Raw genomic sequence first — 288,358 nt, 5'->3', positions numbered from 1 at the left:
TGAAAACTGCACCAGCATCTATTATGAACTTTTTTAAATCAGGCATTCTGGGAATACCTGTTGCATGAGAGACTGCAACAAGCAGCAGGTGAGCTGGGTAAGACAAATGAAGCAATTCAGGTTTTTCATTCAGCTTTACGTCTTGTGATACAGACTTTCGTGTTCTTCCCATTTTAGTGTGTCAAATCTTTAAACCATTATCTACTAACAGCTTGAAATATGTACGTTCAGATGTGCATGTACTTCAAAGCTCGCCTGCTTGCCTGTTTTGTTTATTGTGTATCTTGTAGACTAATACATAGCCTCACTTCAATAGGCAGCATTTCATATACACGCAGACTAATGTAGTATCGTAATACATATATCTCATGTAGTGTGTTGTATTTTCCTAATAAAGCAAGTTATTATTTATATATTTGAATGATACAAAAGTAGGGTGAAAATCAGAAAAAAAACAAATAATACTTTCTATAAAACCTAGGATTTTTTGGTAGAAATCAGTTTAAACTGAAAATGAAGGGGCTTAACGATAATGAAAATCCTTTCCCAAAGATTTCATTCTAACAATAAATTTGATACAGGACATAATCTTTCTCTCCTTTTCAGTTTACCTCTGTTAGAATGGAATCTAATAAAAACACATGAGGTTATCTGGGAGCTAAATCCATTTGTAGAAGCTGCTTGGCATCCCCTCTGGATCATTACATTATTAAAAAGCAAAACTAAAAGACTGTAGGAGAATAGCAAAATGGTTATAGGGACCTAGAATTAATAATCCTTTCCCATAAAACAGAGAACACCGTATTAGAAATACAGTACATTTGACTTTCCTTTTGACCTACTCATCAAGGAAAGTTAGAAAATGAATATTGATGTTACCAACTATACAGGACCAAACACTGAAGAATCTGGGGGTATGGCCTTTACAATGCCTAGCATTAAAATGTATTATTTAGGCATGAAATTCACCTACTGTGCAGAGGGCCAGCTCAAGGCAATATGTATGTCTCTCCTAGGGCCTATGTAGGGTAGCTGTGGATGAAGCAGCTGTGCAAAAATTAGTTGTGCCCCCTGTTATGCTGGCAAACCAGATACCAGCTCATGCCAGGTTCCCTAGACTTAAACTGAATACAGAAAAATGAATAGCCGAAAACCTGTGTGGCTTACCTGTGTGTTAGTATTGCTAAAATAATACTAGGCTTATGAAAATGTGTTTAGACTTTATGATATGCTTGTAAGTTGCTGCATGCATGAATCTCACTTAAAACATGGGATACAGATACTATAAGGTAATATTTAGTTTGCTCTGTAACCATAAAAGTTATTCTGAAACTGTAAAAGTACCAGGAAAGAAGTGTTACCAAGTGTGAAATACTAGTTTATCACAGGAGGTGTTATCTCCAGCCCAACAAAAAAAGGTCCATAGACACCCGACCAGACAAACCATTGTGGAACATCACACGAAAAAAGACTGTTGATTGCTCCCCTCATGCCTATGAAGAGGAGACATCCATGAAGACTCATCCCATCAGCTTGAACTCTGGGAAAAGACAATAAAAATCTCTGACAAGAAGAAACTGTGTCTTTATGCTGCTTGGATTCTGAGAGGCAAGGCTTACTAAGCATAAGCAAAAGATCACAAGTGCTTGGCTTGGCTTAGCCCTAAAGGACATAAAGAGCTCGCTTATTACAGCAACTTCTATCACCTTTTGGAGCCTAAGACTGTCACTTATTTGTGTGTGTGTTTACCTGCTTTAACCTTATAAATAACTCTAATTTATTTTTCTTAGTTAATAAATCGTTAGTTTACTATATGATTGGGTACAAGTGTTGTCTTTGATATAGGATCTAAGGTGCAATTGACTCATAAGTGACTGGTCCTCTGGAACAGGGAGTGACCTGAATATTTGTAAAAAGAAAAGGAGTACTTGTGGCACCTTAGAGACTAACCAATTTATTTGAGCATGAGCTTTCGTGAGCTACAGCTCACTTCAATGGATGCATACTGTGGAAACTGCAGAAGACATTATATACACACAGAGAGCATGAAACAATACCTCCTCCCACCCCACTGTCCTGCTGGTAATAGCTTATCTAAAGTGATCATCAAGTTGGGCCATTTCCAGCACAAAGTTGGAAATGGCCCAACTTGATGATCACTTCAGATAAGCTATTACCAGCAGGACAGTGGGGTGGGAGGAGGTATTGTTTCATGGTCTCTGTGTGTATATAATGTCTTCTGCAGTTTCCACGGTATGCATCCGATGAAGTGAGCTGTAGCTCACAAAAGCTCATGCTCAAATAAATTGGTTAGTCTCTAAGGTGCCACAAGTACTCCTTTTCTTTTTGCGAATACAGACTAACACGGCTGTTACTCTGAAACCTGAATATTTGTGGGTTGGTTTTTTTGTTTTGTTTTTTGTTTTTTGGGGGTGGGGTGTAAGGGACCATCTATCACAAAGGCAAGCTTAGCAGGATGGCAAGATACATCAGGGTAGCCCAGGGGACTGTCCGTGACTCTATGTTAAGGTTGCTATAGTGCCTGAGAAGTTCACACTTGGTGCTTGGTTGGTGACATGTAAGTACTGTACAGAACTCACAACCAGTTTGGAGTTTGTGCCCTGATTTGTAACAGTCTGTCCTGAGGTTGGTACTCACGTGCGTGAGCCACTCCAGATAGCTTAAACCCTCTGCTATATGCTATGAAGCATTCCTCTGCACCATCTCCCAGACCTCTGCACTAGGGCTGGGTTTCGAAAAGATGCCAAATCTATGGTTGTAGAGGACCTCTGGGATCACCCCAACACCTTTTAGGACTAGGCCTAAAATGTAATTTAGAAAAATTAAAACTATTTTGGTAGCAATAGCTGCAAAGTGCTGAATTTTTTTTCCCTTCACAAATGCATCCTTTAGTGCAAGAAAAGACTTTCATGCAGATTTCCAATCGTTTATAGCATTTTGTAAGTGGCGTTGCATTTACCAGCCTAAACAAGATTTGGCCACTGAAAATCTATAACTTAAAGACCAAACTATGGATCTCCAATGTTATTTCTATTGTAACATAAGGGTATGAAAGCCACTAAAGATACGGATAGATACCTAAATGCCCTTGAAAGCAAATGTCTTAGTAAAATACTATGTATTAAATAGAATGTATATAACAAATTATGAGATTTGTCAGAGATTCAACAACCCCTTATATCAAAAGTTATCCAGATAAGAAAATGGAAATATTTGGGATGTGTTGAGAATGAAGCCAGAGCATCTGCCGTGGCAAGCATGCCATCGGGCAGCTGGAGGAATGTGCAAAAGAGGCCGACTAAAAGAACCTCTCTGTCAAACAGTAGTTAGTCAGAGAGAATGTATGGGCCTTGATATGCAAAGAGCAGCCCAGGATAGACAGGGATGAAAGACTCCGCTTGTTCATGCCCTAAGCAGTGTTTGATTGTATAGGAAGGATTCAGAGTATCTCAGTTCAGGGTGTGCATTCATAGGTATGAACACATCTTGAGTGCATTCATGAAATGTCTGAAAATGTCTTAATTACACAAGCAGTGTGGATATATTTGATCACCTACATATAGTGGACAATCCATTCCCGGTAGTAATACTTGGCACTTAAAAACTTTTGAGATGCTTAACATTTATGGATAAATTGTCCCACGGCCCCTTATCAGATGGTATTATTATTATATCTTAGATGAGGAAACCAAGGCACAGAGAAGTAAAGTGACTTGAATGACACAAGAGCAATGAGAACACAGGGATTCCTGGCTTCCAGTGATGTGCAGACTGCACAACCACTCTACATATAGAAATGTTCAGTAAAATCTACAATATTGTAAAGAAGTTTAAAATCTTATTGAATTGCCTGACCCATTATAGTATTTACATATGAAGTACTGTGCCTTAACAACCAAAAAACACGTTGTAGTTATTGCCAAGTGTCTGTCACAATATTTTTCATATAGTTATTAAATGGGGCATTGCTGTTCTTTTGGGAGGAAGGGTATGTAGGGTATCTTGGAATAAGGCATCTTAGAATTGGGCAGCTCTAATGTGCCAAGGCCAACAATGTAGAAATATATCCTTGTGCGTGTCTGATAACTGAGAGGCTTTCACAAGAGAAAGCACAGGAATCTAACTATAAATAGCAACTTAGCTAAAAATAGACAGAACTGGCAGGCTAGTTTGTGAACAGGAGCAATGTTAATATGCTCATCAGCTATTGGAAAGACTCCAAACTGGAAAAGGAAAGCTGCAGTGCAACACTTCCTCTGCCTGGAAAAATGATCAGGAATGGCTGAACGAATAGGTCCAGAAAAGTTTTTGTTATCAGATAGTAGTGGCCAGATTAAGGACAGTGATTGTACCTGTTGATAAAATCAAAATGTAATATTGCAGATAACAGCTCCTCCCTGGGATTATTTTTCCTTAATTATAAAGTAATAACGTAACGGACAGGTTAATTCATGCATTAACTTTAATTTCAACTGAATTCAGCAATGACGACTGATAGCAGTGAATCCAAAGCAAGTTAGAGTTATGTTAACTGGGCTGATTCAGCCCTTTTCCCTCAACCAAGAAGTGTATTAAGCTAAAGCAAACCCAGGACACTTTTACTTTTGAATGAGAGCCTCCACACAGGGGCCTGATGCACTTTAAACTTATGTTTAGTTAATTTGCATTAATTTCCTGGGTAGAGAAGCTCTTAGGTGTGCTGGGCCTAGACCACTGAGCACCCTGAAGATAAGGACAGAGACTTTGAACTTGACTCAATAGACATAATAGAACTTGACTCTTTGGAAACCTTCTGAATGAAAAGCACTAGAGAAAATATTCTGTTAAAACAAAATCCAAGTTATGGAACAGAAGAGTTCTACCGTATAATGAAGTTAAAAAAAAAAGTCATATCAGGCTAAGTTCACTGTTTAAATGGCTGTTCCTAATGTGACCAAAAATAGAGTCACGTAGGAAATGCCATTTAAACAGTCAAACTAAACAATATACAACTGGGGCTAACCTGAATTCTTTCCCCCAGTTCAGAAGTCAGGCATGGATTTATAAACCTTAGGAGAGATTTACACCTTAATTATGACTTGTTTAATGTGATCATTTAAATGGCTAAAGTTTTTCTACCATGGTTTTTTTTTTATAAAAATCACATCTTTGTATAACTAAACTGGCTTGCTGTTACATGGTTTGTTTAATGTGTGAAATAGTTTGGATCAGATTAACATTTCTTTTCCACCTGGCTTCAGGAAATGGTTATTTTGTGAATTAAAATAATTTATTTTTAAAAGTTGATATTGTTAGAGCAATGCCCCAGATTCCCCACCACCGTCATCTTCTTACCTAAGTTCCCTCTAAGCTGCATGGCCGCGCAGCAGCCATGCAAGCACTCAAGGCTGCGGCACGGAGCGATTCCTCTCCCCTAGCCAACCCAGCCCAGCCAAGAACCTGCTGCGGCCAGGGGAGATATGCCCCCAACCCAGCCCTGGCCCAGACCTGTCACAGCCATGGGAGAGGTGCCTCTTCCACGGACCCAACCCAGCCCCGACCCGGACCTGTCGTGGCCAGAGGAGAGGCACCCCTCGCACAGTCCCAACCCAGCCCTGGACCGGACCTGTCACAGCCATGGAAAAGGGACCCCTCCCCACCAGCCCAGGTGCTGCTGCAGGGAGAGAGAGTTGCGGGAGTCCTCTCTCCCCACCATAGCCCTGTGGCAGCTTGTACTCCAAACCCATCATCCCCGGCCCCACCCCAGTGCCCACACCCCCAGCCGGAACACTCACCCCCCCGGCAACCCAACCCTCTGCCCCAGCCCTGAGCCCCCTCCCACACTCCGAACCCTTCAGCCCCACTCCTGCCACATAAATTTTGTTGGCATCAATTTGCTGGTGATGTGTCACACACGGTGCACATAACAAAACACTGCTTCTTACATACATGAAATTAAAGATGTGGCTGGTCTGAAGATTCCAGAGTTCTATAATAGATAACATGTATTCATATAGAAACTTATGGAAGAATCTTTTGGCTTGAAACCTCAGAAAAAAGTTTGCACGTGTAAACTGATGGCTGAAGGGCCGCCCAGAGGATTCAGGGGGCCTGGGGTCTTTGGTGGCAGGGGTCCTTCCATTCTGAGTCTTCCAGGCACTTTGCCGAAGACCCGGAGCGGAAGAAGCAGTGGTGGGTCCTTTACTCCGGTGTGTTCGGCGGCACTGAAGGACCCCCTGCCGTCTAAGTGCTGCCAAAAACTCTCGTGTGGGCCTCTGAAAACTGTCATGGGGGCCCCTGCGGGGCCCGGGGCCTAGGGCAAATTGCCCCACTTGCCACCCCCCGCCCATCTGGGCGGCCCTGGAAAAACAATGTTGTTGTTTTCCATTGTTAGGGATTTAATATTTGGATTAGCCAGCCAATTAGTAAACTAATGAGCCTTGTTTGTAGAAGAGCTACTGTATTTTTAGCACAATAGGAAATAAGGCTCCAGTGTACCAAGGGCACAGTGTACTGTGAATTTCTATTGGGAAATTTTTAAATGACAGTATGGCATAGGGTGGAGATGTGGCCTCATCGGAAATTGAGTTAATTTTGACTACACTAAGTAAATTCTCTTCATAAGGACATGTAAAACCTTTTAGAACATTCCTACATAATGCACATATTTCTTAAACTGAGTTAGTCTCTCCAGACTCACAAATAAAAGTCTCACAGAGAAAATAATGGGATTCTGAACACAGTAATTTTTGTATTTAAATGTATTTACTTCCAACTGACAAAGCCATTCGCAAGGTCAGGTCTCTACTCCATTGCACAGTTTCATTCTGCTCTGTCCTTCATTTCCCAACAAGCTCAAAACTCTCTTGACCCTTCCCCTTATTTAAAGCATGCATTATAGCTATTAGTGTTTGTAGTTACCACTAGAGGTCAGATGTTTACCAGTGTCATTAGTTATCAATACCATACTGTTTGAAAATAATACAGCCACAAGCTAGTTAAAAGAAAAGGAGGACTTGTGGCACCTTAGAGTCTAACAAATTTATTTGAGCATAAGCTTTCGTGAGCTACAGCTTACTTCATCGGATGCATTCAGTGAAAAATACAGTGGGGAGATTTATATACACAGAGAACATGAAACAATGGGTGTTACCATACAGACTGTAACAAGAGTGATCACTTAAGGTGAGCTATTACCAGCAGGAGAGTGGGGGTGGTGAACCTTTTGTAGTGTTAATCAAGGTGGGCCATTTCCAGCAGTTGACAAGAACGTCTGAGGAACAGTGGGGGGTGGGGGGAAATAAACAAGGGGAAATAGTTTTACTTTGTGTAATGACCCATCCACTCCCAGTCTCTATTCAAGCCTAAGTTAATTGTATCCAGTTTGCAAATTAATTCCAAATCAGGGCAGTCTCCCCACTGTATTTTCCACTGAGTGTATCCGATGAAGTGAGCTGTAGCTCACGAAAGCTTATGCTCAAATAAATTGGTTAGTCTCTAAGGTGCCACAAGTACTCCTTTTCTTTTTGCAAATACAGACTAACACGGCTGCTACTCTGAAGCTAGTTAAGTTTGTCTTACATATGCAAAGGTTATGAACTGCATCTTTAAGAGTTAGAATATATAACAGGAGACTAGAATTCAAAGAGTTAGCAGAGCAAATTCTTATGAACCCATGATTTCACTGCAATTTCTCTCTGTTCTTTGTGTCTGCATCCATTCACAGTACCTCACTCTCTCTCTCCCAAGGGGACTACATTAAACAGAGGCCCAAGGAAGCCTTGGTCTCTCTGTAAAGTTTTAAAAACAAGATAGACTAGCTTAACAAAAAATCTATAGTAATCATTCAAACCACCGGGCGAATAACCATATTTAGCACTTCTGTGATAATTTGAATCATAACTACTGTTGTAAGCTGCCGTATTTTGCATCATTACTGTAGTCCCGGGGGTTGATTGTCCATTGCCATCGACCTTGTGTAGTGATTTACACCAGTGCAAAGTAGGTATAATACCCATGATAATGGAGAATTATGCCCCTTGGTTTTTACAAAGTAGAACTGTTGTGACTGATAGACTAGCTAATAACGTGTTCAGAAGTGAGTTAGAGAAACCAAGAACTGAGTTTACTACAATAAGATTAATTAGACCAATTAATTGAAGCAGCACAAGTAGGTGACAGATCATTGCATCTGTGTCTGATTCTATATGAATTACACCCACACTATACTGCTCCTGCGAGACATCAAGCTACAAACATCATACACTCTTGAAAAAATATTCATTGAATAGTCACATGCTGAAGTCACAGGTATTTATTAGGCACTCTAGTCAATTTGAGAGAGACAAGGTGGCAAATCTTTTACTGGACCAAGTTCTGTGGGTGGGAGAGACAGACTTTCAAGCTTACACAGAGCTGTTCTTCAGGTGTAAGCTCGAAAGCTTTTCTCTCCCACCCACAGAAGTTGGTCCAATAAAAGATATTACCTCACCCACCTTATCTCTCTAATGTCCTAGGAACAGCTACAGCAACACTGCATGCAGTCAATTTAATACAACTACAAAAACAACTAAATATGTCCAAATGAATAATGCTAAAAAATCCCTCTCCCAACAAAAAGAAAAAGCTTCTTCACATACATAGCCCTCCCAGGAAAAGTTTTGCGACATGACTGCCTTCCACAAGTCTAAGCAAAGGTAGGATTTGTTTCTTTCTATGGGAAACTTCATTGAGAGGAATGATCAGTCATCTTTGCTAGTTAGTAATTAAGTAAACAGCTGAGCCAGATAAGTTTTTGCTTTCCCAAAATGGCTTCTACTGCTAAAGTCAGAGGGGAAAAAGCTCTAGGCTTTCTGGACAGAGGGATTCCCATGTTTATAGTACTGTCTCTCATAGTCCTCTGAATACTTCATAACTAGTTCCAAGGATTGCCATCATTCTTTTTATTTGTTTCTTTCAGGCTAAAGGCTCCCTTTGCTTCTGTAGGATGTTTGGGAAAGAGGTGAGGGAATCCTTGCCCATCTTCTTTTAGACCCCAGCTCCCCTTGAAATGGCTTCTGAGGGGGTCCACCTGGTACGTAAGCTGCACAAATACCACCCATAAGGACAGTCTTTGAAACTTACTAATACTCTTTCTCCTGCACTAGCTTTTCTCAGAATGTAATAAGTTTCCAAACAGGGGACAGCTGTTATGGTCCTTTTAGGAGCTTAACTTGTTCATTGGTGTAAAATGCACCAGGAATACATTTTAAAGCTAGCTTATAGCTAGCTTTGAAATGCAAAATTTGGACCTGCAATTCAACCCCACACTTCCATCCAAAGTTCAGGGGTATCTGGATCTGGGTTTTTTTAATTCAGGGTCATCTCTACTTAAACATCATGAAGCAAGAGACAAAGGAACCGATTCTCTTCCCACACCATAACTTCACAGACTTCAGTGGAATTCCTCCTGATTTTCACTGGTTTCAGTGAGTGGAGAATCACTCCCAAAAAGAAAGAGCAAGAGGGACTGCAGGGTAAAGACATAGGCCAAAATTTTCAAAAGTAACTCCTCATTTTTGGGTACCAGCTAGAAAATGCCTTAAAGGGAACTGAACGTCCACCCTCTGAAAATCAGTCCCCTTCAATATCTCTCAATTTGGGGAGACAAAATTACTATCTGCTTTTGAAAATCTTGACCACAATGTATTGTCTGTAACTTTTTAATTTCATCATTGATTTAGGCCTCTGAGGGAGATTGATTGAAGCGTATTTAAGTGGGCCAATATTTGAAAGAGATATTTGGTGAAAACAAGTATTTATTCCATTAGCCTCTATGTCATAAGGGAATATAGATCAGGAGGCATCATTCCACTTCCCTAGACTGCCAAAGGTCTTTCTCAGTTGTCTGAGTCTTAAAACTTGCATTTCACTTAATAGAAGCCTGCCTGCAAGCCCACCAGAGTTTTCATATTAGTTCATGGATGAGTGAAAATTGTGCATGATCCTCATTCCTGCTGTGTTTACTTTAACAAATAATTATGGGTGTCTGTTCTTCTATCTTTACACCACACTAATTTTTATTAAAAAATACAAACCACATAATTTGTGTAGGTGCTCTGATGTTCCCAAATAGTTCTGAAGTTTCTGAATCTTAGCCACAGCTGTATTATTCACAGTTGACCCTTGGCCATTTTGTTAGAAATTTTAAGCCTATTTCATAAGGCAAATCAAGTATGTGTCCACTTCATTCATTTCTTGGAGTTATAGTTTCCAATAGAGTCTGGCAGAGGAGGAAAGTAGGGAATAGGGGGATAGGGTTAAACGGCAAAATGTATGTAAAGATTTCAAAATCGAATTTATCCAAAATTCAGGAGTTTAGCTCTTAAAAGATATGGAAGCCAAATCCAAATTTGAAGTTTGTTGGTGTCTGGACCCCTTTCTTAAAACCAAAAATACTGGAGGGAAGGAAACTTGCTTTTTCTCCCAACAATTCTGCTCCTGAGAGATGCTGAGCACCCACAACATTCACTAAAGTCAACTGGAGTTATGGGTGCTCAGCACCACTCAGAATCAGGCCCTAAATGAGGAGGGGAGTGAAAATGTGTAAGAGGTGAATCATAAACCCTTTTTGCTAGACTCTTCTCTCCTAGTCAATGAGTTCAGGAAGGAGGAAAAGTCACAGAAGTAGAGCTGCCCAGATCACTTCCTACCAGGAAGAAGGAAACACTATTTCCGGAGCGGGTAGAAACTTTTTGAACTTGTGTGTGTGTGTGTGTGTGTGGTGGTGGTGGTGGAGAGGAACAACTCCCACAAACAAATACCCCGTCCTCCGACACCTCCCACCCCGTTTTTTTCCCGAAAATGAAAACTTAATCAAAAATTTCAATTTTTGGTTTTCCCTTTTCTCCCAGCATCATAATGAAAATAAGAGAACTTAATGGTCTTTTCATCTTATCCAGTCTCCCAATTTTTTTAAAACATGGTAAATATGCTCAACATGATCTGATGCAATGTAACTGATGTTGCAAAAGTTGAGTTACTCAGTGTTGCTTACTTAATGCAAATATTTCTATTTACAATGATTCACTCACTATTTCACAGAATGCTATGCTTAGCATAATTGTCCTGCTACTTTTCTGAACTACCTAGTGGTAATTCCAGTAATTGGTACTACATATTTACCAGGTAGTATAGTACAACATTTTATGATATGCAGAAACTGTTGGGCATTTTGAGTGGGATTTTTTTGGCTGCCTCTCAGCTTTCTGACATGAAGGTTTGTCTGCTTCTGAGGATGTCCCTACTGGAGTGGCTACAGGAGAGAACACCTATCTCTAAGTTAATGTTATTGACGGGTGACTGTGTTCTTATTCTGAAGTTAAGGTGAAAAGGGATTGTGATTAGTGGGGATACAATGCATGATTAGCTGAGATATTTTCTATGTAGTTTTAACTGGTTAGGGGGCTTTGCAACTTGTGACATCCAGTTTGTTTATAGTGTATTTTTCCCCACCAAGATTTATTGGTTGTTTCTTGGCCTTACTTTTCTGGAGATAATTCTTTTTTATAATCAATGGCTCCCAACCAGCATAAATCGCCAGAGAAATACTGCCAGCAAAAAACACATGAACAATTTTTAAGAGTAGAGTGAGTAGAATTAAGAAGATCTCAGCTATAAATTTGTCCTCTGCAGTCCTCTGCTTCAAATTTGCACCAGATGAGTATAATTAATGAGTTTAGCTTTAAGAGAATGGGGGAATTACTTTGATTTTTTTTTTAATTAAAAGTTAAGTGTTTGCATTCCAAAAGTTGCAAAGCCCCTGTTTATCTAGCTAGATTTCTTATATTTTGTCCATAATCCTGCCAACAGAAGACTAACAGTCAATTGATTCTTTGCAAATGAACATCAATGTTTTTAAAGGAACAAGTTCACATGACAATTGAATGAAATAACATTAACACTGTCCAGTACTCTAGCTTAAGAAAATATCACAATCCCATTTAAACCAATAATTTTATAAATAAATCTCTTGATCTTTGAATATAAGGATTGAAAAAAGGTTTAAAGAGTGTTAACATAGTTATCACTTTACTAAATCTTGTAACAGTATATCATCTTCCAGCCTTCCAAGCTGTAGTTATGAGTAATGTAACAGTGAGAAAGAAACTTCATCACACATTTGTAACTTTTAAGTGTATTTTTCATAGAGACAAAATCTCGGCTTTTATTAAGAAGGAAGAAATAATAGCCTTTCAAGGGAAATATCTATTCATGTTCCCCAGTGTAGCAGGAGAAATGCAAGCATGTCAAAATAAATGTAATTTTCTGAAAAATGACTATTAAATTAGATGCTAAAATCACAATTCGCTGTCCAGTAAAGTTACATATTTAATTAAGGAATGATTTTCACAAGCTATTCTGTGCGTGTGCTGATCACAGAATCAGGGTTTTAGAAGTTAAGTAGTGTTTATATATAGGCTTTGATACATAAAAAGGATCACTTGTCCTCAAAAAAAAAGTATTAATATTTGTTAAATTATCAAGATAATATGGCCAAGATGATCAAACTGAAGATTTTGGGTTGACAAATAATGCTTATCTTTTGTAATTTTAATAGGAGAAAAGACATTTATAAAAATGCAGTTATTATGGTCTATAAATAGATTTACAACTGGAAATGTTTAGACTGAAATGTCTGGAAGGATCTATGTATTTTGGTCTGATTGATCAATATTATAAGTTATGATTTTGGGATAACAATCTTTTTCTTTGGATTTTGACCTATTATGTAAGTAGTCTTTCCTAATACATGCCAATACTTCCTGTTAAAAATGATTATTAATCTTGTATGGTTTGATGTGGTGTATATATTTTTGAGGGTCACATCAAACCTTCACTAGGCAACTTGTGACCAAGGATATCATCTTTGAAATATTTATTTTGTGTGTGTGCACGTGCACATGTGTGTGAGTTTTTGTTTGTTGCAGTTAATTTTTATGTGTTTATCTTTGTAGCTGGTAAACTTTTTGTAGTGCTAGAACCTCCCAGGTATTTCAGACTCCTAGACTTTAAGATCAGAAGGGACCATTATGATCATCTACTCTGACCTCCTGCACATTGCAAGTCACAGGACTTCACCCACCCTCTCCTGTAATAGAGCCAGATATGGTGATCAGTTAGACTCTGAGCATGTGGGCAAGATCCACCAGCCAGACACCTGGTGTAGTAACTCAGAGGCCTCCCCATCTAGTGTCCCATCACCAGCCACTGGAGATATAAGCTGCTAGCAGTCAGACCAGCTACATGCCAGCGTAAGCAGTCTCATCATACACTTATCAAGCTCAGTCTTGAAGCCAGTTAGGTTTTTTGCCCCCACTGCTCACCTTCGAAGGCTGTTCCAGAACTCTACTTCTCTGAGGGTTAAAAACCTTCATAAACTTGTTGATGGACAGTTTATATCCATTTGTTCTTGTGTCCACATTGGTGCTTAACTTAAATAACTCCTCTCCCTCCCTGGTATTTATCCCTCTGATGTATTTATAGAGAGCAATGCTATCTCCCCTCAGCCCTTTTTTTTCCCTTTTGGTTAGGCTAAACAAGCCAAGCTCTGAGTCTCCTCTCATAAGGTAGGTTTTCCATTCCTTGGATCAACCTAAAAGCCCTACTCTGCACCGCTCCAATTTGAATTCATCTTTCTTAAACATAGGAGACCAGAAATGTAATATTCCAGATGAGGTCTCACCAGTGCCTTGTACAATGGTACTAACTAGGGCTGTCGATTAATTGCAGTTAACTCATGCGATTAACTCAAAAAAATTAACCACGGTTAATCGCAGTTTTAATCACACCATTAAACAATAGAATACCAATTGAAGTGTATTAAATATTGTTGATGTTTTTCTACATTTTCACATATATGTATCCTGTGTTGTAAATTGAAATCAAAGTGTATATTTTTAATACAAATATTTGCTCTGTAAAAATGATAAAAAAATAAATAGTATTTTTCGATTCACCTCATACAAGTACTGTAGTGCAATCTCTTTGTTGTGAAAGTGCAACTTACAAATGTAGATTTTTTTTGTTACATAACTGCACTCAAAACCAAAATAATGTAAAACTTCAGAGCCTACAAGTCCACTCACTCCTACTTCTTGTTCAGCCAATCGCTAAGACAAACAAGTTTGTTTACATTTACGGGAGATAATGCTGCCCTCTTCTTATTTACAATGTCACCAGAAAGTGAGAACAGGCATTTGCATGACACTTTTGTAGCTGGCATTGCAAGGTATTTATGTGCCAGATATGCTAAACATTCGTAGGCCCCTTCATGCTTCGGCCACCATTCCAGAGGACATGCTTCCATGCTGATGGTGCACGTTAAAATAATAATGTGTTAATTAAATTTGTGACTGAATTCCTTGGGGGAGAATTGTATGTCCCCTGCTCTGTTCTACCCGCATTCTGCCATATATTTAATGTTATAGCAGTTTCGGATGATGACCCAGTACATGTTGTTCGTTTTAAGAACAATTTCACTGCAGAGTTCACAAAATGCAAAGAAAGTACCAATGTGAAATTTCTAAAGATAGCTACAGCACTCAACCCAAGGTTTAAGAATCTGAAGTACCTTCCAAAATCTGAGAGGGACGAGGTGTGAAGCATGCTTTCAGAAGTCTTAAAAGAGCAACACTCCGATGCCAAAACTACAGAACCCAAACCACCAAAAAAAGAAAATCAACCTTCTGTTGGTGACTCAGATAATGAAATATCTGACTCAGATAATGAAAACGAATATGAGTCTGTCCAACCATGAATATGGATGGTTATCGAGCAGAACCTGTCATCAGCATGGATGCATGTCCCCTGGAATGGTGGTTGCAGCATGAAGGGACACATGAATCTTTAGTGCATCTGGCACGTAAATATCTTGTGACATTGGCTACAACAGTGCCATGTGAATGCCTGTTCTCACTTTCAGGTGACATTGTAAACAAGAAGTGGGCAGCATTATGTCCTGCAAATGTAAAAAAACTTTTGTCTGAGCGATTGGCTGAACAAGAAATAGGACTAAGTAGACTTGCAGGCTCTAAAATTTTACATTGTTTTATTTTTAAATGTAGTTCTTTTTTGTACATAATTCTACATTTGTAAGTTCAACTTTCATGATAAAGAAATTGCACTACATTACTTGTATTAGGTGAATTGAAAAATACTATTTCTTTTGTTTTTTACAGTGCAAATATTTGTAATAAAAATAAATATAAAGTGAGCAGTGTACACATTGTATTCTGTGTTGTGTTTTAAAAAGTAAAAAGCATCCAAAAATATTTAAATAAATGGTATTCTCTTATTGTTTAACAGCACGATTAATCATGATTAATTTTTTTAATCGTTTGACAGCCCTAGTACTAACACTTCCCTGTCTCTACTGGAAATACCTCCCCTGATGCATCCTACGAGTGCATTAACCTTTTTCACAGCCACATCACATTGGTGACTCATAGTCATCCTGTGACCAACCAGGTCTTTCTCCTCCTCTGACATTTCCAACTGATACAGCCCCAGTTTATAGCAAAAATTCTTGTTGGTCCTTAAATACATGACCTTGCACTTCACACTATTAAATTTCCTCCCATTTCTATTACTCCAATTTACAAGAAAAAACAACGAGGAGTCCCTATGGCACCTTAGAGACTAACAAATTTATTCGGGCATAAGCTTTCATGGGCTAAAACCCACTTCATCAGATGCATGGAGTGGAAAATACAGTAGCAGGTATATATACATAGTACATGAAAAGATGGGAATTGCCTTACCAAGTGGGGGGTCAGTGCTGAGGAGACAATTCAATTAACAGAAGAATACCAAGGGAGGAAAAAATCACTTTTGTAGTGATAATGAGGGTAACCCATTTCAAACAGTTGAAGAGAAGGTGTGAGTAACAATAGAGGGAAATTATTATGGGGAAATTAGTTTTTGTAATGACCCATCCACTCCTAGTCTTTACTCAGGCCTAATTTGATGGTGTCCAGTTTGCAAATTAATTCCAGTTCTCCAGTTTTTCGTTGGAGTCTGTTTTTGAAGTTTTATTGTTGAAGAATGGCCACTTTTAAGTCTGTTATTGAGTGACCAGGGAGATTGAAGTGTTCTCCGACTGGTTTTTGAATGTTATAATTCCTGATGTCAGATTTCTGTCCATTTATTCTTTTGCGTACAGACTGTCCGGTTTGCCCAATGTACTTAGCAGCTGGCACATGATGGCATAGATCACATTGGTAGATGTGCAGGTGAACGAGCCCGTGATGGTGTGGCTGATGTGGTTAGGTCCTATCATGGTGTCCCTTGAATAGATATGCAGACACAGTTGGCACCAGGGTTTGTTGCAGGGTTTGGTTCCTAGGTTAGTGTTTTTGTTGTGTGGTGTGTAGTTGCTGATTTGTATTTGCTTCAGGTGGAATCCAGTTTACAAGGTCATCCAGATAAGGAACCATTTGCTCATAGCAGTAAGAAATATGTCTCTTCATGACCATTATTTAATTTAAATTCATTACCAATATCAACCTCTCAGTATGTAACTGAGGTAAATTACTGCACAAAAGCAATAATGAAGAGAACATGAAACAGGAGTTTTATGATTGCAATAAGGGCTTTGTAAAAATACAAGTTATTTATGGTGCTGAGAGGAGGGAGGAAGGCATAGAGCAGCAGGAAAGAGAATAAGAAAGAGCTACACGAGTTAGACTACAGGTAAACCTAAGTAATATGATGGATGAGGACTATAAACTCATCCAGAAAGAAGCATACCTAGAAGTTATGTGACCTGTTGAGAAGCTATTGAAGAGTAGCAGCACATGAGGCCATGTGAATTGCATCATGCAGAAAGGAACCTGTGCATTTCTCCTAATAACTTGCTGCTATTGGTAAATGGCAAGAGAAGCAACTGTTGTCAGTTAAGTGTTTCCCACAATTGCTGGATACCATAGAAAGTGTGTGTGTGTGTGTGTGTGTCAATGTGCACACACACAATGGGTGTGTTCTAATATAGTTTGGTTCAAAATATGTGTCATTTGCACATATGCAGGACAGCAAAAGGTGTATTCACCAATTGTGAGACTTAAGTGGTGCATAGACCTTGTAAAGGCGCTCTGCACAGTGGTGAATTTAACCAATTATGATTAGAAAGCAGATTATTACTATCAAATGTATTTTTCATATAAACTGCAGCAATTAACTGCACTTTGACTAGTGGCAAGAAATTGAACTGAGCCACTATTCATCAGAGGGGTAGCTGTGTTAGTCTGTATCCACAAAAACAATGAGGAGCCTGGTGGCACATTAAAAACTAACAGATTTATTTGGGCATAAGCTTTCGTGGGTAAAAAACCCACTTCTTCAGATGTATGGAGCCACTATTGATTACATCATGTTGCCATTCTTTGATAGCCCCTTAATTTTCTGCAGAACTGAATTTTTCATTAAAATATATTTTTCACTTTTATGATAGTGAATATCATGATCTGGATAGGAATCTGTGCATGGCTTTCTGTATCTACAGATGAACAAACAGAAACAGGCCCATCAGCTAGAGAAATGAACCATTTCAAATTAAATCATTGCCACTACTTGGTTTTTACTGCAATGGGTTGTTCCTGCAGTAGTTCAGTGTGTCCATAGTAACCAGTCTGGATAGGGTAAAATGGTGCAGTGTGTCCACATATAGAACTTCCAGCCCTTCTTCCCCTATAATCTGGAGCAGGTATTGGTAACAGGTGACTGGATACAGAAAATAGACACATGTATCTGTTGGAGTATTATATTTAATTTCTTCAATTTTTTCCCCAATTTGTTATTTTCTGTTCTGGCCTACCTACAGGATGCATCTGTGAGACCGGAACTACACTCTGGCACAGATGCGTTCAGATGCCATGGAAGAAAGCTACGTGCTTCCTACATAACCATTGCCTGACAGGTGCTAGCTTATGAGAACTGCCACCCAAAAATGACAGTGCTCCAGCAAACCCAGAGCATGGTTTTATTTTCCTATAGACGTTTTCATTTTGTTTTTTGGAACTGTAAATTTGCATTTATTTGTTTTTGCTGTACTCACAATAGCCTTCTCTCATGGAACCAGAAATAGAATAAGTCCCAATTGATTCACTAAAATCCTGTTTGGCTCAGCTTACAGAGTTCACTACTAGGCCTCCAATGTCGGTACGGCACAATTTGAAACTCACCTTATTTTTTTTCTCCGAGGAGCAGCTTCATATTTTGTGTTGCCACTGTGCCTGGTATGTCTTTAGTCATCCTGTGCAACAAGCATCCTAACATTCCTCTTTCAAATCCCTCTTCTACTCATGTCTTTGTCAGCTTTCCATTACTGAGCCCCATTCTGTAAATTATCCATTAAAACTATTACATTAATTAGCTTTTTTTAAAGTGGTACTGACAAAATGTGCACATAATAAGCACAACTCATAATCTTTCATGAGCCTTGTCCTCCCTCAATTTCCCATTCCTTTTGTTTGTTGTTATTCCTCACTATGTTGAGCTTCATTTAGACTGTAGGCACCTCAGGACAAGATCTGGACTAAGTGCACAATTGTCAGTCCTGGTGCAAATTTTATAGTGATCCAGACAATAAAGAGAAAAATAATGATAAGTTTAAAAATTAAAAATTTGTAATTACCCGGCTTTTTTGCTAGCTGCTGTTTCCAATATCCACAACATTCAACACTGTAGTAAGTTTTTCATCATTGTGTTCTTCTAAAGCAGTAAAGCCAAGGGAAAATGATAAAATAAATACCAAAAAAAAATCATGGTGTACATTTAAACAAATTCTGATGTTGCAATATCTTTGTGAAAAAAGAAACTTGTGGAAACCTGCAACTTAGTTTGTAGGTTGATGAAGGACATGTCATAGTAAAATGAGTCAGGTGAGCATGATATAATCTTTCTTAGTATCAGAGGGATAGCCATGTTAGTCTGTATCTACAAAAACAATGAGGAGTCCAGTGGTACCTTAAAGACAAACAGATTTATTTGGGCATAAGGCTTTGTGGGTAAAAAATCCACTTCTTCAGATGCATGGCTCTCATAATCTTTCTTGGAAAGGTTTTCTTTTATAAGCACTGATCAGCCTATACATTTCTGATCTGATACACACCTGTATATTTGCTATATTGGGATAGTATTGTCTTCCAAAAGGATTGTTAGGACGTATAGGCGTGCTCAATGTGCCTTTGCTCCATCTATATGGTGGGGGGGGGGAGGTGAAGTTTTAGACCTACTCTCCAATTATTTGCATATTCTTTTTGGAAACCATTGTGGCACATACATACCTGATGCAACATGTTCCACACACTATCTGAAATAATCCATGCATGAGGTTCCTCAGATTAATATTAGTAGGGACCTGTCTACAATGATTTCTACACATTTTCCAACCAACTAGTGCAAGATTCAACATTTGAAGATGTCACATGGAATATTAATTCTTCTAAAGTATTTTGGATACATTCACCAATTATTAACAATCAGACTTTTTTAAAACTTGTGACAGATATAATCTGGACAAAAATATTCATGTAAGAGAAATAACTGAATAAAATTTAAAATATATACATTGGAAAGAGTCTTCATTTCATTAAGTTGTGACAGACGAAAACCCCAGTAACAAAATGTTGCATTACAAATTGGTCAAATATGCTGATCTACATGCAGTTTGTGACTGTTGCAGTCACAAATTGGATATGAGAAATATATATAGTATTTCTGCTCGTAAAAATGTTGGATATGCTGTTTAGACTCTGCAAGTCCTGCCAAAATTTAGCATTATGTGAGAAATAATCTATCTAACTTATGAGAGTCTTTGTTATGGCCAATTAAAGAAAATTAGGAAGCCCTGTCTACACTAGACAACCAAAAAAGAGGCACATTGTATATTAAAAATGGATCTGCCACAGATTTGACAGAAAAAACAGCAACAAATAGTTTAGGTTGTGCTGTTCTTATAAAGCCCAGTTCTACAAGGTGTTCAGCACCTTCTTGGAGCAGCCAGCACATTGCAAGTTTTTGCCACAAAATGCCTGTTTTTCCCAATTATACACTTTTTCTGCAGAGTCCTGAAATTACTCTTTATTCTATATATTTCTATATCATTGTTTCAAGACCTAGTATCTGCTACATTGTTGATTTTTAAAATTGCCATCAGAAATATTGTGTTAGGGAGCTGCTACTCGTGACCCAGTGGTTCAGGCTGTGTCAGGACCAGCCAAATTATTAATGTTGGAAAATTGGCTAGTGCACAAGCCTAACCACTTGTTTCATAATGCGTTATAATATGTTGATCTGTATTAACAGTTTTTCTTTTTAAATCGGTAAATATGTAGTGATTTCATTACTTTCAGTACTTAAATTTAATAAACATTTAGCTGATGGACTTTAAGGGTATTCAGTAGGTTAATAACATGTATTTGAACTCAAACAGGTACTTATCTGATCAAATTAATAATCTGCACTGTCTCAGAAGTAAATTACAGAACTGACAATCTATAGGACTACATCTACACTAAGCTTTTTCTGAAATTTTCCTATAGTTGCTGTACAACTCCATTGATCAGAGCATTCATCCAGACTGGCCATCTAACCCTATTCAGAGAATGACATACTAAGGTTTCCTACAAGGTCAGTCAAGGAACCGAAAACGAGACCATCCCCATTGACCACAACTACCTTGGCAGATCAAGGGGGAGAATCGGTCTCACTTTACTTATTTCATACACACAATCAACTCTTAAAAACTAATATACTGTAATTTTCTATTTGTGGAAAACTTTAGCCAGCTTGGGTTGAATAAGCTATCCTTATAAGCTTAACAAATAAATAGGACTGAGTAAAAAGCACACCTATTCAGATGTCTCTTTATGGAAATAGGCTCTGAACTTGATGTTGAGCAGAGCTGTGCCTGACAGAGAACATGGGAGAAAAGATGGATTTTAGCCTCTTTTACACTCCTTAATACTGGTGGTATCTGGATACTGGTTTGGCCCTGGGACAATTTAGAGCAGACTAAGGGTAGTGCAAAGTGTCATACTGGAGGCCAGGATGTGGCCCTTAATTTGTTTAAGTGCTTTGAAATTCTTTTGGGTGAAAAGTTCTATATTAATGTAAACATTAGTGTTTTTGTTAACATCTACACTCTATTTATATGACTTTTTTAATATAAACAAGCATTTTCTGACAGCATTTTAACTGTTTTTACTCTTTATCAGTTCATATCACTTGTACTTTATCTATTATCATTTATTAAACAGTGATAGAAGAAAATCCCCAATAACAAAATGTTGCATTACAAATTGGTCAGATATACTCATCTACATGCAAACTAAGGCTCCAATTCTGCAAAGTTACACATGTTTAACTTTACTACAAGTAGTCCCACCAAGCACTATGCATGCACAGTGGTAAAATTAAGCATGTAAATATGTTTATGCAGGATGGAGGCCAGAGTACTCTATAATTGAAATAATAGGCCAAATTTTCTTCCCTTGTACACGAGTGTAAGTCTATCAAAGCCATTGAATAAAGGGAGAAAGGCGGTCAAAGTATAATAATTTTCATATAGAAAAAAACCCCAAAAAATGCAATAATTGGAATAAAAACATTGTTAAAAGTTTTTCTTTGGGATACCTGTTGTCATGGATGTACAATGTAATTATATGTTGTTTGCAGTAGCTGTGTTGGTCCCAGGATATGAGAGACACAAGATGGGTAATATCTTTTATTGGACCAACTTCTGTAGGTGGGAGAGATGGGCTTTTGAGCTACAAAGAGCTCTTCTTCAGATCATATGTGTAGCTTAAAAACCTGTCTCTTCCACCAATAGAAGTTGGTCCAATGAAAGATATTACCTCACCAACCTGGTCTCTCTCAATATATTTATAAACATGGTCATGAGATTTTAATGATACAAATGAAACAATCTCACAATAACATAAAACTACACAATAGCTTGTGAATACTTTTTATGTTTGGTTCTATTTTAATGGTTTCTCCAATTGTCCTAATAAATAAACAGCAATGACAATTAATTGTTGGCTTTTTTGGACCAGCTGCTGTATGTGTTAACTTCCTAAAGCAAATCAAGCTTTTCTTCCATTTCCAGTTGTCTAGGAGACTCCATCCCATCCTTAAAAAGAAAAGGAGTACTTTTGGCACCTTGTTAGTCTCTACAGATACAGACTAACACCGCTGCTACTCTGAAACATTCCATCCTTGCAGATGATGACCTGGCCTCACTTAGACACACGTTTGTCACTTTTCCTTTGGACTACAACAATGGCATGAAGCCTTCAGCCCTTAAGAAACTCTAACTAGTACGGATGTTGCAGCTCCTCTTTTCAGCAACAAGGGTTACTCCTTCACTTTCTACACTGGCTTCCCATAGAATATCATGTCAAATTCAAGGTCTCAAATTTTCTCTTAGTGGGGCTCAATGGCCGGGGTCCAGGATATCTAAAAGATCGCCTAAAGCTTTGGGAGAAGGATTCTAGTCAACAACTCCATTTCTCAGGGACAGTGAAACTTATTTACAATAAGGGTAAAGCTGGCCTGTGAGGGAGACAGTACTTTCTTGGGGGGCTAGTCTGAGCTGGTCAAACAAACTCTCATAGGAACTAAGGATAATCACAAATCTCATTGACTTTTACTCCAAGTGCAAGATGCACTTCTTTGACCTTGCTTTCTCTCATATAAACACATAGCAAGGGGTACACCTAAAAACAAAAACAAAACCCTATGAAAATAAATCACTTCAGGCTTCATGCAATTCTCCCCTGGGAGAAAGAATGAGAGAGAGAAGGAACCATGTGTGACAGATATTAGTCACATCACTCTATGGATGTCTGGAAGACACTCGGATCCTACTGTGACCAGGGCAGTATAGGAGCCTGAATAGATTAGAATAATCTTTGTTTATGACCTGCAGAGTCTGCTGGCCTTACTGCCTCATGTAAGTGTTTCATATCTGGCCACCAAGCACCAGAAATAGAATAGGCAGGAGGATGAGAGAGAAAGAGCTCAGATTTTGTTCCCACAGAGTACACACTGATTACATCTTTGCACTTATTTTTCCGGACTCAGTATGCCAGTTTTGTCTGCCTCTGTTAAAGTCTTTTTGGCAAATCTGTTTTGCCTTTGCTCTTCCCACTTCCTATATGGTTTGTTTTAGGCTGATGTATGTTGTTGGGGTATGTGGTATGGCTGGTGGGGGTTGGGTGCGAGTGGGTTGTGTGCTTTGGTGCTTGTGCATGAGGGAGTGGGGGTTAGAGTGACCGGGTATCCCGACTTTATAGGGACAGTCATGATACTCTGGGCTTTGTTTTCTGTAAGCGCCCATTACCCCCACCCTGTCCTGATTTTTCACACTTGCTCTCTGGGCACCCCAGTGGGGATTGTTGGTTAGATGGGACGCAGGGAGTCTGTCTGTATCAGACATTCTTTGTTTTAAAAAGTGCATGTGTGGGGGAGTGTGTGTAAAATAGCGTGGTGGGGGGTGTTCCCGTTGTTTTCTGTAGAGTGGACGCTGGGCTTGGAGGGGTGTGATAGGCATGCTGCGGGTGTACTTGGGCAGTGTCGCTGTGGTTTCTGGGCTACTGCACTGTCTGAGGGTGAACTGTGCGGTGTGTTGCTGCGGGGCAGTGGCGTTGGAACAATTTGTATAGTGAGGGGGCTCAGAGCCATTGAACCAAACTGTAAACCCTGGATATGATGGAAACTGCTTCAAGCCAGGGGGGTACAGCCGCAGCCCTAGCTCCAGTACCAGTGTCTGGGGATGTCATGCTGGGGGGTAGGGGTGGGGGGGGGGAGGGAACCGGGTTTCTGTGGAGAGGCGGGGGCGGGTCACACCACACAGGATCTGGGCTCCCGGCCCGGGACACTCCGTCCCCTCCTCCCAGTCGCTCCCCGCGCGCAGCCAATGGCAGGCGGCGGTGGCGGGAGGTGTGTGCCAGTGCCTCATTTCCGGTACCTGTCAGCCAGCCTCCCCCGACCCCGCGCGAGACGGGCTGGGGCTGGCCGGCTCGCGCGCGCCGGGAGCGGGGACGGTTGAGAGCGCGAGCCGCACTTCGCCTCCCCTAGAACTCTGCCGCCGGCTCCTTCGCCTCCTTGCCGCCCGGGACGTCCGAGGGGCCGCCGGCGCCGTGGCGGGGCAGCGGCGCTCACGGTAGTCGCGGGGCAGCCTGGTTCCCTGGCTCGGGCTCGGGGGGCGGCCGGTACCGGGCTCGCCGTCTCCCCCTGCCACGCGCGCTGCGGACGCCCGTGTTGTGGTGCGGGGGGTGCGGGGGGGACGGGACCGCGGCCCCTCCGCCGCCTTGCCCTGTCGCGAGGGCGGGTGGCGCGTTCTCCCCGCGGGGCGCGCGGGGCGGGTGGCTCGGGTGAGGTGTGCGGGGGGGGAGGGGAGGGTTGCTCGCCCTGTGAAAGTGTTGTTGTTCCAGGGAGACTTTGCCTTGGCCCCTGACAGCAGCAGCCGCCGCCGCGGGGTCACCCAGGCGTCCCGAGCCAGCGTCCCGCAGAGGTCGGCGCGTGTCCCTAGAGGTCGATGCAATGGGAGCGGAGCGGGGCGGGGGAGCGGGGGTTGCTGCTGCTTGGACGCGCCGCAGGGGGCTCCGTGCCCTGGCCCCCTGGCTGTCCCTCCCTGCGCACCTGGGGGAAGGCGGGGGCTGGAGGAGGCTGAAGGACTTGGCGTGGCAGGAGTCGTGTGTGTCCGCCGCGTGAGTAGGTGGGGGGTCCGCGGGTCCTTGCCCTGCGTGTGCAACGTCAGCCTTAGCTGCTGCTAACCCCTGGGCCTGCTCCGGTGGTTTGACAAGAAAAACGCGTTCCCTGCTACCTGCGGGGCTGTCTGAGGGCTCAACAAGTGGAGGGGGGCTGTGGAAGTAGGCATTAAGGGGCTTGACTTAATCCTCAGGCTCCAGCTTGTCCTACGGGTGCCCAAAATCTCTCCATGGGAAGAGGAGTTGGACAGGATATGTCAAGTGGGATTATTTGGAATTAAGATGTTTGGGACCTCCATAGTACTCCAAGCCGCTGTCTGAATCCAGTGCAAGTAAGGAAACATGCAAAAGTTGTTCTTTTTTTAAAAAAAAGAAAAACTGTGTGGGAGTTAGAGAATGCATGTAGAATTTTTTCTTTTTCAATTTTTATTAGTAACTAAATTTTTATGCTATATATGGGGTGGAGGATATCAGCCAGCAGGTATAGTCCTGGTAAAATGTAGTGGGAGCTTCAGTCTGAATTTGGAAGGTAATTTGCCATCCTCTGGAAACCACTGTCACACAAGGGTGCCAATTGTGGCTTTTGTGATATTTTTGCTAGGAAATAGACCGAGAACATAAACTTGTTGGCTTGCCTAAATAAGCCACCAAATAGTCATCAGATGTTAGTGACTTTTAATACAACCATATGGTCACTTTGATTTTGTGAGGATGAAAGTCTTGAAACCAACCTTGGTCTCTTGCTAGCAATGTTTGAGAGCACTGCACAAGCAGCATGCTTGCTCCCTCCATGTAGGGAAGGAATACTTGAGGTAGTCACTTAAAGAAAAAAAAAAAAAAAGAGAGAGAGGGAGAGTGTTGCCAAGATGTTGATGCCCGGAATTGCAATAATCACATTCTCTATAATCAGATGAAGTAGGGATTTGTGATTTCAGGATTTGCATGGTCAAATAGGTTAAGTTTTTGTTCCCCCGTGCTCTCCCCATGTTACAATAGCAGCAAAATGCCCCTTTTTCTTAAAAGGAGCTATGAAGTTTAAGGCATGGAGCAGTGGCTGTGTTTCACTTGTGATTTCATATTGTCATGTTTTAATGTTTTCTGGCTCTCTGAGTGGTGCTATGAATGTTATAGCTGGTATGTGCCATAAATATAAAATATGTTGTTTTCTAGCAGAATAGCAGACAAGCCTAGGAGCGAACCATTTCCAGTTTCTTCTGGAGAGTGGTTTACAGTGTTATAAATATTTTATGTTAAAAGGTGAAAAACATTTTTATTAATAATTTGGGATTTTACACATTTTAAATTTTACACATTTTAAACTTCAAGCAGCTTTTGCAAGTCACCTTGAAAGGCTCAGTTTCAATTTGTTTTCCCCTTTGGGTTGGGTGGATAAGGGAGTGGATTTAATCAAGTCATTATTTACTTTAACATAATCTTTCATGGGTAGGGGGGTGTGTGTGTGTGTGTGTTTTTAACAGGCATTATAAAGTGTGTGAAAATTAAAAAAACCCATCTTAGGGGTGTGACTGGTATTCCAAAGGTCTATTATAAAGACAGAGTGTGTGTGTGTCTGGGCAAGCTACTAGAGTGGTTAAATTTAGAGTACTGAAGAAAGATGCTTAATGTGGGTGTAAGCATTTTTGGTTGGTAATAAATAAATAGCAGAATGCCACAAGGATTTCATTAAGGAAGGTTTTGTTTGCCTTATTGGACAACCAGAATGCTAGTGGGCCTTGACAGTCTTACAGGCTTATGTAGTCCCACTGAGACTACTCGTAAATATAAACACATCCATAAGTAGCATTACCAACCTCAAGCATTAATAAGTTACTCCTGTGAGAATTTTGCACCACTGTGCAATGCAGAATTTTGCAGAAGTTAATGTTGGGTGTGCAGAATTTCCTTTTCCCCACACAGAAATGGGCTGCAGAGATGTTGGCTGCCAGTAGGGGCTGCTGGACCTGGCAGAGCCTAGCTTGCAAATAGAAGACAAGGCCTGGAGGAGAGGGAGGGAACTGAAGGGTTCCCAGTAGCTGCAGTACCCAGCATGCTCTGAAGGAAGGAGGCAGTGGCGTACAGGAAACTCTGTGCAAGCCTGAAACCCAGCATCAGACTGTTTCTCCCTCTGAATCCCTGGGCTCTAGAAGAGTAGGGTCTGTGAGTGTCTGTGTCATGATGGGGCCCGCAGCTGAGCTCTGGGCGGGGGCAGTGTGAGTGTCTGGGCTTGGAGGGAGGAGCGGCTCTGGGAGAGCGGGATGTGAGTGTTTGGGTTGGGGGGACCATGGCTGGGCTCTGGGGGAATGGGGTGTGAGCGTCTGGCCCCCCGGATGGGCTCTGAGGGAGAGGGGGCGGAGGAGCAGGAACTGAGTTGTCATAGGGGTTTCTTTAATTCTCTACTCCTAGGGGAATTTTTGTGTGTCTGTATTGTTACAGACATACTTGCTGACAAGTATTTTGAAATAAATTACCAAAATAATTGAAAGTGGCATGATTATGTAGTGTTATTTTGACAAATAAAATTTGCAGAATTTTAAAATATTGTGTGCAGAATTTTTAATTTTTTGGCACAGAATTCCCCCAGGAGTAATAAGTCATGTGATATTTTTAAATGATATTTTTTAATTTCAGTGTTTCAATGTGAGGTTTTTTATGGTTCACTCTGTTTTCAAATTTTTACCTGCAACCATGAGAGTTAGAGACTTGGGATTTCTATAATCACTTGACTCCAGGAGCTCTGGTTTTATAAAAATACTGAATATCATGAAATTCTCAATAAAACTGCAAGATTTGGCAATACTATAAAGTGATTAGGGCTTCAATATTGTAGTTATTTAAAATACTAGAGGAAACTAGGTATGTGTTCTCCAGCAAGCAGATGAAGTATATCTGATTGAGGTGTGCAAAAATATGAAGAATCTGTGAAAAGTTACACCCTGCGTCTTTGCATGTATGTATTTTATGGTTGGTTAAAAAAGACAGAGAAAATAATAAGGGAAATGTCAAAGTATGTGAGTCACTATAGAGAAAACTACAAGTAGTTTTCCCTGCTTAAGTTATTTTGTAAAGTCTGAGATTATTGAAGAAAAAAATACCCTGAAGTGCCACTATTTTGATTGTATTTATTTTATTTTATTTTATTTATTTATTTATTTATTTATTTTAAAGAAAAAACACCAGCAGCCCAGGATTTATGAAGAGCTCTACGGTAACCAGTGAGCACATGAAATGGAAGGGGAACAGATTATGGCAACTGATTTCCGTTTCAATCTTCCAAGTGGTTGCTATAAATAGTGAGTAAAATATATTCTTATAAATTATGAGAGCTACCGTAACAGCATCCTCTGAAGGTTTAAGGGAGAAAACAGTTGAGGAAGAATTTATGTACAAAGTAGTTAACCTGTATAATCAATTTACAAGGGAAGAAATATGAGCAAGAAATATAAATAAATAGTTGAAGGGTGAAAAGGAGGTGAATAAATGTAAATAGATTTTCTGACTTCCTTATACCTGTTGCTGTGCAAGTCTTTATTTTCCTCTGCAGAAGTAAGGTAAATGCTTGATTTTTGTGAAACTTTTGTGAAACTTGATTTTTGTGAAAATTTTTGTAAACATGCTTAATTTTTTATTAAATCAACTAGAATTGAGGACCTCTTGGTATCAAGTCTACAAAATGAAATTTCAAGTCTGTGGGTCTGACCTGACAGAATGCTGTGCTCCTTTTTAGTGAAAGTGCTCTTCCCCCTTCAGGATAGAGCCCTAAATCACAACTTTTATTAAAAGTATTAAATATGATTTTGGCTTTTTATTTTATTTTTTTAAATACATGCTAGGTGTACTGTAGTTTGTAGTGTAAAAATATTATAGACGGAAGTATTGCCAAACCTGATTCTGCTTCTTCATACCAGATTTAATAATTTCTGCTTATGTAATATTTGTTTTATATAAAAGTGTTTTTTATAAATATTTGAAAATCTCTTTGTAAATCTCACTGTTGTGTTCGGTTATTGTCTCTGATAATAGACCTAGGTGTAGGGCAACGTTTGTTATTTGAATGTTTGTGTTTTTAATATGTACATAAATGAGTTGTGGAAAGAGAGCCATTCTGACATTTCCATAACTTGGAGGTCAAAAGATTAGAAGTGGAATCTGTTAATACAGGAATAGTAGACAAAGTTGGACTTGATTTAAACTAATTGTTACGAGCTCAAATCTATTTTAGATTATGCCTGTGGAAATGTTAACAATATGGAATAGCTTTCAAAATATTTGTGCATCAAGCTATGAATTCCCATACAAAGGATAATACAAACTACAGAGCCCAGGGATCTGTAACTGAATGAACTGATGATTTAGTTTATGTTTTAAGTCCGAATGGTAAGCTCAAAAAATACATTCCCTACCTTGATGAGTTCACAATGTAAAATTATCACATCGCAGTTAAAAGTTGCTGAGGTATGATGGCAATTGGAAATTTTGAGTGTGGGTGGGCTGCGTAGGCAGATGGCTCCAGCCTCCTGAAACACACAAGGAAGCCAGCTTGTACTTCCTTTAATAAAGGATCAGTAATACCCACCTACTGCTAACATGGTAAGAGAGAACTTTAATTGCTGTAATATATGCAAATGAGCCAATTAGAGAGTAGGTTCTTACAAAACTCATCCAAGGTGGCGTAAAATATCCGAGGTACAGTTTAACCATTTTACTTGCTTTGGTGAGTGGGAACTGTCATGAATAGTCCCATTGGCATCAGTGGGACTTCTTGCTTCGTAAGGGTATCCTAAATGATTTGGATTGAAAATAAAAATTGATAATTTTAAATGACTTATAGTATATGGCTAGGTCTTTGGGCAGAAACACTCTTCTTGTTGTATATGTCTGTACAGTGCCTTGCGCAGTGATACCGTAATTGTTGGTTTGGGGTCGCTAGGTGCTACCCCAATAAAAATAATTATAATATTTGAGGTATATGACTGTAGAGTTACATTGGAATTTCTTCACTCATCTAAGATGAAAAGAGCACCTAAACTTATTTTTAGAGGGTTCTTTTAGATAGCTTTCCCAGTTAATAGACTAGCAGTAGCAGTAGACTGCTAGTGTAGCTAGCAGTCTGCTGAAGGAAAACTCTACCCATTTGAAACCTAGGAAGCTGGTAGTTCACATGGTAAGAAATACTTCTCTCCATTATCAAATGAAATTTTTAATTACAGTTGACACTTCTCAGCTTCCTGCTGGTGTTAAAAATCTTGCTGAAATTGTATCAGTTTATGCCAGTGGAGTCAAAATGCAGGCCTGTATTAACAATCAAAAAACTTTTCTCTCCTGCTTCCAGGAGAAGTGCTTCCTGCCATGGTTAGGATGCAGAATGGTACAAATAAATTGAAGAATCACACTGATTCTGCTGTGTGTATGTATGGGAAGAGCAGGGAGGGTGCAGGCTTGGAAGAGATTTCCCAGGGAGACTTTATACCAGCTTGCATACCATGGAGCTGTGTTCAGTGGGTTTCTTCACAACAGCAGGGATGAGTGTTACACTAAGTGAGTCCGCTAGTGACTAGTCAGCCTTCTCCAACATGTAGTTGTCCTGTGCCTGCTGGTAGTTTGCCAAGGAAGATTCCAATCCAAACGCTGTGTAAATCCACTGCAAAAATCTCACATGCTTGAGATTTGTACAGAGAGCTGGGATTTGGCACTTGATACAGGTGTAACAGGTGTGAAAAGGATCTATCTAATCTAGCTATCTTTAAAAAATGTTTGAGTATTGGACACTTTAGGATTTATTAAATAAGGTTGGAAACTGGTTTCAAGTCTTAGGCTTCCATATTGTGTCATAAATTATATTGTTGCAGCAGGCATCATTAGGTGGTGCTGTTTCATGTAGTCTTCCAAGTTATTTTGCTTAGTGTGTAAGAAAATGTTCAGTCTTGGGAAGACGTGCTGTGATAGTTCGTTTTTGATATGGGAGTTTTTGTGTAGAGGCAATAGTCCAAGGAGAAGGAGTTGTGTGAATTGTAAGAGAGTTCACTTTCTGCTTTGGTCTCTGATTAGAGTAGATTCTTGAGACAAAGTGTGTTTCCAGTTCCCACAAGACAACTATCTGTGTCTGAGGACTTGGGTATGTGTGTAAATAAAACAAGTAACATTTAGAGTATACCCAGACTCTGTAGTGCTGATTTATCCTCCACCAAGAAGCTGACCTGCACAGCCCTGGACATCCACGCCTGGCAAGGGGGGACACTGATGTCAGAATGACACACTCAAGTTGGAAGAAGGAGCAACAATATAACTTTTCTGCAGTACACTCAACACTAGAGATAAGACTTATATAAATGGGCCAACACTTTCAACCTGATTGCCAAGAGTTACTCTTCTAAATCTGTATTTTATGTACCTAAATTTAAGTGGCCTGATTTTCAGGCATACCAAGCACCCACAAACCCCACTGGAGCTATAAAATTGCTGCATTACTTGTTACAAGAAGAGTCCTATTGCCCTGAAAGAAACATTCCGTATAAGGGTCTGTTCATCTGGTAGCTAATCACTTGTTTTACCTCTCTTCCGCATAGTTTAAAATAATCCTTTTGTTTAAATGGGAGGTAAATCCTGTATCTTTTTCTGCTACCCACACAAGTATCAAATGGAACTTAACTTTTCAGCCAACATCTTTGGGGCTCTAGCACAGTCCTGGGTCTGAATCTTAAATTGAAACATTAATATTATCAGCTGCAATGCCTTAGCAAAATGAATAAAAACTATTGTACAAATGTTTGGGGCCCATGTAAACCTGGTTTCTGTGTCTTGCCTGAAGTCATTCAAGAAGCCAGTGGCAGTCATTTCAGCTGTGTGCCTCAGTTTCCCCATCTACAAAAATGAGGTTAAAATACTGTCCTCCTTTATAAAACATTGTGAGACAATTAAACCAATACCATGTTATCTAAGAAGTGGGGCATCAAATCATTCAAAGGATAAGCAGAGACCGAAGATGTCAGTGAAATAACTGGCTATGGTTTGGCATCTTTTCTTCTGGAGTGGAGCAAGTCTTGTGATCGCTGTATTGTGTTGAGTGACATTATATAGAACTGTGATGTCATGTATCCAAGAACCATATCCTCTATTTGACATCTCAGTTGCTTGAAAGTGTGATTATTTTGTGTCCATTTGCTAAAAAATGTGAATTCATTACACTTGTGCTTATCAACAATCAGCCCAGCAATGCTAATTCTAATGTAAACTTTATTTTCAAATAGCTTGTTTATGGTAGGGGAAAGACTCTCATGCTAAGATTTCTAGCTTACTGGAAACAAAATGGGTGTTTTCTTACAGAAAAGACTTCATTCAAAGGGGGAATTTGGTTTCACATTCCGCAAAGTAAGGAAAGTTTGTATTTAACAAATTATTTCTATTTAAACAGAGTAGAAAAGCAGGCTCCTGTTACTGTGTTCTACAGAAGAACATCATGAAGGAACGAGTTAAACTGGCAGTACAGTGAGAACACAAGCAAACCAAGCAGCCTTTATGGCCTTGGACATTAGAATTTGTTTAGCGTGGGGAAGAAGAGAATGATGGCTAGAACACTGTGATTTACCCCTCCTCATTCTGAAAGTTACTATGGGATCTTTAACTTCCACCAAAACAAATGGTCAGAAAAGACCTTCATGTAGTATCTTGTTTGAAGGATGGTAATTCTAATAGCGCATAACCCTGTTGCTAAACTGAATTCAAGTGTGCCATTTAGTATCAGTAGGTAAAGGAATACAATTTACCAATAGTATAAAACCACAGAAAGTACACAGTGCAGTCCTTCTCTGCTCAGTCTTGTTAAGTGTTTTCCAGGAACAGATGTAAATTCCACTGTAGCTTTTCAAATTGTGAATAATCATGGTGTGTTGTGTTTAGTGATGAATCATGCAGGAGGTTGCAGATGGTGTGAAGAGTGCAGCTGTGCAGAGACTGGGGAAGCTGAGATAGAAGACTGGAGGGGAAAGTACCTGGGGGGGAAAGATGATGAAAAGATAGATTGGAATGCCAGTGGGGGAGGGAAGAAGTCAGCTGGGAAAGAAGATTGAGGGTGAAGGGGTAAAGTTAAGCCTGAGGCCTGAAGTTGGGGGTGGGAAGCGAAGGCTGGGAAAGAGTACAGAGTTAAACTGACAGATATTGGAGTGCTACTGTGAAGTGAGCTGAGAGAAAATTGCAGCATTGGATGATGCAGAGAAAGTGTGATTGTCCAAAAGTAAAAGAGAATTTGCACTATTGGAGGGGAGGCTAAGATGAAAGCAATAGGGAAAGTTGCAGCACAGTGTGTGTGGAGGGAGAGGGGGAAGGGAGCAGGAGCTGATCTGAAAACATTGACTGCAGTAGTGAGCTATTTTGGGTTGAGGTGCTGAACGCAGAGGTTTGGGAGGGCTGTTATGGCAATAGATGATTGCATCTGAAAGCAGGGACTGGACTGCAGTTTATGGTTATGGGTGGAGGGGTAGGTAAGAATGGAAACATTGAGGAAAAGCTCTTAAATATGGTGGATGCTGAAAATAATGAACTTAATGCCAAAGGTGTGAGAAAGCTGAGACCTTGTCTACATTACAAATTACTCTGATATAACTTATGTGGTTGTGGGGTGTGAATAATACACACCTCTGAGTGATTAAGTTATACCGACCTAAATACGGGTGTAGACAGCACTATGTCAGTGGGAGATCTTCTCCTGCCGACATAGCTACCACCGCTCATGGAGGCGGGAGTTAAGTTGACGGGAGAGCTCTCTCCCATCAGCTTAGAGTGTCTCCACCACAACTGCTCCGCTGTAAGTGCTGTAGTGTAGATGTAACCTAAAATACAGCATAGTTCAATCTATTTTAAACAGATTATCATATGCATCTCTCTTAGTTTTCCATGACTATTTTATTATTAAAAAAAAAAAAACAAGAATCAATAAATACTATAACAAAACAAATTCCAAGTAACTTTATTCAGAAAAATGTTGCCACTGGATTGTCTGTCAAAGCTAGTTTTTGCCTTCAGGTCAGAAGTCCTAAACCAAAAGTGAATATTTAACCACTCTTCCAAGGACAGTCAATAATCTTTTCACCTAATGGAGCATGAGATTAGAGGGGCAAAAACAAGGACCCTCAACAGCTATAACGTATTTCAAGTGTTAAAGTAACATCAGGTTTCCCAAGCACAGTTTATGCATTCTACAAACCATAGTAAGTGGAACACACTTTCTGAATAGCCAATTAAAAAAGGTCAGTACCCAATGTGGAAATATGCTCTCTGAGCTATTTTATACCATATCAGGGTTGTTCTTAATGTATATTAAAACAGCTAAGAATAAAGGTAGATAAAATTCCTGCTTTCTATACTTGCATAGTCTTATACAATAGATTAATACAATACTTTCTTTTATTACTTATGAAAAATAACTTACATAATATTCTGAATTTAGATAATTCTTTAAATACGTCTCCCACTCCTACAATTTTATGCTCTAAATAAACAAAATGGACTGGGAAAATTAATCATCCAGTAAATCATTAACAGCTATTTGATATCTACAAAATACTGCATCATAATTGTGTTAAGTACCATAGTGAAACTTAATTTGGTCCACCAATATGAACTGAAACTTTCTTACACAAATGCATTCAAATGTTCTGAGGTCTGAAGTCAAATGTTTTAGAGATACTGCAAAATTTCTATTAGTGGAGCTGTTCTCTGACCAGTTAGTTGTGAGCTAAGTGTGTCCTGCTCATCTATAGATAAGGGCGGGGGGAGTTTAACATAAGGACAACAGCAGCTATCTGAATTTGTGGTATTTTCCCATGATCGTTGTCAAAGTTCCTTCCCCACTCTGAATGCTAGGGCACAGATGTGGGGACCTGCATGAAAACCTCCTAAGCTTACTTTTACCAGTTTAGGTTAAAACTTCCCCAAGGTACAAACTACTTTACCCTTTGCCCTTGGACTTTTGCTGCCACCACCAAACGTCTAACCGGTATTATTATTATTAGGAAAGAGGCTGTTTGGAAACGTCTTTCCCACCCAAATCCTCCCTTACCTTTACACCCCCTTTCCTGGGGAAGGCTTGATAAAAATCCTCACCAGTTTGCATAGGTGACCACAGACCCAAACCCTTGGATCTTAAGAGCAATGAAAAAGCATTCAGTTTCTTAAAAGAAGAATTTTAATAGAAGAAAAAGAATCACCTCTGTAAAATCAGGATGGTAAATACCTTACAGGGTAATTAGATTCAAAACATAGAGAATCCCTTTAGGCAAATCCTTAGGTTACAAAAAAGACACAAAAACAGGAATATCCATTCCATTCAGCACAGCTTAGTTTCTCAGCCATTTAAAGAAATCCTAATCTAACGCATATCTAGCTAGATTACTTACTAAGTTCTAAGACTCCATTCCTCTTCTGTCCCTGGCAAAAGCATCACACAGACAGACCCAGACCCTTTGTTTCTCCCCCGCTCCAGCTTTGAAAGTATCTTGTCTCCTTCTTGATCCTTGTGGTCAGTTGCCAGCGAGGTTGTCTTTAGCTTCTTAACCCTTTACAGGTGAAAGGGTTTTTCCTCTGGCCAGGAGGGATTTTAAAGGTGTTTACCCTTCCCTTTATATTTGACATGCCCCCCAAATCACAGATAGGGTGAAACGCTGGCTGGGATTTCTTCCTGGAGCTCTAGGAAAAAACAGAGTTAATAAGACACATGCACCTCTAAATATACTACCAAGTATATAAAGACTAACAATATTTTCCACATCTCAAGGACGATTTTAACCAGTTGATTCTGGGAAACTTTCACGGGAGAGTGCATCAGCCACTTTGTTAGAAGCTCCTGAGATGTGTGGGATGTCGAAATCAAAATCTTGGAGAGCTAAACTCCACTAAGTTTTTTGTTATTTCCTGTGGCAGTATGAAGCCACTGTAGCGCAGCATGGTCGGTTTGCAGGTAGAAACGCCGTCCCCAAACATATGGGCGTAGCTTTTCCAGAGCGTAGACAATGACATAACATTCTTTTTCACTGACTGACCAGTTGCTTTCCCTTTCAGACACCTTCTTGCTGAGAAACACTACAGGATGGAATTCTTGATCCGGTCCTTCCTGCATTAAAACTGCTCCCACACCACGCTCGGACACATCTGTGGTTACTAGGAACGTTTTGTCAAAGTCTGGGGTACTGGGTCAGACATGAGTGTCGCTTTAAGTTTGTTAAAGGCCTTCTGACACTCTTCGGTCCACTGAACAGCATTTGGCTGTTTCTTTTTGGTCATGTCTGCCAGTGGGGCGGTGATTTGGCTGTATTGCGGTACAAATCGCCTGTAATAACCGGCCAAGCCTAAGAAGGATTGAACCTGTTTCTTTGATTTTGGGACAGGCCACTTTTGGATAGCATCCACTTTGGCCTGTAGGGGGTTGATAGTTCCTTGACCCACCTGGTGTCCAAGATAAGTCACTCTGTTTAGGCCTATTTGACACTTCTTAGCCTTAAGAATAAGTCCTGCCTCCCTTATGTGCTCGAAGACTTTTTGTAGATGTTCCAGGTGTTCTGCCCAAGAATCAGAAAATAGGCCACATCGTCAAGGTAGGCGACTGCATATTCTCCTCATCCCGCTAGTAGACCATCTACAAGTCTTTGGAAGGTGATGGGTGCATTCCGCAGCCCGAAGGGGAGTAGATTAAATTCATACAGCCCGATCTGTGTGGTGAAGGCTGACCTTTCCTTGGCGGATTCATCGAGCGGTAGCTGCCAGTACCCCTTGGTTAAGTCCAAGGTAGAGATGTACTGGGCCTGTCCTGTTTCTCTAATAGTTCATCTGTGCGTGGCATTGGAAAGTTGTCTGGTCAAGCCCTTTTTGCTTGGACTACCGTAAGCTAAATGCTGTATCTCCCCATCTGGTTTGGGAACTAGAACCACTGGAGATGCCCAGGCACCGCCAGAGGGGCGGATTACACCCATCTGTAACATATCCTGGATCTCCCATTTTATAGCAGGTTTAGCTTGAGGAGACACCCGGATAGGTTGGACTTTAATTGGGTGAGCATTACCTGTGTCAATGGAGTGGTATGCCTGTTCAGTCAGTACTGGGGTGGCTGAGAACGTCGGCATGTAGCTAGTGCACAGCTCCTGGATCTGCTGTCGCTGCATATGCCCAAGGGTCATGGAGAGGTTCACCTCTTCCATGCCACCAGCATTTTTCCCTTTGTAGTAGACACCTTCAGGCCACTCAGCGTCATCTCCTTCCTGGGCTGCAAACTGACAAACCTTTAATTCTCTGGAATAAAAGGGCTTTAGAGAATTAATATGGTATACCTTAGGCTTTCGGTTGGAGATGGGGAATGCTATGAGATAATTAACAGTTCTCAGGCGCTCCTGGACCGTGAATGGCCCTTCCCACGATGCTTCCATTTTATGGCCTGGAGCGCCTTTAAGACCATGACCTAGTCTCCTACTTTGAAGGAACGCTCTCTGGCATGTTTATCATACCAGGCTTTTTGCTCTTTTTGAGCAACCTGTAGGTTTTTTTTAGCAAGGGCTAGAGAGGTTCAGAGGGTGTTTTGTAGGTTGGTTACAAAGTCCAGAATGTTAGTTCCTGGAGAAGTCGTACATCCCTCCCATTGCTGCTTCACCAACTGAAACGGCCCCTTAACCTCATGGCCATATACAAGTTCAAATGGGGAAAACCCTAAACTAGGATGTGGTACAGCTCTGTAGGCAAAGAGCAACTGCTGCAACACTAGGTCCCAATCATTGGAGTGCTCATTTACGAATTTACGTATCATGGCCCCCAAAGTTCCATTAAGCTTCTCCACCATGCCATTTGTTTGATGGTGGTAAGGAGTGGAAACCAAGTGATTCACCCCATGAGCTTCCCAAAGGCTTTCCATAGTTCCTGCCAGAAAATTAGTTCCTGCATCTATGAGGATGTCGGAGGGCCAACCTACCCTGGCAAAAATGTCTGCTAGTGCCTGGCACACACTTTTAGCCCTGGTGTTGCTTAGAGCTACTGCTTCCGAACATCGGGTGGCAAAATCCATGAAAATCAGTATGTATTGCTTTCCTCTGGGTGTCTTTTTCGGAAAAGGACCCAGAATATCCACAGCTACTCACTGAAATGGAACTTCAATGATGGGGAGTGGCTGGAGAGGGGCTTTGACCTGGTCTTGGGGTTTTCCCACTCTTTGGCATACCTCACAAGACTGGACATAGGTAGAAACATCCTTCCCCATTCCCTCCCATTGGAATGACCTCGCCAACCGGTCTTTGGTCCTGTTCACCCCAGCATATCCACTAGAATGATCGTGGGCTAAGCTCAAGAGCTTGACCCGGTTCTTAGTTAGAACTACCAACTGTCTCTGAGGATGCCAGTCTTCCTGGTATCCACCAGAAAGAGTTTCCTTGTATGAAAGTCCTCTTTCTACAACAAACCTGGATCGATTAGAAGAGCTGAGAGGCGGTGGGTTGCTCCGTGCCGCTGTCCAAGCTCTCTGGAGGCTTTCATCTACTTCCTGTTCTGTCTGGAACTGTTCCCTTGATGTTGGAGACATCAGTTCCTCATTGGATTGTGGACCTATGCTTGGTCCCTCTGGAAGCGATGTAGGGGATGGGGCTGTTTCCGTTGACTCTGAACCGCTCTCCGCTGGTGCACTATGTTGGGATTCAGGCTCCGGCTGAGCCTCTTGGGTAGGGTTATGGGCTGCTGCCAGTTCAGGTTCGGTGGGGCCCTCTGGTGTTGAGGTTGCAAGTACTGGATTCAGTGCTGGCAATGGGTCTGGTGCTAGTTGTTCTGCCGGTTCCGGTTCTGGCTCTGTCTGGGTCTCTGGGACTGGATCCATTACTGCTGTTGCAGACATTGGCCTGGTGTCCGGGTCCCTTCCCGGTAGAAATTTCCGGAACAGAGCTAGGCATGACAGCTTGTTTAACCTGGCTGCGGGTGACCATTCGCACCCTCTTGGCTTGCTTCACATGATTGGCCAAGTCTTTCCCCAACAGCATAGGGGTGGGATAATCATCATAGACTGCAAAAGTCCATGTTCCTGACCAGCCCTTGTACTGGACAGGCAACTTGGCTGTAGGCAAATTGAAAAAGTTTGACTTGAAGGGTTGAATCATCACTTGGATCTCTGGGTTGATTAAATTGGGGTCCACTAAGGAAGCACGGATAGCCGACACTTGTGCTCCGGTGTCCCTCCACGCGGTGACCTTCTTCCCGCCCACACTCACAGTTTCCCTCCGCTCCAAGGGTATCTGGGAGGTATCTGGGCCTGCGGACCTCTGATGTGATTCCGGTGCAATGAACTGTAATCTGTTGGGATTCTTGGGGCAATTGGCCTTTACGTGCCCCAGCTCGTTACATTTAAAACATCGTCCAGCTGATGGGTCGCTGGGGCGTGGTGGGTTGCTGGAGAACGGTGTGGCGGGACGATAAGGTGTCTGGAGGGTTCGTTGGGGGGTAGTTGGGGCCTTGGGTGGCCCTCGGTAGTAGGGGGTGGTCTGAGGTTGTCCCTTCTGGTATCTGCTCCAACTGCGACCAGTTTTTTTCTTTTCTGCCACCTCCACCCATTTGGCTCCAATCTCTCCCGCCTCAGTTACAGTTTTGGACTTCCCATCTAGGATGTATCTTTCTGTTTTCTCAGGAACACCCTCTAAGAACTGCTACATTTGCATTAGGAAGGGCAAATCTTCTGGAGATTTAACACTTGCTCCTGATATCCAGGCATCCCAATGTTTCACAATGCGGTAGGCATGTCGGGTAAATGACACGTCTGGTTTCCACCTTAGGGCTCTGAATCACTGACGGGAATGCTCGGGTGTTAGCCCCATTCTGACTCTCGCCTTGGTTTTAAACAGTTGATACTGGTTCATGTGTTCCTTAGGCATTTCAGCCGCCACCTCAGCTAAGGGTCCACTGAGCTGCGGCCTCAGCTCTACCATGTATTGGTCTGTAGAGATGCTGTACCCAAGGCAGGCCCTTTCAGAGTTTTCTAAGAAGGCCTCAGTATCATCGCCTGCCTTGTGGGTGGGGAACTTTCTGGGATGGGAAGTGGTACCTGGAGAAGGATTGCTAGGGTTTGTTGGTATATTCTGCTGAGCCTTTGCCTTCTCCATCTCCAGTGCATGCTTCCTCTCTTTTTTCCTTCTCCTCCAGTTCTTTGGCCCTTGCCTCCATTTCTTTTTCCTTCACCTCCATTGCTCTCCTGTGGGCAGCCTCTTGGCTTTTTTCTGCCTCCATAGTTCTCCTGTGAGCAGCCTCTTGGTGGTGGTTTGCCTCTTTCGCTGCCTCCATTTCTCTCCTGTGGGCAGCTTCTAGGGCTTTTTCTGCCTCTTTCGCTGCCTCCAGTCTCGCTAACTCCAATTTGTGTTGTGTCTTGGTTTCTGTCATCTTTACCTCTCTGTTTTTAACTAACTTTACACCCAAGAGTTAGAAATAAAAACAAACAAAAACTTGGCTTGTAAAATTTTGCTGTACTGTAATGTGATACCTATATTCTCAGATAGTGATTATCAGCCTACAGAAAAATCCTAAAAAAAAAAAAACCAAAAAGCCAACAACAACCAAAAAAAGAAACCCTAACATCTTTGTCTCCAGGCAAATAGGCAGAAAACCCCTCTAGTTGCTCTTAGGTTAAAAAAAAATCTTCTTCAGGTCTGTGAAGACTTGTGAATTTCCCTGCAGGAGGTTAACTACCCTGCCTTTAGGTAGAGAAAACTCCAGCTCACAAAAGACAGTTCCTTTTTGTCTTTGCTCTGGCCCCAAAGCAGAGAAAAAAACTCTTAACTGCTTTCAGTTGGAAACCTGCTTTCCAGCAGCCCAAAGGAAAAAAAAATTCCCTTTTTAAAATCTGTGCTTCTGGATCAAAAAAATCTCAAATTGATCTCAAAATGATTTCAAGTTGATCCCACCGCTCTACCACCATGTCAAGGTTCCTTCCCCACTCTGAACGCTAGGGTACAGATGTGGGGACCTGCATGAAAACCGCCTAAGCTTACTTTTACCAGCTTAGGTTAAAACTTCCCCAAGGTACAAACTATTTTACCCTTTGCCCTTGGACTTTTGCTGCCACCACCAAATGTCTGACCGGTATTATTATTATTATTGGGAAAGAGCCTGTTTGGAAACGTCTTTCCCACCCAAATCCTCCCTTACCTTTACACCCCCTTTCCTGGGGAAGGCTTGATAAAAGTCCTCACCAATTTGCATAGGTGACCGCAGACCCAAACCCTTGGATCTTAAGAGCAATGAAAAAGCATTCAGTTTCTTAAAAGAAGAATTTTAATAGAAGAAAAAGAATCACCTCTGTAAAATCAGGATGGTAAATACCTTACAGGGTAATTAGATTCAAAACATAGAGAATCCCTTTAGGCAAAACCTTAAGTTACAAAAAAGACACAAAAACAGGAATATCCATTCCATTCAGCACAGCTTAGTTTCTCAGCCATTTAAAGAAATCCTAATCTAACGCATATCTAGCTAGATTACTTACTAAGTTCTAAGACTCCATTCCTCTTCTGTCCCTGGCAAAAGCATCATACAGACAGACCCAGACCCTTTGTTTCTCCCCCCCTCCAGCTTTGAAAGTATCTTGTCTCCTTCTTGATCCTTGTGGTCAGTTGCCAGCGAGGTTGTCTTTAGCTTCTTAACCCTTTACAGGTGAAAGGGTATTTCCTCTGGCGAGGAGGGATTTTAAAGGTGTTTACCCTTCCCATTATATTTATGACAATCATCTCCCTAATTATCTAGTTTAGGATGCCCTTATGATATGGATGCACTTCCTGACCTGATCTCCATTTCTGCAAAAAGGAAGGATTGTAATGATCATGTTGAGTAATTCAAGGCCTAGGGTTGTACCACACCCGTCATGTTAGGTAAAATGGCAGCAATCATGTAGGCATAGTAAGTAAGTATGCCCACAAAGCCTTCATGTTGTACACTTGTGTAACAGCAAAGGATTCATCTTTGATTGTGTAGCTATAAGTTGTGTAATTTTCATGTTAGTCGTAATTTTCATGTTACTCATAATTTAGAAGCCAAAAAGTAATGTTTGTTTTTAGAGCAGCAAGAATTCTTAGTTCTGAGAATAAATAGTCAATCCTATCAGTAAAGAATCTCTGCATTGTGCTGTACATCCAGTGCTGATGAAAATAATGACCTGCAAAGACAAAGCAAAATGTGTCCCTCTCAATTCAGATTTAGTTCGTGAGTAAACATTTTTTAGAAATCTGTGCATATGTATGTAGCCTGAGAAGTGTTGTATTGGTACAAAATATTAGAGGTTGAATAAGAAGCAATTTCAGAAATAATCTGAATCCTAGACTCAGTAAACAAAATTAATTCTATGGCTTTTTAAAATCAATACACTCTCTAAAATCACTTTAGAATTCCTGTTGTCAGTAAGAATGACGAAGACACTTCTGTATCCCATGTACATCTCACAGTTCTAATGTCTTTTAGACTACTATCCCATCTAGAGTGTTTTTGTTTGGTTATATGTAACAATGTGTTTAACTTTGTTAATGAGAAATAACCCATTTCTCCCAGTTCCTTTGTTCAGGTGGATTTAAAATTGCAGTGCCATTTGAACTTATTTTTAACAAATGTAATGAAAATGCTGTGTATAAGATGCACATTTTCCTTTAAAGCAGCATAGCAAAATTGGAGGGTGTGATGCTTTTTGAGGCACCCAGGGCTCTGAGTCACCTTGTTGCTACCTGCTTCCTGTGTGCGTGTTAGGTCCCAGACACAACCAGCCTGTTCAGCCACTCAAGCACTTTCCTGTGAGCTATACCAGTCCTGCCTTTGCCCTGTGGATTGACAGTAGATGCACTCCAGCTCCCGAGTCCCTTCAGTGCGTCCCTCTGGGCTATCTAGCCCCTGACCGCTGTATACTCAGGTATCTGAAATCCCTCTGTCCCCAGAGAAGCAGTGTAGCCCAGTTTACACGTTTTACCTTAGTCCACTGCTCCTGTATCACACACAGCCTTGAGTTCAAGTATAGTAAAACAAAAGGAAATTTATTTTATGAAAGAAGAGAGATTCAAATAGAAAATGGTGTATTGGGTGTAGTGAGTTTGTCAGGTCTGAGACGGGAGCTGCTTTTAAAGAACAGTGAGCCTTTTGCTGGTTAACATTAGTATGGGCCTCTGTCACAGAGGGTTTACATTTTGCATATTTTAAGTGATTATTCTGTTGGTAAACTCTTTATAATTTCAATCACCACTGAAATGCAGATGGTATTTACCATTTGCCATTGAAGAGCTTGATCCCTCAAAGACTTAAGCACATGCATAACATTACACAGCTGCGTAGTTTCACTGGCCTGCATTCATAAAAGTGCTTTGGTGCCTAAACCCCAGACTTAGGCAGCTAAGTCCCAGAGCTAGGCTCCACTGTGATTCAGAAAACTCCCACTGGAACCTGTAAGTGCCTAAACTCACTCTTCCTACATTTCTGCAGTAAAAAGTTTCCTAGTTGCCCATTTCTTCCTCTAAGCATGCTCATTACTGCCTCACTCTGAGTGTCGGGACCTATCTCCCACCTGAGCCCCACAGTGATTCATGAACCGAGGGAAGATAAGCATTCAGCTGTCTAACTTGTGCTCGGCCTGATCCACTAGGTGTGCGCAGAGGCATGCTTGTGTGTGTGTGTATATGTGTATTTTTTATATATATATATATATATATATATATATAGTTTTGAAGTTTAATTATGAGATTTTGTGGCTGCTAGGGTAAACTGGAGATTTTTGTTTTAACCAAGGAAATTTTTTTTATTGTTTTAACCAAGTATAATCATTTGGGGCTGGCTCTAGCTCTGGAGCATCTTGAGTATTAGGGACATTGTAAGGGGATAGGGACCTGAAACAACATTGGAGAGAAGGGGCAGAATCAGAAAATGTACATCTGGAGAGGGGAAGTGAGGAAACTAGTAGAACTGAAAAATCCAGTTGGGGAGGGGAAGGGGGGAGGGTTCTGTAGGTCAGAGGTGGGCAAACTACAGCCTGCGGGCCACATCTGGCCTGTGGGCCATGTTCTGCCTGGTGGCCCCTTAGCCCCCGGCCCCTCCCCCGCAGCCTCAGCTCACTGTGCCGCCAATGCAATGCTCTGGGTGGTGGGGCTGCAAGCTCCTGGGGCAGTGCAGCTGCAGAGCCCGGCCTAACCCAGTGCTTTGTGCTGCGCAGTGCATGGCTGGCTCCAGCTGGGCGTCGCGGTTGCCTGTCCTGGTGCAGCAGAGCCGCCAGCCACCGGTGCTCCAGGCAGCGCGGTAAGGGGGCAGGGGGTGTGGATAAGGGTTGGGGCGGTCAGAGGATGGGGAGCAGGGGGGTTAGATGGGGCAGGGGTCCTGGGGGGGCAATCAGGAAGGAAGGGGGGTTGGATGGGGAAGTCAGGGGTGGGGGTACCGGGGGTGGTCAGGGGACAGGGAGTGGGGGGGTGGGTTGAGGCAGGAGTCCTGGGGGGAGCTGTCAGGGAACAGGGGGGTTGGATGGGGCAGGAGTCCCAGGGGGGCTATCAGGGGGCAAGAAGTGGGGGGGGTCGGATAGGGGGTTGGGGGCCAGGCCACGCCTGGCTGTTTGGGGAGGCATAGCCACGCCTAAGCGGCCCTCCATACAACTTCAGAAACCCAACGTGGCCCTCAGGCCAAAAAGTTTGCCCACTCCTGCTGTAGGTGGTGCTACATTGAGAATTGTGCCTGAAGTGGAGAGAGAATCAGAGGGCACTGAGTGCTGGAAGAGTAGGGTCACAGCTACAGAAAATGGTATTGGTACACTTGTCTCTAGCCAGCCATTTTGTTTTCATGTAGAAATTGAGAAATAATCTTCCCATTCTTTATTTTGAAATTTTGTACAGTTTAGTCTTCTACGCTGTTAATATGACGTGCAGGATCTTTATGTTGACAAGCCAACCAATAGTGACTCAAAAGCATGAGTACAAGCCTTAGGGCAGACTGTTACAAACCAGGGTACAAACCTCAAATTGGTCGAGAGTTCTATACCTAGGTTTCACCAACCGATTATCGAGTTTAAATTCCTCATTTGCTGTTACAGCCTTAACAGGGAGTCACAGACAGTCCCCTTGGGTACTCTGATCTGTCTTGTCAGCCAGGTAAGCCAGGTAATCTTTGTGATAGATGGTTCCTTACACCATTAATCACAGCAGCACTCTGGTTATTTCCAGTCCCAGTGGGCCAGTTGCTTAGCCCAGGTCAATTGCACTTTAGATCTCACACCAAAGACAGCTTATTATAGGATTGGCTACAAGTGTTACCTAAAGATTTATTAAATAGAAAAAGGAAATGAGTTATTTACAAGGTTAAAGCAAGTAAACATTCATACACAAATGAGTTATAATCTTAAATTTGTAAGGGCAGTAGAGGCTGCTGTAATAAGCAAGATCTATGCCTTTGTCTTACCAGGCTCAGCTGCTGGGGATCTCTTGCTTATGCCAAGAAACCTTGTCCCCCAGAGTCCAAGCAGCAATGAGATCCAGTTCCTTCTTGTTAGGGGTTTTCATTCTCCTCCTCCCCACTTTGTGCTTTGAGCTGTAAACTCAGTTGATGGGAGAAATTCACTTGCAAGACTCATGTTCATGAGGGGAGAGTAAACCAATAAAGTCTTTTGTTCTCTTTAATATTTTTCCATTCTAGTCCATCTGGTGTCGATGGGCCTTCCTTGTTGGGCAGGACATAACACCATCTATTGGAGACCAGCATTTCACACTTGTTAATGTCTTTCTCCTGTCTGGTGATTTACACAGTTAGAGGCTTACGATGTGAACATCCCAATATTACCTTACAGTATGGAATACAGATGTTATAAGTGAGATTAATACATGCTGCAACTCACAGGCATTCAATAAAGTCTAAATATTAAACAATTCTAATACCTATTTTAACAATACTAACACAAAGGTGAGCCAGATTGATTTCAGCTATGTATTTGTCCGTATTCAGTTGTGGCATGGGGGCCCTTGCATTGTCTGACAGTGTACCATGCATTAACTCGTGCACAAGTAGACATCATATTTTTATAGCTGCTGAAGGCAGAGTGATGCAATAATACAGTAACTTTGCATTTTCGTCAAGGTGTTCTCTCTTTTTTGTTAGTGGGCTTATTCCCAAACCAGAGCCCTTAACAGCCTCAAACATAACATAAATCATTTTTTAACAAGAATACATCTTTAGTATTTATCTTTGGAGCCCTAATAGCGAATATATGCAGAAGAGGAATAAAGAAACCTATCATTTTGCAGCATATATTATTTACTTGGTGTAATCATGTGACTACAGTATGCAGCAAACCTGATGAATGGCTATAGAACTGGCCTGCTCAGTTCTCAAGTATGCACCAGAACTTTAAAAAAAAAAAACACCAAAAAGCCCTAAAGGGAGCCATAAAAAGGACAAGAAAATGGAGAGAAAAATAACTTGACAAATTGCAAGCTCCTCAGGATTTGCAAGTATCACGTCAACAGAAATCCAAGCGGAAGAATTCAAGTGGTATTTGAAAGTGTCTAGAATGGTTATGCAAACAAATTGCACATCAGAAGATCTCCTTTGGGCAAGAAGGTAGTTCCTTACCCTCTCAAATAGTAGTCAATTGGACTACAGGGTTGGGCTTTGGGGAAAACTCCAGCAAAGTGTTTCCTCAAGCATCAATTCAGGTTAAATAGTATCTGACCCTACTGCTGGAAAAAAGAAGTCTCCAATCCACCACCGCTTACATGAAGTCATGGTCTACGCCAGTGAGAGAGAAAGACAGGGTTGGATTTTTGTTGTTGTGTGTCTTTTTGTTTTTGTTTTTTTACTACTGCTCCTTCCTGATACCAAAAATTTTAGGAGGCCAACCCATTTGTTAGAGAAGTTGAAAGTGATGAACTGGAAAGAATTTCAGCACTGCTTGAAAGAAGATTGGGCAGTTTAAGGTAATTTTCCTATGGTCTGGTGTCCCTGTTGCTTGTTTTCACAAAATGGTTAGTGACCACAGTGATGTACTTCCACTTTTTTGCAAATACTTGTGTATTGTCAATCTGAACAGCACTCAAAAAGTATATAATGGTCTGGACAAGGCATTTGATGATATACTGTAGTAAAAAATTCAGCATTGTTTGGAAAAGTAGGTGAGGTGAAGAGAAGACTGGATTAGATGGCCAAATAAGATTTTTCTAATTATAATCTTATTCTATGATCTGTCCGACTGACATCACAGTCTTTGAGAGTCAAAATTCTGACTTTCTCGTGCCACTGCTTGATGGACTCCTGCCAAGATGTTCTGACTTTGTGAGAGTTAATGAAAAACGTACTAGTAGAATGGAAGTAAAATCCTTCCATTCCTAATTATAGGAACCACTACAGCATCTACTGTGGGTGATGAATCCACACAGTATCACTTAAGCCCCGCCTCCAGTCTCCACACAGATTGTCATGGAGTTGAGAGCAGTTTTGAATGCAATTAGGGCTCCACGACTGGATGACACTAGTGCAGACAACTGGCCCACATTATTTTATGCAAACAGTCTAGAAAGAACAGGGTTTTTTCTGCTGTGTAGGAAAGCAGAAAGTAAGAATGCTTGCAGGCAGGCTTGGCTAGTCAGTGATAGGATAGACCTGTATGGCTGGTCCCTGGAGCGCCAAGACACAGGTTGCATAATTTATACAGCACCTCGTTGACCAAGTCAAAACTGGTTCCTGTTGCTGTAGGGGATGGTAGTGGACAATACAAAGGCAAGCTGAAGGTCTTATCACATCTGGTAATTCAGAACCACGATATTTTTCTACATCCTAAATCAGGATATGGCCCGGTCTGCTCAGCTCCTGAGAGCTTAACTATTCTAAGATTTTAGACGCTTCATCCATGATATTAATTACTTGAAAGTCTATACAACAAGTGAAAAAAATTTTAGTCTGGTGTGTCTTGAAATTTTAGTCTGGTGTGAAACCAATGTGAATCTTTTCCCTTATTTTAAATAAACTATATAGTCACAATTTTTAAATATCCATGTCATTCTGGTTTAATTTACTACTGTTTCTCAACATGTAGCAAGTAAACCATTTACATCTGTTTGCCAGGTTCTTGTGGGACTTGTTGCATTTACTGTTTCCCTTTTTAAGTAATCTCACGGGATATTAATGCACTCTTACCAAGCTGCTGAACCCTCTGTTTGAGCTACATGATGCTTCTAAGCTCAAGTTTCCAACACAGAAGATTTTATTTTTGGTGTGAGTGGTATCAGCTCAGAGTAAATCACGATGCTTCCATGCACAGGACTCCAGTTGTCTTTGGGACTTTTGTTGGTGGAAGGATGGCAGCCGTCAATGAGCTTGAAGCTGTAATGACCTTTCTACCCTACAAAGGTCTGTGGAGCACTTGCTGGTGAACAGCAGTGCTGGATCCTTATGTTCAGATGCTGAAAGCTCATTTCTTTTCTATTCTTGCTTTTCAGTGTAAGTAACTGCATAGCTGTTGCGTGTGGTTGGTAGAGAGGGTTGGGGTCTCTGGCAAAAGTGGATAAATTCGCCCTGGAATAGCTTTACTGCTTTTAAGTTACTAATTTCTTATTAAAAATAACCTGGACTGGTGACAATACAAATGAATTTCCATACAGAAACAGAGTGTAACCAGAAGGGAAGGGAAGACAGCAGAGATATGAGAGTATAGCTCACGAGTTACAGTAGGTATAGACTGAAGCTAGCACAGCAGCTACAACAGCAGTTAAAGCTGCACTGGGAGCATGGGGAAGGGGGGGGCCCAGGTCATGCATCTCCCCCAGTACCCCTAGACCCAGAACTATGCAGGGGAGACTTACCCATCTCCCTCTGGGGACACCAAGACCCATGTAGTGGCCTCCCCTCTATCCCCCTGCCATGTGATCTTGAGGAAGGAAATTACGGGGGCGGAACTAGCCAGAGACTGAAGCTGGCATAGCAGCTGCAGAAGCACTTTAAGCAACTGATTTCTTTAAGCAGTCATCAGAGTGATTTCTGCAGTTTTCACTCAGGACAATCTCTCCCCTACTATGATTAGCTGTTTGCTCCAATCCCCTCTTACCCCAGCCCTATCTTCCTAGTTAGGTTTGCATTATTATTTCATAGCATTAGTTAGAGGGCTTTTCTACACAGAGGTTTTAGTTTGCTCTGACTTGATGCGGACTAGCTGGTGCGCAGTACATAAGTAGCAGTAATAGTATGCACTTAGGACATTGCTGCCCTGTTTCAGTTCAACATATACACATGGCAAGGACTTGCTGCACACTAAGTGCATGGCATTTTGGACAGGTATCCCATGGTCCTTTGCTTCAGTGCTTACCTGTGTGGATTCTTGGATTTTTCTTGCTGTGCACTGTGGGATACATTGTGGAAGCCAATGGAATTCTGAGAATTGGGGTCAAACTCCAAAAATCCCATGATTCTGTTCCCTCCATCCTGTGGTTCCTGTTTCTGGGTGAGCTAGCACCATTGTCAAATTGCTGCCAGCCAGGATGGACTCAACAGTGCTCCATACTGTAATGCTGATGACTGCAAATAGAGGTTGTTGGGGCTTTATTTGAGCTCTTGTCAGTGAGTGGCTTCGGTTTTGGCTTTCAACCACCATACCACCAAGTAGCTGATGTGGCTACAATAGCAGTTCCTCCAGCAGCGGTGGGAGGAGGAGAGGATGAGAGAGAGGAGGATGATTCCAAGCAACAGCTATTACGTGTGCTGTTCCTGGACCAGCTTCATGCAGATTTCCAGCTTTTCTGGGCTTGGGAAACCAGCATGGATTAGTGGGAGAGGATTGTTTTGCAGACCAGCAGTAGCGACAGAATTTCAGGATGGTGGAGGCAGTCTTTTTTGAGATCTCTGCTGAACTGGCAGTGGCAATATACCAACATGTTAACTCCCATACTTGTTGAGAAGTGAGTTGCCATCACCATCTATAAACTGGTCACCCCAACTCTGACCAATCCTTATCCAACCAATTCAGAGTAGGAGGGTGGACTGTTAGGGCCATAGTCATGCAGGTGTGTGCTGTTACGCAGAAAGTACCATTGCACCAGGTTGTAAAGCTTGGTAACGCTCAAGAGATTGATGGCTTTGCACACACGGGATTCCCGGATTCTGCTGGGGCAATTGGGAACGATATGCATATCATTTTCCCCCCCTGCACCAGACCTCATCATTTATAAACAGAAAGGGGTATTTCTTCAAGTGATGGTCCCTATGTGTATTCCACACGTGGGCGTGCATACATGACATAAGCCTGAGTCCTGAAGTGTTTCTTAGCAGTGCTGCCTGACCTGCACATCCATGTGTGTTCCCAAAGGTGTATTTCTCTATGGTGCTCTATGGCCTGCTTGATAACTATGGCAGGTTGATGTAGTCTTCAGCTGCTGAAGGTTGGTCTTCCAAGAAGACAGTTTCTGCTGCTTGTGATAAGCTCTAAGAAGCCAAAATTCGTCCTAGATTTTGTTCTGTTTGTTTACATGTACTGGAGCTGTGATTGTGAGCAAACTCTTGATGATCTTTCTTCTAAGGGAAGCTTTGTAGTATTTGATATGGGAACCCAAAAAATTGACTGTTTTTATTGTAAAAGTCAAGAAATTCAAAGTTAAAATCGTATGAATATGTTTTTTAGGTTGTTGTAGTTAGTCCTAGAACTTTGGAGGTGTGTCCATACAGATTCTACCATATGATTATCTCCATTTAAACATTTTCATATAATTGTGTAAGGAACCCTTTTTTTTTTAGCAATTTGGCAACCTCAGTCTATTTTCTATATACATATCTTTTATAACCTGGAGTTATGGTATCCCATTGGTTATTCTCAGCACATTTCAGCTAATGTAAGTTACATAAGTATTCCCTTACTAGTTCGCCTGTATTCTTATTTTTGAAGGTGAGCTACAAAAGGGAAAAAAACTGTCTTGTACCCTTTTCTCACCTTTGAGATGTAAGGGACTTGGAAGGTTTTGGCTTTAAAAAATATTTTTTCTGATTTTTTTTTTTAATATTAGAAATAACTGGAGAATGAGTGAAGTGGTGACTTCACATGAACCAAAAGAGTGAAAGTTGAACTAGAACTGAGCTGCAACAGTTACCAAAGGAGAAAAATTCTGACACCTGGAGCTTCCACTTCCAATTCCCATCAGTTTCCTTAACTGGAAGACTATTTGTGCTAAGTTTAAGATCCTTAATCACTCTCTTGCCCTCTAAGTTGCTACAGCACAGTTCAAACTTCCAGTCTGCAAATTTAGTTGGCTGTGGCAGCGCGGGGGGTGAGGGAAGGTAAAGATAATTGATAAACTATTCTCAGTTCTCTAATGAAGCTATTTCCCTTCCTTAGATAAAGAAATAAATGGAAGATACCAAACTTCCACTTATTTCTTTTTGTATTTCAAGAGTTGTACCTTTCGCACCCAGCCAATCATTAATCAGATATGCAGCAGAGAGGTGTGGATTAATGTTGACTGATTTATGGTGAGTACTATAAATTAATCCATAGTCCAGCCTGAAACTAGTTTATCATGGTCTTTAACTCTTCATGTGGAAAAGTTAGGGATATAAAGTTTCTTGCAAACTTTTTATGAGAAGCTCTTGCCCTTCCATCATTTTGCATCAGTCCTTGTAAATCCACCAGGAAGAAAACCCTGGGACCAATGGAGTGCCTGTTCTCTGTCCCATGAAATTCTGTTCAGGGTTGGATGGGTGAGAGTCAAGCAGCATGGGGAGCCAGCTCACCTGAGAGTCTGGAAGTCCTGAGGTTCCTAGGGCAGTCATCATGGCAGGGTTACCTCAGAATCAGGGTTCCTGGAAGCCTTCGGGTCACCAGCAAGGCAGCCAGGTTTCTAACAGAAACCTTCCTGTGGTTTGTCAAAAGCTTGTCGAACCTTGGATGAACAGCTGTATTCCTATGCCTTTTGTCATTTTTTTTTTTCAGCGTGCATGTCAAAATTGTAACTGAACACGAATATTGTAGTCTAAAATCAGGCCAGCATTGCCACTATCACAGCAATAGCATCACACACTGTTCTGGAACCCGAGGAGCAGACAGCCTCTCAGGGGCATGGGGTGGATCACACCAGCCTTCTCTTCCCCATCCCCCTCCCAAGATATCACACAGAGAAGGTGCTCCCCCCCATCCCTTCCCAGCCAGTGGTTGGGGGTTCTCTTTGTCCCCTTCACCCAAAAGCAAGGAATTACCTGCGTCCCCTCAAGTAAAGGATCTCCTGTATCTAGCTAATGTAACTAGTGCTGTAGATCAAGCTTCATTGAGGATCCTAAAAACGCTGATTTAATTTCTGAGTTCACTGTTCATCCTCTTGAAAAAGTAGTGTATGATTCTGTCATTAAAGACTATCACAATGTATGCATGCAAGGGGACAGAATTAAGGTTACCCGGGTAACCTAAATTCTGGATCTTCCTAATTTTCAAGTATTTGATTTTGCAGCTTAAATGTTCTTTTAATATAGTATTAGTGTGTTGTAGGGAAGGGGAGCAGGAGGAGGAGAAGGGAATGTAATTGAGTTGCATGTGATCTGTATTCAGTATTTTTATGACCTGTCTAAAAGCTGGGTTGAGTTATTCATCTTCTTGTTATAAAAATTTAAGTGAAACAAAAAATGTTAGGAAGCTGTTTGTTAAAAAAAATAATGTAACTGGCAGCCATGGATGGGGAACCAATTTTTTAAATTAATTTGACCTTATCCATAGTGAATTCTCTTCCTTTTGTGAAGGTTTGCAATGTATACAATGAATGTAATTTTCTATATAAATATCTCAAGTAATGAGAACTGTTCTAAGACTACAGCAATTACCAGATTGGGAAGAAAAAACTCCATCCTTTCACTGATGGGCCAGTGCTTTGTACTTCAGTTGAAGTAATAAACTTTTCCATGATGCTCGCAATTGTGCAAAATTTGTCTTTACCTGGTGATTATCTTATGCCTTGAAGCAGGTAGTTTGAGATATACCTTGTAATTTGAACCTGGCTACTGTAACTGTAGATGTTGCTGTTATTCATATAAATGTCTACAGCTGTCTAGACTACCTACTAGCTTTGGCAACAAATGCTTTGTTCACAACAATGTTCACAAAGTAAGTGACCTGAAGCTCTGTTACCTATAGTCTAGTCATGAATGCTTCAACTTTACCCTCGTTAGTTGCAAGCAAGTCCTTTACAGGATGTTTGTTAATGCAGTAAATCCACTGTTACCACTGATTATGCTTCTTAGAGATGTGCTTCCCAACATGGATTATCCCAACAGTGACAAGTGTTAAAAGCTTAGCAAAGAAGGAAAGTAAGACTGAGTACAGGAGGCTGGGATGGAGTTCGAGAAAAACACATGTGCCTCTGAATCCACAGCATGCTGGATTTTTTTTCTGTCCGAGTACATTCCAATTTGTCTACTTTCTAGCACCTTTTTTAACTTACCAATTTTTTGTGACAAGAAGGGAAAGTCTGTCATATTGTATGGCTTAAACTGAGAGCAAAAGAAACCATTTGTGTGGGTCAGGGTTTGCCTGATATGGCATACTGATATCATAGCTGCCCATTTTGTAATCAGACTTTGTGGAAGAAAGCAGAGTGCTTCCCAATGTTTGTGACTTCTTCACAAAAATATCCTGCAATCTGACATGTGTGCAGTGACGGGGATAGGTATTTTCATGTCAGTTGTATACATCAGATTTTTCTTTCTTTTCAAGCAATAATTTCATAGGAAACTTTGATTTGTATCTGTATTAAAGCATGGTATAATAAAAAAAGATTACTTTTACTTTTAAGTAATGATCACAATCTTTTTCAGTGAAACTTATACATGAGCGTATGTGTACATATACATACTTAGACACTAATTACATTCAAAACAGCCTAGATAATAAGATTGAGGGAGTTCCTAGAAGTTTTAGTGTAGAGCCCTTCTGTGCTTGTACAATTAAACTAGAATAAAAGAGTACATGCTTTTTAATAATTTGTTCTATAATGAGATCAGTAAGTATACGCGGAGTGACATTTTGTTAATCACTTCTTAAGCAGCTATGCTTGATGAGCTGTAATAATTAAGTTGCTGTAATTTTGAAAGTACAGAAGGGCCTGTAATTTAACAGTTAAGCCACTAAATGTTTAATTACTTGCTTTTACTAGATAGTAATCTTCCAGAAATTCAGCTAAAAGGACTGGCAAACTTAAATATTAATATGAGTGTGAAAAAGAATACTGCAGACAGGATATTTATTGGTCACTGTGTTAAAGTAGCTGTTGCAACATATATTGATACGTTTTAATGTTGCCATCTCAGCTTCACTTTTGCATTCCTATTGAACAAATATTGTTCATTTTAAGTCATTAAACTTGCATTTTTGTACCCTCTTGTTCTTTCAAAAATATTTTCTGTGGCCTAAGTGTACCACACCTCTTCCCTGGGAGCCAGACAGAGCTGTGCACCTTGCGTTGGGAGCTTCAGGTAGCATTGAGCTTGGGCTTCCCAGTTACACTGAAAGAGTACTTTTGCTATATAACCTCCCTCTCATACAGAGACAGCTCTGGCAGATAGTGGGGGCAGAACATCTGTTTATTCCCTACCATTCCCCAACCCATTTCTTGTGAGTCGTTTCAGTGCAGAACATCCCCTGTAGTTCTCAGAGCATAGATACTGTTACTCTGGGCTGCCCATACATGGGCCACACTAGGGGAAAAGGCTCTTTACTCCCTCCTTTCACTGCATGGCCATGTAAGGGGGGTTGCAGTCTAACCCTTTGTTTCCTATGTATTTCTTTTGTGGAAGAATTTCCTTAACTAAAGTAATGATGCTTGATGATGTACTTAGTAAAATGTGAGGTGCCTCGTGTAGTCCCCCAGGGACCAGTGTTGGACCTAGTTTTATTTAACATATTTACTAATGACCTTGAAGAAGTAGTAAACAGCACATTAAATTCAAGATAATGCTAAATTGGAAGATGTTGCTAGGGCAGAAGTTATGCAAAGGAATCTAGAGATTAGAGCTATTGGCAGAAAATAACAGTGATGTTAACCCCAAATAAATGCAGCCCATTTGGTTTCTGTTACAGAAGCACGGTCTTTCCAAGGCCTCAAATTTATGTCACATCTGAGTTTCCTTTAGTTTGCAAGTACTATTCTGAACACGTATGGCTGGCTTAGCCATAAAATCCATGTCTGTGGATAATGATGATGACCATCCTTGCCACCTTCATTGAGTATATGGCCTCCCAGTCTCAAAGCATTAGGTTTAATGTTTCTAAGCACAGTCCTAACTATAGTGCTGTTTCTGCAACCCTTACTTATGTTGCTGCTGCTATTTGCTTTTCTTGTTATAACTACGTCCCCTTGGGCATGTAAGCTATACTCGTATTGACTTATGACAACTTATCGTGTCTTGTACATCTCTATTTATATCACCTGTGAGTCTGGTGAGCACCAAATTTTATTTTTCTCAGTGATGTGGCCAGATTAGTTCAATGGGTTTTGTAAGTGAAATAAATAAATAAAGATCCTTTTATGGAGACTGATGACCAATTGTGTCATAAGTGAGCTGGATGTTGAGGGAAAGATAAGACCCTCCTCCAGGAGCACAGAGGATTGTTATACCATTGACAACAATATGATTTTCAAAGAAGATGAGTGTGGAGATTTTCCCTTTTATATAACCACTTAAAATTACATCAGATCAACAGGGACCATCTACTCAATAGTCATTATCCTCAGGGCCATGTTTAATTATCTCTAATATTATATATTAGGGTTCTAATAATATATAAATATTTACAATTAATCACAATTTGTATTGTTTGGACACTCTTAATTGAACAGCTGAGCTACCCTTTAAGTTCATCCCTCCTCAATGAGGTTGACTCATGTGGGACAGCCTGAATTGATATTGAGAGCTCAGATGTGGTGCTGTCAGTCTGTCACCTTTCCCGGGAGTAATACTTATTTATATATTTTCCGCACATTTGGTCAGGAGAAGAATTCTGTTGGAATTGGTCTTGCCCACTCCTTCCTTTCCGATCATGCCATTCCAAAGCTGCAAATCATGTCCAACTCTTGCATTAAAATTGCCAAGGAGTATGAGCTTGTCCTCTTTGGTGATGGCGGAGAGAATTCGGTCAAGGTTGGCATAAAATCTTTCTTTTGATTTCATTATCAGCATCAAGGGTTGGAGCATGTGCACTGATGAGTGTTGCATGTTGACTTTTGGCAAGTTTAAGACAGAAGGTCCTGAGTCATTCATTGATGCTAACAGGTAATTCTGGGAGTTGGCTGACTATTTTGTTTTTGATAGCAAAAGGAACACCATAGATTCGTTGTTCATTGTCGCTGTTCCTTTCCAGAAAAAAGTGAAACCACCACCTTTTTCCTTGAGCTATCCTCCTCCTGTATGTCAGGTCTCACTCAGTGCAGCAAAGTCGATGACATGCCTCCTGAGTTCTCTGGACACAATTGCTGTTCTTTGCTCTAGCTGGTTACTTTTCAGGTTGTCCATCAGGCTTGAACGTTCCAGGTTCCAAATTTCATTGTTCACTTTCGACCACAGTTAGGTGATACCTCTGGACACGGTTATCCAGTCGGGGGGAGGCAAGGCAGACTGTTAAGGCACCTTCAAAAAATAGTCAACACTTTCTCTGTGGCCTACAGCAAACTTGGGCTCATACTCAACACCAAGAAAAATGAAGTACTCCACCAGCAGGCTGTAAATCACCAGGATCCTGCTTCTATAATTCAGATCAATAAAGAGACCCTAGAGAATGTTGAGCACTTCCTTTACCTGGGCAGCTGTCAGTCGCAGAAAGCTGACATTGATGATGAAATTCAACACTGCCTTCAATGCGTCAGTGCAGCTTTTGGACGCTTGAGAAAACAATCTTCAAAGATCATTACATGAGAATCAAACCGAGCTTCACGGGTATCAGGCTGATGTTATCCCTTCTCTCTTGTATGGTGCTGAAACCTGGTCAAGTACAGTAGACACCTCAAGGTTCTTGAATGATGCCAGCAATGGTGCCACTGAAAAATCTTCTGAGTCAAGTGAAATGACCGATGCACCAACATCAGTGTTCTGTCCCAGGCCAAAGCCTCCAGCATTGAAGTGATGATCATCTACCACCAACTCCATTGGGCAGGTCATGTTCTTCAAATGCCAGAAAACCAACTCCTGAAGCAGGTCATATTTTCATAACTGAGCCATGGCCAAAGGATGAGGGAAGGCTCAAAGACATCCTTAAAGCCAAGGAGAGAGGGGAGACCTGTCCTCTCTCTGGTCCCGCAACGCCTTGAGATGCCTAAAAAAAGGATCAGCTGCCGCTGGAAGTGGTGTGAGGAGCGCCAGGAGCTGGGAATGCTGGTGCCGCAAATAAAGACCCTGGACCACACCATCATCACCCCGACCGCTGGAAAGGATGCCATCCGCTGCCACTAGGCTGAGAACCTCAAGCAGAAGTCGAACCAGGGCAAGGTATTCGAGGTGGGATCCAGCAAGTGGGATGCCAGCAACCACTTCCTCTCCAGGGGGCAGCTTCACCAGGTTCGCTGACTGGCGGTTCATCCACCAGACCCGACTCAACTGCGTTCCCCTCAACGGAGCCATCCGCCACGGCAACCGGGACAAGCGCTGCAGGAAGTGCGGCTACGCCAATAAGACCCTGCCCCACCTCCTGTGTGGATGCAAACAGTACTTCGGAGCCTGGCAGCACCGCCACCACACCATCCAGAACCGGCTGGTGAAAGCCATCCTGCTGTCCCTGGGGAAGATCACTGTCGACTCTGCCATCCCTGGGACAGGCAGCTGACTGCGACTCGACATTGTCATAACCGAAGCAGAAAAGAAGGAGGTCCTCATGGTAGACGTCACGGTGCCATTTGAAAACAGGTCACCAGCCTTCCATGAGGTCTGAGCACGGAAAGTCTTGAAGTACACCCCACTGGCTGACACCCTGAGAGTCCAGGGCTACAAGGTCCAGATCCACGCCCTAGTCGTGGGAGCTCTGGGAGCATGGGACCCCCACAACGAGCAGGTACTGAGAGCGTGCGGAGTCGGTCGATGCTATGCCCAGCTCATGAGACAGCTCATGGTGTCTGACACCATCAGGTGGTCCAGAGACATCTACACGGAACACATCACAGGACACCGCCAGTACCAGATCGAGTAACCAAGAATGCCAACCAGGGAATAACCCACTTTCTTCCCTGACGAACCGAGGGATACACCCTACCCATGTACTTATTCTCTACACCAATACTGACTTGGACTCTTAATACATCCCATGGGTGGCATACCCAAGCCCACTTATCCACTGACGCTTTAAAAACTCCCACACCCCAATCTGGATCTGTGCTGGTTATGTGATATGTATGTACTTCGTGAACCTTGTAGCTGATACTTGCAATCCCCCATAACCCAAGCCCGACCCCAGATGTACAGTACCTTCCCTCTTGCCCTTGTGTATATTTGATTTTAAACATTGACTTAAACTCATGGGAGACCCAAGTCCTTGGCTGATAAATAGAAAAAGACCTTGTGACAAGCATCCCAGTATTTTGAGAGCCAGCAGAGATAACAGGAAATGGAAAAATGGGAAAGGAGGAAAGAATGCACCGCAGCCCAACTCAACAATCCAGATTTGCCTTTTCCATTGGGAAGTGTCTGCATCAGTTGTGGATCCCAGATTAGCCACCTGTGTATCCACCAGTGATAACTGGCTATAATTTTATGGAAGACAATAATCCACAAACTCCGAGAGATCACTGATGGCTTATTTATATTTGGAGTTCACTTTAAAAATGTTTGTATACAGTTAAATTAAAGGAAATTAAAATGTCCTAACCATCATATTACCTATCAAAATGGGCAGCTGGCACTTGAGTTGATCTTTTTTAAAATCACAATGTAATGTATAGAATAAATTGAGTGGAACTGCAGCAAATCAGACTAACGTTAGTCAGAACATGACCATCGCCTGTGGCAGCATCCAGTTGATGGATAGTTTTATGATGATTGACTGAATAATTCTTGTTAGTCTCAGTATCATTCTTCTACCACAACACCTGGTCTAGTACATCTGTTTTAGTTGTCATCACTTCTTTGCCCAGTCTCATTCTGTAGCATAGATGTTTTTAAATGTTATAAATTATAAAATGTACTTAGAGATGAGTTGCTGCTATTTCAAGATCTGTCCTTTCTTTCTGTCAAATTGATTTGTCTTTGTAATACTGTTTGTATTACATGGGTTGTGCCTGGCTTGAGGGAGCAAATCTTGCCAAGAAATCTAGCACTATAAACAAGATGATTGTCCATTTTTCGGAAATGTCTGGCAACTAGACAGGGAAAAGCAGTACTTCCTACTCCCAACCAAACCGCCTACCCATGTAAGGTAGAGAACCTTTTTAATAATAGTTGTCTCCATATCTTGAGTTTGCAGTTCAGCCACAGTCATTGTCTTTTTTTTATGCAGCCTAAATAAATAAATCTTGAATGCTGTTCCCTTCTTCTTACAATTTGCTACCTGCAGTTTTTTTTCAGTTTTCTGGTGCACAGAACATTTCCCTGGTCTGGTTTGTACAATGTTCTTCCTGGAAAAGCTTGTATTGTAAATTCTCTGGGCCAAATACTGAATTCCTTAACCAGTTTTTTATTTGGGTAAAACACCCAATTGGTGTGATGTGGACCAAATGAAAACTGAGTGAAGGCCCTATATCTATGTGTCTGTACTAATCTTACAGTTCTTTTCCTCCAGATACATACATGTTGTGTTAGGCCATTGATTATGGTGGACCCTGCATTTCTAAAATAACCCAGTGTTATACATTACTATGTGGTTTGAAGAGGAAAGAGCCCCACAGTAGTAGCCAAACTTTCCTGGCAAGCAGATCAGGGAAGCAAATCCCAATTTAAAAAAATACTTTGCCTTTATGTACAATGTCTTTTGTCAGTGGACCTGAAAGTGCTTTACAAAGGTGAACAGTGTTTTCTCCATTTCATGGATGGGGACAGAAGCAGAGAAAAGCTTAGTAGCATGCCCAAAGTCATACAGATCATAATTAGATGAAAACAAATATGCTGATTTATGGACACATACTCCAACTCGAAGCATACTCCCTAACTTTAAGGATTAGAATCTGTATTCCTAGTCATCCATTATGATCAGAATGAGTGAGTGTGGATAAGTAAGATGAACCACAGTTATTCAGGGATCTACTTGAGAACTGGGGGACTTTAATATTAATATGGAATTTGACAGAAAGCCAGTGCAAACATTGTAAATGACATTAATTGCTCAGACAGTCCTCTGTTGGTAAGGATGCAAGCTACAGCATACAAATTACTTTTATATATACTTATCAATTGCTGTTTCCTATTTTAGTTTTTTACCTTACAATGTAATTTGGTATAATAAGCACACACTGGAAAACAGTACAGAATTTTTTGTATATGCTAGTGAACTTTTGGAAAGTATAATGAATATCTGAGAGACTGCACTACTATAACAGCACTTTGATCATTAAAGATGACTAGTAAAAACTGTGTGTGCAGTGTGCATTGTTGCAAACAACTTTTTTAGTCTTGCACAGACTCATGTTATACATACTGAATCACTATCTGCCCTCAGTTACACCTCTGCAACAACTTTGATGGGCCAGACTCTACGTGACAGGTCCTCCCTGAGTGTTTCTGATGTTTATTAGTCTTTAAAGATGATTGTCCTTTGCATTGTAAAAGATAGATCCCCAGCAATCAGCACAGCCTGTCAATCATAACTCTGCCCTTGTTTCAGTTGCATGCAAAAGAAAACAAATTAAAAATTTTCTCCCAAGATAAATGCTCAAAACTTAATGAGCCAAATGTATTGTGCTGTGGTTATGCGTGGAAATTGAGTGGTTCCAAGCAAGCATAAATTGCTTGCTATTAAAGATATTCACAACTTTTAACAATGTCAAATAAGAAAATGACTTTGGGGTTGGGTGTATATGTTTAAAACTTCATTTGCTAGCATATACCACAGTTTTCTCGTAAACTTAGAGGTAAAAATTGGTAAGAACATGGTATGTTGGTAAATGTCAAGTCTTCATGGTGACTAAAGTAACAGTCAAAGATTTCTGTAACCAGCAGTGCATATTCAGTGCATGGACATACTGAATTAGTATGTGTTCTTACACCAGTTGAAGAAAATGCAGCTATAAGTGTAGTTTCAGCCTCAAAGGCCAGCTTCTTTTAATAGCAGTACTTCTTGGCGTGAGTAGCAACATTATACAGTATGTGCCATTGTTTCCTTTTCTGGCAGATTCAACTAAAGACAATTTTAAAATGTGAAATCAGGAGTGAGGGTATTCCAGTGTAACTTTACTGACTTAGCAGGTTTGCACCCAGAATGAATGGCTCATTATTTCCCAGAGGTTAATACCATAAGGTAAAGTTGTGATCTCTGCGGAATCACAGGATATACTGAACAAATTTGGGAGGGATGAAGATAGCACCTGATGCACATCTTCTGACCCTAGTCAGACTACAGCTGTGGATAAACTACTCCCTAAGTAAAGTATTTTGATGTATGATTATTCATAATTTGTAGATTTATTTATTGACATTTGCCATTTACCTAGTACAGTTCAAGCTGAAATACTTATTGTCTGCGATGAAAGCGGCAAATTATGTTTCTAACAGCAGAAGAGAGGGAGAAGGCAACATAGATACTTACTTAGCCATAATCTTCTTTTGTGTGGTCAATCTATGGGGATTTTTGCCATCGTGTCAGTATTTCATTTTACACAATGCTTCTGAAAAAACATTTTAGTACAAAATATTTTACTGCAAATTATGGACTCCCTTATTTTGTACCTGTATGTAATTGATTCAGTTTATAGAGCTTTTAAATGTGCTATGATATTACATATATATCTTTTTTTTTTTTAACAGTCTAATATGAGGATTAAATGGTGGATGCAGAAAACCAGTTTTTCCCCCTTAGAGGAGGATGATCTCGGAAGCCCCTTATCTAGAGAGTTCCTACAAGACATGGAAAACATACAGGGCATCTCTGTCTATTGGTGATGATAGCCCTGGAGCATTCAGCATAACAGAGCTCCAGTCTTTGGGAAATGGTCCAGGATCTGATGGATCAGTCATTACAGGTAAGAGTTTAGAATACAGTAAATCTTCATCATTTGAAATAAGATGTATTTAATTGAGCTAAGCAAATCCTTCCTTTACATTACAACAGTTGTTTCAGATGTGTAGATCACACTGGAAACAAAAACCTTTTAGCTGTTTATAATGTCAATAAATTAACTCCAGTCTGAAATTTGTGAGTCAAACGTTACTCCATAAAAAAGTGATATTTTTAAAACAAAAATTTTAAATTATTTTATTGGTTTCACTGATGAGGTGAGGTGGAGATAAAAGTATGTTGGCTTGTTTTGTATAAATTTGTGCTCCCTTTAAAATGAAATTTTGCTGACTACCTTTAGTGTACACCATTTTTTACCGGTATCTTTCAAAATAATCACAACTGTTACTACAAAAGTAGCTACATTCCTCTCCAACTTAGCAGATACTGTTTAATATTTATAATACCTCAAAAAATTTTCCACTGATTTTGCTGTCTTTGAATCAGTCCCATGAACTGCAATCTGTGTGACTCTTATAACCTACACGATATGTATAGTAAAATCTGTGCGAAAAGGAGATTTGTTATTCTGACTGCTAAAAAGTTAAACTAGAACTCAGTGAAAAGGTTTGTCTGTAACTTTTCATCTCTCCAAAATGCCTTTATTTAAATGTTGGTTTCTCTGTTGATATCAGTAACACAGTTATTTAGGCAGAGAGCCATTAATCCTCAGATCTTTGATTACATGAGGTTTTTATTATATAAAAGGCGTAAATGAGGACTGTAGTGCTGCCATTAAGGTTATTATGTACCATTTTTGTTTATCCAGTACAGTGACAATAGGAGGTTTTTTTCCCACCACTTTTGGAGGACATCCGATGAAGTGAGCTGTAGCTCACGAAAGCTTATGCTCAAATAAATTTGTTAGTCTCTAAGGTGCCACAAGTCCTCCTTTTCTTTTTGTGGATACAGACTAACACGGCTGCTACTCTGAAAGGAGAAGAAGATTAAAGTTACTTTAGAATAGTGTTTGAAATCACAGATCTTAATGCTGAAGGTGCATAATCTGGCATGTTTATGCAAATGAATTTGTCCTAACTTGCTTATTGAGTAAATATACATGATTTATTTACATAAATGAGATCAAACATTCTGATTACCAGAACGTAAGACTGACAAGGCTACAGCATGGAATGAGCTTTAGGAACATAGGGATTTTTATGCTCCTGGCTGACTCGGGTATTTCCCTAGGCCAGTGTCCAGCTAACTCTGGAAGCTGTGCCTTGTTTCCCCTAGGCCTGGAGTGGATGCATATGAGGCTGTGGCTGGGTTATTAGCCCGTGTGGCTGACTGCTTCTTGCCCTCTGCTGTCAAGGAGATCTGGTTGCTTCTTGCCATCAACTGGGAAGTGCTCTGCCTGAGCTGCTATACCTGGGTGTTTAGTTCTGGCTTCTCCTTTCTCTTTGGTTGACCTCACCTACTGTTCCCTGACAGGAGGGTGGGAGCTGTGGCTGCTGCATGCTTGTCCCTGTGGCAAGGGAGAAATGGCTAGAGCATTGCCCAGTATCACTCAGGTATCACTTGGGAGTCTGTGACAGAGATGTAGCCTAGAGCAAGAGTCATTTACAGTAGAAATCCTGCCAAAAGTGGCCCTAATCATAAAGATGCCGCCTAGAATATCTCCTTAGCGCTCAAGCTTCTGTGCAGGAACAGTTCAGAAAGCGGATTTAAAAACAGGATCCTTCTGGCCAAAGCAGGAGATGTAACACATCTGAGTTTGTGACATGGTGTTACCAACTCTCACAATTTTACTGCCTTCCTGATTGCAAAGAAAAAATGGAAAACATGAACCCAAAGGCTCAAAATTTGGAAGGCAAATAAAAGAACTTAAAAAAAAAAACTTCTAAAACATTTAAAAAAAAATCATTTTGGGTGGTCTGAGTCAAGATTTTTTGAGGCTGTTGAGGTTGGCAATACGAGTTCTGAATTAACCTGATTCTAACATCATATGCCTTGACCTACATTCATATAATTGTTTTAATGGATTTGTTCAAATAAAACACCTGTGAATTTGGTAAAATCTTACAGTGTACTACAAGATATAAGGACAAGTCTTCTAGCTTTAGAAAATTTCAAGTTTGGTGGAGTTTAGGTTCTAGAACAGTGATATTCAATTAGATCTACCAGCGGGCCGATTTGAGAATTTTAATGATGAGGCAGGCTATTTGTGCAGAAGGCTGACAAAATTAAAAACCAAAACCAAAAAAAAACTTCGGCTGCCAATAAATAAAGACCTTGATTGCAACATAAGTATTAGTGTTTCTATCTTTTAACGAAGTTTATAAATCAACATTATTACCTGTGTTTGTGGCAATCTCTAATGGGAGAGGTGATATAGATGATTGCTGGCAAGTTTTGTGAAGAGTGGTTTGTAGGAGGTCAGGGCAAGGTGCATGCACTGGTGAAGATGCTTATCTGCCAGGTGATTGCAGTGTTGGTTTTAATAGTCACGTTAGCAAACCCAGATTCACAGAAGTACGTTGATCTGAACATTGTTAAAAGATAGATGGCTAGATTCTGGCTATTCTGAAACTGGTCTGCATATTGAATCCAGAAATCACAAAGTCCCACTTCTCGGAATTTTGCCTTGAAGACATCTGAGCTCTGGAGTTTTACAATTTCTAATTAAAAGTCACCTTCATCGGTTGAATCAAGAATGTTCTTTGCTTCAGAAAGGCAAGGTCCATCGGCAGTTGCCACAAATGGATCATGAACAAACAAAAACGAATCCTTTGGAATTTTAAAATTCTCAAATCACATTTAAAAATTTGCGATCGGATTGTTTAGGAATTCTTGCATCGTTTTCATTGACGTTTCATCTGTAGCAACAACACACAATGTGGGAAAGTGCAACATCTTTCCTATTAAGTTTGTCTGAAACGTTTTAAGATTCTTCTGAAAGCACACACTTTTTCACACCTCCGACACTGTTTTCATGGCCTTGGAGCTGGAAGTTGAGGCAATTCAAGTGACCAGTATATCGCACAGAAAGCTACCTGTGACATAGAGGAGACATCATTCATAAATTCGAGGAACTCACATGCCTTGTTGGTCTTGTGATTATTTCTTTTTGAAGTGCACAAAACCTCTTTAATGCGCGCTTCCTACTTAACCAGTAAATGTTGTGCAACAGATCACTGTATTCGGCTGAAACGTCTTGTAAAAGACCTTTAAAAAGACAACGTTGCAAGCTAGAACTTGAGCATATGTAGTTCGCTAATCTCATCACAATACCCATTGTTGTTTTTTTTTCAAGTCCCCAGACAATTTACTGGTGTAAATTTACAGGACAGTCTGGTGAATGATTCAGTGAAGTGTTTTTAATGAAGGCTGTATCGGTGCCAAATGTGAAGCAGAGCCCTTCTCTTTCCGTGTCATAGAGGGACCTCCATCTGTAACAAGCAAGTTTACTTTCTGCAGATCTATACCATTTTTTTTTTTCAAAAAAGCCTTTTACCTTTTCAAAAATGATCTTGCCTGTGGTGTAGGTTTCTAATTGTACTAAGCACAAAAATTCTTCCTTGAAAATTTCACCATCATAAAATCTAACAAACAGTAGCTGGGCCATGTCACTTAGATCGCTTGCAAGAGACATGTATTTGGTGTTTTTTTTTAAATCAGAAAGCAGTGATGACAAACAATCCTTGTAAATTACCTCCAGTATTCACATTGCTGTGGAATCAAACAGGGGAGCTTGCTTCACATGCTTCACAATGTCATCTTTTTTTTATCTCTGACAAAAAGCTCCTCCAGCATTTCCAGCTTGTACTCCTTCACAAGCTCGGCAGCCAGGAAAGGCTTTTTCTTTTTAGCTAGTACCAACATTATCTGAAGAGAAGCAGCTGTTGCTTTGTCCTTTTTTGTTTTGTTTTTATTTTTGTTTGTTAAAATTACTGTGCTTTGATTCAAAGTGGCATCTCACGTGGGTGACTTTACAGATGGATACAGTGGTTTGGCATATTAAACACCAAAGGTTTCACATTTAAATAAGGTGGCATAATAAAAAGAAAATCCACTGTCCAGTTTGGGTTAAAAGCTTGGTTTTCACTGTCAACTTTGCAACATTTTACTCCCACTCTCACTCATTTTTTACTCCATTTCCATCACTAATGAAAAAATGGATGACATCCTAGCTCAATCATAGCCGATGCTATCGCAAGAACTTAAGATCTAGTAAGCAGTGCTTAATTTTTGCTCGGGTAAGTTACTTACTAAAGAAGTTGTAGGCAAATGATAGGCAGCACATCTCTGTTTGTGAATTTAATGATAAACATTTTTTAAAGATGAGCTAATGGGCCATGCAGGAAGCCTTGGTGGGCAACATTTGGCCCACGGGCTGACTATTGAGTATCACTGTTGCAGAGGATTGGTGCGGAGAAGCTCATGGTTTGGGTGGCGTTATCCCTTAGGGATGAATTTATGAAAGGGGGAACTCTGTCTCCTAGGATCTCACAAAACTGGGTCACTGGGCAACAGAATGGCAGATGAAATTGAATGTTGGTAAATGCAAAGTAATGAACATTTGAAAAAATAATCCCAACTATACATACACAATGATGGGGTCTAAATTAGCTGTTACTGCCTGAGAAAGAGATCCCTTAGAGTCATTGTGGATAGTTCTCTGAAAACTTCTGCTCAATGCGTAGCAGCGGAGAAAAAGGCTAATCGTATGTTAAGAACTGTTAGGAAAGGGATGGAAAATAAGACCAAAAATATCATCATGAGCCTATATAAATCCATGCTAAGCCCACACCTTGAATACTGAGTCCAGTTCTGGCCGTCCCATTTCAAAAATGGATATTGTTCAACTTGGAAAAGTTCCGAGAAAGACAACAAAGGTTAATCAAGGTTATGAAACAGTTTCCATATGAGGTGAGACTAAAAATGAGGGCTGCTCATCTTTTTTGAGAGAGAGACGACAAAGTGAGGATATGATAGAGGTGTATAAAATCATAATTGATGTGGGAAAAGTGAATAGACAAATGTTATTTATCCCTTCATGCAGTGCAACAACCGGGGGTCACCTGATAAAATTAATAGGCAGCAGGTTTATAGAAACAAAGTAGTACTCTTTCATACAACACACAACTAACCTGTGGAATTCATTGCAGAGGATGTTGTGATGGCCAGCAGTATAACTGGGTTAAACAAGAACAAGTTAAGTTTTATAGAGGATTGGTTCATCATTGGCTATTAGCCAAGATGGTCAGGGATGCAGCCCTAAACCTCTGACTACCAGAATCATTCCATAATTGCCCTGTTCTGTATGCTCTCTTTGAAGCTCTGGTTTGGGCCACTGTTGGAGACAGGGTTCTGAGCAAGATAGACCATGGTCTGACCCAGTATGGCAACTCTTCTGTTCTTATGGGGGTTTTTTGGTGTTTTTGGAGGTGGTTCAAAGTGAAGCGTTTTAATTTTGCAAGATGGTTAAATTTTACAGAAGAGCATTGGACAGTTTCTGCTTAGTTATTTTACTATTTGAGTTGTTAAGCATTGTTTTCCTCACATTTAGAGAGGCGAGGCAGCACAGTCAGTCAAAGAAGGTTTTGATTGTCAGATCATCTACATTGTGATCCCTAGTTTGTCTTCCTTTTGAAGCTTTTCTTTAGCCTCACTGCAGTTTAATCATATGGCCTGTTTTCACTCCTCTAGTAAAGGGCAAACTCTTCAGAATGGCATTAGAAGCACAGCATCTCCTGTCTTAGGCCCTAGTTCACGAGTACATGAATAGTCCCACTGAACTAAAATGGGACTTTAAACACATGCTTAAAGATAAGCATGTGCTTAAATGTTCTGCTGACCTGGGGGCTTTAACCAGGAAGGTATGTTTGCTGTCTTTCCGTAACAGCAGGTCTGACTCTGACCTGAGAAGGCTAAACTAAAGCGCGTGTCTGGAAGTATCCTGGGCAGAAGATGTAATGGCCAGCTGTGCTGATTATAACCATAGAGAAAGGGTGGTCCATTGGCTGCCTGGGCATTATGATGATACTTTGAGGATCTGGTCCATGGGCTTTGCCCCAGCAACATGTATCAGTCTGTTTGGCCAGTGCCACTCTTCCATTTATAACTTACATTATTTTATAACTAGTAAAACATCTGAAAAATAGATAATTACAGAGAATTATAATGAATAAATTCTCTTGCAAACATGAAATAGTCATTCATTTAACAAGTGATTTCAAAGCTTTAGTTAGATACTTTTGGATCACAATCTAAATTATTCTAAATTTTCTGTGCATACTTACGAACTGTTGTTGAAATACCACTACAACTTCTTTGGTTCTGGCTCTTAGCTCTCCTATCCTTTTGTGTGTGCATTGTATGTGTCATCGACATTAGCTGTACAGACCCTGTATTTGTTTGGTGCACTATTAATAGAAGCATGAGCTAGTTTTCAAACAGATTTGTTACTGTTAAATTAATAGTGCATGTAATGATTTTTTTTATTTCAGGCTTTTAAAATAAACTTTCCTATGTGGATGAAATTTAGCACAGAACTGGTACTGATTTTGGTAGTACAGAATTTGAGTGTTCCTTTTTCTTTTAGATACCCTTTCACCAGCATCAAGTCCTTCATCCATTAATTTTGCCACAATTCCAGGTAGCATAGATGAATCACCCAGTGGAGCATTAAACATTGAATGTAGAATTTGTGGGGACAAAGCCTCAGGCTTCCATTATGGAGTACATGCTTGTGAAGGTTGTAAGGTACAGTTGATTTTTTTTAATAGCCTAAACCATATTGCTTTATTTACAGGGTTATATAAAGAAAAAACATAGTTGCTTTGTAAAGTAATTAAAATCAGTCTAACTGTAAAAAGAAAACACAATTTAAATAAAAATTCACTTGTGATCTTCTCAAGAAGTATTTTTGTCTAATACCGTAATTGGATACTAGAACTTCTTCAAGAAAGGCAGTTGATGATGATTATAAGTAGTGCTTTTGTGAAAAGAACTAGTTATCATTAGAGATTAAAATAATTTAAAAGGAATAAAAAAATGTTCGATTAGTGTTTTATTTGCGTTGGGAATATGCTATGGGAACCATGTGAATTTGATACATTTCCATTATATTTTCAATGAACAAATCCTGAATGCCTCATCACCACCACATCCTAACTGAATCGCTTTTAGTACAGTGTTTTATTGATTATAAATTTGGAACCAGTACATGGTCACAAAGCCAAACATGCTTACCATCAGTCTTTGAAGTATAGGATAGATGACCAAAAAGATGTAAAGGTTTTATATTTTATTTTCTCACGTATGTCTAGATTTTTTTTTGTTTTTTTCTGCATCACATAACAGGACTTGAGAAAGTGAAGCAATTTTAAAACATTCAAAAATGTTTACAATCACTCAGTCTTAACTCTTGAGTTAGGATAATAAGGTTCAAATGTAAAGTTTTGTGGATTAATGTTCTGGAATTGGTAGAATAATTCTAAATTCAAATCTGAAGATTTGCACTCATTCTTTTAGAGTTAGAGAAATAGGTCATGATCAAATGTGGCACTTTGTGACATGCTGGCAGTGCAACATCTTGCTTCACACATCATAACGTCTTATCATGACACAGCGCTGTGTAGCAGTGTTTGTAGAGACTAGTATTCCATTGCAGGGTCACTCAGAACATCATGGTAAGATCATTTATAGGCTTTTCTCTGGTGCCCATGTGCCTGTGCTTAGCTCTTCCTCTACACCCTTGCACTTTCCTGTGCATCCCCAACTCTTCCTGCTATTAACATGTGCTCTTCCTTCATGTAACCATCTATTGCGGTATGTGTGTGCGCATGTACGTGTATGGCAGATGAGGATTCCCTCTCACAGGGAGAGGAGGCTGGCAAAGCGTATGCTAGGGTAAGACGGTGCAGGGCACAGTGCATGGTGGTTCTGCTTGATCCTTAAAGGCTGCTCTGATATTACCTTAAGAGGCATCTTGGTCCCCACAGCCTGCAAAGGATCAGGAGTGCAGAAAGGAGGCTTAAAGCTACCTTTCCCACCCCCCACATTCTATCTGTGCCAAGTGTAAACTCAATGCAGGTGCGAATCTGGCCTCCATGTAATGCTGTACTTAGTGAAGTAGGAAACTGTTGCATTTTGACACATACTTTACTTATATTTATCTAGATTAACATTTACCTTTAGTTTCTGGTAGTGTCAACTGTGGAAAAATAAGACAGAAAGAAAAGAGAAAATGTAGTGATATGATTAAGATTTATTGGAAGACTTACATTAGCTCACTTTTTGACAATATATAATGTTCTCTTAAACATTTTACAGGGATTTTTTAGGAGAACAATTCGACTTAAACTCATCTATGATAAATGTGATCGTACCTGCAAAATACAGAAAAAAAATCGTAATAAGTGCCAATACTGTCGTTTTCAAAAGTGCCTTTCAGTTGGAATGTCACATAATGGTACGTAAGAGTGCCCTTAATAATTTGTTCCCAATTCCGCAAGCAGGCATGTGAATAACTTGACTCACATGAGTAGTTCCACCGAGTTACTTGTGTGAGCAAGTGTTACAGGATTCAGTCTCAGGTGTTTACAGTGTGTTAAAATGAGGCCCTGATCCTGCATTGAGAATGCTTGGGTGCAGGATTTTGTTCTCAGTATAGGATCAAGGTCTAATTAATGGGGTTCATTTGTGTTTTGCTTTCCTTCTTTTCCTCTGCTCTGGAGTAATCATGTTTTAGGTGCACGGTGTATGGACAAATTTTAAAGGTCATTTTTCCCCAAAAAAAACCAAAAGTTTCCCTTTCAAAAATTAAGTGTGGAAGAGGCATGTAAGCATGCTTGACTGGGAATGAGAAAAAAATATTGAAGGCTAGCTTAAGAATGTATGTTTGTGAGATTTCTCCTCTGATGTGTAATTCAATTTGATCAACAAAATGAAAGGTCACTAAAAGTATGTATTAGTTCACTTTTACAACTTTACTATTGGGGTCATCAGAAAATCACCTTTCATTTCCAGAAAATATATCTGAACTTTATAGTTGCTATTTGTTTGTCTGGTCCTCTAAATATTCTAAAATCATTTCAATTTTGTTTGTCACCAAGTAGAATAAATCTACAGTTAAATACTTACTGTGTGTCTGAAATGTGTCTGAAATGCAATTGTCATTAATATTATTTTAAAAAACTTTAACTTTTTATTCTATTACTTCCTTATGTGCAAGACATTGTTTGCATTTTGGAACTTGTTTTATATGCGGATGAATATATTTGTATTCAAGCACCCCATATCTTCTGAGGATTTAAAAATATAGTGAATTTAGTAATTTGGCTTAGTACTTGATCTCAGTGTTCCAAATTTTATTTATGGGACATAGGTCTACTGGCTGTTTTCCACAGCAAGTGTATAATCATTAAATAAATTTCTAGTCTGGTTTAGTCTCCTGCCAGCATGGCTAGAATAGGATGCTTCAACTGAAGTCAAACAGTTAGTAGTACATTGCCCTTTCCCTCTGCATACAACAGACTGCATTAATTCTAGACCACTGCAGCTATCAGCTTATGCTCTGAAGCATGACATTTGATTATCCTCATTGGAGATTGGTGATTTAATAATTAGGGACTAATTATGTGGGGAAGGGCTGTCTTCTTTAATTCATGGCTTTATAGGTAGGACAGGCTGCCTCGAATAGTCATTACTCCTTCTAGATAGAAATCTGACTGCTGTATTCAGGGAGGGAAAAAAGTATAGACTTATGTAGAATTTATGTATTTGTTTCATAATTGTGTTTCTACCAGCAATTCGGTTTGGACGAATGCCAAGGTCTGAGAAGGCAAAGTTGAAAGCAGAAATTCTAACAGGTGAACAAGATGTGGAAGATTCAGAAATGGCAGATCTTAAATCTCTTGCCAAGAGAATTTATGAGGCCTATTTGAAAAACTTCAATATGAACAAGATCAAAGCCAGAGTCATCCTTGCAGGGAAAACCAATAACAATCCAGTACGTGTTTTTGCTTTAATTTTATTGTGGCGCTAAAATGTATTAGTGGTAATACAATGAACTGTAGAATTCTTAAGCAAATCATTTAGGAATAAGTGGTGTACTACTATGTGGTAGACTTGAAATATGAAAAAGTAGTACCTGTCGTAAATCTGGTCTTTGATATGTAAGATCAGTATAATGGGAAGCTTTAGAAAATAAAGTTGTGGTTAACTTGTAAAAGAAAGATCTCAGTAAACTACTAGATGATGTAGAGCAGCATAATAGGGTTGGCCACCTCCTGAGCACTCCCTCGTGGCTGTGGCACACTGCTTCTTGTAACCCTGGTTTCCCCTTCTCATAACCTACTAATTCCATGGAAGCTCTGCTCTCTCAATAATACCCCTCCGTTGGACTGGTTTATTATTAAAATTTTATGCAAAATAGTCCATAACAATAGTCCCAAAATAAAATTCATTTATCACACTCAGTTTAAATAGTGATTAAGATCCCAACAGCTAGTCCCTCAATATGCCCTATACAACACACCAGCCACTTTGACCACACCCAGACCCTGTCAGTCCTCTGCTCTTCCTCTGGCCCTGGACAGCCACCCCAGCCCTTCCACCTGGCATGCAACCCCACTCTTCCATGCAGAAACAGCCACAGCCTCTCTTGCCAAAGGAGCATCCCTCACTCCCCCTGGCCCTCTCTTTGTTCCTCTGGGTTCAGTTCTCCAGCCCTGGAGATGTTAGCAGGTAAGCTCCTCCTCTGCTTTTGGCCTTTGGCTCTAACTCTTCAGCTTAGGGCCAGCAGGCAACTCCCTTTGCTGCTCCCTGGCCTTCAGCCCTACCGTCCTGGCTCTCTGGCTTGGGGATGCCAGCCAGCAAACTCCTCCACTGCTCTCCTGCCTTCTCCCAGGGATCACATATAGTTTGTGCCAGCTTTTATCTCACACTCTAGCTTCTCCTCCCAGGCAGCCCTGACTCACCAGGTCTCTGTTTCCCTAGGGCTCAAGTGCCCTCTTTTAAATCCAGTTAATTGGCCAAATTGGAATGTGCTGCTCCCTCTTAAAGGGCCAATGTCACCATGTGATAAGGGGCTAAATGGTGGGGGAAGTAAATTTAGTTATCAGAAAATGAAATGTGATATCTGACTTCTGACTTGTTTTAGTATTGGGGAAAAAATGTATTTATTTCCCATTAAGACTATAATAATGGTAATAAAATGTAGAATTTGTATAACACCTTTTCATCCACAGATATCAACGTTCTTTGCAGAGGTAAGTATTGTTATCAGCCTTTATACAAATGAGGAAACCATGGTATAGAAAGGTTGTGCCTTGTTCCATGATCACAAAGAGAGACTTAGTGACAGAGTTGGCAACAGAATGCAGGTCTCCTGAGTCTTATTTTCCAGCTCTAGGCACTGGTCCACACATTTTCCCTACTCTAATTTTATGGTTTCCTTTGAAGGGGGAAGTGAACAAGGTTGAAAAGGAATTTGATTTTTATTATGGAGCTTATTTTTCTTCAACTATAACCTAGCCAGTCTCTTATATTAAGTGGTGAACACTATCTGATTCTTACTCAGGAGTACCAAAATCATTACTATTTTGTAGGAAATTGTGTAATATTTGTTTCTCTTATGAGTTAATCAATGGTTCTCTTGTGGTATCCTTGATACGTTAGCGCTCTGCCATCCCATTGTGTGTACCCAGTCAGTAAAGCACTTAAGCACATAAATTGTCCCACTGACTTCCATGGAACTCTTCACATGCTTTAAATTAAGCATGTGCTTAATTTCATTGCAGGTTAGGGGCCTACAAAAATCTAAAACATATAGTATGGACCTGCACACAGTACTTCACAAACTCTTCATAAGTTATAATCAAGACATCTGGTTATGTATCTACTGTAGGTGCAGTGGACCTGAATTTCTAGACCTTGCATTTTGTGTATTCATTTACATCTGTGCAAAATTGATGTACAAATTGCCAAATCCAGAAATTTCTACTCATACCAATGATAGCATTTTGCACTTACTTGGGGTAGATGTACATGAACAAGACAGTGGAGAATCAGAGCTTGTATATTCATAAATAAAATATATTTCCCCCTGTACATGGGAAAGAAGAGGATTTAGATTATTTAACAAAGTCTTTCCTTGTGTAACCCTTCTGTGAAGTGGAGTCAGCAGCAACAAGGGTCACCTTCAATATTGAGGGGTTCTTCTTAACCATTCAAAACAGAACTAGCTCAAGCCTCCACCCAATGATCTGGGAAAATGTAATAACCACCCGTGAGCGCCTCTGAGGGGCACTACTTCCCCACTTGCAAGCACTAAGTCTGTGTATAACAAAAGAGAACTGTTAATAAAAGGGAAGGGAAACCAAGCATAAGTTTGGGAAAACACCACAACTGCATTCAAAAGCATGCAACCATAAGCAAAACCTGACCCCACAATGTATTGAGCAGTGTTCTTTGCCTAAGTTTTCCACCTTGTGGTGGAAAAGTCTGACAAACAAATGACCCTTTAAGGAATCACATACACCCCTCTGCTGCATCCTACTCACAGTTGGCTGTCCTTGGTTAGCAAAGACCGAGAGTTCAGAGGTGTGTTCACAGGGGTTCACCTCCCATTCCAACAAAGGGGGAGGAGTAATCAAGCAATGTCTCTGTGGTTGCTGTCTGCCTCTGCAACTGGTTGTTTGCTGCTGCCTCCACTGCTTGTCTCTGGATTTTCTTTCCTCTCACCACTGTGCCTACACCAGGTCTAGGGCATAGCTTCTAGATCTGATCATTAGTGATTCAGCTCTGGTAATCGCTGCACAGAAACAGTGACTCTCAGTTGAGTCTAATTAGCTCTGTCTTTAAACACTGGAGAGCGGAAAGTCAAATGGTGTGTAGGATTCTTTGAGTAGAGTCCACACTACCATGTAGGAACATCTGACCCCACCTGTCTCTTCTTTACTGGTATTTGTCATCCCTATCATGCTTAGTGAGTGAAGTTCCATTTAAGGTGACCCCTTCAATCCAGGCATGCTAAGTACAGTTCTGCTGCCCAACATCAGCCAAAAGTGATAATTTTAGCAAAGCAGCTTCATCATGCTATGCTAAGGTGACCAGATGTCCTGATTTTATAGGGACAGTCCCAATATTTGGGGCTTTTTCTTACATAGGTGCCTATTTACCCCCCCATCCCCTCTCCTGATTTTTCACACTTTCTATCCGGTCACCCTATGCTACGCACCTAGGCCAGTAGGCATATCTATGCAAACACATTCTGTTCCTGAACTCTCTTCCCTCAGCTCATTGCTAGATGTCAGAGGAGAGTTCATTCATACCTGCTAACACTTGTAGAATATGCCTTTTAATATTTTTTATTTGACAGGGTTTTATTTTTTTTAAACATGGATCCTTCAGGTTCAGTTGGTGGTGATGGGAATCCAGCTTACTTGTTGCTGAACAGTACTTTAGCAGTTAATTTCAATAAATTCTGATTCTTCTTCAAGTAACGTTCCTACAGGTGCTCCACTCTAGGTCTGCTGTGCCTTTGACCTGAGATTTCTCATAGCAGAGACTGCTCAGCCTGCACATGCGTTTGTCAGTCTCATCCCCCCTGCTGCTGTTATATAGCACAACGTGGGCAAGCCACCCTCAACCACCTTGGGCTGAGATGGAGTTTTAGCAGTTGTCCTATATAGATTTCCTCAACTCTATTTTTCTCTTGGTGATTGTTGTAGTGTTAGTGTTAATTTTTCCATAGTTAGTATATACTACTATTATAGCTTTTTTCTTTTTCTTTTTTTTAATATTTTTTCTATGTACTATTTATATAGACTTTAGATCTGACATTTTTTTTCTGACTGGGAGGTGATGCCCAGTTCTCCTGGCTTCAAGCTATGTTTGTCGTGCCAGGAGGCAATCCCAGGCAGCCTCAGATATTCCCTCTGTATCTATTGCTCAAAAGTGCAATTTTTGTCTGGCCTTTAAATCAAGAGCCAGAAAAAACAGAACTGAAGCTTCGCTTCCTCGTGATGGAGAGCTCTCTATGTCTGACCTCCAACCCAGGCCAAGGGAGCCCCCCATATGTCAGTCCCCAAGCAAGTCTGCTGCCTTGGAGTCCCACAGTTCCAGGGCACCCAAGAGGAAGATACAGGACTCCTCTCTCAAGTCCTCAAAAGAAAGTGTTCGCCACATAGAGATTTTACCTCTAAAAAGTCAAGGTTATTGGTTCACTTAGCTACTCCAGCACCCCATTCAGGTACCTGGCTCTCAGTTCCTAAGGTACCCCGGGTACAGTTAAATCACAAGGCCACGGGGCCAGAGAGACCCTTGGTACCATTATCAGATCGAGGCAGCAAGAAGAGCTCTTCCTCAGTATGGAAGAAGTCCACTGAGGTTCCGACAATGCCTTCCTTGGGGCACATGAGATCTTCGGCTCTTTCAACCACTGTGCTTCCCTCTGAGCACCTGAAGACTGTGGTATCATCAGGGTCCTCGGCCATGACTGACATCATGAGCCTTGGTATTGATATTCCTCATGTTGCTGCAAGAGTTCTGTTTTTCCCCAGGACCTGGCTATAACTGAGACTCCTGACTCGGCTCTTCAGCTCTGATTTGCTGTCAGTACCAAGAACATCAAGATCACCTGAAATGATTTCACCTCAGATCTCTCCAGGAGCTCCACCATTCCTGAGTGAACCTGAGGAAGAGGATTCTGAGGAGGATCTTGCCTTGGTCTCACAAGCATCAGTCCAGAGGTGGTCTCCTCAGTCCTTCAGAGGGCCCTTCCCAGAGGCTTCTGCTGAAGCTGCAGCTACTTGCAACCCATGATTACCACCAACACCTCACTGTTATGAGCACCCTTGGGTGCCTCCTAATATGCCTTATGCAGCTCCTCCTTGGCCATATTGCCTCCTTGGTTTATTGCCAAGAATTTTCCAGATCGTCCAGTACCACCCACCATAGAGACAGGCATCCTGCATGACCTGCTCCCTCCAGGAGACCTGACCCTCAGGAGGATTCTTTTGAGGAGCAGGAAGCCAGTGAAGAGGTTTCTCTTACAGGAACATTTCCTCTTCATCTACAGATGAAGCAGTCATGCCTCCTCCTCCATCCCTGGTGGGTGATTTAAAACATTGTCAGGATCTGAGCAAGAGAGTTGCAGACTCCTTGCAGATTCCCCTCAAGGAGGTTGCAGAGCCTCATCATAAGGTGCTTGATATATCCTTCGCTCACCCTCTTTGGCATGCATAGCTTTACCTGTAAATGAGGCTCTTTTAGACAGCTCTTTTAGATCTGGCTCCAGCTTCTATTCTGCCTACCTGCAAAAGAATGGACAAGAACTATTATGTCTCAGCAAAGGACTCAGATTTTATTTCCCATCCCTCACCTAACTCCTTGGTGGTGGATGCGGTGAATGAATGTGGTGGGCAGCACCACCCTAAATCCACGCCTCATGACAAAGACCATAAGCGCTTGGACCTACTAGGGAGAAAGTCTTACTCTTCAGCTTCCTTTCAATTTAGAATTGCCAGTTATCAGGCTTTGATAGCAAAGTGCCATGTCAATTATATCAAACTAACTTCATTTGTCGATCATCTACTGGAAGAACACAGGGAATAATTCCAGGCAATTGTTGTGGATGGCCTCCTACTTGCTAGGACAACCTTGCAAGGCTCCCTTAATGCTTCTGATACTGCTTCCCATTCAGTCACTACAGTGGTGGTGATGAGAAAAGCCTTTTGGCTCCAGCAGTTCGGTTTCCCTAAGGAGATTCAGAATACAGTTGAGGAGCTGTAAGCTGTTTTCAGATAGCACAGACAAGTCTCTGCAACCACTGAGGGATTCTAGAGTGACTTTGCATTCTTTTGGCATTTATACTCCTACATACAAGAGAGAACTCAGCAAATCTCAGATGGTCCAGAGATTCTACCCCGTCCAATTCCTTCCCTCTGAGAGCAGTGGTCTCCAAACTGGGGTGCGCACACCCCCAGGGGTGCACGAGATGATCCCAGGGTGTGCGCAGCAGCAGGAGTGCCCCCGGACGGCACTCCGCCATATTTTTTCTTCGGCGGCAGCTCTGCACGTCCCCTCCGGCGGCCCACCTGTGGTAAGTCTTCCGTTCTTCTTCTGTCTGCGGCGTGTCTGCGACAGGTCTTCCGGTATTCACCCTGGGGTGCGCGAGCCAAAAAGTTTGGAGACCACTGTCCTAGAGGACGTATGAGCCACACCAAAGAAGGCATAGGTTTCAAAGAAGGAAACCATCCACTTCTCAGCCTCCTTCCTCACACACCAAGCAGCAATTTTGACGTGGTGATTAAGGCTCTGAACCAGTGTTTCCTCAAATTTTTTATGTCCATGTGTGGAATGAATTTTGTTACGTGCACCAATATGGAGGTGATAGTGGTGAGGTTTGGAGTGTGGGAGGGGGCTTGGGGCTAAGGCAGAGGGTTGGGGTATGAGGCAGCATGGGCTCTGGGTTTGGGGCTGGGGATGAGGGGTTTGGGGTGCAGGCTGCAGCAGCTCGGTGCTGGGTCAGAGGCTCCTCTCCCAGCCCATGGCAGCTCTGGCTGGGCTGGGCTTAGCTGGGGTCAGGCTCCTCTCCCTGGCAGCTCTGGCGGGCTTGGGCTGGGGAAGGGCTCTTCTCCCTGCCTGCGTGGCCCTTTATAGCCTGCTGCACAGCTTACAAGGAACTACCATTCTCATCCTCTTCAGCTTCACTGGTTCACCAGCCTTCCTCCCTTCTGCGACTGCCTTCGCCACTTAAGTAGAGCCAGGGAGTCTATCACTACAGACAAGTGGGTCTCCACAACCCACTTTGCCTCACTTCCACCAATGAACCATGCTCCCCATCCCTCTTCAGGGACCCTTCTCACGACAGCATGCTTCAAGATATAGACACACTCTTATATATGGGGGCTATAGAACCAGTTTCCATATAGCACAGAGGGAAGGGACTTTATTAAAGTATTTCCTGGTACCAAAAAAGAGTGGAGGTTGGAGACCCATCCTAGACCTGAAACTACTCAACACCTCTGTGAAGGCACAGAAGTTCAAAATAGTGATGCTTACAGTGATAATTCCATTAGAGCAAGGAATTGGTTCTCAGCCCTCTACTTTCAAGATTCATATTTCCACATCACTATCCACCCATCCCACAAATGGTTTATCCATTTTATTGTTGGCCAGGACCATTATCAATACTGATTGCTCCCCTTTGGCTTATCATCCGCCTCAAGGGTCTTTTTGAAGGTCATGTTGATGGTAGTTATGCAGGAAAGTATTCTCTTACCAGGACAATTGGCTGCTGAAAGGAGGAGCAAGATCCTCTTCCTTTTGCACCAAGACATCAGACTCTGGAACTGGTGCATATGAAACAAGCTCACTATCACGTTGGCATTCAGAATGTGAAGGCAGACTCACTCAGCAGACACTTCTTCCAAGACAAGTGAGAAATAGACTCCAACATATTACACCACAGATTCTGTCAGTGCGGTACCCCCCAGATAGACTTGTTTGCCACTTCTGCTCAAGGGGCAGATTGGGTCACCAATCCATAGGGGACACTTTTCACCCTCAGTGGATGTCAACCCTACTGTATGCACTCCTGCCAACTCTCCTAATAGCCAAAGTTATGCTCAAAACAGAGCCAGAGTAATTCTAATAGGTCCAACTTGGCCCAGGCAAACATGGTTTTCTTGCCTGATACAGCTATCTGTTTGCCCTCTGATCCCTCTCTGCATCACTCCCCATCTCATCTCGTAAGAGTGCAGGAAGATTTTTTTCATCCCAATGTCACGATGCTTGGTCTCAAAGCATAGCTGTTGGTGGCTCATGCGATTAGAGGCAGCCTGCTCAGAGGACATAAAAAGAGTGATATTACACAGTAGGAAACAATCTACTTACTACATGTATTCTGAAAAATGGATGTGGCTTGCCAGTTGGTCTGACCACGGGCAGCTTTCACCAATGACTACATCGCTTCTGGATATACTAGACTACACCCTAGCTCTGAAAACCACGGGTCTATTGATGAGCTCCATAAGAGTCTCCCTGTCAGCCATCATGGCTTTTCACCACCCATCAGAGGGCTATTTCGTCTTTACCCACCCGACCACAGCAAGATTCCTTGGAGGGATGGGAAGAGAAATCTTTTATCTTCCGGTTCAGTTCCCTACCCCAGTATCGGACCTCAGTCTGGTCCTCAAATGCCTCACAAGACTGCCCTTTAAACCTCTGGCTACCTGCTCACTGCTCCATTTGCAATGAAGATGGCATCCCTGACAGTGCAATGGGTTGGAGAAATAGAGGCCCTAATGGCATATTCCCCCTTCACAGTGTTTTAAGGACAAGGTCACACTGCGGCCCCACTTCACATTCTTACCTAAGCTCTCTTTTGAGTTCCATCTCTATCAGCCCATTCATTTGCTTGTCTTCTACCCCAAATCGCATCTGAATTCCCAGGACACACTGCTGCATACCCTGGATTTTGTCTAGACAGAACAAAGCCCTTCAGAAAGATCAACAAGTTATTCATCTCGATAGCAGACAGATCAAAAGGGTCAGCAGTCTCTAACCAGAGACTTTCCAAGTGGATATCAGACTGCATTAACTCGTTACCAGTCTTGTAACATTCAGCCACCTTCACTTTCACGCTCATTCTACAAGCTCTGTTGCCACTTCCATGGTCGTCTTCTAAAACCTACCAATCATCAACATCTGTAGAGCCACTATTAGGGCATCCATCTGTACATTCTCCCAACACTACGCAATAACTCACGACTCCACCTCTGATACTGTGTTCAGCTCGACTGTATTTTCCACTGTATTGGACTCAGCTCCGAAGCCTCTTCCACCTTAGATGGCACTGCTCCATAGTCACGTAGAGCACCCGTGGGGAGGCTACTTGAAGAAGGAGGAGGAATGGTTACTCCCCCTGTGCAGTAATTGTGGTTCTTCAAGATGTGTTCCCCTATGGGTGCTCCACTACCTGCCCTCCGTCCCCTCTGCTTCAGAGTTCTCAGCGATGGGGCTCTGCAGTAGAGAAGGCACAGAGGGCAGTTTGCCCATGCAGTGCTATGTAACAACTGCACTGGGCACAAGACTGACGAACACAGAAATTTCCAGTCCAAAGTGCAGGGAACACTAGCGAACCTGAAGTGGAGCACACATAAGGACAAACATCTCGAAGAACTAGAGTTACTGCACAGGGTGAGTAACCATTTCTTCTTGGCACAACTGTAGTTCATTTTCAGAAATTACAAGCTCTTTTACCTAGAGACAAGGTAGCAATATTAACTTAGGGTCCCAAGATGGATTTGGCAATAAACTTCTCCCCCCGCCCCCCACCTTGAAAGAACAGCATTTTATACTGAAAAGGTGTTAAACTTTAATGACCCACAGTATTTAAAAAATAGGTTAAACCTTTTAAATGGTTTAGAAACTTGGATGTTTTGTTTGCCCCCCATGAAGTTATATTAATAATATTTAGAAGTACTGAAATGGTGCAGAATGTAGCTACCATAAGCAGATCAAAGATGGACAAGTACCAGTGAAATATCACTGACTCCTAAGAAATATATTAGTTATCTAAATAGAGATTAACCTTTTCACTCTGTTAAATCTTGAAGTCCTTACTCCAGCAAAACTCACTGACTACAAGGAGAGTTTTGCCTGAAGGAGAACTGAATAAGGACTTCACCCTATGGTTTACTTACCTTAGATGGGAAATACTTTGATTAACTTAAGGAACCAGATTTATAACTGGTGTCAACCTCATTCATTTCATAAACCTAGTTTTTTTAATGGCTAGCCCTTTTTTCTAATTCTTGCTCTTCAAAAATATTTTGAGGCTTTATAGTCTGGTTATCATTTTCCTGAACTCTGATCACTCTTTTAAGAAATTGTGGCTTTTAATTAATTTTTGAAGGAATCATCTCCTCAGTTTGCGCTACACAGATTTCTTTACTTAGAGCATCCTCATTCATGGAGAAAGTTCTTGCTAAGTGCTGAATATTTTTATTACTTTGTGAGACACTGTTCTAGTGTCCTGAAAATCATTATCAGTAATAACAATCCAACACTAACCTTCTTAAATAAGAATAATGGCTAGAGCTCCTGCAGAAGATCAGTTGCACAGATATAACTTAAAATAAATAATTCAATAGTGAACTACAAGAACAATACAAAAGTCCAATTCCACTGATAGTTGTAAGCGGACTGCGTAAATATGTGAAGTGTCAACCTATGTTTAAATGACTGAATGAATTCCTCATAGTCAAATTCCACAGTCCTTAGCGCTTACATAGCTAATATCCCACTGAGGTGAATGGGATGTGTCACAGATCTAGTCAAATGCCCCCTCTTGACTGTTCACCAGACTGCTGTGAGGAGCAGCAACTAGATTCCATGTGCTTTAAGCCATCAGAGCCTGAATAGAGATCATGCACTGCCCTTATCTGGGGGTCCCAGACACACTCTTGTAGTACAGACCCTTTGTCTAGCACCTCCTCCTGACAACAGACCTTGTAGTCCAACTGGCCAGCCCCTGGCGGACCACTAGTTACCCTCAAACTTTTCATAACTTTAACACGGTCTCCAAGGAACTGTAGCCATGTGGGCGTTTTAGGTTCACAGGTTAACTCTTTTTAAGAGCGCTTGAGAGGTGCAACACATAACACACGTGTGGACTGACTTTGTGAAGAATTCTAAACTGCCACTGCTCTTTACGTAACCACTTAAGATATACACAGGTCTATATTAAAATAATACCTCCTCCACACATTTCCCTGCAACACTTCTTCTCATCACTACAGAGAATTCTTTGAACTGGGATTTGGATACCCTAGGGATGTCCAAGATCCTCCTGCTGCAGCTAATGGCTTGACTTCTGATTTATAGAGCTTGCTTTCTCTAACCTTGGTTGTTCACATAGCTAAACCCCCTTGCTCCCACTATGAAAGCATGCCCAAACTTATCCCCCCGTCTCTAGCCCAAAGCTTTCTAGATGGCTCTGTAAGTCCCTCAAGTTCATATGTCCCACCAGTAGTCCCTGGTTCTTGTGTCCTGCTGCTGGTAATTTTACATTCTCCAAGCCCTTTACTCCTTATAGATGAGCTGGAGGAAGTGACTTGTCCCGGCTCCAGCCAACCTCCTTAGTATACGTATTGACCAGTCAGAGCACAGTCATTAATGTTAACTGCTTTCCATTGTTTCTAGCCTGGGGCCATGGCTGTGCTATAGTGGTATAGCTATAGTGTGGCAGGCTACACTGACAGAAGGCATTTTTCCATCACTCTAGGAATTCCATTCCCAGAGCAATGGTAGCTAGAGCAACAGAGGGATTCCTTCAACCCAGCTGCATCTACATCAAAGGTTAGGTTGGTATAACTATGGCACTCAACAGTGTGGATTTTTCACACCCCTGAGTGCCATAGCTATGTCATCCTAAGTTTTAAATTTAGACCAGGCCTGGGAGAGTTGTGCTGATAGGTTCATCAGCAGTGGCGGATACACATTGACATAGAGACATTCCATGATAGTGTTTTTCATAAGAACAACTTGACCATTGCAACCAGAATTCGTAAGCTCTGTAGATAGATTTCTCAAATCATCACAGGATGCCATCTGCATAAGTGCCAAATAAGAAGTAGTAATCTGGTCCTTATCCTTTTAATGGCTGAAGACTGATCAGTGTGGGGAATTAAATAGTCCTCAAAATATTTATTTTGTAAATGGATTAATTGGTACCTTTCTCTGTAGCCATTTGTTATACATGACATGGAAACACTGTGTATGGCAGAGAAGACTCTCGTGGCAAAACTGGTAGCCAATGGAATCCAGAACAAGGAAGCAGAAGTTCGAATCTTCCATTGTTGCCAGTGTACATCTGTAGAGACTGTAACAGAACTTACTGAATTTGCCAAATCTATCCCTGGCTTCTCAAATCTTGATTTGAATGATCAAGTGACTCTGTTGAAATATGGAGTTTATGAAGCCATTTTTGCCATGCTAGCTTCTGTAATGAACAAAGATGGGATGCTAGTAGCCTATGGAAACGGCTTTATAACTCGGGAGTTCCTGAAAAGCCTAAGAAAACCATTTTGTGATATTATGGAGCCGAAGTTTGATTTTGCAATGAAATTCAATGCACTGGAGCTGGATGATAGTGACATTTCGCTTTTTGTGGCTGCTATCATTTGCTGTGGAGGTAAGAGATAAATATCTGTTCTTTGAAGTAATATTTATGATTTCACTCCCATCGTTTAGTAATTAAAAATGGAAAAGTATATTTCGTTGTAATTTATGGAATTATGACAATTCAGTTCTGTCACTAACAATGTTTGTCTCATGTTAAATTATGTTTGGTATAAGATAAATACTCATTAAGGCCTTAATCCTGCAATGTATTGCACAGGGGTCTGCCCATTTACAACACGTTGTTGGATTGGTGCCTTGGGGCTTTCTAGTTTTAAAAGTGGGATGTGAAGAGTATCCCTTCCTTGAGGAATAGGGTTGGGCATGAAGAAATATTTCTAAACTCTGAAAAAGGTGGGGAAATACAATATGGGGCTGATAGTGGAGTTAGATATTCCTGTTTCTTTTAATCTCATCCTTAGAGGCCAATAAAATTATGGCTTTGATGTTGCTCTTTGGTACATGTGAGTGGACCCACATTGAAATCAAAGGGTTTTGCGCAGCCACAGCATTCTGCCCAGGCATTTCATATTGCAGGATTGTGACCTTAATTTTAATGTTTATTTCCAGAAAATAGCATTCTTAAATTTGAGTTAAGATTATAAATACTTTCTATGTTACAGTGCTTAAAGTTGTGCTAGATCAGTGGTTCTCAACCAGGGGTACGCAGAGGTCTTCAAGGGAGTACATCAACTCATATAGATATTTGCTTAGTTTTACAACAGGCTATATAGAAAGCACTAGCAAAGCCAGTACAAACTAAAATTTTATACAGATAATTACTTGTTTATAGTGCTCTACATACAGTACACTGAAATGTTGTAAGTACAATATTTATATTCCTGTTGATTTATTTTATAATTATATGATAAAAATGAGAAAGTAAACAATTTTTCAAGTAATAGTGTGCTGTGACACTTTTTTGTATATTTTGCCTGATTTTGTAAGTAGTTTTTAAGTGAGGTGAAACTTGGGGTATGCAAGACACATCATGCTCCTGAAAGGGGTACTGTATCTAGAAAGATTGAGAACCACTGTTCTAGATGATTGACAGACGACCTCAAACAAACCACTGCCCAACATTGTTTACACTCTAAATTTAATAACTTGGGGGGCTTAAAAGAATGTAATTTAAAATAAACAGAATGGAAAAAAACAGAGTTAAGGTTTCACTTTAAAACTCCTCACAAACATTTGGAAATACACAGTCAAGGTGCTCCAGACTCTACCCTTGCAGCTCTGGATCCTTATCCACCCATATTAACAGGACAGCCTTTCACCTCTTCTCCCAGTATTCACAAAATGAGGCATATATCCCACTGTACTGTCCCATACTTAACATACTGCACCAATTCCTTCACTATATATAAGCCACCTGCCCAACCTATATCTTCCATCTTTTATTTCATGTGCAGACCAAAAACCTCTGCCCCAACATCCCAACTTCTTACTGTCATCAAGGTACCGCAGCTTATGACCTGATACCCTCTAAGTACAATCCACAAACATCACCCCCCCATCATGATTTACTATAAGACAAAAGGCCCAGTATACCTTGTGAATATTATTTTTTACTGCACACAAACTGTTAAAAGAACATTATTTAAGGTTGTAAACTCAAGCACTCAAAAGTTAGAAAATGCTGGAATTGTCCATGCCTGTGCAACTCTATTTCAGCCCTCTTCTGCATATTAATATGATCCAGTTTTTAATACAGGATCACATGGGTATTTTTTTTCACAGGACCCCTGCCTCATTCAGTGCACAGGATAGTGCTTTGGAGATGCAGCAGGGCTGTGTAGCAAAGGAGAGCAGGAGCCCTGCTTTATTTGTTACAGAAGTTTGAAGGTGTGTAGTGAATGAGATAGAAGGTGGTCACTAATTGTGTGTGCGCCTCATGTTCTGGGTGCCTGACCTGAGACCCTGGGGTCTGATTTGCAGAAGAACTGAGCACTTACAGTTGCAATTGAAGTAAAAGGAAGCTGTGCTGTGAATATAATAAACACTCTATAATTCTAGCTACACTTAACAATCAGGGCCTAGGTGTCTGAAATTTGGGCACCCAAAATTAGTGGATACTTTTGACTGTAATCTCTGTGTGCCTCAGTCCTCATCTGTAAAATGTGGATAATAATATCCCCATATCTCACAGGGTGTTGTGAAAATAAATGTATTAATGACTGTGAGATACTCGGATACTATGGTGATGAGTGCCACAGAAAAGTTCATGAAGAAATTAATAATTCTATCTTCAGGGCAGGGTATGCATAGTGGGCAGTAAATAAAGCCTGGTGCCACACACAGAACAAAAAGGAGAAAACAAAATATTAAATAGCTGCTCATTAAGTGAGCACCAGCCACCCAATGCACTGAATGAGGGAGTCCTGGGGGGAGGAGAGTGAGGGGAGGGAGATGTGATCATGTAAGTAAAGACTATATCGTAATTAGGCTTGGCAGAATTCTATTTTTATATATAATTTCAATGGATAATATTGATGTATTTTTTTTCTATTTTATCACTTTCAATTTTCATAGTTGTGGGAGACTGCAGGAGCAGGCAATAATTATTTAATGACAGTAGACGTAGAGTCAAAAAGTTACAGATTTATAATGGTTAAAACTAGGGCTGTCAAGTGATTAAAAAAATTAATCACGATTAATCACGCAATTAAAAAAATCACGATTAATCGCACTGTTAAACAATAAAAGAATACCATTTACTTAAATATTTTGGATGTTCCTTACATTTTCAAATATATTAATTTCAATTACAACACAAAATACAAAGTGTACAGTGCTCACTTGATATTTTTGATTACAAATATTCGAATTGTAAAAAGCAAAAGAAATAGTATATTTCAATTCACCTAATACAAATACTGTAGTGCAATTTCTTTCTAATGAAAGTTGAACTTACAAATTTAGAATTATGTACAAAAAATAACTGCATTTAAAAATAAAACAGTGTAAAACTTTAGAACCTACAAGTCCACTTAGTCCTATTTCAGCCAGTCGCTCAGACAAACAATTTGTAGGAGATAATGCTGCCCGCATCTTGTTTACAATGTCACTCAAAAGTGAGAACAGGCGTTCACATGGCACTATTGTAGCCGGCATCACAAGATATTTATGTGCCAGATGCACTAAAGATTCATATGTCCCTTCATGCTTCAACCACCATTCCAGGGGACATGCGTCCATGCTGATGACAGGTTCTGCTCGATAACAATCCAAAGCAGAGCGGACCGACACATGTTCATTTTTATCATCTGAGTCAGATGCCACCAGCAGAAGGTTGATTTTCTCTTTTGGAGGTTCGGGTTCTGTAGTTTCCTCCTCGGAGGGTTGCACTTTTAAGACATCTGAAAGCAATCTCCACATCTCAGCCCTCTCAGATTTTGGAAGGGACTTCAGATTCTTAAACCTTGGGTCGAGTGCTGTATCTATACTTAGAAATCTAACATTGGTACCTTCTTTGCATTTTGTCAAATCTGCCGTGAAAGTATTCTTAACACGAACGTATGTTGGGTCATCATCCGAGACTGCTATAACATTAAATATATGGCAGAATGAGGGTAAAACAGAACAGGAGACATACAATTCTACCCCAAGGAGTTCAGTCCCAAATTTAATTAACGCATTTTTTTTTAAACGAGCATCGTCAGCATGGAAGTATGTCCTCTGGAATGGTGGCTGAAGGGACATATGAATGTTTAACATATCTGGCATGTAAATACATTGCAATGCTGGCTACAAAAGTGTCATACAAAGACCTGTTCTCACTTTCTGGTGACATTGTAAATCAGAAGCAGTCAACAGTATCTCTCGTAAATGTAAACAAACTTGTTTGTCTTAGCGATTGGCTGAACAAGAAGTGGGACTGAGTGGACTTGTAGGCTCTAAAATTTTATGCTGTTTTGTTTTTGAGTGCAGTTATGTAACCAAAAAAAATCGACATTTGTAAGTTACACTTTCACAATGAAGAGATTGCACTACAGTATTTGTATGAGGTGAATTGAAAAATACTATTTTGTTTATTATTTTTACAGTGCAAATATTTGTAATAAAAAATAATATAAAGTGAGCACTGTACACTTTGTATTCTGTGTTGTAATAGAAATCAATATATTTGAAAATGTAGAAAAACATCCAAAAATATTTAATAAATTTCAATTGGTATTCTATTGTTTAACAGTGCAATTAATTGCAATTTTTTTAATCCGTTAATATTTTTAGTTAATTGAGTGAGTTAACTGCTATTAATTGACAGGTCTAGTTAAAACACAAATTGTCAACATCACATGTCAAAATATACAAAATAAATATCCTTAAATCAAACACTTAAGTTCTCAGGCAGCATTTTTCTTACTCTATGCATGCCTGGATTATTATCAATGGAAACACTTTTTGTTTCGTGTGTGTATAGTGAAATCCAAATTTCCTGATAAATCTGATCTTTCCAAGCCTAATCATAATGCTTACACCCATCCCTGACTCCTTGTCCCATTCCTGTCCTCTCCTAGCCAGTCATCTTCACTCTTGAGGCGTATCGTTGCCAAGCAAGTGGTAGTCTTGCCCTTCTGGACTCACCACCCCAGTCCCAGTCAACTTCAACATCCATACCCAGTTCCCGTCTCCCCCCCCCCCCCCCCACTTCTACCAGCTCTTCATCTAATCTGTCTCTTTCCCCCACCACAGCCTCCAGTTGATGCTCCTAGTTCAAATTTCCCTACCCAGGCTCCTTGTCCAATTTCATTGTCATCCTCCCACTCCGAGGCACCTTGTCCAAGTCTGTTTGCCCAGACAGTCCCAGTAGTCCCTGTGTACCAATGCTACTCATCAGATCCATCTCCCCTTCTCCCACATCCTAAAACAAAGGCCTCCCTTTCATTTGCCAAATTTGAAATCCCTGTTCCAAAGTACAGGTGTGCTATATCTTTCCAAATAAAAGATTATTTTTTTTTTTTTTAGCGTGGACAACATATATGTTTTTCCCAGCCTCATACTTGGAAACAGCTGAAGTTCTAGCCCGAGGCGCACACCTGGCATGGAAAATTTCAGCCCACATATTTGTCAAAGTTACAAGCAACTGAAAACATGATCTGATAATGAGAAGTGTCTCATAATCTTAATAATAATAAATGGTGTTGCCAGCCTCCTCTATGATTAATTGCATGATGGTAATATCTATCAAGTACCAATCCAGATTGGTGACTCATTGTGTTTGGCACTGTAGTAACATAGTAAAAAATCTTCCCTGTTCCAAAGAGTTAACTAAAAACACCCAAATGCTTAATCGTATTTATTCTTCTGATTGGGATTGGAGACCCCACAACCTTCATATAGAGAACATAAAATCAGATATCCAGGCTAGACATATCCACTGTACTATAGCAGAGGGTTTGTGAGTCACGTAGAGAATTCTCTCTTCAGCCCATCTTGAAATAACATTGGCAAAAGTCATGAGGACCTATTTATTTATTTTATTTAATAAAGTTAGTCTGTACCAGTACTCCTGACAGAGTATTCCATAGCTATTCAGTTGTATTTCAGAAGTTCACTGATGACAAGATTTTACTTTGGGCCTGATCCAAAATCACTGGTGTCGATTGGAATAATCTCATTGTCTTCAGTGGGCCTCTGGAGCAGGCCTTACATGCAGATAAAATATGAACAATGGTAAGATTATATGACGTGTATTCTTTTGTTTGTTTTGAGAACAGATCGCCCTGGTCTTGTAAATGTAGAATACATTGAAAAGATGCAGGAGGGCATTGTGCATGTACTAAAACTTCACTTGCAAAACAACCATCCTGATGACATCTTCCTCTTCCCAAAACTCCTCCAGAAAATGGCGGACCTCCGACAGCTTGTCACAGAGCATGCTCAACTTGTTCAGATAATCAAAAAGACTGAATCTGATGCACTCTTGCATCCTTTATTACAAGAAATCTACAGCGATATGTATTAAGGCTTTTTTGTAATTTTTTCCACAGTATTTAAAGCCAAGAGCAATATTAATAATAGATTGGAGAAAAATTACTTTGTACAGTTATCGGCTGTGCTTAATTCAAGAACATAAAAAATCTAAATTGTAGGTAACTGGAATGTCATGCTTCTTTTGTCGTGGGTTCTTTAAGTACTTTAGAGAAATTACATAGTGCTCATGAATTTGCTCATAAGAAGCTTTGGTTAATTTGAAATTTGAGGGTTAGCAAGAATGTATATGTACTGAACAAGTAGATGTTTAACAAATCTGAATCTGTTAACTAACAAACAGACCTTGATTGATCAAAATTAGATTCTGTATTGGGCTAGTCGTTGAGCATTAATTTACCAAATAGGGCAAAATTTGTTCAAGATACATGCACTATCTTCTAGAGATTATGTACTCTTGGTTTAAATACTTTCATGTTCATTATTGAGAACCAACTAGCACTTTCAATTTTTTTCTCAAACAAGAGTCAGGCTAGATGTATCAAGTGGCTGGGTATAACTATACATGCACAGGTATATTTATTTGAAAGATACTTACTTTGTTGCTGTCTGAATTATGGGAGAAATAGTACTACTAAAGTAAATTTAGGATTAGCCTTTTGAAAAGTCTTTTTTTAAAAAGTTAAAGGATTATCATGGTGTAACTCACATAATTGCTTCCCTGCCATTGCGGGAGCCTGAGGCACTTAGGTGCACCTTGATCCCTTCTAGTATCCCATGGGATGTAATATCCAATGACCAAAATTAGACCAACCAAAGTATCAGTGTGTGGGTCCTGGGTGATGCTGGTATCCTCTGATATACAGGAGGTCAGACTAGTTGATCTAGTGGTCCTTTCTGGCCTTAAACTGTACTACTCTATAAACTATGGAAAAGATATCTTAGCAAGATGCTTGTTAGTGAATTATACTTTACAGTGGGGGAATGCTTTTTCAAAAGTGTTCTAATGAAACTAGGGGAAAGTCCCTTTTGGGTGGAGTATATTGTGTGCATCTTGGAGAAGTCTTAATAGCTTAAGATGAAATTTTTACTTTAAAATGCCATTTTGAATTAGCAGGACTTGGGGAGTCTCCCAGAAGTCTGATTCTTGCCCCAAGGAAGCTGAATTCCAGATTGTCAGAATACAATAGCTTCAGGTGGTGGTCTACTCTGAAAAATGATTGTACAAACATGGCACCTTTATTCTTAACAGATCTTCAACCAATATGTTTTCAAAGTGTTACATATTTACTGTTCTGAAAAAATATTATTTTACATTCTTTGCTTATATTAGCCCCTCAAACCTTAGTGAACCGCCTTCTGTTCCTCCTTACACATTGTCAACAGAACTATTATCTAAATTCTAAATGCACTATATTCTGCCCTCCTTTTACTCTACCCCACTGGAGGCAACATGTACAGAAAGCAGAATTTGTAGACACTGATTGCACAGTTGTAAAGGAAGGGGGCACAGCTTGGAGAAAATAGTTTCATGTAATTGAGGGCAGAATCTGAGCCACGGTGTACTACTTACTGGTGATGTAAACCAGAATAACACAGCTTTAGTTTATGTCCATGTTGTCTGCGGGACTGGCAGTTAGAACAATCATGGTACAGTAAACTGAGCACATTTAATCTGAAAATTATTGAAACATAATAGACATGAAACTCCATCCTGCCACTTTGCAGACTACTGTATAAAGAATGAAAACAACTGCTAGCCATGAGTTTCTTTTGGGAGTAACATTTAAAATATTTATTAAAGACGGTCTCTTTCTGCTCTTACCTTTCTTTTCCTTTTTACCCTGACAGTTTCTCTCTTGATCTTTTTTTATTGGGTGTTAAAACAATGATCTTGACAGCCAATTTTAGTAATACTTTCATAGTAATAATTTCTGTGGCAGAAAAGGGTCAGTTTTCATGTCTGCTTTATTGCAGCATGGTTTCAAGGCTTCAGAATCATAACCCTTCACTAACAGAATCAACTTGGGTGTAAGGTTTGATGAATCCCAGAACACAGAACCGTGATCTCTGTTTTTATCATTGAACTTGTTTCTGCTAGAGACTTGTTGGTACAGTTAGGCTTTTGGTCATTTGAGCCTTACATATTATAAGATGATTAGAGTGATTTTTTTCAACTTACACATTACAAGTGTTAAAAACAAATTATCTATACTTCCATCAGTGTGTTTGGAATCTATTGCAGTTTCTGTGCTTATGTAACCTCTCAGGCACACACAGCTCAAACTGGAGTGTGTGTCTGGGGGAGGGAAAAAGTAAAGAGTGCATGCACACAAAATGATGACATGCATACTACCTTTCCCATCCACCATTTTTTCTTTCCACAGTCAAAAGTATGGATATAGTACATCTGCCTTATCTATTCAATTAGCGAATAGATTTTCATGTTTTATCAAAAAATTAGTGAATTGAGAAATGATCTCCTTTTATGTATTATGGCAGTACATGGTGTCTCTTCAGAAAAATGAGAGGATTTCAGCAGTGGTACTTTCTGCTACTAGAAATGCCCATTGCCAGTTGCAAAAGTTCAAAAATCATGAGTCAGATGCCAAAAAATTATGAGGTTGGCTTAAAAACTATAAGATATATAATATCTTGGATTCTGGGGGGCGAGGGTGGTCTTTTAGTTTCTGAGCTTTAGGGGCTTTTAGGTCACAATTTCAAACTTTACTCCAAGAATGAGGGCTAGGAACTTAAGTGAAGGCTGAGATTCTCACATAAAGCCCCATCTTCAAGAAAGAAGTGATTAAATAAAATCAAATATTGCAAAACTCATAATGAAGTCGTAAGAGTTGCCAGTATTTGAGTTCTCAAGTTAAATATGGACCTGAATGCTCTGGATCTGTTAAAATACTTCAACTTCCTATTATTGTTATCTGTCCTTCTGGAAATTTATTTCAGACTTGTTCTGGGTTCATTTCATTTCCTGTACACTCTCCCTGTTTGTTTCCAACTTTCATATAGGTCCAAATTCTGGACCTCTGCACAGACCTTAAATAAACAAACATTGCTCAGGGAAAGGTCCATGGGAGTCAGGGAGGGCAACATTTTTACCCTATTGAGCAGCACCCATTACACTTACTTTTCTCCATGTAGGTGATTAGACTGGTGGAGCCACATAATCATTATCAGACTGGCTATACCCTTGCCCATCCCTCACCATTCCTACCACCAGCCACTAGTCTGCACTGCTTTGGAGGAAGCCAGTGTGGAGTCAAGTTCAGTGCTGTCCAGAATGCACACGGTACAGAAGAATCACAGTGATTCCACTGACTAAGTTGCTGTGCTTCCGTTGAGAGGGAGGTAGGGTTTGTCCCAGAATGAATAACTATTACAGTGAATGATGAATTTTTGGTTTTGCCATTTGGGATAAAATGTGATGTTTTGTTGCCTGGATGGTTGAGCAAGGACAGCACTTTTCAGAGAGAGACAGACTTCAATGCAATGCTAGAATTGCCTCGGCAGGTAGGTGATATGCATATGGAGTTACTACTGTTTATAAAGCTTAGATTTAAGCATTTGTTCCTCAAAACTCAAACCCTCAGAATGTTTGTCCTGTAAGGGGGTGTGATGCAGCTGACTCAGTTTTAGTTGTTTGACTAATAGTAGTCCCCATAATTAAGTCTTTGACCATCAGCCATTATGAATACCTGCTCTGTTATGAGCCCTAACAGGTAATTCCTTGCTGCCTGGTGGTTAACGAGACTTTTTTTGTTTTGTCCATTCCCACCTCATCTGCTGAGTGAAACAATCTCATTTTCCTTCAATCTTTCATAAACGCTAGGTCTTCCTGGTGCCACTTTGTCTGATACCAAGTACAAAGGTGGAGCAGAACCTATTAACCTCGCTAATGCTCTTGTTTAGTTACATTTGGTACACACCACATCTCCCCAGGTGAGGCAGTACACGGTCCCACCTCCACGTGTATATGCTATGACTACGAGTGTCTGAGTACATCAACATGCATGCTATCACAACATGTATTTTCAAACTTAACACCAATAGTGCTACCCCTACTGGTGGTCTCTTCAGCTGTAGTTGGCATCTCTCTCAGTATTCTTGATGTATGCAGCACCCACATGTGTGTAACCGTCTGAACAGCACACTTGGTGTGAACCTGATTACAACAGTAGCAATGGCACACATCCAGAGCCTCTTTGTTTATCAGCAAAGTTCCTGATCTAGAAATTCATTCATCAAACATCTACAAGTTTTTAAATAGGAAAAAACAGCAGTCGCATTTCAAGACCAACTAATGTTTGGATAGTTTCCATAACTATTTGAATTTTGATAAGAGCTACAATTAGCATTTAAAATATATGTACAAAAAGTATTTGTCTAGGGGTTACAGAAACTTGAACAAGATGTTAACAGATCCTAAAATTCTGGGAGATTCTACTGAGTGCACTACAGAGATACCTATACTGCCTTCCTAGAATACAAGTCACAGAACAATAGTCTCAACTGTAAATTTAGTATTAGTATACAGAACTTTATTTTAGCATTACGTTTTTCACAGATATAGCTCAGCTACCTCAACAGATTATCACAGTAGACGCTAACAAATTTGATTTTCAAGATGGCTGCTTTTGTGAAAGTTTACAGTTTGAACTAACTGTAAACAGATTCCTGAGTAACTTTCATCATGCACAAAGGAGTCAAATCATTGAAGCTTTAGTTGTGTTGTTCTTTTTAAATCAATTCTATACAAGAAAAAGTGATCTGTCTTAAAAGAGAACACTATTACAGACTTGCTGGCCTGTTTGGTACATCATTAATCTGACTAGCAGCAGGTTTTAGGGGAACTTGTATAATCTTAATTTTAATTCATTTGGTTATTCTAGTCAAAGCTTTATTCTAATTTCAAAGTGAGTGCATGCAACCTGCATTAATACAAATGAAGTTACTTGTGGATACCAAAATATCCCTTAATTTCAGGACACCATCTCTATTTTAAATGCACTAGAATTAAAATGACAGCCAACCAGAATGTTTTCCATTTAGTCAAACTGAACTTTTTTGGCATTTAAAAATGTCTTAATTTTCATTTTCCTGTGCCTTTGGGTTTCTGGTTCCAGCCAGCTGCTAAAGTGTTGAAATGCTGCCAAAGAGCTTATGTTTGCACTATTTCTGGCCCAAACAGATTTAGGAAATACCAGCAATTGTACCAGAGTCCATTCTCATGAGATTTCTAACACAAGTTTGTAGACTCATGGGGTTAAGATAAGCATCTAAACATGTATTTGTTTATCTTAAATACTAAATCTCTGAAGGTTTACTTATTGCTAGAATTAGGTCCCAGACTGAACTAGCATTTCTATGTTGTCTTTCATTTCTAATGGTCAGCTTTAGGGTAAGAAGTCTTAGACAAAGCAGTTGGAGAAGATTGCATTGTAGCTACCTAAATTATTTCTAGTCCTCTTCCGTTTCAGCTAAGTTTGTCCCTTAATTTTCAGTCACAAAGCTTCTATCTGAACATTTTTAAAGAAGAAGAAAAATCAGCAGTTATTTAAAAGCACTTAATAGTCATTGTACTATTTTTATAATAAAATTAATGAAATGTTGAGTATGTCATAAAATTGGTACTTCATTCAAAGCCATAATTCTTTATTAAGGCTTGTTGAATTGAAAGGCACAATATGAGGCTTGCCTGTACCTTAGTGCTATTTTAATAACCACATTCAAATTTGAATATCTGTGTTTAATCAAGTTTGTTAACCCTCAGGTAGTGAATGGTTAAATTTACAGTATGGAGGTTTGAACTAAGATGACTGGTATTGTTCGGTTTTATCTTTTGTTTTAAACTGAATGTGATAGTGTTTCTTTAAACTTCCATTTGTAAAATATACAAATATAATTGCAAGACAAACTTTTAGTAAATTACACCACAAAAGCTTTAAAGAAAAAATGTAAATTATTTAAGTGAAACACTATGGGCCTGATTTTGCAAACCCTTAGCCACAGTGTGAATACTTGTTTGAGTAAGGGCTGCAAGGTCTCAAGTTAAAGATGCTATTAATTTGTTTGTGGACTTAATTGCCATAAACTGTATAAAGGACTGTCATGCTCCCTTGCCCTGGACTCTGCCTCAGTTTCCACTCCATCTGTGGAAATGAGTCCTGAGCCAGACTTTTACCATTTTAGAGCCCTCATTCAGAGGATTCCAATAAGTAAACAGAAACTAACACAAAGAAACAGTCTCAGCGAATAGTTTGTCTCTCTGGACTCTTGTTCTTCTCTTACCGAGAAAGAGTCATGAACCACCCTGCCACCTCAGCATTGGCTGCTGTTCCCCATCCACACTGGGGTTATCAGTCTCTTGTTCCAAATTGCCTGCGTTCACTATTCCCTCCCCACAAACTAACTCCTTTTCAAAGGACTTTCCACCTTCCTGCTCCCCCCCTAGAAACTAGTTTCAGACTGCAGGCCTTTCCTGTCCAGAGGCACTCACCAGCTCTCTTTGCAAAGCTAATAGGATTTCTCCTACTGTCTCTCTTCTCTGATAGTTTCCCCTCAGGCTTCTGCGTACTACTTCTAAGCCCCAGTTCAGTGTTTGCCCTCTGCTCTTCCTCATGTAGGGTCCTTTCTAACCTGTAGAGATCTCAAGCCTTCCCCAGAGAGAGAACACTCTTGGTTGCTTCCTTCTTATACTACTCAGACAGTCTCCTTATAGAGTTCAGCTGCTCCATTACTAATTTGGCTGATGAGGCATCACTTGGAGCACCTAATTGTTGTATTGTGCAAGTGTTGTGCAAAACTTTGGGACATATCAATGCGTGACTATTTGCAGTTGTAAACAAGGTTTGAAAATATTTGTATGTAGAATGTGGACTTCCTTTTATTTCTCTTTTGATACAAGTAAGTCTGGCACAGGATAAGCTGTAGCTGTAAAATATTTAGTTAACATAATTAAGGTTTGTGGCTCAAACTCACCAAGGTATAGGGTGGACTTCAGAACCACTTTCATCTTTCCATGCACTGCAGTATTTTGTTTTAATTACAAGCCTAGTCGGAAAACTAGAGAGAGGTTGTTTTTATATAATTCCTGTAGATCTACATTTCTCTCATAATTTATACTTAAATTTTGTGAGTTGATTTTTGGCTTAACAGGAATAAAGCTGTCCTATTGATTTTGTTTATATATAAAATAATTTTGGTGCCACACACACTGAGGTTGAACTATGATTTCTTAGACATTTCAAAATATGTAACTGACTATACAATGAAAACTAAGTAATAATTAAAATATGCAATAACTTGGAAGTCATTTATTTTTCTATAGAAACATTCCTTTTTTCCTTATGATTTTAGATCAGTGGTTTTCAACCTTTTTTTTTTTTTTTTTAATTTTCGGACCCCTAAAAAATTTCAAATGGAGGTATGGACATCTTTGGAAATCTTAGCCATAGTCTGCAGACCCTTGGTGGTCCACTGACCACAGGATGAAAACTGTGTTCTATGGTAAAGACAACCTTTCGCAGTCCCCTTAGGTGTAAGTCTGCGGACCCCAGGGAGGCGGGAAACCACTGCTTTAGATACAGACTAAGACAATCTATATATAGGCCCTGATTCTGCATCCTGTGACTAAGGTAGAATTCCATGTTTGCAGGGATCTCTTCTAGCAAATCCTGATGCAGGATCAGGCCATAGACACTAAGTTAATTATTTGTAATGGTTGAATTTTATTCTGAAGAATTCAAAAATGACACCCAGAACAAACACAGTATGTTCTAATTGTTCTAGCCATGATTTATATTTGTTGCTGTTTTGTTTGCAGTACATAATATCACATCTTATAATGTTGGTGCAACTTTAAAATTGTAGATGATATGTTATCATCCAAGTCCTCTGTGTTCATCGACGTGTCAAATTTTTATTAAGAACTTATTTGTAAAAGATATACTATGTTTTGTTTTTGGTAATCTATTTTTCTGCACTGGATTAACGGTCTGAGGCAGCAGTAAAGTAAAACCTGCGAAGAGCTACATCAACTATGTCATGTTATACTGTAACTGTATAATAGATGTGTTTCCTGTTAACTAAAACCATCCCAGGGGCAAGGTGCTTTTCTAAGCAATATCAATGTGTTTAATAGTTTTAATAAGGCTTCTTTCAGTTTCTGAATCTATTTCAATCCTGGCCTCTTGTACCTTTCTTAAGTTTGTCTGCCTGTCAGATCACAATTGCAGGGAAAGATGTAATGGAGCAACAGAATAGTTAATGCTGAAGACACAGGGCCAAATCCTTCAGTCTTGCTGATTTGCCAAGGTAAACACCAAGGTCCCAATCCTCAACAACGTGAGAAGCCTGTACCCATTGGGCCTACTTGCCTAAGTAATGACTACTCACAGGAATATTAGTAGCAGGACTGGCCCTGAGTAAGGACTGCAAGATTTGGCCCAATTTATTTAATGTAATGTAAGCATTTTGGAGTATATGCTCCTCTTGCTATGCATGTTGGCTCCAATTGTTACACACATTTGAAAAATCCTGACTCATAATTGCTGTAAAAAGTTACATGGTGACTCTGAATGTTATCGTTTACCTTCCGGAGGTTAAAGTACTTGGGTTTGGAACAATGTTAACCAGCTGAAACATTGACAGTAAGCAAATGGGGCATCCTAATTGACTGCATATGAGTTCAGTAAAAGTAGCCACTATCTGTTGTTTGGTTTTTTTCCCCTAACTTGGCTTTGTAAGACGATTTCTGTAATAAAATTGCTGGATTTGTATACAAGTCAACTTCAAATACATCATAGCTGTACTTTAATACCGCTGATATATTTACATAACATAGGTATATTTTGCCACATGGAAGCCAGGACTGCCTTCATTGAGGCCCCACCACTTCGTACTGCCTTCTGCTTTCCACGCTAATAAAGCAGAATGGTTATTAACTAGTCTTGATGCCATGTCCCTGACCCCCCTCTTCCCCCCCCTCCCCCCCACACACACTCTGCCAGTATTCCCTGACATTTCTACTCAGGAAGCTTCTACTAATCAGGGTGGCTAATGCTCAACTAGCCAGCATTACCTGAAGGGGGAAAGGGAAGAATGATGCCATGGAAAGAGGCTTTCATGCATTCCCACTCCTGGAGTTGATTCCCCCAGGGTGAGTGTGTAAGGGGAGCATGCTGATGAGCCAGGATTCCATTATGTCCTTGAACCACAGACAGCTATTAAGTATTCCCCTTGGCTTGCAGAAGTGGAACAGAGTGTTTAAGGCTTGATTTATTTCTTTGGTAATTACAGAGAAGTAGTCAAAGTTGTAATATTACTGATTTCACAAAAGAAACATCGTCAAACAGTAAAGATCAGTTTTATTGACTTCTCAAATGATCTACATTGCAGATTAAAAGTAGTGAAACAGGAGTAGAAACAGCTGTTGAATTATTTTTTTTATTAATGTAACACACCAATGTACTTGCATAGTGGTGTTCATTATAATTTTTTAGAATGACCTATAGTATCCAATGTGGCACAAAAAAATTACCACTTTTTTGTCAATGCTGCCGTTAATTAAAATCCTTACCTGTGGGGGGTCATAAGTGGTTAATTCAGCACAAATATAAAAAACATTTTATGTCAGGGTTTCCTGTTGTCTGTCAAACTTTTCTTGGGTGCCTTTTACTGTATTAAATGTACAAAAGTGTAGTGAAAAATGTATCAAACTCATTAGTAGCAGATACTGCTAAGTGCAGAGGAGTCAAAAATAATTGTCATTGAGTGATTGTCTTCCTGTAAAGTATCAGTAACTCAGGTTAAATCCCCTAGTACTTTTTAGTCACAACAGTGCAGGTGATGTTTTAAAAGAGGGAATGGAAAGCCCTGGTAACATATGGACTTGTGGGAAAGATACAGTTAAGAGGTCTTTTGCACTTCTACAAGAAATTTTTTTTAATTACTAAATAAAGGATTCTGAATGTTTGTTCTAAAATCAACAGACTGGAAACAGACATGTAAGTTGAGTTACTTCAATTTTTACTTTACATTCTGATTTTTCTCTCTTTAAGAATAAGGGATTGAGCTGATTAGTGATTGTGTCATGACTTGTAAGAACCGTATGTGCTTAAAAAGTCATACTGTAAGACTGATGAATGTAAAGATGGTTAATTTAAAGCTATGGTTTTGCCTTAATAGTTCAAAAATAAAATATTTTTTAAAATTGGATCACAGGTTTTAATGAGTGGTGCATCACGAATGGTGTTTGATTTTCTTGGTGATTAAAAGACACATTCAGAGTGATCACAAATGTGTCCTGTATTTTTAAAGCAAACATCTTTGCCACCCTCTGCTGACCACATCCAGCACTTTATCAGAAAGAGCTGAAAGTCCAAACTGGGTCCCTCATTCTGTAAACACGTTTTTATATACACATAAATAACTTTTACAGGTAAATAGTTCTGTTTTAAACTCAGTGGGACTACTTACTTAGCTCTTCACATGCATCAGTGTTTGCAGGGGTCAGGGCTTAGGTTAGTATCTCTCATGAAGCTTTGTCAGATAAAGACCGATAGGTGTTGCTGGAAAAAATGTGTTCCTTTGCAACATCCTGCACCACTACAATAGAACTGGTATAATTTGTCATAGAGCTTTGTCTTAATGGTTTTTCCATCTCCAAGCTTCTGATATGCAGAAATCACTTAGTGAGTAATCCCACTGATTTCAGTGGTGTCACGGGTGTGGCGCTGAGCATACAAACAAGTGTTTGCAGGATTGGGGCCTAAATCTCTCATGGTAACATGTAAAGAATACGTGCTGGGTATGCTTATTACAAACACCACTTATGCACTGTGAGAGCAGTTTTTAAAAGAATATCAAGAGCATATTTAGAAAAATGCATCCTATCCCAAAGCTTGGAGATTAAGTGTGATAGGCTGCTTCTGAAATGAATGAGACTACTTATGTTAGTGTGTTAGTGAGCAGAATGGCCCCAATTCAGCGAAGCATTTAATTACATACTAGTCATCCCTGTTCAGCTAAACCCTGAAGCACATCCTTAAAGTTAAGGATGTGCTTAAGTCCTTTGTTGAATAGGGATGACTGTTTGAATCGGGCCTTATGCTGGGTAGTAAGTGTTGGCAGGGTCAGGCCCCTATTTTGGAATAACAGTGAAGAGAGTCCCTGAAATATCCCAGAGAGTAATTACTAATAACCGGAACAGTTGCTTGAATGCATTTGCATTTTGTAACTAGAAAAAACTTCAATCATTATTCTCCCACATCTAGTTTATATCATCACAAGTTACTGTATTATCCCATCTGCCTGGACCTTTGCTCTAGCTCACTTGTTCAGTGCTAAATATCCTATTACATAATCAAACACATTCAGTAAAATTTAGTTAATAGTTAAAGTACCAATGTCACGTCTTATTCAATGTGTGCAACCTCCCCCTCTTGTGGTTGATTTTTTGAATGTGCTTTAAATTTACATAGCTAAACATACTCCAATAAACTACTTCCAGCATACAGAGGTTACGCAACAGCGTATAGGTGTTCATGTTTTAACGCATCTTGAATTTCACTTCAGCCTCCAGATCTGACTAATTAAAGTTAGGAAAAGATGCCAAAAACTTTAAAAATCACCCCTAAAGACTGTGTCACTGAGTTTGCAAAGGACAAATTTCACGTTGCTGGTAATGTGTTGTTCTGTACTGTGTGTGGCAAGGCTGTAGATTACCTTCAAAGGTGGACAATTTTTGAACACATGGAAAGCGCTAAACATAAAAACGAAACAAAAACAAAAGGCTAAAACAGTAGGGCCATTGACAACAGTAAAGAAACAATGCCCTGTGATGTGAGCGTTCCAGCTGGAACACTTTTCAACTGATACCTATGTATATAGTGGCTAGGGAAACTGAAGTTCAATGTTTCATTTTAATTGTGGGAAAACATGGATTTCTATGGGGGGTTTTTATTGAATTTTTTTTTTCCACTAAAAACTAGGATCCCTGATCATCAGTTCACTCCTGGGAAAGTTGGAGCATTTATTAGTTAGGAAAGAAAAATGCTGAAGAGAAAGCACTGAAGAGGCTGGAGAAGCATGCTGCTGCTCCAACCATGCAGAGATGAGTGGTGGTTGATGGCCTGTATGTGCTAGTAAATTTTTCCTCAAGTGTAGTATAAAGAAAGGGGGGTGATGTGGATGAAAAACATATTTGACAAGAGATGGGCTTAAGTTAGATCTTCATGCTAATGCAGCACTTAATGATGCTCTCCAGTTTAGGCCTCACCCCAGCACTAACCTGGCAGGTGGATAGTAGCATTCTTGTTCATGCAGCATTGGACTTTCCTTGTTTAGCTCATCCCTTTTTACTATGCTCTGTGTGCAAAACACTCTGCACCTGTGTGTGCAGGGCCAATGATGAAATGTACCTGTTAATGATGTGGTATACCAGAAGATGAATTAGTTTCTGTTTAAAAACTTTGGGATTTTCATATTACTCTTTTATCCCAGATACTACTGACAATTGCTTTAAGAAGGTTGGGTTGACTGTGAGCATGAGCGTTTAAAACTATTATTTCAACATGTCTAAGATGGTGTATGCTTCTGAAGCCTACATTCAAGACAGCAGCCTTTCTTTTCCCTCATCTGTTTTAAATGCTGACCAATTTGTGTTAATTACTGTTTCAGGGGTTTTTTTTTTAGAAGGACTCCTGGTACAAAATTACCATCCACTTTCACATAAGCTGACAGACACCAATACATAATTACTATATATATTTTTTTAAAAACAAAAGTACATTACTACCTCCCATCATGTGTATCTTTCTGCTTTTTGCAGTTTTAGTGTTAGATGAGACTCAGTTACCAGCCCAAGATTAGCTACAATTTTCAAAACTTTTTTTTTCTGGCGGTAGATATTTAACATACATTTGAAATTTAAAATGCTCTGTTTTACATTGTGGTAAGTTTAATGTCCCAGATCTATTTTTTCTGGATGGGAACACTTTCTGTTAGTAAAATGTTCATGGGAAACATTGCATTAAGAAGGAAATCCAACAGGTTAAGTTCTGGCCTACACTCAAGTGTAGATAATGCAAAAGCATGTATGTTCTTTGATCTTGTTTGTGTGATGCTGTAGAAGTGTGCAGTGCTATTAATCTATGCAAAAGCAATTTTTTCCCATAAAAAGCACATAGCTCAAAAGTTTGCAAGCTAAGTTGTAAATAAGTCCTGCTCTTGCAATTTATCAGCAAACATTTTTGTTCCTGCTGCATTCCATGGAACTCCATATGGCTCCAAAGGTGTCCACACACAACCAGTTCCAGGACTGTGGGAGACCTAAGAGTCCAATCCTATAAGCCATATTCTTGTGAGTAGTTTCACAGAGTAGCCCTTGGACTCTGTGTTTGTTTGTTGTAACCACCTGACTTCAGCCTTGCAATTTATTCACCAGTGATAGTTATCACAGCAGAAGCCACCCTCATATCATTATAATACACAGGTACTGTAGTGATCAGAAAGACCCTGCTGTCTAAATTACATTTCTATAGGATGACTGGACACTACTGTTCCCACAAGCAATGTGGAATTGACTAGTACGCTTTTAGTTAAGATATCAAAGCTGTTTTCTGTGGGACTAGATGGCTCAGAGGAACAGTAATGAGATCTGGAGTTTGACCTCTAGGCCAGTGGTTCTCAACCAGGAGCCTGGGGCCCTCTTGGGGGCTGCAAGTTTAGGGAGTCTGCCAAAATAAACCCAACAGCAGGGCCAGCATTAGACTTACTGGGGCCCAGGGCAGAAAGCTGAAGCCTGAGGCCTGCCACCCAGGGCTGAAGATGAAGTCTGAACAACTTAGCTTTGCAGGACCCCCTGTGGCATGCAATTGCCCTGCTTGCTACCCCTTAATGCCAGCCCTGGCTTTTCATCTACTGGATATGCAGAACAGTAGTAGCTGTGGAACATGTGGTCCATGGAATTTTTATAGCATATTGTGGGGGTCTCCGCAAGAAAAAGCTGGAGAACCCCTGATCGAGGCCACTAGCTAAAATCTGGCCTGGGTCAGCACTCAGTGAAAGTTATGACAACTGTTTAATTTACACTACATGAATAAGTGGGTAGTCCAGCACTCAGTCACATTAGTCAATGTAGTATGAATCTGCAGCCCTAGCAGATCAAAATATTGCACTCTGTGTCCGTCTCTCTAAATATTCATTCAACACTGATCTCAAACAAATCGCCTGGTACAGCTAACTCTAGTCAAGAATCAATTATTTTGGCAAATTAACCATTTACTTGTTATAAAAAAACTTCAATCAGGTTAAAGTTCACATTGACTTTAATTTTTATATAAAATATCCCATGCAAGTAAAGCAAAAATCAATAAAGGCCATCATTTCAACTGTTTAAACTGTCACAGCCTAATTTAAATCTCTTGAATTTCTCTTTAATTGCCCAAGACAGGCAAGGGTTAATCTGACAGAGTTTACTGGCTGAACTTTATTATTTCCAAGTAAATCATATTGTCCAGTCAAGATCAAAAAATGATCTGGAAAGCATTCTCTTTTTCTAATTTGTAAAGGAAACGCTGCACCCAGGAAGGAACCCTTTCCCACTCCCCCACCCAAAGGCTGTTTCCACCTCATTGGAAGTTGGAGTGAAAAGTGGTTGCAGTCTTGTAAGTATCAGCTGATATGTTCCATTGCAAGTTTAATGCCACACGATGACTTCTGCAAACAGATACAGTCTTGACACAATGGCCTCCAGACAACATACTTTTCTATGAATATCTGTTCTGATATGCTCTGTGATCTCATGCTGCAGAACAGAAACTTAGGGGGGGAAAAATAGTCAGGAGGCATCAGGTTCTTTGCCTACCATAACCTTAGTGAAGTGATAGTGTCAAGTTAACTGTTATGGGCCAGATTCTCAGCTAATGTAAATGGTCTTCAGTCGAACTATATTGACAAACCAGCTGAGAGCATTGCCTGTATTTTTAAAAAGAAAAGGAGTACTTGTGGCACCTTAGAGACTAACCAATTTATTTGAGCATAAGCTTTCGTGAGCTACAGCTCACTTCATCGGATGCATACTGTGGAAACTGCATCCGATGAAGTGAGCTGTAGCTCACGAAAGCTTATGCTCAAATAAATTGGTTAGTCTCTAAGGTGCCACAAGTACTCCTTTTCTTTTTGCGAATACAGACTAACACGGCTGTTACTCTGAAACCTGTATTTTTAAAAACACTTGCAAGAAAATGTCTAACACCCTAGATTATGAAAATTGAAAAACTAAAATTCTTGACCTTTTTTCCATCCTTTGTGCTGTTGAATATTTGCATTATATGTAACCTGGTCAGTGACCACAGGCCTGGCTGCTTCCCTTTCTGGTTCTCCAGCAGCAGCCCAGTGCTGGAGTGCCTGCATTGCAAACACGGCATGGGAATACCTAAATCCAAACTAACAAAGCACGGTCATGAAAATACTTGTACTGGTAGTAAACTGCCTAATCATCATCATTACAAAAATCTACATTTTAGGGCAAACAAAAAAAACACAACCTCTGAGTGGTGTCTCTTCCAGTTGCTTTTAATTTAAGTTCGTGCATCTGCTTTTTTGGAGGGGTGGGATTTTGAATGAGACTTCCTTTTCTCCAAGTCTTGTTGTATTTCCAAAGGAAACTCCCGTAGGTTTTCATTAACGCAGGGGAGGCAGAACCTTTTTGAGTAGAAAAGACTACATTCCTGTAAAAAGAAATAAAAATATATATATGTAATTAGCAGTATAGAAAAATGGAATTGGTTACATTACAGCTTCTCTAAACAGTGTTTTTTCAACCTTTTTGATCCCAGGGACTGGCTTGCTGCCATCTTAAGCTATGTCAGGGAGACTTCAGGGACCAGCACTGTCCATGGTCTGGTTATCGAGAACCACTGCTATAAACCAGACTTTGTATTCACTGTTCTCCCTCCTCCATTCAGCTCATGTCGCTTCCTCACTAATGGGGAGATCATTCCTGGTTCATTCAGCAGGGTAGGAAGCCACAAGAAGCTTTCTCCCTCCAACCCCCATTCAGGGTTAAAGGCAATTGCGGTCCTTACACATTGCTACAAAGGTGGTTATGTGAGAGACCATTTCTTATGGCAGTGCCTAGCTTTACTGTAACTTCAGCTGCACCTTGGTCCATAGCCCACTACAAAATATACTATTCTTTGTACTGCTCTTTATGCTTAGTGTTGCTGGGGGCACAGATCCAGATACACAGATATTGTGGTGGTGAACTCCACAGAAATGCTTTATCAATGAACAACGGAATCTAAAACATAGTTTAATTCAATTGTGAAATTATCCACTTACCACTGCCTTCTTAAATTAGTTCTTTGGGGGGAGAAAAAGGTGATATTGAGGGGACAAAACTCTTGTAGCTAAATTGGAGTTGGCCATGTAGATTGCTTCTGCTTGAGTTTTTGCTGGGGTACTGCCACATCTGTTGTGAATAAGGCCAATGGTTTCCCTGATTCTATTGTGCGGTGACTCTTGGATCCAGCATATTTCACAGATGATTAGCCAATGCTGTAGGCCCAAAAATGTTGATCCAGTTGGCTCTAGCTAGGTACTTCTTATAAAGGAAGAGGTGAAAGCATAGCTGTGATATTTTAATCGAATTTGCAATTCACAAGTTTGCCAACCTTGAAGACAAGGTTATTAATGTATCTGTTTCTCTGCCCTGTAGTGGGACCACAGTTTATGGTTCTGCTGGTGTAGACCACTAGGTTCCACCTGCGATTCCATGCATGGAGCTGGCATTGGTATTGCTGGTGGATTATTCTTGGGGATAATGATTATTCTTCAGGGCTAATGAAGAATGCGCCTTTATATGGTTTCCTTACAGGTACTCAGTAAATTGGTTCTTTCATGCATTCAGTACTGAGATAGGTTGGTATCACTTTAGGACATACATATATCTTGGAAAGCCCCATCTCTGAGGCATGGTCTGAAAAGGTATTTGTTATACCATCTAGACAGCCTACTGGCTGTTTGTCCCTAGCTGCTCTTCATTCTTTATAATGGCACTGACAGAGTGGTGATTTTCAGTTTTTAAATTGGCCATGCTATTATTATTTCTGTTCTAGCAGGTCACACCTGGGATCAGGGCATCGCTGTGCTAGGCATTGTCCCTACATATAGCAAGAGACAATTCCTGATCTGAAGAGCCTACAACCTAAGTAGACAAGAAGGAAGCATTGTATCCCCTTTTGGAGATGATGAACTAAAGCCCACAGAGATTGAGACTTGCCTAAGATTACACCCGCAGTCTGGGGCAGAGCTGGGAATTGAACCCAGGCTTCCCAAGCCCATTGCTTTAATCACAAGACTCTGCATTGTACTTAAGTCTTCTAAGATGTAGACACTGGGTGTATTCAAGATCTTCTTCTTTGATGCTTGTCCTGCTGGGAGTCAGCCGTCCATTACCATCTACTGTTTAAGCCGTCCATTACCATCTACCTGCTATCATGCCCCCACTCTGCAGATAGTCAAGCCTTTGCTGTGGTCAGCATTAGAGAGCAAAATTCACTTCCCAGTCCTTCAAAAAAAAAAAAAAAATCTATATCTGTTCAGCTTTCCCGCTTTTGCAAAATACCCTTAAAATAACATCTGACCCCTTGGCAGTATATTTATCACTTACCCCTTTGGGATGTATTGGACCCCGGAGTTTTTAAAACTGCTTTCTTTGCATGGCATTATACGCCGTACTGAAATACATTGGCCAGGGATGTTTTAAGATATTGCTGTTAAGTTACACAGCCCACAACAGAGTACAAATAGCTCCTCTGCTGGTTTATTTTGGGTTGAAACAGTCAAGGGAATCATCTATGCTCAAGCAAATGCTTGACTCAAACAAAGTATCTCACACGGTGCTCTCAGTATTATCACTAGTATAATGCGTGCTGTGAATCACATCACAGCAAATGACCTCAGTGAGATTTAAGACTAGGAAAACAGATTAAGGTAATATAGTGAACACCTTGGCTAGTGAGTATATTCAGCCTGTATTGCTGAAGTTCTGGCTTTTTCCTTTTCACTTTTCAGATGAAAGTGAACCCATTATTGCCTGATAAATTTAAATGGTATCTCCAGACTAACTGAAGCTAAAAGCTGTCAGACCTATCCAGACAATGGAAGCTAGCAAATTAAATCCAGCATCTAAGGGGAGCCAGGTCCGGTTTTGCCAGATGTTTCTCTTGTACCATTGCACACTAACAGAAGAACTGAAAGCAACCTGCTATTATTAAAAAGTTGTCCTACATACTGATCTGCCTATTTACCACACTGCCCCAGTGAAGTGTGGCTTTCTTTAGCTTCAGAGGTTTATTAATCCACTGGGATGAGCCCAAATCTGGGAGCCACAAACTCCTGAGCTCTAATCCTAGCTCCGATTCCACGTATGGCCTTGGGCAAGTCACTTAACCTCTCCATGTCCTAGTTTCCCCTACATGAAAGAGGAACATTTACCTATCTCGCATGGACATCAAAAGGATTAGTTAGGTAACATTGGAAAAGTTCTACGGAAATGCTAAGTGTTATTGCTAAATGCATTTAGTAACCATCTTCACACATTTTGCTCTATATCAAGTCAGGCCAGTTTGGTAGGTATTCCCAATTCCTTGCACATCTGTGGCCCTGATCCCACTGATTTAGCTGTCTTTCTTTTGCCTGTTCAGGTTAGCTATTGAGGTGGGCATGTTTATTGCTGTCACTGTCACAGGTTTTTGTTAGGAAAGATACTATCTAGGAAAATCTTGAAAGCTCATACAGAAAAAGGTGCATGATCTACTAGTTGTCAGAGGGTTGTGGATCTTTTATGAAAATTAGAAAAGGCTTTTAACAGAACACTGCTCATGGCCCAAATGCATTGCTAGGCCCAAATGAATTCAAACACTTAATAAACTGCACTAATCCTTTTAGCTGACAAATGGTAGCTCTCACTTTCCTATAAGAGTTTCAGAGTGTTTGGCTGAAACTCTGAATCCATGATAAATTTAATTGGTGGAATTGAAAATACTAGTTGAAAATCTTATGTATATCAGCTGTTAAAATATCCTGAATTTAGCAATGTAATCAGTAAAGGGTGCCTGATTTACTCCTTTACATTGCTAAAGAACTCAGTGGCACATAAAAGCTTTAAGGGTTCAATCCATTTCCCACTGAAGCCCTCAAATGGCTCAAGTCTTCAGAAGAAGAAACAAATCTCAGTTTGTCATCTGATAATTTTCTGATTTCCATAAATCTAAGCAATGGAAGAGAATTTAAAAAGGGGAAATAAAGCTATCAGGAGAAAGTCTTAGAAAACTTGTAGATGTTATGACTTAATGTTTGCCCCAATTAACATAGGGAATCAAATCCATCCCTGGTGTAACTTCTCTGAAGTCAAATGAGTTATATTTGAACTTGACCCAGTGTTGCTGGCCCAAACGTATCTATGCTACATTCCTGCATTACCACTTTGATCAATGGAACGTAGAGGAATTTGGCCTCACTATCTTTCTCCTGTAGAATATTCTGTATTTTCCTCTGCTTCCTCAACAAATGCTGCCTTGCATCGGCATTTGAAATGTCTCAATTGCCCATTTGTGCTATCACACCATACCCCAATCTCCGCTCTGTCCCCTGCCCCAGCATGACTCCTACAGCAGGGTGTGCAAGAGGGGCAACAGAAAGGACTTATGGAGGCACTATGCTGTGGCTACACTGGGGATGGGACAAGTCCAGCAAGCTGTGGTACATTCATCACCCCTATCCATTGCTGGGGCAGTAAAGAGGGGGTAGAATTTGTCCCATGGTTTGTTGTAATCGCAAAGGGATCTGAAGGTTTGGAAAGAGATCTACGACTCCCTAGCACTTCTACTCACTGAAAGAGCGCTTCAGTTGGGAGTGTGAATTTCATTCTTTTGTAAGCATAATCTGCAGCAAGTTTGTACACATTCTCATTTAATACATGGAACAATGCTTATGCGCATTGGCAGGACAAAAAGGCAGCTCATTGAAAACAAACAAACTCTTTGGTTCTCCCCTGTTGCTGTTTGATCTTTCACCAATAGGTCATTGAGACTGGAAGAAAAATGAGAGCAAAAATATGCACCATGTATCACATGTTACTTACTGTGCCCACACACACCCGTCTGTTACACAAACTACACTGAGATCCAAGGATAAGGAATTTGTCCTTGTCAGGGATGAAAGGATCTTTCATGACATAGCTTTCTTCCAGGAGGCTAGAAGAAAATAATTCCATGCTTTAAAAAAACAATTTCAATTTGTGTCTGTTGTTTCCACATGAAGATCTCTTAGCAACCGATACTTTATTATTGCCATAATAGGTATTCTACACAACTTTTAACCACATTGTTTTAACCCTCATATTTATTATTATGTAGCCAAATTAAACACCTCTTCAGTACAGTCCTTTCAACTATGTGGTTTTTAATTTGGAGTCTGTTTCAAAAGTTGGCATTTACATGTAAATGCCTTTACCACTCCTAGCTATGTCAAACCTGTAAACTTAAAATTCAAACTCTCATTGGTAAGAGCTGGGTGGGTTTTTTTTTTGGTTTTTTTTTTGAGGGACCAAAAGATTCAAACCATTTTATTTTTTTTAATGAAGTTAACAGTAAAACAAAATTCACAACCTTCCCCGCCCCCTCTCTTCAGTGCTGATTTGGCAGGCAGCAATAAAGTGATCTAAAATACTCTTGTTTTAACTCTTACAAACTCAGGCTACACTGTTGCTCAAGAGCAGAGGTCGGCAACCAGGGGCAAGCAAGCCGATTTTTTCTGGTACGCTGCTGTCAGCTGGGGTCCCAGCCACCGGCCGCACTCAGCCCGCTGCCTGCCTGGGTGAACGGAACCCCACGCCGGCAGCGGGCTGAGTGGGGCTGACAGCCGGGACTCTGGTTGCCAGGAGCCAGCGGTCAGAATCCCAGACCAACGGCTGGCTGAGCCGCTCAGCCCGCCGCTGCCCCACTCAGCCCGCTGACTATCTGGAGTTCCAGCCACTGGCCCCTTGCAGCCAGGGTCCCAGCCCCCAGCCCCGCTCAGCCTGCTGCCTGCCTGGGTGAACGGAACCCCCAGCTGGCAGCAGGCTGAGCGAGGCTGCAGCCGGGACCCTGACTGGCAGGAGCCTGACTGGGTGAGCCGCTGTTGGTCTGGGGTTCTGTCTGTCACCCTGCTCAGTCTGCTGATGGTCTGGGGTTCTGGCCACCGGCGCCTTGCCAGCTGGGGTCTCAGCTGCCGGCACCGCTCAGCCCACTGCCAGCCAGGGTGAACAGAACCCCTGGCCTGCAGTGGGCTGAGCAGGGCTGGCAGCTGGGACCCCGGCTGGCAGGAGCCGGTGGAACCCCAGACCAGCAGCAGGTGAGCCGGCCTGCTGACGGTCTGGGGTTCCAGCCAGCCGGAGTCCCGGCCATCAGCCCCACTCAGCCTGCTGCTGGCCTGTGATACCAGCCGCTGGCCCCGCTAGCCTCGCTGCTGCTCTGGGGTTCCAGCGCCCAGCCCCTGCCAGCTGGGGTCCTGGCCGTTGGCCCCGCTCAGTCTGCTGCCAGTCTGGGGTTTCGTTGGGGGACCCCTGTAAATGTAAAATTTATTACTGGCATGCAAACCTTAAATTAATGAAGGTTTGGCACGCCATTTCTCAAAGGTTGCTGATCCCTGCTCAAGAGTATTAAGGTGATGCGTTGCAAGAAGTTGGCAGCTTCAGGAGGGGGAAGTCAAAGGCCTTGGGCTTCCCAGGTGCTCCAGGTGGCTCCTCAATGAAGTCAATTATGTGTCTGCTCACAGCCCTGCAAGACTGGCTCATTATTGGATGAGTTTGATTTAAATCACAGTGAAATGGACAACAGAACAAAAAAAACCCCAAAATAGTCTTATACCCCGATGCTGCCCTTTTAATGTAACTGGGAATGTGGGGGAAGGGAGGTGTTTACTCAAACACTGAACTATCCTGGAATTTTAAAGCATTATAGCTGTTGGTTCTGGGTAGAAAAGCTGGTCTATAAGCCTTGTAGGACGCTAGGCCACAAAGGATTAATTACACCTAGGCAAGGCACTGTGTATTCATGAAGACTCATTTACACCCTTAACATAGGGTTTATTTGATGCAAATCCTGGTCTTTGGGCATGTCTTCTGCTCTACCCTGAATTTTGCCCAGCTTGCATTAGAAATAGTGAGCAGAACAGAAAAACATGAACTAGGAGAGCATGGGGAATAACTTCTTTGGTTATGCTTCCATTTCACTGAATAACCCAGTTTTGTCTTCACACTCTTATGTCCCCATTGCAAAAACATGGTTCTTCGTTCTTCCGACTAGAGGGAGATTAGAAGCCTGCTGGCGCTTGGATTCATATATGGAGACCATCCTGATGAGGCAAGACTGTCTCCCATAAGTCATGGTCCAATGCCAGGCCAAGCTGGTACTGATCAACTGTTGTTACCATTTTACAGCATGCTCAGCGATCTGGCCTCAACCCAGCCAAGCACTAAGCACATACTTAATTTTAAGTCTTGTTGACTTGGATGGACTCCATGGATTTACTCATGTGCTTGAAGTTAAGCACATGGGTAAGTGGTTTGTTGGAGAGCTTGGCATTTGGCAAGATTGAACTCTGACTGCACAGTTGTTGGGCCAGACTGTACCTACCTGTTCTAGCAGAGATTTGTCTAATTCAGGCAAATACATTTCTAAAGATCTTTAAGATATATATTATATGAAAAACTATTTAAACAACCCTACAAAATGTAGTTTACCACATGCATTTAACTCAGGCATTAATTAAGGCACAAATTAGTTGATATACAGGGCATTTTGTGCAATATTGCATCATTCCACAGTGTGAGATTTATAAAATCCAAATACGTTCAATGAGAGCTACCCCAGAAGAGACTGTACTTACACAACAGAATGAGTATTTGGGGGTTTCTGCCCATAATAGCTGTATGGGGCTGTTAGCCCACATAGTTGGCATTCAAAGTCTCCTTTCGGCTGGGCTTCTTTGTGGGAATCCATCTATAAAGCTACATACATGAAAACAAATCATTTTAGATTCAAAATACAGTACTGGGAACACCCATAAAGGTAATTCAACTGACCTACTCCAATAGCCCTGTCTAGCCTCACCAATATCAGGGGAAGAATTTTGGATGATAGCGCAAAGGGCCTAAAGAGTAAACATCAAAGGGAGATCCTCTTTTTACCTTTTCTCTTCTCTTCACATATTGAAAGCCATTTATTTTTTATTATTATTTTAGGGGGTAGAGGGAATTAAATAGGTGCTTACAGCTAGGGTCCTAAATCTGTATTTAGGCTCCTTCACAAGTGGCCTGATTTTTGAGTGCTGTGTCCCCCATTAAAGTAAGCACGCTGCTCATTTAGGGCCTAGATTTCTCAAAGCTGCCTGAGGATTTGAACAGCCTATGTGTCTAAATCCCCCAGACAGCTTTGCAAATTTCAGCCAACATGCCTAAAAAGGGCTTTAGGGGCCTACCTTTATGCATGTTTTTCAAAATCTTGGCTAATCAACAGTAAGAACTGTGTTCTCTCTAGTTCCCGTTCATTTTCAACCCAGGCCACATCTTTCTGAGTTTTCAAAAAGCTTGGTTTGATGTATGTTATAGATTGCATTCTGATATAATCAGACACATGCAGCCAATTTTAACACAAGTACTGTATATATGCATGCACCAAATTAACACACATCCACGAACAAACACCTGGCTACTTAGCTGCACACAAAGTTGCCTGATTTGTATGTACAAATGCACAATTCCATGGGCACAACTATTGTGTCATATTTGAAAGTCATCAAAAATGAGTTCTGTTTTTTCCAGTTTCCTACTACCAACCCCTAACCTTTTCAGGTCCAACAGCAGTATCATCTTGTACCGTAACCCTGTCAGATCTGGGCTGGGTCAGCAAGTGAACAAGACCCTGTCAAAGGGTATCTGCTCTCTGGGGATAGACTTATCCCAGCTTCCCTGGACTGGAGCAGGTGATTCTAGTCCAGCTAATTAAAGAGAGTTGCACTCCATCTGGGCTTATAAAGGGCTGCTATTGGGCAGCTGGGGGGGATAGATTACAGTGAAGAGGTGTTTGCACCTGTGGTGGGTCCCTAGAGCTAGGGGCATAGGGAAGCAGCCCTGTAGATCAGTGGTTCCCAAACTGGGGTTCACAGAATGGTACAGGGGGGTTGCCAGAAAAATTTCACTAATGGCAGCCAGAGGATCCCACGCATTGGAGGCAGCAGTTGCAGGGCAGGGAGGACCCCACGCATTGGAGGATGGTTGCAGGGCAGACAGCCCGAGCCCCAGGGAGAGCGGAGCTGAGCCGTTTAGGCTGACAGCCCGAGCCCTGCTCCCGTCAGCGGGGAAGCCAGCAGCCCGAACCCCAGCGCTCCGCGCGGGGCTGGCAGCCCAAGCCCCAGGGAGAGCGGAGCCAGGCAGTTGGGGCTAGCAACCCAAGCCCTGGCAGTCAGCGGGACCTGCAGCCCGAGCTCAGTGGAGCTCGGTTGACCGGGGCGGTCAACAGGGTCCAGTAGCAGGAGCCCCAAGGAGTGAGGAAGAAATTTAAACTTAAATCCCTGGAAATATTCATTTTTAGGAGGGGGTTCACGAGATTTCACAATTTAGTGAAAGGGGTTTGTGGGCTGTTAAAGTTTGGGAATCACTGCTGTAGATGCTACCCCAGTGAGGAAGCAGAGCTGACTGAGGCTTAGGGTTGCCACGTCTGGTTTTCAGCCAGAAATTCTGGTCAAAAGGGGACATGTACGGTGTCTGATCAGAAGTACTGACTGGACACCAAATGTCTAGTTACTGCCTGCAGGGATGCTGGAATAGGGGGTTACTGCCTGCAAATGCCACTCCCAACCTGCTCCCTGCTAACTGGGGCTGGGGACTGGGAGGGGCCACGGTGAGGTACAGAACAGTGAGGCAGATAGGCTCCATGTCTGCTCCCAGGCTGGCTCTGCAGGCAGCAGGTGAGTCCCAGGGGAGGGGGAGTGAGTAAGTGGGGGAGAGGCCTGTAGCATCTGGTTTTAAGAAACTGCAAAGTTGGTAAATCCGCTGAGGTCAGGAGGCTGCTAGGAACTGGAGTGCCAGAGACCCCTGGGAGGGGTGGCTCTGAAACTTGGGCCAAGAATGGAGTTAAGACAGTGTTCTGGTTCCCCCCCACCTCTGTTTAAAGACCCTCCTCTTCCTAAGACTCTCACCTTGGTGCTGGTGGTTCGGACCCTTCCTTTGGGGTCAGTACTGTAGGAACGTCCCATCAAAGTGTGAGGGAGCCCTGGGCTGCTGGAAGGTCTATTTTTTCAGATGAATTAAGAAGGGGAACCTGCCCACCTGTTATTAAATAGCACGTGACACTTTCCAAAGGAGGAAGGGGTCCGAATCCTGCACTTGCAAGGATCACAATGGACTGAGGTCAAGGAGACGCCACACGGGTTCAGCACTCTTTCCACACACAGATCATAATGCAGGTTTGGGGATTTAGTGTGCTAATCTCAGTCTCCCGAGCACAGTTCACTTCAGGAACAGCCTCTCTCATATTCCTCTGTAACTAAAATTCACCAGCAGTTTCAACTGGACAGCCTATTCCTCACTTCATACTCTAATGATGCTACTATCGTCAATGCCTGAGGGGACTTCATCTCTGTGGGAACCCTCTACATCTTTTAGCTTCCTCAAAGGGGCAGTGAAACACTTAAAGTGCTTTAAGAAAAGGAGGACTTGTGGCACCTTAGAGACTAACCAATTTATTTGAGCATAAGCTTTTGTGAGCTACAGCTCACTTCATCGGATGATGCATTCAGAATTGTATTTTCCACTGAATGCATCCGATGAAGTGAGCTGTAGCTCACGAAAGCTTATGCTCAAATAAATTTGTTAGTCTCTGAGGTGCCACAAGTCCTCCTTTTCTTTTTGCGAATACAGACTAACACGGCTGCTACTCTGAAACCTGTTAAAGTGCTTTGAGAAATCTGGATTAGATCTGGGCTGTGTATGTGCAATGTATTCTTTCAAGCAGAGGTTCTTAAAATCAGCTATGTACAAAATGCACTTAAAGGATCAGTTGTGAAGCCTGCATTTTAGATGACCAAAAAACTCCTCCATGTGTAATTAGTAGCAAAACAAATATATCCCTGTATCCAAATGAGATTCTGTGACCTCATTTGGAGTATTGTATGTTTAATTTGGTGACCCAAATTGCAATTATTCAAATGGTGGTAAAGAATGCACTGTAGGCCAGTGAGGATTGTTTGAAGTAAGGCATTTAAATAAAATCAAATTACAGTATCTCTGAGGGGTCTCACAGATTGTCGAGTGTGTGAGTTCAGATTAAAAGACCAGATAACTCGGGGTTCTGAATTGAAATAGATTAGATACAGAAAGGAGTTGCTGGCATGTAGAATAGACATGGCTCAGGGACTACTAAAGGGAAGGAATGACGTATATGTAGAAACATGTCTGGCTACAGCAGTTGAAAATCATGTGATCCTGCCTGTACGGCAGTGACTGGATTAGGTGAACCTCCATTGGACTCAAAGCAATGAGACACTTACATGAAACTTGATGTAGCTGATGCAACTGGAACAGCATTTTTCCTGAGCCTCATACCCTAACCAAGTGTTCTCTAGTATTTTCTCAGTGAGGTAGACTGAGAGGCCATGCTAACAAATTCACTATCAGGAAATAGTATTTTCTCTCCATGCAACATACGAAAAATCAACCAGAAACCATTCCTTTGCTGGGCAGGACACACAGTCTCAAAGCTCCAAAGAACTCCCAAGGAGGAACAACATTTAAAAAATAAACCTTTAGTAATCATTACAGGTGAAGCAGTGGCCTAAAGGGACTCAAAATCTTTCCAGGTGTTGGTATCGGTTTCCTCCTTTAAAATGCCCACATCCTCTCAGACAATGGGGAATTTCTGAAGAAGCGCCATGTTCCAGTGATGTGTAATATTATCTGGCAAGTTTGCCATGCATCGGCTGCCGCTGAGAGTGGTGCGAGGAGCGCCAGGAGCTGGGAGTCCTGGTGCTGCAGATTAGGTCCAACGACAATTGTCACCCCGAGCACCAGGGGCATGCTGGAGGGGACCCTGAAGGCAGCCATCCACTCACTGTACATGGAAACCCTGAAGTGTAAACCGGACCAGGGTAAAGCCTTCGAACTGACCAGCAGGTGGGATGCCAGCAACCACTTCCTCGCCGGGGGCGGCTTCACCCATTTCGCCAACTGGTGGTTCATCCACCATGCCTGGCTCAACTGCATCCCGCTCAATGGAGCCGTCCGCCATGGGAACTGACACAAGCGTTGCAGGAAGTGCGGCTACTCGAACGAGACCCTGCCCCATGTCCTGTGCAGCTGCAAGCCCCACTCCAGAGCCTGGCAGCTGCGCCACAACGCCATCCAGAACAGCCTGGTGAAAGCCATCGTACCGCGCCTGGGGGAGGTCGCCGTGAACTGCCACTTGCGACCTGACATGGTAGTCACCGACGAGGCCCAGAGGAAGATCATCCTCATCGACATCACGTCTCCTTTGAGAACAGGACCCCGGCCTTCCATGAAGCCCGAGCTCGTAAGCTGGAAAAATACGCCCCCCTGGCCGACACCTTGAGAGCGAAGGATTACGAGATGGATGCCCTGATCGTCGGAGCCCTGGGCGCTTGGGACCCCAGCAACGAGCGTGTGCTGTGGACCTGTGGGATCAGTCGACGCTATACACGGCTCGTGCGGCGCCTCTTGGTCTCGGACACCATCCGATGGTCCAGGGACACCTACATCGAACACATCACCGGCCACCGACAGTACCAGGAGGTGTGAGCCGGTACGACATCATGCATCAACTATGGGAAAGGGACTGTCATAAATATAAAGGGAAGGGTAAACCCCTTTGAAATCCCTCCTGGCCAGGGGAAAGCTCCTCTCACCTGTAAAGGGTTAAGAAGCTAAAGGTAACCTCGCTAGCACCTGACCAAAATGACCAATGAGGAGACAAGATACTTTCAAAAGCTGGGAGGAGGGAGAGAAACAAAGGGTCTGTGTCTGTCTGTATGCTGGTTTCTGCCAGGGATAGACCAGGAATGGAGCCTTAGAACTTTTAGTAAGTAATCTAGCTAGGTATGTGTTAGATTATGATTTCTTTAAATGGCTGAGAAAAGAATTGTGCTGAATAGAATAACTATTTCTGTCTGCGTATCTTTTTTGTAACTTAAGGTTTTGCCTAGAGGGGTTCTCTACGTTTTTGAATCTAATTACCCTGTAAGATATCTACCATCCTGATTTTACAGGGGGGATTTCTTTATTTCTATTTACTTCTATTTTTTATTAAAAGTCTTCTTGTAAAAAACTGAATGCTTTTTCATTGTTCTCAGATCCAAGGGTTTGGGTCTGTGGTCACCTATGCAAATTGGTGAGGCTTTTTACCAAACCTTGTCCAGGAAGTGGGGTGCAAGGTTTTGGGAAGTATTTTGGGGGGAAGGACGCGTCCAAACAGCTCTTCCCCAGTAACCAGTATTAGTTTGGTGGTGGTAGCGGCCAGTCCAAGGATAACGGGTGTAATATTTTGTACCTTGGGGAAGTTTTGACCTAAGCTGGTAAAGATAAGCTTAGGAGGTTTTTCATGCAGGTCCCCACATCTGTACCCTAGAGTTCAGAGTGGGGGAGGAACCTTGACAGGGACTGAGAGACTTTTTCCATTGGATCATATGAACTGGAACCATAAACTCACTGAACATTAAATCCCACCAAATAAGGGTAGATCCATCCCCATCATCGTATCCACTCACACACTTTATACTCCACACCTGAACATAGCCATTATATGGACAATATACCCCCGTATCTCAATGTCTGTACTTTGACCGGTTAAACTTTTACCCCCAATCAGGGAGATTGCAGATTATGTATTCCTTACGCCAACCGTTCCTAAACCGAATTTCACACCCCTTGATAATCTGTACCTTATTCCCTGATAACCAGAAACTTCTATGCTTAAACTCTGTACCGTTTTCTTTTTACTTCAACATTATCTTAATAAAATTATCTGGCAAGTTTGTGGTTAATGGTAAACTTGTTAATATTGCTCATTTACAGCTTGATTCTGCAAGGCACAGAGCATTTTGGTCCTAAAGCCAAAGCACTTAAGCACTTACTAACTTTAGGCATGCGAGTACATTCATTGAAATGAATGTAACTACTCATGCTTAATGTTAAACAGATGTTTAAATGCTTTACTGGATTGGGGTCAGAGTGCCCAGCACCTTGTAGCATCAACCTACAAGTGTGGTTAGAAACCTGGTGGGGGGAGATGCCCTGATGCCATGGTGATGGTGGTGCAATATATATTTTAATTCAATACCAAGAAACCATTTATAATTAAGACACAGTTTAGTCTAGTGATGGGATAAGGGAATGTTCCCTTGACTGATGTATGGTGTGGATTTGGATGGATGGGTCTAAATGCAGTTCTCTCAGGGCTCCTAAAAACTTCTGAGCTGCTCTGCTTGGAGCATTGTGCTAGTAAGATTTTAAAGCATGCCAGAAATAATAAATCACCATTAAATGGTCAGGGTCAGCGACAGTAAGGAATCTGACTTTCTGTGCTTCTCTTCTCATTAGCCCAGGTCTTTCCAATGTGTATTTTAAGCACTGACTCTTGATCCTTCATAGGACCCCTGAGTGACTGAAGAGCTAGATAAACTATACAATACACATTGTTCACACACAGATAAACAATTTGATAGGGTGTCAAGAAAAACCTTGCACTAACACACCTTTAATTCTTTCAAATTAAGTCCCTTTCAGGGACTTGGTTTTCCATGTAGGGTGTTCTCCTATTATTTAGAGATAGTGATAACCTACCAGAACATTTAGGGCCTAATCCTGTAAGGTGCTGAGTGTCCTCAACTCAAGAGTGCAGGAGCTGCTCAGTACCTTGTGGGAGCTGGTCCCCGGTCCCTAGCCCAGCTAATTCAGAATTACGCTGGAGTGCTTTGTTTTACCCAAAAATCAGCACTGGGACGCAATCACCTCCCTTAGAAAGCTAATCTGTTGAACAATCAATCTTATTGTTAAAAGCATTTTTCTCTTTCATCCATTATTTCTAGTTAATCCACTCTGAACAGTTCCCTTCCTGCCCAGCTCCTTCCTGTTGATGCCATTCAGGTACTTGTAGGTCATTTCTTTGCTGTCTCCCTACCTCTCCTATATGAATACAGATCTTCCTTTCACCTACCCTACCTTGATTTAGGGTAACTAGTCAGGAATTGAGAATAATGGCCAACTGAAGTGTAGCCATCATATGGCTTTCACTTATCCTTTCACTCCAGGAGATCATTTCACGGAATTAAATCCTCCTGTCTCCCTCTATCTGACTCCCTGAGGACAGGAGGATATTTCAGTGTTGCTAGCCATTATTCACTTGCAATGCACAGCCTCCCTCTAGCTGTTGAGTGTATTACCACAGCATGCCCTAGCCCCACTACTTAAAGAGAGCCTGTGGCTAGCCTTAAATCTGTCTCCCAAGCGGCAACATGACATGCAATCCAGAGCGCCACCAGACTAGCCCTGAAGACAGTCTTAAACATGAAAGCAAGTGTGGCAACTGAAAAGTCCTAAGAATCTTTGAATATGCACAGTGTGTCAAGGGGGTTTGTAAAATATGCTATCAAATCCTTTCCTTGAGTAAAGAACTCTTTAAACATAAGCTACAGCTCAAAAATGTGTCTCCTTAGATGCTGCGGAGTCAATCTATATATTTCTTTAAGATTTAACAAGGAAAAGAGAACGTCAACATTAAAAAAAAAATTGGATTAGGCAGGTATCTCCAAGAAAGAGTATATATACTGAGAAGAATTTCAGTGCATCGTGAGGAGGATTCCATGATGAGCCTAAATGCTGCCACATACTGTAATTAAGTGGTGAGTGTGTATACAGTATATGTACCTATGTCCTCTAGTGGCTAGAATCAGAATTGCGCAACTGTGTGTTATTGGCTCTATACTGTTAATAGGGATTCTCCGCTAGCTCAAGTGTTTGTCCCCTCCTCATACCCATCTAGGGTGACAATTCTAGGGGAGGCATGTGATAGGAATGAGAGAGAAAATAATCCCCATAATTAAACATGCTCAGAAGATTCTCAGCATGTTAGGGTTGTACAGCATCAGGCCACCTCCTTGCTTGAACTGATTTTGTCCCTACTTAAGTTAATTTATGACTGCTTTGTTAAAGTAATTTCCCTGGTGGAAAATAAGGTAGGAATGCTCTATCACAGTGCTTGTTCTCTCCTTCCTCCAGGTTACCATTTAAGAATAGTTACAGTGGGCCACACAAATGCAGATGAAAGTACCACTGTTCTTAAACACAATCTAACTTAACACTTTCCAAACTGCAAAAATCATGGTGTGATTTTTTTTAAGCAGAAATATGCAGCAAAAGAGAACATAAAGTGTTGAGAAATAAGAAACTGGCACTGTTAAAATAATCTTGGCAAGCATAAATTATAGCTCCAGCGATGTAGAATACATGTGTGTGGATGTTATTAGGCGGTTGCTATGAGATGCCAGATCTCCTCCATAGCTAGAAAGAAGTTCAGAGTTAGCATATAGAAGAGATTGGCCCTTTCCATTAAAATCTGCATGAAATATGTCTCTGGTTTGCTTACCACCATCCACTAAGTAGCATGGACTGAGTTACAGCTGAAAAGCTGCCCAGTTACTTAAATACACATAAGTATTTAAAAAAAACCAAAAAAACAAACTTATGAAAAGAATTTAAGGGGCAATAGTGCCAAACTCAAAACACTGAAAGCCAGGAAATACATAGCAAAGTTATATCGCTACATATATAGTTTTCCACATACACCCACCCACACTAATAGTACATGAGCCCTATTCTAGTGTAGCCAAGCACTCTAGCATGTTAGCTAGGAAACATACTCTGCTTGTCTGGGTCTCAAATAGCAGTGATCAATCCCATCAAGACAGGGATCTGGCCGAGGATGTTTGAGGAGAACACGGATGTTCTCGCCACTCTAACTTTTGAGTTTCCCTTTCCAGGGGAGAAGTCTGGAAGTTTGGGGTTCTTGCACAAGCATCTCAAAGCCTTTGTGGAAGAAGTCTGCCAGAAGGATTTGTAAATAGGATGGGAAAAGTTTGCAGCAAAACTTCAGTCATTCTTTCAGTATGGCTTACAAATGGAGTACATCCTTCAGTCATGGACTAGTTACTTGAACACGTGCTGAGCTAGGATACGTCTAGCCTGCAGTCAGTAGGTGTGACTGCAGCTCAAGCTGACCTACCCATGCTAGCCTTTATCCAACTAGCTCAGGTCCTGGGACAGTAAAACCAGGGCAGTGAGAGTTTCATCAGGGGTTAGCCACGCGAGGCATTATCCAGGGTTCTGGGTTGGTTTGTACAACCCATGCTGAAGCTCATGCTGCCATGGCTTCACTGCACCAGTACCTGAGCTCGCAAGATTAAAGCTAGATCCAGTATGTCAGCTTGAGCGCCAATAGCACCTAGTGATGTAAGGCAAGCCTCTGTTTTCTGTAGCCACCCACAGAACCCATATATGAATTATTCCCACCCTATAAATAAGCCTCCCATGTTGTGAATTTTTAAGGTGCTCTGGATAAAGCACTGGAATGCCCTTATTCAGCCCTCTGTCAGTGTGCTTAGCCAGTCTGTTCATCTAGGGGAGGTTCTTCTCCCCAGCCCTAATTTTAGGGATCCTTTGAGCTATTTGGCCTGGGACAGTACACAGGCATTACGGTCCAACTGCTTGTTTCAACACCAGTTTCTTGGGTGTTGCTGTCAAAAAAAGAGCCAGGTCTGACAATTTTCCATATTTTACTGTGTAACCGAGATAAGATGTGACCTTAGTATAGGTTATCGCCGCTGTCTGAGGCAGAACACCTTTTCCTGTAAATCTTAGGGACGTTTCACTCACCATTAGATCTGCACAACCTATTTTCTGAAGTAGAGGTGTCTGAATTCTTCCCTCTACCCTGTCCAAAAGGGATTTTGGCCCAATCCTCAGCTGTGCTTCAGCTCCCTCAGTCACAGCCGAGAAGGAGGAGAGCAGGTGGGGCCCTTTTATGGCCCCACATCGATGAAAATGTCACCCTTTTGGCTTAAAACCGATTGCTGAGGCCACTAATGCTGCAGGTCTGGAATGTTCCCAGTTGCCAATGTATTGGAGAGGTGCGGAGCTAGCTCTGGTTAGCCTTCAGGAGGCTTCAGACTCAAGAGAGAGAATTCTCCAATAGTCTCAAAGAATCAGAGTCACATGATAAGTAATATTTCTTTAGCCTCGATTTCCCCCATCTATAGAGTAGGGAAGGCTAAGGTTACACCGGGAATCAATGGCAAAGGTTAGCATATAGAATCCAGATCTCCAGATTCTCACGCTGTCTCCATTAATTAGAGCATTTTTTCAGCAAAACCCGCTTCCACTCCCTAAAAAACACAAGACTGATTTGATGTGCCCCTATATAGTGGGGCACCCAAGGTTCTGCTTCATTGCATTGGTTTGAAGGAAGGGCCATAATTCTTCTCACTTCCACACTTCAGTTCCCAGGCTATGAAATGACAATCCTCAGTGTGCCAACTGCTGGGGCTGTTCCCTATCCTGGGAAACCATATCACATCCTCAGCCAGAGCAAAGGGAGAGCAGCATTTTTCACTGCACTGCAGGATTGAGGACCCCGAGTGCCGATAACAGCTTGTCTTTACTTAGAAATTGTACTGCTTTAATTATACCAGCATAGTTATGCTAGTATAATCCCCTAAAATGGATGCAGTTATACTGGTAAAAAGAAGTTTAGAGCAGTCTAATTTATTCCCCATACAAGAGGGGAAATAAACTATAGTGATATAAAGGACCTTTATACTGGTGTAACTGCATCCAAGCCTTGGGGTGTACCAGTATAATTATATCCATTTAAAAAACAAAATCACACTCCTAATTGTGTGTGTGTGTGTGTGTGTGTGTGTGCGTCTCCCCAGGAAAAAGGGTGGGGTGGGTGAGAAAGCCTGGATTTCTGCTGGACATGGCCCACCTTGATTACCATGCACATTGTAGGGAGAGTGGTCACTTTGGATGAGCTATTACCAGCAGGAGAGTGCGTTTGTGTGTGTATGGGGGTGGGGGGGTGAGAATTCCTGCACAAATCCAGGTTATGGCCCACCTTGATTATCATGCACATTGTGTAGAGAGTTGTCACTTTGGATGGGCTATTACCAGCAGGAGAGTGAGTTTGTGTGTGGGGGGGTGGAGGGTGAGAAAACCTGGATTTGTGCTGGAAATGGCCCAACTTGATGATCACTTTAGATAAGCTATTACCAGCAGGACAGTGGGGTGGGAGGAGGTATTGTTTCATGATCTCTGTGTGTATATAAAGTCTGCTGCAGTTTCCACGGTATGCATCCAATGAAGTGAGCTGTGGCTCACGAAAGCTCATGCTCAAATAAATTGGTTAGTCTCTAAGGTGCCACAAGTCCTCCTTTTCTTTTTACTCCTAATTGAAATAGTTATACCACTGTCAATGCAAAATCTAGGAGCAGACCACACTTAAGCGTTCTATAGTTTGCTGGCATTTTGTAATACATGTGTAAAGACTCCCCTCCACTTTGTTAATATGAACTGTTCCAATTCTTTCCATGGAAAGAATTTCACAGAAATATACTCGGTAAATAATAACAAGGAGTCCTTGCGGCACCTTAGAGACTAACAAATTTATTTGGGCATAAGTTTTCGTGGGCTAGAACCCACTCCACGCATCTGATGAAAGCTTAGGCCCAGATAAATTTCTTCGTCTCTAAGGTGCCACAAGGACTCCTCGTTGTTTTTGCTGATACAGACTAACAGGGCCACCATTCTGAAACTTGGTAAATAATGGGTCTCCATGAACAGAAGAGCAAGAAATAAATCAATCAATCAATAAAAACAACCGGAACTGTTCCCAGGACCAAGAGTTGGGAAAAGAGGGAGATATCTTGGGGCCCTTGTTTAAAAAATCCTGACATCTCTATGGCCCTTCTCTTATTCAAGGGTGCCTTTTCATCGCTTACAACAGCCTCCCATACTGACAGAGCTCTTCAGCCTGCTAGAATATGCATCCGATGAAGTGAGCTGTAGCTCACGAAAGCTTATGCTCAAATAAATTGGTTAGTCTCTAAGGTGCCACAAGTCCTCCTTTTCTTGTTACCCACATCAGTATCTCTTACTAAAGGCACTGGGATGACCATCAATGCCTAGCTGTTGCCTAACTGCCCATTCACGTATAGGGGACATGGATTCTAACTCATTAGGCAGTGCCAGCTGCCAGTGCATAAACTGCGAATGACACAGACAATATACGCCGTGTGTCAGAATCTACTTAGCCTTAGGGACCCAAGGTGCTGCTGCTCGTTCAGGTTGTGGCACTACAAGTTAAAAGGGACACTGTCCATATATATATATATATATATATATATATATATATATATATATAATGTTTTAAAAATAAAACTTACCCTTGTTCCCAATAACCCAGTGGAAACTTGACACTGAAACATGCCTGCAGATTCAACAGACCCTCTTGCTGGCTGCAGCCATCATCTGAGCCGCAGGCTTCCTGGTTCCCGTGCACTGCTCGTGATGACATCAGAGGCTCATGCACTCTTCCCCTCCCGCTCTTTAAAGGAGCAGTGTTCAGTCAACATCGACAGGGCGGACCCACCTGCTGCTTTGCCGTGCGTAGCTAGGGCTTTCTGGTACAGCAAGAGTCCTAAATTATGTGTGGAGAAAGCCGTCCAGGGCTTCAGGTTAGAAGCCAAATAATCTGCATGATGGTGTATTTTCAGTTCAAAGATTCAGAGAACTTTGGATCAGATGTGTGTGTGTTTCGAGGATACCAATCTGAATTAAACACGGGAGACAAAAGTAAAAGATATAATAGCCATTGGTTTCCACCAGTTTTCCAGTAGCATAGGTCTTTTGCACAGAAAAATGATTGAAATATCGGGCAGTCTGTTAAACTTCCAAGATCCCAAACATTTGGGAACTTCTTAGTCACTTTGTGAATTAAATTCAGCAGAAGTTTATATCTCCATGCCTCACTCAGATACTTTGAAATACACTGAGGAGCCAAACCTTTATTTATTCTGTAATATTTGGTGTTACATTTATAGGTGTATTGGCAAAATAACCAGCCTTTCCCTTACACAGGACCAGAATGAACCAGAACCAATATGACCACCGCTCCCACCACCATCACCATCATCAACGGTTGTCAACAGCCCCATATTACAAGGGATGTCCCTTATTTAAATAGAAAATTACCTGTCCCGTGCTTCACCTCTGTACAACAAAATTGGGAGTTGCAAAAAGCAGCATGAAATACCCCTGGCAAATGTAGGGGAGTACTGCTTATTATTATTAATAATAATCATGATTATGATGGGGTGTATTCCCTTATCTTCTAAATACAACATTGAAACCCTATCTCCCTCCCACCCACCCATCTACACCATCACTGCCACCGCACCTACACAGACAGGGGAAACCAGCATATGCAGAACCCCATTGAGGTCTGTGCCGCCCCCAACAGGCTGTAGAGCACAGTGCGGGCTCCCTGCTCTTAATATGCTGGGTAGTGGATTTGGGATAGAGTGGTTTGGAGCCAATGTATCTATGACTGCAGATTCATTGGACGTAGTAACCCCTTTCCTCTCCATGTAGATAGAGTAGCTGTGAAGTCTGCTACAGACCTGATGCTCCAGTAGCAGCTGCAGAGCTACACTGCACAAAGGCACGCCCCGCCCACCCTCCACCCCAGGCGCTCCGAACCTTTTCATCAGGCCCCTGCCCCATGGACCCAACCGGCCTCCCCGCCCCTTCTCTGTGAGCCGGCTGCACGACTTGCAGCCGGTTCGTTTCCAGACCGCGCCAAAGAAATACCTATACATACTCATGCTCCACACCCTTTACTTCCTCACCCTCGCGTCCCGCCCTGACACAAAGTGGCAGAACCTCCTGCCACCTCTAGAGGGTGAGGAGCCCCCGGTGGGCCAGCCTATACTCCACCCCGGTCCCGGGGCCCACCGGGGATATCAGCTGGCCTCCTTCATGGGGCCGTGAGCCCGGGTGTGTACTTGGCGCGGTTTTCCCGTCCCGGACACCTGACCCTTCTGTGGCATGAGGGACACTCTGGCGCACGTTTACTTGGAGTGCGCCAGGTTGCAGCCCCTATTCCGGTTCCTCACGAATATTCTGTTACGTTTCTGGCTGCACTTTTCCCCTCACCTCCTTCTCTATGCACTTTCTATCCGTGGCCCCACAAAGTCACGGGACCTCCTCGTCAACCTCCTCCCTGGCTAAAACGGCCATCTATTAAACCGGGGAGAGGAGGTTGGCCGATGGAGACTCTTGTGACTGTGGGGCCTGTTTCTGATCCTCTGTCCGTTCATGTATCCAGGCGGAGTTCTTCTTGGCAGCGTCCACTGGCTCCCTTGACGCCTTTGAGGAGCAGTGGGCGCTGTCCAGGGTTCTCTGCTCGGTGTCCCCGTCAGGCTCCCTTCTTTTAACCCTTTGACCGCGCTCCTGTCCCTGTTATTTCATTAGTTGTCCCACGGAGTCATTTGGTTTCCAGGTCCTGTGGATCCTCCCCATAGGCTGGGGGTGTGGGTCTCTTCCCGGAACCTAATAGGTACACTGAAGCTGCTCTGTAGCCTTGTGGGAGGAATTTGAACTCTCCAAAGCCTATGACCTCCTTAGCATGCAGCCCATTTACTTGGGGTGTGGGTATTGTTGGGATCAGGATATGACCCATTATATTTGTAAAGTGCTCTGATGATAGTGATTTTACAATAATCTTTCTACACTGCAATACGGAAAATATGAGTTCATAATGCAAATTATTTCACTCCTAAAGTGACTTATTAATCAAGGTTTATGGGCACTATTTATGGCTTAACTGTTAATTTTTTTCCAAGGTTTATGGGCACTATTTATGGCTTAACTATTATCTCCAGGAAATTATTGTTGAGTATTGGGAGAGATCATTCTTATCATAAACAACATTAAATGTCTAAAAGGAATAGCTATGATTTCTGAAATGATTGCACATCATAACTGTACTAATATAACTGCCAATGAATATCCCATCTCAAATTGCAAATATTTAGGTCAAGAGATTTTTTTTATGAATAAATATCAAGGGATTAGGCTGAAGAAGTTAAACAAGGTTATACATTTTAACCAAACAAGATCCCGAGAAGTGAAAGGTCACAATTTCAGCCTGAAATATGTTACAGTTGTTGAAGTTATTAAAAAGATCCTGGTCACTGAATTTTGTCAAATCATCAACAAATGATGAAATAATTAGGGATGAAATCTCAGCAGACAGCATCTCTTATCCCTTGGCTATAATGTTTGAAGTTGGGATATGCAGCCCCAGCCGCATCCTCGAGGCACAGAAACAGGCTAATGTAATATTCAACTTGAAGACAAAGTTGGGTATGCCATACATATTTATAAAAAAGTAGTTTATTTCCAGAGCTCCTAAGAACTAGTAGAAACAAATCAGCTAACAGATTACTGAAATAGCTAATCAAATATTATTCCTGAACCAGGCTGGTTGTAGGAAACGTCATAATATGGTTACAGATGTGACTGATGTGCTGAATGATGTTTAAGCATCTCTAGAGAGGGAGGTGGGTCACAGATGCAAGTTTATAATTAGCCAAAGACTTCTCTGTGATAGTTATTACTCCATTCATTATATTCCCTCAGCACTGATAGATTCTCTTGCACTGTCAGTGATTTCCCAGTAATCTGTGACTTTGTGTAGTTATTTTGAACTTGAAGTACTGAAAGCAGAGTTCCTAATTTGAATACCGGGGCTTCATTCTGTTTCAGTTCCAATGGGGTAACTCATGCTATACTCCAGAATAATGCAGCAGATTTTGATCTCCAGTGTCATAAGAGCAATACATGTTAAAGGTACACTGTTTGCAACTGTTAATCAAGTAAACCAAGTAAAAAAATTCAATAAAACAAATAATCTCCCCTAGTTTTTAAGCCTCAGTTGTCATTGAGTCCTACTAACTAGAAAAACTGTACACATGTGGAGGGAAACAGCCATGTATTAAATTGTACACGGTAAGGGCCTGTCCTCACACAGAAGTTGTACTGGTTTAACTTAAATCTTTTTTTTTTTTTTATTGTTAAACCAGTGCAAATCTCTGTGTGGACACACACATTCATTTAAAACTGGTTATATCAGCTTAGCTTGCACCTGTAAATGTACAGATACTCATTTATTAAGGGATTCTATAGATATTTTACCCACCACTGACAGACAGCTACCTCTGGGACAAAATGAAGCAGCTGTTTAACATTTCACAGGCAATACTACACTACAATTTAGGACAGCAAGGTTAGGACTCTCTGCTTTCCTATATAATTATGGAGTGGTTCAGTCTCCAGTGTCTGTTGACTTCCCATTTTCCTGCTGACTCTGTATGCAAATAGGGATTCCATTGTGTTGGCTTACAATGCTTAATCTACATTTGAAAAGAGATGCACATCTTACATCGTGTCTGGAAGAAATCTGTTTTTCTTTTATGGTTGTTGACAGACTAAAACTTTTCAATACATATACACAACTCTTTGTATATCATCTGTACATACATCTTACAACAATATTCCTAACCGGTATGACAGTGGCTTTCACTTAAGACTTATATGATAGTCTTTGTGGATATATACTATGTGCTAGGTGTAGTGAGTTTGTCAGACCTGTTAGGAGTTGCTGTAACAGAACAGCAGACCTAAGCCAGCTGGCACCAGTAGGCCTCTCTGTCACAGTCTGTATGTGTATTGATGATCTGAGCCTGAATAAAAGGATGATCCCTGATCAGCACACTATGAGTGAATGAGGCCCTTGATTGTTTGTTGGGAAGCAAATGGTTTTCCGTTCTTGATCTCCAGAGCAAGCACTATCAAATCCCTCTGGGAGAATAGGACAAAGAGAGGACTTCTTTCACCTGCCAGTTTGAGAAGATGCTACAGGGAATCAAAAACAATAACAACCTTCCAGAGGTTAATAGAGAGGGTGGTTGGAAATATGAACCTTTTCAAAGACCCTGGAGGTCTTTCCAAAACATATTTGTTGAAGGTCTTTGATCATTTGCAAGCCTGTGTTTGAAACTTTCACTGGATATGTGTATCTCCTGCCAGACTTCAGTCAAGTATGTGGAGCACATTGTGTCGAAACACAGAATATCACTAGACCCTGACAAGATCAGTGCTTTAACTACTAGGCCTCAAACTTACAATTTAGAGAGCCTACAATCCTTTCTAGGATTCTGTGGATACTACTGCAAGTTTGTAAAGGACTACTCTTTGATTGTGAAACCCCTGCATATCCTCACATAGGGCTATTCCCTTACCAGAACTAAAAGGACTGGCAAGAAGATACTTAAAGAAAAAAACTATTTTAAGGAGACAAAACCTTTTGAACCTGTATGGGACGCAAATTTGAGGAGGCATTCCAACATATCATCCAATGCCTACCATGGGCCCCAGTACAAGCCTGTCCTGACTATGAAACCCTGCACCTTGCATACAGATGCTAGCCTTAGTGGTCTATGAGCAGTTCTTTATCAAAAACATAATGGAGAGTTGAGACTCATTGCCTGCAAGTAGAAGCATGAGGGGAAGGAGAAAAACTATCCTGCTCACAAATTGGAGTTTCTGGCACTGAAATGGGCTATAGTGGATAAGTTTCATGACTGTCTTTAAGAAGCCACATTTCTGGAAGGCAAATTGACATGTGTGTTAACATCAGCTAAGTTTAAGCCCACCTCTTCTGCCAGCCTGGGCCCCCTTTACCCTGTCTTGCTGAGCCAGGCTCTTAAGCCTCCTCTAGGGCACACACAGGCAGGGCCACACCAGACACAGACACTAAGACACAGACACTAAGATCAGCTCTGGGAAGACTCAGTTTAAGGGACTTGCCCCAGTACTCAGGTGCCCACCTCCCTTGGAGTGAAGACCCAAAAATTATATTGTCTTGTGCTTTATAGAAAAATCTGCACTGCGCATGCTCATAAAAATTCGCCCTCTCCCTCAAGGTGAAGAGAGATATGCACAGCTTCTGTCCCCTCTCCTCCCCGCCCCCCCCCCCCCCAGATATGGATTGCACAAACTGGGTTATGTTATAAACAAGAAATAAGTTTATTAACTACAAAAGACAGGTTTTAAGTGATTATAAGGGCTAGAACAAACAGAACAAAGCAGATTACTAAGCAAATAAAACAAAACACGCAAACTAAGCTTGATTCACTAAAGAAACAGGTTACAAAGTGTAATTTCTCACCCTAAATGTTGAATTAAACAGAATGCAAAGTTTCTGTAACTTAGAGTTCCAGTTATCTCTTCTTACAGACTGGACCCCTGTCTCAGTCTGGACTCACCCCTGCCTTTGCCCTCGGGTACTTTCAGCAGTGTTTCTTCTTGGGTAAGCAATGGAGGAGAGTCCAGATTAACTCCCTCCCCAGCCTTAAAAAGGATTTACCTAAGGTGGGAAACCTTTGTTTGATCACCATCCCCCTACAGAGGAAACGTACCAGCAGCGTCCAAGGTGGTATTTTGAATCAGGTGATCTTATCACCTGACTTAGGGCTTGTCTACACTGGCAATTTACAGCACTGCAACTTTCTCGCTATGGGGTGTGAAAAAACACTCCCCTGAGCGCTGAAAGTTTCAGTGCTGTAAAGTGCCAGTGTAGACAGTGCACCAGCGCTCCCGGCACTGGTAGCTATTCCTCTGGTGGAGGTGGTTTGCCACGACCACACAAGCCATGTTAAAACTGCCACGGCAGCGCTTTAACGTTGTCAGTGAAAACGTGCCCTTAGTAGTGTCATAGCTACGTCCCAGGATGCTTCTCAGGAAGGAGAGACATTAGTATCTTCATGGTCTTATTGTTCTTCTTAAATGGCTTATTCAGGATGATTGCTTACTGTCTGGTGGGCATTTTCCCAAGTACACACACAGTTGTTATTGTTACATAGTCAATATTCCTAACTGCAAATACAGAAATGATACATGCATACAAATTGGATAATCACATTCAGTAAATCGTAACCATTCCAGTGATATCTTACATGAGCCATCTTGCATAAAGTATTTCCCCATATTCATATAATAACCATATTTCTATGAAGAGTATGAGGTGTAAGGCCACAGACATGTGTGTTAACATCAGCTAAGTTTGATGCTATAGGGCACTGATGGTTTTCAGCCTTGTCTGCTTAGGATTTCAGTCTTCAGTCCTTGCCCAATTTGAACAACACTGATGTGAATGCTCTGTCTCAAAGTATGTCTACACTATGGGTATGTCTACACTACGAAATTAGGTCGAATTTATAGAAGTCGGTTTTTTAGAAATCGGTTTTATATATTCGAGTGTGTGTGTCCCCACAGAAAATGCTCTAAGTGCATTAAGTGCATTAACTCGGCGGAGCGCTTCCACAGTACCGAGGCAAGCGTCGACTTCCGGAGCGTTGCTCTGTGGGTAGCTATCCCACAGTTCCCGCAGTCTCTGCTGCCCATTGGAATTCTGGGTTCAGATCCCAATGCCTGATGGGGCTAAAACATTGTCGCGGGTGGTTCTGGGTACATATCGTCAGGCCCCCGTTCCCTCCCTCCCCCCGTGAAAGCAAGGACAGACAATCATTTCGCGCCTTTTTTCTGTGCGGACACCATACCAAAGCAAGCATGGAGGCCGCTGAGCTCATTTTGGCAATTAGGAGCACATTAACCACCACACGCATTATCCAGCAGTATATGCAGCACCAGAACATGGCAACGCGATACCGGGCGAGGAGGCGACGTCAGCGCGGTCCCGTGAGTGATCAGGACATGGACACAGATTTCTCTGAAAGCATGGGCCCTGACAATGCATGCATCATGGTGCTAATGGGGCAGGTTCATGCTGTGGAACGCCGATTCTGGGCTCGGGAAACAAGCACAGACTGGTGGGACCGCATAGTGTTGCAGGTCTGGGACGATTCCCAGTGGCTGCGAAACTTTCGCATGCGTAAGGGCACTTTCATGGAACTTTGTGACTTGCTTTCCCCTGCCCTGAAGCGCATGAATACCAAGATGAGAGCAGCCCTCACAGTTGAGAAGCGAGTGGCGATAGCCCTGTGGAAGCTTGCAACGCCAGACAGCTACCGCTCAGTTGGGAATCAATTTGGAGTGGGCAAATCTACTGTGGGGGCTGCTGTGATGCAAGTAGCTCACGCAATCAAAGATCTGCTGATATCAAGGGTAGTGACCCTGGGAAATGTGCAGGTCATAGTGGATGGCTTTGCTGCAATGGGGTTCCCTAACTGTGGTGGGGCTATAGACGGAACCCATATCCCTATCTTGGCACCGGAGCACCAAGCCGCCGAGTACATAAACCGCAAGGGGTACTTTTCGATAGTGCTGCAAGCTCTGGTGGATCACAAGGGACGTTTCACCAACATCAACGTGGGATGGCCGGGAAAGGTGCATGATGCTCGCATCTTCAGGAACTCTGGTCTGTTTCAAAAGCTGCAGGAAGGGACTTTATTCCCAGACCAGAAAATAACTGTTGGGGATGTTGAAATGCCTATATGTATCCTTGGGGACCCAGCCTACCCCTTAATGCCATGGCGCATGAAGCCGTACACAGGCAGCCTGGACAGTAGTCAGGAGCTGTTCAACTACAGGCTGAGCAAGTGCAGAATGGTGGTAGAATGTGCATTTGGACATTTAAAGGCGCGCTGGCGCAGTTTACTGACTCGCTTAGACCTCAGCGAAACCAATATTCCCACTGTTATTACTGCTTGCTGTGTGCTCCACAATATCTGTGAGAGTAAGGGGGAGACGTTTATGGCGGGGTGGGAGGTTGAGGCAAATCGCCTAGCTGCAGGTTACGCGCAGCCAGACACCAGGGTGGTTAGAAGAGCACAGGAGGGCGCGGTACGCATCAGAGAAGCTTTGAAAACCAGTTTCATGACTGGCCAGGCTACGGTGTGAAAGTTCTGTTTGTTTCTCCTTGATGAAACCCCCGCCCCTTGGTTCACTCTACTTCCCTGTAAGCTAACCACCCTCCCCTCCTCCCTTTAATCATTGCTTGCAGAGGCAATAAAGTCATTGCTGCTTCACAGTCATGCATTCGTTATTCATTCATCACACAAATAGGGAGATGACTACCAAGGTAGCCCAGGAGGGGTGGTGGAGGAGGGAAGGAAAATGCCACACAGCACTTTAAGCACAGCACTTTAAAAGTTTACAACTTTAAAATTTATTGAATGACAGCCTTCTTTTTTTTGGGCAATCCTCTGTGGTGGAGTGGCTGGTTGGCCGGAGGCCCCCGCACCGCGTTCTTGGGCGTCTGGGTGTGGAGGCTATGGAACTTGGGGAGGAGGGCGGTTGGTTACAGAGGGGCAGCAGTGGCAGTCTGTGCTCCAGCTGCCTTTGCTGCAGCTCAACCATACACTGGAGCATACTGGTTTGGTACTGCAGCAGCCTCAGCATTGAATCCTGCCTCCTCTCATCATGCTGCCACCACATTTGAGCTTCAGCCCTGTCTTCAGCCCGCCACTTACTCTCTTCAGCCCGCCACTTACTCTCTTCAGCCCTCCACCTCTCCTCCCGGTCATTTTGTGCTTTCCTGCACTCTGACATTATTTGCCTCCACGCATTCGTCTGTGCTCTGTCAGTGTGGGAGGACAGCATGAGCTCGGAGAACATTTCATCGCGAGTGCGTTTTTTTTTCTTTCTAAGCTTCACTAGCCTCTGGGAAGGAGAAGATCCTGTGATCATTGAAACACATGCAGCTGGTGGAGAAAAAAAAAGGGACAGCGGTATTTAAAAAGACACATTTTATAAAACAGTCGCTACACTCTTTCAGGGTAAACCTTGCTGTTAACATTACATACATAGCACATGTGCTTTCGTTACAAGGTCGCATTTTGCCTCCTCCCACCGCGTGACTACCCCCTCAACCTTCCCCCCTCCCTGTGGCTAACAGCGGGGAACATTTCTGTTTAGCCACAGGCAAACAGCCCAGCAGGAATGGGCTCCTCTGAGTGTCCCCTGAAGAAAAGCACTCTATTTCAACCAGGTGACCATGAATTATATCTCACTCTCCTGAGGATAACACAGAGAGATAAGGAACGGATTTTGGTTGAATGCCAGCAAACATACACTGCAATGCTTTGTTCTACAGTGATTCCCGAGTACGTGTTACTGGCCTGGAGTGGTAAAGTGTCCTACCATGAAGGACGAAATAAGGCTGCCCTCCCCAGAAACCTTTTGCAAAGGCTTTAGGACTACATCTAGGAGAACCGCAAATGCCAGGGCAAAGTAATCCTTTCACATGCTTGCTTTTAAACCATGTATAGCATTTTAAAAGGTACACTCACCAGAGGTCCCTTCTCCGCCTGCTGGGTCCAGGAGGCAGCCTTGGGTGGGTTCGGGGGGTACTGGCTCCAGGTCTAGGGTGAGAAACAGTTCCTGGCTGTCGGGAAAACCGGTTTCTCCGCTTGCTTGCTGTGAGCTATCTACAACCTCCTCCTCATCATCATCTTCTTCGTCCCCAAAACCTACTTCCGTATTGCCTCCATCTCCATTGAAGGAGTCAAACAACACGGCTGGGGTAGTGGTGGCTGAACCCCCTAAAATGGCATGCAGCTCATCATAGAAGCGGCATGTTTGGGGCTCTGACCCAGAGCGGCTGTTCGCCTCTCTGGTTTTCTGGTAGGCTTGCCTCAGCTCCTTCAGTTTCACGCGGCACTGCTTCGGGTCCCTGTTATGGCCTCTGTCCTTCATGCCCTGGGAGATTTTCACAAAGGTTTTGGCATTTCGAAAACTGGAATGGAGTTCTGATAGCACGGATTCCTCTCCCCAAACAGCGATCAGATCCCGTACCTCCCGTTCGGTCCATGCTGGAGCTCTTTTGCGATTCTGGGACTCCATCATGGTCACCTGTGCTGATGAGCTCTGCATGGTCACCTGCAGCTTGCCACGCTGGCCAAACAGGAAATGAGATTCAAAAGTTCGCGGTTCTTTTCCTGTCTACCTGGCCAGTGCATCTGAGTTGAGAGTGCTGTCCAGAGCGGTCAGAATGGAGCACTCTGGGATAGCTCCCGGAGGCCAATACCATCGAATTGTGTCCACAGTACCCCAAATTCGAGCCGGCAACGTCGATTTAAGCGCTAATCCACTTGTCAGGGGTGGAGTAAGGAAATTGATTTTAAGAGCCCTTTAAGTCGAAATAAAGGGCTTCATTGTGTGGACGGGTGCAGGTTTAAATTGATTTAACGCTGCTAAATTCGACCTAAAGTCCTAGTGTAGACCAGGGCTATGAAATTAGGTCCATCTTATAGAAGTCGATTTTTAGAAATTGACTTTATACTGTCAATTGCATATGTCCACACTAAGCGCATTAAGTCGGCGGAGTTCGTCCTCAGTACCATGGCTAGCCTCGACTTATGGAGCAGTACACTGTGAGTAGCTATTCCACAGTTCCTGCAATCTCCGCCGCCCATTGGAATTCTGGGTTAAGCTCCCAATGCCTGATGGGGGCAAAAACATTGTTTCGGGTGGTTTTGGGTACATGTCGTCAGTCGCCCCTCCCTCCGTGAAAGCAACGTCAGACAATCGTCTTGCGCCTTTTTTCTGTGCAGACGTGATACCACGGCAAGCAAGGAGCCTGCACAGCTTACCGTCACTGCTGCTGTTGTGAGCATTGTAAACACCTCGCGCATTATCCTAAAGTATATGCAGAACCGGGCTAAGAGACGCGAGCACGAGGCAGATTTTGATGAGGACATGGACACAGACATTCCTGAAAGCACGGGCTGTGGCAATTGGGACATCATGGTGGCAATGGCTTTGACTGATACAGTGGAACGCCGATTCTGGGCCCGGCAAACAAGCACAGACTGGTGGGACCGCATAGTGTTGCAGGTATGGGATGGTTCCCAGTGACTGTGAAACTTTTGCATGCATAAGGCTACTTTCTTGGAACTCTGTGAGTTGCTTTCCCTCACCCTGAAGTACAGGAATACCAAGATGAGAGCTGCCCTCACGGTTGAGGAGCAAGTGGTGATAGTCCTGTGGAAGCTTGCAATGCCTGACTGCTACCAGTTGGTCGGGAATCAATTTGGAGTGGGCAAGTCTACTGTGTGGGCTGCTGTGATCCAAGCGGCCAGTGCAATCACTGATGTTCTGGTATCAAGGGTAGTGACTCTGGGAAATGTGGAGGTCATACTGGATGGATTTGCTGTAATGGGGTTCCCTAACTGTGGTGGGGCAGTAGACGGTACGCATATTCCCATCTTGGCACCGCGCCACCTTGCCAACCAGTACATAAACCGCAAGGGGTATTTCTCAATGGTGCTGCAAGCATCACAAGGGACATTTTCGCCAACATCAACATGGGATGGCCGGGAAAGGTGCATAACGCTCGCATATTTAGGAACTCCGGGCTGTTCGAGCAGCTGCAAGAAGGGACTTACTTGCCAGACCAGAAAATTACCATTGGGGATGTTGAAATGCCAATAGCTATCCTTGGGGACCCAGCCTACCCCTTTCTCCCATGGATCATGAAGCCTTACACAGGCAGCCTGGACGGTAGTAAGGAGCAGTTCAACTATAGGCTGAGCAAGTGCAGAATGGTGGTAGAATGTGCCTTTGGACGTTTAATAGCTCACTGGCGCTGTTTGCTGACTAGGTCAGACCTCAGTGCAACCAACATTTCCATTGTTATTACTGCTTGCTGTTTGCTCCATAATATCTGTGAGAGTAAGGGGAAGACATTTATGGCAGGGTGGGAGGTTGAGGCAAATCTCCTGGCGTCCGATTTTGAGCAGCCAGACACCAGGGTGATTAAACGAGCACAGCAAGGTGTGCTGCGCATCAGAGAGGCTTTGAAAACCAGTTTCATGATTGGCCAGGCTTCAGTGTGATAGTTGTGTGTGTTTCTCCTTGATGCAAACCTGCCCCCTTTGTTGATTTTAATTCCCTGTAAGCCAACCACCCTCCCCTCTTCGAAATAAAGTAACTATTGTTTTGAAACCATGCATTATTTCTTTATTAATTAAAAAAAAGAGAGAGATAGCGGACAAGGTAGCCTGGGTGGGGAGGGGGAGGAGGGAAGGACAAGGCCATATTGTTTATTGTAGCCACACTAAAAATCAAACTGTTTGAATGACAGCCTTCTGTTGCTTGGGCCATCCTCTGGAGTGGAGTGGCTGGGTGCCCGGAGTTTCTCACATTCTTGGGCATCTGGGTGAGGAGGCTATGGAACATGGGGAGAAGGGTAGGTGGTTATACAATGGTTATACAATGGTTATACAATGGATGCAGCGGGGGTCTGTGCTTTTGTTGGCTTTCCTGCAGCTCCAACAGATGCTTCATCATGACCGTTTGCTCCCCCAACAGACACTTCATCATGTCCGTTTGCTCCCCAATTAGCCTCAGCATCGCTTCCTGCCTCCGCTCTTTGTGCTCACTTAATGCTTTCCTGGCCTTTGCCACTGAATGGCTCCATGCATTAAGCTATCAGTGCGGGAGGACTGCATGAGCTCGGAAAACATAGATTCATAGATTCATAGATATTTAGGCCAGAAGGGACCATTATGATCATCTAGTCTGACCTCCTGCACAATGCAGGCCACAGAATTTCACCCACCACTCCTAAAAAAGACCTCACACCTATATCTGTGCTATTGAAGTCCTCAAATTGTAGTTTGAAGACCTCAAGGAGCAGAGAATCCTCCAGCAAGTGACCCGTGCCCCATGCTACAGAGGAAGGCGAAAAACCTCCAGGGCCTTCCAATCTGCCCTGGAGGAAAATTCCTTCCCGACTCCAAATATGGCGATCAGCTAAACCCTGAGCATATGGGCAAGATTCATCAGCCAGATACTACAGAAAATTCTTTCCCGGGTAACTTGGATCTTACCCCATCTAAAAACCCATCACAGGCCATTGGGCCTATTTACCATGAATATTTAATTACCAAAACCATGTTATCCCATCATACCATCTCCTCCATAAACTTATCGAGTTTAATCTTAAAGCAAGATAGATCTTTTGCCCCCACTACTTCCCTCGGAAGGCTATTCCAAAACTTCACTCCTCTGAGGGTTAGAAACCTTCGTCTAATTTCTAATCTAAATTTCCTAGTGGCCAGTTTATATCCATTTGTTCTTGTGTCCACATTGGTACTGAGTTTAAATAATTCCTCTCCCTCTCTGGTATTTATCCCTCTGATATATTTATAGAGAGCAATCATATCTCCCCTCAACCTTCTTTTAGTTAGGCTAAACAAGCCAAGCTCCCTGAGTCTCCTTTCATAAGACAAGTTTTCCATTCCTCGGATCATCCTAGTAGCCCTTCTCTGTACCTGTTCCAGTTTGAATTCATCCTTCTTAAACATGGGAGACCAGAACTGCACACAGTATTCCAGGTGAGGTCTCACCAGTGCCTTATATAACGGTACTAAAACCTCCTTATCCCTACTGGAAATACCTCTCCTGATGCATCCCAAGACGACATTAGCTTTTTTCACAGCCATATCACATTGGCAGCTCATAGTCATCCTATGATCAACCAATACTCCAAGGTCCTTTTCCTCCTCCGTTACTTCTAGTTGATGCGTCCCTAGCTTATAACTAAAATTCTTGTTATTAATCCCTAAATGCATGACCTTACACTTCTCACTATTAAATTTCATCCTATTCCTATTACTCCAGTTTACAAGGTCATCCAGATCCTCCTGTAGGGTATCCCTGTCCTTCTCTAAATTAGCAATACCTCCCAGCTTTGCGAATGTGTTTTTTTTGCCTTCTAATCTGCGATAACCTCAGGGACGGAGATGATACGGGGAGCATAGAAACATTTGCACCTGGGGAGAGATAAAAAGGGAGAGTAAAATTGGGTTGGCTTCTTACGCCTTCATAACATGTGGGAATGTTTTCAAACTGCAGCACCCCCCTTTCCCAGACCAAGCAATGGGTTGGGTTTCACATTTAAAAGGAAGGGCTGCAGTATTCAGGTAGATGTGCAACACACACCTACCTCCACCCCACCGCGTGGCTATTCTCCGGGATGATCCCTTCACCCCTCCCCCACGCCGCGTGGCTGTTCTCCGGGATGATCCCTTTTAGCCAAGCACAAACAGCCCAGCATGAACGGGGTCCTTTTACTGTTCCCTTACAAAAATTCCCCTATTTCAACCAGGTGACCATGAACACTATTGCTTTTAAACTCTGTACTGTAGTTACAAATGTGCACTCACCAGAGGTGCTTCAGGGTCGGGGATCCCACCTTAGGAGGGTATTGGCTCCAGAGTGATGAAAAGGTTCTGGCTGCCGGGGAGAATGGATTCACCACTTGCCCGCTGTGCATTCTCCTCCTCTTCATCCTCCTCCTCTTCCTCATCCACAAAATCCTCCTCCGTGCAGAGTGAGACTCCCCCCTTGCAGGTGTCCACGGACAGTGGTGGGATAGTAGTAGGGTCCCCCCCTAGAATGCCATGCAGCTGTTCATAGAAGCGGCATGTATGGGTCTCTGACCCGGAGCGACCGTTTGCCTCCTTTATCTTTTGGTAGGCTTGCCTGAGCTCCTTAACTTTCACGTGGCACTGCTGTGTGTCCCTCAGGTAGCCTCTGTCCACCATGCCCTGTGAGATTTTGGCAAATATATTTGCATTTCTTCTTTTTGATCGGAGTTCAGCCTGCACAGATTCTTCTCCCCATACAGCAATCAGATCCAGTGTCTCCCTTTCCATCCATGCTGGAGCTTGTTTGCAATTCCGGGACAGCATGGTCACCTGTGCTGCTGAGTGCTGCTGAGCTTGCCATGCTAACCAAACAGGATATGAAATTCAAACGTTCCCGGGGCTTTTCCTGTGTACCTGGCTAGTGCATTGGAGTTGAAAGTGCTGTCCAGAGCGGTCACAATGGAGCACTCTGGGAGAGCTCTTGGAGGCCAATACCATTAAGTTGCATCCACAGTACCCCAAACTCGACCCAGCAAGGTCGATTTTAGCTCTACTCCCCTCATCGGGGAGGAGTACAGAAGTCGATTTTAAGAGCCCTTTAGATTGATGGAACAGGGTTGACGTGGTCATTTTTAAATTGACCTAATGAGGCTAAATTCGACCTAACCCTGTAGTGTAGACCAGGCCTCAGTGCCCTCAGCCAGAACAGGACACACTAGATTCCTGCCCCTGGGGTAAAGGCTGTGTGATTAGCTCGGAGCCTGTCCAGGAGTATCCCTATCACTTATGCCCATTTCACCTATCTGGACATGACTTCTTTATTGCAGCTAAGCAAGTCCACCCTGAGAAAAGCTCAAAAAATGGACCGCAGTTTCAGAGACTTTATTTGTGCTCTAGAGAAAGGAAAACCAGAGATGTCAGTAGTCTTCTCACCAAGATGCACCCTTCTTTTTACGATAATGGAGTAGGCTTACCCCCATAAATGGTCTGTTACATTGGACAAGTCAATGTTCAATAGCCCTGAAGAAATAACTAGTGCTTCTGGTTAAGTTTAGGAGGATTGTCCTAGGCCTAGTCTACAGTACACGATTATGTTGAATTTAGCTGTGTTAGGTTGAATTAAAACAAAATCCGTCCACCCAACCAACCCAGTTTTGTCAACTTAAAGGGCTCTTAAAACCGGTTTCTGTACTCCACCTCAGCAAGGGGAGTAGCGCTAAAATCGACATTGCTGTTCCGGATTTGAGGTACTGTGGACGCAATGCGGTATTGGCCTCCGGGAGCTATCCCAGAATGCTCCATTGTGACTACTCTGGACAACACTTTCAACTCAGATGCACTAGCCAGATAGTCAGGAAAAGCCCCAGGAACTTTTGAATTTCATTTCCTGTTTGGCCAGCGTGGTGAGCTCATAAGCATGGGTGGAAGGGGAGGTACTGGATCTGATCTCTGTATGGGGAGAAGAATCCGGGCAGGCAGAACTCTGTTCCAAAAGACGAAATGCCAATATAGATGCCAAAATCTCCAAGGGCATAGATGGAACCCTGGGCTGGGCTGAGTGGGGCCGGCAGCTGGGACCCCAGCTGGCAGGAACTGGCGGCCAGAACCCCAGACCAGCAGTGGGCTGAGCCACTGAGCCCGCTGTTGGTCTGGGGTTCCAGCCACCGGCCCCGCTCAGCCCACTGCCGGCCTGGGTGAATGGAACAAAAATCGGCACACATGCCACAGGTTGCCGACCCCTGCGTTAAATGAGTGTGATGAGAAGGCAGGATGCAATGCTGAGGCTAATGGGGGAGCAAACTGATATGCTCAGGCATCTGGTGGAGCTGCAGGAAAGCCAGCAGGAGCACAGACCGCCGCTGCAGCTCCTGTATAACCGCCTGCCCTCCTCCCCAGGTTCCATATCCTCCTCACCCAGACGCCCACGAACACGAGGGGGAGGCTCCGGGCACCCAGCCACTCCACCCCAAAGAATTGTCCAAGCAACAGAAGGCTGGCATTCAATAAGTTTTGAACTGTAGTGTGGCCTTGTCCTTCCCTCCTCCCCACATCCACCACCCTACCCGGTGCTTCCCTCCTCACCCACCCCTCCTGGGCTACCTTGCGAGTTTCCCCCCACCGCACTTGTGTGATGAATTAACAAAGAAAGCATGATTTTGAAACAATAATGACTTTATTGTCTCTGAAAGTGGTGATCAAAGGGGGGAGGGCGGTTGGCTTACAGTGAAGTAGAGTCAACCCAGGGGGCGGGTTTTCATCAAGGAGAAACAAACAGAACTGTCACACTGTAGCCTGGCCAGTCATGAAACTGGTTTTCAAAGCTTCTCTGATGTGCAGCACGCCCAGCTGTGCTCTTCTAATCACCCTGGTGTCTGGCTGTGCGTAATTGGCCGCCAGGCAATTTGCCTCAACCTCCTACCCCACTTTAAGCGTCTCCCCCTTACTCTCACAGATATTGTGGAGCACAAAGCAAGCAGCAATAACAATTGGAATATTGGTTTCGCTGACTTTTCCTTTCACTTTTTAACCATGGTCCTTGTATGATTCTTACAGAGAGTAAGAGATGGGGAGAAGGGAGGTAAAGAAAGTGGGGGAAGGGGACGGGGGGGGTAAAGGAGTGGGGAAACACCTGCAGCTTCTTGTATAGCACTAGGGGCTCAGAGTGAAACTTCCCCAGGAGTGGAGGGCTCTCAATCCAGCCCCTGCTGAATCTTTGGTCTAGGACTTGCTATAACAATGTCCAGCTTTCTGAGACCTAGTCAGGAAACACAATTCTTTCTGTAGCCCCTGTGATTGGAGATTGGGATTCCTGCCCCCGACTGCAGGCTTTAGATCCTGCTCTGCTCGCCGGCTTTTGCAGGTTCTGCACATACTGCAGATATCTGCAGGATAATGCGCGAGGTGTTTACAATGCTCACAACTGCAGCGGTGATCTGAGCAGGCTCCATGCTTGCAGTGCTATGGCGTCTGCGCAGGCAATCCAGGAAAAAGGGCGCGAAATGATTGTCTGCCGTTGCTTTCGCGGAGGGAGGGAGGGGTGACTGACAACATGTACCCAGAACCACCCGCGACAATGTTTTTGCCCCATCAGGCATTGGGAGCTCAACCCAGAATTCCAATGGGCAGCGGAGACTGCAGGAATTGTGGGATAGCTACCCATATTGCACTGCTCTGAAACTCGACGCTAGCCATGGTACTGTGGACACACTCCGCCAGCTTAATGCGCTTAGTGGGGATACATGCAATCGACTGTATAAAATCGCTTCCTAAAAATCGACTTCTATAAAATCGACCTAATTTCATAGTTGTAGACATACCCTTACATTCCCTCCATGAAGAAATGGGACAGATGGGAGTGGACAAGACACTTGATTTAGTGAAATCCCAGTTCTGTTGACCATGTATGGCTAATTATATGGGAAAGCATTGAAAGACTTGTTTTAGATGTCTACAGAGGATGACATTGCCAAAGAAATCTGCCCCTTTGATTAACATCACCAGCAGTGAACCTCTACATCTTTTATGCATGGACTGTTTAAGTGTGGAAAGCGATAAGAACAATGAAACATACTTGTGGTAAAGCATGTCAGCTTTCTGGTGCATGCCTACAACTGTACAAAAAATGAGTCTACAGGATATTGTCTGTTACTTAATATTTGGAAGAGAAGCCAGACTTCTGGTTGATTTGTGCTTCAGGGTGTCAGCTGATGGAGTTTACTCTTAGACATGTCTTCAGTATGTCAATTGAATAAGAGCCGTTGAAGGAGGCCTATAAAACAGCGACAGATGCCATAAGGAAATGCAGAGAATCTAACAAGGCCTGCTGATTCCCAAATAAGAGATCATGCCCTGCAACCAGGGAATCAGATATGAATAAGTTTCAGAGTAATTTTGGACTCCCAGGAAAACATATAATTGCAGATTGGTGGAAGGCTGACACCTTTTTCATTGTACAAAAGTTACCAGACCTACCTGTTTATAAAGTTTGGTCTGAGGATGGGAGAGAATCTATCAAGACTCTGCACAGGAACCATCCGTTACCAGTTAGACAACTTAACCCAAGCAGTAACCCTGTACCAGAAACATATGTCAAAAGAATTCCTGTCACTAGAAGAAATAAAGGCAAGAGAGCATTACTGCATCGTCTCCTGATGTAGTGTATTCAGCTACAGCTGAAGAATCAGTTGTTTCATATACTGATAGTGGCTATAGTTTTCCACGTGGGGAAATGGCTTATGAGCACATCAGCCTGATGCTGTTTGTACGGGACAAGTTTTATGATGAAACTAAAGCCCCAAGTTCAACAAAATCTCCATATCTGATTGGTCTAAACCTGATACCACTTTGGATTAGTTAAACCCTTAGACAGAACCATTCTTTCCACCACAAAATCCAGAAGATATAGCTATGGTTACAGAGAAAGAGCCCCACTGAGGGAGAAGTTGCAGACCCATACATGGAACCTAAGGTGGGGAATGCATGACCTACTGCTGCTGAAAATCCAACTGTACCCAGACACTCTGGATGAAAGGTGAAACCCATTGTAAAATTAACCTAGGATTCTGCTAGTGTCTCCTCCAATGCTTCATAAGTGGGTCTCAGAGGTGTACTGTCCAGTATTGGAAAGACCTCTGTGTTGTCCTTGGGTTTTAGTAGGACATTGTGTTTGTCTGTATTGATGTGTTTTATTATTTATTCTTTTAAATGTTTTTAATTAAATTCTTGATGGGGACATCACATTTTCTGATGTAGGGGAAGGTGTACTGTCTTTTGAGGGGTTGCTCCTGAAATACCACATTCAGCCTGTAAGGTGAACTACAGCAGTAATGGTGGCAGAGGCCAAGGACTCTGTTTCCCAGATTGCCGAGGGTCCAGGGCAGAAACAGAACCTAGTTGTCAAAACTACTTGGAGCAATCATGAGCCATGTCATAAATATAAAGGGAAGGGTAAACCCCTTTGAAATCCCTCCTGGCCAGGGGAAAGCTCCTCTCACCTGTAAAGGGTTAAGAAGCTAAAGGTAACCTCGCTGGCACCTGACCAAAATGACCAATGAGGAGACAAGATACTTTCAAAAGCTGGGAGGAGGGAGAGAAACAAAGGGTCTGTGTGTCTGTCTTATGCTGGTTTCTGCTGGGGATAGACCAGGAATGGAGTCTTAGAACTTTTAGTAAGTAATCTAGCTAGGTATGTGTTAGATTATGATTTCTTTAAATGGCTGAGAAAAGAATTGTGCTGACTAGAATAACTATTTCTGTTTGTGTATCTTTTTTGTAACTTAAGGTTTTGCCTAGAGGGGTTCTCTATGTTTTTGAATCTAGTTACCCTGTAAGATATCTACCATCCTGATTTTACAGGGGGGATTTCTTTATTTCTATTTACTTCTATTTTTATTAAAAGTCTTCTTGTAAGAAAACTGAATGCTTTTTTTTATTGTTCTCAGATCCAAGGGTTTGGGTCTGTGGTCATCTATGCAAATTGGTGAGGCTTTTTATCCAACATTTCCCAGGAAAGGGGGGGTGCAAGTGTTGGGACGATTGTTCATTGTTCTTAAGATCCAAGGGTCTGGGTCTGTAGTCACCTAGGCAAATTGGTGAGGCTTTTTACCAAACCTTGTCCAGGAAGTGGGGTGCAAGGTTTTGGGAAGTATTTTGGGGGGAAAGACGCGTCCAAACAGCTCTTCCCCAGTAACCAGTATTAGTTTGGTGGTGGTAGCGGCCAATCCAAGGACAAAGGGTGGAATATTTTGTACCTTGGGGAAGTTTTAACCTAAGCTGGTAAAGATAAGCTTAGGAGGTTTTTCATGCAGGTCCCCACATCTGTACCCTAGAGTTCAGAGTGGGGGAGGAACCTTGACAAGCCAAGACTCAGAATAAATGATCTGACTTTACTTTAAGTGCGCTGTGTTTTGAGTGTAGCAGGAAAAGGAGCTATGCAGCTGGGGAGGACCCTTCTACCCTCCACATTCCTACCCAAGGGGAGACTTTGAGCTCTTATGGAATTTCTGGGACATTGAACATTGTCATCGCAGCAGAGACCAGAAACCCGGGAGAGTCACAGTGAGGCTACCAAGAGCCAGCCAAACTGCACTTTTGAATCCAGAGGGTCACAAGGATGATCCAACCATCCTTGGTGTGGATACTTATAACACTCTTGTTTATTTGGTTTGATATTGTGTTTTAAGCTGTCTACTGATTTCAGTGCTGCACCACCCATCACAGACTTCACCTAAAGTCACTATTTTCCTAGGCACATGTTGGGAGGGAGCAGTATGGTACATATTAGCTGTAAATATTGGGGGGGGGGCATTAAATTTATTATTAATTCTGTCTTTTATTATCCCAATCTGTTTATTCCATTGTCTCCTATCCAGAATTTCCAGTACCTAATAAAGCCTCTATTACTGTTTTATCACTCTGGGAACTGATAGGTTTTTTTGATGCTCTAACATTCCTGTGTATGAGATTGGGTGATGAATATTTTACAAGGGGCAGGCCTTCTATGTTCTCAGCACTAGAAGGAGTTTCCTTGGGTGGAGGAACCAGGCACCCTGATAGGTGAACCCAGAACCCATACCCCTGAGGAGAAAAGGGAGAATGCTGCAGCCATGCCTCTAGATTGAGTTACATATATGTGCATTTCATGTAGATGCATCCAGAAGATCTATCAAACTATCAGTTCAAAGGATGACATTTGAATCTGTATTCAATGCCGATTACTGACAGAATTTGGTATATGTATGCACTTATATTGGTAAGAAATAGCCACATGATCTAAGGTTTGTAAAGTCTGGTTTATTCTTTAATGTTTATAATAAGATACAAACTTCTATAAAATGTGTTCCCACAATACTGTATAATTGACTCACATCAAAAATACTCTCTGAATACACAATAAGTCAGAAGCTTAGTATAGTAAAACCCCACTTTTCTGAACAGAAGGGGGAACCTGGAATTTATTAGATAAACAGGAACTCAACTAAGGAGAATGTTTCCATGCAAAAGATGAACATATAATAAAAACACATACAATTAGAATTGAGAGCGAGGGGATCTGTTGTACATCAATTTTGTACAACAGATTTATTTATTACAGCAAACAAGTTACAGGGATAGAAAATATATTTTTTCTAACAAAGGTCTATGTATTTAATAATGCTTCATATGATAAAACAAATCCTTTCTTCTTGCCTGTACCCATTTATCTGACATTCATTACTTAGTAAAACTTAACATATTGACCAACATGCAAACAAAATAGCAAAATATACCAGAATTCCACTGAATGCACAGTCTGAATACACAGCAAATTGTATAGGTCAAAGGTATTTGTTGATTCTTTTAAGAACCTTATAGTATTGTATTTAAATTGTCTTTGTTAGGGAAATGTAGTTTTGAAACCGTTTTTTTGCTTGCCAAATCAAATTATTATAAATTGTCCTATCTTTTCTTTCAAAGTAACATTTCTCATCCTTTAGGTTGTGATTCATGAAGAAACTTTACCAGCAGTTTCTGGGCAGGGGTATACATGCCATGAACCTGCTCCCTGTCCATTTCTAGTCTTCCAGTATAGTGGATTTGCTCAGCCATTTTCAGCTGGGTTATTGTCAGCGGCAAGGATGACCCCATAAACTATTGAACTGAGTCCTGACCTGTTGCCTATGAAATGTTATAGGAACTGTTGTCTAATTTAAAATACTATGGCAACTGTCTCAAAGGATTCTGAGGTAAATCTGAGGAGGACCACTAGTGAGTGGCTATTCTCTGTTGAGAATTTCCTAATGTAACAAGTTAATTCAGAATATTTATGAGCACTGATTTGGGAAATAAGTATTGGAGGATACATTATTATTGTTGTTAATATTATACTGTTTTTTAAAAATCATTCTTATTGCACATAAAAACCTGCATTACTCATATGACAAGATAAACCATTTTCTTGCCATTTATTTTTTTGGTCTTTAGCCCTAAGTGTCGGTGGCTATACCTCTCAGCTTGCCCATACAGTACGCTATTTAAAAGATCTGGATCACTTGCTGATGGTGTCCTACAGGTGATAAAATACCATATCCTTCTTATCTTATGAACTAGAAAAGTAATCACCTCTGCTTCATCAGATGGTTCTTCATATACAGGTTGTTTCATATCCTCATAGGCAGACATAATCACAGCTTGAAATAAATTGATCAAGACACAGATCATCACCAGCATAAAAGAGGCTAGGAAAAGACCCCCCAGCAACCGGTTGGATGTAAAAGCAGTGTCCTTAAAAGCTGAAACACAATAGGAGAAGACAGTCTGAGCTGAATGAATCATATTATTATAATTCCATTCATGTTGGCCAAACACTAGGTAGCCAAAAGCCATGTATACAAAAAAGTACACTGCCACCACAAGTGCCATAGAACAGATTCCAGGAAGAGCTGCCAAGATGGATCTTTGTGCCAGGCGCACATCATAAAAGAATCTGGAATACCTGAGAGTTTTCAAAACTATGAGAAATGCCAAAAAGCCCATTGTTATCCTCAAGGTCTGATCTACATGAGAAACTGTATGGAAAGGAATGAAATCATTTGGATTAAGTAAGTAAAACTTTACTATATCAGCCCCGATCTTAAATTTGATGACTTGCAGAAAAACAAAGAAGAAAAACACTGACTTTAGACCAAAATTGATTAAGTTGGAAACATTTTTAATATACTTTGTCCTTTCTTGGCGTATGATGTGAATTTCATCCATGATATAAATGAGGAGAAAAGCAAGAACAGTTACAAACACAAAAATTTGTGTTCTGCTTTGCTGCTGGAAAATTGGGAGCGTGAAAGAATGTACTGACAAGCTTGTGTTTATAAGCCCAAAATGAGAAACTTCAAATATGACCGCGATGCTGCAAAATAAATGTACATCTGGGTTAAATGTAGTTAGTTCAATAATCACAGCCCATGTCTCTTCATCAAGCCAATTGCTGTTTTGTAAAACATCCAGCCTTTTTGTTGAATTAGGCCGCTGTTCTGCAGGGAAGAAGTAAAAAGTGTATCCTCCTGGTCCATATGTGTATAATTCTCCATATGAGTAATACACCCAGTGATTTCTGTTTGACTGGTATGTAAACCCTACATAGCTGCTGGTGTCACTAGTAACGGATCTGTTGGCACCCTTTGTCCAGGACCCAACATAGTCACCTCTCTCTTCAGGGTCACTGCCATATTTATGAAGACAATGGCTTTTACTGATCACAAATTTATTTACAAAGCTGTGAGGATAGAAACATTTTTTCTCAGTACTTTTTGCCCTTACTTGCCTCATCCTTGGCAAACCTAGGATTTTGGACCAGCTGTCAGAAAGAAAAGTTGGTTGGTGGTTATTGTGGATCAAAGGCAAAAAGACACTCTTCACCCACAGGTAAATGTGTTCTAGTTTATCCACGTTGGAGAGCTTGAGAGAGAATTGTTTATGAATAACTTGATTGTAGTAAAAGCTGTTGGTGTTTTCTGTAGAGTAGGCAATGTTTAATACTAGGGTTAAAAAGACAAAGTGACTGACAATGTCCTTTAGGAAGATGAAAGCTTTGCTTTTAATTTTCTCTCTTTTCCTCATGATTGTGATTTCATCCTCTTCTAAGGGCTGATACTGCTTAGTGCCTCTGAGTCTGATAATTTCATAGTGCCTCTCTCTCATCTCATCTGCATCCATAGTAACTTCATCCAACCTAATCTCAAGGAAATTATCCCTGGTTGTCCATGGGATGTTTTCACAGTACTTTGGATAAACTGTACTCAGGGCTGAGAAAACGATGATTTTTAGGGTTTGAAGAAGCAGCACACTCTCAAAAAATGAGGCTATTGATGCTAACAGCCACTCTAATGATGTTTTGTAGCCATAGGACAGACCATATAATACGATGAAAAACGATGACACCCCCGCTACAGCTATGACCAATATCCAAGAGACATAGACACACCACCAACAAAAAGTTATCTGTGGCCTTTTGCGAAAGAGCATGAGGGGGATGTTTAGTGGTTTTCTTTCTTTCTGAATACTGGCAACCTTTTCTTCTGCGTAATTATTACTGAAATTGGAATTCGGCGGTTGGGTCTGTTGCGCTGTAACCTTTGCTGTTGAAGTATCAGCTGCATTTTCCTCCTCTGCTGCAATTGCATTTGCAGCACCCTCAGAGATTGTGCAATTACTCCACATTTTTGGTGTTCTTTGTTTTCTTTTCTTACCAAAATACTGCAAGCTATATGAATCATGGGCATTGGAAGAGTTCTCTCGAGAATTGCTACTCACAGGTTGTGTCGAAGCTTCTGCAAGGTACCATTTTTGCAGGCGTTCCTTCCAGTTCCTAAGGTTTCCAGACATGAAGGGTGAACTTTCCTTTGGGTGATTCGGAGCTGCACCACGTGGAGAAGGCTCCTTCTGTGAATACTTAAACAAGGCAGTTATAATCATTTGCACAGGGATGGTAACCAAAGCACTTTCAATTCCTATTATTATTGATATCAAATATCGTAAGTGTATTGAAACACCTTCTTTATTCTTGTCGGCATTAAAGAACATAATGTTAATAAGCAGGGTGCACAATAGTACTGCTAAACAGCAAGACAATCTTTGGAGTCTGTTGAAAGAGCCAGTGACAACCTGAGCAAAAACAGATAACCATATGTGACTATCCATGAGTTCATTGGCAATATTTATAAAAAAATAGTCCATTTTGGCCAAAGGTACTCTTGGGTGTGTAACAACAAATGTCCTTTCTAGTAAGCGATCATCCTTGTCAAGAGCAAGCCATTTCCTGCAAATAAACAGCCAGAACTCTTTAGTGTACATATTTTCAACTTTTACTCTACTTAAGAACCAGTCAGGAGAAGAACCTCCGTTATTGTGCCAGACCCTAAGGGAATAAATGTCTCCTAAATCATTCTTGGTAGTTAGCAGAAAAGTATCAGTGCCTCCTCGAATGAATGATGAATAAGTTGGGTGCCGTAAGTGATGCACGTCACTGGTGCCATTTTGGCTTATGAGTTGGAGAAACACGTCTGCTGTGGTTCCAGCTCCCAAGCGACTGCCTGTGTATAAAGTGACCAAGTAGCACACTTTATCAAAGGGGTCATTGTCTGGCAGGACTATAACTTTGTCCCTGCTAACTTTATCAGTCCGGTCTTTTCTCATGGCCCAGAGAGCTAGGAGAAAATAGACTAAAAAAATGAAAAGCACTGTTAAGAGGGTCACTGCGTTTTTGTGTATTTTTGCTAAAAGGGATTTTTCCAGATCAACTGGGTTGGGGATCACAAATACTTTGGAGGCCAAGAACTTGATATTGAATTTGGAGGAACTGGTGCGGCTTGCTGTTCTCTTGGTGTGCTGCTTCGCCTTGCAGATGCAATGTACCTGTTGCCAGCTGGTAAGAGGGCCAAGAACGCATGTACCTTCTTTCCACTGACTCTGCACTCCATCTAGGTCTAAGCAGGCAGCATTAAAAAGGGATATGCTCACCAATCTGTTGTTTCTGGATCTTACAATGGATTCTGATTGCAAGATAATGGAGATATTCCATTTATCTGTCCCACTGACTGGGGCTGTGGCCCTCAGCAGTGACTGTGGGAGACAGATAACATATGGAGCCTTAATTGCACAATCTATGTTATTTGACTTATTCCCACTTGCAACTGCAGGCTCACTGTGAGAAGCAAAAAAAGAAGCTATAGGAGAGGTGTGGGTGACATTAACACCTAAGTATATAAATACCTTGAAAGAAACTTTTAATTTAGTCAAAATCTGGATAAATACATCCTTGGAGTTTCTGTCCACTTCAAAACTAAATCCTCCAGTTGTTTTTGGGAGGGTTTTATCAGGCCCTATTGTCAATTTAAAAGCTGCAGACTCCTTGTCTTTTCTAGCAATAATCACTTCTGCTACTGCAGGCATGATCCCTATTATGTCACCATTCACCTTGGTTCCTGTCATTTTGAACCCAGTCACTGTTGTTACAATATCTGACCTATATGCCAACCAAGGGAAGGGGTTCTCTTCAAACTCATAAAATACAGTGGAAATCACAGCATCTATTGGCAATTCTGAATGATCCCCCTGCTTCAGTGTTGGATAAAAGCAATTCCTGCAGTCTTTTTTGGTGGAGAAAGTATTTGTGACATCCCACTTTTCATCTTTTTTTAACTTAATGTTCCAGCTTTTGGCCTCCATTACAGTTTCATTTTCTCCAGGGACTTTGCCTTGTAAGACTACTTCTGATAAAGTCTCCATGACAGAGAAGGTTTGTTTAACTGCGTGCACATTGACATTCCTGAGGTCTAAAAGAGAAGCTTTCAGGACATTGGACAGGCCTGTTAGTATACCAGTGCTCAGAAGCTCTGTTTGTTCAGACCCAAGGTTTTTATCCCTGAACCTTTTTAGTGCTTCACTCACTTCTTTCAGTTTTCGAACAGCTAGCTGTTGTGACGCTCTATTTACTTCAGTGACTTCCTGTGTTAATTCAGAAATACAAGCAACTACTTGATTTACTTCCATTACGTTAGCAGTAGGAATACTCAAAGACTGATTAAGAAGGCTTTCCCTAAATTCAACTTTAGACACCTGGATAGTTGGTGCAGTTTTAATATCATTTAAAATTGAGGCCACCATATAAACCAAATAGCCTACATTTAAATAATCTCCAATTTGAAGCAAAGATGTCATTGGTGCACTTGATCCACTGGTTAAAGCAAGCAGTTCATTAAGCATAATATCTGGTGGTCTACTTTTGGCTGGATCCTGCACTCTTGTATGTAAAGTTACTTGGGAAAATGCCCCAAGGGAATCATACACTTGAACATAGATTGTCAAAGTATACTTCTTAGATGGTATACCAATGGGGAGAAAAGATGGAGGAGTTTTAGGCTGATAGTCAAAATATACTATTGTCCCCAATGTATTCTCCTCTAACGAAGTTATTCTACTGCTTTTCAATAAATCTGAGGCTGCTATTACTTTATACATAAGAGGTAAATTTGTATCTGAAAATCCACTACACTGAACAATGAATTTTGTCAGGAATGCAACACCCCTGGTTGGATTGATGGTACACTTTCCAATCTTAGGTGGAGAATTTACATAAAATGAGTACCTGTAGGTTGATGACCTACCACCCCAAGTGGTTATTTTTAGGAGAAGAGTGTATGACTGGTCTGCAATATTCATAAAAGTCAAAGCATGTATAGACATGTATGCACTAGACTTCCCTGTTGAAGTTTTGGAAGCCCAATCAAAGTTTACTTCAGTGAAACTTCCTGAAAAAAGTGACCAGTGATAGACTGGTCGACTAGTCATTCTACAGTTTAGGCATTTTCCAGACAATGTAAATCTATCTGTTGGAATTACAAATTTACCACAATTTTCAATGCATATAACATTCAGAACAGGTGGAGATCCAGGCCGCACACTTATGGTTTGGTCAGCATAACTCTTTCTGTTATCCTTTTGAATGACCAAACGAAAATGATACATAGTATTTCCTTGAAGGGTTTCTGGCAAAACAGTCTGAGTAGGACTAGAAAACTTTATCCATTTCAAATCTACCTGGTCTGGATGACAAGTCCCATTTGTACTCACTGTCATGGTTGCGTAATCTGATACATGTTTTGTACAGTACCACGAATATGTGAGCCCCTCTAATCGGTCCAGTGAATCAGGATCATAGGAAGTAGATCCATCCAGAGTCCAATGATCAGAAAAACCCACTGTCCGGAAGGTGCCTCCAGCAATGACTGCCACCAGGTCACTCTTCTCAATCTGAACAAAAACTGTATCTGAGCCTTCCACAACACCCTCAGATGCAATTATTTTAACAGAGAAATTAAACAGATACAAGCCATAATCTAAACTAAAGCTGGGAATTTGTAAAATGAGCATATGTCTTCTCCAGATGAGGGGTGGATTTAAAGGTTTTGTCCAGTCTGGAATAGTCATGACATCTTGAACACCATAGATTTTCCAGATTTGTTCAGTACGTACAAGATCTGTGCAGTTTACTTGCAACTTGGCATACAGGATAAGTTGTAACCCTTTTTTAGTACGTATGATGGGGAAAACAAGATCAGGCTTCTGGATTCTCAAACGCTCTATGAAACAAGGTTTTTTCTGACAAGACACCAGTGACTCCATGACCTTTGAAGCATAAGTGTTGACTGTGACTTTTAAAACAGCAGGTGTAAGTCCACTTCTGGTACAATTCACTTTTGCCACAAACCCTGTGTATAGGGCAGGATTAAAAGGTAAAACAGAGCGACGGACAAAGTGGGCTGCATTTCTGACATGATCATCATATATATAAGTATTGTTCTGGATAAGGTACTCTTTTCTTGACCCAAACAACTGCAAGTTGAAGGTCCACTCACACTGCAGCATCGGATGTTGCACAGGAATAAACCACACAATGTAGATCAAACTCCGCAAAAAAGAAGGACCGCTGTTGAAAATGTGGACTTCTATATCCCTGTCCATTAGCGATTTGAACAGGGCTCCTTTCCGGTTGAGATACAAGTGCATGTTGAACTTGTACCACTGCAACCTCACAAACTCAATAGTGAGCAAGAAGGAAAGGCTCTGCTGCTGGAAGAATATATAATGCGTGCTGAAGCCATCATCAGGGGCACTGGCATTGTTTGCTTGGGTGGTGTAATAAAGTCCATGGTTGCGGCTAAAAATGTAAGTGCCAGTCTTGGTCTTCTTGGCATTGAGGGTGAGGTAGGTGGGAGTTTCACTGTTCACTGTCAGGCCCAGCGTAGCATTGGAGAAACTCAGCTCCCCTGCTAGATCACCAAACCACTCTCCATCAACATGGAAGTAGATGCTGGCCAGCACCATTTCACTAGCCTTCTGGGACATGGAGTCAGCACAGAAATTGCTCTGCAAAGCATAAGGATTGTAGGAGGCTGACCAGCCCCCCGTGCCCTGCATGTCCAGCAGCCTGTAGGCCAGTGTCCTGGGGCCAAGGGACTGTAGGCTCCAGGAGAGATTGAGGGGCTGGTAAGGAAGGCTAAATAGCTTAGAGTGGGCACTGAGGACATGCAGCAGAGCCGGCTCCACCCTCAGGGTGAGGCTAAGGCTGATCCGAGGCCCCTGCTCCATGCTGACTGAGGCAATGTAGAGACCGCGGCGGGTATAGTGCACGGTCAGACGGTAGCTGTAGTAGGAGGCACAGACCTGGTGCAATTCAGCTCTTGGGTAGGCAGCAGGTGGGAGCAGCTTGTGGTGCTGGTTGCCGGGAATGAGGAGTGCGGCAGGGCTGCCCCCGCGGCTGCTGAAGCGGTAGGGCCAGCGTGAGCTCTTGAGGCGTGCACACCAGCCCAGCTGCACAGGCTGCCACTCGAGGATGGGGGGTTCGGGTGGCCACAGCAGGAAGAGCCGCACATCCTGCCCGGACACCTCGATGCTCAGGTTGCGGTGCAGACACGTAGGCACGGCACACGAGGCCGACACACACTGCACCGTGATGTGGCTTGAGGCCCAGGGTGGAGCAGGGCCCGCCCCAGCCAGGCCTGGACCCAGCACTGCCCTGCCTGACCAGCGAGAGGTGTCCTGCACCCAGGCCGAGTCCCGGTACCAGCGGCAGCGCGGTGGGGGGGGCAGTTGTGTCTCTCCCTCCTGGACTCTTGACGCGGCTCCCGGGGCCCGCCTGTAACGCAGCTCGATGGGGCCATCCCACAGGCACGAGGCCCAGACCTCGTTGTCCCGGCGCCCATAGACACGCCCGTGCGGATCCGAGCAGGTGACTAGCAGTGGCGGGAGCTGGAAGCGGGGGGGGGCCGCAGCAGCCAGGCACGGGGGGCCGCAGTGGCCCAGGAGCTGCAGGAGGAGGCTGGGGAGCAGCAGCGGAGGCATGGTGGGGTGGGGTGGGGGAGGGGCCCAAGGGGTGATCCCTGGCCCATGAACAGGCGCCTCCCAACGGCTCCAACTGCCACCGAGCAGCCGCTGCGGAGCCCGGAATTCCCCGCGCCCCGGCACAGCCGGGAGCTCCCCCCCCCCGGCCACTGCGCCCCCCGTCTTTTATGTGGCGCCCAGATTCCTCCCTTCCCTGATCTGGGGCTAAAGGCCGGGGCCAGCGCTGTGACCCCCAGCGCCCCCAGGGGCCGCTACCCGCTCAGCGGAGCCCGAGCCGCCCGCGCCTGGCCCCGCCGTGTCTCGCTGCTGGGGCCAGGCCCGGCCCTGAAGCCCGAGGGGCAGAGAAGGGGCCGGGAACATGGTGCCGCTGAGAGACTTTAAGGTGAGGCGGGAGCGGCCCCCGCCCCGCTGCCCGCTCTGGGGCCCGCGTGCTGCGGGGAGCTGGGGGCTCTGCGCTCGCCCCCAGCGACCCTCAGGCCGGAGGCGGAGCGGGGTGACTCTGTGTGTGTGTGGGGGGGGTGTCTCTTCCTCCCAGGTGCAGTTCGTGGGGCAGGTTCGTCTCCAACGCCCCAGGTGACTCTGTCCTGCAGGGCATCGCCTCTCTCCCCCCCCCCCCAAAACCCCTGCCCCCGCACCCACAGTAACATGGGGCTGGAAGGGACCTGGAGCGGTCGCTTAGTCCGGTTCCAGGCGCAGGCAGTGCCAAGTAAACCTTGAGCCTCCCGACTGGTGATTGTCCCGCCTCTTCTTAAATACCATGAATACAAGCGGCCGTTTGCTTTCTGCAGACACAGAGGGTTTTGTGGTGGTGACTTACCACAAAGAATCAGGCTCTTGGCTCCCATCTCCCATTCTGCCCCAGCCTGCCTTTTGTAAGCACTTCACCTCTCCCTGCCTCAGGCTCCCTGTCTTAAAGTGGGGAATAACATACAGTACATCCGTCTCACAGGGATGCTAGACACACAAGTGGGGTGAAGTAATATCTTTCAGTGGACCAACTTCTGTTGGTGAAAGAGGCAAGCTGTCTAGCTACATCAGGGGTGGGCAAACTACAGCCCGCCAGCCGGATCCACCCCGGGAGCTCCCGTTTGGGAGCAGGATCTGGGGCTTGTCCCGCTCTCGTGCTCCAGCTAGGGCGTAGGGTTGGGGGCTGCTCCGCGCAGCTCCCAGAAGCTGTGGCATGGCCCCGCTCCAGCTTCTATGCGCTCCAGTGGCCCCCTCTGGCACTCCAATGGTAGCTGCAGGGGCAGTGCCTGCAGATGGGGCAGCATGCAGAGCCGCTTGGCCACGCTTCCGCGTAGGAGCCAGAGAAGGGACATGCCACTGCTTCCGGGAGCCACTTGAGGTCAGCATCGTTTGGAGCCTGCACCCCTGAGCCTCTCCCCATGCCCCAACCCCCGCCCCAGCCCTGATCCCCCTCCCATCCTCTGAACCTCTTGGTCCCAGCCCAGAGCACCCTCCTACACCCCAAACTCCTCATCCCCAGCCCAACTCCAGAGCCTGCACCCCCAACCAGAGCCCTCATCCCCTCTCGCACCCCAACCCCAATTTTGTGAGCATTCATGGCCCGCCATACAATTTCTCTTCCTAGATATGGCCCTCAGGCCAAAACATTTGCCCACCCCTGAGCTACATAGAGCTCTCCTTCAGCTCTCTGTAACTCAAAAGCTTGTGTGGTTCACCAGTAGAAGTTGGTCCAGTAAAGGATATTACCTCAGCCACCTTGTCTGACTAATATTCTGGGGCCAACATGGTTACAACTGTGCAAACAATCACAGGGATGCTGTATTGCTACTTGTGTGTGTGAAATGTTTTGAGATGTTTGGGTGAAACATTTTATTTGTGTCCTGTCCAGCTGGCTTTGGGGTGGGGGTAGGGTGGAATGTTAATGATCAAGCACAATATCTATAATGGGAAATGTGGGAGAGTGAAACAGGCTGAAGTTTTCAGCATATAGTGGAAAGCTGGAAAAGGAGACGGTGCTCAGGCCCCCTTTCCCTATTTGCACTATTGAGCCATACAAAGTTTGTAGCAGGCAGTACAACTTATAGCAGTTCTACTGGTCTCTGCTTCTCCCCATAGGCACGGTCTACACCATCCTGCTTTCTAAAAAGCTTCCTGCCATTGCTAACACAAAAACAGCTCTCCCAGTGTTAACAATGGTGGGAGCACTAGTGCAGACAAAGCACAAAGAGGTCTACGTAACAGGATAGATATAATGCTGGCTGCCAAGGGCACCTTTTCTACTCCAGTATTCCAATGCTTGGTACCACCTGTGGAGTTAGCATCAGAAGCAGTGGAATATTTTTCAGAAACCAAGCTAGTGCAGGCAAAGCCTTACTATCAATATGTATACAGAGTTATACAGTCTACCTACCTCTTTTCCATTCTTTGGTGCTGGTGTTTTTTTGCCATATTTCTGTACATAGTACAAATACTAAACAAAAGATGTATACCAGTATAGTCTTTTTAACTGTAATTTGAGTACTCAATTTGCTTAAATTACTTGCATGTGATCTTTAATCCAATCACACTAAGGAAACCTTGAAATTGTTAATTAAAATAGATATCTCTGCTAGTTGCTTCAAATTTCCACACTTGAGTTCACGGTTCGACTCAGAAAATATTTTAGACTGTAAAATGAGGGTAGGTAAAAAACTGCAAAATATATACGGAATAGTCTTCCGTTAGCAGGAGAATCTATTAAATGGCTCCAGGTCTTTCCATCTTTATTTTCTGTAAATTCTATGTTATGGAAGAAAAACTGAGTTTGACTGCAGTTATTTGTGTAGTTCTTAAAGTGTGCCTAGCATTATACAGTGGATAAAATGTGTTAACATGAGTCTCTGCCCATAGAAGCTTGTAGTCTTAATAGTGCCAGTGGTACCAGTATAGAAAGAGAGAGTGGGAACTGGTCTGTGTATTTAGATAGCTTTTTGGATACAAAGTTAAAAAATGTTGTTTAGGTGGCAAAGTCAAGCACGTGAAAGTTAGGAAATGAGGTTTAAGGTTTCCCATCCATCCTTCATTCCACCTCTTTGTGCATCCATCCTGTGGAAAAGAAATATTATGTAATTAAAGAATATATGTATATGTGCAAGGGAGCAGAATTAAGGTTGCACGGGCAATCTGATGGCAAATTAGGAATTATCATTAGATTTCTCATTTGACTATTGGGATTGTTTTAGGAATACCCCTAAGGACATTCATGACCAGTTCACCACAGCCAACCACACTAATGTGTAAAACATACATCACCTCATCCAGCTAATAAAAGGTCTTACTTTAATCTTCCTGCTTATAAATCACCTTGGTCGATCTGAAACCTCTGTTATAGCAATGAGATGTTAGCCATGGAGTTTATAGAATGAGGCTGTTATATAATCTGTGTGTAAAATTGTGCACAGCATAATTCTTTCAGTGTTTGTGTGTTATGTTTTAGCCTTATCAAATGTCCATACTAAGTCCTATAAATGAATCCTTAGGTCAAATATTTTGCTGGCATAACTCAGTTGACTTCTGTGGATTTACACCAGCAGATAATCTGGGCCCCCAGTGTCACTGGTGGTATTGGTTTGATAGGAAGCAAAGCAAGGATTTTATTTTGCCACATAACCATTTTGAAAGGGGTATATCCGAAGAGATGGGACTATTATACAATTGAAGGTTAAAGAGAGACTGATCCTAAAATCACAAGACCCATAACATATCTGCATCATCCACAGTATTGTGGAATTTGCCTTGTCTTTCTTCCACCACTACCATTCCGTACTTTCTATCCCCATTAAGAGGATTCCTCAAATATAATTTAGTTGAATAAAAGGCTCACATAGCTTCTCAAGTTGTCCTGTTAATTTTTTTTTTTAAGTAGATGAAACGAAATTGCCGGTAACCTTCTTTCGATTCTTATACCTCAGCTTACATGTCATCTGGAAAATCAGTGTATTCAGTAAACAGTCTCACATCTTGTTTAAGTGGGTGAGGTGATATCTTTCATTGGACCAACTTCTGTTGGTGAGAGAGACAAGCTTTTGAACTACGCTGAGTTCTTCTTCAGTCTGGAAAAGGTGCTAATATTCTGGGACCATCACAGCTACTAAAACACTGCATACGCACATCTTGTTTTTTATATAGGCATGGCAGGATGCTGGACTTGTCCTATCCACCACTAGTAATGAGGCCTGCAAAATGTTTGATGCTACACTGTCATAAATATAAAGGGAAGGGTAAACCCCTTTGAAATCCCTCCTGGCCAGGGGAAAGCTCCTCTCACCTGTAAAGGGTTAAGAAGCTAAAGGTAACCTCGCTGGCACCTGACCAAAATGACCAATGAGGAGACAAGATACTTTCAAAAGCTGGGAGGAGGGAGAGAAACAAAGGGTCTGTGTCTGTCTGTATGCTGCTCTTGCCAGGGACAGAACAGGAATGGAGTCTTAGAACTTTTAGTAAGTAATCTAGCTAGGTATGTGTTAGATTATGATTTCTTTAAATGGCTGAGAAAAGAATTGTGCTGACTAGAATAACTATTTCTGTCTGTGTATCTTTTTTGTAACTTAAGGTTTTGCCTAGAGGGGTTCTCTATGTTTTTGAATCTAATTACCCTGTAAGATATCTACCATCCTGATTTTACAGGGGGGATTTCTTTATTTCTATTTACTTCTATTTTTTATTAAAAGTCTTCTTGTAGAAAACTGAATGCTTTTTCATTGTTCTCAGATCCAAGGGTTTGGGTCTGTGGTCACCTATGCAAATTGGTGAGGCTTTTTATCCAACATTTCCCAGGAAAGGGGGGGTGCAAGTGTTGGGACGATTGTTCATTGTTCTTAAGATCCAAGGGTCTGGGTCTGTAGTCACCTAGGCAAATTGGTGAGGCTTTTTACCAAACCTTGTCCAGGAAGTGGGGTGCAGGGTTTTGGAAAGTATTTTGGGGGGAAAGACGCGTCCAAACAGCTCTTCCCCAGTAACCAGTATTAGTTTGGTGGTGGTAGCGGCCAGTCCAAGGACAACGGGGGGAATATTTTGTACCTTGGGGAAGTTTTAACCTAAGCTGGTAAAGATGAGCTTAGGAGGTTTTTTCATGCAGGTCCCCACATCTGTACCCTAGAGTTCAGAGTGGGGGAGGAACCTTGACATACACTGACTCAGGTATGGAAGAGTTTTGATAAAACATGCATTGAAGGGACTGACAAGCATAAAAAGAGTGTTTGTGGCAGTTGATTTTTGAATTGTTTACCCTTTTTATTAATTAAGTGGAGAGTGTCACGTTAAAAAAAATATTTTTAAGAAACAGATTCCCTCATTTATTGATGATATGTTAGATAATTACATCTGAAAAAAATTAGTCTCACTGTTCCCATTTATCTTGTTACTTTTGAATTCACTCAATTGAGACAATGAAAAGAAACCTAATTTCTAGTCAACTTCACTCTTTATTCACATGGACCAATGATAAGAGTCTAGGAGGCATTGAAGGATGTCTCTCCAAGTTACTAGCAGCAGATCCAATTTTTAGTATGTATACCTTATTAATGGTTATCACTGAGGCTGAACGTACAGTATAGTAATTTTATATGCTTAGCTTATTTCATATTACTCCTGGTGGAATTCTGTGCCAAAAATGCAAAATTCTGCATATTTTATTTGTCAAAATAATGCAATATAATCACACCAGTTTCTCTTATTTTGGTAATTTATTTAAACTGCCATACAGAAAAAAAATCACAATAACTGTTCAGCATTTCCTAAACACATGAAAGTTAAGTTACAAATACTTGGTAACCAATACCCTGCATTCCAGTTATAATCCTGGATTTTCATTTAAATTACATTACTTTTATTTTGGTGTTTGGTGTTCTGTAAGTAGAATGTCAGTTTAAAATGAAAATCATACAGTTTTGCTAATCATTGTCGTGCATTATTTTTAAATGGATAAGTAAAATAGATCCTAATTTGTAGTCTAACCCCATTGTGCCTCTCTGGCACAGGAGAAACAGTGAGAAAGCACATAGCTCTTCCTAACTGAAGATTCCATTACAGTCATTTACAATAAGGCTCCTTTACACCACTCCAGCCAAGTGAAGGAGCCTTAATTGACTAAGAATGGGAACAATTAACTAACAATGGGAACATTGGCCCCCTGCCTGCTTAGTTGTTAAATTTCTGCTCTGCCTCAGGGACAAAGCCTACTTCACACAGCCCTAGGCCTCCAATCCGGGGATGCAGCAACAGCAAGCGAGAGGGACAGATTGAGTCTCTCTCACTTGTTCCCACACAAGCATGTGCCCAAATCAGACCCATCCCCTTAACGTCTCTCCACAGCAGATGTACCCCTGGGCTGCTGCGGAAGGGGCATGTGTTCCCCACAGATTTCTTTGCTCCCCAATTTTTCTGCAGGGGAACCAAGAAATCTTTGGAAGATATGAATTTTGCGCCCCCAGAAGGGCGCAGAATTCCCCCAGGAGTATCACATGCATAAGCATAAGGGCTGGGTCCTGAAAATATACTGATTAATTTTATTTATGTTCTACAAGATAGCCCTTTTTCTTCCCTTTAGGACATTCTCTTTTAAAAGGCAGACATGAGAAATGGGTTGAAAAAATGTACTTCCAATGAACTATGAAATGTAATTACTAAAATGAAAAGTAACTTGGTAGTATATGCTTGGATTTGGATCTCAGTCTTATTGAGGATGGCGATGTGCTTAGGGACTGGAGGAGACAATGCGTGCTATCCTCCTGCTGACTGATGAGTATGATAGGATTAATGAAAGAAAGTGACCACTTGTCAGGGAAAAAATGAATGGTGGGGAAAGTGGTGAACCTCAAATTGATGTAAGAAAGTGAATGAAGTATGGATTGATATAGATAACTTATATTGAAGAATAGTGTTTGCATGCTAATTCCTAATTGTCCCTGATCATGTGTTTACCTTTATTATTTTAAATACACGTAGTATGATGTGATGCAGTGATAGCAATAAACTATATAGATTGAATAAAAAGCTTTATTTATAAACATGTATTAGAAAAGTACAACATTCGCCCACTGCCAGGCAGGCCAGCTGCCAGTACCACACCAAAACTCCAGTAACAACAGAACCTTACAGAAAAAATAAAAATAAAAAAGTGCATGAACAAGTGCAAAAAGTGAAACCATGTACAAGACTGAAACCCCCTACCATTGCAAGTCTGCTACCCCCACCACGACCTCCGCCCATCCTCCTTTACCTTCCTTCCCTGTTTGCCGTGTCCTTTGTGCTGGGGGTGGGAAGCGCTGTGTGGGAAAATATCGAGAGCTGCATGGGGCAAGTTTGCATGGGCCACCCAGCCATGGAGTTTTTCAACCTCTTTTTGGACTGCATCACAGGGCCATGCATTGGACTCATGCCATGGTGCACATAATGCAGCAGAACTCGATACTCTTGCAGCCATTAGTGATATAGCTGTTCAGACAGTTCTTTCTGCTGAGCTCTGTCCTCCTCCCTTAGCTGCTGTTCCTGTTCCAGGAATTGTGAAACAAGTGCATGGTCTCATTCTGAAACCCTGTCCTCAAGATATGCAAGAAGCCTGAGCCTTTCCTCTTGGCGCTCAGCATACTTTTCCTCTAGCCTAAGTCCCTCTGTCTTTGATACTGGACCTACTTGTTGTCCCTGTTTAGAACTTCAACCATAAGTTCATCACAGAAATGCTTCCACTTGGAATGGTCCACTTGGAATGGCCCAGGCTTCTGCTGCACTGTGGGCAAGCTGTGGAGGTACTGCAATCACTAGAGGTCGAGGGGCCTGGAACAGGACAAGACACAGATGGTTATTGTCTCACAAAGCTCAGTGCAGGCTTCTGTCCCTTCTGTGGCTGCTGCAGGATCCACAGTGGGCTGTTCCTCAGAGATGCATCAAACAGGTCATCCGAGTATGGCCCCAGGATGTGCTGCTGGTGCTCCTCCTGAAAGCCTCCTCTGGGAACAGTTTCAGCCACAGAGTCACTTTGCTGGCCTCACTCAGCGCTTGCTGCTGGCTCCCATCAGTTGCCATGCTAGATGCTGGGGTCAGCAGGGTGCCATTCCAGATGATCACATCATCATGCACCACCGCTGGCTCTGCTCAGCACAGTGCCCAGAACCCGGTCAAACTCCTCATAAAAAAGGCATGTTGCCCAAGGTGTGATCCCTGGTTTTCCTGTACTCAGTCTTGAGCCACTTAATCTGCTCCCTGCACTGTTCACTGGTTTGGTAAATTTGCAACACTGCCAGCTTCTTCGCTATTTGCTGGTATGTATGGTCATTATTTGTACTCTTACTAAAGACACTGTTTTGCTGGCCCAAGGATTTACTAAAATCTGTCTGCGCTCCTGTGACCATGAAGCAGCGTGCTTTGCAAAAGGCTTCTCCTGGTCAGCAAATACAGAAGGTTCTCTGATGGTGTGTTTGCAGCTCGGTGTTCAGAAGACAGTGGCTAGGTTAAAGGCTGATACCCAGCTGCTACACTAAACTTAGAGGGGTTACTTCCATTTCCCTGCAGTCGATTGGAGATTCTTGGGATAGAAAGGACAAAGGAAGCTGGCCAAGAGGATTGTGGGATACTTTTGGTGGACTCACAGGACCCAAGTCAAGAGGCTACATTTATATTACAAAGCAATAGAGTTGAACCCTGGGTCTTGGCTTGACTTGGATTTGAACCCTTCACCCCTGCAGGCTCCTAGGATCCTAAGTGCAAACCCGAGTCTGTGAGATTTGTGTGTAGATGGACTCAACCTGAGTCTGTGCTTACTTTGCAGTGTAGATGCACCTTAAGTTGCCTGGGCTTTCCATTGGGATCCTAACCAGTCTCTAGCACTACTGCCATCTACTGCCTCTGGCTCTCATTTAAACTTATCTCAGTAGTTTAGCCTAGTGCTTCTGCACCTGTTAAATTACTTACAATTCTTAGAGTCTAATGTTTATCCATGCTGCTTTCTTCAGCAATGGGACACGTGATTGCTAATGGCTTGGTTCTGATTGGCACTGGAACTTCAGAGTGGTTAGACAAAGAGCTGGACAGTGCGATGAAAAAGATGATGCCATTCTCAGAATCGCAACCACTGACTGAGAGGAAGAAGCTCATGTTTCTGCACTAGACACATTTGCCAGTGGGTAAGCGGTTGGTTTTTAGGGAAGAAGAGGTGGAGAGGGTTTTATCATTCAAAATGTGTATAGTGTGATTGCACGTTGCCATTTCTGTTTTCATTTTTATTGTTGTCTTGGCATCTTTCAGTCCTCTTGTGTGACCGTATGCATCACTGTGCTAATTAACAAGTAGTATCATAATAAAAATTATTGTTATGATGCCAGCATACTAAACTTAATTAGTTTTAAGCATTCTGTATTTTAAAACCTACCATTATTCCAGTAATGGACTAAACTATTTTTAAAACTAAAACCACTCAAGAGGCTAAATCTTTGGTTATGCTGAAAATTGAGCATAGCATCCCATGGAGCTGGGGCTGCAGCAGTCTTTTCCTGTTCTTCTTTTTATAGCCCCCCTGCACCACAAGCCCTGTTTCCTCTAAAAAGGAGAGATGATACATAGTTGGAAGCACTCCAAGAAAATTAGGACTTTGGGCATTTGAGCATTTACAGAAATATATTGAGTTTGCATATCCTGTCAAAAATATTGCATGCTATTAGTTTTGATTATTTGCTTCCTGTCAATAAGAAAATATTTTTATGCTAATATTTGATAACAAAGGTTAGAAATGAAATCACTAAAGCTCTGACCCTGCAAGTTCAGTTTGCGTGGCGGGACCTCTGCACCTGTGAGGAACTAAATAAACTTCTGTGAGACTCTCTGCAGGTGTAAGGATCTTTCCATGTGGCTCAACATGCAAGATCAGGGCCAAAAGGTGATTCATTTTCCCTTCTGTTACAGTGCAGTACGAGTAACAAAGAACACCATATACGTGACTGTGTAGAAAGTATGCTGTGAAGACAGTATAACAATCGTGTATATTATAAATTAAGAAAAATTCCTGCAAGCTAGGAAATTGTCACTTCTTGTTCGGTTTTTCACTTACACTTGCTGGAGTAGTATAAGTTTAGAAATATTAGACTGAGACAGTTAAGTCTTGCTGACTCTGTCAATGATTAATATGTTTTCTTCTCTCTAGGTGTCTTCCCATAGCTCGTAATGTGTGGGATCAAATTCTACGGACCATCCAAATGACATGCTAGCGCTCAAATTTGCCCATGCCACTTACTTTTACATGGGATGTCAAACACAGATGCGAGACTCTGTTGCCTGTGTTTATCCTTACTGGACACCTGATATTCCTCTGAGTAGGTATGCAAGAGTTGATCTTCAGATGTCTGTGGATCGTCACCTCTGGTTTGCATAAGTTCAGAAGCTTCTGGTCTGCAATGTGTGATGGTGTTGCAAACCTTCCCTGCTTATTCCTGTAATCGCTGCCTGAGGACAGAAAAGGGAGTGCCAACTAACCACCCTTGGCTTTAAAAATATGTATATAAGAATTAACTTATTTTTTTTTGCATTCCTATTGACCCACTGGTCAGCTGTTTTTAACTTAGATTTTGTCTGAATGAGTCATTGATGATGATTAATTTATAGCACTCAAAAATGTCACAGATGACATATGAAGACATGGGGTGACATCCTGGCCCTAATAAAGTCAATGGCAAAACTCCCATTGACTTCAGTTGGGCCAGTTTTGTATCCATTGTCTTTACTCAAAAGAACTTACAGCTAAGCTGCAAGACTTTACAAGAAGGAAGCAGAACTGGGAGAGGAAAATGCAGCCGTGGGACACAGTTTTAATTTGGACTGCCAACGTGTTGTTCTGAAATAAGAACTGGAATTTTCCTAAAAAGAGTTGTGCAACAAGGAAGTCTAGTTAAGTCTGCTTGCTGCCTAACTTAATAACTAAGTGTGCATGCTGACCCAGCTGTCTCAGGAAGAGGGCTGCTCTGCTGCACCCATCTAAAACTTTTAGTGCTTCATGAAATGCTGCAGGATGACCCAGTTTGGTCTTCTGGAATTAATGCAAGGTAATCTAAATATGTTGACATATCAGTTACTTATGAAACATGCGTCAGAACATGTTTTGGGTTTTTTTAAACAAAAAATTCAAATCTTGAAAGGCAAAAAAGGGCAACTAACATTAAACTCATGAAAGGATTTTAACTTTGAATTACAAAAGAAATGTAGAGCTGAGTGCAGAGATAAATTTATAAGTGGATATACAGGTTGACACACTGAGGTAGATGTACAAGCCATCCATATGCAACCAGCTCCTGCCCTGACACTATAAGCTGTATGAATACAACCTTGTGACCAGCATACTGTATCCCTTTCTCCAAAACAAACTTACTTTGTTACCGCGGCAATGCAGAAAGAAAGACAAAGTGCTATGGATATGATTTAATTAGGCCACAACTTTATTCACTTTACATATCTAGGAGTACATTGTTTAGGCCATTGTTAATTGTTTCTGCCTATTTGGGAGGGTAGCTGTCAGCCTTCTCTGTTCCCAGCCTATTGCTGGGACCCTACTAGCTTCCCCTCATATGAGGGTTAAGAGGAGTTGGAAAAAAGGGGGTGTTGTCTCCCTGCTATTCCAGACCTGAGGAGCCCCAAGTACCCCTTACTCAGCTTCCTGAGCTGTGCCTTCCCTTAGGTCCACTTCCAACTCCTGCAATAGTATGTACAGTTATTTGTAATCTACCCGGTATGCATCATGCTATTTTCTCTTTTCCCACTACCAGGCTTTAGCTATAAACCGGTCAGATGCATGGTCTGTCCATACCATAGCACACATAAATGAAATGAAAGCAGACCTGAAGAATGGGTTGACATTTATGATGCAAACTGAAAACAACTGGAAGGTAAATTTCCTTAGCAGTTCCTCTGATGTGACTGACTGTGGGTTTTTTCCTCCTTCAACTAAATACTAGTGATTCCTCCTTATGTAGCTACTTTTAGTCAGATCTGTTTCCTAATGAAATTTGTAGGCTTTCACAAATAATAGGAAGCTACTGCTTCAAGATGGAATCTCCATTCATGTCACTTCGGAAGCAACAGGCAGAAAATGTAACAACAGTTCCGTATTTCAGAAATCCACCCTGGGTATTATTCATCCAAAAATTCCCCTCAGTGTTTATAGCTGAGATTAGTGACATACAATTAAAACAAAACAAAAAAGCCTCAAACTCATTCTCCAAACTTTCTGTTTTAATGATCTAAATAAAGACTTTTAAAACAAGTGGGTGAAATACTGGCCCCATTGAAGTCAATGAAAGTTTTGCCATTGACTACAGTGTATCCAAGATTTCACCCAAAATTCTATTCATTTCTCAGTTTACCATATTTTACTTTGAAATATTGAGGTAAATTCTGTAGGCATCTTTAACTAGCATGTGCTCTTACATAAAAAAATATTTCACAATTCATAAGCACAACAGAGTTGTTAGATATTTTGGATATGTCTATGCTGCAATGTAAGCCCATGGTTAGTGGGGCTTTAGTGAGGTGACCCATGCTACGGAGCCCTGGGCTTGAGCATCTACATTATATTTTAACCCTAGGGCTCTGGCTTCCACACAGTAGTGTGCAGACCTGAGTCAAAGTAACCATATCCAGAGTCCCTAATGATGCCCCTCCCTACCCCCGAAATGTGGCCACCCTAGCCCTAGAGCCATGGTGCACTGTGGGGAAAACTTTACTGCCACCCCCCCCCCCACGCTACCAGGAAGCAGCTCATTTTACAAAAAGCTTCATCAGTTCGCTCTCCGTTGCAAACCCAGGAAGCTCTCTGATAGTGTGCTTGCAGATCAGTGATCCGAAGATAATGGGTTAATGCTCACGTGAGCTGTTGTCGTTTGCAAAGAGGGAGTGGTGGCTTCCATTTTCAATAGAGTGAATTGCAGATTGTTGGGATAGAGAGGACTAAGGAAGTTGTCCCATGAAATTATGGGATACTTCCGGCTTACTCTTGGGACCTGAGTGAAGCGGAGCTGTGTCTACACTGTGAAGCAATAGTGCTCGGACCCTGCGTACTGGCTTAACTCGAGTTTGGATCCTCCAATCCTGCAGGGTCCTGGGGCCCTGGGTCTGAGCACTGGATTAGTGCAATTGCAGTGTAGATGCAAGGGTTGTTAGGCTTCAGCCCTGGCTCAAGCACGGGCTTGACATATCCAAGGGGATGTGGCTAGTGTTGGTAGATAAAACATTTTACATGCCACTTGTGATTTGGATCTTGAGCAATATATATGTGCATACAATGCTTTTATCTGCTGTGGCTAAGGGCCCTTTGCTCTGATACGCAGGCAATAAAGTGAAATAGCTTTCTACTAAGCCTAAAATCAGCAATTTAAGAATAAATTGAGGGACTTGACAAAACTACTTCACGAAAAGATTAGTGAACATAGAATGAATTGCAGGGAGAAACAATCAAAGTAAGATTATAAAAGACCTCAACTTATATTTGCTTTTGGGGTGGGGAGAATGTTAAAAGATTGACTGCAAAGGAAAGGAAAATGGTGCTTGTGCCCTTTTCTGTTCGTGTTCTTATATCATATCCATCTGAGTATGGTCCCATAATGCACTAAACCCATAGTTCTCAACCAGGGGTACGTGTTCTCAACCAGAGGTCTTTCAGGGGATACATCAGCTCATCTAGATGTTTGCCTGGATTTACAACAGGCTACATAAAAAGCACTAACGAAGTCAGTACAAACTAAAATTTCATACAGGCAATGACTTGTTTAAACTGCTCTATATACTATACCGGGGTCGGCAACCTGTGGCATGCATGCATTTTAATGGCATGCTGCTGCCTGCCGGGGCAGCAGCAGCATGCCATTAAAAATCCTGCCCTGCCCTGCCCGGCCTGGCCTGGCCCACTCTTCTCCATCCCCCGCCCCCTCCCGCGGGGGCAGGGGGCAAGGGGCAGGGTGCAGAAGCTTGGTCCTGCCAGCTCCCCTGCCTCTTCCTGCAGTGTGCTGGGTTCCTGCCCCTCCTCCTCCTCTCTGTCCCGTCCCTCCATGCTGGCCAATCAGGTGATGGCCCTTGCGAGGGGTGGGGGAGGAGCTGGGTCAGCATGCTCGCTGCTCCTAGCAGAGGCAGAGAAGAAGTGGGGGCAGGGCCTTGGAGAAGGGGGGTGGAAGCGGGGCATACCCCCTCTAGCCCCCTGCCATGAGCACCCCACGACCCCAGCCCACACCCCCAGCCCTCTGTCCTGACCCCCCCATACACACATACCCAGGCCCCCCACACCCCATGCACCCCCCACATCCTGACTCTTGCACCCCCCACATCTCCACCCCCACATCCCCCTCCCCACCAAACGGGAGCTCCTGCACCCTTCCCACATTCCCACCTGCACACCTCCCACCAAATGGGAGCTGCCCAGGTAAGCACTCCACACCCAAACCTCCTGCCCCAACCCTGAGCCCCCTCCCTCATTCTAGCTCCTGGCCAGACCCTACACCCCAACCCCCAGCCTGCTTCTTCACCCCCAGCCCTGCACTTAGTGCACTCCCACCCTCAGCTCAGTGCAGAGAGAGAGGAAGAGAATGGGCCAGAACCAGGGAGAAGGTAGGTACGCACTGTATGTGGGCAGGGCCAGGACCCCAGACCGGCAGCAGGCTGAGTGGGTCCAGCAGTCAGGATCCCGGTTGGCAGGAGCCGGCAGATGGAACCTCTGAGCGGCAGCGGGCTGAGCCGCTCAGCCCAATGCCGGTCTGAGGTCCCGGCCTCCAGCCCCGCTCAGCCCGCTGCTGGTCTGGGGTTCTGGCTGCCGGACCCTTGCCAGCTGGGGTCCCAGCCACAGGCCCCGCTCAGCCCGCTGCTGGCCTAGATGAACAGAACCCCAGACCAGCAGTGGGCTGAGCGGGCCGGCAGCATAAGATCAACATTTTAATTTAATTTTAAATGAAGTGTCTTAAACATTTTGAAAACCTTGTTTATTTTGCATATGACAATAGTTTAGTTATATAATATATAGACTTTTATAGGGAGAGAGATCTTCTAAAAAACATTAAAATGTATTACTGGCATGTGAAACCTTAAAGAGAATAAATGAAGACTCGGCACACCACTTCTGAAAGGTTGCCAACCCCTGTACTATACCATACACTGAAATGTAAGTACAATATTTATATTCCAATTGATTTTATAATGATATAGTAAATATGAGAAAGTAAGCATTTTTTCAATAATAGCGTGCTGTGACACTTTTAGATTTTTATGCCTGATTTTGTAAGCAAGTAGATTTTAAGTGAAGTGAAACTTGGGGGTATGCAAGACCAATCAGACTTCTGAAAGGGGTACAGTAGTCTGAAAGGTTGAGAACCACTGCACTAAACAACATGACCAGCATCTGTCATGTGGGTTTTTTCCTTCTTTCTTTCTTTCTCCTCCGGCAGAAAATTGTGTGTAGATTGGAACAGCAGGTGGTGAAGTTTGTGGTGGTTCTTACAACCCACAGGAGTTTGCTCCAAGAAAGGTCTGTCTGCTGTAGGAATGAGCTTTATCCTTGCAATTGACAGTTCCTCTATACTCAGAGAGCAGAGTTGTATCAAGAAGGCCTAAAGAGTTTTGGGGTTGTTTTCTGCTTGTTTTTAAAAATTAGAAATCTTCAATATCAAGATTAGTATTATTGATGGAGAGCTTTCTGAGCATTTCCTCAAGGTTCAGGCATATCATATTTCAGAGAGATTTGTTTTTCCCCTTTGCTGATCAACTTTGAGGACTACAGCAACAAAACAAACAAAAACACGGCACCAGAACTAACAAACAAAATTGTAATGAGCTGTAAATAGAAAATTTGGGTGAAATTTTCAAAAGCACCTGAGTGACTTAGGCCTCAAAGTCCTAGGTCACTTTTAAAAACAGAGCTTAGGTGCCTAAGTCACTAAGATGCTTTAGAAAATATTACCCTTTGTCCAAATAAACCAAAGTGGAAATCCAAAATTTAGATCCTGAAAGCCCTCTCTCAGCTGCTGCCTAACCTTGTAGATACCTAAAGTCCCATGGTGCCTAAGTTTCTGCAGTAACGTCCCCATGGAACCTACATTTCTATCGTTGGGCATATTCACGGCCCACTGTGTTCTGATGCCTGGGCATTTAGCTCACACCTAAGTGCCAGGAGGATCCTCAGACTAGGGTTGCCCTACCTATCTCACCTGCAGGGCCCAATTCAGCAGGCTTGCTCAGAGCATGCCTACTGGATTGGGCCTTGCATAAAATGCAGCCTGTGCGGGGAGGTGCTGCCACCCTCTTACAGCCTTTATCCCAGTGGTGAGAGCATTCACCGAGGATCTAGGAGACCTTGGTTGAAATCCGCACTTTCCCTGATATGGAGCAGGAATTTGGACCCAGATCTGCCACCTCCCAGGAATGGGCCCTAACTGCTCGCTATGGGATATTCTGGGGTAGATCTCTCTGTCTCTCCTGTTGAAGCTGTTCCACTTTATATAAATAATTACTCGTTAGAACATAGGTCTTCCACATCCCAGGTGAGTGCCCTAACCACTGCGCTATACAGTCATTCTCACTCTTTCTCTGGCCCAATGACTTTAATTATTTGTAAAAAGTAGAACAGCTTTTTGCAAGAAAGGACATAGGCACCGAATTCCCGGAGAGGGTTCATGCTTGTGATTCCCAAGCTGAAGGAGGCACCTTCCACTGGTCTGGATTTAGGTGCCTAAATCCCTTTGAGGGGTGCACTTAGGCCACACCCCTCCCTTAGGCATTTCTTATAGGTTAGCCTATGCAGCACTAAGAAGCTTCATTTTATTCATAGGGAAGGGACCCCATAATCTTATTTGCATGACATTTGGAACCAGTTACTGTATAGGCCAAACTTTCTAATGTCACTTTTATGTCTAACATTTAACAACCTGTGTCAGTAGAGTCTTTGTTGTAGTTTAATATTAAACAAGTTACAATAAACTGCTGGCGTATGTAAACAACATAAAATGCTAACATATGGAGAACTCTCTCACATCTCAGAGGTTTGTACTGAAGTAGTCACCACTAAAATGAGCACTCTGACCCTTTAGAGATAAGGTTAATTTTAACTTCTCCATTGGGCAGGAATAGGCCGTTTTAGAGTCTGTGATTATTGTATTTATTTGAGTTATAGAGAAATTTGAGAATATAGACCTCTCCCATATCTAATCTGGGTATGTTGCACATGGACATTTATTGATGGGATCACCAATATTCTTTTAAAAATTTGCTATTACTGAACTCTAGCAGTCACTTATGGACACTGTATCCTAAAGGTCATTACACAATCCTCCTTTGGTTTTACAGGGTGACTATGAGGCTGCTTTGACAATTTATGACAATCGTGTGAGTATAAACCATTTCTGGTGTAGTGAAAAGGCATTGTTCAAATGAAATGGTATGTACATGCCTCATTTTGTATTTGATGTAAAATAGATAAAGGTGTGATACCATTTTCTGGTTTTATTTTGAAAAGTTTAATTGGCATTTTAGAGTGACTATTCAACTCAACTGGCAAAATCACAAATGAAGTTACAGAGATCATCCTAAACCCATGCCAAAAACCCCTTTATCTCAAACCATCATATTTAATGTTGTTTATACCACATTTTATTTAAATATTTTTAGTGTTTTCCAATTTCATATCCTGTAATCTTTAGTCAGGCTGCTATAGTTGCTATGTAGATGCCTTGGAGGTATGGGGGGAAAGAGATAATCTTTAAAAGTTTAACATTATGTAAAATAGTTTTTGTATAAATATAAACTGTCATGATTAAAATCAGATCTCGTAGATTAATTACCAGTCCAGTTACTAGTTAGGCTTCTTCTTCCTTAGTCATGTCTTTTCTTTTCTAGGTGACTTATTAAAATTTTTTGCTGTCTGAACTTTGGAGGAATCTTTCTAAAATAATCCACAGCAAATTAACCGGGAATCTGTATAACAGGTCTCTTCATGCCTGTTTTGGTGTTAAACTTTACAAAAATATCGTGTCCTACCTAGTGATTGTTGCAAAGTAATAGAGGTAATTATGGTCCATTTTGGGGCGATCAGAGATCGTAGAAAAGGTAGTTTTCACACATACTTTATTTGATTTTATAAATGGAAAAACACCACAGATAAAATAATATGAATATTATTTGTAGATTGCTGTATTTCTGAAAGATGCAATTTGGGTTGTTCTATCTGGAAGAGTAAGAGGATAGAATTAATTTTGTACTGTCAAAGTAAGTTAACTTCCACTTAAATATGGGTAATGCAACATAAGAATACTTTCTGATTATAGATTGCTCCTGCATGCCTGTCAAACGGAAATATGTTAGCTGTGCTAGATAACTGCTCCATGCTGTACCGGCTTCAGTTGGAAGGTAAAAGAACTGTTAGTTTCTGCTTCAGTCTACTCATTCTTCTTAAAAGAGTAAGGTGAAAGGCTCGTCCTCCAAAATGCAACAGGTGAAGAGTTAGGTAAATATACAGAGCGAGTCTGAGCAGTGGGTTATGCTAGAGAAGAAATCTTCAAAGAGATGCTGTTCTTCAGAGGTGAATTTTAAGTATATACTAATGAACATTACCTTTATTTCTCCCTACAGTTTATTATTTTCCTGCAATACAGTATTCCATTCAACCAAATTAATAAAGGTCACATTTTTCTTTTTTTGGCAAGTTTCACTTCCTTTGTCCCCAGAGATCTCATTTTTCAACCTAATGTTAAAAGATCAAATGCATAAGCTATTAAAAAGCCATTAACTTCTCTTTTAGTAAATATCAAGCCAACATTAATGTTTAGTTCTTAATCTTGATATTGATGGAAATAAGGAGTTAATGTAAATATAGTACCAATCATTCCAAAAGTTCCATGGGAATATGTAAACAGCCATCCGTCTTTTCTTTAACTTTCTAACACAAAGATGAAGCGAGAGTTCCAGAAAAAAAATGCTCACCTCCTAAGTTGTTGTCACAGATCCAGTCAAGCACTTCTTTTTGGTCATTCAGGGTACATCGACACAGGGATAAAAAACCCAAGGCTGGCTCGGGACAGCTGACTTAGGCTTGGGCCCCAGGCTGAAAACTGCTGTGTAGATAATTGAGCTCTGGGACCCAGCGAGGGTGAAGGGTAGACATGTATATGTGTAGACCTGTGTATGTGTAGACATATCCTCAATAGACTGCTGTCAGGGGAATTCCTCTGGATTCCTGTGTGTTTTTAAGCTTCCCTGGGTCTCAATAGGCTGCAGTAGTGTTTCCTCCCTTGGTGTGTGTGGCACATATCCTGGTGCTGATTCTCAGTCTGTTATCCTTTCATGGAAATAGAGCTCATCAGCTCACCTGCCTTACTATAGGGTTACCAAATTTCAGGTTGGCCAAAAGAAGATACTGCTGGGGGGGGGCGGGGAAGGGGATATAGTTAAGGGTGCTGGAGGGGCGATCACTGGAGATACAGGGCAGTGTCACTCCCTGTCATGGTGACTGGCGCAAGCCCAGGACCCAGTGACTGACAACCATCAGTCAGCAGTTTCTGCAGGACCCCCTGCCCGGGGCTGGGAGCCGGGACCTGGGTGGGCAGGATCCAGAATCTGTGCCTGCAGGGGAATGGACCAATCAGCTGTGGATACATGGGAGGGACCAATCTGGAAGCGAACCAATCAGGGCGCTTTCTGAGCTGCAATATCTGCTCTACAAAAATCCCAGATATTTCCTGTTATTTGAAAAATCTGCCCGGACAGAGGACACAGTCTCAAAATAGAGACAATGTCCAGAATAACCTGGACATATGGTAACCCTATGCCTTAGGTCCCTAGGACCAGTGCTGACGCCATCCCCCTCCCTCTCCCCCTCCAGCAACCTACACACACCCAGTCCCAGAATCCCACCAAAGTTAAGAGCCCTCTGGCTTACAGTTTAATTCTCTCAGGGTAGGGGCATATGATGGTTGTAAAGCATGTAACACATACAGACCTTTGCATAGTTTACTAACACATTAAGAGTCTTTGTTTAATAGCATGAGAAATACACAGATCTGCTCATAGTAAACGCTACTTGCCCTTCTCTGCCCCATCAGGCTTCGGGGTTGCTGCTCCTCATGGAGTCTTTCAGCCCAGCTTGCCTCCTGTGTGTCTCACAGCAAGCATCCCCTATTTATATGCCACCTTTCCAACACCTGGTTTTCTTTGTTCTGATTTTTGGCAAATTTCCAGTGCTCCAATCTCCCCCACACCCAAGGAGGAAATATCTTTTCCCAGCTTGTGCAAACTATCTGGGCATGTCTATTGCCTGCTCAAAGCACCTCAGTTAACATTAATTATTTCCCATTGTCCTGGGTCTGGGGAAGACATAACACAACTCTGCCCACTCATGGTGGATACACATACAAAGGTTTTCCTTGATACAGCAATTTCATGGTACAGCTTCATAATATCAACCAGCATTCATAAGAGACAGACTGTCCCCACATCATCATAGTTGTAAATAATTTTCACAGAGCTTTCACAGGTAGTCATGGTGCACTCATCTGCAGTCTGCTTTAGTAATAATATGCCCCACACAGATCCAGAATAATGATTTTGGGCATTATCTTCCCTCATCTGTGTTCAGGAGGACGTCATTTATCCCATTGGCGGATTAGCCCCTGGGCCAGCGGGGCCTGTGCCCGGGAGCCCTGGCCAATTGTGGGGCCCCTGGAAAAATGGGCGCTGCCATGACGCACTCTGCCTGCCCGGCACTCCTGCTGGGGAGCGGGATCGGGGCGCAGGGGCTTGCCCTGCTCCCCCTGCCTGCCTGGCATTCCTGCCTGGCCCCTGCATCCCGACCCTGCTCCCCAGCCAGAATGCCGGGCAGGTAAAGCGGGTCAAGCCTCTGCACCCTGACCCAGCTCCCTACAGGAGCGCTGGGGATGGGAGCAGGGGGACTGCAGGCAGAAGGGGTGGGGAGGGGCCCCCACTTGCTCTGGCCCAGGGCCCTACAAACCCATAATCCGCCTCTGATTTATCCTATTATTAGGTCTGATCCCTATCTAATGGGATCCAGGATATCAGTGACAGATGGTATATTTGGAGATGATCAATAAAGAGATTTGACACAGGTCCAGAGGTGGTTCCTTAAACTAGTAATCAAATCTTATGATGCTGAATTAAACTGGGAGTATATGCCAAAAGGTATGGTTTTGCATGTGGAGTGTTTATTTGAAATCATGTATATTACTCCTAGGTGTAAAGGTGGGAGACAGATGGAATGAAGTTATCCCTCTTGCAAAGAAGCACACCAAAGATCATGTTTGGCTTTTCAATGATGTCCACATTCTCATGTCTTTGCTAAGGGTCAAAGACCACAAAACCACCAATGAGCTCTTAACAACTTTTCATGAACTTGCCAAGTAAGCAGGTGAATTAAAATATTTTTTATCACAAGGCATATTAGTATAATAATTAATTTCTACCAGTTTGCTAAGTACCATAATTTATTGTTCTTTGTTTTAGGATGTCCTAACCAGAATTGTGGTTTCAGCAGGGTAGTGTTTCTGACGTTAAGATTAGAAAATCTTATTACTTTTGATTTTAAGTGTATCTAAACTGGGCATTTAATGTATAGATTGGGTATTTAATCTTGTCAGATAGCAACATCATTGTCTGAGCATCGTAGGTACTGTGAGTTTGAGTGCTTGTGGCACCTTACCCTGTAGACATTTTTTTCCCTTACAGTGGGTGTACTTTAGAGATGTGACTGTTCATTTCAGAACAGTGGAATTTTTCTTCTACAGCATTAAGAAAACTTCACAAAATAAGCCAACTACCTGTAAAGGCCCTTTTTGCCCTAATGCCCCAATTTTAATCAGTGTTCATTATGAGAGATCTATAAAATGTCTATAAGCATACAATGAATTACTGTAACTCCTCACTTAACGTTGTAGTTATGTTCCTGAAAAATGCAGCTTTAAGTGAAACGATGTTAAGCGAATCCAATTTCCCAATAAGAATTAATGTAAATGGGGGGGTTAGGTTCCAGGGAAATTTTTTTCACCAGACAAAAGACTATATATATATATACACACACACACACACACACAGTGTAAGTTTTAAACAATTTAATACTGGTCCACAGCGATGATGATTGTGAAGCTTGGTTGAGGTGGTGAAGTCAGAGCGTGGCATATTTCCCAGGGAATGCCTTACTGCTAAATGATAAACTTGCAATTGGCTGAGCCCTAAAGGGTTAACTCATTGTTATTAATGTAGTCTCACTCTCTACAAGGCAGCACGAATGGAGGAAGGGGAGACAGCATGGCAGACAGAGAAACACTCTGTGTGTGTGTGTGTGTGTGTGTGTGTGAGAGAGAGAGAGATGCGCATTGCCTCTTCAAGTATGTTGACCCCACTCTTAAGTACACTGCCTTGTTCAGTAGATCAGCAAGCTGAGACCACAGCTGCTGCCAGGAAGCTTCCCCCGTCCTGAGCCCTGTCCCTGTCATGTGTCCCCCCTGCTCTATGGAAGGTGGGGTAAGCAGGGTGCAGGAGCAGGAGGGAGGGGGACACCCTGACATTAGCCCCCTTCTTCCCCTCCTCCTCCTCCCCCCCCCCCCCCCCCCGCACAGCAAGCAGGAGGCTCAGGGAGCAGCTCCAAGGCAGAGGGCAGGAGCAGCACATGGCAGTATGGGGAGGGACAGCTGAACTGCCAGCAGCTGATAGCCTGCTGGGCAGCTGCCACACAGGGAACTTAGGGGAGCGGGGAGCTGATAGGGGGCTTCCGGTCGTGGTAGCATGGGTTCCAAGCGCCCACCAGCTAGCTGCAACAGGCTGCTCTTCCTGCAAGCAGTGGACAAAGCAGGCGGCTGCCAAACCACGTTATAAGGGAGCATTGCGCAATTTTAAACGAGCATGTTCCCTCATAGATCAGCAATGTATCAACGAAACAATGTTAACTGGGACAACTTTAAGTGAGGAGTTACTGTTTCATTTTAACATGATATTGAGCTGAAAGCGCTGTGGAAATAATTTTGGCACAATTTGGTTCATCTATACAAATTTGAATATTTTGGTATTTCAGCAAAATAGAATGTTTGTCACATCCTTGTTTATGTCTAAAATATAAATTTCTTCCTCTTATTTTTATATTAACCATCATGACAGGAGGTATAAGAATGGCATTCCACTCTTACATTTTTCCTGCTTTTGTTTTATGTACACAACTTTTCTGTGCGTGAAACTGATTTCCCTTCTTTCTTCAGAGTACAGTCTGAGTCAGTCATTGCTTTCTCTTTCTGACCCTTAAGGGCTATATGTAAAGGAACATCCTGAAATAGGCTGGGAAAGAGGCAGCTACCTACAATGATAACTTTTTTCACTTACAGAAGAAAGGGCCTGTGATTTGTCTGTCAGTTTTCAGAAGAGTAATGATCATCATATTTTGCTAAAACAAATCTTAATTAAAAATAGTGTATACATAGCATTAGAAAGATGACAGCAGTGGCATTTAAACCCAAACAAAATAGGGCAGCAAGGTTACTGTGGTAATGCTTTATGTTAAGTTTCCATTTATAAATGGTGTGTAAAGGTGTGATATGAGTGATAGATGTTAGACACGAGTAGTATGTGTTAAAGATGGTTATAAGTACAACAGAAGGTGTGCTAGATCAGGGGTTCTCAACCATTTTTTTTCTGAGGCCCCCCCACCAACATGCAATAAAAACTCCACAGCCCACCAGTGCCACAACAATTGCTTTTCTGCATACAAAAGCCATGGCTGGCGTTAGGGGATAACAAGCAGGGCAGTTGTCTGAGGCCCCATGCCACAGGGGCCCCCACAAAGCTACATTGCTCAGGCTTCAGCTTCAGCCCTGGGTGGTAGGGCTTTGGGCCTCAGGCTTCAGCCTCAGGTAGTGGGGCTTTGGTTTTCTGCTCTGAGCCCCAGTAAGTCTAATTCTGGCCCTGCTTGGTGGACCCCCTGAAACCTGCTCGCAGCCCCCTAGGGGGCCCTGGACCCCTGGTTGAGAACCACTGTGCTAGATGATTATAAGCCATGGTTACAAGCAATATGTTGGTCTCTTGGACTCTCTCTAACAATCTTCTAAGAGACTGACACCTATTAACCAATTAGCAATTTTTAGAAACTATTTATAAATGGAATCTTAATATCAAGTGTGATGGGTATTGTTTTGCACAAAAGAGCAGAACAGCACTGGTGCATATGCAAATGACCCACTTAAGCTTTGAGAGATCAAGAAGAAAATGTGAGAAATGTAAAGCTACCAAACAGTAATATCTGGTTTGCTTGCTATTATCAGATGGTGACAGCCTTTTTTTTCTTCTAGATACCAAGTATATGTGCTATAGAATTTAAACGTTGGTAGATGGAAAATTTGTAGAATATTTAATGAATTTATACTTAGTATTGCCAACCTCTGCACAGTGCTTTCATCTGCTTGTCCACACCTACCTTTACATCTTCATTGTAACATTGTTGTAACTGCTCTGCATTATAATAGTTGTTTGAAGCATTATAAAACGTAATTTTACTATATTTACTTTAGAAAACAAACATTGATATGAATATGCATATTTGAAAAACTAAATATAAAATTAAACTTCATTTTTACTAAGCCAAAATGTGGGTAATAGGACTGTTTACTCACATCAAGAATATAAAAATTACGTTACCTATATTAGAAATTATTTGTTTGTTTAAAGAATAGCCATACAATTCTAATCCTCCAGCCCTTTATTTTTGTTATTTTTATTTTTCTACCCTATACATTTTGAGGCTGAAAGTTAAAATAAAAAAACAACAACAAACAAATCCATATAATAGTGTACTCTGGTGGGTATCACACTTATGTTTTCATGAACTGAAGGACTGATTCCTCTTATTGGAATATTTAGCTGCACTAGTCTTTTCAGATTAACTGAAGAAACTAAATTCAGTGTCCCGTATTTGTGGTTTCCTTGTGAGAGATGAGGGTTGTGAAACGTATAAATACAGAAAGATTTTTTTGTGTGGGCACCAAACACCATAATTCTGTAAATAGCCATTTAAAAAAAAATAAGTCTGCATCTTAAACTCAGCTATAAATCATGTTTTTATAGCCTCTTAATTAGAAAACCTTAAACTGGGAGAGATTTTCAAAAGTGCTTAACTTTAACTTCAATGGAAGTAACGGGAACTACACTATTGACTCCAACAGGAGAGTAGATTTAGGCCAAAGCTGATCACTTCTGAAGATCCCATCTTGAAGAACAATGTAGTTATTTATATTGCTGTTGTTGTCCTCCAGGTTTGATGATTAGCATGAAATGTCTTAGGGCTAGTCTACACTGGCAATGTTAAAGCACTGCCGTGGCAGCGCTTTAACGTGGCTTGTGTAGTCGCAGCTCTCCCAGCGCTCAAAAAACCCCACCTCCATGAGGGGCACGGCTCCCAGCGCTGGGGCACTCTCTACACTGGCGCTTTACAGGGGTGTTTTTTTACACCCCTGAGCAAGAAAGTTGCAGTGCGGTAAAGTGCCAGTGTAGACAAGCCCTTAGAAACAGGCCATTGTTGGGAAGTAGGCACATATACTCATTGCTTGCTTTTTCAAAGATTGTTATAGTTGTGGGATGAGTTGGAAGTTTTAGATATATCTGTAAATACTATGCTTGCAGTTGTACATCGGATATTCACTTTTATCCTTGTGACATTGCATAAACGTAGTGTTCCACTTTATTATCATTTGTATTTGTATTAGCATAGCCCTAGTCCTGTACCAGGACCCTGTTGTGCTAGATGCTGTACAGACACAGAACAAAAAGACAGTCCCTGGCCCAAACAGCTTACATTCCAATTAGTTTAGGAGTGCTAACAGTCAGCTATTTTTTCAAACTCCTCAGCTGAATACAGTAATGTAAGTTCAGCACTCTATTTCCATTGTGTTTCTGTCTATCTAGTTATAAAGATTTATAACTGTGATATAATAATACAGCCAGAGCTAAGAAAGTGCTTTAATTTATAGCAGCTATGTGTACTAAATTATAAAGAAAAATCTATATTCCAAAAACAGAATTTAAATTTGTTTGTTTGTGTTGTATACTGAGAAATGATGACAAACTGGATTCATAATCTGTTGTACTGGGGCATTAACCTGCTGACTCTATTCCTCTTTCTTAGGTGGATCACTGTGCAAAAAACCAAAATTCTCTACTGTAGATGTATAATGGGATGGGTGAAAATTGTTTGAGCTGGTGGAAATAATAGCTGCCTTTCATTCAGATAAACAAAAGAAGCAGTTAAGCTCCTTTTGAAGTAAGATAGCTGAAAAACAATAGTAGCCACCACCCAAAACATAGGCTACATGCAAGGCCAGGAGCTGAGCTATGTGGGTATGGGGGTTTTGATGGAGAGGGCTCTCTGTCTGTGTTGTGTGTGTGTGAGAGAGAAAGAGACAGGCAGCTAGAGAAGGCAACACAAATCCAAAGACATCCAAAGCATCACTTGTAGTGTGACCTGAAATTTGAGAGAGCTATTGGGTAGAGTGTTGGCTGAAAAAAGAGGCTTGGAATATTGAGCAATGCCTCCTGTTTTATGTTTGTTTCCTACTGCGTTTGGGGAAACAGGGCTTTCTGTACATTCTTGTTAATAAACAGGTTTCTCTCAAAGAAATACCTGACTTTATTATCAGTTTCTCCTCCTAATAGAAACAACCTGCAGGGTTCCAATGATTGGCTAACTACTCAGGTTGAATGGGGGTAACAATACTATGGAATGGATGTCTTCACTTTTCTAATTAAAATATGCGAGATTTCAGGATTTTTTAAAGTTACAGCAAATAAGGATTTGTTTAGCAAAATGAACCTAATGTGTGTTAGGTTTTGTTCCTGTATCACTATTCCTTTAACTCAATGGAACTAAGGCCTGGTCTACACTGGGGGGGGGAATCGATCTAAGTTACGCAACTTCAGCTATGTGAATAACGTAGCTGAAGTCGACGTACTTAGATCTACTCACCGCGGTGTCACTACTCAGGATCTACTCACTGCTGCCGCTCCCCCGTCGACTCTGCCTGCGCCTCTTGTGGTGGTGGAGTACAGGAGTTGACCGGAGAGCACTCAGGGGTTGATTTATTGCGTCTAGACTAGATGCGATAAATCCACCTCCGGTGGATCGATCGCTACCCGCCAATGTGGCGGGTAGCATAGACATACCCTAAGTTGCTCCAACAGGAGGTGACAGAACAGCACGAAAAGGAGTACAAGTGCTGCAGTCTGACCTTCTGCTCATTGGCAGTTAACTTCTTTCCTGTCCTGCAGAGCACCCGGTGAAGACCATGAGCTCGGTCTGGCTCCGAAATTGGGGTTGCCGCTTTGCCAGGCTTTGGTAGAGTTTGACAATGGAAATTATGACAAGACAGTAGAATTACTTTATCCAGTTCGCTACAAACTCCTGCAGATAGGAGGCAGCAATGCTCAGGTAAGGGGATTGAATGTTATTTTATTAAATTGCATTTGGGTAGGGCTTGTTTGTCTTTGAGAAGCATCTGTTAGGCTTTCATGTTACTACTAATATTCAAATGTACAAATAAGAAGTACTATGTCTCAGCTGCTTAATACTGTATGTAAAAGAAATTCTCTCCTGGATAGTTTTAACCAATCAGAATCTAAGCAATTATCACTTGCAGCATTTATTACCAAATATTAACTTATTTCATTTGTGACTCATATTTTCAGAGAGATGTTTTCAGCCAGCTATTTATTCATGCTGCTTTAAATTGTAAATCAAAAGCCTATCAAAAACTGGCTAGATAAGTAGCACTTGCTAAAAATCAGAACTTCTGGATTCCATGATATGCATTAAATAGAAATACAATTTATGAAAGCACAAATTTCAATTGTTTTTAAACATTGTAAATTACAAGTAAAATGATATGCAAGCAAGTACATACAAAGCTGCATAATTTTAGATTTAATCTTAGGTCACAATTTACAGCAATTAACAAATATTTAGTTTGTTCAGCTACACAAACTTGGCTGGTTGATTTCACCAATTTATTAGTAGTCTACAAGTTTAGCTATAAAAGACTTTCTCTTTCAGTATGGAACCATTGTATTTACATATGGAGCAATATACTTAATAGATTACAAAATAAAACGTATACGAGTAGCTGAATACTATAATGATGCCACATGCAGTTTATTTGGGATCTAACTTACTCTGGTGCCATATTTCAGCTCTCCATTGTGCCAGTCTTGTGTTAGTAGAAATCACAAGAGTTGCTAACACGAGCAGACTCACGTGCCCATACTGAGGCCCATTCAAGTTATTGGAGGAGTCTACCTGTGTAGGGCAGCTGAAAGAATTGAAGCTTAAGATCACATTCTCTTACACTAGAGTGGCTCCACTGACTTCACTGTGGTTAGTCCTGATTAACACAAATGTAAATGAGTGGAGAATCAGACCCCTAGCTTCAAAGTAATGAAAATCATTCCAACCTCCCAGATATGAAGGGATCCTTGCTCATTTTATTCACTTTCCTATTAGATCTCTCTGTCAGAAAACTTAACAATCAAAATTAGACAAAATAGAAATAACTGGGGAAGGAACATTAGAAGTGATGTGAGCAGGTAGTCTATGTATGAGACATCTTATTTCAAATGTTTGTTATGGTTAAGAATTGTGAGGTGAGATATCAGAACAGGAGTGGATGGTTAGTGGTAGACAGTGAGCTGGAATAAGGGAGCTTTTAGGATCTTGAAGGGAGGAGAGTAAGATTATTTTCTCACAAAGTTCTTGTGCTGTGTCATTTTCAGAGCCATGTGGCTGTGAAAGTAGGGAAAATTAGTTGGAGGGTTAGAAATGGGAGAGGGAACATCACTCTCTTATTAGTCTATGTGGTAGACTGTGTTGTGGTATTTGTGGTCAAGGCATACAATATAGGCATTTAAAAACATAGCTGTGCTGTTTTCGATACTGATTTTCATTTTCAACTCTTTTAAATGCCAGGGACTGAAACATGAGCATCTACCAGTCTTTTTGCTGCAGCAAGTTTTTTATTTTCAGACCACACATGACTACTAAATCAGGAAACAGAAAAGCCTGCTTGCTATAGTTTTGAGCGCTGTATTTATGGCCTCTTTTTTCACTTCCCCCCTCCCTTACCTCCTTCAGATGCCTCCTGGCAGAACGTGATGGGTTGAGACCAAATTCACCATTGACTGAGCGATTTATTTGGAAAGCATCAGCTGTTCATGCGATGGGATGAATCTTAAATCTGTTATTCCAGTGGAAATAATAATTAGCACTATAATGAGTCTCTTTCTGTGGCATTAAAAGACTCAAAATAGGGAAAATCCTGCATCAGCAGCCACAACAGATCTTCTAAATATCTGAGCTTTGGGAAGCTTTTTTTGGTGATTCAGCATCATTGCTTGAGCTTCTGGCACACCTCTGATTCTTGGAAGATTGTAGCCTTGCTGTGCCTAGCAGGGCGATAGTAGCAAATAAAATAGATATCAATCATTTGTTTAAAAGCATGCTGAGCCTTTGCTTTTCAGGAGAACGCATCAGTCTTATGCTTATCAGGTTGCAGGATAACACTTATTGCAAGGTTGTGAACTGCCAAAGTAGGCAGTGGTGTTGCTATTCAATTACATGAATACTAGATTGGGATGGATAGAGCTTTTATATGAACAGCCCAATAACCACAGCAGGCTCTGGCCCCACAGAACCACTGCTGCAAATAGGGGCAGGATGTGGGAGCCCTGTGCCTCCACGAAGCTCCACTCCATATCGTCTCCTCATGCATGCGGTGGTGGGGGAGGAGATTGGGGTTTTGAACTAATGAATCAGGTGACAGTCTTCTATGGAGTGGCACTAGCCACATGGTGTGCTCCAATCCTGGAATTGCAATAGAGGCCTGGGGGAAGGTAGGAGAGCACTTCTGGGGGGGAAGGGCTAGCTCAGTGGTTTGAGTATTGGCCAGCTAAAGCCAGGGTTGTGAATTCAATCCTTGAGGGGGCCATTTAGGGATCTGGGGGGTTGGGAATTGGCCCTGCTTTGAGCAGGGGTTTGGACTAGATGACCTCCTGAGGTCCCTTCCAACCCTGATATTCTATGATTCTATACATCGCTCATACACAGCAATATCCCACATACACTATCCAATATGCAGCCCAGATCCTTGGGCCCACCTGCTGGCTCTAGGTTCCCCAAAGGCATAATTCTGAATTGTTGACTATTCAAGATCATGCCTGTATGACTTTATTTTGCAAGTCAACAATTTCACAGTTTAGAATGAACTTTTTACTGATTGAATTTAAGATCTTTATTAAATATGCAATAATAAAAACAATGTGATTTTTATCCTAAATGCTTACCTTGTTTATATGTAATGTGATTTATATATAATTAATACTACCTATGGTCCTTCATTCAATTCAGTGATATGATCATTTTTTTCTGAACTCACCCATTAACAAGGAAGTGACTAAAGGTATGAAACTGCAGTTTATGAATATTTTACATATTCAATGTGGATCTCTTCAGCAGAATTCTGGGATGAGTCAAGCTATTCTGTGCACCAAACGTGTGAGAGAAAGCCATACTGTTTGAATTTAAAATGTATGGTATCAAGTTCAGCAAAAATATTCATATTCACCCACCCATCCAAAAAAAAAATCCCACAAAAAACAAAATCCCATTTTGGGAACTCATTTTCAGAGGTGGAATTGGCACCAGAAACTTCTGTTAAACTAGTGTTAGGCATGTATGTGGCCAGACTGCAGAAGACTGTCATTTACACTTATCTTTCCCTACGCCCACGCAATCCTTTATTCCTTGAATGAGTCTGCACTGATTTTTCTTGTATTAAAAATGTTCTGGATACATGGTGTCTTTGCTCAGATCTGTTTTGTTGGAATGAACTGTAACCACAGTAAAATTTAAGATTTTTTTTTTTTTTATGCTGAAGAATCCCAAAGTGCTGTGCGAACTGTCTACACACAACACCGATGATATAAAGCCATAGCTGAGTTAGGGAGAACACAAGCATGCTAAACAGTAGGGGAGGGAGGAGGGTGTTATATTTACTAACACGATACAGATAAGTGAAAACAATGCATGCAAAATCTCATTGATTTTATGAAGTTTAAACACCAAACACATTCACACACATTTAACAGTCTTTTAGTCTGCTACTACACATGTGAATTGACTTGACTTCCAACTGTGAGTTTGTCAGTTTTCAGCCGAGCCTACAGTTTTGATCAGAGCTGGCATCAGCATCACAGAGGGAACTTGTCCGAGGACACAGGGCCAAACTGTACCCCCTTTTATAAAAAGTGTCAACTTTAATATCTGTGCAGCGCAGACAGTGATGTGATCATTTTTTGATTGTTACCAAGGTTACATACATAGAGCAAACTGCATGGTACTACCTTTATCACAGAAGGATAGAGAATTAAGGAGATTTTGATGTTGCAACACTTAGGGGTGGGCAAACTTTTTGGCCCGAGGGCCACCTTGGGGTTTCAAAACTGCATGGAGGGCCGGGTAGGGAAGGCTGTGCCTCCCCAAACAGCCTGGCCCCTGCCCCATCCACCTCCTCCCACTTCCTGCCCCCTGCCTGCCCCCCTCAAAACCCCCAACCCATCCAAACCCCCCTGCTCCTTGTCCCCTGACTACCCCCTCCCAGGACCTAACCGCTCCCGGGATCCCACTCCCTATCCAACCCCCGCCCCGTCCCCTGACTGCCCTGACCCCTATCCACAACCCCGCCCCCTGACAGGCCCCCCCATGACTCCCACCCCCATCCAACCTTCCCCGTTCCCCATCCCCTGACCACCCCCCCCCGAACCCTTGACCCATCCAACCGCCCCCTCCTCCCCATCCCCTGGCTGCCCCCCTTCCTGCCCCTTATCTACCCTCCTGTCCCGCTCCCCGCCCCCTTACCATGCCTCTCAGATCAGCAGGACTGGCTTATTGGAAAGCCTGGGAGGTGGGAGGGCGCAAGCCGTGCTACCTGCGTGGCTGTGTGGGAGGGGGGACAGCAGGGGAGGGGCCGGGGGCTAGCCACCCTGGCCGGGCAGGACGGGCCATAGTTTGCCCACCTCTGACTTAGGTGCTGCTGTCCAAATGAATTCACAGCCCCAAGTTAGGCAGATTCCCCATCCAGGGTGCCTCAAAAGAGGGATTCACAGAAACTAGCATGCTGAGCAGCACGGACTAAACCCTGCCCCACAAAAGGGATTAGTCTCAGTCAGAGGGAAGCAGCTTGCTCAGCTTGGTATTCACAGCTGTGAACCCCTTCCTGGCAGTAGGCACCTAAACCAGGTCAGTCCTTCTTGCGAAATAAATAACCAACAAGGAGGAGGCAGCAGTTCTGGTAAGCACTTGTACAGGCTGTAGAAGACCCAGGTTCTAATCCCCATTCTGCCTGATTCAGAGCAGGGACTTGAACCCAAGTTTCCCAGCTTTGTGGAAAAAGCCCTAAGCACAGGACTATTGGATATTGTATTTAAAGTGTTCCTCAGTCACTCCTTCTCAATCTGTGTGTATCTGGTTTCTGGCTCAATCAGTGATTTGGATAGATATGCCGCTGGTTGCCAACAATCCTCATGCTTCTGTAAAATCACTGCACCTAATCCAGACTCTGAAGCATCTGCTGAAATTTTAACAGGCCTTTCTGGTGCATAGAACTTCAACACTGGCTCTTATATCCTCTCTCTGCCTGCACAGCCCTTGATAGCCTGCTGTGCAGCCCCGCAGCTTATAGGGATCTTAGGTTGCAAATATCCATTTTTGGCTTTTTTCCCCCTCTTAAACTAGTCAAGCTACTATTGTGCTCCCCCCATATATGCAAAAGCCTCTGTGGCTGCTGCTCCATGCGTTTCTCTGGTGCCACCCTTTGTCTTTGCTTTCAGTTGCAAACACAGGAGTTAACTTCAACATGACTGCTGTTTCCTTCTCATTCAACACTTCTAACACCGTGTAACGATCTTGAGGTTCAACTAACAAACCAGTAAATGAGACAGGAATAAAACTTTAATAAAACACACTGAAGAGTGTCTGTGGTTAAATGCTGCACCCAGCCATGTGGTGTTCCCAACTCCTGCCGCCATGGGACAGCTCCAAATTCAGGTACTCACAACACAGGCCAGAAGCCACTTGGGCTGCCTCTGAGCATGCCTAGGGGAAGCAGGGAATGGGAGGAAGTGGGAATAAGGGTATGTGCAAAGCCACTGGCCTGCAGGGACTGAGGTGTGGAAGGAGAGAGAGCGGGCCTTGGGTTTGAGGGAGTTGCAGAGAGCTCCTCAAATAGAGGGTGATGGGAGGGGGCACGTGGGGAGCTTCTGTGAAGGAAAGTAGACATGCAGGGGGAGGGCCTAATTTGTGCCATGAAGTCAGTTTACAGAAGCTAGGAAGTGTTCGACTCCCCACCCCCCAAATATCATTTAAAATTGCAGCCACCCTGTACTCCACCAGCCAACTCAAAACGCCGGTCATTGGTGCACTTGAGCCACTGGTTACAGCAAGCAGGCCGGTAGGGTGGTCGCCTACTCTGAGCTGGCCCTGCGCTGTTGCGGGCAAAGTTACAGCGGGAAATGTCCCCAAAGGAAGAAGAAGAGGGGAGCACAGCCTGTCAAAGAGCACTGCCGCACTGGCAGCCAGCGGCGGGATCCCCCACCCAGACACAGCTGGGGCCTCCCAATTACTACAGCCAAGGAGCCCGGAAACCCCCCCCTCCCCCCCGGCACAGCCGACACCTCCCCCCACCCAATCTCCCCATTGCACCCCCCAGGGCAGCCCGCCGCGCATTTTATGTGGCGCCTAAATTCCTCCCTTCCCTGATCTGGGGCTCAGGGCCGGGGCCGCCGAGCTGCGGACGGGGTCTCTGCCTTGGCCCGGCTGGTGGGGTCATCGCATCGGGGCCCCCCGCAGGCGCTGACCGGGCCGCAGGGGCAGGCGCAGGGATCGTTGCTCGGCCAGCCCCGAGTGGGGTGCGGCGGGGCTCCCCGCCTCAGGACTGGGAACCCGGGGGCGCCCCCCCGGGGCTCTGCCGCAGCCGCCAATCGCGCCCCCGCCGGCGCCCTTACGAGCCGCCCATGCCTGGCCCCACCGGGGGAGGTGTCTCGCTGCTGGGGGCGGGACCAACCCCAACCCCGCAGGCCGAGGGGCAGAGAAGGAGCCGGTGTGGAACATGGTGCCGCTGAGAGACTGCAAGGTGAGGGGGGGAGCGGCCCGCGCGGTGCGATGGGCTGGGGGCGGGGTGGGGGGACATTGTGGTCTCTTTCTCCCAGGTGCAAGTGGCGGGGCATCGCGCAACCCGGGCCCCGGCTCCCTGCGGAGCTTCGCCCTGCCCCGCCCCGCCCCCGTTAGAAGCTCTCCCGGGCTAGTGTGACGGCCCCCCGCCTGATACACACAGCCTGTCACCACAGCCCCCCCTCTGCCTCCGCGCCCGTGTTAGCCTTGCGCAAACAGTGACGGGGGGTTTGCGGTGGTGACTCGAGGCGAGGGGTCAGGACTCCTGGGTCCCTTCCCCGGCGCTGTCTCAGGCTGTGTGCCTCAGGCTCCCCGTCTGAAAGTGGGGGGTGAGATCTGACTCGCGGGGAGGCTGTGATTCTGACTCGTGCGTGTGAAGTGTTTTGAGAGCTTGGGTGGGAAATGTGTGGAGGTGAACTTTTGGCGGAGAAATGTTGGTCATCGGGCGCAACCTCGGGGGCTGGAGAGGAGAGTTCAACATGCAGCATACAGTGCAAAACTATTACTCTGAGTCTGAGGTGATCTCGGAAAACGTTGGCTGAAACTGCACTGCTCAGGGTTAACAAAGGAGTCCCTTGGTGCTGTTAGGTAAAGTGAACATGTCAGGGCACTCTTCTACATACAGGAACAGAAACTCCCCTTATTTCTCTCCTATGTTTCCAGAAACACTTAATTGCACCTCACATTGCTTCACTACTAATCAGTCTCTGTTTCTTAAAAGCCAGTGGACATTTATTTCATTTGTAACCAGCTCTGATCTTGAAGGTTTAAAGGGCTAGATGCAAGTGCTAATTACCAATATTGTTCACATTTTTGTTTATTTTGCTATTCTTTCTTTGCATGTCTCAGATTTCACATTATTCTTCTAAATGCAAGTTTCATAGAGTTGTCCTTTCTTCAAGCTAGTATTTAACATTTATGAAAAGTAGCCAGTTGTTCACTAGAATCTGAGCGTCTGGCCTCTAGATAAAGCTGTCGCTTGTGTAATTCAAAGTAAGCAGGTTTCAGAGTAACAGCCGTGTTAGTCTATATTCGCAAAAAGAAAAGGAGGACTTGTGGCACCTTAGAAACGAACCAATTTTTATTTATTTATTTATTTATATAAATAAATTGGTTAGTCTCTAAGGTGCCACAAGTCCTCCTTTTCTTTTTTCAAAGTAAGCAGTAATCCTATAATCAGTTAAGGTAGGGCAAATTGAACCTTTTTTGAAATTTGGAAAAAATGCTGTTAGGGAGGCCCTTTTCAGGAAATACTAAGGGGATCAGAAGCCTCCAGCATGATTCCCACTGTCTCCGCTACAGGCACAGCCTCATCAAGTTTTTTCTTTATTATATTTGCTACCCGTGAATTGGGGCCTTGCTGAGTTTCTTTCGTATGTCTTGTCTCTCCAAATTCGTTACCTTCTGAGATGCTTGATTGTGGTTTCGGTTCCAAAGTCTTCATGCTGCTTTTAGGGCCCTGCAACCTTTATGCTGGCTCTGGCTTAAAGTATTGCTATATCCTCAATCACCACTTTGTTTAAAAAAAGTGAGCTTCAGAGTCAGTTATAGCCCCAAGTGGGGAAGGGAATATAAAGGGGAAGGGAAGAAAAAGGTGCCATGCTGCTGCTGTCATGTATTAATGAACCGTGGAGACAGCTTCTCAAACAGTAGAAGGTATGGCTCCCATGCTGTAAACAGCTGAGCTGCTGAAAATCTGTTGCAGAGACAGAAGCAAAGGTCCCTAGGGAGCCAGTTAGGAGTATAGGGGAGAGAAGGGAAGGATCAAACACCTCACTCCCCTGCCCACACTAAAATCTCAGCTTAATGAGGGAAGCGGCAAGACCAGAACTGTGGTGCCTTGTCTCTCCCAAGAGCAGCGCAGAGAATAGTCAGGCCCTCCTCCACAAGTATAAATGGCCTGAAGGTTTGAGATGGGGGCTCTTTCACCCTTTGAGAGGTACATCAGTAGTTGTGGAAGAGGCATTTCCGATTTCACTGCCAGTGAAAGTTATGCATCCAGGCTCTAATAATCTTGACTTTCCCTGCTGCCTGAAGGGCCTCTCTGTCATTTTGGAGGCCTTTTGAAGCGCCATAGGAAAAAGAGAGGAAGCAGAGGATTCATCTTCCCAAACCTTGCTCCCATGCCCCTTCCCCCCCTTTTCACTCCAGCTCCCAACAAAGTTTGTGGCTAGCAACACTTGGTACCTGCTTCTCCCCATAGGTACTATCTAACCAGTGGTTTTCAAACTGCGGGTCGTGATCCAGTACTGGGTCGTGGAATGGAAGGAACTGGGTCACGGCGGCTCTGGTCAACACCACTGACTGGACCGTTAAAAGTCCCGTTGGCGCTGCTGCCTGGTTAAGGCAGGCTAGTTTCTATCTGTTCTGACACTGCTCTGTGCCCCAGAAGCAGCCAGCAGCAGGTCCAGCTCCTAGGCAGAGGGGCCACAGGGCTCCGCACGCTGCCCCTGCCCTGAGCTGGGGGCGGGAGGGGGCAGTACTTGCGGGCAAGAGCTGCGTGGAGCCGCTTGCACACCTTCACCCAGGAACCAGACCTGCTACTGGCCACTTCCAGGGCGCAGTGTGGTCTGCGGTGCCAGAACAGGCAGAAAGCCTGCCTTAGCACCTCCGCTGAGCCACTGACTGGGAGCTGTGCCCCAATTCCCTGCCCCAGCCCTGAGCCCCCTCCTGCACCCCAAACCCCTCATCCCTGGCCCCACCCCAGAGCCTGCACCCCCAGCCCAGAATTTTATTTTGCCACATATCCATTTTGAAAGTGGTATATTTGAAGTGATGGGACTAGCATACTACTGAGGTTTAAAGAGAGAATGGTATTATGCAATTTCCCTTGTCTTTTTTCTACCACTACCATTCCGTTCTCTCCATCCCCATTAAGAGGATTCCTCAAACATAATTTTAGTAGAGTAAAAGACTTACATGCTTCTCAAAATTTCCTGTAATTTTATAGATAGATGAAACACTTGCCAGAAATCTACTCTTCTGGTTCTTAGAGCTCAGCTAACATGACATCTGGAAAATCAGCGTGTTCAGTAAACAGTCTCACTTTTTGTTTTTTATATAGGCCTGGCAGGATGCTGGACTTGTCCTATCCACCACTAGTAATGAGGCCTGCAAAATGTTTGACGCCTCGCTGACTCAGGTATGGGCTGATTTTTTCTCGGGGCCCCCAGTTGGCCGGGGTCCTTGGGCATGGGCCCAGTTGGCCCAGTGGCTAATCCGCCACTGGATATGGCTGGGTTTTGATAAAATGTGATTTGAAGGGACTTGCAAGTATAAAACTAGTGTTTGTTGCAGCTAATTTTTAAATTGCTTATCCTCTTTATAAATCAAAAGGAGAGTCTGGTTAAAAAAAAATCCCATTTTAAAGAAACAGATTCCCTTATGTATTACTGATGACATCTTAGGCCCTGTCTTCCCTACAAACTTTGGTTGATGCAAGTTATGTTGCCAGAAAGCCACCACAGTTAGCATATCGCTCATGTGCATGCATATTTGGCTACTTGCGTTGGTACTGCAAATACTCACCCTGTGTTGATGCACAGTGTGGTATGGTAACCCAATGTGCAACTAGCTACCGTCCAGCACACTACACTGTCTTTTGGGAAATTTTCGCAGTGCATTGTGGGGTAGAAACAAGTCATGCATGGGGTGACTGGGAACAAGGGGTCAAGTTCCCATAATGCACATTTCTCCATCCCATAATGCCATCCATATCCCATCATTTTCATGCCTTTTTTAAAATCTCAGAAACCCGCACGGTACTTTCCGGTATCTGCTGTCTCCGACAGAAGCAAGGAGACCCCAGAGCTCTGCACTATTGTTATGAACACTGCAACCACAGGACAAACAGTCCTCGAGCATTTGCAGAGCTGAGGGAAGAACCGTAACAGGAAGGGGTATGACAGTTTCTTTGAGGACAGATTGCTGAGATATATAGTGAAAAACAATTCAAGGTTTTTGGTGGCATTCCTGGAGCATCTGCCGATAATGATATAGTGCCACTTCTGGACCTAAGAAATGAGCACTGATTGGTAGGATCACATCATAATGCAGGTTTGGGATGACAAATAGTGGCTGCAGAACTTTTGGATGTAAAAGGCCTCATCCCTGCATTTGTGTGCTGAGCTTGCCCCAGCCCTCCAGTGCAGGGTCACCGGAGTGACAACTGTGCTGACAGTGGATCAGGAAGTGCACTGTGGAAGCTTGCAATGCTGGATTGCTACCAGTCAGTGGGCAAAATCCACAGTGGGTGCTGTTGTCATACAAGTGTGCAGGGCTGTTAATAATCTTCTGTTACTCAGGATTGTGACTCTTGGCAATGTGCAGGACATAGTTGATGGATTTTCAGTAGTGGGGTTCCTGAACTGTGCTGCGGTGATAGCATGCACATCTCTATTTTGGCACCAACCCACCTTGCCACAGACTACATCAATAGAAAGGGCTACTTTTCTATGGTTGTAAAATCGGTGGATCACTGGGGACGCTTTGCTGAGATCAGTGTGGGCTGGTCCGGGAAGGTATGTGATGCTGGCATCTTTAAGAACATAGGACTGTTTAGAAAGGTGAAGCAGGGACTTTCTTTCCCGACTGGCGGATTACTGTCGACGATGTTGAAATGCCAGTAGTGATATTGAGGGACCCAGCCCTACTCTTTGCTCCCCTGGCTCATGAAGCGACACTTAACACCTTGACAGCACCAAGGAAAGATTCAACTACCAGTTCAGCAGGTGCAGAATGACAGTTCAAGATGCTTTTGGTAGATATAAGGGACAATGGTGGGGTTATTCAGAAGTTTAGATTTCAGTGAGAAAAATATCCCAAAGATTATACCTGCCTATTGAGGCTGAATAATATGTGCGAGGCAAAGGGGGAAATGTTGTAGCCAGGGTGGAGGTGTAGTGGCTGTCTGCTGGTTTGAACAACCAGAAACAAGGAACAGCTCAGTGCAGAGCTATGCATCTGAGGAAGGCCTTGAAAGAGCTCTTTACTAGTCAGCCACAGTAATGTGGTGTGGTGGACTATGCTTTACCTGACCCTGAAGTTTTGGGGGGCTATTAGGGATTGTGTAGTGTTTGGTGTACATTTCTGCATATCACACTGTCTTTCAATGCACCTGTGAATTGTGCAGTGCTTGCTGTACATTTATAATTATTTACATTGTGTTTTTTACTGATCCTGTGAGTTCAGTGGGTTCTATACAATTACAAGCAGTGAGTGCTCTGAGTAGTGCTAGGCATTCTGCAGTATATGTTCTGAAATAATAAAGATGAATTTATTCCAAAAAAATATAAATTTATTGCATACCAAAAACAGTGAAAAATAATGTGCAATTAAAAAACAAATATAATACAAACTTCTAAAATAAATTAATGGAACAGAACTTTAAAACTAGAAAGGTAGAAAACATTTCTGTCCATTTCAGTCCTTTTTGGCTACATTTCCCCCCCCCCTCCTCCCCCCAATTGCTACCCCTACATAGGAATGAAAAGCAAAAGTGATACAAACAGAAGTAGAGCTGATACCTCTTCTCATACAAGTAAAACGGTGAAAAGTTGACATCTGTGTCCTGCTAACTGGGGTTGGGCCGGGTGCTATCATCACATTTTAACATGTAAGGAAAAATGCATGCACACACTTGAGTTCTTATCCATACTCAGCTGGTAGGACTGGCTTGACTATGGTGGAGTTTCAAAAAGATCCTAGCTCATGGCATAATTGGACCCCCTACTCCTGCTCCTCCTCTTTCCTGTTCATGGCAGGGGTCTGTGTCTCAGACTCCTCAGAAGTATCCACAGTGGTCTACTGGGTGCAGGTGGCCACCAAGTATGGCATGCAGCTCATTGAAAAAGTGCCAGGTCTGCGGCTCGGCACCAGATAGATTGTTGGCTTCCTTGGTCTTGTCATACACCTGCCACAGTTCCTTCACTTTCACATGGCAGTGCTGCTGATCCTTGTCAGACCTCTTCACTTTCCTTCCCTGTGCAATCTCTTCGTAGATGTCCATGTTTCTATGACAGGTCCATAGTTGTGTCTGCACAGCCTCCTCTTCCCTCAGGCCCAAGAGATCCAGCACATCCTCCCTACTCTAGGCAGTAGCACATCTAGCGTGTGGCACCAGCATGGTCATTTGGGCAGTTGCATGCAACAAGGGAGAGGTGCTAGATGTACTCACCAGCTGGTCAATCAGGAAAAGGCATTTCAAAAATACATGGAGGTTTTAAAGGGTGGCTTCCAGTCTCCATGACTCCTGAGCAGTGGTGTTCACAATTGTGACCAGAGCTGTCATTGTTGGACATTATGAGACAGCTGCTGAGGACTGTTAAGGTTGATATAAGTCACACAGTGTCCACATTTGCACTGCATCAGCCTCAGAAGGTTGATCATGGCACAATACCTTTCAGGAGGTGGTGTTACTATGTTGCTGTAACAGGGATAGGCACCCCTGCCTATGTTGGCCGGAGACAAATTTGAGTATAGACACATGCACAAATAGGTCGACACAAGGTAGCTTACAACCTAACTTTGTAGTGTAGACCAGGCCAGAGATGATTACTTCTGAAAAAATTTAAAGTCTCGCTGTTTACCATTGATCTTGTTTACTTTTGAATTTCACTCAGCTGGGACCATGGGGGAAAAAACCTTAGTTTCATTTGGTTTCTAGTCAGTGTCACACTCTATTTTACAGTATGTTACATGGACCAATGATAAGAGTCTAGGGGGCATTGAAGGATCTCTCTCCAAGTTACATGCAGCAGATCCAACTTTTAGTAAGTATAACTTTTTAATTGCTGGATATACAGTACAGTAGTTGTATATGGTTAACTTATTTCATACACACAAGCTGAAGGGCTGGGTTAGTATAACATTGATTGTTTTCATTTAGAACTCTTTTAGACAGCCTTTTTTTCTTCCCTTGCGTATGATCATTTTTAAAAAGCAAATATGAGAAATAGTAAATAGGCTGGAAAAATTGATATCCTATGAACTAAGAAATGTCACAACTAAAAAGAAAAATTCGTAGCTGTCCCAGTAACTTGGTGGTACAGGTTGAAATGAAGGAGAATTTGGTATTAGAGCTCAGCCTTATTGTGGAAGGAATATGGTTAGGCCTTTAAAGGGACTGGAAGAGACAAACCTTGCTATGCACGCTTTTCCTTGTGGCATATGAGCATGATATGATTAATGAAAGGAAGTTTCCACTTGCCAGGGAAAAAGCATATGGAGGGGAAAGTGGTGAATCTCAAATCGAAGGCATTGATATAAGGATATCTTCTGATGCTAGACTAGAACATGAGGGTTGAGACTTGCAGGCATTTATTTTATTTTAGCTAATTAAACAGAATAAATTCAACTTTTACAGTACACTTCATTTAAAGCTATCACCATTTGTTTTACACCTTCCTGCACAGTATCAAGATGTTTTTGGCATCTGTGTACATATACAAGACAAATATGGCTTCACTCTGTTGGGCAGTGTGTGTGAACATTACATCTGCGCAGAAATAACAAGGCAGGGAATGTACCAGGAGTTAATAAACCACTGGGGGAGAGGTAGATAGATGCACCTAGTACCTGCCAGTTGCAAAATAACAACTTTAATTCTGCAGGTGTTTGGCTTTGCCAAATTTTAAAGACTTGTCTCCGGAAAGGAATGCTGGGGACAAAATTCCTGTATCGAGACAGCCTTACCCTGGGGAGAGGTAGTTGGACCTATGCAGCCCCAAAGGAATGTGCTTCTCTGTGGGTATGTCTACGCTGCAGTGGGGAGCGTGCTTCCCAGTTTGAGTGAACAGCCATGTACTAGCTCTGCTCGACTTACCATGCTAAAAATAGTAGTGTAGTTGGGTGTAGCATGAGTGGCGGCTCAGGCTTGCTGCCCAGGTATGTACCCCCAGGGTCCAGATGGGTTTGTATTCAGATAGCTAGTCCGAGCTGCCGTCTGTGCTACCCCCAGCTACACTGCTATTTTTAGGGCGCCAGCTCAAGCAGAGCTAACGTGTATCTGTCTACCTGAGCTGGGAAGCACTCTTCCAGCTGCAATGTAAATGCACCATGTGTGTTATATATCACAGTCAATGAAAGGAACTTTATGGCCCACAAGTCCTGAGCCACCTTATGCCCCATCTTCTTGCTCCACCTCTCTTAATCCTTTTGCACATCTGCTTTTCCTCTTTTCATTGTCCATGAAATTACGTTCCTATTGTTGCTCTTTTTAGAAATAAAGTCACTCTTAGAAGTGCCTTGCACATAGGCAGTGTGTTCTCCACCTCTGTTATTCCCGTGTTGGGCACACTGTAAATTCTTTTCTGTTGCTGCCTTTGGCCTGTCCTAAAATAGTTTCTGTGATCTTTATTCCATCCTGTTGTACATGGTTCATTATAGCGCGAAATTAGGATCACAGGCTCTGCTAAAGAGAGGACAGAGGCAGCATTGGTTAACTGCTCCTAATAACAAGGTGGTTGTTTGGGAGGGTTGAGGGATGTTAAAGAAGAATTTGAAAATAAAAGATTTGCTTAAAAGGAAAATTCTAGTTTCCTGCTAGTAACTTCGGCCTGGTCTATGCTAGGAAATTAGATCGGTATAACTACATCACTCAGGGGTGTGAAAAATCCACACGGCAAGCAACGCAGTTAAACCTGCCTAACCCCCGGTATAGGTGGCTCTAGAGCGACTGGAAAATTCTCTCACCAACCTAGCTACCACCTCTTGCAGAGGTGGATTACCTATGCTGTTGGGAAAACCTCTCCGATCGGTGTAGGTAGCGTCTTCACTGAAGTGCTACAAGCCCTTAATATATGGTTGTTCCTTAGCTGCCTGGGCTTTCTGTGGGATCCTAATCAGTCTCTAGCACTACTGCCATCTACTACCTGTGGCTCTCATTTAAACTTCTCAATAGTTTAGCCTAGAGCTTCTGCACCTGTAAATTACCTGTAGTGTCTAAATTTTTCCATGCTGCTTTCTTCAGCGATGGGACACGTGATTGCCAATGGCTTGGTTCTGATTGGCACCGGGAGTTCAGTGCGGTTAGACAAAGAGCTGGACAGTGCGATGAAAAAGATGATGGCACTTTCAGAGTCGCAACCATTGACTGAGAGGGAGAAGCTACATGTGTCTGCACTAGACATGTTTGCCATTGGGTAAGCGGTTGGTTTTTAGGGGAGGGGTAGAGAGGGTTTGGTTTTATCATTCAGACTATATACAGCGTGGTTGCATGTTGCCCTTTCTGTTCACATTTTTACTGTTATGTTAGCATCTTTCTTTCCACTTAAATGATTGATTAAATGCTTAATCTAGACTGGAAAGCAGTGCCGCTCAGTAGTACAGCTGGCAAGAGATATTGCCTGCTTTTATCTTGGAGATTCACCATAGGTTAATGTCACAGTGGCGCATAGAAACTGGTTCTTAAGTTTAGCTCTCCCAAATTATATGCATCTAATTAGCTAACAATCCTATAATGACAAATATTGGTATCATGCCAGTATGTTACATATAATTAGTTTAAAGTCTTCTGTATTTTAAAACCTACCAATAATTCCACTACTGGAATAACGATTTAAAACGAAAACCACTCAAGAGGCTAAATCTTTGGCTATTCTAAACATTGAGCCTAACTTCCCAAAGACTTGGACTGTAGAAGCAAAAATACGAGCAGTCTTGTTTTATTTTTCCACTTATAGACTCTGTTACCTCTAAAAAGGTGAGACGATATACAAGGTGTTGTAAGCCCTCCAAGAAAATGAGGACTTTGGGGAATTGAACGTTTACAGGAATATATTGAGCTTGTGTATTCTCTAGACAATATCAAACACTATTAAATGTTGTTATTTATTATCCACATGGGAGATATTAGCAGTAAAAGTATTTGATAACAAAGATAAGAAATGAGATCACTAAAGCTCTGACCCATGGTGTTTGATTTGCATGGCTGGACCCCAATACCTGTGTGGAGCCACATTGATTTTAGTGAGGCTCTCTGCAGAGGTAATGGTCTTCCCACATGGATCAACATGTTGAATCAGGGCCTAAAAGGCACTCCCGCCCCTCTCCCCGTTGCAGTGTGTTACTAGTAACAAACAAAGAATACCATACACAGGTTGTCTAGAAAGTGTTCAGCTGTCTTCATGGTGCAATCATGTATACTAAGAATTAAGAAATATTCTTGCAAGCTAGGGAATTGTCAGTAGATTTCCCACTTGCCACAGTAGTATAAATTTAGAAATAAAATTAGATTCAGGCAGTTTGGTCATGCTGGCCCTGTCAATGATTAATATGTGCTTTTCTCTCTAGGCGTCTTCCTAAAGCTTGTGACATATGGGATAAGATTCTGCAGGACCATCCAACTGACATGCTAGCTCTAAAATTTGCCCATGACACTTATTTTTATTTGGGATATCAAACACAGATGCGAGACTCTGTTGCCCGCGTATATCCTCACTGGACACCTGATATTCCCCTGAGTAGGTATGCAAGAGTTGATCTTCAGATGATGTCTATGGATCTCTACTTCTGGTGTGCAAGTGCTTTGTATGCATAAATTCAGATGTCTCTGGTCAGCAATGTCTATAGGGGCAGCACACAAACCCTGATTCTCCCTGTAGTCTCTGTTTGAGGACAGATAAGGGAGTTCTAAATAACCACCCTGGCTTTAAAAATATGTACGTTAAGAATTAACATCTCTTCTTGCTTTCCTACTGACCCACTGTTCAGTTGTTTTTAACTGAGCTGTTCCTCTGAATGTCCTCCATGTTTTCCCACTCATGGGATGTGGCAGCTGGTACAATCTAGATGGTGAAACCTTCTCATAGCATTTCCAGATAGAACCACCCATGTGCCTTTCCTCTCCCTCCCCTCAGTGTTCCCAAATGTTCTGAGGGTGAGGCTATAAAAGGATGCCTGGTGCGTCGGGCTGTCTCAGTTCCTTCCAAATGTAGCAACAGAAGGTCATGAACCTCTTCAAATTCCTTGTATCCACAGCTCGCTAACTAGTTTCCTAGCTTCGTTTAGTTACTGTTTTTTCCAATGAAGTGGGCTGTAGCTCACGAAAGCTTATGCTCTAATAAATTTTATTCTCCAAGGTGCCACAAGTCCTCCTTTTCTTTTTTAGGGAGTTAGTCTTAGATTAGGTTAGTTAGGGTAAATTTATAAGTTTTCTGTAAATTGTTAGTATAATCCTAGATATGTCTTTGGTGCCATCTACTAGTTCTATAACAGGTCAGAAGCTAAAGAGGCTTCCATTGACTTCATTGGGGTCAGGTAAATTGCAGGACTTCAGAAGAGGGAAGGAGAGCTGAGGAGGAAATGCAGCTCTGTGATACAATTGTAATTTTTATCCAATAGAAATGCAATAGTACTCTGTATCTTACAAAGGTCTGTGTGATTTTGTAGTTGGCACAACACATGAATACATGTCTTCTCAGTGTTTGCTGGGAAAGAGAAAGTTGGTCATTTCCTGCATGTGCTAATTTTTGTAGGGGAAAACTATTAGATTCTGCACTCTTTTTCCTTCTTCCACTATTTGGTATTACTACTAACAGTGTAAGAGTTATTTTGTATTAAATTATTTTAATGTGTTTTGCAATATTAGCTTTATCTGCCTAGTGCTAAATGGGTTTTTCTTGTTGTTTAGCTATGTGAAAGGCATTTTCTCTTTTGGACTGATGGAAACTAACTTGTTTGATCATGCTGAAAAGCTCGCCAGTGAGGTAAGCTGGACATCATTGGTACTAAAAGGTTTTAAATTCTTAATCCTATGTAATATGCAAATGTTTGTTTGAGAGAGATGGTTTGTGACCATTTAAAATTAATTAAAGAAAAGTAAGCAACTGTACTGAAATTCATAACTATTCATGTGCTACATCCTCATAATAATAACTTTGCCATTATAGGTGTTACCTTTTAAGAACTCAGAAAAGGGGATTTCTCCTTTTTCTTCAGTTTTTGCTGGGTTTTTTTAAATCGAGATTGGTGGGGGAGGGGAACAATGAGAGGAGATCAGAAAGAATCTTGCTACGCAAGCTGGAGAGAATAAAATGGAAACTTGTCATTGAGAAATGCAGCATATATGAGACCTGTGTCCACCTGCCATCAAATCTTGGTGAGGGTCACAGAATATCAGCAGTGCAGTAGGTTAACCTGATGAGCAACTTGTATAATGCCCTTGTAAATTGAGTACACCTCATTCACGCATTATAAAGATGATCTCATTACTGTATTTGCAGTGGGAATGAAAAGCTGGCAACATATCCATATGACAAAGGTTCCCTGTAATTTGGGAAAGCTATGTAAAGTATAGCACAAATAGAATCAGTTGGCACCTTGTTGTGTTTTCAAAGGTTCATTTTTTTTCCCAAACTGCTTTTACACATCAGATTGCTGAAAGTAATAACAAAAATTTAATCTTTTATTTTTCATTAAATTGTCATCAATTGAAAGTGGGGGAAAAAATTCTACAGATGAGTGGGAATTGGTGGAATGGTAAAGATACATCTATCTGATGTTCAGAACCTAGCGGAGCCTTTGTTCTTAGTTATAAGAAAAGTGGTTAACTGCAAGGAATTGGATTATTATTTTCTTTTAAAGCAAGTGATCAGTTTATATGCTCCCCATATGGATGGTGTGGGGATAAATCATGGCTTTGTGCTGGCCATGTAACTCTTCTGAGGCAGAAGTGTAAGGAGAGTTTGTAGAATGAAGTATAAATTGGTGGTCTTGATTAAGGCCTTCATTCTCTAAAACTACTTTTTAACTTTTAATCATTGTTAAGCAGATGCCAACAAGTGAACTCCAGTAAACATTTTTTGCCTTTCTGCTGAAACAGTCTCACAGGATATGATTGAAGTTGTTAGCAAAGATATACTTGATATCTACTGTACCTGAGAAAATAGTCTTCAATTTCTGTACTAGTGACAGTATGTACAGCTATTTGTAATCTACCCAGTACACATCATGGTGTTTTCTCTTTTCCCACCATCAGGCTTTAGCTATAAACCAATCAGATGCATGGTCTGTCCATACCATAGCACACATAAATGAAATGAAAGCAGACCTGAAGAATGGGTTGACATTTTTGAAGCAAACTGAAAACAACTGGAAGGTAAATTTCCTTAACAGTTCCTCTGAAATAGCTGGCTGTGGGGTTTTTCCCCTTCCACTAAATACTAGTGATTCCTCTTTAAGTGCTTTTCATCAGATCTAGTACAAAATGCACAGGAATACTTTCACAAAGAAGAGGACGCTGCTGCTCCAGTGTGGAACCTTTGTTCATGGCACTTGGGAAACAGGCAGAAAATGCAATCACAGTTCCATGTTTCAGAAATTCACTCTTGGTATTAGTCATGAAACAATTAGCCTCAGCGCTTATGGTTGGGATTGGTAATGCATAATTTTTAAAAAATTAGCTACCCCTCCTCCCTCAATATTTCTATGTTCATGGCCTAGATAAAGACACTTAAAGGAAATAGATGAAATCCTGGCCTGATTGAAGTCAATACAGGTTTTGCCATTGACATCTGTGGAAGTCAAGATTTCCAGTATGCCTAAGAGAATGGACAATTATTTTCCTGTAATTCTACTTCCCTGAAGGCACCATTCACAGAAGATTCTCACTCCTGATTTAGCCCTAACAGAAAACCAACTTAGTGCTAGGGAGCACTAATTCAGGAGTAAGAATCTTGTGTCAGATGTTGCCGGAAAACAAAAACTGAGAACCACTTTTTCATTATAAAGATTTCTAACTCAGCCATTCACAGTTTGTCCTGAGATGAAACACTGCAGACAAGGGGCCAAATTCTCCTCTTTCACACCAGTGTAAATCTGAGAGTTTGTCTGCATGGGGATCTCAGAAAAATTAATCGGCATTAACTAAATGTGTGAATTTAAAATAGATTAGTTAAACTGCATTAATTCCCTATATGGACACTCTCAAAGTGGTCTTAATTTGGTTCAGTTTAATTCACTTTTGAATTCTTTTGCCATTGTCTTCAGTGGGGTCAGCATTTCTATCCTCTCCTCAATTCATCTTATTTTACCTAGAAATATTGTGGTAAAACCTGGTCTTCAACCAGTGTCTGATTTTACGTATAAAATGTTTTACAATTCATAAGCACAAGATTAGTTAGACATTTTAAGTCTTAAAGAGACATGGCCAATATTGGTAAGTCAAACATTTTACATCCCACTTGTGATTTGGACCTTGAGTATTGACCGTCCTGCATCTTTAAGCAGAGGGATGTTTGGCTGGCAGGCTGAGTGAAGGGAATAGTGCTTTATGTCTGAGGGGGACAGGGGGAGAGATGAAAACTGCTGCAAAAGGGGCAGAGTGGTCCCTGAATGATCCTCTGGGAATGCAGGGTTTGAAAAGGGGCAGAGTGGTGCCATGAGCCTTCCTTTTTACACAGACCAAGGCTGAAGCAGGGCCCACCGTCCCTCCCTTTTAGGTGAAAAATACCAGGTTTGGTCAGCGCCTGCTGTGGGCATTACGCTAGCTGCCCCATTTTTAGAGGGGCTGGGAAGGAATTTTTCTTTTACCACCATATTGGCTTGGGTGCAGTTGGGGATTTTTTCGCCTTCCCCACACCAGGTTTCAGGAAGGGGCTCTGTTTATGCATGACATGACGGGCAGTAGGCCATATGTCGCAACTCATTATTGAAGTGTAGGGCGGATGTCCAGTGCAGGTACTCCATAGGAAAAGTATACAGTGACAGGATAAATGGCTTAGAAAAGAACTTAAAAAGAGGCGTTTGTTAAAGGAACGAACGGGGGCGGTAGAGGACTCCTATGATTGGTATGGCAGGGAGCCAACCCCCTTCTTATAGCCCACCTTAACCCTCCTACAAAGCAGGGAGGGTGGATGGTAAGGTCCCGGCAATGGATTTATTGGAGGGACCAGGATGGGAAAAAGAGGGGGAGCTGGTAGAAGCCCCCCCATCCCACCCTAGGTATGGTAAGGTCCCGGCAATGTATTTGCTGGAAGGGCCTGGATGGAAAAATGGGGAGCTGGTAAAAGCCATCCAGTAATTATGGGATAAACACGGGGTTACCTGCACTGTACACTGTTATCTGCTGGGTAGTCTCAGACATCTAATAATAAAGTTGTGGCCTGATTAAACCCATGTCAGATGTCTCCTGTCCTTCTTTCAGCATAGCCAGATAATATACATGTGCATATAATGCTTTTATCTGCTGTGGCTATAGGCCCTATGTTCTGATATGCCGGTAGTAAAGTGAAATTTACAGGCTTTCTACTCAACCTAGGATCAGCACTTCAGGAGTAAATCGGGGGACTTGGCAAAACTATTTCATGAAAAAGGATAATGAATGTAGTATGAATTGCAGGGGGAGACAATCATAGCAAGATTGTAAAATACCTCCAAAGATGCTTGTGTTTGCTTCTGAAGAGGGGAGGATGTTAAAAGATTGACTGCAAAAGAAAGAAAAATGGTGCCGTGTACCTTTTCCTGCTATTTATGGTCTTATACAGTATCCATCTGGCACAGGTCTAGTCCAGTGCCCCTTTTGGCCACTCAACAGATTGCTGTGGGAGAGGTCCAGACAGTGAATTCCCCCTCTTTGTTCAGCTTCCCTTGGTCTCAGTAGGCCACAGCAGTGTGTCCCCTCTTTGGACACATTTCCTGAGCACCAACTCTCAGTCTGTTACCTCTTCGTGGAAGCAAAGCCCCAGAGGCCACTTGATTTATGCCCCCAAGACAACCACTGACCTCCAGAGTACCTGCCTAGCTTAAGCAAACCCTTTCCCAGAACTCCTTCCAAAAGTGTGAACCTTCAGGTTTACCTCTTGAAGGGGCTATGTCGGGTAGGTGTAATCGCTTAACACACAAGCAGGCAGACACTTCGCACACTGTCCCTCCAGGCAGTAGACAGTTCCACTATGCACAAGGAGCAGAATGGTCTAAAATGTTTTTGGGTTGTTTTTTGACGTTAGAAATATTAGGAATATCACGATTGGAACTATAAACAGAAATCTTTCTGAGTGCTCGTTCAAAGTTCAGGGATGTCATTTTAGAAAGAACTTTTTAAATTCCCCCTTGCAGAACAACTTAATAAACAAACAGAAACAAAACAAAAAACCCAAACCAATAAGAACACCCTAAAAATGTAATTAACAGTAGGCAATTTGGGGAACATTTTCAGAAGCACCTAAGTGACTTAGGGGCCTAAGTGCTAGTTCACTTTTGGAAATAGAACTTAGGTGTCTACATCACTTAAAGAAAAGGAGTACTTGTGGCACCCTAGAGACTAACACATTTATTTGAGCATATGCTGTAGCTCACGAAAGCTTATGCTCAAATAAATTTGTTAGTCTCTAGGGTGCCACAAGTCTCCTTTTCTTTTTGCGAATACAGACTAACATGGCTGCTACTCTGAAATACATCACTTAAGTTCTTTTGAAAATTTACCTTCTCTACTCCCCAGCAAGAGATGTGTGGATCTTGCATGGACTTTCTTGCTGGTTAGTTTTATTTTGACAAATACATTTAGGAGCTGCTTTGCTCTGTATTTTATTGTTTTCTTCTGTTCACCCAAACTGATCCAGTAATGAAAAAAAGCAGTTTGCTCTTTTTTTCCTTCCTCTGAATTAGAGCAGCCCACAGGACTGCACTGCCTTGTGCAATTACAATTTAGTTTTGTATGATACTCATAAATAGCAGCACTAAGCAGCTATGATTTTATTCATGGAGGGGGAACCAATAATCTTACCTGCATGACATTTGAGACTGATTATTGTGTAGGCCGAATTTGGTATCATAGAATCATAGAAGATTGAGGTTGGAAGAGACCTCAGGAGCTCATCTAGTCCAACCCCCTGCTCAAAGCAGGACTAACCAACTAAATCATCCCAGCCAGGGCTTTGTCAAGCCAGGCCTTAAAAACCTCTAAGGATGGAGATTCCAACATCTTGCTAGGTAACCCATTCCAGTGCTTCACCACGCTCCTAGTGAAATAGTTTTTCCTAATATCCAACCTTGACCTCCCACACTGCAACTTGAGACCATTACTCCTTGTTCTTTCATCTGCCACCACTGAGAACAGCCTAGCTCCATCCTCTTTGGAACCCCCCTTCAGGCAGTTGAAGGCTGCTGTCAAATCCCCCCTCACTCTTCTCTTCTGCAGACTAAATAATCCCAGCTCCCACAGTTTCTCCTCGTAAGTCATGTGCCCCAGCCCCCTAATCATTTTTGTTGCCCTCCACTGGACTCTCTCCAATGTGTCCAGATCCTTTCTGTAGTGGGGGGACCAAAACTGGATGCAATACTCCAGGTGAGGCCCCACCAGTGCCGAATAGAGGGAAATAATCACTTCCCTCGATCTGCTGGCAATGCTCCTACTAATATAGCCCAATATGCTGTTGGCCTTGTTGGCAACAAGGGCGCTCTTTTATGTCAGGTGCTTAACCATCTGACTCAGCAGTCCTTTTTGCAATTTAATATTAAACAAGTGATGATAAACTATTGGCTTATGTAAATATCATAAAATACTGATATACTGCTTCTCAGAGATTCATATTGCAATGCTCACTACTTAAATGAGCACATTGTCCTCCTTATGATAAGATGAATTTTAACCACCACACTGTGCAGGAATAGGGGGTCTTAGAGTCTTTGTGATTTTTGTGCTTATTTGAGTTGTCACAAATGTATTGTTGACTTGGATTCTTGGTTGTTACACTAGTGAAAGCCTGCTGTTTCCAATGGGCTTGTGCCAGTGTGATGGAAAGGAGTATTTGACCTTATGCTGTCAGCTTGTGGCTGGACAGAAAGGTGTGAAGTTAGTCCTGTCAGTTTGGAGGTTTTCCAATAAAGGTGTTGCAGAATGAGGTAGAGTCTGAGTCAAAATGCAGTTCTGCTCTGAAAAGTGGCTCTGTAGAACTTGAATTGTGAGGTTCCATATTTTTGTGTCTCTATCCGCAAGGACAGTGTATTGAATAAGAGGGTTACGTAGTTAGTTTTCAGAGTGGAACAACAGTGTATGCTCCTTGGTTCCAATAGCCACTGATCTATTATGCCCTCAGATTTATTGCAGGAGAAGAGTGCCATATAAAATCAGCTGGATGAGTTTAAATATGAGTTTATATTGGAAGTAAAATATTTTTCTCTCTTTTCTCAGGATTGTGACATGCTTGCTTGCCATAATTACTGGCACTGGGCTTTGTATTTCATAGAAAAGGTATGAGCACACTTCTACATCTACAGTATATGCTATATGCTCCAGGTGGATGAATATTCTCATATTAGCAGGCAGTGCTGACAAAAAGGGTATGGTCTGCTTTCCTCCCTTCTTAATATTTGGGTGTTTTTATGAATCTACTGCAGTATAATTTGTGGTGTTTGGTACTTTACTAAAGTGTTTTCGAAAATGATATTTTAGAAGGAAAAAATCTAAAATCATGTGTACGGGAATATAGAGAAATTACTGAAATGAGATAATTAAATATTACATTCAGAGCAAATTCACTAATTTTGTGATAGAAAGATGAACCCAGTTCTGTAGTCTTTGCATATGCAAAATTCCCACTGAATTGAATATAAATTTTGCTGGCACAAAGAACATAAGGGGCTAGAGTTTGCAAAAATTACCTGAGACTGACCAATAGGACCATTACGTTAAAGAATCAGAGATTTTATGTTGTTAAATTCTCCTTATTAAAAGTATTTCAGATGTATTGAAACCCTTTACAAACAGATTTCTATCGAGCGTATTGGGTTGCAATACATACTATGTTTTTATGCAGGATGATTTAGGGAGCTCTTTTTTCAGATACCTAGATTAGAGATAGGGAAGAAGAAGAAACAGGCTATGTGGCACATGCTCCTATTGACATTTATTGATAGGATCACTGATATCCTTATAAAAATCTGTTGTTATTAAACTCTACCAGTCACTTATGGACACTGTATCCTAAAGGTCATCACACAATCCTCCTTTGCTTTTACAGGGTGATTATGAAGCGGCTTTGACAATTTATGACAATCACGTGAGTTTAAATCAATTTTGTTTTAATGAAAAGAGATTGTTCCAATGAGAGTGGGTGCACATGCCTCATTCTTCATACGACACAAAATATATAAAAGTGTGATACCGTTTTCTGGTTTTATTTTTAAATGTTTAATTGCCATTTTAGAGTGATTATTCAACTCAACTGGGAAAACTACATGTGAGTTACACAGGTCATCCTAAACCAGTGCCAAAAAAACCCTTTATATCACACCATCTTACTTATATTTTGTTCAGACCACATATTAGAAACTACTAATTTTTTTTAGTGTTTTCCAGTTATTTTTATTGGTACCACTTTCATATCCTGTTATCTTTAGTCAGGTTGTCTTAGTTGCTATGAAGAGGCCCTGAGGGCACCAGAAAAAAAATATAGATACTTTTAAAAAGTTTAACATTTTGTAAAATAGTTTTTCTGTAGGTCTAAGGTATCATGACTAAGGCTGGATCTCACAGTTTAACTACCAAGCCAGTTACTAGTTTGGCTCCAACTTCCTTTGTCATATCTTTTCCTTTCTAGGTGACTTGTTAAAGGTCTCTCCTGCTTGAACTTGAGAGGAATTTTTCTAAAATAATCCACAGTAAATTAACTAGGAGTCGGCATAATAAGTCTTGCCATGCCTGTTTTGATGTTAAACTTTATGAAAATATCTTGTCCTACCTAGTAACTGTTGCAAAGTCTAGTAGAGCTTCTGGCTCCATTTTGGGAGAGCTCATAGGGAAAAGTAGTTTTCACTCTCACTGTATTTGATTTTATAAATGGAAAAACAAGAGAGAGAAAATAATATGAATATTATTTGTGGATTGTTATATTTCTGAAAGATGTGATTGGTTTGTTATAAAATAGCTATATCTGGAAGCGTAAAGAGACAGAATTAATTTTGAACGGTCATAGTAAGTTTGACTTTCAAATTAACTTCCCACCTAAATATATGTAATGCAGTTAAGAATGCTTTCTGATTGCAGATTGCTCCCAGATGCATGTCGAGTGGAAGTATGCTAGATGTAGTAGATAACTGCTCCATGCTGTACCGGCTTCAGTTGGAAGGTAAAGAACTGTTAGTTTTTGCTTCAATTCTACTCGTTCTTCTTAAAATAGTAAGATAAAACTCCTCCTCATGCGCGAACATGCGGAAGAAGATTTACAAAAATATATAGAGCAACTCTGAGTAGTGGGTTACTTGAGAGAATAAATACTTTAAAGAGCTGCTGCTGTTGGGAGGTGAGTTTAAAGTTTCTATAACATGCATTACCATTATTTCTCCCTAGAGTTTATTATTTTCCTGTGAGTACAGTATTCCATTCAACTAAGTTAACATAGATCACGTTTTTCTTTTTTTTGGCAAATTTCACTTTCTCTGTCCCCAGAGACCTGTTTTTCAGCCTCAGATTAAAAGATCATACATATAAACTGTTAAACAGCTATTGACTGCTCTCATAGTCAATATCAAGCCAACACTAATATTTAGTTCTAAATTTTGATATTTGAAAAACGTAGTCCACTATAGGTATTGTAGCAATCATTCTAATAGTTCTATGAGACTAAATATACAGCCAGCAGACTTTAACTTTCAAAAGTGAAGATGAAGTTAGAATTCCAGAAAAAAATACTAGTTCCTAAATTGTAAATAATAATTTTCACAGAACTCTGCTACAGCCAGTCATGCTGCGCATATTTATATATGTAGTCCAGTATTAGTAATCAAATGCCACAGACAGATCCAGAGTGACGACTGTGGGCATTATCCTCCTTCATCTGTGTTCCGGGGATGTCATCTATCTCATGATTAGGCCTGAACCTTATCTAAAGGGGACCAGGACATCGGTGATGGAAGGTGTTTTTGGAGATAAGCAATAAAGTATTTGCTCAAAAGTGGGAGATATGACACTGAGTGGTAGTTCTCAACGCAGCAGACTTTGTAAGGTGTTTTTTAAAGCTTACAAGGTTGAATGAAACTGAAAATACATGCTAAAGAAATTGCTTTGCAGTGAAGTCTTATTTTAAATCACGTATTTTACTCCTAGGTGTAAAGGTAGGAGACAGGTGGAATGAAGTTATCCAACTCACAAAGAAACACTCCAAAGATCATGTTCTGTTTTTCAATGATGTCCACATTCTCATGTCTTCGCTAGGGGCCAAAGACCACAAAACCACCAATGAGCTCTTAACAACTCTTCAGGAACTTGCAAAGTAAGCAAGTGAATTAAAATGTTGTTTTGAATAAATATTTTCCCATTACAAGGTTTATTAGTATTATAATTAATTGCTTCCAGTTTGCTAGGTACCATAATATTTTTTTCTGGTTTAGGCTGTTATAACTTGAACTCTAGTTTCAGCAGGGTGTTGTTTCTGAAGTTATACAATAAGGATTTCCTAATAGTTACTTTTTATTGTGAGTGTGTGTAATTGTCTAGAGTGTGTATTTAATCTTGTCAGACAATAGCATCCTTGTCCCAGCAGTGTAGGATTTTGCTTTGAGTGGTTGTAACATTTTAACCTGTAAACGAGGTTGTTTTCCTTACAATGGGTATAGACTAGGAATGTAAGTGTTCATTGCTGAACAGAGGCATTTCTCTTGTAAAGCAAGCGAGCAAACTTTACAATATAAGCCAACTACCTATCAGGGCCCTTTTTGCTCTGCTACATCAAGTTAAAACATTGTTCTGTATTCATTACCAGATCTCTATAAAGTGTCCATATTGATAATCCTATATTTGCTGTAGGTATACAACAAATTATCATTTTGACATGAAATGGAGTTCAAAGCGCTAACAACATAATTTTGCTAAGATTTGGCAGTTTGGTTCTTCAATATTAATTTTAATATTTTTGTATTTCTTCAAAATAGAAAAATATTTGTCACATCTTTGTTTATGTATGAAAAAAAAAATTTCTTGCTCTTATTTTGCTATTGATCACCATCATAGGCAGGATGAGAATGACAATCCACTCTTACATTTTTCCCCGATTTTTGTTTTATGTAGACAACTTTTCTGTGGGTGAAACTGATTTCCTTTCTTTCTTCAACGTACAATCTGAGCCAATTGGTGCTTTTTACTTTTGGGGCCAGAGGAAAGACATTTGTGGCATACAGGTACCCCAGAATACTTTGAAATGGACAGGGCTAGCAAATAGGTAGCCACCTACAATGGCAGCTGTTTTCACTTACAAAAGAAAGGGAGAGAATGTGATTTGTCTTTGTTTGCAGAAGAGTAATGAGTATTCTGGAGGGAGAAAAACAGCAACCCTCCCACACCCTACACACAGCTCACTAAAAATAGAGATGGTTTATACGTAGCATTAGAAAAATGATAGCAGGGCCTTTATAAACCTGACAAAACAGGGGAGCAGGGTTACTGTATTCCTACTTTATATTATGATTCCATTTATAAATGGTGTATAAAAGGTTAATATGTGATTAAATGATGTTAAAAGCATGTTAGAGTTATGTGTTAAAGATGATTATAAGCATAACAATAGAAAGTGTTTTTGATGAGTCATGGTTATAAGCAACTTATTGAACTGTTGGATTCACTAACAATCTTCCAAAAAAAGAGTAATATCTGTTACCCTTTTTAGAAATTATTTAGAAATGGAACCTTAATATGAAGTATGACAGATTTTGTTTTGGACATAAAGTTGCAGAACAACTCTGATTCACATTCTGTGAATATGATCCACTGAGGCTTTAAGAGGTCAAGAAGAAAATGTGAGAAATGTAGAGTTGAAAAATCACATAATCTGGTTTGCTTACTACTAGCAGATCATGATGGACTTTTTTTTTCTATAGCTACTGTATGAGCTGTAGAACTTAAACTTTAGTGGATGGATATTTTGTAGAACATTTAATTAGTTTACACTTAGTATTGCTAACCCTTCACCCAGTGCTACGGGACTTTCCTCTGCTTGTCTGCCTATCTTTACATCTTTTATTGTAACATTGTCATTGCTGTGGATTGCAGTAGTTTGAATCATTATAAAACTTATTTTTACTTTATTTATATTATAAAGCATATCTTGATATGAATAGGCTGATGGGGCAACGCCCGATGGCTATAGTAAAGTAGTGAGGAACAGGTATGTTAGCCCCAGGCTAAACAAATCTCTGGTATTATGTAACCAAATGGCAGTTGCTCCAGGTTAATCAAGACACCTGGGGCCAATTAAGATCCTTCTAGAAAGCAGTGGAGATAGCTAGGTTGATTGGGACACCTGAAGCCAATCAAGGGCTGGCTGGAACTAGTTAAAAGCCTCCCACTTAGTCAGTGAGGTGTGTGTCAGGAGCTGGTAGAGGAAGCCACACTGTTGGAGGAACTAAGCAGTACAAATCCATATCAGGCGCAAGGAAGGAGGCCCTGAGGTAATGGTGAAGAAGATATTGGGGAAGTGGCCCAGGGAATTGTACATGTCCTATTTCCAAAAAGTCAGCTACCATAGCTGCTACTATTAGGGTCCCTGGGCTGGAGCCTGGAGTAGAGGGCTGGCCTGGTCCCCCCTCCCTTCCCCAATTAATCACTAAGACTGGGAGACAACAGAGACTGTGTGAGGAAGGGTCGCTTCTCACCTCCCTTGCTGGCTTATGATGAAAATGGCTCAGTAAGCCGTGACCCTTGCCACTAGAAAGAGAAGGGCTACATGGAGGGTCACAGTGAGCCTCTGAGGCTAGTTTTAGAGTAGTAGCCGTGGTAGTCTGTATTCGCAAAAAGAAAAGGAGTACTTGTGGCACCTTAGAGACTAACCAATTTATTTGAGCATAAGCTTTCGTGAGCTACAGCTCACTTCATCGGATGCATTCAGTTTTTTCCACTGAATGCATCCGATGAAGTGAGCTGTAGCTCACGAAAGCTTATGCTCAAATAAATTGGTTAGTCTCTAAGGTGCCACAAGTACTCCTTGTCTTTCTGAGGCTAGTGAAATCCGCCAGGAAACACGGGACCCACGGAGACAAGGACAGAGCTTTGTCACAAGGCATATTTGAAAAACTAAATATCCAGTTAAACTTGTATACTAAGCCAAAATGTAATAAATAGGACTATTACTCAAGTCAAGAATAAGTTACATTACCTATCTTAGAAACTATTTGTATTTGTTTAGGGTAACCATAAAATTCTAAGAACCAACAGCCTGCTCTATATTTTCAAGATTTTCTATTATAGATGTGGGATAAGTTTGAAGATTTAAAAGATGTATTTGTATATTCTCTTATGCTTGCAGCTGTACATTGCATATACATTTTTACTTTGTGAGTTTTCATAAACGTAGTGTGCCTCTTTTTCATTATTAATTTGTATTATAGTGCCTAGAAGCCCTCGTCATGGAACAGGACCTTGTTGTATTAGGCACTGTACAAAAACAAAACAAAAAAAGACAGTCCTGGGCCAACTAGCTGACATTCCAAGTAGTTTAAGAGTACTGTCTCTCAGCTATTTGTTGTTAGCTCCTTCATCAAATTCAGTAGCAAAAGTTTAGCACTCCATTTCCATAGGGTTAAGCTGTTTTATGTAATTATAAAGATTTCTAAATGTCAGATATGAACACACTTAGAGTTAAGAAAATGCTTCAACTGACAACAGAGAACTATAACAATTAAATTTTAAACAGAAACCTATAGTCCATAAAACAGACAACACAGCTTAATTTAGTTTCCCTTTGGAATTGATAATAAACTGGATTAATGAATAATCTGTTCTACTGGGTCATAAACCTGATGACTCTTTCCCCTCTCTTGAGTGGATCAGTGTGCAAACAAAATTCTCTGTGTTGTGCTGGGGTGGGGTGAAATCTGTTGAAGCTGCTGGGTGTAAACCCTGCCTTTTATTCAGGATAATGTAAGAATCAGTTAGACTTCTTTTGGAATAAGATAACAGAAACAACAGGAGCCATTGCCCAAAACACAGGCTGTAAGCAAAGCTGGTCAGAAACTGAGCTATGTGGATGCAAAGGTTTGCTGGATATTGGTTGGTGGGTAAGTGTGTGAGAGTGGCACTCTGACAGAGAAGGCAATCAAAAGCCAAGGACATCCAGAAAAGCACTTTAGCATGACCCTGAGGAAAAAAAACATCTGAGCACGCTTTCTGGGTAGAGTGTTGGCTGGAAAAAGAGGTTGGGAATATAGAGCATAAAAACTGGCTTCTGTTGTATGTTCATTTCCTACTGTGTTGAGGGAAACAGAACTCTTTGTACATTCTTGTTAATAAACAGGTTTGCATCAAGCAATATCTGACTTTATCATTAAGGCTGCAAGTCTGTCATGGAAGTCACGGATTCCGAGACTTTTGAGGACTTCCGTGACTTCAGCAGCTGCAGTGGCCAGCGCAGTTGACCCCTGCTGGGGTGACCCCGGGGCCAGCTGCTGTGTCAGCCCTGGAGCCAGTTGCATGGGCTGCTGCTTGGGCAGTCCTGGGCAGCTAGCCCCAGGGTTGCCCATACAGTGGCCAATGCGGCTGGTACTGGAGGCCACTGGAGCAGCAGTGGTCCCTGGGAGCAGTCAGACACCAGAGCAGGGGCCAGCCATCAGCCCCCCTTGACCCACAGAGCAGCGGTGCCCAGGGGCACCCTAGAGCAGCTAAGATTCAGTCAGGGTTATTTATAGTAAAAGTCAGGGACCAGTCACAGGCCATGAATTTTTGTTTATTGCCTGTGCCCTGTCCATGACTTTTACTAAAAATACCCCTGACTAAATCTTAGCCTTATGTGTCATCAGTATCTCCTCTGAATGGAAACAACCTGCAAGGCCCCGATGATTGGCTGACTACTCAGGTCAAGAGGGATTATGGAAAGGATGTTTTCACTTATCCAATTAAAATACTTAAGATTTCAGAATTTTTAAAGTTACAGCAAATAAGGTTCTTCTTTGAGTACATGTCCCCATGGATTTTCAGTAAAGAATATGTGTGCTCCCCAGCGCTCTTGGTCAGAGGCTGCAAATTAGTGTCTATGGGTCTGTGCCTGCGCAGTGCAGTGTCTTGTGCTTTGAATGAGGGCATATAAGGAGATGTGAGGACACTGCCACTTAGTTCCTTCTCAACCTCCTGCAGCAAGCGTTCTGCTGTCCGTAGTATTCAGCTTCCTGCCTTTCACCTTGGGAATCGTTAAACTATAAAATAATGAAGTAAATAAGAAATTATCTATTTTCATTTGGTTACTCTTGATTTTATATAGCACTGTTTTGCTTGTAGGGGCAAGGAGGGCTTCCTGATTCCTCCCCTTTATGGACCTTTCTTTCGTGCCAGAGCACAACTTGTTATGCCCAAACCCCAGGTTTTAAGCCCTATCAGACCTGCCACCTGTCCTTTCCCTATAGTGAAGGACACTCAAGTTGCCTGTGGTGTTTGGGGAACTCCCAGGATCCTTCTAAATGCAAGTTTTGTCTGGGTTTAAAAGGTAGAGTCAAAAAAGATAGGGAGACTAGACTTAAGTTCCTGTTAATGGAACATGATCTAACTCTGGAGAGGTCTGCCCCCCCACCACTAGTGCACTGGCCTCTATGTCACAGGTCACCATAGTCTTGTTTATGGCCCCAGAGAATAAAACTCTAAAGAAGAAACATACTCCTTTTCCCTGCCTGGAGAGGTATAAACCATAAAACCTGCTCTCGGGAGACCTCTTGTCACTCTAAGGGTACAGTAGAGGCACTGACTGAGTCCAGAACGGAGGGATTGGTTCTGTGGAAGAAGCCCCACTTGGACAACATACCTACCACCAGAGTAACCACCATGGTGGCACCACCTGACAGCCCTGTGTGTTTAGCAGCACTGCAAGGTATCATCCATGCCCCAGCACCGGCAGCTCAGTGTACATCTGAGGTGGGAGATGACTCTACAACCACCTCCGTCCTGCAATAGCCTCTGTCTCACCAGTCGGCATTTCCACCTCTGGTACCGACACACACTTTGTCTGAAGGCTATCAGAGACTGAGACCTCAACCTCCTTCCAGGTTCCTTTCTTCAGAGGATTGCATGATCTCTGAAGAGCCTGAATCTTCAATACTGAGCTGATTTATTAGAGACACCTCTCCAGTACCACCCTGACAGCTGCAAGTTGAGAGTTGTTTAAGTCTCCAGCCTGGTTAAAGAGCCACCCCCCTTTTAAGTCAGGGAAGGATTGGTTGTACTGAGATCTCGGTACAGGATGTTATCTTGGTACTGTACTATTCTACTCCCATGAGTCCCTTTCATTAAGAGGATCCTAGGGTACTACCAAATACCATAGGCTCAGTGACTATGGTTTTCATTGGGGGCCTCTTCCCTTACCTCCCTCCCCCCTGGGGTCGCTGTGACTCAGAGGATCCCTACAGTGACCAGTGCTATTGAATATGTGAGAAAAAGTCATTGGTATTGTACCTGCAGACTGTCCTCTGGTACTGCACATCACAGTACTGCGCACTTATTGCGGGGGAGGGATAGCTCAGTGGTTTGTGCATTGGCTTGCTAAACCCAGGATTGTGAGTTCAATCCTTGAGGGGGCCATTTAGGGATCTGGGGCAAAAATTGGGGATTGGTCCTGCTTTGAGCAGGGGGTTGGACTAGATGACCTCCTGAGGTCCCTTCCAACACTGATATTCTATGATATACAGGAAGAGAAGAGTTTCAGGTCAAGGACAGCTCACCTCCCTCTGTAAGGTCATCTCTGGATGAGGCAGTAATGCCACCACAGCCGTCCTAAACTGGTGATTTCAAAGCCTTTTGGGACTCCATGAAGAGGCTAGTGGATTCTCTTCAAATCCCATTTGAGGAAGTGCATCAGTTGAAACATTCCTTGGTGGACATCCTGAATTATAAGTTACCCATCAATAAGGCATTGTTATCACCCTGCATACACCCTATGGCAAACACCTGCCATATTCCTATTAAGGTGTAAATGGGCAGATAAGAAATTTTATTAAAACTAATGCTAAAATTATATAATACATAGGTTAAGAAAAGAGTGTCTGTACATCTGGGTATAGTGCTTAAATTATCCAAAAGTACAAGGGTTGGTTTAAAAGTAGTACAATACATATAGTACATAATCAGCAATAACACAAATAAGATTAATAAATTTAACAATACAAATAGCATCCAAATACTAAATATTACCATCCAAATGTTTGGGTACATCACTCATGAAAAGTTATACAGAGAGCTGGTTGTGGAAAGCAAATACTATATCAATAAGTGAAGATTGTCCCTCAGTAATTGAGAATTTAGGATAGGTTGTCTGTTAGAAAATACAATCCATCAGGGAAGTATTTCAGTTACTTTCTAAACTGCGCTTCTCATCAGCACTCCAGCTCATCTCTCCCAGTATTGCCAATGTCCGGTGATGTGTTCTAGATCGATGTCCCTTGACTACCTGCTGGCATCTGACACCATGAGTTGCCACATCAGCTGAGCATAGCGTTGATCAATTCTGTATTTTCTCAAGTTTCAGAGTAACAGCCGTGTTAGTCTGTATTCGTAAAAAGAAAAGGAGGACTTGTGGCACCTTAGAGACTAACCAATTTATTAGAGCATAAGCTTTCGTGAGCTACAGCTCACTTCCTCAGATGCATATCGTGGAAACTGCAGCAGGCTTTATATATACACAGAGAATATGAAACAATACCTATTCCCACCCCACTGTCCTGCTGGTAATAGCTTATCTAAAGTGATTTCCAGCACAAATCCAGGTTTTCTCACCCTCCACCCCCCCACACAAATTCACTCTCCTGCTGGTGATAGCCCATCCAAAGTGACAACTCTTTACACAATGTGCATGACAATCAAGCTGGGCTATTTCCTGCATAAATCCAGGTTCTCACATCCCCCCCACCCCCATACACACACAAACTCACTCTCCTGCTGGTAATAGCTCATCCAAACTGACCACTCTTCAAGTTAAAATCCAAGTTAAACCAGAACATCTGGGGGGGGGGGGGGGTAGGAAAAAACAAGAGGAAACAGGCTACCTTGCATAATGACTTAGCCACTCCAAGTCTCTATTTAAGCCTAAATTAATAGTATCCAATTTGCAAATGAATTCCAATTCAGCAGTTTCTCGCTGGAGTCTGGATTTTAAGTTTTTTTGTTTTAAGATAGCGACCTTCATGTCTGTGATTGCGTGACCAGAGAGATTGAAGTGTTCTCCGACTGGTTTATGAATGTTATAATTCTTGACATCTGATTTGTGTCCATTTATTCTTTTACGTAGAGACTGTCCAGTTTGACCAATGTACATGGCAGAGGGGCATTGCTGGCACATGATGGCATATATCACATTGGTGGATGTGCAGGTGAACGAGCCTCTGATAGTGTGGCTGATGTTATTAGGCCCTGTGATGGTGTCCCCTGAATAGATATGTGGGCACAGTTGGCAACGGGCTTTGTTGCAAGGATAAGTTCCTGGGTTAGTGGTTCTGTTGTGTGGTATGTGGTTGTTGGTGAGTATTTGCTTCAGGTTGCGGGGCTGTCTGTAGGCAAGGACTGGCCTGTCTCCCAAGATTTGTGAGAGTGAATCACAGACAGCCCCGCAACCTGAAGCAAATACTCACCAACAACCACATACCACACAACAGAACCACTAACCCAGGAACTTATCCTTGCAACAAAGCCCGTTGCCAACTGTGCCCACATATCTATTCAGGGGACACCATCACAGGGCCTAATAACATCAGCCACACTATCAGAGGCTCGTTCACCTGCACATCCACCAATGTGATATATGCCATCATGTGCCAGCAATGCCCCTCTGCCATGTACATTGGTCAAACTGGACAGTCTCTACGTAAAAGAATAAATGGACACAAATCAGATGTCAAGAATTATAACATTCATAAACCAGTCGGAGAACACTTCAATCTCTCTGGTCACGCAATCACAGACATGAAGGTCGCTATCTTAAAACAAAAAAACTTAAAATCCAGACTCCAGCGAGAAACTGCTGAATTGGAATTAATTTGCAAATTGGATACTATTAATTTAGGCTTAAATAGAGACTTGGAGTGGCTAAGTCATTATGCAAGGTAGCCTGTTTCCTCTTGTTTTTTCCTACCCCCCCCCCCAGATGTTCTGGTTTAACTTGGATTTTAACTTGAAGAGTGGTCAGTTTGGATGAGCTATTACCAGCAGGAGAGTGAGTTTGTGTGTGTATGGGGGTGGGGGGGATGTGAGAACCTGGATTTATGCAGGAAATAGCCCAGCTTGATTGTCATGCACATTGTGTAAAGAGTTGTCACTTTGGATGGGCTATCACCAGCAGGAGAGTGAATTTGTGTGGGGGGGTGGAGGGTGAGAAAACCTGGATTTGTGCTGGAAATCACTTTAGATAAGCTATTACCAGCAGGACAGTGGGGTGGGAATAGGTATTGTTTCATATTCTCTGTGTATATATAAAGCCTGCTGCAGTTTCCACGATATGCATCTGAGGAAGTGGGCTGTAGCTCACGAAAGCTTATGCTCTAATAAATTGGTTAGTCTCTAAGGTGCCACAAGTCCTCCTTTTCTTTTTGTATTTTCTCAACACTCACTCGTTGTTTGGGTCCCATGCACTCAGGGCTCTGATGATAATGTGTGAGTTTGAACGTAGCCCCTAGCTCTCAAGGTGTCGGCTAGAAGGACATATTTCTCCACCTTTCAAGCTCGGGGTCCTGTTCTCAAAGGGAACCCCGGTGTCCACCATGATGATCTTTTTTTGGTCCTTGCTGATGATGATGATATCCAGTCACAGTTGGCTGTCCGTTCTGGGGATAGCAGAGTTCACGGCCACCTTCTCCATGGGTGGCAGGATGGCTCTGACTAGGCAATCTTGGATGGCGTTGTGGTGCAGGTGCCAGGCTCTGGAATGGGGCTTGCAGCTACAAAAGATGTGGGTTAGCGTCTCGTTGGCATAGTTGCACTTCCTGCATCGCTTGTCCCAATTCCTGAGGTGGATGGCTCCGTTCAGTGGGACGCAGTTGAGCCGGTCACTGTGGATCAATTTCCAATGAAGCTGCCCCCAGGGAGGAAGTGGTTGCTGGCGTCCCACTTGCACGTCACCTCAAACTACATTCCACTGGAAAGAATGGAGTACTACTCCCACCCCAGCCCCAATTCCCTGGTAGTCAACGCAGCCAATGAGAAAAGCAATGAATCTTTCTCTAGGCCTTTTCCATACGACAAGAAATCCAAGCGGCTGGATTTGCAGGGAGGGAAGAGCTACCCAGCAGCTGCTCTCCAATTTTGTATTGCCAACTACCAAGCTTGAATGGCAAAACACAACTTTAACACATACTCCAAGTTTATACACTTCATTGAGCACTTGTGACAAGACCAGAAATATTCAGTTTATCTCTCATCACTGTAGCATGTTGGTTGCAAAAGCCTTCCTGCCAGCTGCTCTACTGCTGCTGAGACAGCCTCCAGGGCCATTGTGGTGATCATGAGAAGAGCATCCTGTCTCCAGACCTCGGGTCCTCTGAGAGAAGTACAGAATAACATGGAAGAGCTGCTGTTTAAAGGGCCTAAGTGTTTCAGTGAACACTCAGACTCTTCCCTCCATATACACACAGATTCAAGAGCAACGTTGCGGTCACTAGGGATTTATGTGCCTGTGACTAAAAGGCACTTTAGTAGATCCCAAACTGCTCAGAGATAGAGATCATTCCAATACCATCAGCACACTTTCCCTCAGCCTCAGGAGCGCTTCTGCAGACAGCTGAAACCACAAAAACAGGGGCTGCACCCGTACTTCTACTCAACCTATAAAAGGCACTTTTGACACCTCAGTTGAAGGCATCAAGCAGCCCACTCCATCGGATCAGTTGTTGTATGACTACACTGCCTTTTGGAGATCGACTGTCCCTCTACTTACCAGCCTGGGAATCGCTCACCTCAAACAAGTGGATATTGGAGGTTGTCAAAGTAGGTTACTCTATCCACTTCCATTCCACTCCTCCATCCCCATCCCCTTCAGGGATGCTTCTCATGAGGAAGTCCTGAAATAAGAGGTTCATTCTCTTCTCCTCCTGGGAGCAATAGACCCAGTTTCACTAGAGTTCATTGGAAGAAGGTTCTATTCCTGTTACTTCCTTGTTCCCAAGAAAGACATAGTATGGAGACCAATTCTTGACCTCAGAAACTTGAACAGCTGTGTCCTAGCACAACACTTGAGAATGCTGATACTAGTTACAATAATCCAGGGGCGGGCAAACTTTTTGGCCTGAAGGCCACATCGGGTTTCCAAAATTGTATGGAGGGCCAGTTATGGGAGGCTGTGTCTCCCCAAACAGCCAGGCATGGCCCAGCCTCCGCCTCCCCCCCGGCCCTTCTCTCCCCCTGACAGCTCCCCTAGGACTCCTGCCCCATCCAACCCCCACTGTCCCCTGACAGCCCCCCGGGACTCCTGCCCCATTCACCACCCCCTGCTCCCTGTCCCCTGACCACCCCGACCCTCCACCCCTGACTGCCCGCTACTGCCCCATCCAACCCCCCCCGTTTCCCGCCTCTGACCTCCCTGATCCCTATCCACACCCCTGACCACAGCCCCCCAACTCCCCTGCCCTCTATCCAACCTCCCCTGCCCCCTTACCATGCTGCCTGGAGCACCGGTGGCTGGCGGCACTACAGCTGTGCCACCCAGAGCACCGGGTCAGGCCGTGGCTCTGCAACTGCCCTGCCTGGCCGCCCAGAGCGTTGTGCCGGCAGCACGGCACACTAAGGCTGCGGGGGAGGGGGAACAGCAGGGGAGGGGCCGGAGGTGGGAGCTCAGGGGCCGGGCAGGAGGGTCCCGCCGGCCATAGTTTGCCCACCTCTGCCATAATCCCAGCCTTAGATCCAGGAGACTGGCTCATTGCCCTCAACCTACAGGACAGCTATTTTCATGTAGCCATCCACCCCTCACACAAACACTTTCTGTGTTTTGTAATAGGGACATATCACTGTCAATATTGAGTTCTCTCTTTTGGTCTGTCCACAGCCCTGAGGGTGTTCACAAAGATTCTTTCAGGGGCAGCCACTTGCCTCTGCCACTGGGGTATATGGGTATTCCCATACTTGGACAACTGGCTTCTCAGAGACCGGTTGCCCAAGAGGCTCATGCAGCAATGGCCAGGGCATTAACACTATTCCAATCTCTGTGCCTTGTATAACTCTGTCCTTATAAAAGGTGATGTATTGGTATACCAATAAAATAAAAACCATCAGGATCTTATTAAAGGGAAAAAGGCAAAATACCACATTTATTGTGAATACAGAAAGAATCATAGTAAGCAGTTATAGCTATAACATTCCATTCAATCTCATATGTATTCACTCATTCATTCCTACAAACACACACACACAGGTAACTATGTTATCATAGTTACCAGCCTCAGAGTTGCTCATGCCAAGCCACTGGCCAGGTGGCCTGGACATGAGGAGGGAGCAGGGCCTTGTCAGATGCTCATCTGATGCTCCTGGAAGTTGGTTTGCAGAATCAGACCCCAAAGTTCTCACTTTCTAGAGTCTATTTTTATAGGAATTTCTTCCTATGCCAGTCTATGGGAATTGCTTCATCATGCTGTTGCTGAATCAGTCGGCAGATAGCACATTCCTGACGGCTTCGTGCTGCTAGATGTTATCTTGTTCTTTGGTTCTCCCATTCTTGAGGCTGTTGGGTGGATTCCAGTCTGCCCTCTGGGGGTCCTCTGGTTATTTCCACTTGACGCCTTCTTCAGCTGATGGACACTGGATTCTTAGGCTGGAACCTCCCTGATTATTCAGTTATTATCTACACCAAGCATCCATCCACATACATCCTCTATCTCTATTTTAATCACAATTGTTAATACAACAAAAGGGCGGGGAGTCTCTGGGTGCTGTTTCTGTTGTTAGAGTATTGCTTTGAGTCTATCTCTGTGTGAATTGCTTTGAGAACAGACTCTGTCTTAGAATGTACTAACACAATTAGCAGCTTGCAAGTTTCACACACAGAGGGAGAGAAACAGTACCAAAAACCAAGAGACCTCTTAATTAGTAATACCCTGGAATTTAAACTATGGGGAATCAAACTCATGTGTGATTTTAATACAGAACTTCTTTAATATGATCCAACATAATGGTAGGTCAGCCATCAACGCTCCCAGCTCCCCCATTCATCTTGCTGCGGTGCTGGCAATTAGGAATGAAGTTTTGAGGGAGAGGTGGATAGACAGCCATTGGCTCAAAGAGGGCTCTCCTTAGGGCATTTAGAACCAGGCTGAGGATCCGCTGTGGGACTGGGTGTCAAATGGGAGCAAACATGTTGTGTAGACCCTTCAGGAATCTGGCTGCGATAGGGTGGGCAAAGACTGAGAAGACCTGGATGGACATGGGCCAGATGTACCCTGACAGAGGCTCATACAATGCCCCCCTCACTTTCTCCCAAGGGTGTCCTTTGAATGGAATGTTAACCAGGCACTTCCCTTGTCAGTGTTCTGCCCAAAACCATATGCCTCCCTGGAGGAATCAAGCCTTCATTCCTTGGACACCAAATGAGCCTTTGCCTTATATCTAGCCAGGACTAAAACCTTTGGGCCTCTCCCAGCTTATTTGTGTCATTCGTAGAAATGAAGACAGGTCAAACCAATTTCTACACGCAAGCTTTCTACCCGAAAGCTGTCTAAGTGGGGTGTTGGATTGCATCTTGCCCTGCTATGAGAATGCTGCTGTGCAGCCTCCTCCCCGAGTAACAGCACATACCACTGGTGCTCAGTCCCCTCCCGGAGGATGGGCCCATAGCAGAAATCCGCAGGACTGCTCTTCGGTCTTCTGTCCACGCTTTTGCCAAGCATTATGCCCTCTGACCTCTGCCAAAGATGACCCCACCTTTGGTGATGCAGTCCTACAAACTGCACTGGACTTGAGTCACTGTCTGGGAGTTTTCAAGCCTGGAGCCCCCACCAGGACATATACTCAAAGAAGAAGCTGTTACTTACCTTACAGTAACTGGAGTGCTTAGAGATGTTTTGTCCGAATGAGTGCTCCACCTTCCGGCTTCATGGTCAAGAAGGAACTGAGTGACAGCCAACTGGCACCTCCTTATATGCCCTCATTCAAAGCACAAGGCACAGCTCTGTGCAGGCCTGCAAACTGCTTTGTAGTCTCTGAGCGTGCACAAGTGGATGCGCATCCTGCAGAGCCCCATCTGTAGGGATAAAACATCTCTAAGAACACAGTCACTGTAGAGTAAGTAAGCACTACATTTATTGAGCAAAATGTACAGGGTGTGGGTTTGATTTGGTTCTGTGTAGCACTGTTCCTTAAACTCAGTGAAACTAATTTGCGCCGACAGTGTCGCGCTGCAGGAGGTGACAGAACAGCACGAAAAGGAGTACAAGTGCTGCAGTCTGACCTTCTGCTCATTGGCAGTTAACTTCTTTCCTGTTCTGCAGAGCACCCGGTGAAGACCATGAGCTCGGTCTGGCTCCGAAATTGGGGTTGCCGCTTTGCCAGGCTTTGGTAGAGTTTGACAATGGAAATTATGACAAGACAGTAGAATTACTTTATCCAATTCGCTACCAGCTCTTACAGATAGGAGGCAGCAATGCTCAGGTAAAGGGGTTGAAGATTATTTTATTTAACTGCATTTGGGTAGGGCTTGTTTGTCTTTCGGTAGCATCTGTTACGCTTCCCTTTTCGTTTTCCCTTTCTAAATTTGTGATAATTGAGACAAATTTACAAATAAAAAGTACTGTGTGTCAGCTGCTTAATGTTGTTGGTAGAAGTAGATCCCTTCTGGATGGGTTTACCCAACTCCCAGAAACCGAGCAATTGTTACTTGCAGCATTTATTACTAAATATTAACTTACGTTCATTTTTGTGACTTCTCTTGTCAGAGGGATGTTTTCAACCAGCTATTGATCCATGCTGCTTTAAATTGCAAATCAAAAGCCCATCAGAACCTGGCCAGGTGAGTACCACTTGCTAAAATAAGGACTTCTGGATTCCATGATATGTATCAATAGAAATAGTATTTATGAAAGCAGAAATTGTCAATGCTTTTAAACATTGTAAATTGTAAGTAACATTATATGCTAGCAAAACTAAAGCTATATAATATTACATTTAATCTTTTAGGGCACAATCTGCAGCAATTGTCAAATATTAACTTTGTTCAGCTGCTACAAACTGGGCTGGTCAATGTTGGCAGTCAGTAGTTCAGCTACAAGAGACTGGTGAAGGTTGGGATCAGGGTGCGAGGAGGAGGAGGCTGCCCTGCTGCTGAGTGGCTCCTGGCTGGGCACAGAGCTATTCAGCAAGAGGCCGGTCTCCTCCTCCTCCGAGTCCAGACTGGAGGGTTTCTGCTCCACTGAGCCAGGACTGCAGCTTTTTCCACACTTTGTGCCTGCGGGGATCAGGTGCCACCATTGCACTCAGTCACCGGTCAGGAGTGTGGGAGCTGTCCCTGGGCAGGAGCTGTTCAGTAGTGGGGTGACCTCCCTTCACTGGGCCAGCACGACCACAGCCTCCCCAACACCTTCTGTCTGCAGAGGTTTGACTGAGTCTGTCACTGTCCCCACATACATGCAGGGAGCCTTCTGCTGCTCCACTCTCACAGCCCCACTCCCTCACGCCCATGAGAGTGGAGCTTCAGAGGGCTCCCTGCATGGCCACAGGACCAGTGACACCCGATCCCTGTAAGCTTAAAGTGTGGGCAAGGCTGCCATCCTGGCAGGGCAGAGCAGATGTGACAAGGGGCCGCAAAGGACTCCCTCCATTTTAGCAGGAGCTACTCAGCAGTGGAGTGGCTCACCCATGGCCAGGGGCTCCTAGTTCTCCTCACAGTCCTGGCTGGGGATAGTTGGCCCTGCCAGCATAGTTGCCTCCCCCGACACTTTGTGCCTGCAGGGATTGGGTTCACTGACCCTGAGGCAGCCCTATGCAACCGCACTGTCCTGGACCCGCTCCCTCACTCCCATGACAGCAGAGCTACAGAGGCCTACCTGCACTGCCACTGGGCCGGTGGCACCTGATCCCTGCAGGCACCAACTGTTACCAATTGATTTTTCCTCCCCCACACGCCCAATTTCAGTGTGTCAGCTGAAATCGACATTTGCCGACAGTTATCAGTTTAAAATGGAATGCTGCCAAACCTACTTATTGTCGAGCCATACATCAGCTCTTTGTTGTGCAGCCTGGTTTTAGTAGAAATCACAAGAGCTGCTCAAAGTAGCAGACTCCTGTGCCAATATCTAAGTCTATTGAAGGTGGCTACCTGTGCAGGCCAGCTGAAAGAATTGCAGCCTTAAGACCAGATTCTCTGGTGTCAGACTAGTGTAAGAGTAGCTATACTGACTTCATTGTGGTTAGTCCTGATTAACACAAATGTAAATGAGTGGCGAATCAGACCCTTAGCTTCTAAGTAATGAAAATCATTCCAGCCTCCCAGGTATGAAGAGATTCTTGCTCATTTTATTCATTTTCTTCTTATATCTCCCTGTCAGAAACCCCTTATGATCAAAACTAGACAACATGCAGGTATTAGTTGGGGGTGGAACATCAAAAGTGATGTGAGCGGGTAGTCTATGTGTGAGACATCTTATTTCAAATGTTTATGGTTAAGGATTATGAGGTGAGGCATCAGAGCAGGAGCGGATGGTTAGTGGTAGAAGGTGAGCTACAACAAGGGAGTTTTTAGGATCTTGACGGGAAGAGAGCGAGATTATTTAGCACAACCTCACAGAGTTCTTATGCTTTGCTATTTTCAGTGCCACTTGGCGGTGAAAATGGGGAACAATTAGTTGGAGGGTTAGAAATGGGAAAGAGAAGGTCACCCTCTTAGTCTGTGTCCTGCATTGTGGTCAAAGCATATGATACGGGCATTTAAAAACATAGCTGTGCTGTTTTCTACACTGATTTTCCTTGAATAACTCCTTAAAGTGCCAGTGACCAGCCTATTCGCTGCAGCTAATTCCTTATTTTCAGATGACACATGACTACTAAACCAGGAAACAGAAAAACCTGCTTGCTATGCTTTTGAGCACTGTATTTAAGGCCTCTTTTTTTCCCCCTCCCCCCTCCCTTACCTCCTTCAGATGCCTCCTAACAGAACGTGATGGGCTGAGACCAAATTCACCATTGACTGAGCGACTTATTCGGAAGGCATCAGCTGTTCATGTGATGGGATAAATCTTAAATCTGTTGTTCCAGTGGAAATAATAATTAGCACTATAATCAGTCACTTTCTATGGCATTAGAAGAAACAAAATGGGGAAAACATTGCATCAGCAGCCATATCAGATCTTCTAAATATCTGAGCTTTGGGAAGCTTGTTGTGGTGATTCAGCATCATTGCTTGAGCTTCTGGAACACCTCTGATTCTTGGAAAATTATAGCCTCGCTATGCCTAGCAGGGCGACAGTAGCAAATGAAATAGATATCAATCATTTGTTTAAAGCAAGCTTGAGCCATTGCTTTTCAGGAGAACGCATCAGTCTTATGCTTATCAGGTTGCGGGCTAACCCTGCTATTATAAAGTTGTGCACTGCCAAAGTAGGCAGTGGTATTGCTTTTCTCAAACATGAGAGGGGATGGGTCGAGCTGTCATGTGAAGAGCCTTTGAAAAAAGATGACATGTGGGATGTACTAGGGAGGACTAAATGGTGCCAAAATGTGTAGAACGTGAACTAATATGTGTTGGCCCAAAGTAACACTCCCCCATGACCATAGAAAGCCCTTGTTCCACAGAACTACTGCTGCAAATAGGGCCAGTATTTGGCAACCCTTTGCTTCCATGCAGTTCTGCTCCATTAGGTTCCTAACACATGTAGACATGCGGCAGGAGAGCAGGAATTTGAACCAAGGAATTCACTGACAGTCTTCTCCTATGGAGTGGCAGTAGCTGCAGGGGGTGCTTCAGCCCTGGAGTGGCAGTAAAGGTCTGGGGGAAGGTGAATGAGGACTTCTATCACACATATAACACAGCCACGCCAGAGTGACACTACCCAGCATGCAGCTAGGTCCTTTTGGCCCGCCTGCTGGTTCCAGGATTTGGCTCCAAGTTCCTCAAAGGCATAATTTTGTATCATTTGCTATTAAAGTCATACAGGTATGAACTGATCTTTCAGGTCAACCGTTTCATAGTTGTTAATTGAAACGTCTTACTACTTGATGCTCTTATTGCATTTTTAATAGAAGTTTGTGCCACCTTAGTAGGATATAACATCAGTGGCTAGGCTCAGAAAAATCTTCGTGCAATCTATTAAGAATTGTATAGATCTTTTTTCATATGTAACTGTGTTCCTTTGATTAGCGTTGAACTGATACTTTACTCCTCCGTTGCCATAAATTTTGCTCTTAGATTTGTAATGTAATTTATGGCATTACTCATAGAATCCTAAAGAACTTCATTAAATTCAAGGAGATGATGATTAGTTGTTTTTTTTCCTGAACTTAGGCATCACCAAAGTGACGAATGTATGAAACTGTGCAGGTTTTGAATATTTTCCATACTGGGTTTTATTTAGTGTACATCTTTCTTTAGCAGAGCTGAAGTCAAGCTGTTCTATTACACTCCGCAAGTACAAGGAAACCACAATCTGACTTACTTAAGGCATCAAGTGGAGTAACATTATTCTCCCTTCCTCCCCCTCCTCAAAGAAATTTCATTTTGGGACTCATTTTCGGAAGCGGAATTGGCACCTGAACCATTTTCTTTAAACAGGTGTTAAGCATTTTTGTTGCCAGATAGAGAAGATTATAATTTACATTTGTCCTTCCCTGCCATCACCCCACTCCTTTGTCCCTAAAATGAGTCTGCAGTGGTTTCTTTTAAGTGTTATAAATCCATAGTTACTCTTTGTCAAATTGGAGTGAACTGTAACCACATTCATACTTGAGTTTTTTATGCTGAACATTCCCAAAGTGCTCTTTGAACTGCAGACACAGCACCAACGAAGTACAGCCATAGCTGAGGTGGAGAGAAGCAACTAACGTGTACACAGCAGGGAATTAAAAACTTGTCCAAGTACACTGGCCCCAGCTGTGCCTCCTGCTGCATGGATATTAATGTTTACACTTTTTGTAGAACAGACAATCTCTCTTTTAGGTCCCATACAGATGAAACTGCCTGGTACTTACTACCTTTATCTGCCTCAGAGGGATGTTGACCCTACACTGAACTTGTACAGTTTGACTATAGCTGATGTAAGCACTTCTCCAGCTGTTTGCTTACATTTTATGTTGTAACTAAGTATCATTCCTTCTACTACCACAGCCAAGTGTTATACAAGGCTACAGTTTTGAACTTCTGCTCTCTCTCCACAAAATACCAATAGCGTCCATCTAACAGGCAGTCTTCTATCACAAACAAGGACATTTGCTCATTAGAGAGATGGTTAGTTCAGGGAACAGCTGTGCCAACAGTACTGTAGTCATCCCCAAAAGTACTAGGTTGATAACAGTCCTTCCTTTTCTGTGCTGAGTGATGGCTACCACATTCTGACAGTAGATGTGAGACTGAAACCTATTTAACAAGGAATATCAGGCAAGGGGGCAGTGTTTCTTCCTTCCGTAAAATTACCCTGGCAATGGTCACAAGATGTAAAAAAGAGGGGGAAGCGGGAAGACACAAGTGGTCCCAACTTTAAACTACCAAACAGCTTTTCAAAGCATTGTCTATAAACCCTAAACACAGTGAGCTGTTTCAGGTTTGTTTTGCCTGTTAGACCTTGATCCGGATACCACCGTAGCCTGGTTTGTGTTTTCAGGAATATTTTAGTTACATGTTGTTTCTTTTAAATTAAGCTATGCTGCTAAAGCCATTTGAAAATACAGCCCTAAGTAACAAAGGCTGATATCCTCGAAGCTATTTTGGTGCTGAAGTCCACCATTTAAACACTACTGAAATTTCCCAAATGCTGTAGGCACCTAACTCGGTACCAACTGGCATTTTCTAAACCACCCAAGCCCTGACATCATCCCACAGCTAATGTGCAGCTCAGAGGGCCTAGCTCAAGCCCAGGCCTGAAGCAGGATTCTCAAAACTAGACAGGAGAATGCCTGTTCTGCCAGTGTGGCCTTATCCTGGTGGCATATTATGACCACACCTAAGACCTGTCAGTCCCTGCAGCAGGGCTGGATGCAGGCCATAGATTGGCTGGGAGGGACATGGCAGCTGCACAAAAGACAGCCTGGGGCACACAGGGAAAAGGGGCAAGCTTGAGAGAGGTATCTAGCATGAGCAGGAGACAGAAAGAGATTATTTTGGCTAATAGTGTAATGGCTACCTAACTGGCTGACGACTCTTCAGTGCCTAACTGCAGGAAATGGCTCATGGCTGAGGATCCCAAGCATAGAGAGCTGCCTCTCTCTGGCCCATAAGCCAAGTGCATCAAGTCAGCCATTCAGGTGCCTGCACCCCTCTCCCTGGCATTTCACCCCTGGCTCTGCACTCCACTTGCTGGCTTCTGAGGATCTCCTTCCTAGGTTTGTAACTCTCCCCATGCACATATTATGTAGGGAGCCTAGGTACATAGCTCAGAGCTGAGGATTCCCCTAGAGAGCAAGCCAGATGGCTTAGGCATTGCAACACTGAGCAGAGCAATGCCTCAGTACCTTTGAGGCCTGGTCTACACTACAGAGTTAGGTTGATGTAAGGCAGCTTACAGTGACTTAACTCTGTAAGCGTCTAGTCTCTAAGGTGCCATAAGTACTCCTCATTTTTTTACACTACAACATATCCCCCACCAATGTAAGTCGCCCACTTAACTCCGCCTCCACAAGAGGCATAGGGCTTAGATGGAGGTAGTTAGGGCAATGCAGTGAACCTGTAGACACTGCGTTACTTACCTTGCTTGTTGGCTCTCACCCCACGCTTCACAGGTGGAGCCCCTGATGCCCCAGGGTAAGTCCATTGTTTAGAAGCTTTTGAAAATCCCACTCTTAATGTAGTTGATTTTCTTAAGTGAATATTTTGAGCCACATTTTGAATGCCTAGGGTAGGCGGCATTCCTGAAAGCCATGGTTATGCCAAGTCTTAAAAAAATAAAAAAAAATCTAAAGCAGCATATCCACAGGCAGATCTCTTGAAGTGTAAAAGAAGAGGGGAAGGAGCTGACTGTGGAGACCATAGCTGGAACACTATGTTCCCTTCTGAGCACCTCATCAGTTGGATATAAATTGGAGAGTTCAGAGAAAAATCATACAAAGTGATTTAAGGGGCTAGCAGGATAAACATTTAGTTATCCCAATAAATTGCTTGACTGTAGTTACTTTTGTAATGTCTGTTAAAAGATTTAGAAAGGTCTCTTCACTCTAAAGGGAAAAAAAACCATGATTTATTCCTAAACAATTTTCTGTTTAGCTTCCTAGCAACATATTGCTTAATCGTTCCCTTAGTTTGTCCAAGGGAAATTCCAGGCAGAAACATGCGGGACCATGTTTTCACAGAAGCATTTAATACATGGAAGGGAAATGCATGCACAGTTCTTATTTACTCCAACAAGGAGTCACAGAGGATGGACTTGAACTGTATGCTATTCAGCAATAACTCACCCTGAGAAGTAGGTTACTATATACTCCAACGCCTTTGTTCTTTACAGAAGGTGTTCCTTTACAGATAGGTACTGAGCATATAAAATAGTTTGCTACAGTGTTCGATGAAATATTCCATCTGATTTTAGAGTATTGCCAAGAAGCGACTATTCTTACTCTCACTTTAAAGCTGGGAAAACTGAAAAAGAGAGAAGGTAAAGTGACTTGCCAAATATCAGAGTGCATCAATGTCAGAGACAATGACAGAAGCCATTCATGCACTCTAGGGCAGAATCTGGCCCATATATTCTCCAAAAAAATTAAAATGATAATTTCCTGTATTTATGTACTTTAGCTTTCTATGAATAAATGCTTACCCTTCTCTGAGCAGGTAAAATAAACTATTAAGAAGCTTGCTCTTCTAGCCACCATCAGAGGAGAGAAGTTCTGGAACAGCCTTCCAAGGGGAGCAGTGGGGGCAAGAGACATATCTGGCTTCAAGACCAAACTTGATAGGGTTATAGAGGGGATGGTATGATGGGATACCCTAATTTTGGCAATTAATAGATCTTTGACAATTAGCAGTAAATTTCCCCAATGGCCTATGACAGGGTGGGATCTGAGTTACTACAGAGAATTCTTTCCTGGGTGTCTGGCTGGACTTGCCCACATGCTCAGGGTTTAGCTGATTGCCATATTTGGGGTCGGGAAGGAATTTTCTTTCAGGGCAGATTGGAAGAGGCCCTGGGGGGTTTTCACCTTCCTTTGTAGCCTGGGGCTACACGGGTCACTTGCTGGAGGATTCTCTGCACCTTGACGTCTTTAAACCATTTGAGGACTTCTGTAGCTCAGACATAGGGGTTTGTTACAGGAGCGGGTGGGTGAGATTCTGTGGCCTGCATTGTGCAGGAGGTCAGACTAGACAATCGTAATGGTCCCTTCTGAGCTTAAAGTCTAGGAGTCTAATCTAGGACAGAAAGATTTCAGTAATTTTTAATCTTTCTTCTGTAAGATATACAGCTGTAAAAACAGAGGTGCCAGTGTATCCACCATGCTATTGCTAAGCATGGGTAGTGCTGAAGAGGGAAAGTGACACCTGGTGACCAAAGGAGGTAATCACTCATTAATACTTGGTAAAATAGCTCAGCCTAAACGATAAGGGCCTACAAACGGATACCTAAAATGAGGCACCTAAATAAAAGTGCCTGCAATGTCGGGGGTGCTGAGGAAATGTAGTCCCCACTGAAGGCAATGGCAGTCAGTCACTTCTGAAGTATGCCGTATAAACTGCCACTTACAGTACCTTGCAATTTTGAATCCTTGCTTTTCTCTGAGTTCTCGCTGGACGGGCGGTACCTGCTGTGTGGGCGCTGCCATAGGTCACATTCACAGAAAGTCACTTTTGGCCAACATGGAATAAAGCGAACCGTATTATCCTTAATAGGACTGCCACTCAGCTTTACTGCAGAGGTTCTGCCTTGACCCATTCCCTCCCACCTTGTTTCCATGAAACCGTATACATAGCCTTACTGTTTGGCGGGTGTTGGATGTCAAGTGCTAGGGAACAAGGGTGGGGGCCAGGAAGGGCGTTAGGATGTGGAGCATCACAGTGCCTAGAAAAGTCACAGGCACAACAGTGGGATCCACCCAGCCTGCGTTGGGTGTCTAGGTTCCCTGTACAATGAAGGGAGAGAAGAGCGAGGTGCCTGAGAATGTGACCCACAAAGCCAGCATGATAGGTGGCACCTTGCCTATGTGAACCAATGGGAAATGCTGAGGATAGGGTTGTGTCCCAGGCCCTGGCTCTCTTAGGTGGCCAGGGCTACATCTACACTGCAAAAGGAAAAGATGACTGAGTCAACTGAGTTGGGATTGCGGGGCTCACACTACGAGGCGAACACAGCAGCGCTCCTGGGGTCCAGGCCCCACCCCGAACAGCAACGACCATCCTATCAGTTTTAGCCCCCTCAGCATGTACCTCGCTAGTCACTTGACCCAGGTTCTGAAACTTGCTTCTGGGGGGCCTTTGCATTGTAGAGCTCCCTAGTCTGGGCTGCTGTGAGGCACTTAGGGCTGCTAGCAAGCCCTGATCTGGGAGACATTAGGTGCTCCTCCACCTAAGTCACATGCATAGGGCTGAAATAAAACAGCTGTGGGGAGTGGGACTGCTTATAACCTTACCTGAGTAGTGGACAGGGTACGTATCCAAGATGCGGGTGACCCTGTCCCAGTTCCAGCCGCCTCCTGAGCATGCCTAAGGGATCAGCTCCACCCCCACCCCCCACTCAACTTAGGTGGAAGAACACCTCTCTTCCCCAGTTTGTGAAATGCTCTGGGGGGCTAGGTGTCTAGATGCCTAATGCAAGGCAGCAGCATGCACACCCAGAGGCAGAAACATTGGTGCTCAAGCAATTTAACTGCAAAACCTTAGGGTGAGTTGAGACACCTACGGGGTAAGGTGGCAGCCAAGCAGTATTGTTATAGCTTGCAGGGGCACCTAAAAAATGGGACTTCATGCTGAAGGACTTGAGTGGGTGGCACCCTAACTTTTTTTTTGGGGGGGGGATTACAGTTTTCTATCACTGCATGTTTCCTTTAAGGGAGGAGGGAGGGGCTCTAGTTGCAGCTAATGTTGTAGGATTGAGCCTGGGAATAGTTGGACTAAAAGGCTATATGTATATTCAGTTAAATGAAGAAAGTTAATTCCAGATTCCTTGCCCTATGGCATAAGCCTGTTCTACAACCCAGCCTCTGAAAGCAAGCCAATTAGCCCGAGAACCAATCCAGCTGGGTTTCATAGCATGCCATAAGCCAAATTGAATTACTGAGCTGTAATGATCTCTCTTCTCTTTCTTTCTTCGTGTTCTGGCTTAGCTACAGCCACTCATTTTGGAAGCAGAAGTCCGAGTAGTAGCCCTAACAAACCAACGTTTGGATTTCTGTTGCATGCAGAAGCGATGCTGGGGTTTCTCCTGTGCCTAATGCATGCTAGGTGGCAGTATAATTCCATAGAAGGGGAATGCAGGGCTCTCTCCATGCTGCCAAAGAATTCTTTTCACTCCTCCTCTTTGCCTGTGGCTGGAGTGCAGAGAACACACCTCCAAGACTCCAGCTGCCGGATCTTATCCCCATTTAAGCTGATGTCACAATCAGCAGCTATTGAGTTCTGTGGCTAGATGAACCCTTCAAGAATTTGTCCTTGTCAGCCTTCCCACTTGCTATTTATTATAGACTTTCGAGGGGGAATGGGATAGTATGAGCCTCTGTTGCTCATGGTATTCTTTTCTTGTAAAGAAGTCCACTTATCTTAGCCTTTTGGTTAACACATTGCCAGTAGATGGGAGGTCAGATTTTTCTTCCTCATTCTTTGTAAGACCAAGGCCCCATGCAGCAAGATACTGGTTTACGGTTGATGTGTTCAGGTTATCCAGAAGTACCAGGAGGTTGATGTGATTTCTTTCCTCTTCCTCACACCAGTTGGCTGTGGATGATTTTTGTTTTTTTAATTCCCCAGGATGATTTCTCTAGATTTTGAAATCCCCTGCTAATCTATAGTCAATACTATGCGAACTTAGCAGCAGAAAGCGCCTGAAATATGTGGCAACCCCCTGCTTAAATTATGCATCAGTGTTAATTCTTGGCTGCCTGCTTTTTTATCCCCCCCCCCCCCCCCCAGCATCCTACATTGGTCTTTGTTTAGTCTTAACCTCATTCCAGCCCACAGCCAAGCCCATTTAAAGAAAATTTTATTGAATCTCTAAGGTGGGGGGAGAGGAGAGAGGAAGACCTTAATCAACCTTTAGCCTAGCTAGTGGTTAGAGTACTATCTAGGATGTGGGAGAGCCCTGGTTCAATTCCCTCCCTCCCCATCTCTTCCCAAGGGGGAGAAAGGCTTTGAAGAGGGGTCTCAGGTGAGTGCCCTAGCCACTACAGGATATTTCTGATGTGATGTTCCCTAAATCGCTCTTGTTGAAGTTGTTCCACTGTGGCTAAATAATTAGGAGTCACTGGAGTAGGGATCCTGGTTCTCCTACCTCCCAAGTAATCACATTAAGCCCCAGGCTACCATGTCATTCCCATGCATACTGTCTCTCTCTGGCCCAATGATTCTTTCATCATTTAGCCACAATGGAATAGCTGCAACAAGAGAGACTGAGACGGGTCCTCCCTCGCAGCAGAATATCCCATGGTTCAGTGGTTAGAACATTCCCCTGGGGGGGGATGTCAGAGATCCCTATTCAAATCCTTTCTCCCCCTCAGGTGAGACTTGAAACAGAAGGTCTTCTGCAATCCAGGTGAGTCTCTGCCCAGAGGTTAGAGGGGTCTCCCCTCCCCCCGATTTCTTGCTAAAACACAATAGGGGCCTAACACCAAGAAAGTATTTGCAGCTGAGACTCCCAAGCAGAGGGAGACACCTCCCTCCAGCTCAGACTGAGGTCTAGTCTACACTACAGATCTATATCCGTATAACTACATCACCCAGGCGTATGAAAAATCCACCTTTCAGGGAGCCCGTGGATTAACTATGCCGACGGGAGAGCTCCCTCCCATCGGTTTACAGGATCTTCATTGAAGTGCTACAGTGGTGCAGCTGTGTGAATGCAATATTTTAAGTGTTGGCCTGCCCTTAGGCACCAAACTCTGAAGGGGTGGGGCTTAGAACAAACCCATCACTTTGGCACTTCCCACTAGCTAACTTAGGCAGGGAAATGCCTAGTGTGCTAGCTTTTGTGAATCCAATTCTGAGGCACCTATCTCCCTATCCATTCATTGTGCAGGAAGCTGAAGCACCAAACTCAGGCTTTGTGAACCCCAGTGATTTTTCAAGGTGCCTTAAAGTGAGGCACAGTGATGCTCAGCATCACCACACCTAAGTTCCTTTGTGAATCCAGCGCATATGCAGCTACAACTCACTGATAGTCAATGAGACTCAGGCGCCTAAATAAAATCACTTAGGCACTTTTGCATCTTACAAAATGCACCTAGACTGCACTGTATTGATGACAATAAAAATCAGTATTGTCGGTGTGTGTGTGTGTAAAATCCATAGCAAAATAGTTACTTATTGACCAGCCATTGCCAGAACATTTTCCCCCTTCTGAACAATGGTACCACAGTTGCTTCCTCTCAATCTTTTGCTTCTTCCATGACTGTCTAAAGCAATTGCTCATAGAAGACAGTGTCCCCACTGCCACATAATTAAACATAAAAGATACTGGACAATCATAATTTGATATTCAGTTTATTAAGAGACATTTTGTGATTGCAAAGCTCAGTCACACACAGCTTCTGTACACAAGCTGTTCTGTTTGATGCAGCCCTTCATACTTAGCTGTGTATGTAGAATTACCTGAGGTCTCACTACAGTTGCCAAGGTCAAATCGAAGTCCAGAAACACAAAAGTAAAAAGCCTGGAATAGCAGTATTAATTGACCTGTCTGCTTGATTATGGCATAAGCTTACATTACATTACACATTTAAATCTAGCGACATTAGTTCATTACTAGAGACAAAAGCTGAGTAATAGAACTGACTTTTATACTCTATTAAATAGGAGTCTAAAAATATAAAACTCCAGAGCCTAGTGAACATGTGGGAGAAACAAGTGTTTCAGAATCAACCTACACCTCTTCACCCTTCAGCTGAGGTGTCAAAGCACTCAAACATATTTTGGAATGCCTCCAACAAGTCCTCCACCACCATGGATAACCAGATTCTATATTTCTGATTTTTGTTTTTAAAAGGTGAAAAATATTCTTTGATTGTATAAAGGCTTGACACATTTACTGTATTTACATTTCCTAGTCTCACACCCTTCTTCCTCAGTGAGTTTGTCAGTTCCCAGCATCTCACATGAGCATCTCCAGCCTGGAATGTGTCTAACTCCTATGCCCAGGATGTTGTTACAACTTGGCTAAATTCAAAACCAGATTCTCTCCCCCTCCCCCCTGCCGAAGCCTAGAAAAATGCAATAGTTTTCAAACATGCCACATTATAAAAACTTCAGTAGTTCTTGCTGTAGCAGTGTTCCCCTCCCACCAGCCAAGGGAGTTTGCTCACTCTTGCCAAAATGATTCACCTTTGAGCAGAGGCATTTCAGCCCAAAAGGTGCGCTCGTAGAAAGTTAGTAGGGGGATAATGGAAATGTGATCTTCATTACCCAAAAAACCCCTTGAATGAGAGCTCAACAGACTGCAGATCTGTTAATAAAACATGCTTGGTCACTATTAGTAAAGTTACCCATTGCTGACATGGGGTAATGTTAAACATGGTTTATATGAAAATGTAGACCCAAACCATTTCAGAAACAATAGTTAGAACACTTATGACTATGCTTGGCTCATCATTGTCAGCAGTGGGTAATTTTTCTAGCGTAGAACTGGCCATAGAAAATGAATATGACAGTTAACGAGGAACTAACAAGTTCTTGACAAGTGAGCACGTTCTACTGCACCAGAGTGATGAAGAACATCTTTAAAGATGTTCACCCCACGCAAGTCACGTGATTCCCTGGCACAACGAAAGTTACTGTCCATCCTGCATGACAGAAAAACATCAAAGCACCCCAAGACATTACTTCTGTCCTACAGCATTTGTTGGACAACTATCCACATGTGGAAAACGTAATACACTAAAGGCCAAGTTTTCAAGTGAATCTCAACCAAGCCTTTAAATTTATGCATGTAATCATTAGCAACTGAAACAACTAATTCTGGGGCATGCCTTTTCCCAGACTGTCAATTGTAATAGTCTACCTCCAGATCAAGTTGCACAGCGAGTCTGCTATAGAGTTGGAAACAGACCCATGGCTGACCATATTCTGCTCTAACCACTAGGTTGACATTGCTTGTGCAGTAGGAGGAATTCCTCCTTTTGAGACCTTATTCATTACACCAGTTTACAAAAAAACAGACTTTTTATTTGTCTAGTTACTGATTTTGATCTAAAATATTGACATCAACATATGGTACTTCAAGAACACCACCCTGTCAAATCCACAGTAAACTAATTCACAAGTCCCTTGGAAATGATAGGGCAGGCAAGGGAAAGAGCCACCTCAGAGTTGAATGACTCATCATTTGGAGCATTACAAAATCAACTTGTCAACTATATTAAACTAGAATTGACAATTTTTCTCTCGGTTGAACGTATTTCTGAAGAGAAATGCTTTCTAGACTGTATTTCCAAAGTTTGCTGTTGCTGCACAAAGAAGAATCACAAAATTCCACTCCCACATCCCCAATTCTGACCCCTCCTGTGTGGGGCTACCCTAAGGTTTACATATTATGAACAAGTGAAAGTCAACAGTTAGATGAAAAAGAGTAATTGCCTAGTGTGCAGGATGCTCCTCCTGCCAACCTGCTTCATCCAAAGAATTTGCTCCTTGTAGTATTTGGAAAGGTGCTCTATTAAAAATGAAATATGAGTATTAGACAATCTAATCCAGGATAAGAAACCCTTAAAAACCATGTAAAATTAGGTCTGAATGCTACAGTGAGAGATACAAACTGCTCTCTCCCTTATTTAAGATACAAAACATTTTTTTTCCTCTTCAGTATAGTCTATTATATACTCTGGGTAAATCTGATGCTTCTCAAAGATGACAAAAATGGAGGGAACCAGCACATTGTCCACACAGCTGTCGTAAAAGGTGAGCATATTAGCAGCTCTTTGTGGGGGACGAACGTAGGTTGGGTTTCCTTTAACAAAGTCTCCAATGAGAACTCGAGCCACAAACATGGTGTTCCCTTTTGCAGCAGATTGACTATAAGAGTGGGCATACTTAGCATCTCTGGCAAAGTAACTTCCTAGGAATGACAAAAAAAGGGCACTGTAAGGATACTGGAGGTGTCTGCTGTACTGTATACATCAGGCACAAAAGAGTTAGCATAGCACAATAATTAAGATGTATCTGACTCAAATTTCAATAAATGAACTTTATGCTTATTGGCACCCCAGTATGCTTAGTGGAGATTTCACACCAGACAGCTAAAGGATTTTGCCGTAAAACTCCCATTAATTTAAAGAGGAGGGAAAGAGCAAGCTGGGTTATGAAGGAGTGAGATAGAAAGGGAGAGTAAAGAAAAATAGCATAGGCAGGGTAAGACATTAGATCAACAGGTATAGCACAAGGGGAAAAATAATGTTAAGAGCGGAAGGAAAAAAGACAGCATCATGGGGGCATAAGGGAGAAAGAGACCTCGTCTCCATCCAACAGAGAATTACCATCTTCAACTCCCCTCCTGCTGAGGTGAAGGAGGTAATGGACTGGCAAGTTTCCCTCTACTTCCTAGGAATCAAAACATGCCCCTGCCTCCCAATATAACAATTCTTTTTCAGCCCCCAAATTAAATTCTCTCAACCTCATATCAAATTCTCCACTCACGCAAACCAATTCCTTTTCAACCTGAAAGAATACTGGAGCTTCCCCCACATCGCTTCCCCCCAGGCATGAACAAACAAATCACTGCAACTTATAAAGACCAATTACCACTGTAACATCATCATTGGGTACTTTAAAGAAAGTCTGTGATCTCATATACACAGTCACGTCCTCCTCACCTTTTCCATAGTTTGTTCCATGGACCCCACAGATTCTCCAGTCAAAATTTTGATTGCAGATGGCTTCCAAATAGGAATTGTTGGTTCCATGGAACAGGAGCTTCTCATCTACATCTTTCCCTCCATTTTTCTTCTTCATCTGCTCTTTTTGCCTGATGTGAAAAATATTTTTAAAAGACACACACTATAATATGGATGAGATTTTCCAGCCACCTACTGTATTCCACTGGCAGTCAAATTAGAGCTGCTAGTCTGGGAACGGCAGTAAAAACTACTAGGAAGATGGAAGAGAGACAGTAATTTTTAAAGAGCATGAACATTTATGTTGTCAAAACCTCATCTGGATTTTCAGAAATCATTTTACTGTGCAAGTCAGCAACATTGTCTCCTTCAGAAAGGGCTCAAAGTTAAGGGGAACAGAGAGACCATGTTCTTGTCTCCCTACATTTGATAAAAATCTGAAAGGGAATGTGGAAAAAGATACAAGGCAAATGGATTAAGATTAGTTCTCAGGTTGTGGTAAAAGCTGTCAGTTATTTTCAAGGTCTGTTCTGTTAAAACAAGCCATTTCTAGCAAACTCCTTTTTGCTGCTTAGCAATTGTTATTGCTTGGTTAGACTATTAGCTCCACCATTGCCAAACCCAAACTGTTTGAGGGGAAAATGTTCTGTCTATCTAGGTAGGGTCTTATATGCTCTCCCCACCCCCTAATTGCCACTGCATCAAAGCACTCTTCTTAAATGTTTCTGCTGCTGTTCTTAATTGGCCAACTATGCTGCAGACATTTAAAACACAAAAGGAACTAGAGCACATCAGTAACAAATAACCCAAGCCTTGGGCATTGTACTCAATGTAGTTGGGCTGTTTTACACCAGAAGCCCCGAATATGCCTTCAGGGACCTTGCCCGGAGAGAGGAGTGCGACACATTTGTAAAATACCCATTAAAAGAGAGACTCTAGATCCACTGCAGCAGACTTATTCAGGGATACAGTCTCCTTTTGAACTTGTGCAGACAGTGAAGACACCGATATCGGGGCAATTCAATATTCAGGAAACACAGACGTACTTGCATCCCAATTCTGTGTGCTAGTCCCATCTGTTAAGTTTCGTGGATTAGCTACTCCACGCAGAGTCAGCAGCTTTGCCGTAGAGGGAATGTGACCTTTTCCAAGAGGGGGCGCTAAAGCTCAGCGGCAGCAGCACATCAACAATGAATAGCTAATTATCCCAGAAAGGTCTGAGGGGTATTTCTGAGAGTTCCTTTAAGTAACCACATCACACCGGGCAACCTCCAGAGTTAATGCCAGTCACCAGCATGTATGCCCAGGAGACAGCCTTGGAAGTTATGAGACTCACACCCCTTGTTATTGCCACGACTAGGGTAACGTAATAAAATAGATACAAACCACTGAAAGACTTGCCAAAGGGATGGGTTCTGAATCCTCCTTATTCTCTGGATAACATAATTGTTCATTGTCCTTTTAAATAGGGTCTCAATTTCAGTGAATTCAGAGGATGGATTAGTGATCTCCACTGCCTATAAAAATACCAAGCCACAGCCAAAGATTACAGAAAGTTTCAACTGGGTGTAAGGGGTGACCACACTTTCATAGGTAGAGCCAGTGAGACCAAAGGTGGATCTTTTGAGTGTATGTAGGGCTTGAAATCCTATTCACTAACAGAACAGAACAGCCCAGATAGTTGCTAAGTGAGCTCCCACATTCTGTTCTGTGCAGTGTACCTCTCTTTGAGAAGGACCTCTCAGGTGGAGGAGAGATGAATTCAAGTGTTTGTATAGGTTTCATACTTTGTCTGTTGAGATGGTGACCTGTCAACTATAAACTAGGCTGAGACTACCAACTCCTGTAACACAGGGCTACCAGACAGACCTCAGTTGGTAACAATTTTTCAGTCACTGCTGCCTAGGGCAAATATGAAATCAAAACTTGAAGTGAAAGGCCCCAATTCCAATGTCTCAACGGTGCATCTTAAAACAGGGAGCAGTGGCTGCTCTGGAAGGCATGGTGAAAGCAACAGCTTTGTCAGCTCAGTCAATCAAAAATGAAAATTCAAGCACATCAGTGATTTTGTAAGTTAAGTAGGATTTAGATGTGGCACAATGAGATCTGTATCCAGTTTACTTTTGTTTACTAGATATTTATATATTAGACAACCTCTGAATGGACAAATCTTAAATCGGTTAATGGGATTTTAGAATGATCCAAGCTGCAGTGGCAAGAATTATTTCTTTAGATTTTATTAAAAAGCCTACCAGTGTGAAAATTGCAACTCGCATTTCTTTTATGCAAAAAAACACTTTACGAAGCCACTTCACAATAAAAATCAAGATCATGCAAAACTCACTTAACAAATTAGAACTTCCCCTCGGCTGAGCCCAGTGTATTTCACATCACAGTAGATCCATATTTTGTGACAGGAGAACTGCTGGACTGTGCAGCAATGTGAATTGTGTCACTGTATTCTGGCACCAGGCAACCGTAATTATTCATTTTGTTCATGTAGGAGAATAAAAGCATTTTTGTGGTCATCCAAACTAACAGCATCTTCCATACTGCTCATTCCATGAAGGAATTCCCACCCCTTCCTTAGCCTCAATATCACCCAGAAAGCCTCTTTCCCCCGCCATCATGCTACCATCCCAAGCTTTCCTGGCATCTCCCCAATCCATGTACCACTTGCTGCTTTGGGTGGTTCACTTGTCCAGTGCTCTCTGCCTTAGAAGTAAGAGAATGAAACTCTCAGCTGGGTCTGGGTAACAGCAGAGACCAGGGATACCCGGGAGAGAAACAGCTAAAGCACATGGAGTGGGGTCTGCACAGCCTGGACCTGAGCAACGGAGCTGCTGAAGCTGCTACAAGTTCCCCACTTCCTGGGCACACGTGGCTGGAGGTGGGGAGGGGTGGTCTGAGCCCAACTGGCCCTGAACAACACTGGCACAGCTTGGCCGAGGAGCTCCTGGCACTGCCTGCAAGCTATGTACCTGCTTCCCCTGCCTCCTTCCCTCTCTCACCCACACACACACCACTTGCCAGAGAGCAGGGTGAGTGCTGTCAGGAAAGGGTTATGATCTTACAGAAAATATCTGAGTGGCAAATCCTAACTCGCCTATATCCAGAAAAAACAATTACATTGATTGCCAAGCAGCAAACACACTGACTCATTTCTCCTGGATTTTATAGAATCATTCCCGTTTCACTGGAGTGGTTCAAACAAAAATAAAACCAAATCTCAGGCTGGCAGAATACCACCACATCTAAAATTATAGGCTGACGTGTTCTGTGGTATAACAGTAGCTTTGCACTTGTAAGCATTACTATCCCCATATTAGAGATGGGAGTAACTGAGGCAGAGAGGTTAAGCGACTTGTCCAAAGTCACAAGATCAGTGGCAAAACTAGATCTTCTGACTTCCAGAAACGCTTTCATCTCAGCTCAGTGACTTCTCTCTGGCATGACAAGAGTCCACAGACCTAACAGAGACACAGAATGGAGAGGAGAGAGACCAAAGACCTCTTGATGCCAACTGGCAGAGGTCACAGCAGTACATCAGGTTACAGGGATCCCCTAAGTTCACCAAAAGGTGTCATGTTATGTTATCTTCTTCAGGCTTTGCAGTTAAAGGCCGAGGTAGCGTGCAATGGAGACAGATTTCTCCAAACAGGAAGTGGGAGACATTTATCTCCCTGGTTGACCACTGTGTATTGTGTATCTTACAATGGAAGCCTATTTGCATATGGAGCCAAATGCTAATGAACAGATTGCAAGTGCTGCAGGAAAAAAGCAAAGACAGCAGGGATTATCCTGTTTAAAAGTAAAAAAGACAGTGAACTTTTGGGAATATCACTGCGGGTACGGATGTATACCTGGCATCCTTCAATCTGGAAAGACAAGCTGTCAGTGGGCTTGATCTTATGAAAGGAAGATCTGAACCGTCCTGGTTGAAAATGCTACAAAAAGGATTTGGGGAAGCTATGCTATAGGAAACAGGGGAAAAGTTTAGGCTTTAGCAAGCATGTTATTTTGTTTTATACGTAAACCATTTCTTTCCATTATTCTTTCTTATTATCATTTGAATCTCTGTTATTTGATAATAAACTTATTCTTGTTTTCACTTTCAGTATCTCTGACTGCTGTGTGATAAGCAGAGTGATAATCCTGAGTTAAAGCTTGTCAGATGTGTGTGTTGTTCCTTTAGAATCGGATAGTTCTGCGAGTGTTGAGTGGGTCAGGGCCTGGGCACTCAAGAGAGGGGTGCTTGGAGGACTCGAGAGGTTGGTGTGGGCTCATCGCTAACCTGTGGGGTGCGGGGGAGATGGGGAGACTTGGAAGGCCTCATGTTGCCAGAAGCTGGTGGATTCAAGGAGCTGATTCACAGCAGGCATGGACAAGGCTGCCTTATGCCAAGGGCAGGTGGTATTAAGGTGCCTCACAACCCTGGGAAGCGTCACTAAATGCTCTGACCCTAACATATATTTCCATATGTTAAAAGGATAGCATACTAGAATATAGACTACGAAGTGTTGAGATATGTAAGGGTTAAACAGAGACCTGGGAAACCGCTGGTGTGCAGACATGGTATTAGGGAGTAGAAGCACGGGTCGGCACCGCTTCTGTGCTTGATACATAGAGTGCTACCCCTCTCCCTTCCCGTCTCCTGGTTAAGGATTAATAGGCGTTGCAGCTGCATAAGGAATATGGGGATCTAAAGGATACTCTTTGTGTAAAGCAGTGTTCTCTCCCCTTCCCTTCCTTTCCCAGCTACATAAATGAGCTCAGGGTCATGGCCTCTTCCTCCCTTCCCTGCAAACTGCTAATCAAGGGAATCTGTGGCTGCAATTACTGCAAAGAAATGTATCTTCAAGGTAAAATTATTTGTAAGATATGCTAATGTTGTAAACAGTACAGGGGCGGGGATAATTATATTCAGTATATAGCTATTAATATTCATTGTATGGACATTAATATTACTCAGTAAGGGTTTTGGGGGTATTGTAGTAAATGTAAATATTTACATACTAACAAATAAAAAAAAGAGTGCTGTAACTAATTCAGGGCTTCCTCAACAATTGGGTCGAGGGGAACAAGTACCACAATAAAGAAACCCCTCTACTCAATCCGCTTCTGGGTCAGCCTGCTCATTCTCCAACACAAATATTATATTCATACATTTTACGACAACATCACAACTCATTTTTTGCCATTTCTCTCTCTTCAGCTACCAATTCCATTTTGTCACCATTACACAAAGTTTAAAAAAAAGGAGGGGGATTCACAACACCTGATTTACTAATCCTAACAAGCTATCAATATCTAACAATATAGATTATAGACATATAAACTTCTACTTTGCATAGGATCTTTCATGTCTCAAAATGCTTTACAGAATAAATACTGCAATCTCCAATATTATGTGTAGGGAAGGAGGAAGAAAATAGAAGATTTTACACTAAACAGGGAAGACTTTTTTTGGGGGGGGGGGGGGAGGAGGAGGGGTGAAGAGTCTCTCATAAGTGATCCTTTCCAGTGTAGCAAGATTTTCCAGAACAGTTTGCAAGGCCAATGTCTGAAGTGTAGGAAATTCATCAAGGCTGAGGTGTCAGATGTTGTGAAGGCCACCACAGAGGCATGTAGATTCCCAGCCAGCCATGAAACAGTGAAAGAGGAGGATTACTACTGTGAAAGAAAAACCTTATGGTCAGAGAGGTAATGATCAATCTCAGATCAATTATGCTTCTACCTGGTCTACACTTTAAGATGGAAGATGTTAAATCTTAAAGTGTCAACTGAGACGAGGTACTTGACTGAAACGAAAGCTGGATTCTTTTAATCTCTCACCTCACTAACCACCAATAATAACAGGTTTCCTAGATGTCCAACAGCTCTTCTCTTACTGCTTAGCTTCATTTCTTTCAGAGTAACAGCCGTGTTAGTCTGTATTCGCAAAAAGAAAAGGAGTACTTGTGGCACCTTAGAGACTAACCAATTTATTTGAGCATGAGCTTTCGTGAGCTACAGCTCACTTCATCGGAGAAGCGAGCTGTAGCTCACGAAAGCTCATGCTCAAATGAATTGGTTAGTCTCTAAGGTGCCACAAGTACTCCTTTTCTTTTTGCTTCATTTCTTTGTGTCTGTATTATATATTTAACACTGTATGTGTTTGATTAGATATGAAAACAGAGGGGCAAAGATTTTACAAGCTCACGTGAGGCGAGCCAGAAGTTTCACTATATGAGAGCTATTTTCAATTACCATTTATAATTAGCAACAACCATTAATCTCTCCCATTCACAGGGGACCTTGACCTATGCTCAGATCTTAAAAAGGAACATTTGGTGGTGTCGGATGTGGTTAATGGTATATGGAGATTTTTCACTTTTAAGTCACTAGTCCAAACTTGACCTCGTAATGACCATATCATGATCATCATCTATGATGGTTCTTTGGTGGCCTATGTGGCAAGAGTTGGTAATCTCAGTCCAGTTCCTATTGAATAGACATGAACTTCAGGATACATCTACACTACAATTAAAAACCCATGTTTAACTGCAATGCCAATGTTCCAGCTCTGGGACCCTTCCACCGCACGGGGTCCTAGAACCTGGGCTCCAGCCCAAGCCCAAACATTTACACTGCAATTAAACAGTCCCTGAGCCTGAGCCCCATGAGCCCAAGTCAGATGGCATGGACCAGTCGTAGGGGTCTAACTGCCATGTAAACATACTTTGGTGGGTTTTCAAGCTCACCTGGCACACATCTTAGTCTCAGGACACTTTGGGCCAGATTTTTAGTACAGTGTCTAGTGGGGTTTTCAGAGGTGCCTGGACACCAATCTGCAACCTAAATACCTTTTAAAATCTGTCCCTTTGTAACTATATTTCCAAATGGCAAATGTTTCACTAGACCTGGACACTTTATCATGTCACTTTGGGCTCAGTGCCTTTCCATCAAAAGAACCTGTATAGGAACAACCCAATCTCACTGGAGCAAAAAGGAGAACACACAAGTACCTTGTACCCCACGTCAGGCAGCGCTGATTTGTCCCAGTTTCTAGGATAGTTTTGATCTGGAGCATCAGTCACTCTTTGGCTGTTTGCAAACAAAAAGAAAACCAGGAATGAGTCTATGGTACTTCCACTCCTGTCCTGAACCTTCTTCCAAACGGACAGGGTCCCCTTGGAATCAGTCTTTTTTGGTCACTTCCCTTGTAAGAATTGACAACACTGTTACATACTGCAGATTGCCAATTAAGTATCATCATGTAACGAGGGGGTTCCCAACAGGAATTAGTCCCCTGTTTCTGGTGGGCAGCATTTCTTAGGCCTGGTGTATACTAGTGATGTAAGTCGATCTAGCATGTAGTGTAGACAAGGCCTTGGCCCCTTACTATGCTTTTGTAAGAGACAAGTTCCTCCTCCTCAACACCCCCATCTCCTCTTACCCTGTGTACCACAGGAACAGGCAGATTCCTGCTCATGCAGCAGAGAACTGCAACGTTGCACACCGATTGTGGCACTGCTGCAACTTTCTGCAAACCAGCAGTTTGTTATAGGATTCCACCAAAAGCAAGAACAGTTGCACTGCAGTACAACCAACCGCTATGGAAGAATTGTTGAAGAGAATCAAGAAACTTCCCCATATGCAGCCACCATTCCATACAGGGGCATTTCATTTTACAGTGGAAAAAACAAACAAACAAACAAAAATGAACGCATTGTTGAGTACCCTTTCTTCATCTTTTTCACATCTTCTGAGGACACAAACTTTGGTCGCCTGCGGACTTCTCTTTGAGTTTGATAGCGGACATTTTTCTGGACCATTTCTTGAAAGAGAAAATTTATTTTATATGTTTTTACACACACACACAGAGCATGAGAGGAAATAAACATTCATTTGTTGATGGAATGTGGCCAGCTGAACTTTGTGTCTGTTTAGCAACAGCTATCTCTACAGCCCCACTACTTTGTCTCAATCTTCTCTGTCTCTTTCCTATGACTCTCTTACTCGAGCTTTCCTATCTTTCCGGAACTCACTTGCTCCCTCCATCTCACTTATACTCTTTCTTCATAGCATGGAAAACGTTCAAATCTACCAGACAATTCATTTAAATACATAGTAAAGCCATAAGAGCTCACTCCCTCATCTCCTGTCTTCTGCTCCCATTTAAGGCTGCAGTGAAGTTGACAATTCTGGAGTGGAGCGCTGAAGGAGCTTGACAGATTTTGTGCCCCCTGTGAGCCTCAGTAACCCTTCTGCAAAATGGGTATTATAATAATAGGCCAAAGGAAAGTTGTGAGAATTCATAAATAACTTTGTAGACCATGGAGATCCCCAGAAAGAGCTACAGATGTGTGATGGGTTACAGCTGATACACCTCACTCCTTCTTGTCAACTGCTGGAAATGGCCCACCTTGATCATCATTACAAAAGGTCCCCCCCACCGCTGGTAATAGCTCACCTTACCTGATCACTCTTGTTACAGTGTGTATGGTAACCCCCATTGTTTCATGTTCTCTGTGTATATAAAATCTCCCCACTGTATTTTCCACTACATGCATCCGATGAAGTGAGCTATAGCTCACGAAAGCTTATGCTCAAATAAATTTGTTAGTCTCTAAGGTGCCACAAGTCCTCCTTTTCTTTTTGCAGATACAGACTAACACAGCTGCTACTCTGAAAGCTGTGATATTAGAAGTATTCCCATCGTAGACTTGTCAGAAGCTCAGAATTAAGGCTGCAGGATCTGGCAGAAGAAAAAGCTGCACATGATGCTCTCAGGGAAACAGAGCCATCTTAAACAAAATCATAAGTAATAATCATAGCAAAAAAACCAACCAGCGGCTGGTCAAGTATCATTTCGTTTTTGGTTAGATGAGTCCTTCCACAAGTTTACTCTAAAAGGAAAAGCGTTCTTTAAAACCTCTTCCCCCCGCTCCCTCCCCTTACCTCATGCACCTTACCCTGCCCTCTTTGTCCAATTTCTGCCTTGTTTTGTTCGGTCATTCATTTGTCCACATACTTATGTTGGATCATATTAAAGAAGTTTTGTATTAAAATCACAAATGAGTTTGACTCCCCAAAGTTTAAATTCCAGGGTATTACTAATTAAGAGGTCTCTTGTTTTTACGGTTTCTCTCCCTCTGTGTGAAACTTGCAAGCTGCTAATTGTGTTAGTCTGTTCTCAAATCAATACTTTGTAACAACAACAACTACTCACACAGAGACTCCCCGCCCTTTTGTTCTATTTATCTTGCTTTGTTAACTGTGATTAAAATAGAGATAGAGGATGTATGCTTGGTGTGGATAATAAATGAATGATCAGGGAGGTGCCAGCCTAAAAATCCAGTGTCGATCAGCCTAAGAAGGCATCAAGTGGAAACAACCAGAGGACCCCCGGAGGGCAGACTAGAATCCACCCAACAGGCTCAAGGATGGGAGAACTGAAAATCAAGATAACGTCTGGCAGCACGGAGCCGTCAGGAATGTGCCATCTGCTGATTGATTCAGCAACAGCATGATGAATCAATTTCCATAGACTGGCATAGGAATAAATTCCTATAGAAATGAACCTCTAGAAACTGAGAACTTTGGGGTCTGATTCTGCAAACCAAGTTCCAGGAGCATCAGACAAGGCCCTGCTCCCTCCTCGTGTCCAGGCCACCTGGCCAGTGGCTTGGCACGAGCAACTCTAAGGCTGATAACTATGATAACAACCTTGCAGAACCTGTGTGAGTGTGAGAATAAATATGAAATTGAATGGAATGTTATAGCTATAACTAACTGCTTACTATAATTCTTTCTGTATTCACAATAAATGTGGCATTTTGCCTTTTTCCCCCTTTAAGAAGATCCTACTGGTTTTTATTTTATTGGTATAACACTTATTTACACATTCCCCACTTTACAGATTGCAGATTTCTCTCCTCTTACTACATTCCACCCTGCATATGTAGACTATTTCCCCTTCGTATAACTATCCAGCCAGCCCTATTTGCAGCATTCTTCCTCTGTACACTTCTCCCAGAAAAGCACTGCAACGTGGCATATCAAGGCTACCAGACTAACTATAAACTATAATGCATTGTGTTCAATTGGAATTAAAGGGTTACAGTACCTTTAAAATTGATCTCATATTGTTGGGAACCAGCCTGAAATTGTAGGATGTCATTTGGATTCGCCAGAAATAAATTCTCCAAATCATCAGAAGTTAGCGCAGAGGCTCCCTGCAGTCCATCCTATAGAATGGAAACGTAGGGAAAAAGTAATGGTTAAACCCATCTGGAAGGACAAAAGATTGTACAACTGCCTTTTTCATTCACTGATAAACGTGAGCCATGAATTCTGACCTCTGCTAGTAAAAAAAAACTGCATTGCTTATACGTCATTAGTGGGCCTGGGCCTACACAGGTAAATAAAGTGACAGCTCCCTAGCCACATCTATATCAGGTATAACACAGGATTGAGAGTGGAAAAATATAGTGGGAGGAGTGGAGGTCAACTTTGGTCAACTAACTGAGGAAGCAACTTTGAAAGAGGCACACGGGGTCAGGAAGTTTGCTCCAGGCACAGAGGAAGTTACAGAGTTGTTTGTGGGAGAATGAGACTGAGGAAAAATAAATAAATGATAGTAATACTTAGCACTTACAGTGCCTACCATCCATAGAACTCAAAAGTGCTGCATAAGGAAAGGATGTCATCACCCTCCCGTGCCCCTCCAAAAATCTATACAATGAAGAAACCCACCCGGAATAGTTCTGGACATGAGAAATGCCACATTCATCTTCATGGGGCATTATCTTTGAAATGTAATGATGCCAAGCTTGATGTAAAACTGAACCATTTCACCGCTGATCACTAGCACCCCTCCCATGCCATCAGAGGTTCCAAAAGCCCCACCTGTTCTCTAACCTGCAGCTCCCATTGACTTCAATTGGAAATGTGCTCTGGAAATGATACTGGGCCCTTACAAGTTACCCGGTGGAATTCAAGCTGCTACTGGTTGGAACAAGCTATGAGAACATTTCTATTCCTGTGCCAGGCTATAGCTGCTCGTGCAGAGATCTCTTTATTATGGATGGAGTTGGCTGGGACACCATAGTTTAGGTTGCCTGAACACTCCTCCATTATAGACCCTTTTATTTCAGTTGCTTATAACTTTACTAAACTTTAACTGTTCGAGTTGAACTTTCCCATGCTAACGGAGGCTGAACTATTCAAGTTTTAGCGAAAACAGCTCAGCCATTCTGGAAAATTAGATTGGGGGGTGGGGGGGAGACACTTTGCCATTATTAAAAAATTCTTAAAATCATTTTGTTGAGAAGCTCTACAGCCCTCATTCTTTGGGAGCAGAGATTTGAAATTTGGCAAGGTGGGGGACTGCCCTGGGTCAGAGACTTGCCTTTTGTTGTCCTTGTGACAATCCACCTGAATTTGGCCAAGTTTATCAGCTTCCAAATACTGCCATTTTTACAAGCTCACGTGAGCCACAGACGTTTGTAACAAGTTTGGCATCTAATTTCTTCAAACATTCTGTCTGAACAGAGCATGCTCCAATTGAGGACTATAGGGGCTCAGAGGGCTTTTCCTGCCAGCCTTCCTCCTAGACGTCAGGGTCAACTTTGGTGCCAGGCACTTGAACAGAGACCAGAGAGACTTTCTCCTGCACACTCAAGGCTCCACTGCTGGTGCCCAGGTAGCATGGAGGAAGAGGAAGCAGCCTGAATCACATGCAAATGGGAAGCAGGGACAGGCTATGGTGAAGAGGAGCAGAGGGGGTGGGGACAGGTGTGGGAAATATACTAGGGGACGGGCTGAGAGTGACAAGGCAAGAGAGTCTAAAACCACTAGGATACACTTCTGTCCAGAACCTGGAAGAGAACTCAGGACTCCTGAATCACAATGTTCCTCTGCTGTCTAGAAAATGCACGTGTAATCTGCTGGCAAAGTAGATCTTTCATTGCCTTATATAGGATGGTCCATTTATAAGGATAACAGCCTACTACTGCTGCCAATTGCTCCATTAGCTCAAGCGGTAGAGGTCTGTGCTGTTCCAACCCTGTTGATGACCCACAGGCTAATCTGTAATATGGGTGTGTGTCAGCACCCCCTTGTGGCAGGACTGGGAACTATACCCACTTGACTCCCTCCCCGTTACGCTGCCAAACCCAACTCTGCATTTGTCAAGTCCTTATTAAGGCTCAATCCCTCCTGGCCAGGTCCTCAATAGTCTTTGCCCCCATTAGGATAATGGGACGGCAGAAGTTCCATGGCTCCAATAGGGGCTAATCAGTCTAGGTCTCCTGGGATTGGGAACTTCTTCTCTAAAAATCCCTGGCCGAGATAGGTAGTGGAACCTAGACCCGCCTAATCCACTGGGTTCCAGCTCAGGGCCCTTGTTTGGAACAGCGAGAATCCTTCTCAGTCCCATGCTGTTCTCTCAGCCGCTTCCTACCTTTGTAATCTTGCCAGCCTCCAGCCCTGTTTATCCCTCTTTGGAGCACTGGTTTGTCTGGCAGCTTCTCACCAGTCTGCTGGAGGGATCATCTCTCTTGCAGCTGCCCCACCCACTTACCTTGCAGCCCTTTTATCCAGCTGCTGTGGGACTGCCATTAAGCTCTGGCTAAGCAGGCAGGCAGTTGCTTTTTTAATCCTTTAGCTAATGAACCAGCATGAGGTGTATAGACCCTATGACAGGCTCAATATGGTTTCATTTGGTGAATGTTTTCTTTTGTCAATTTGCTTTTATATATACACACACACACACACACACACACTTTTTTTAAAAGGAAATTACATACTGAAGATTACTTAAAGAGAATGTTAAAGTTACAAAGTCATATGTGAAAATAAATTAGGAAATGCCAGTATAAAGATCAGTGGACACTTGACAATTTTAGTTTTAAACTCTGCTCCTCAGCTGCCCACCTGTAAATTGTGGATAACATCCCTTCATCTCACAGGGGTCTTGTGAAGATTAATTCATTAATGCTGTGAAGCATTCACCTACTATAGTCATGATTGCCACAGAAAATTTAGAATTCTTTATTAAGTGCTGGGTTTGGACCACGTAAAGTAAATAAAGCCCAGTCCCACAGACTGAATGAAGAGAATATAAATAAATAAATACTGAACAACTACCCCTTCATTGATCACCATCCATCCTGACTGCTCTGAGGCTGAAGTCCTATGGGAAAAAATAGTACGTGATCATGTTGTTAAAGACTGTATCAGTGCGCACGTACAAGAGAGCCAAATTACGATTGCACAGGCTACTTTCATTCTGGCCTCTCTCAATTTTGGAGTGCTTGACTTTGCAACCTTAATAATGTTCTCTTTACATAGTTTTCTTGAGTAGAATACAAAAAAAAGGGGGAAAAGCCTGCTACTGGAAGGGCATTCTTCATGAATGTTGCATATATCCTGTTTATGATTCCCCATCACTAAGCCTGCTACTGCTTAGATCTCTGCTTCTTGGATATGATGAAAGTCTCAGCTTTTCTCATGATATTTTGGGAAGGGGTAGAGAAATTGGTACAAGATTTTAATCAGATGCCTTTTTGAGGGGGCTTATAAAAGCTTATAGTGCTTGCTTTGCCAGAAATAAATACCCACACAGTGTCAATCATCTGGTTTTATTAATTGCTAACTACGCCATGGGAAGGGGCCCATTGTTTTATAAAATCAAAAAAACAAACAATATCTACAGGTTACAATATAGAGGAGACTATTTGTGACATCCTTCCAGAGGTGGCTAAGAGGGACATTACAAGGTGCTCACCTGTTTCCCATATTCAATCCACTGGCCGAGATCATTTTTCCAATACCAAATCCATTTTGTCGTCATTATGAATTTGGGGGGTTTTGTAACCGATGATGGTGTGGAGAGGCGTCGAAGCAGAGCAGAAGAAGAGGTAATTAACTTGAAATTGATGTTTTGATCTGCTGCTAAGCTAGAGAGAAATTCAGAATTACACTAGTGCTAACTGCATAAATTATCCTCTCTGATCACCAGCTGAAAGGGCTTTCACATTATAGGTAGAACTGGTAGCACTACCTCTAGTTAAGGTTGCTTAAGAAAAGTAGATCAGAAAATTGCCCCACGCAGGCATGCTCTGATTCAGGAGCTTCAGATCCTTGTGACCAGACACCCTCCTGCAAAAAAAGAGCTAACACTGTCTATATCTAACACAGAGCATGCAAACTACATGATGCTAGAGGCATCATTGCTGACTTTCTAGAAAGTCTGGGGCTACACCTAATTTATTGATACATGTTTTTTGTAATGAATGCTGATGATGCTAGTATTTGCTTGTGTTTGTATCCTCCTTGCCAGAAGAGTATAAGTTGTGTAGTGTTGGAGTTCACCAGCAATAAAAACCTGCAGTTGATCAGCATTCTTCTCATGCGGCAGTTATGGAGGGAATGGCCCTATTTGAGGACTCTGTAGGCTTCATCTGTCCCTCAAGCTGCACTTGGACATGCCGGATTTTAATCCTTGAGAAGCTTTGGAATTTGACTTAAAATAAGTCTGGCTGGCTCAGGCAAAGTGCCTCGAAGTGAGCCTTGCCTGACAAAGATGGATAAAAGCCTGCTGTTCTGGGCTGCCTGAGAACAGGCTTTGTAAAAACAGAACAGAAATCTTTTGTTCCTGGATAGGCAAGGGCCAGAACTCTCAAGCAATCACATCTGGCCACCCTTGAGCTTCAGAGATCACCAGTGCCCTATGATCAGAGTGACATGTCAGTGGAATGTGGGGCTTTGAGAGAACGAATAGGAAAGTGGGTGAATCTAGAGAACACTCCTATTGCATTCTATATCTATGAATAAGGTCTACCAGGCGGGCCCATCCTTCACAATGGAGAACTTCATAAAAGATTCGTCATGCCAAGTTCCAAATAATGGCTGTATAGAGGACTGACAGCCATAAAAACAGTCTGGGACAGGGGTTCCCAAACTTGGTTTGCGGCTTGTTCAGGGTAAGTCCCTGGCAGGCCGCGAGACACTTTGTTTACTTGAGTGTCCGCAGGTAATGGCCGCGGTTCGCTGTTCCCAGCCAATGGGAGCTGCAGGAAGTGGTGGCCCGGCCTGCGACGCTTCCCACAGCTCCCACTGACCAGGAACGGTGAACTGCGGCCACTGGGAGCTACCAGCAGACACTCAGGTAGACAAAGTGTCCGCGGCCCACCAAGGGCTTAACCTGAACAAGCCACAAACCAAGTTTGGGAACCCCCGGTCTAGGAGAAGCTTTCATTCAGTTATTGGTAATAACTTCAATATGAACTCTATGTTATTATACACCCAGTCTGTGCATCAAATGCTACATGTTTCATTTGCCTATATAATCTTAATAACAGGGCAGAACTCCTCTACAGGCTATTTCACTTACCACAAGAACAGGTAAACATTTTCATAAAGCTATCTACTGTCTAACTTCTCTCTCTTCTCCTGAAAAGAAAAGGAGTACTTGTGGCACCTTAGAGACTAACCAATTTATTTGAGCATGAGCTTTCGTGAGCCACAGCTCACTTCATCGGATGCATACCGTGGAAACTGCAGCAGACTCTATATACATACAGAGATCATAAAACAATACCTCCTCCCACCCCACTGTCCTGCTGGTAATAGCTTATCTAAAGTGATCATCAAGTTGGGCCATTTCCAGCACAAATCCAGGTTCTCACCCTCCACCCCCCCCCCCACACAAACTCACTCTCCTGCTGGTAATAGCCCATCCAAAGTGACAACTCTCTACACAATGTGCATGATAATCAAGGTGGGCCATTTCCTGCACAAATCCAGGTTCTCTCACCCCCTCACCCCCCTCCAAAAACACACACACAAACTCACTCTCCTGCTGGTAATAGCTCATCCAAAGTGACCACTCTCCAAGTTTAAATCCAAGTTTAACCAGAACGTCCAGGGGCGGGGGGGGGGGGAGAACAAGGGGAAATAGGCTACCTTGCATAATGACTTAGCCACTCCCAGTCTCTATTTAAGCCTAAATTAATAGTATCCAATTTGCAAATGAATTCCAATTCAGCAGTTTCTCGCTGGAGTCTGGATTTGAAGTTTTTTTGTTTTACGATAGCGACCTTCATGTCTGTGATTGCGTGACCAGAGAGATTGAAGTGTTCTCCGACTGGTTTATGAATGTTATAATTCTTGAATTATAATTATAATTGCATCCGATGAAGTGAGCTGTAGCTCACGAAAGCTCATGCTCAAATAAATTGGTTAGTCTCTAAGGTGCCACAAGTACTCCTTTTCTTTTTGCGAATACAGACTAACACGGCTGTTACTCTGAAACCTCTTCTCCTGTGCACCCTCAAACTGTCTCTCTGTATAGTCTCAGAGATCCTGTTCAGCAACGATTTATGTTACTGAGAAGTCTCTAGCAGAAGCTTATGAGGTCAACAGACAGCTTTCAGGTGAAGTCTTGGGCATGAAGCATTCGATGGGCATCAAGCATTCATGCTCTAAATTCTCTTGAGGAAAGGAGTTAACCAGAAACAAGAGCTGGACTATCCTCGTGCTGCCCCAAAGCTATGTAGCTCCTTTACAGAGCTTAGCAAAGAGGTTTTAAGCATTATTATACCTGTCGTTTTGGGGGTCACAATAGGCCTTTTCGACTACCTCCATTCTGGGAACATCAAGCCAATTGACTCCATCAAACCTCTGCCATCGATAAGGCAGATGATAATGAATCATCCTGCAGTCATCTGCAAAGAGAACAAACATGCTAAGGAGCTCATATAACCTTAGAGCAGACTGATGGCAGGACACTGAAATGAACCAAGGGAGGAGAAATAAGCAGCAAACCCTGCAATGCATTATCATCATGATCTCTTTGGCCTTCTCCCCTTCCATTTGATTCTGCTCTCATGTACACTGGGGTAAATCAAAAGTTAGTCCACTGAAGTCAGAGCTAGATTGGAGTAAAACTGAAGGAAGAGTTGAAACATGCCCTTTCTAACTAGCGAAGCAGCGTAAGCTCTTTACATTATTGATTTTAAGTCGGAGTCCACACACCTTTCTTTGCTTAGATATCGCCCTGACAACTGACACTGGCATGTGCGAGAGCAGTGTTGTTTATCACTGTGACACGTAGGTATGACCCAGCATTTATCAGCTCAGCCCCAAACACGCAAGGGGAGTAAGCGCAATTCCTCTCAAGGTTAAGCAAGCAGGTTACACCAGGGAAACCCTGGTGCTATTTTGGTTTGTTTCTCCCTCAGTTTCTTAAAGAGAGTTTCAGGACCAGAAAGGTGAACACACTGAAGGCTTGACTGTGCCTTTTAGGCCCAGCCCAAAGCACAGGGGAGTATGAACCGCAACACTCGAGAGGAAAGCGCCAACAAGAGCGCAGACTACTCATTCACAGGCAGCCAGCTTGCTCGGCAGGCAAAAGTGTTGGGGCTGGATGGAGCCATAGGCCTTGCCTCTTCCCTGCTCTCTTTGGGCCACCATGTGCCCTCAGTGGAGTAAGGAAGAAGTCGTCCCTGAGTGCAGGATGGGCAATACTGCCACATCCATTATGCAGCCAGAGCAGGACTGAGGAAAGGTTTATTATTATTTGTATCATTGTAGCGCCTAGGAGCCCCAGTCATGGATTAGGCCCCTTCTGTGGTAGGTGCTGTACAAACACAAAAGAAAAAGATGTTCCCTGTCCCAAAGAGCCATTATGCCCATAATCGGAGCCCTAGCAAGGGGCAACTCCCATTCAGCTCTGTCTCCTCTGCATTTACATCAAACTACTACATATATCTCACTCCTCAGTCTCACAGAGAGAGTGAAAGTCAAGTTCCTTCCTTTAGCCAGCACTTGCATTGGCCTGGAGACACTCCAGAGGGAGTCATGGCTAGTCATTCTTGGCCAGAGCTAATTTCTTGCTGTATGTAGGAAAGCTTAGAAGGGGGTCAATTCTTTAAAAGCACAATATTTTAAAAACAAATGCTAGAATCCTATTACCAAGACAGGACGAGGATTGTCTGACTCTTACACTGCATACCAGACAAAGAGCCTTAGTAGAACAATCTTTCCTGGAGTATGAGTCTGGCACAAACAAACAAAAAAAACATACCTCCCAGGCAACTCACTTCAGTATTTTCAACTTTAATCAGCAACATCAGTAATTGAAGCAGCTTGACATAACTCAGCTGGTTCACATAAAAAGAACTAGACGATGTGCTACTGCAGGCCATATAGTAAAGGGCTTAACGGGAAATGAACATGGCTATAATCAGACCCAGGTACTGGTCTGCAAGGACTTCTGCTTCAAGTCTGACAACAGCAGCTTTCTCCGATTTTTATCTTTTAAAAAATTAACCCACCAAAACTATTAGGTTTAACAGCCCTGGAGACTGACTTACTCTAGCCACAGAAACATGCAAGCAATGACACTGCAAGCTTCCCCCATCTAGCCCCACCAGCATGACTCACCCCTGATTGGGAGGGCCCACCTCTCACATCAGTATTTGTCTAGTCAGCCTTTGACTTTTCCTCTGAATCTCTTCACAACTGCGACAGCTTTTAGTCCCTGTTTTAGACCAACTCACCTTGAAGGCATCAGATATGGGATGGAGAATCATTACTACCAACACTGAGCCAGTGATCCAGATATGAAAGTTTCCATATCCCATTACTAGTCAGAGATATGAAGTCTGCACAGGGCAGTTCCTGTTGACATTCGATAGATAACATCATTAGTCAGACTTACCTTTATGTTTGCAGTACCTCCAGATATAGTACAGGCATATCTCATCACATTTAATTTCACTGCTCCCAGAAGCGTTAGAAGGAGGAACAGCTTTGACACCTGTGGGAAAGAACAGTCTAGAGCACATCAAACATATCTCCTCATGCCAAACAACAAAACACCCTGCAACAGAGAAAAAAAATAGATGAGCTGGATTCTCGGTTCTGTCCAAGAGGCAGCAAGGAGCTGGTTGCAGCTGCTGGATTCGGAGCCTGGTGCAAGTGAGGGCTGCCCACACAACACTAACTGGCACCACTTACATTAACATCAGGAACCTGGAAGGGAGGTTTAGTAGTGTTACTATCTATAGGAGAAAGAGAGAGAGCACGCATGCGTGTGCCTGGAGCACAGTGCCTGGCGTAAGACCTGAGGCCTGAACCATAGTCAGCAAAGTCAGGCCATGCTGTGAACCAAAGTCAGGCCACACAAAGCAGATGCTTACTGTCTGTTACATGAACTTCGCAGTGGTATGAGTAGTGTTTCTAAACCACAGGCACTCCTAAATAGTATTAAACACTGGGTATTCATGCAAACACATTCCAGAAGGTTAGCACAGGCCTGCCTCAACATAGAGTTACGGCATAAACACACTCCTTGAAGATGGTACAGGAACACATCAAACCCTCCTAAAATAAGGATGACAAGATAATGGATGGAGATGTTTTGTTCGAACCTACAGGTACAAGGTGCAGGCTGGTAACTAACCACGTCAGCAGTTTAATATGTAACTTGTTTGTATCAATGTACAAAAGAGAAACCACATTGGGGTTGCCAGTGTTGGGGCCCGTGTGTGCACGTGCGTCTTCTCTCCTTATTCTGTCCCAGCCCTGTCTGTAGTCGGTTTAGCAGACCTCAGCAGTACCCCCCCGAAAGACCACAGACTCGGTTCAGTGGCGAAGGCGCTCGGCCACGTTTATTGTCGATGAAGGACAGTCCTAGTCCCCTATAGGAGCTACAGGTACACTAACACACGTATGCCCATGACAATGGTACCAGGTCAGTCAGCAGCAGGAGTCTCTGCTGTCCCCTAGGTTGGGCAAAGATGCCCCTCCTAGGATTTCTCTTTTATACATCGACACAAACAAGTTGCGGATGAATACCCAGCGCCTAGTACTTCTTAAGAGTGCCTGTGCTCTAGCAACGCTAGCTATACCATTGCCAAGCACTGGTCAGTGACCTTGTAAGCATCTGCTTTGATACATGGCCTGACTTTGCTGCCTGTTCAGGCCGCACGTCTTGCACCAGGTCCCGTGCTCCAGGCGCTCTCTCTACTACATTATTCATATTCCAGAGTGGGCTTCAACACCACCTCTCAGCTAATAAAGATGTATAACTATATTTTATATTCTACTTGTTGGGGACAAGAGATGGGAAGAACCAAGATCCAAGCCACGATGTGGGATGATTTAACGGGCATACTAACAAGCTGCCAAACCACCAACAGATGGGCTATAATGGAAATTAAAAACGAAGAAGTCTTCAGCCTCAAGGGTGAGGGAAAAAAGGTGGGAAGAGAGAGAGCAGGACTCTGCAATAGCCTCTCCTAGCAGTTCACAGGCAAAAAAGATCTGTGCCTTTATCTTTGCTTCAATCACTTCTCAGCTCCGGGGGTTGCTCTAGCACTCTTCCACCTTACGTGACCCACATCATAACCCAACGAAAAGCAGCCACTAGATTAGATCCTCCCTGGTTGACATCAGTGGAATCATACTGGTTTACACGAGCACATGACCTGGCCTTAATGTTCAAGGCAAACAAACTGTATTTTTCCCCACCACCATTCTACTACTTATATAATCTATTATTAGTAATTCTTACAAATGAACGTGGTCATTCCAGCTAGTGAAATTGAAATTCGACTACTAGTCCCCAGTAGCAGCTTCCTGTACAACAATCACTGGCCAGGGATCTATTGTGTATGAAAAGATACAGATACATATTGCCTAGAAGTGCTCTCCAATGCACGGTCTGTGATAGGGTCTAGCACTGTTTGATCCATTCTTGTGAGCACGAAGGCAGAGGAGGAGTGAATGTCAATACGCAGGCCTACACTCAAGAATTAAGGAAATGGGAAAGCAGAAAAGATGGTTCAACATACAAATTAACTGGCACATCTATAGTTTTACCTTGTGAGGTAGGCTCATGTGATGTAGAGGCTGGTGTAGTGGAAGTGGGCCTAGGTCCAATTTCTTCTGGATTCCCAGCACTTGCTTTCTTTTTATCTCCAACTGGTGTAGCTCTGTTGTGTGGGGGAGGCACTGAAAGCAGAAAAGGATGGTGAAATCCCACAAAGATGTAGGTAAAAAGACTAGCCTCCAACACGTCCAAGGGAGGGGGAACATCATTCATGCTACAATTTACACCTGTTCGTTAACACTTACTTTTCCACTGGCCCACCTCCTTGCTGAACTCAGTATGCTTGTGATCACAGATGACCTGGATGTTCTTTGCTGTGATAATATTTAATCCTTCTGCTATCAGCAACCTCAGCACATTGCCGTCCAGAATCCTGTGGGATCTGTTGCACTTAGAAAACCTACACTCTCCTCGGAGGAAATGTCGGCAAACATGAAGTTTGTTGCAATTGTCTTGCTGGCTGCAAGTCCCATGTGGTCCTCTACCTTTGTTATAGAATTGGCAGACCTGGAGGGAGGGAGAAATGACTAAAAGAGAGAAACACTCCTCCCCTCCCTCCCCCCTTCCAGTCATTACGCTTTTCTTAACCCAACCTGCATATGGATTCTGTAATGGAAAAGTTGGGAATAAAACAAAACCCATAATCACTGGGCATATTTCTGGAGTGGAAGTTCACCAGGAACAGACATTTTAAAGCATTTTCATGGATTTCAAAGTCATGTGAGGTTTCCAGAGGGCATGCCAACCTTTCTAACAAATGGCACTTTTGGCCACACCAAGTTGTTTTTATATGGTACTTATTATTTGTGTTGCAGGAGGGCCTAGAAGCACCAGTCATGGACCAGGCGCCCATTGTGTTAGATGCTGTACAAACACAGAACAAAAGATGGCCCCTGCCTCACTCAGCTTACAATAGGTTGCAAAAGTGTATCATTTCTTGAGGCAGGGTCTGCCTTTTTCTCTGTTTGTGCAGCGCCTAGCAGAATGGGGTCCTGTGATCCATGACTAAGGCTCTTAGCTGTTACAGTAATTAAAAACATGAAATTCTAAACTGCAAAAGCCAGGCTTCCTTTTTGCTTGGATGATTGCATTTTTAACAGGTTTGTTCTACACTTTTTCTAGGTCTTTCTTACATTGGACTGAGAAGTAAGTGAGCCACACCTTACAATTCATACACAAATGATGTTGTCTCCCTACTTAACACAGACTACTATTCGGTCTCTTACCAAGATTTCGTTATCAAGATCCTTGGATGGGAAAAGTGCTAGAAAATGCCAAGTATGACTAGAGTATGTTACTGTAAAGAGTTAAATAGTACATCAACTTAGAGAGAAAACTAATATTGCCAAAATAAACTATGAGTACATTTTGAGATGCATTATCCTTGTTTTCTGTCTGCTCACTGAACAGAGGGAGCACTCAATGACTTGGGCCCAGGATACCCACAACCGCAGCTGAAAGCTCTGCTCCTCTGGCAGAAGGGAACTTTCCACTCTAAAGGTGAGTCTAGTGGTGGGATCACTTGATGATTACCTGTTCTGTTCATTCCCTCTGAAGCACCTGGCATTGACCGCTATCAGAAGACAGGATTCTGGGCTAGATGGACCATCGGTTTGACCCACTATGGCCATCCTTATGTTCTAGCCTGTGCAGGAGACAACGCTTTCTTGGAGACCACTCCATGACTAAACAATAAAATCCCACAGGATCTTGGAACCATCTTCTGCTCCAAGGGCAAGACATTTCTACGAAACTGCCTTTGTGTACAGACTTCCTAAAAAAATCCCCACACAATTTATCCTAAAAGTGGAAGAGGGGGAAAAAACAAAAATAAACAAAAAACACAACAAGTGACAGAGGCTACTCTTATTTAATGGCAGAAAGGCCTAATGCAGTGGTGTGCAAACTTTTCCAGTCACCCCACCCCCCGTTACCATTCACGGAATTTGTCGCCCCCTTCCCCCTCCATTGCTTGTAATCTGAAGTAATCCCTTATTTCTGCACTGCTGCTAGTGGCGGAGCTGCCTTGAGAGCTGGCAGGAGGGAGAGTAGCAGCTGCTGGCCAGGGCATACGTGGTGTTTGCGGCGCAGGACGACTTTTTTTAATCCTGCTCCCATCCCACCCTGCAATACCTACTCGATTTGTATCCTGCTCCTGCTATTACAGCAGCAGACCCTGCAGGATCCCAGTTTCTTCACACTCCCCAGAGAATCTCTTGTTTCCCTCACCCCAAGGGGGGTGCACTCTCCAATTTGCATACCACTGGCCTAATGGATAGAGCACTGGACTGGGACTCAGGAGACATTCCAGCTCTGCCACTGGCCTGCTGGGTGATACTGGGCAAGTCACTTCCCCACTCGGTACCTCAGTTTTTCCATCTGTAAAGTGCGAGTAATGATACTTGTACTCCTTTGTAAAGTACTCTGAGCTCTAGATGAAGAGCTCTGTAATAAATTGTCTAACTCTTATAATTATTAATACACTTTTAGAAGATGCTCACTGATGTGGGCTGTATACAAACCAGAAAAGCTGGAATGATTCACAGATTTTTGGAAGCCTGACCCAGGCCTGCTCAGTATGGAGAAAGCTGTTAGGCTTGGAGTGGTACATGTCTGATTTGACTGCCTACGTACAGCGCTAGAAGACCCTCAGTATTTTCTGTGTAGAATGCTCGCTGCTACTTGTTTTTCCCCTCTCCAGATAGGGGAATCTCTCTTCCCCACCTTCCCCTGCTAGGCACAAGACATTTTAGTGTTTCTGTCACTTTCCCATCTCAGACTCACTTTCCCCTTCTCACTCCATCACCTTATTTACTCACAAAACTGCTTCTCTTACATGTCAACCAACCTTTCACAGTGCTTTAAAATGACTCCGGCACCAGAACAACAGACATTCATGCCTCGACACACATTTATGGAAGCCTCCCATTTTGAAAGAAGTATCCCTAGCAGAAGTTTCAGGGGAAAAAATCCTAACAGTTTTCAGCTGACAACTAGATTTTGGAATGGATCAACCAGTCAATCACTGCATAGGGATTCTGGGGACTAGTGTCCTCCAGCAGAAACTGACAGACCAGTAGAAGAGTCATGAATTCCAATGCCAACTAGGAATGTCCTTACACAATGTTGGATTTTATTTTTGCTTTGGCAGATGTGTATGCGCCTCTATAGGCCAGGACTGGAATTGTTGGAGAGGCTACAAGTCATGACTATATACTGGAGAAGCTGTGGCTGTATGCAGAGGGGAAACCAGACATCATGCTAGCCTACAGTCTATCCTTCACAAGTTGTGATTACACAAAATTTGTACAAAATAAATTAATGGCACCAGTTACCACACAAGAGGAAAATTGCAGGCAAATCATCTGACTTAGTTGCCACAGCAAATGCAAATACAGCATCAAGGAGATAAAGTAACCAGGAAATACAATGGTACATCTCTCACCCAGATAAGAAACAAAGCACACAAGTCTCTGGGGACAAATTAAGGTAAAAAAAAAGGATAAAGAGCGTTAAATCCATGAGACTCACAATTATTCTAGGATTTCAAGCTCATTAATAGTAAATAGACTAGGTGCTGGTATCTTAGCTCATTCATAAATGTGTTTGTTGAAAGGGGGGGGTGTGGTTTGTCTTCATGTTTCTGTCCCGGTCTTGGTTGCTGCTTGTTTAAGAGATTCCAAGGCCAGTAGGGACCATTAGATAATCTAGTCTGACTTGCTGCATAGCACAAAACAAATTTTGGCTCAGAAACCCCAATGACTAATTAGACCAACGCATTTCAGTCCTCAGGAAACTGAACTCCTGTGGGCCCCATACCCAAGGCCTTCGCAGTGGCAGGGAATTGATTGAAGACACTGCATCAGGCTTGTTCCAGCCTTTATTTCTATGGTCACAGTAAGAATTAAAATGTGGTGGGGAGGATGTGTGAAAGCAGATATTACTCCTGGGGACATTATGCGCCAAAACATTAAAAATTCTGCACACAATATTTTAAAATTCTGCAAATTTTATTTGTCAAAACAACATTATATAATCAAGCCAGTTTCAATTATCTGGGTAATGTATTTCAAAACACCGGTCAGCAAGTATGTCTGTAAGAATACTGACAATGCAAAAATCCCCCCAGAAGTAGAGAATTAAAGAAACTATAACAACCCAGTTCCTGTTTCTCTGTCCCCTTCCCCCTGCATAGAGCCAGCCAGGGGGCCAGATACCTGCACCCCCTCTTCCCTAGAGTGAAGCTGTGGCTCCCCCAGCACAGACACCCACTCCCTCCTCTGAATCCCTGGGCTCTGGGGGAGGGAATAAACAGCCTGATGCTCAGTCCCAGGAGTTTCCCGTGTGCGGGAGTTTCCCGTGTTGCCGCCCACTGCTTCCCTCAGGGCATGCTGTGAACTGCAGCTGCCAGGAACCCTTTAACTCCCTTTCCCTCCCCACAGCAGTGTCTTCTAAGTGCAAGCTGGGCTCTTCCAAGTTGTGGCCCCTAGTGGCGGCGAGCAGCACTGCAGCCCATTTCTGTGGGGGAAAGGAAATTCTGCGCACACATTAACTTCTGCAAAATTCTGCATTGTGCAAGTGGTGCAGAATTCCCCCAAGAGTAAGATATTTGTATGCAAATATTGATATTCTTTCCAAGGAGCTAAAAAAATTCAAATATGTTTCTAACTCTGGTGAGTGCATATTCACTGTCCATTGCATCTTCAGCACAACCCCTTTTCGTTTTGCAAGATGACTGAATTTATGGAGACGGCTACCCAGGAAAAGTGTTCATGATCTGGTTTGTATGAGTTGAATGCTAACTGTAAAATTTGGACTAAAGAGGTGGAAATGCTTGGGCTTTTGTTGTTGTTGTTAGGGTGTTGGACAGCCCTAAAATGGACCCTTTCTATTCTAGGAGGGGCACAATAATTTTAAAAATAGACACTTTTCTGTCATTTCCTTGCATAACTTCAATACTGAATAAGATGTAAGCAAACTCCCTGCCCCACCACCACCTTTCCCCTCTAATTCAAACCTACTGTAAGCTTTCAGAAAGCAATAATACTTAATATTTTTACAGAACCATCTTTGGATTTCAAAGTATTGTTGGCCTTTTTGTCCCAAACAGTTAGTCAATATTTGGAGCTTGCAGATTGTTTCCATTAGGAGGAGAAATTGATGATGGGAGTCAGATGAGTCTTATAGGGTGCAACCCTGTTTATTTACACAGAATGTGCCCAACATCCTGTTTCTCTGAACACAGCAGGAACAAACAGCAGGCAGTTTCCTTACTCACAATTCCAAGCCGCTTTCTAGCCAGCAGGCTGCCCAAAAGACGCTCTCTTGGCTTCCTCCCAGGGCCACCTACCAGTGCTTCCTTGGCTGTCTCCTACCTTTTTCTTGTCTTGTCTGCTTCAGACATACATAGGCCCTGTGTTTGCAATCAGCTCCTAAGGGAAACCCTACCATCCACAGAGCTCAGCTTCTGATCAGCCTTGCATGTAGCTGAGTCCCTTGAATGGCTGCATCCACTGTCCCCAGCTCTCTTACTCCATAAAAGGAGTTTAATTGCTTCTTCCATTTACCTTGAATGAAGGGTAGCTAATGTGCCCAGCCGCCTCAGTGCTCACCTATAGTTCAAAGACATGCCTGCTCGTAGCCACCAAACACCCTCCAGCAAAACAGTATTTTACAAAACATCAGTAAGCCTGGGTCTATACTACAAAGTTTCGTTGGCACAGCTGTGTTAGTCAGGGGTGTGAAAAGACACGCTCCCCCCCCCCGCCAGCCAACATAACTAGGCTGCCAAAACCCCACCACAGGCACAGCTATGCCAACAGAGGAGGGCTTCTGTCAGCCTAGTTAAGGTCATTCAGAGAAGTTGTGTTACTATGCTGACAAACTCCTGCTGGCATACAGCCAGTCTACACGCTGGTACAGCTATCCTGGCAATGCACTAGTAATGTAGACAAGGCCTCCCAACAGCCCTTCACGCTAGGTATTTTATCTCCAATTTACATAGCCATAGAAACTAAGTCAGAGAGTAGATGATTTAGTCATACAGTGAATCAGTTGCAAAGGAAAAAAAAAAATCTAGGTTCCCTGACATCCAATTCCATGCTTCAGCTTCAACATCATATCTCACCTCTTCCATCCCTATTCAGCAAAGAGCCTTTCCTTAAGAAATCAGTATGACTCACATCAGGCAGGAGGAAAGGGTCATTCTGGAGGAGCAGGACCCGCAGCTCATTCTCGTTGAGGCCACTGACTTCATGGGTCTTCAGCACTTTTCGGTTTTCATCCGTGAAGATATCATGGGAGTATTTACATGCCCTGGAAAGGAACACACAAAATTCAGATCAAATATGTTGATCTTCAACCAGGGTGGCTTATGAAAGCAACCACACCTAAAGAACAGCAAGGAAGGTGAGAGTGGGAGAAGGAAACAGATGAGACTAGAAAGGAAGCTTGGCAGAAGCATAGAGAACAAGGGAAGCCTAGCAAGATATCTATCTTAGTTATATATATAATGGCCTCCATTAGCATAGACTGTGAGGTGCTCAGGTTCTTTAATAGATTTATCCTCACAACACCCCTGTGTGCTAGGGAAGTGCTATTATCCCTGTTTTGTTTTTAAAACAGATGGGGAATTGTGGCTCAGAGAGGCTAAGTGACTTCTGTGGCAGAAGGAAGTCTGGCAGAATCAGGTTCCCCAAGTCCTAGGCTAATGCCTTAAGCAGGGTGGATAAAAACAAAAACAATGAATTTTCAAAAATTGATTTTTTTATTTAAATATCTGATTTAAATTAAATTAGTTTTATTTTAAAAAATAAACCTATTTAAAACTTAATTTTAAATTATGACAACCTATGTTAAGACCTAAATTTACTATAATCTATTAAAATCATTTAAATTAAAATTTAAAAATTAAGTAGTAAGTTTCCTATCAAATCACTGAGCTGATTAAAGTCACTCACTAAGCACCTGCAACCAGCATTTGTTGAACTGCTAAACCAGCTTTTGACACCAGTAGCCTCTTGTAGGTGCAGAGAGAATTCTCTTTCTTTCAGTTTATTCAACTAGTTCAGTTCAATAACTACTTCATTCAAAGCTAAGAAACTAATCTGGAATTGAAAATGCAGGGATGCTTGTTTTCTTCTTACAATCTATGCATAAGAACTAGGCCCTGGTCTACACGGGGGGCGGGGCGGTCAACCTAAAATACGCAACTTCGTGTCTAGACGAGACACAATAAATCGATCCCCGATAGAGCGATCACTACTCGCCGATCCAGCAGGTAGTGAAGGCCTGCCCTAGGTGTGAGAGGATAAGATCTACTAAAAACTTGAAGGGCGTGATGACCACAGAAACAATTTGTTCAATTCACTAACAGCAGATACTACTGCTTTTCTTTAATAAATCAGTTAGTTTTAAAAGCAAAACTTGTTTTGATATTTTTTTCTTATGTACCCAGCCCACTGAAAGTAGTTTCTTGGGTGCCTCCATCTGGCTGTGTCACATGTGCCAGCTGGGCACATCTTGGGGGGAAAACTCTGCCCCTTCGGTCTTTTAATTGATTCTTGTTTTTCCACCTTGTTCCCCTAGGATTACCATACAGAGATCCCCAAATAGAGGACACTCCTGGGGGAGGGGAGAGGAGGTACAGTTTGGAGGAGGGGGGCCACTGGATGGGTGTGTTGTACTGGGAGGGGGAGTTAGGGTTAGGCTGCTCCAGCTCTGGCAGCTGCTCTGGCCCTGGTGGCTCACCCAGCCCGCATAGGTGCTGGAACTAGGGGTGCTACTGCACCCCCTGGCTTGAAGTGGTTTCTATCACTTACAGGATTTACAGTTTGGTTCTATGGCTCTCAGCACCCGCACTATAAAAAACTGTTCCAGCACCCCTGCCAGCTCCTGTTCCAGCACCAGCCCTGGCCACTGCTTCTGCCCCAGTCTGGCCACAGCCACTGCTCCAACCCTGATTGCTGCTCCTGCAGCGGGGGCAGACAGCTGCTCCAGTCCCGCCATTGCAGCAGGGCTGAAGCTAAAGAAGTCACGGTGTCCTGTAACCTCTGTGACAATATTGTATCCTTACTAATAAGAAACAAAATGAACTTCTGCATAGCTTAGTCAAGGACAAGGAGCTCGAAAATGACATGGATGGTGAGAGGAAGCTTGTGAAGTGTGTCAGAGTGACATGGTCAGAAAAGCAGATGGGGAAGATTACTTTATCACAAAAAAATAAAATTGGATAGACACGGTGGTGGTTACAGATTACAGAGAAGGACATGGCAAAAATGGTTGCAGTGGTATGGAGTGGTTGCACAGAAAGCAGCAACAGTTTGTCAAGCGCTCAAAGGTGCACTCAGAATAGAGAAAGGAGTTGAATAGGACAAGGACGTGGTTCACCTTGTTGACAAGGAAGGTAGAGGAAAGATTTAGAAAAGTTTAAAGAAATATGGAACCCAATCTTATGGGTTGTGTACAAAGAAGGGAGGGGAGAAATCAGGACAATAAAGTATTAAAAGGGATCGGTTTATCTCAGAGCAACAATAAGCCATTTGCAGTGAGAATGAAGGACAACATAAGATAATCAGGAATGCTGAGGGAACTAGGATAGATCCAGAAACAATGCTAACTGTTAGTCTGGCTAGTCTGAAATGTGACTCAGTAAAGCCCTGTAACTATGCGTACTAAAATAAAATATATAAAATAAAACTTCTCCTGTCACTGTTCAATGTAACTACTGTTTAGTGCTTACCCTCTGAAGGTCTCTGACTTTTGAACCTTCTGTTCACATGCTGCTATTGATCTGCCCCTTGTCCTGTACAAGACTTGATTCCTGTAGTTTTTTCCCCTCCCAGTATCATTATATAACACTACAGGTTTGCCTTGTGTTTTATTAACAAATTGACCTTATTTTCCGTCTTAAGGAGTTTATGATCCAAGACCCCTAATTCCGCATTAGGACCTGAAAGTATAGGCTCCTAGGCCTGTATGGAATCCTACTTGTACTGAATAAACTGAAAACAGTAAAGTCAACAGGGCGACAAGGGGGAGGTGGGGAGAAATCAAGAGCAGGATAGGTTCAAAGGGTGATACTCCTGCATATTTAAGTGTAGATTTGATCCCTAGAGTCAAATTCTCTTCTGGGTTATTCCAGCATAAACTCAAAGTAACCTACAACACTACTTGTCCAATAGAATTTGGATAATTTATTGTAGAATAAATCCCTGTTAAAAATTCCTATGTTAAGAAAAAACTTTGCACTGCCTAAGAAAAGGGGAACTATTTACCCAGGAATGCATTTTATCTACATTTTATCAAAATGTTGTCTCCTTCTTTATGAGCCTAAAGGAAATTAATAGATTTGAATATCTCCCTATATATGTAAAACAACAACGTTATAAAATGCAGATTGTGGGGCTGAGGAGTGAAAAGCCTCATTAAAAATAATGCAAAGCACAGCATATTCTCTTTGGAAGGAATCAGAACAATTGTTCTTCCAATTCTGTCTCTTTCTAACTAACTTATTTTAACAGGTTATATCTTGCTTATATGTTGGATTTTCCTACACATGGAATATGCCTGAGAGGGGTCAGCCCAGGGTGGGTTAGGACAAATTACACCACCACCATAATCTTTGGATAACACATCAGTCATTAGTGAGGACACACTGGTCATATCCAGAGCTAAATCCCACCTAGGCCACTTTCAACTGAGCAAGTTTCCTATAGGGCCTTTTATCTGCAAGCGGGAGCGAGTACCACCACTTTCCAGTCACATAATGCTTCCTGGAGGACAGGAATATTTTTCATGACTCCCCATCCAGCAATTCAAGGCATCAGATCAGCATTTCTGCTCAGTGGTTTGAACATTGAGCTACTAAACCCAGGGTTGTGAGTTCAATCATTGAGGGGCCATTTAGGGATCTGGGGCAAAAATTAGGGATTGGCCCTGCTTTGAGCAAGGGGTTTGGACTAGATGACCTCCTGAGGTCCCTTCCAACCCTGATATTCTATGATTTCTCATATGTGGTCACATGCGGCTACCTGGGAATTTTTCTGTGGCCACAACAGCCTCCTGTGTGGAGAATGGGGGAAAAGGCAAAGCAGCAGCCCCTCCTTCCAATGTTCAGCTGTTGTCCTGGAGGCGCTGCCTTGGTGTTTGCTGGCACCGCCAGCTGCGGATTGGTGCCCTGCACTGCGCAGCCTCCTTAGGAGTCCAGGCAGTGCCTCTGCAGATGTTTGGGGATGGTGTGCAGGATGCTGGAGGAACCTTGGATTCCACAGGTGGCTGGTGAGTTCCCTGACCCACCTTCCTGGGAGTGGTGGGGGCTCAGGCTTCAGCCCCCATGCTCCAGTGGTGGGATTCACACCTGAGCTCCCATTCCCAGGCTCTGGCTCCCACCCCTAGGGTTCCTGCCTCCAGGGCTCTGGGCTTCCGCCCCCAGCGCTCCCACTCTGGGCTTCTGGCGGCGGGACTCTGGGCTTCAGCCCCCGGGGCTCTGGCAGGGCTTCAGCAGCTGACAGCACAGTGTGCCATGGTCAAGAGGCAAGGACTAGGATGGGCCTGGGGTGTGAGACTGTGGAAGGGAGATGGGGGAAATGGAGGGAGGAAGGCAGCAGGGCCCTAGGGGGGATGGGTTGTGGGAGGTAGTTGGGGCAAATAAAGAATATCATACATATGTTTTTACATATATAGGGTGTTATTTTTGTTATTGAGTCTGCAAAACAAAAACAAACAAACTCTACATAAATTACAATGATTTGGACATATATTTAATTTGTTTTTCCTAAAATTAAGTATCTTAGCACAATTTGTCAGAATGGCCAGCAGCAAGAGTTGGTGGCTACACTGAGGTCACCAAAAAAAGTGGTTGTGAAAACCCCTGCATTAGATCACACTTGTGCCCACATCCTAGTTAACTCCTGTAAGCCCTTGATTAAGCTTTCAATGCTTCCTTCAATGCCTGGAAAAGCACCAGTGTGGGAACATCACATGGTTACCATTTCCAGTACCAAGAAAGAGGGGTATTTCAGTGTTTAACAGACTCAAGTTGTGAGCACAGGTCCCAGCCACTTTAAACGGTATGCTAATCTGTCTTCTCCACCTCCTCCACCCACTACTATGATCCAGAGTGAAAGTTTGTGCCAGCACAATCAGAAAGACTGATTTGAGACTGTCCTTTTACAACTCCCAAACCACTGGCTGTCAGTCCCCTTTATCTCTTAGTTTCTCTTTGCCCATTGGTACCAGTCCCCTTCTTGCATTTAAAACACACACTTTGCTTCTCTACAAAAGAAAAAGGATACTAAACTTTCTAAACTACTACATGCCACAAGGGGCCACAGCAACGGTTCCCTCAACCCACCCAGCAATATTGTTAATCTATCCAACTATACTCTTAACCCAGCAGAAGCAGCTGTCCTATCTCGGGGCCTCTCCTTCTGCCCCTCCACCCCCACGAACATGATACAGTTCTGTGGTGACCTAGAATCCTATTTTTGATGTCTCCGACTCAAGGAATATTTCCAACACACCTCTGAACAACATACTAAACCACAGAGACCTCCCTACCAACACTACAAAAAGAAGGATTCTAGGTGGACTCTTCCTGAAGGTCGAGACAGCAGACTGGACTTCTACATAGAGAGCTTCCGCTGACATGCACGGGCTGAAATTGTGGAAAAGCAGCATCACTTGCCCCACAACCTCAGCCATGCAGAACACAATGCTATCCACAGCATCATAATCAAAAAGGCTGACAAAGGAGGTGCTGTTGTCATCATGAATAGGTCGGAATATGAACAAGAGGCTGCTCGGCAGCTCTCCAACACCACTTTCTACAAGCCATTACCCTCTGATCCCACTGAGAGTTACCAAAAGAAACTACAGCATTTGCTCAAGAAACTCCCTGAAAAGGCACAAGATCAAATTCGCACAGACACACCCCTGGAACCTCGACCTGGGATATTCTATCTACTATCCAAGATCCATAAACCTGGAAATCCTGGGCGCCCCATCATCTCAGGCTTTGGCACCCTGACAGCAGGATTGTCTGGCTATGTAGACTCCCTCCTCAGGCTCTACACTACCAGCACTCCCAGCTACCTTTGAGACACCACTGACTTCCTGAGGAAACTACAATCCATCGGTGATCTTCCTGATAACACCATCCTGGCCGCTATGGATGTAGAAGCCCTCTACACCAACATTCCACACAAAGATGGACTACAAGCCGTCAAGAACACTATCCCCGATAATGTCACGGCTAACCTGGTGGCTGAACTTTGTGACTTTGTCCTTACCCATAACTACTTCACATTTGGGGACAATGTATACCTTCAGATCAGCGGCACTGCTATGTGTACCCGCATGGCCCCACAGTCTCCCAACATTTTTATGGCTGACTTAGAACAACGCTTCTTCAGCTCTCGTCCCCTAACGCCCCTACTCTACTTGCGCTATATTGATGACATCATCATCTGGACCCGTGGAAAAGACGCCCTTGAGGAATTCCACCATGATTTCAACAATTTCCATCCCACCATCAACCTCAGCCTGGTCCAGTCCACACAAGAGATCCACTTCCTGGACACCACAGTGCTAATAAACGATAGTCACATAAACACCACCCTATACAGGAAACCTACTGACCACTATTCCTACCTACATGCCTCCAGCTTTCACCCTGACCACACCACACGATCCATTGTCTACAGCCAAGCTCTGCAATACAACCGCATTTGCTCCAACCCCTCAGACAGAGACAAACACCTACAAGATCTCTATCAAGCATTCTTACAACTACAATACCAACCTGCGGAAGTGAAGAAACAGATTGATAGAGCCAGAAGAGTTCCCAGAAGTCACCTATTACAGGACAGGCCTAACAAAAACAACAGAACACCACTAGCCGTCACCTTCAGCCCCCAACTAAAACCCCTCCAACGCATTATTAGGGATCTACAACCTACCCTGAGGAATGACCCAACACTCTCACAAATCTTGGGAGACAGGCCAGTCCTTGCCTACAGACAGCCCCCCAACCTGAAGCAAATACTCACCAGCAACCACATACCACATAACAGAACCACTAACCCAGGAACCTATCCTTGCAACAAAGCCTGTTGCCAACTGTGCCCACGTATCTATTCAGGGGACACCATCACAGGGCCTAATAACATCAGCCACACTATCGGAGGCTCGTTCATCTGCACATCCACCAATGTGATATATGCCATCATGTGCCAGCAATGCCCCTCTGCCATGTACATTGGTCAAACTGGACAGTCTCTACGTAAAAGAATAAATGGACATAAATCAGATGTCAATAATTATAACATTCATAAACCAGTCGGAGAACACTTCAATCTCTCTGGTCACACGATTACAGACATGACAGTTGCGATATTACAACAGAAAAACTTCAAAACCAGACTCCAGGGAGAAACTGTTGAATTGGAATTCATTTGCAAATTGGATACTATTAACTTAGGCTTGAATAGAGACTGGGAGTGGCTAAGTCATTATGCAAAGTAACTTACTTCCCCTTGTTTTTTCCTACCCCCCTCCCCCCATATGTTCTTGTTAAACTCTGGATTTGTGCTGGAGATGGCCTACCTTGATCATCATACACATTGTAAGGAGATAAGCTATTACCAGCAGGAGAGTGGGGTGGGGGGAGAGAAAACCTTTTGTAGTGGTAAACACCCATTTTTTTCCATGGTTTGTGTGTATAAAAAGATCTTCTGTGCTTTCCACAGTATGCTCACTTCATCGGATGCTGTAGCTCACGAAAGCTTATGCTCAAATAAATTGGTTAGTCTCTAAGGTGCCACAAGTACTCCTTTTCTTTTTGCGAATACAGACTAACACGGCTGTTACTCTGAAACGATTCTTGCATTGCTTTACACTTCATACCACTGGTCTGTCTACAACACTGCACTTGCCCACGCACACTTCTTGTGAAAGCGGAGTAGGGTGACCAGGTGTCCAGTTGCTGACCAGAACACCTGGTCGAAAAGGGACCGTGGTCATCACTGCCGACCGGGCCATTAAAAGTCTGGTCAGTGGTGCTGCAGTGCTAAGGCAGGCTAGTCCCGGCTCCTTGCTGCACCCCAGAAGCAGCCAGCAGGTCCGGCTCCTAGGTGGGGGGCTCCCCCAATGCGGCTCCACGCATTGCCCAGGCACCAGCTCTGTACTCCCATTGGCCAGTTCCTAGCCAATGGGAGCTGGGGGGCGGTGAGGAGTGCCTGCAAGTGAGAGTGGTGGGTGGAGCCTCCGGGCCCCCAGCCTAGGACCCGGACCTGCTGGCTGCTTCTGGGGTGCAGTGGGCATGCGCAGTGCCACTATCAAGACAGGCAGCCAGCCTGCTTTAGCCTCAGACTGTGAACCGCCCGAGGTAAGCCCATGCCCCAACCACGAGCCCCAACCCCCTACCCCAGCCCTGACCGCCCCAAACCCAGAGCTTCTTCCTGCACCCCAAACCCCTCATCCCCAGCACCTGCCCAGAGCCTGCACCCCCAGGCCAGAACCCTCACCCCCCCTGCACTCCAACCCCCTGCCCCAACCCAGAGTCCCCTCCCACACCCTGAATCCCTCACCCCCGGCCCCACCCCACAGCCAGCACCCCCAGCCCAGAGCCCTCACCCCCTCCCACATCCCAACTTCCTGCCTCAACCCACAGCCGGCTCCTGCACCCTGAACCCCTCATTTCTGGCCCCACCCTGGAGCCCACATCCTCAGTTAGAGCTCTCATCTGCTCCTGCACCCCAACCCCCTGCCCCAGCCCAGTGAAAGTGAGGGTGGGGGAAAGCGAGCCACTGGGGGAGGGGGAATGTAGTGAGCGGGGGCGGGGTCTTGGGGAAGGGACTGGGCTAGGGTGTTCAGTTTTGTGTGACTAGAAAGTTGGCAACCCTAAAGCAGAGTCATATCAGGGACACAGCGAGCACATAGCAGGAGTCCCCTTACTTATGCACCTGTGCCTGGGGTGGGAAAACTACAGCAGAGTGGAGCTGTGGTGGGCCGCCTGGAGCAAGGAGGCTGCCCTGAGGGGGCTGCTGTCCCAGAGAGGAGGCAGAGCTGGTCAGAAGTGGGAAGCTGCCAGAGGTCCCTGAGCAGGATGAAACTTGAAAGTGAGGACTGAGTTGAAAGATTATCTGTTTACTTAAGAAACTGAACCTCCCTGAAAGGCACTGCATGGGGCGGTGTATTTTGGAACTGGGGAGAAGCTGTGCTGGTGACACCCTCATCTAGAGTACTGTGTGCAGTAGAGGTCACCACATACGGAGGGTTCAGAGAAGGTCCTTGAGACTAACTCTGGAGTACAGAAAAACTATCATGAGGAAGGACTGAAAGGAATGTGTTTGTATTAGAAAGGAGACATGATAAAGTTATATCACATAATGAATGATCTGAATGCGTGGGTCAGGAAAGTCTGTTGGCCCTGCCTCAGAACACCAGCACAAGGGACATTCAATTAAATTGAAAGATGGTGCTAAGCTAGCCTTATGGGCTACAGTGGCAAATTCAACATTAATAAAAGAAAAAACTTTCACACAATGTGTGATTCATGCCCACAGGATGTAATACCCACCTGCTGAAGTGAAGAAACAGATTGACAGAGCCAAAAGAGTACCCAGAAGTCACCTACTACAGGACAGGCCAACAAAGAAAATAACAGGACGCCACTAGCCATCACCTTCAGCCCCCAACTAAAACCCCTCCAACGCATCATCAAGGATCTACAACCCATCCTGAAGGACGACCCATCACTCTCACGGATCTTGGGAGACAGGCCAGTCCTTGCTTACAGACAGCCCCCCAACCTGAAGCAAAATACTCACCAGCAACCACACACCACAAAACAGAACCACTAATCCAGGAACCGATCATTGCAACAAAGCCCGTTGCCAACTGTGTCCACATATCTATTCAGGGGACACCACCATAGGACCTAATCACATCAGCCACACTATCAGAGGCTCGTTCACCTGCACATCTACCTATGTGATATATGCCATCATGTGCCAACAATGCCCCTCTGCCATATACATTGGTCAAACTGGACAGTCTCTACATAAAAGAATAAATGGACACAAATCAGACGTCAAGAATTATAACATTCAAAAACCAGTTGGAGAACACTTCAGTCTATTTGGTCACTCAATTACAGACCTAAAAGTTGCAATTCTTTAACAAAAAAACTTCAAAAACAGACTCCAATGAGAGACTGCTGAACTGGAATTAATTTGCAAACTGGATACAATTAACTTAGGCTTAAATAAAGACTGGGAGTGGATGGGTCATTACACAAAGTAAAACCATTTCCCCATGTCTATTTCCACCCCCCCACCCACTGTTCCTCAGACATTCTTGTCAACTGCTGGTAATGGCCCACCTTGATTATCACTACAAAAGGTCCCCCCCTCCCCCCCGCTGGTAATAGCTCACCTTAAGTGATCACTCTGGTTACAGTGTGTATGGTAACACCCATTGTTTCACGTTCTCTATGTATATAAATCTCCCCACTGTAGTTTCCACTGAATGCATCCGATGAAGTGAGCTGTAGCTCACGAAAGCTTATGCTCAAATAAATTGGTTAGTCTCTAAGGTGCCACAAGTACTCCTTTTCTTTTTGTAAAAACCAGGAATCCCTGGGGGAGGAGGGAGGTATTGAAGAGACAACGCAGGGGACTCAGAAGACATACAGCTAAGCCCTCTGAGCCAAGTTTATATTCAGAAAAGAGGGAGATGAGGGAGCAGGAGTGAAAAGAAGGAGCCAAAACCCAGGGGAGGGATAGCAGTAGTAGAGTGGGAACTTCTCTATACCTGTGGTACCCCATCACTGTAGTCTGAGTACCTTAGATCACAGCCCCACGGTGAGGTAGAGCAGTGCTGTTATCCTCATTGTATAGATGGGGCACTGATGGGGACACAGGCTAAAGGACAGATTTTCAGGCACCTAGTGGGATTTTCAGAAGTGCCTAGAAGGTTAGGTGCTTTGTAAACCCCACTAGATGCCTCTTTGGGTGCCTAAAAACCTTTGAAACTCTGTCTCTAAGGCATTGACCTGAGGTCATATAGAACGAAGAACAGAAGTTGTATACACAGAGTCCATAAAGTGAACAAATTATTGTTATGATTTGTATTATTCACTGGGCACTATCTGTGTGCTCAGCACTGTTCAGAATATGCCAGTAAATGTAGTTCCGGAGCCAATGCATACAAGATGTGTAACTCTGGATAAGATGGCTCAGATATATAAATATTAAGTGTATAGTTATTGACCACATATTATCACAGTGAACATGTGATAACATATCTATGAGTGAAGGCGCTGATGGCGATAAAAGTTTTACTTGATTAAGGACTAGAAGATTTGACCCTCCAACTTTCTTTCAAGAGGAAAAGCTGCCCAGAGCTCTTGTGCCTGTTTATTTTCCTTTCCTGCCTGCAGTGGCCCTGATATACCTCAGAACTCTCAATTTTTCCCCCCTCAACTTTAAAACATGAAATTTTGTAGGTGTTTGGTTTAAAATATTCTCCTGTGAAAACTGCAGCTCAATCACTGTAGTGTTATGTTTAAGGCCCTTCTGGAAAGGGACTAGCCTTTAAACAGAAGTGAAAATAGTGTTACTAACTCTCATGATTTTGTCATGAGTCTCATGATTTTTGTGTTTTGCTTAAAGCCCCAACTCCTGGAGTCAAGTGGCTGTGTGATGATTTCAGCCCTCATTCTTAAAGAAAAATGAAGTTTCTAGCCCTTGTGGCTGTGGAGAAAGCATCAAAATGTGACCCCAGGGCACCCTAAAGGCTTAAAAAGCAGAACGTAAATAAAAACATTATTTTTACATAATCTCATTATTTTAAAGCCAATCTCATGATTTTTGGTGAGCCTGATTCATAGTATTGCCAACCCCAAATATTCAAAAATCATGAAAGACTACGTGTGAGTTTCACTCCTGTTTAAAGTCTGTTTCTAGTCTATTTGTAGTGAGGTAAAACCCCTACAGTCCCAGGCAGGTGCAGTATAAACTCATGGGAACATGCCCTAGCAGGATGTTTCCAGAAGTTAAATGAGCTATTCCAAGTTTGATGAACTGCAAAAAGAGTCATACAAAGTAACCTAGATTTTTCTACAATTGTTACATTCAAGAGTTAGTAACAAAGTAAGAATATACATTACATTTTTAAACCTAACCAGTGTCCCTTAAGTGAATGGACAGAATATTATTAGAGCTGAGTGGATCTAATATTTATTTATTTAATTTTCTATTTCTTTCTTTATATAGGAATTAGAAATTATCTGACAGGAGCACTGTATCTAAGTTATCTGCAAAAAAAACGAGTTTTCAGGTGCCCAAGTAGCCTCTGGAATCATAGTTAAAGTTGTGCACTCTCCCCCACCAAAATCTGAAATGGTGCCCCTGTTCAAGGATTTCACAGAATCTCAGAAATGTAGGGCTGGAAGGGACCTCGTGAGGGCATCAGTCCAGTGTTTCTCAACCAGGGTCTCGGGCCCTGTGGGGAGTAGGTTTCAGGGAGTCCACCAAGCAGGACCAGCATTAGACTACCTAGGGCCCAGGGCAGAGAGCCTAAGCCCTGCCATGCCCTGGGCCCCTGCCACCTGTGGCTGAAGCAAGAAGCCTGAGCAACTTAGCTTTGTGGGGGCACCCTGTGGTTTGGGGGCCCAGGCAATTGCTCTGGTTGCTACTCCTTAACCCCAGGCCTGGCTTTTATATGCAAAAAACAGATGTTGTGGCACAGGTGGGTGGTGGAGTTTTTAATAGCATGGGGGAAGGGGGGAGGGAGCACCTCAGAAAGAAAGGCTGAGAACCCCTGGTCTAGTCCATCTGACTTTCTTTAAAACTTCGGTGGCAAACATGCACTGCTTACCATTATTTGTTACTTAACTTTAAATCAACGGATTATACTTGGGCCTTAATATAGGATCATAATTTCAAATATTTGTATTTTAAAAAAGAAATATATTTGAACAAAAAAAAAAAGACCTGATTTTTATGTATATAAATAATCGATTTTTATCCACCCTTGTTCAGTGCAACCACAGGGGTTCATTAGTTACATGCCCCACCAGCCTAGAGTACAGTATCAGGAGTGCAAGGCACAAACCACCAGGCCCTCTGCCTGTGTTGCCAGAGATCCTCTGCCCCCCGGTCACTTTGCACCCTGGTGCCTAACCGACCCCGTCCCTCCACTATTGCTCCTGGTACCAGCCCCCTGCTTCTTTCCCCTCCCCCTCCTTGCACCTTAGTGCCTGTCCCCCTACTCCCTCCCCCAGTGTTGCCCCCGGTGCCAGCCTCCTCCCTTCCCCTCCTTTTCACTCACCGGACTCCAAAGTTGCACTTGCCCATGAGGTTGAGCTTGCAGAAGTGGAGGCGCTCGCAGCCCTCACACTCCTTGCGGACGCAGAGCCGCAGCGGGGACACAGCCAGCACCCAGCGGCAGCCCCCCTCCTCGTGCACCAGAAACCTCTCGTGCCCCACATCCTGCAGGATCTCCTCCAGCTGCTGCTCGGAGAGCTCAACGTGCTGGGGGATCTTGCTGCGCTCCAGCCGCCCCCCGTTAGAACACAGGACCTTGGTAATGAAGCTGCAGACCGCGGGGTCAGACATGTTGGCTCTCGAGCCCAGGGGGTTACTGGCTAGGCAGCCTAACACGGCTGCCACTCTAAAACCGGACTAGGCAGCCTCTCCGTCCGCTCGCTCGGTTTCGTGGGCGGATCAGGCTCCTCCTCCCATCCAGCTGGAAAGAAGAATCGAAACTGAAGGCAGAAAAAGCATGCCTTTGGGTGACGGGCGGCAGGGCAGTGGTTTAAGGCAGCAAATTAAAAAGTGATAGCATGCAAAATATGTAGGAAGAGTGAAGGGCATTTTTATACCCAGTCTATTTCCTTTTGAAATGTGGGTGCCTTTGCCCTTTTCTGTGACGTGCGTTTATTCATTCCCACTTGTAGAATTGCAGTCGAGAAGGGGAAAAGACAGCTTCTCCTTTACAGAATAAAGTTATCCTGGATCTAAAGCTAAGGGATACAAGTTGCAAACTAGAAAGATGTTATTATCTTGACCATACAGTGTAGGAGGAGCAGCAGGAGGCCATTTAAACTGGGAGGGTCAGTTTTGCCCTTTCTGCCTGACCCTCCTCTTCCCCTCTCTGGCACCAACCACCACCAGCAGCAGCCTGACCCTCCTGGCCCATGCACCCTTACACCCATCCCTTCTGAATGTTAATGAGTGGCATTGCAACCGTGGGGGCATGGCCAGAAAATAATCATCGCCACGCCCTGGATGGACCCTGGCCGTACAGCCTCTGCAGTGAAGATTAGGATAAACATGTTTATATGCAGGTAATGGGTGTGGTAAGAGGAGGCCCTGAAACATAAGCCCTTGTATCAGAGGCCTGGTATGAGACCCAAGCCCTGAACTAAAGTAATGGTCAAGACTTTGCTAGCATAAATCAAAGTTAAGCTGTGCGCCAGAGGGAGGCCCTGCTCACAGAAGCTGGCAAGGCGACTGACATTGCAGTTATACACATACCCAAAAACAGGTACTACGCACTAGTAATATAAACATGTGCCAGGAATGGTACCGGAACATTATGATACAAGCACATTCCACATAGATAACAAGGAACAGACTGACCCATCCTAAAGTTTGCAGCAGGAGGGTAATATGAGAGAGTTGTTTTGTTTGAACCAACATGTACAAGGTGAGAGGTGGTACCCTAACATGTAGAGGGGTTGCATCTCTATAGGTCAGGAGCAACGTGTAACTTGGTTGTACAGGTGTATAAAAGCGTACCCTTGAAGAGTGGTCTTTGACTGGCCTAGGGGGCAGTGGTAAGTCCTGCCAATGACTGAGCTGGTCCATTGTCAGGGAGCACATATGTACTAGCAGAACTGTAGTTATCTGATCTGGGGAGCTAGAGACTGTTTTGCTTGGCAGTAAGCCTGGCCGGGTGCCTTCGTACCTTATCAGAGTCTGTGTTCATTGGGGATTCTCTCGAGGTCTGCTGTGTCAGTGATCTGCAGAGCTGGGGCAGCATATAGATGGAACACACACATGCAGCCGATTGTTATCAACATACAACAGAGCTGAGCACAACACTGGTGACATTTGATGACAATAGGTGAAAGCTCAAAATAAATGTAAAAGCTATTAGTCCTGAGATGGTTTTTTGAGCCAGTATAATATAACCGGCAAGAGCTATAGCACACATGACTTGTGGGCTGCATGTATAAGAGTAAAACCAAAAAAAAAATTAAAAAAACCCAAAAAACCAACCCCCCCCCCCCCCAAGCTTCAAATGCATCACTGAAGTCAATGGTGTTACATTAGATGAATATATCTTTCCAAATCCACAATCCCCGGCTAGACAAATGATTGTGATGGACTCTCAGTGGACACTAAGAGTCAGAAATTTTCCCCAGGTTGTGTGCACACATGTGCGTTTCAAAGCTATAACTTAAATAAGAAGGAAGAAAAGAGTGCTACCATTCTGAAATATTGTTTATGTAGGACCTACACATTGTGTCCTTGCCATTCCTTCTGCTAGCCATGAAAGCAGCAGCTAATTAATACAATCTATGTGCGAAGCTGTGCTGATATAATAAACGATTGCGCAGAACCAAGCAAGTAAATAAGTTTTGTTAATTTCCAATGCGGTTTGTTTGTGGGGGGAAAAAAGAGAGGTGGGAAGGTAAACACACATTGAGGAGAAAAGTCAGTTGTGGTTAAACTGAAAATTTAGAGTAAATCCATAAGGAAGAAATTTAAATGTTAAACATTTAAACAATGTAGAGTTAGAAGATTAAACTAATGAAGTTAACTTGTCGTTTAGTATTAGGAAGTTACACACAAATACTGAGGGCATGTCTTCACTGCAGCAGTGCTTTAATGTGGCTGTGTAGTCACGGCACCGGTGCTGGGAGCTATAGAAGCTCCCACCTCCATGAGGGGAGTAGCTCCCAGCACTGGTGCATTGTCTACACTGCCACTTTACAGTGCTGAAACTTGCAGCGCTCGGGGGGGTGTTTTTTCACACCCCTGAGCGAGAAAGTTGAAGCGCTGTAAAGTGGCAGTGACAAGGCCTAAGCCACTTGTACTATTTGATGAAAACCAATTAACTTATGTGGCATGTGAACCTGCTCTAATCTCCTTTTCTTTGTAAACCATTACAATGCAAATCACAGTAACTAAAGTTTGTTTTTGTTTGTTTGTTCATATTACAGCTGAAAGTTAAACAGGGACTTCATTGCATGCATTTCTGGAATGTAACCCAACCCTGAACATATGTTTTCAGGGTGATCCATAATTCACCACTGCTGCAGTTTCAACTCACTCAGTGGTCCAGTGAGAACACTAATATTTTGCAATGTCTTCACACCACTCCTCTTCTTACAGGTTACCATCATGTCTGTGGCTGCTTGAGCAGCAAATGCCTAGAGCTTGGCCCATTGCCGTGCCACACAAAACTGAAGAAATTAAAGACTTCCTGCTCACAGCCAGGAGGAAGGATCCAAAATCTGTTAAGATCAAGAATCAAAAGACCATGAAATTCAAGGTGTGCTGAAGCCAGTACCTACCTATACCAGGGGTCAGCAACCTTTCAGAAGTGGAGTGCTGAGTCTTCATTTATTCACTCTAATTTAAGGTTTCATGTGCCAGTAATACATTTTAACGTTTTTAGAAGGTCTCTCTCTAAGTCTATATTGTATAACTAAACTATTGTATGTAAAGTAAACAAGGTTTTTAAAATGTTTAAGAAGCTTCATTTAAAATTAGATTAAAATGCAGATCCTGGGGTGCACACACCCCTGGGGGGTGCAAAATGCCCCTTCTGGGGGTGAGACGTGAGACTTTAAGAAGGTAAATCATCAAACACACCAAAATTAAGCACAGGCACATAAGTACAACTACTTTCATCAAACCTATGTATTTATTAACATTATATACATTATTACTGTAATATACAAAGTTTTTAAGCTAATTGTAGTGTAATTTTTGATAAGGGCTGTAGAGCACTGGGCTGGCTGCCAGTACCCCAAGCTGGCAAGAGGCTGACCAGAGCCGGAGGCCCAGACCCTGGCTGGCATGGGGACTGGCAGCTGGAACCCCAGACTAGCAGCGAGGTGAGTGGAGCCCATGCTGGTCCCAGGCCAGCAGCAGGCTGAGCGGGGCTGATGGCCCGGACCCCAGCTGGCAAGGGGCTGACGGCTGGAACCCCAGACCATCAGCAGGCTGAGCGGGGTGGCAGACAGAACCCCAGACCGGCAGCAGCTCACCCGCTGCTGGTCTGGGGTTCCGCCGGCTCCTGCCAGCTGGTGTCCCAGCTGCCAGCCCTGCTCAGCCCCCTGGGGGTTCTATTTACCCAGGCAGGCAGCTGGCTGAGCAGGACTGGCAGCCAGGACCCCGGCTGGCAGCAGCATGCCAGTAAAAGTCTGCTCACGTGCTGCTTTTGGCACACGTGCTGCAGGTTGCTGATCGCTGACCTATACACTCTGCTCATCACAGATAAGGAGAAGGCTGAGAAACTGAAGGCATCCCAGCCACCTGGTTTGACTGTGGAAGAACTGAAATGAACCAGTCATGCACAGAGCTTTTTTCATGTATTATAATAAAAAAAGAGGGAACTCTTTTTTTGTTTTTTAAAAAAACACCGAACAGAAGCTTCAATGTAGACAGAGCACTGGAGATTGTACCATAGCAATATTGCCAAGCCAAGAGATGACCTGTACCTGCCAATAGTGGGATGGGGGGGGAGAGGAGGGATGCAGAGTGAGGGAAGCCAACTTCAGCAGTGTTACTGAGCATGCTCGTTGACCCTCCATGCAACACCTCTGGCCAAGCCCAAATGTTAACACACAAAAAAAACACACCATGAGAGACAAGGTTGATGAGGTAATATCTATTATACCACAATGGCTAAAGAACAGAGTAAAAGGAGCAGTTAGAGGCAAAAATACATTCTTTAAAATCTGGAAGTCAAATGCTACTGACGAAATAGAAAAGAGCATTAATTCTGGCAAGTGAAGTGTAAAGGTATAATTAGGCAGGCCAAAAAAAGGAATTTGAAGAGCAACGAGCAAGACTCTCAAACTAACAGCAAAAAATTAAGTAGATCAGAAGGAAATCTGCTAAACAATCAGTGGAGTCATTGGATGATCGAGGTGCTAAAGGAGCACTCAAGGAAGACAAGGCCATTGTGGAGAAGCTAAATGAATTCTTTGTATCAGTATTCACTGCAGAGGATGTGGGAGATTCCCACACCAGAATCATTCTTTTTAGAAGGCAAATCTGAGGAACTGTGCCAGATTGATGTGTCAATAGAGGAATTTTTGGAACAATCGATAAAACAGTAATAAGTCACCAGAACCAGATGGTATTCACCCAAGAGTTCTGACAGAACTCAAATATGAAATTGCAGAATTATTAATTGTGGTATGTAACATCACTTAAATAAGTTTCTGTACCAGATGACTAGAGAATAGCTACTTTTTTTTTAAAAAACCTAAGGCTCCAAAGATGATCCTGGAAATTACAGGCCAGTAAGCTTAACATCAGTACCATGCAAATTGTAAAGAGAATTCTCAGAGACAGATTAATATGATTTACTGGGGAAGAATCAACATGGCTGAAGAGCCAAAATCCCAATAATATTTACAGACGCTCCCCAACTTACGCAAGCATTCTGCTCCGGAACACTTGCGTAACTCAGATTTTGCAAGAGTCGGAAACGTATCTGACCATTATGCCAAAAAAAATCCCCAAACCCATCCTATTTCTAGCTTATGGAACTTTTTCTGTAAGTGCAGATTTGTGTAAGTCGGGTTTGCATAACCTGGGGAGTGACTGTATGCAAGATCTTGACCACTGAGTCTATTAAGAATCTTTCACATAAGCCCAAACTCCACGGCCTGCGGCATGAGGCCTGATTAACAATGGACAATACATTGCTAAAGAAAAGCTGGGATAAGCAGGAAGCAACTTTGTTTGTTCAACTATACATAAAATAAGCTGAGACAGCATAACTCCAGGTGGAGAGCAGTAATTGGGAGGCTTATCGAGAGTTATAGACACAGAACTCGCTGAGAGGGGCATTGAAGTCTGCTCCCTGGTTCAGGAGGAGATAACTGTACATACTCCCCGAATGCTAATCAGGGTTTAGGGAGAGGCCTAACATGACGTCATGAGTTATGGCATCCGTCTCTCACAGATGCCAATCCTAGTTCGCAGAAATGCATTGGTAAATCATACATGATTGTCATTGCTGTGTACTGTTTACTGTTCTTTTTGCTTTAAGACCCTCCAAGAATGTAGCTGTGGGCGAACCTGTCTGGAAAGAGCCACTGTCATTTCTATGGACCTGAAATCAGGATATAACTTACACATTGCAAGAGGAGAATTTTGAGGGATAACCCCTGTGTATTCGCTAACATGTTAACCTGAGCTACGGGCAGAGCCATTATGGAATCTTTTAGACTATTGGCTTGTTGTGCTAATTTTGTCTTGCTGCTAGAACGTATCCAGGGTCCTGGGAATTCCCACCCAGTCACTTCTCTCCACCCATTGGCACCCTATCATAAATCAATTGTTTAGCAGCATCTCACTGAGCCTAAGAAGCGAAGGGACACTCTGCCAGCACTGTGCGTAATAAACCCTCGTGCTTGACTCTACATGATGTCGAACTTCTGTTCCTTCAATGCCTGTGACATATCAGGTTACAATCCAGACTTATGAGCAGCTGTCTCACGCTTGCCCTGCAACATTGGGTGCTTTGCATTGCCTTGCTGAAGGAG

At 42.9% G+C, this 288,358-nt stretch overlaps 6 protein-coding genes and 1 pseudogene across 14 annotated transcripts; 4 read left to right on the top strand and 3 right to left on the bottom strand.

The window, feature by feature from the left end:
• The first annotated feature begins 61,663 nt into the window (after window positions 1–61,663).
• PPARA (peroxisome proliferator activated receptor alpha) lies at window positions 61,664–100,201 on the top strand. Its single transcript, XM_073315806.1, is given in 8 exon segments — window positions 61,664–61,689; window positions 61,691–61,768; window positions 61,770–61,861; window positions 68,444–68,604; window positions 70,177–70,315; window positions 71,652–71,854; window positions 83,602–84,049; window positions 89,760–100,201. Coding segments are annotated over 8 exon segments (1,395 nt in total). The 3' UTR covers window positions 90,008–100,201.
• A 4,938-nt stretch (window positions 100,202–105,139) lies between these two features.
• On the bottom strand, window positions 105,140–125,659 carry CDPF1 (cysteine rich DPF motif domain containing 1). Of its 2 annotated transcripts, none has more exons than XM_073315781.1 (4): window positions 125,542–125,659; window positions 112,924–113,044; window positions 110,138–110,249; window positions 105,140–105,719 (listed from the first exon to the last, which is right to left on the bottom strand). In XM_073315781.1, exons 2-4 carry the CDS (start codon window positions 113,034–113,036, stop codon window positions 105,570–105,572), a joined length of 375 nt encoding a protein of 124 aa, XP_073171882.1. In that variant the 5' UTR covers window positions 113,037–113,044; window positions 125,542–125,659; the 3' UTR covers window positions 105,140–105,569. The 2 variants fall into 2 exon arrangements, with proteins under 2 accessions (XP_073171882.1, XP_073171893.1); XM_073315792.1 differs by lacking the exon at window positions 125,542–125,659 and adding an exon at window positions 116,584–117,391.
• A 22,808-nt stretch (window positions 125,660–148,467) lies between these two features.
• PKDREJ (polycystin family receptor for egg jelly) lies at window positions 148,468–156,432 on the bottom strand. The gene has a single exon (XM_073329613.1). It carries the CDS (start codon window positions 156,430–156,432, stop codon window positions 148,468–148,470), a length of 7,965 nt encoding a protein of 2,654 aa, XP_073185714.1.
• On the top strand, window positions 156,150–186,713 carry LOC140906111 (tetratricopeptide repeat protein 38-like). Of its 3 annotated transcripts, XM_073329619.1 has the most exons (10): window positions 156,150–156,319; window positions 165,387–165,557; window positions 166,571–166,743; window positions 168,183–168,302; window positions 171,843–171,922; window positions 173,737–173,773; window positions 174,714–174,795; window positions 177,632–177,797; window positions 183,697–183,856; window positions 185,552–186,713. In XM_073329619.1, the coding sequence occupies exons 6-10, from the start codon at window positions 173,765–173,767 to the stop codon at window positions 185,570–185,572; spliced, it is 438 nt and encodes a 145-aa protein (XP_073185720.1). In that variant the 5' UTR covers window positions 156,150–156,319; window positions 165,387–165,557; window positions 166,571–166,743; window positions 168,183–168,302; window positions 171,843–171,922; window positions 173,737–173,764; the 3' UTR covers window positions 185,573–186,713. The 3 variants fall into 3 exon arrangements, with proteins under 3 accessions (XP_073185720.1, XP_073185734.1, XP_073185728.1); XM_073329633.1 differs by lacking the exons at window positions 156,150–156,319; window positions 165,387–165,557; window positions 166,571–166,743; window positions 168,183–168,302; window positions 171,843–171,922 and adding exons at window positions 171,338–171,559; window positions 174,286–174,452 and having other exon boundaries at window positions 173,737–173,775; XM_073329627.1 differs by lacking the exons at window positions 156,150–156,319; window positions 165,387–165,557; window positions 166,571–166,743; window positions 168,183–168,302; window positions 171,843–171,922 and adding an exon at window positions 171,338–171,559.
• Window positions 186,714–190,501: 3,788 nt separating this feature from the next.
• TTC38 (tetratricopeptide repeat domain 38) lies at window positions 190,502–229,978 on the top strand. 2 transcript variants are annotated; one of them, XM_073315761.1, is made up of 14 exons: window positions 190,502–190,604; window positions 193,707–193,784; window positions 197,331–197,412; window positions 199,611–199,782; window positions 200,933–201,106; window positions 202,272–202,347; window positions 203,619–203,738; window positions 208,770–208,829; window positions 209,599–209,637; window positions 210,624–210,705; window positions 211,683–211,848; window positions 226,004–226,163; window positions 226,448–226,521; window positions 228,647–229,978. In XM_073315761.1, exons 1-14 carry the CDS (start codon window positions 190,581–190,583, stop codon window positions 228,738–228,740), a joined length of 1,401 nt encoding a protein of 466 aa, XP_073171862.1. In that variant the 5' UTR covers window positions 190,502–190,580; the 3' UTR covers window positions 228,741–229,978. The 2 variants fall into 2 exon arrangements, with proteins under 2 accessions (XP_073171862.1, XP_073171869.1); XM_073315768.1 differs by lacking the exons at window positions 190,502–190,604; window positions 197,331–197,412 and having other exon boundaries at window positions 193,705–193,784.
• Window positions 223,412–282,294, bottom strand: LOC140899739 (protein mono-ADP-ribosyltransferase PARP12-like). 5 transcript variants are annotated; one of them, XM_073315728.1, is made up of 13 exons: window positions 281,890–282,294; window positions 268,737–268,869; window positions 262,800–263,061; window positions 262,545–262,676; window positions 260,380–260,478; window positions 258,259–258,382; window positions 255,442–255,613; window positions 251,779–251,899; window positions 249,390–249,486; window positions 248,675–248,753; window positions 243,054–243,184; window positions 241,647–241,798; window positions 223,412–225,756 (listed from the first exon to the last, which is right to left on the bottom strand). In XM_073315728.1, exons 1-13 carry the CDS (start codon window positions 282,174–282,176, stop codon window positions 225,665–225,667), a joined length of 1,881 nt encoding a protein of 626 aa, XP_073171829.1. In that variant the 5' UTR covers window positions 282,177–282,294; the 3' UTR covers window positions 223,412–225,664. The 5 variants fall into 5 exon arrangements, with proteins under 5 accessions (XP_073171829.1, XP_073171819.1, XP_073171809.1 ...); XM_073315718.1 differs by lacking the exon at window positions 223,412–225,756 and adding an exon at window positions 238,311–240,490; XM_073315708.1 differs by lacking the exon at window positions 223,412–225,756 and adding an exon at window positions 240,398–240,892.
• A 554-nt stretch (window positions 282,295–282,848) lies between these two features.
• Window positions 282,849–286,141, top strand: LOC140907804 (large ribosomal subunit protein eL38 pseudogene; annotated as a pseudogene).
• Window positions 286,142–288,358: the final 2,217 nt, after the last annotated feature.

Source organism: Lepidochelys kempii, chromosome 1 (genome assembly GCF_965140265.1).
Source record: "Lepidochelys kempii isolate rLepKem1 chromosome 1, rLepKem1.hap2, whole genome shotgun sequence".
Classification (NCBI taxonomy): domain Eukaryota; kingdom Metazoa; phylum Chordata; order Testudines; family Cheloniidae; genus Lepidochelys; species Lepidochelys kempii.
Note: the sequence above shows the minus strand (reverse complement) of the source record. Positions and strands in the feature narration are given on the sequence as shown.

What these genes read in the sequence shown, in the direction of transcription:
- CDPF1 (XM_073315781.1), bottom strand. Translation starts at nt 113,036, where the DNA reads ATGGATTCCCACAAAGAAGCCCAGCCGAAAGGAGACTTTGAATGCCAA. An exon ending in CCAAATACTCATTCTGTTGT is followed by an intron (nt 110,250 to 112,923) that starts GTAAGTACAGTC and finishes ATTTTCTTCTAG; the next exon opens with CCTCCTGGAAGAAAGCTATG. An exon ending in GACGGGTGTGTGTGGGCACA is followed by an intron (nt 105,720 to 110,137) that starts GTAAGTAACATG and finishes TTCTTTTTACAG; the next exon opens with GAATGTAGTCTTTTCTACTC.
- PKDREJ (XM_073329613.1), bottom strand. Translation starts at nt 156,432, where the DNA reads ATGCCTCCGCTGCTGCTCCCCAGCCTCCTCCTGCAGCTCCTGGGCCAC.
- LOC140906111 (XM_073329619.1), top strand. An exon ending in GTACCGGCTTCAGTTGGAAG is followed by an intron (nt 174,796 to 177,631) that starts GTAAAAGAACTG and finishes TATTACTCCTAG; the next exon opens with GTGTAAAGGTGGGAGACAGA. An exon ending in TAGGAGGCAGCAATGCTCAG is followed by an intron (nt 183,857 to 185,551) that starts GTAAGGGGATTG and finishes TACCTCCTTCAG; the next exon opens with ATGCCTCCTGGCAGAACGTG.
- TTC38 (XM_073315761.1), top strand. Translation starts at nt 190,581, where the DNA reads ATGGTGCCGCTGAGAGACTGCAAG. An exon ending in CCTGATATTCCCCTGAGTAG is followed by an intron (nt 201,107 to 202,271) that starts GTATGCAAGAGT and finishes CTTGTTGTTTAG; the next exon opens with CTATGTGAAAGGCATTTTCT. An exon ending in CTGAAAAGCTCGCCAGTGAG is followed by an intron (nt 202,348 to 203,618) that starts GTAAGCTGGACA and finishes TCCCACCATCAG; the next exon opens with GCTTTAGCTATAAACCAATC.
- LOC140899739 (XM_073315708.1), bottom strand. Translation starts at nt 282,176, where the DNA reads ATGTCTGACCCCGCGGTCTGCAGCTTCATTACCAAGGTCCTGTGTTCT. An exon ending in ATATGAGATCAATTTTAAAG is followed by an intron (nt 249,487 to 251,778) that starts GTACTGTAACCC and finishes TTCTCTTTCAAG; the next exon opens with AAATGGTCCAGAAAAATGTC. An exon ending in TGCCTGACGTGGGGTACAAG is followed by an intron (nt 243,185 to 248,674) that starts GTACTTGTGTGT and finishes GTATTTTTATAG; the next exon opens with GCAGTGGAGATCACTAATCC.